General features: G+C 42.4%; 2 protein-coding genes across 2 annotated transcripts; one reads left to right on the forward strand and one right to left on the reverse strand.

Annotated features, from left to right (window-relative positions):
• Positions 1-15,733: 15,733 nt before the first annotated feature.
• On the reverse strand, positions 15,734-61,676 carry CCDC107 (coiled-coil domain containing 107). Its single transcript, XM_077474270.1, has 6 exons — positions 61,395-61,676; positions 45,301-45,488; positions 26,337-26,406; positions 21,396-21,486; positions 19,029-19,138; positions 15,734-16,286 (listed from the first exon to the last, which is right to left on the reverse strand). Exons 1-6 carry the CDS (start codon positions 61,540-61,542, stop codon positions 16,039-16,041), a joined length of 855 nt encoding a protein of 284 aa, XP_077330396.1. The 5' UTR covers positions 61,543-61,676; the 3' UTR covers positions 15,734-16,038.
• An 82-nt stretch (positions 61,677-61,758) lies between these two features.
• CAPS2 (calcyphosine 2) lies at positions 61,759-243,313 on the forward strand. The gene is made up of 19 exons (XM_077474269.1): positions 61,759-61,964; positions 69,928-70,013; positions 75,797-75,840; positions 88,953-88,998; positions 94,979-95,098; positions 110,613-110,645; positions 112,480-112,641; positions 128,875-128,997; positions 133,985-134,052; positions 150,096-150,209; positions 158,363-158,437; positions 190,565-190,660; positions 194,843-194,936; positions 220,072-220,190; positions 225,688-225,764; positions 225,961-226,115; positions 228,734-228,853; positions 232,619-232,715; positions 240,631-243,313. The coding sequence occupies exons 2-19, from the start codon at positions 69,936-69,938 to the stop codon at positions 240,804-240,806; spliced, it is 1,797 nt and encodes a 598-aa protein (XP_077330395.1). The 5' UTR covers positions 61,759-61,964; positions 69,928-69,935; the 3' UTR covers positions 240,807-243,313.
• Positions 243,314-243,793: the final 480 nt, after the last annotated feature.

Raw genomic sequence — 243,793 nt, forward strand, 5'->3', positions numbered from 1 at the left:
CTGTATACCTGCATGAGCCGGTCGGGAACCGTTTAAGTGGTTAAACTTCCCTCATCTACGGCCAGTTCCATTCCTTTGATCTAGGAACCAAGAGATATGTGGTATCTCTTCATTATCTCTCTGCACTGAAGAATGTGAGGGGGATAAAAAAAGCAGACAATTAGATTTAGAGGCTGAGAGTGACAGCGTAGGCAAGTGAGGGAGCCTATCTGTGCAGACTGCCCCCTCGCTGTATATACTGGTCTCCTGTGTTTCTCTGCCACAACAAGGGCTTTCAACTGTTCAAAAAAAACGATGTTGACGGAATCAGATGGAAATAGATGACCATCCGTTGTCATTTGTTTTTCCATTGGAATGCATTGATGTCCGTTTTTCATTCAAAAGTCTGTATGTTTGAAATGGGCCTAAAGAGGCAAGTAGCAGCCTAAATATATTTTAGAAAAAAATCTGGACACTAATGATGCATTAGAGTCCATTTTTTTTTCCAGATATGAGCCAGACCTAGGCCAGTGCCTAGAGGTTTTCCAAATGGGACCCTTTGAGTAGTTCAGAAGGATTAGATTACTAAGGCCTGATTCACATCTGTGCATTTTGCAGATTTGCACTACAGTCCATTCAACGTGGTTTCCTATAAAACATTCTGTAGTGCAAATCTGCAAAAAGCACTAAAAATGCATACGTGTGAAACAGGCCTATGGGTCTTTTTGAAACTTTGACCCTTTTAGACTTTTTTTTTTATTAACCACTTGCCTACTGGGCCCTTAAACCCCCTTCCTGACCAGGCCAATTTTCAGCTTTTAGCGCTGTCACACTTTGAACAACAATTGCGCAGTCTTGCAATGCTGTACCCAAATTAAATTCTCATTTCTCTTTTGTTCACGGGCTGACACAGCTCCATTAATCTTGACCACAGGGTTGTTATGCCACCTTCAGGAGAGGACTAGGCAGAACATGTTATACATTTAAAAAAACAGAACTTTACAGTTCCGCCCAGAGGGCGGTCCCTCCAGTAACATCCCCTCATCCTGCCTCCTGGAGCTCAGTTTTTTTCTGCCTAGTGAAGGAAATGGACCTAGGAATCCTGTGGGACCATTGGTCCTGGGATTTTTTTTTTTGAAGAAGTTTGCCTTTTGCGCAATATTTTTGGATCCTGTGATCTACTATCAACAGCCGGCTGGGTGACAGGCTAGATAATCTAGATCCTTGTAGTCTCCCCAGCCTGGCCATCAAGCGTTTCCAGACCATAGCTATGTGCTGGGTCGGCCACAACATGCCCCTCAGGCTCCAGGGGCGGCCAGTGAGCACAATGCTCCAGGGCACACATATGAAGGGGCTACTGCTGTCTGTGTCACAGTGGGCCGTGGCCAGCAGCCACCCTGTACTCTTCGGGAGTGGGTCTGTGATGGGATGTCCCCAGCCCGTCTTGATATTAAGTACAGCTCTCCCTGCCTCGGCGGGGTTGAGCAGCTGGGCATTTCCTGGGAGGTCGATTTGGGGGTCCCTCTCTTCTCTCCCTGTCCCTATTTTCCCTCCCCCCGTGGGGGATGCTGCATGATTGGCTACTGAGCGGTGTGTGTGCGTGCCTATAGCCAGGGGTTCCCCCGGGGGCCTCTCACCTGGATGGGGGGCTGTGCTGGGTGGCTGTGTCCCTGGAGGTCTGCATACGCTGATTGCCATAGCGCTGTTCTGCCACCATTTTCGCTGCCTTTTCCCTGTGTACAGTTGTTTGTCAGCCATGTTTGGTGTGCCTAAGTGGAAAGCATGGTCAGGAGCCATTTTGCTGTAGTTTGGCGGCCATTTTCCCTGTGATTATGTCCCTTATACTGGGCAGCCATTTTGTTGTAGCCCAGCTCAGTTTTTATGCTCAGCGCTGGTCCCTGCTGCTCAGAACAGCGCGGTTTCTCACTCAGGACACCTGGGAGCTGACACAGGATGCAGGCACTTGTAGCTGAGCAGCGCAGAACTCGGTATGGGTGGTGAGTCCTGCGGGGGGGGCCCCTCAGTCTGCAGCAGCTATGAGGGTGGGACTGTGCACCTGTCCTAAGTCCCCAAGGATGGCAGACAGAGTGGGTCAGCATGGCTTCAGAAACTGATGTTTCTTGCCCTGAACTCTCTGCAATTGCAGCCGGCTCGTCTGCAAACAGTGCAGTGCCTCTGGATGCTTTGTCAGCGGTCCGTAATACATTTGTTGCCAGCGTGGAGGCGGTGTGCGGGTACAAAGTTGGTAAAAAGTGGCCCCTGCCCCCCGTCTTCTGGGAGAGTGCTGACGCAGACTCGGGCCCCGCTGTGACTGGTGGCCCCTGCTCAGTTGCTTCAGATGACGCTGACCAGGACCGATCGGACAGTGAGGATGAGTCCCCCTCCGGGTCTGCACAAGAAAAGTGCTAGTTGGAGCACTTATCACAGCTGTGTGTGATACCCTGAAGATTCAGGATACAGCAGGTTCTGCTGAAGTAGAGGTCCCTTTTGGGTCCCGTAAGCCAGCCCATACACCTAAGGTGTTTCCGTATCTGACTTATTTAGATAAGTTCATTAGGGCTGCAACTAATGATTATTTTCATAATCGATTAATTGGCCGATTATTTTTTCGATTAATCAGATAAAAAAATAACTGAAAAAGGGGACGCACACGCACACGTGTCCCCCCCCCCCTATAGATGACACATTCCTCCCCTCTCATATTGGTGTCACTGCCCCACCTCCTCTCAGTGCTCCCCTCCTCCCCTCCGGTGTCTCGGGTTTTCTCACCCCTTCACGGTGATAGCGGCTCCTCTCGGTGTGCCGGGGTGGAGTCTCAGTCCGGACCCGCCACACGTGACTCGGCCGACTCCTCTAAATGGAGCGAAGGGCACCCTGAAGCCGGGAGATGGATGCACGCATGTGCAGAGCACAACCTGCAATCACGGCAGCGCTGGTAAGCGGCCCGGCGAGGGCTTGCCGCGCCTGCGCTCTGCGGCGGGTCTATCGGAAGGCTGCTGGGTAGAGGGGGGGAGGAGGAGCCGAAGGCAGCGCATGCGCATTGCTGGCGGGACGTCAGCTGGGGGAGAATGCAAGCAGGCGTAGCTGCGTGCTCATGGACGTGGTGCATGCGTAGGACACGGGAGGATACACGGGATTCTAACGGACCGGCAGGGGGGAAGGTGCGGACTAGGGGTGCAACGGATCAAAAAACTTACGGATCCGATCGTTCCTCGGATCAGAGTCACGGATCGGATCAATTTTTGGATCAGCAAAAAAATTAACACTATCCCTGCCCCCCACAGCCACATTTTTTATTTAAATAAAAGGTATAACACTATCTCCCCCCAAAAAAATGCAGCTTATTACCAGCATAAAAACATAGTCCGCATATCATTGATAATTTGCGCCAAGCTCACCACTGATCAAAGTTCCTCCAAACAGACCGCCGTGATGAGTCCCGGGATGCCTATTGGCGCAAATCGTCAGTGATATGCTGTTTTTATGCTTGTAATAAGCTGCATTTTATTGGGGGGGAGAGATAGTGTTGTACCTTTTATTTAAATCAACAATGTGGCTGTGCTGAGCAAGTGGAAAGGCTTAGATAGGATTAGATAATAACTAACTACTATCTAATAGATAGTAGTTAGTTATTAGGTTATATTAGGTAATAAATGTAGTGGTACCTGCATAAAAGAAGTTTTGAATGAGGGAAGGCAAGGCATCCAGTGTGACTCCTCCAGAATTCCTTCACTTGGGCTGACACAGGCTGAACAACGTGATGGGGGTGACGTCAGTTCGCCGCCTCCGGGTGTACCAAGATGGCCGGCAGCTCCGGAGCTAGGCCGAAGCCGCGGCCTTAGGATCGCATGGTGCGGACCAACTAAGCGATAAGGAAAATCGTTGACAACAATTTTCATTATCGATTATTATCGATAATATCGATTAATCATTTCAGCCCTAAAGTTCATATACAAGGAATGGGGGTGACCGCAACGGACCTTTTCGGTCCCAAAAAGCATGGCGGCGCGTTACCCGTTTGTGGAGAGCCTTCTTAAATAATGGTCAGCTCCTCCGGTCGTGGACCCCCCAGTATCCAGGTTAAATAAAGTAACCACGATCCCGGTAGAGGGGACTCCTGTGTTTAAGGACTCCACGGGCAGGCAGTGGCCCGTTCCTTGTTTACGGTGGTGGGGTCAGCAATACGACCAGTACTGGCCACAGCACTTGTGTTGCAGACACTTACTGAATGGGCAAAACTTTTGCACCACGAATTGGAGGAGCAGCAGGCTACTCCCGTCTGCGTGGAACTAGCAGACCAGTTAGTGCTCGGCCTTAAGTACGTTTGTGACGCGGCTCTGGATACGCTTCCTCTGCTATCCAGGGCTTTAGTGTCAGCAGTGGTGCTGAGGCGCCTGATTTGGCTGAAATGCTGGTCTGCGGCCCAGGCATCTAAGAAAGCCTTGACGGATCTACCCTTCCTTGGTGAACGACTCTTTGGAGCCTCGTTGGATGACATTTTTAAGAATGTCACAGGTGGGAAGAGTACCTTGCTCCCACAGGCCAGGAAGACTAAGGAGCCACGCCGTAGTCAAGGGCCCTCATTTCCATTCAAAAGAGTCTTTTTCGTCCATCTGGGACTTCGGCTAAATGCTCTGTCTGACAGGACTACCTCTGAGGGACAAAAGCGTCCCTGGAACTGCGAGCAAAAGTGCTACCGCATGAAGGTTTGTCCCCGCCCATCATACGGGTGGGGGGGGTCACCTTCGGGAGTTTGCAGCCTGGTGGGCCTCTCGGCTATCTGACCAATGGGTCTGCAAACTGATTTCCTCTGGCTACAAGATAGAGTTCCTCTCTTGGCCACCAAAGAGATTATTCCCCTCCAGCATACCCTTTCTCCTGGCTCGCTGGCAGGCTCTATTGGGGGCAGTATGGGACCTGCTAAGCCGCAGGGTGATAATGTCTGTTCCGAGCTCGGAAATGTTCCAGGGATTCTACTCCAATCTGTTTGAAGTCCCCAAAAAAGGAAGGGGTACGTCCAATCTTGGACCTAAAAGCCTCAATTGCTTTGTTAAAGTACAGAGGTTCCAAATGGAATCAGTTCACTCAGTAGTCGCTGCACTCCAGCAAGTGGACTCCCTGGCATCTTTGGACATCCAGGGTGCATACCTGCACATACCCATATGCCTCAGGCATCAGAGGGTTCTGCAATTTGCAGTTGGGGAAGCCCACCAGTTTGTGGCTCTCCCTTTTGGCTTGGTTCCAGCACCCCGAGTCTTTATCAAGGAATTGGCTCCTGTTTTGGCGTTGTTGTGACAACGAGGGATCACAATCGTAAGTTACCTGGACGATCTCGTTCTGAGAGCAGCTTCCACCTCAGAATGAAAGGAGGATGTGGTGATCAGCATGCAAACTCTGCAGGAGTTTTAGTGGCTGTTGAACCTATAAAAAGTTGGTGATCATACCGACTCTTGCTTGGAGTACCTAGGCTACTGCTGGACTCCATGGAAGCGAGAGATTTCTCCCTTCAGACAAACTGCAGACTCTCAGAGCCGCAGTAAAACTATTGATGAACCGCAGGGGTTGTCGCTGTGCTTCTCCATGCGAGTTCTGGGCCTCATGGTGGCCTCCATCGAGGCGGTACCATACGCCCAGTTTCACACCAGAGTCTTGCAGAAGCAAATATTGACAAAATGGGCAAGTCTCCGTTATGCCTGGATCTGCAAATTTGGGTGAGCCAGTCAGTCAGGGATTCCCTGCTCTGGTGGCTGAGGTCCCCGGCACTTCGGTCTGGGAAGTCGTTCCAAGTTGCTGATCAATGTGCTCGAACTCCGAGCGATCAGGCTATGCCTCTCTACATGGTCGATGAGATTACGAGGGCGTCCGATCAGGATCCAGTCAGATAATGCCAAGGCGGTGGCATATATCAACCATCATGGAGAAACAAGAAGCTCGGCTGAAGCACGGAAGGTTGCTCACATCCTTCAGTGGACAGAGCGACATGTACCGGCCTTGTCGGCCATTTACATCCCGGGAGTAGAAAACTGGCAGGTGGACTGCCTAAGTCGCCAGATGCTGGACCCAGGAGAATGGGTGTTGCATCCGGAGGTGTTCAGGCTACTGTGCCTGCAGTGGGGCAACCAAAAGTGGATCTTCTGGGCTCCCGTTTCAATCGGAAGGTGCCGAGATTCGTATCCAGGACAAGAGATCCTTGGGCAGACGCGTCAGTCCCGCTGGTGGCTCCATGGGATCAGTACAGACTGATCTATGCCTTTCCTCCACTAAAAGCTACTACCACGTCTGCTCCGCAGAGTGGAGGCCGAGGGGATTCCAGTAATACTGATTGTCCCAATTGGCCTCGAGCGTCCCTGGCACACTGACCTAGTATACCTGGTTGCGGACACTCCCTGGCAACTACCGTTGCGAGAGGACCTTCTGTGTCAATATCCGATTCTCCATCCTGCTTTACCATCGCTGGTTTTGACGACATGGCTGTTGAGAGCCAGGTGCTAAGGAACCGGGGCCTGTCTGACTCAACTATGTTGAGAGCACGGAAATCTTCTCAGAAGATATGCCATCGTACCTGGAAGGCCTACATCTCCATGTGTGAAGAGAAAGGATGGCGTCTGCGCACCTATTCCGTTTCCAGGATCATGTTGTTTCTACAGCAAGGAGTAGACCAGAAATTGGTCTTAAGCACCATTGAGGGACAAATATCAGCCTTGGCAGTTTTTTTTTCCAACGACCCAGGACGTCTCACTCTTTAGTGAGCACTTTTATTCAAGCGGTCCAGAGTGTAGTCCCTCCGGTGCGTTCCCCTTCAGAAACCGCCGTTGGAGAACATCCAGAAAATTCCTTTGTTGACTTTCTCAGAAAGTGGTCATCCTAGTGGCCATTTCTTCGGCCAGGAGGGTTTCGCAACTGGCGACCTTGTCTTGCAAGTCGCCCTATCTGGTTATCCATAAGGATAAGATGGTGTTGCGTTTGCAACCTTTTTTTTCTGCCGAAGGTGGTTTCAGCGTTTCACATCAATGAAGACGTGTTACCATCTCTGTGTCCTAAACCGACACATCCTAAAGAGGTCACCCTTTATTCCCTGGACATGGTCAGGGCCCTAAGGGTGTATTTGTCTGCCACGGCTCCCTTTCGGAAGTCAGACTCTATTCATTTCAGTAGCTGGTCTGAAGAAAGGTATGGTGGCCTTGTCAGCCACCGTTTCTAGGTGGATCAGAGAGATTGTGGTATATGCCTATGCCTTGAAGGGGCAGGTGCCCCCCTTTCCTGTCACGGCCCATTCCGCCAGGGCAATTGGAACCTCTTGGGCTTCCGACATTTGGTGTCAGTTGCTCATGTGCGTTAGGCGGCGACTTGGTCGTCCGTTCATACTTTTACCAAATTCTACAAAGTGGATGTAAGCGCATCGTCTGATGCCTGCTTTGACTGCAAAGTTTTGCAGGCGGCCGTGTAATGTTGCAATTCTTCACTCTTTTTTCTGTTTAACCCCCCTAGCGGTAATCCCGAGTCTGGTTCGGGTTAGGATTTTACTGATAGGAGCCAGACTCGGGATCGCTTCGCTGGATGCAGGGAGGACACAGGGAGAGTTACTTACCTTGTCCCCTGGATCCAGCGATGTCCTCCGCGCTGTGTGATTGAGCTGTCCTCCGCTCGATTCAGTGCCGAATGCCGCCGAGCTCCATTCCCTGGGGCATTACGACGCACGGGAGCGGAGAACGGTGGCAAATTCAAAAAAGTAAAAGTACACAAAACACACACAGCACTGTAATCTTACAGATTACAGTACTGTATTACAAAATTACACACCCCCTTTGTCCCTAGTGGTCTGTGCAGTGCCCTGCATGCACTTTTATATTATAAATACTGTTTTTTTCTGCCTGGAATTTGGAGATTGTCCATAGCAACCAAAAAGTGTCCCTTTTTCAGTGTTTTAGGATTTGATTACATTATTGAATATTTTTTATTATTCTTTATTATATTATAAACTTTATCATACCCGGGATGTCTGCTAGACTCTGGTTTGAACATATTTAAGTGAGTTATTCCTAAGAATTACAGGACTACAATATAAGACTCCAAATTTCCATGCAAAATAATTGTACCGCTTTCAGCACCTGAGTCCAGACTGAATCATACCGCCAGGGAGGTTAAAGAAAATACAGTTACTTTTGAGTTTAATGCACTGTTGCATTGTTGACCGCAAGTTCTGATGCGGCTAGATAAGGTGGTGACTCCCCTGTTAGGGAGCACTTCTGGTTGTGGATGTTTTTTTTTATGCTCTTCCCACCCCGCGTTATGACACGTCCCTATTGTCAAGATTAATGGAGCTGTGTCAAATCAGTGAACAAAAGAGAAAATAGGATTTTTGTACTCACCGTAAAATCCTTTTCTCTGAAGTCCACTGACTGACACAGCACCCTCCCCTCCTATTGGTTTATATTATACTGCTTGTTGACGTACTGAGCTGCAGGAGGCAGGGTGAGGGGATGTTACTGGAGGGACCGACCCTTGGGCAGAACTGTAAAGTTCTGTTTTTTCACATGTATAACATGTTCTGCCTAGTCCTCTCCTGAAGGTGGCGTAACAACCCTATGGTCAAGATTATTGGAGCGGTGTCAGTCAGTGAACTTCAGAGAAAAGGATTTTATGGTGAGTATAAATATCCTATTTTTTTTTACACACAGAGCATTCTTTTGGTGCTATGTAATCACTACTGGGCTTTATACATCAGGGAGCCTTGTAGACTTTTCAGGACAGAAATGTGTGAAGACTAATGCAGTTTTTTTTTTTCTTTTAGCAACATGGTCTTTATTATTGCTCCCAGACCATAGTGCTTCCTACCTTCTCCCCTGATCCAGCTTGCAGGCGGGAGGAACTTTTTACCACACCATGTTAGAAGGTGTTATCTGGTCTCTAATGAGTTCAGGAAAACAGATCCTCTTTTCATCTTGTTTAGCAGGGTCAAGAAATGTAATAAAATTTCCATAGTCAAATATGGCTATTAAAGGAGTCGTAAAGGTTCAGGTTTTTAAAAACAAACATGTCATACTTACCTCCGCTGTGCAGTTGGTTTTGCACAGAGTGGCCCCTGATTCCCCTCTTCTGGGATCCCTCAGCTGCGCTCATGGCTCCTCCTCTTCTTGAGTGTGCCATCGGAGAAGCGCTCTCCTACGAGACACCCATGCGGGCAAGCTCCCGTGTCCTGCTGCTGCTGCTGCGTCTGTTGATGCAGCAGGACTCTGCTCCCCCCTCCGGCACCTGCGTCATTGTATTTGATTGACAGCAGCAGAAGCCAATGGCAGCTGGTGTGCTTCTTCCCATTGCGGGAATTATGGGGCTCAAGTAAGTATAAGGGGGCCTCGGGGGCACTGCTGCACTAAAGAAGGTTTTTCACCTTAATGCATAGAATACATTAAGGTGAAAAACGCTGAGGGTTTACAACCCCTTTAACCACTTGCCGGCCGCCTATTACAAAATGACGGCTGCAAAGTGGTTTGAAAATCCTGACCTCACGTCATATGACGTCTTTCAGGATGCACCGCTATTGCACGCCCCCTGGGCCGCGCACCACGGCGATCGGGGATGATGCTTGTCCCTCGGACACAACGCATCGCCTAAAGAGAACCTGTCACAGCCCATCTGGATCTGTCACAGCCTGCCATCAGCACAGCCACCGGTACCATCTGTATCTGACAGCCCATCTGTCACAATGGCCGCCATTGGTACCGCCATCAGTACCATCTGGATCTGACAGCCCATCTGTCATACAGGCCACCATCAGTACCACTAACAGTACCGATATCAGTACCGACATCGGCATCATCTGGATCTGACAGCCCATCTGTCACACAGGTCCGACATCACTACCGTTGCACAGTCCCGCCATAAGTACCATCACACAGGCCGTCAGTGACCTGTCAGTACCATAACACAGCCCCGCCATCAGTGAGCTGTCAGCAGCACCACCAGTTCTGTCACACAGGCCTGCCAAAAGAACTACCATCATGTCCCAAAGAGTTTACACAGCTGAGGAGCATATAACATCCTTACCATGTCGGATGATGAGAGCAGCGGGGAGCCCGACATGAAGCTCTCAAGAAGGATGTTCACAAGATGACTACCATTCACAATGGCACCTTGGTGGAAGTTCAGAGAAGACGTGGCCCCTGTGATCAGATGCTGCAACCATATTTGTCAACCCGCAAGTCCAATTATTGGTTTAAAAAAGTGGCATTTCATCTGTTTCATATGGCTATGTTCAATTCATTTGTCTGCTATCAAAAATCACCCGAAAACCAACCCATCACCTACCTCAAATCAAAGGCGGATCCAGAGTCTAGTCTCGGGAGGGGCACTACCAGAAAATAATGTGTTGCTTACAGAACTGTATTTAACGTATCGTACAGACAGGCAATGTTCGTTTACTAAACATATGTAGCAGAATACAGATCGGCCTAAACTGATGAAGACTTTTTTTTAGAGCAAAAAGCTAAAAATATTGCTTTTTTTTTCAAAATCGTCGCTCTTTTTCTATTTATATTGCACAAAATAAAAAAACACAGATGTGATCAAATACCACCAAAAGAAAGCTCTATTTGTGGGAAAAAACAACGTCAATTTTACTTGGGTTACAAAATCGCACGACCGCGCAATTGTCAGTCAGGTAAAGCAATGCAACACAGTATCGTAAAAAAATGGCCTTGTCATAAGGGGGGTAAAAGGTTCCGGAGCTGAAGTGGTTAAGATTGAACAAGTTAATACTAAAAGCATTTTTTTCATACATAATGGCACACATGTATTTTGCGATATGACTTGACACAATACATTCTTTTTTTTTTTTAACTCACTTTTAGTCAAATAATTTGGTGCTCTGGTGGGGGAGGGGCTCCCATGCAGGAGCAATTGAGTCCAGTTGGTAGGATCCATTAATTTCACTGTCAGTGTCCACAGCCTTCTTCTTGTATCCATGTCGCTCTCCAGACTGCAAGGTGGACAAGATGGAAGGAGGAGGTGGGTGGAGCCAACACTCACCAGGGGCGGAGTCCTGCAGTCAGTGTGAGTGACTGTATGGACAAGATGGAGGCGGTGCTGCTGGTGGGAGGGGCCAGTGCACTCAGGGATGGCGCGGAGGAGGAAGATTGCTGGTCTCTGACACACAGTGTCAGACTGCAGCAACAACAGAATCAGCCCTTGAAAGACAGATACACTTAGGCAGGCTCCTCCACTCCAGGCAACATCTCTCACCGTCACGTCGGCTCTGAGTCTGAGACTCCAAGTCCGACGTGACTGACTCAATGACATCACTCGTTGCTAGACGCCAGGCGGCCCAGGCGCTAGCAACGAGTGCAGGGACAGGGTTGCCAAGCCAACGGCACAGCTCCACCCACCTTCAGGCTCCTCCTGGTCCGTGACGGCACCGCGTAATTACCCACTAGTCTCTCTCTCTGTGCCGCTGATGAGAGAGAGACTCGGGCAGAGGCTTCACTGCTGCAGCCTGAAAGTGACACCAGTGTGACAATCATGTCAGTGCCATATTCTCGGAGGGGGCAATTGCCCTGTTGCCCCCCCCCCCTGCCTCAAATATATTGAAAACATCACTGCCCTTATTTACCAGCAAGGACCCACCCCACGAAGCATTCGCTCTGATAGTGTGAGTCGACTTCATGAGCAACATTTTCCCTGTAGCATTCCCCCCGCAGAATACGGAAGAAGACGCCAAAAGAGATGTCGTGTATGCTCAAGTGGAGGTGCTATAAGAAATACAAGTTTTTTATTGTCCTCAATGTCCCTCCCAACCTGCCTGTGTATCGGTGATTGCTTCAAAAATTATCACACATCCATCAGATATTAGTTCCAGACTGCCATTTCCCCATTTCAATTACCCGTGTGCATCATTTGCCTGCCACCATGTTTCTACTTTCCATGTTAACTGGCCCTGGCCTGTTTACCGACAATGTCTTTGCCTGACGTTTTAGCCATGTTTCTCAGTTCCACATGCACCAACCTCAGCCTGTTTACCGACGATGCCTTTGCCTGCCATTTTAACCACGTTTCTGACTTCCACACGAACCAACCTCGCCCTGTTAAATCAACCATGTTTTTGCCTACCACTTGGACTGATCTTTTGCCCTTCTACTTCAGTACACAGGGGTCTCACATATGTGAGAGGCTACAGAATAGCGTTCTGAGTAGAGAAAATCAGTTTTTGGTTTTCTGTGTTCCCAGAACAGGGTCTGGTTGCCTGGAGGCTTCAAAGAGATTTGGGTGGGAGAAGCCTCTACCCCGCCCCAAGCTTGATGGCCCTTCCTGCTGCCTGGACCAATACTTTGGCTGTGCTGACCAGATCACTGCCTGTAATGACCCAGGACTTTATGGACTGTGTTTCTTTCTGCTGCCTGGACCAATACTTTGGCTGTGTTGACCATATCTCGGCCTGCTGCCTCTACTGACTATAGACAGTATTTCTGCCTACCTGGACCAGTGCTTTGGTTGTGCTGACAGTATCTCTGCTTGAACTAACTATGGACAGTATTCCTGCCTGCTGCCTGGACGATTGCTTTTGCTGTTGCTGACCACATCCCTGCCTGCTGCCTGGACCGATGCGCTCTTCTGTGGACCACTGCACTACTAAAACCACAGGTAATCTTTTATTTGGTAAGTACATGTTATGTGTTAGAAATATGAAGGCCCTTCAAAAATGTGATCGGTAGTCAGGAAATTATGTGTAATTTATGCTCCTAGAACGACTGGAGGTGCTATTTGGATGTTAGGCCTCTGTATGTGGCCAGGCTGTGTAAAAGTGTCACACATGTGGTATCGTTAAACAGAATGTATTTTAGGGTGTCATTTTTGCTATGTACATGCTATGTGTTGAAAATATCTTCTAAATGTACAACTTTCTGTAAAAAAAAAATGCAGTTTCACATTTTTCCCATGTTTTCCGAAGACTTCTGGAAAAAAAAATGAACCGTTCAAAAGACTCTATGCCTCATAGATTATACGTTGGGGTGTTTGCTTTCCAAAATGGGGTCATTTCCATTGTCCTGGTGCTCCAGGGCCTTCAAAAGGGAGATAGATCGTCATGAAATGATATGTGCAATTTTGCTCCTAGAATGCCTGGAGGTGCTACTTGGATGTTAGGCCTCTGTATGTAACCAGGCTGTGTAAAAGTTTCACACATGTGGTATCGCCATACTCAGGAGGAGTAGCAGAATGTATTTTTGGGTGTTGTTACAAGTATGCGCATGCTGTGTTCAAGAAATAACCTGTCAATATAATAAGTTTGTGTAAAAAAAAATTAAAAAGTCTTAATTTTCCCAAGAATTGTGGGAAAAAATTACAACTTCAAAAAACTCTCCATGCCTCTTACTAAATACCTTGGACTGTCTAATTTCCAAAAAGGGGTCATTTGGGGGGTATTTGTACTTTTCTTCATTGTTAGTGTCTCAAGAAATGAGATTTGCCTTCAGCACATCACGTGTAATCAGATGTGATAAATTTTCAGTGATTTGCACCCTAACTTGTAGACTCTATAACTTTCACACAGACTAAATAATATCCACTAATTTGAGTTATTTTTTACCAAAAATATGTAGCAGTATAAATTTTGGCCCAAATTTATGAATAAAAATTACTTATTTGCAAAATTTTACAATAGAAACTAAAAAAAGTGTTTTTTTTTTCAAAATTTTCGCTCTTTTGTCGCTTATATCGCAAAAAAGAAAAAACCCAGCGGTGATTAAATACTACCAAAAGAAAGCTCTAATTGTGAGAAAAAAAATTTGTTTGGAATGTTGACCCGCTTTTTTTATTCCAACACCTCTGCAACATCTTGACTGATGGCAGCCCGTTGCATAATCAATGCTTGGAGTTTGTCAGAATCTGTTTTGTTCACCCACCTCTTGAGGACAGACCACAAGTTCTCAATGGGATTAAGGTCTGGAAAGTTTCCTGGCCATGGCCCCAAAATGTCAGCGTTTTTGTTCCCCAAGCCACTTAGTTATCACTTTTGCCTTATGGCAAGATGCTCAACCATGCTGGAAAAGGCATTGTTCATCACCAAACTGTTCATGGATTGTTGGGAGAAGTTGCTGTCGGAGGATGTTTTTGTACGATTCTTTATGCATGGCTGTGTTCATAGTTAACATTGTGAGTGAGCCCACTCCCTTGGCTAAGAAGCAACCCCACACATGAATGGTCTCAGGATGCTTTACTATTGGCATGACACAGGACTGATGGTATTGTTCACCTTTTCTTCTCCAGACAAGGTTTTTTTTCTCGGATGCCCCAAACAACCGGAAAGGGAATTCATCAGAGAAAATGACTTTACCCCAGTCAACAGCAGTCCAATACCTGTATCTTTTGATGAATATCAGTCTGTCCCTGATGTTTTTCCGGGAAAGAAGTGGCTCTGCTGCCCTATTTGACACCAGGCCTTCTTTCAAAAGTCTCACTGTGCATGCAGATGCACTTACACCTGCTTGCTGCCATTCCTGAGCAAGATCTGCATTAGTGGTGTCCCAATCCCATAGCTGAATCAACTGTAGGAGATGGTCCTGGCGCTTGCTGGACTTTCCTGGGCTTCGTGATGCCTTCTTCACAAATGCATTGGAGATCTTTTTTTTTTTTATGGGATTAAGTTAATTTTCATAGTAAAGAGGGACTTTTTGCAATTCATCTGATCACTCTTCATAAACATTGTGGAGTATATGAAAATTGCCATCATAAAAACTGAAGCAGCAGACTTTGTCAAAATTAATATTTGTGTAATTCGCAAAACTTTTGGCCACGGCGATATTTTGTGCATTTACGACAGGAATACATTTCAGGTCTTTGTTTAAGAACAGTCTACAAAGCTGCCCAGAACTCGTTTATGAGAGTCAGTCTATTCCACATTTTCACAGGTCTCATGGCAAAAAAGCCTTTCTGTTTTTCCTCTAGATGTAAAGAATGCCCCTTTATTTTCAAATCATTACAGAGAACAACTTGTATCCCTCTTTTGGGATAGTTACAATTACCCTCCCAAAATAGAATATTGCACTAAAAGCAAAGAGTTTAGTTTTTCTGACTGCTTGCATTTTTGAATAAAAACCACAGGCATTAATTATGATGCATCATGGAATCAAATCGAAGACAGGATAATCGTAATTGAATTGTGAGACTAGTGAAGATGAGCACCCCTAGTGAGGACTACTAAGCCCATCCTTAGTACTGAAAGAACGCACTATAATAGAACCCGATCGGCTCTCCTGCCTGTCGGGTTGGCCAACATCTCTGCACAAGGTGCCCACAATGTCCAGATGCTGCTAGAGGAATGTACAGCAATTACTTTTGGTAGTAGCAGCCCAGCCATATAATGGGGTCTTAGTATTAACTTTAGGAACCAAAAGGCGATTGTGCACTGGAGCCTTCTACCATTGTTTGTTTCTAAGGAACCAGGTATAGCTGCGATGGCTAGCTAACAACGGTTTGAAACTAGTGTTGTGTGGGTGTTAACTTTTTATAGCTATGCACTGGGCCTGTGGGCAGAAGTAGGCACCAGGAAAACAAGACTAGTGAGGATACTTGTCATGATGGGCCAATAAGTAGATACATTGGACAGTCATCTATGATCCAAGCTGTCTGTTGGAAAGCGCTGCGCAAACTGTTGGCGCTATATAAATCCTGAATAATAATAATTATAATAATAATTAGAAGGCAGGGTGTTTCTTGGAACCCAAGGCACTTTTGCTACATTCACTTTAAATACCAACTTACCAAGTCAGGCTTGAAAGATTTATTACCCGTAGCTATTAAAACAATGTGCAGTACACAAAAGTACTAAACATTTGCTTACTGTACATTCTGTGAAAGCATTTCCTGACAGTAATAAGATGAAAGGCGGACAGTCTTGACTTTTTTTTTTTTTTTTTTTTAGCTAAGACATTGAAAACAAACCACTTGCCCTTTATTGCACCAATTCATAAAGCATGTGAATAACTTAGCAAGTGAGAAATAAAAGACATATAAAACAAACCTGAAAGAAAACAGGCAGAGAAATACAGTACATAGTCTTTCATGTCATACTTAGACATTGCGCTTTCTTAACCCTTCAGAAACAGGACTTGCTGTAGCATCAGCATCATCTTCCCCTTTATAGAGATCATTTAGAGACAACTCCTCTGTAACGGGATTGTGTGCAGTTATATCGGTGTCCATCGTGTTTAGTAGAGATTCCTCACTTTTACTTTCTACATCGTTTTCATGGACTTTTGGCTGTTGAGTGGCAAACGATTGAATAAGGTCTTCAAGTGTATTTTCACAGGTTTGGTTAACTTTGGAAGTTAGAGGGTTTACAGAAAAAAAATAAAAAAAATGCTATGATTATTACAAGCATTACAGCCATTTTAAAATACAGTAAGTATTGACAGACCACAATATCCTAGGCTGAACTACAAAGCTCCATGCTACCTCTGAAATATCCATGGAACCTCCTCCCCACAAAAATACAAGTATCATGATATAGACATAGATGTCTGCTTGTAGTGACATCTACTGGTGAAATTAAAATTACCGTATATACTCGAGTATAAGCCGAGATTTTCAGCCTCTTTTTTGAGGCTGAAAGTGCCCCCCTCGGCTTATACTCGAGTCATCGCCGTCTGACTGCTCGATCAGCGTATCGAGCAGACAGACGGCGGACATACTACAATTCGAAAGCCGCGCCTCCGCCTCCGCCTCCGCCTGTGATAGGCGGAACACTGAATTTCCCAGCAGCCTGTGTTCCGCCTATCACTGACATCGTCTCATCCTCGTCCGTAGTACGAGGATGAGACGATGTCCGTGATAGGCGGAACACAGGCTGCTGGGAAATTCAGTGTTCCGCCTATCACAGGCGGAGGCGCGGCTTTCGAATTGTAGTATGTCCGCCGAGGCGCCGACGAAGAGCGGCGATCCTGGCAAGGCACGGGACGGAGGCAAGGCACGGCACGGGACGGGACGGAGGCAAGGCACGACACGGGACGGAGGCAAGGAGGCAAGGCACGGCACGGGACGGAGGCAAGGCACGGCACGGGACGGAGGCAAGGAGGCAAGGCACGGCACGGGACGGAGGCAAGGAGGCAAGGCACGGGACGGAGGCTCAGGACACAGGTAGGCTGGACACACACACACACACACATGGACACACACACACAGGGATGGATGGATGGAGACACACACACACACACACAGGGATGGATGGATGGATGGAGACACACACACACAGGGATGGATGGATGGAGACACACACACACAGGGATGGATGGATGGATGGAGACACACACACACAGGGATGGATGGATGGACACACACACACACAGGGATGGATGGATGGATGGACACACACACACACACACACAGGGATGGACGGACACACAGGGACGGACACACACACACACACACAGGGATGGACAGGCATGTCTCACCCTCGGCTTATACACGAGTCAATAAGTTTGCCAGTTTTTTTGGGGGTAAATTGGGGGCCTCGGCTTATATTCGGGTCGGCCTATACTCGAGTATATACGGTACCGTGGTGGAAAGCTGCAGCTTGCAAGTACACAATAGATGCTTTTTCTTTCTAATTTCTAGGTTTTACTATACCCTTCTTCCAGGGAAAATGGAAAAAGTTTCTTCCTCCCATGAATTCCAGCAAAGCACAAAAAAAAAAAAAAAACTGTAAACTACTGGTGTAGATAATTTTGCTGTGGATAAAATTCACCTTTCGCGCAAAAAAAAAAAAAAGTTAAAATATTGTTAATGTCCTTTATTTTTTATTACACCGCTACATCAGTGTGCAATGAGCCACAATGTGACCAGTTCCACGTTTATTATTTAACCACTTGTCGACCACCATATAACGTCCTGGGCTTTCAGTGGTGATATCCTACAGGCATCATTCAGATATGATTCTTTTCAGCTGCGTGATTCCTTTCACCGTAAGAACAATCATGGCGGCTGTTTAGCCGCTTGATCGTTCTTACAGGCAGTGAGAGGGGACATCCCCCCCCCTCCCGCCTCTCCCCTGCGATCAGTGAGCCACAGAAGGAATCTGCCGGCGCTGGAAGGTAGCCATATAAAAAAAAAAAAAAACACACGAGGGACAGATGGTCCCTGGCAGTCTCTATGACACTCGGAGACCGACGTTAAGCTATCAAGTCCGGCCGGCTGAAGTAAGCAATACCGGGGACTCGGCAGAAAATCTGGGATCCGTCATTTTTTTTCCCTGATCTCAGATTTGGACCTGGAAAAGAGGACCCGTCACACACTATTCCTATTACAAGGGATGTTTACATTCCTTGTAATAGGAACAAACGTGATTTAATTTTTTTATTATTAAAAAAAATGATTAAAGCACCCCGGTCTTCGCAGACAGAAGTGAATGCATATGTAGGTTGCACCCACATATGTAAACGGTGTTCAAACCACACCTGTGAGGCATCACCGCGAACGTTAGAGCAAGAGCAATCATTCTACCCCAAGGCCTTCCCTGTAACTCTAAACCGGTAACCTGTAAAACATTTTAAAAGCATCGCCTATGGAGATTTTTTTTAATTACTGAAGTTTGGTGTCCTTTTCTAGTGTGCGCAATTTAAAGCGTGACATGTGAGGTATCTATTTACTCGGCGTATCAGTGTCTGTCACATTATACAAAAAAATTGGGCTAGCTTTACTGTTTTGTTTTTTTATTCATAAAAGTGTTTTTTTCTCCCCCAAAAAAATTGCATTTGAAAAATTTCTGCGCAAATACCATGTGACAAAAAAAAGTTGCAATGACCGCCATTTTATTCTCCAGGGTCTCCGCATACATACATACATACATACACACATACACACACACACACACACACACAGTATATATAGTTTGGGATTCCGAGTAATTTTCGAGCAAACAAAATAGATTTTTACATAGGAGAGGAGTGCTGGAATTCTCCCAGTGGGTAAGTGGTTAAGAGGTCCGACTGTGTCGGTTTTGGGGCTTCCCAACATTGTATTTTTCTGTTTTATATAAAAGTATGGGGGGGGGGGGGGAGGCTTACCTGGGTTATGAGGAGCTGCTTTATCCATTCCACTTTTCTTCATTAACTGTCTGATATATTGCAGCTGATTCATGATTTCACTTTTCTGGTCAACAGCCAATGTGCTCACGCTAAAAAGTAAACATGTATTCACCTTTCATTAAGCATTTATGACATTATATTTAGAACTAGCAGCAAAAGATATTTTATATAATGGCTGTTCTTTAACCCAATGTTTCTTTAAAGGGGTTGTAAACCCTCTTTTAAAGAAAAATAACAAACATGTTATACTTCCCTTCTCTGTGCAATGATTTTGCACAGAGCAGCCCTGATCCTCTTCTTCTGGGGTGCCTTGGTGGCGTTCTAGGCCCCTCCTCTTTCCCTTTCCCTGGGGCATCCATGCGGGCTCGCTCCCAAGTCCCGCTGCTGCGTCCATTGACACAGACAGGGGGACTTAGCCCTGCCCCCCCCCCTCCAGTGCCACTGGATTGATTGACAGCAGCAGGAGCCAATGTGCTCGTGCACATCGCTGGATCTGATCGGGCTCAGGTAAGAAACCAGATGCCATCAGGTGCCTCATCAGCAGGGCCTTCCTCACATCTGGTGTCCTCATCAGCAGAGTCCTCCTCACATGTCGTGGTGTGCCCACTAGTCCTCCTCACATGTCGTGGTGTGCCCACTAGTCCTCCTCACATGTCGTGGTGTGCCCACTAGTCCTCCTCACATGTCGTGGTGTGCCCACTAGTCCTCCTCACATGTCGTGGTGTGCCCACTAGTCCTCCTCACATGTCGTGGTGTGCCCACTAGTCCTCCTCACATGTCGTGGTGTGCCCACTAGTCCTCCTCACATGTCGTGGTGTGCCCACTAGTCCTCCTCACATGTCGTGGTGTGCCCACTAGTCCTCCTCACATGTCGTGGTGTGCCCATTAGTCCTCCTCACATGTCGTGGTGTGCCCATTAGTCCTCCTCACATGTCGTGGTGTGCCCATTAGTCCTCCTCACATGACTGCCCCCCCCCCCCGTGACATGCAAACTGACACCCAATGTTTGAAAAAAAAAAAAAAACACATGAACTCTGTGTGTGTGTGTCCACACCCCCCCCCCCTTCACCAAGAAAATGAATTACCTACCACCCTGCTGTGTGAAATTGTAGCAGCTAATACGACTGTATTGACAGCTGACCTTGCACTAGATAGATGGGGCCTAAGTCCTGGTGTAGTTCAGGCTTGTGCATATTCTACTGCATAATGCCCCACAGCAAAAAAATAAAAGCCATATTTAATTATAAAAGTGGTTGTAAACCCTTTACAACAACTTTATGCTACAGGTAAGCCTATAATTAGGCTTACCTGTAGCTACCCATGATATCTCCTAAACCTGCACGGTTTAGGCGATATCCCCTGTCTCCTGCATGTGCCAACGACATCGGCACATGTGCACTGGGGCAAACTGAAGCAACGGCATGTATGTGCTGTTGCTTCAGACTGTGTGCCGATACCGGCAGCTCCCGCACGTGCGCAGGAGTGATGTCATCGCATTTCGGGCCAATCACAGCGCCGGAGCGGCTATACACGGAAGTAACCCCTGGGAGAGATGTTGCTATGCATACCAGCTTATTATGCCTTTGTCTTGCGGGGTTTTTATTTTTATTTTATTTTACCAGGGTTTACAACCACTTTAATCTGACTTTCAAGGTAAAAGAGCAATTGCAGCCATTAAGTAGTCGGTAACCTATAAGGCCTGAGTCACACCTATGCAGGTTGCAGTTTGCATATACCAGGTGCATTTTGCGTTTTTCGATACATGTTTTTGATCCACTGAAGTCTATGGAACCAAAAAACAGAAATAAGTCCATGGTCCTTTCCATAAAAGGCACAGATGTGAACGTGACCCCATAGGAAACCATGTTAAAAAGGACTATAGTGCTTTCTTCAAAACTGAAAATGCACAAAAAAAATGCATAGCTGTGAACCTAGCCTAAATGTCTCTAGCCAATGCTCCTTCCTCGTACAATTAGAGGCTGGGTTTGAATTCTGGATCTGACTTGTCTAAATACAGTGAAGACGACAAAGAGGCACAGGACCTGGCTGATGTTTCTGATAGGGGTACCTGCTTCACAAGGCCTAAAGTGTATGTACAGCCCAATTTATTTTTCTTTGGGACAGAGTAAGGAAGGGTTAAAACTACTGCCAGGTTATTGTTTTCTGAATACTACTGGGGAATTTTCCCTTCATTTCCTCTCCCACCGTCGCAACACAAGGATAGATGAGATCTCCCAAGGTAAGAGAAATTCCTCTCTAAGACAGACATCACTGCATTTCTCTTATTATAAACAGGGATGATTAAGGATGGCTATAATGCTGTAGAATGGATTATGTCGTACTTACCAATTAGATAGTGGGTCCAGTTGTGTGAGTATAGAATTTAACATTTGCTCAGTTTGTGAAAGGTGCCGTTCTAGCTCCATAAGCTGACTCTCTGAAAACGATTTAGAAAGTTAAAAAAAACTTTCACACATTACATAATTAATGGTTTTAAACGAAAAAATTAACAATCCAAAGCAATATTAACAAAATGTAAACACAATACACGTCATCCCTATAGTGCTGATAACTGCATGGTGCAAAAATGGAGGGGTGCTGTTTAGACAGTTAAACTGACATGATAATTCTGCTGTAAGAAATGTTACTAAGGCTGGGTTCACACTGCTGCGGCAGCGAGAACCGGATGTGATTCGCACCGCACTGCAGTGCAAATCACATCCGATCTCTGTGCGATGAGAGTTCAGCCATACAGATAGTATGGCTGAATTCGCATCGCACCCACCGCAAACTCGCACGGGACCCTTTTTTTAGTCGGCAGCAGAATCGGATCGCATGGGTGTTCACACCATGCGATCCGATTCCTGTCCGAGTTTGCAGATCGCACTGCGATATGCGAACTGATCTGGGGGTGTCATTAAGGTTTCACTGACACTCCCAGCAGTCCGCATAGGGCAGTGTGAACTGCCGACGGGAGGCATGCACTGAGGGAAAACGCTGCGGATTCGCGGCGTTCCCGCATCGCTCCAGTGTGAACCCAGCCTAAACCAAGGACTCTGCATTCACTATATCCGGTCTCATACAAAACACGGAAATGCAATTGTTTTAGTAAATATAAACTGCTAAATATCTTTTCTTAGCAGTTAAAGCAGTCTTGTAACTTATATCCATGTCTGGTAAAGCTTGTAGGAGGAGCTTTCATTCTCCTCTGACTGTCCTTTAAGGCTGCAGGACCCCTGGCCCTCTCTGTGGACAGTGCTGATTGGCCCTGTGCTGATCACATGCATCCTCCCAAGAAAAAAAAAAAAAAAATAACTCTCTAGCAATACACACCAAACTGAGCATGTGCAGAGTACCTCCAAGGTTCTGTACCGTCAAGATTTGGACTGGGGATAGTGGAAGAAGGAGAGGATCAGAGAAGACTGGATTAAACAGCCTTTTTACATAATGCGGAGGATTAACAATTTGGGTTCCACAGTGAGTATAATAAGCAAGCTTTACTTGCATATACAGACTGATTTTACTCCTGTGGGTTTCGTACCACTTTAACTACTTCAACTCCGGAAGGTTTTACCCCCTTCATGACCAGGTCATCTTTTGCTATGCGGCACTGCACTACTTTAACTGACAATTGCGCAATGTCATGTCATGTCATGTCATGCAATGATGTACCCAAATTAAATTTATATAATTTTATTCACACAAATAAAGCTTTCTTTTGGTGACATTTGTTCACCGCTGGGTTTTTTATTATATAAATGAAAAAAAAGACAATTTAACCACTTCAGCCCCAGAAGGATTTACCTCCTTCCTGATCATTGCACTTTTTGCGATTCGGCACTGCGTCGCTTAAAATGACAATTGCACGGTTGTGCGACGTTGTGCCCAAAAAAATTTACGTCTTTTTCCCCACAAAGAGAGATTTCTTTTGGTGGTATTTGATCACCTCTGCAGTTTTTATTTTTTGCGCTATAAACAAAAAAAAAAAAGCAAAAATTTTGAAAAAAAAAAGCAATATTTTGTACTATAATAAATATCCCCCCAAAAATATATAAAATAAACTAATTTCTTTCGTAGTTTAGGCCGATATGTACTGTTCTACATATTTTTGGTAAAAAAAAAAAAAAAAACTGTGTTCGGTGAGGCTCAGAGTTCATCACCAAGTGTGGCGGTCAGAGAATAAAAAAAAAAAAAAGAAATTGCAATAAGTATATATTGATTGGTTTGTACAAAAGTTATAGCATCTACAAAATAGGGAATACATTTATGGCATTTTTTTTTTTGTAATTTTTATCATGACTGCGATATTATGGCGACACTTAACACCATTGTCATTTTTATAGTGATCAGTGCTATAAAAATGCACTGATTACTGTGTAAATGACACTAGCAGGGAAGGGATTAACCACTAGGGGGCAATCAATGGGTTAAGTGTGTCCTAGGGAGGTGTTCTAACTGTGGGGGGATGGGCTTCCACTGACATGACAGCGATCACAGGGAGCAGTAGATCCCCTTCATGTGACTAGGCAGAACGGGGAAATGCCTGGTTTACAAAGGCTTCTCCCAGTTCTTCCACTCTGACATGATCGCGGGCGCCCGGTGGACACAGAGTCCGTGGGACTCGCAGGTATGACACGGGGCATGTGCACCCACAATGCCACGATTTTAAAGGGGACGTGCCTGTACGCCCATTTGCCCAGCCGTGCCATTGTGCCAACGTACTGTACATCGCCGTGCGCTGGTCGGCTAGTGGTTAAAAAATAAAAATAGAACAATTATTTTTTACTTTCTGCTATAAAACATATCCAATAAAAAAATAAATGAAATCTCATTGGCCAAAATGTATTCTGCTACATGTCTTTGGTAAAAAATAAAAATCCCAATAAGTGTATATCGATTGGTTTGTGTGAAAGTTATAGTCTACAAACTATGGGATATATGCTGGAATTGTTTTTTTTCTTTTTTCTTTTAATACTGGTAATAGCGGTGATGGGCAACTTAAAAGGGGACTGCGATAGTGCGGCAGGCAATCTGACACTGACTGACATAACCAGTGACATTACAGTGATCAGTGCTAATATGAATGAAAAAACCATCGAGAGCCCCAGTCACTGAACACAGCTCTGTGTGGTTTACATTCACAGAGCTGTGTTCAGTGAGTCTCAGAGCCCATCACCAGGTGCCAGCGGTCAATCATTGGCCAGGACCCGGTGATCGGCATATGCTGTGACAAATCACAGCACAGCCAGGCCGGCGGGCATAAGTGCCCCCTGCCTGAGTTGCACAAATCACTTAGTAGCCAGTGCAGGGAGGCCGCTCTGCCACCGTATAATTCATTTTTAATATTCAAAGCAAACTCCATCTGCCTTTAGCTCAAGAATGCATGCAGGAGAGTGTGCTTAGTGTAGAAAACCCTCCTGAAGACTTCTGGGATGTAGGACATTATTTGCCTAGGCAAGAAACTAGAACGTAACTGAAGAAATGCAAAAAAAAAAAAAAAAACACACAAGTAAATAGAATATACATTCCTATCCATTTACTAATGCTAGCAACATGAGGATTAAAAATACCATATGTATCAGCGTATAACACGCACCCCAAGTTTAGGAAGGAATTTAAAAGAAAAAAAAAAAAACTTTTAGGAGGGAAGTTTAAGGAAAAAAAAAAAAAAAAAACTTACATTTAAATGCCCATGAATGCAGCTTTATCAGTGTCATTTGCAGCCTTGCATTGTAGCCTTGTCAGTCATTTGCAGCCTTGCATTGCAGCCTTGTCAGTCATTTGCAGCCTTGCCAGTCATTTGCAGCCTTGCCAGTCATTTGCAGTGTTTGCCATTTAAAAATAGCGGCGCCGAGATACAGAGCGGATGTCCTGTGTATCTCGGCAGCGCTCGGTAGTTCTCGGCCGGTCTCGGCTATTTTCGGCCACATCCCGGCTATTTTCGGCTTCCCGAAAGCCAAGAATGGCCGAAAATAGCTGAGAACGGCCAAAGATAGCCGAAAATACCCAGAAGCCGCGGAGAACGCCAGAGAGGATTAGAAACAGCGGGGGATCGGTGTTATACGCCGATAAATACGGTAATCAATGTTGATCAGGAGAGTGACATTTCACTTTAATACCAGTCACCTAAAACCATTTAACAGAGACTAACAAATGCCCATTACTGGTAATACATCAAGCAATACTTGATGTCCTCGATGCCCACCGGCATCAAGCAATGCACTCGATGTCCGTCGGCGATCTGCAATCACCAAGTACAAAGGCAGAATTTGTAAACAAGGCGGATCCCCATTCTGACAGATGATATGACAGATCTATGTTCCTAGTGATCGGGAACAGCGATCTCTGTCATGTCCCAGGCAGCCCATCCCCCTAGTTAGAACACGCAGGGAACACAGTTAACCCATTGATCGCCCCCTAGTGTTAACCCCTTCCATGCCAGGGTCATTTTTACATTGATCAGTGCATTTTTATAGCACTGTAATAATGTCACTGGTCCCCGAAAATTGTCATTTGGGGTCAGATTTGTCTGCTGCAATGTCACAGTCCCGCTAAAAATCGCAGATTGCTGCCATAACAAGTAGAAACAATACAAAAAAAAAAAGTCACTAAATCTATCCCGTTTCGGGCAAACCAATCAATATACAACTATTGCGATTTTTTTTTTTTTTACCAATAATATGTAGAAGAATATATATCAGCCTAAACTGATGAATACATTTGTTTTTTTGGATATGTATTATAGCAAAAAGTAAAAAAAAACAACAACATTTGTTTACTGGGGAGTTTACTTCCTCTTTAAAGCTATTTTTATATGACAAGCTTGCTCTGTCATAGTTTTCCTATTGCATTAAATAAGGTGATTTTTATTTTTTTACTTTTTTTTAGATTAATACACAACAGGAGTTGTTATCAGTGGTATAATGCAATTACTCTTCCTCTTGACAACCATTGAGATCAAATATCAGTTTAAATAGGAAATGCATTTTTTTCCCCCCAACTCATGCCTGAAATACTAGAATTGTAAGAAAGACCAGTAGGGCTGTATAGTACATGCATATTTAAGGAGTAGCTACAGTGGTAATCTCCCTAATCGCAACATACAAAAAGAAAAACCTGACAGGGGTTCTGGCACTTCTCCACTCTAAAAAAATAAATAAAAAAAAGTTTTGATGCTGTGGCCCCACTGGACAAATTTCCTCATCCTATCCTGTACCAAATCGGACACAACAATAAATACCATCCCCTACTCTAATCAAAAAGCTTGCCAAGATTTTAAGTACATACCTGTCTGTTTTGTCTTTTTATCTTCTTCTTCTTCCGCTGACTTAGCTCTGCTGTTTTCATTTGACTTAATCTTGATGGAAAGAAAAGAAAAATGAAAATAAATGTTAACTTACCCTACTGATCAATTATGATCCCAAAACACATCTTTTAAGAAAAGTAGCAGTTTAGAGTGTTCATTTATTGATTTATTTTAGGTACTTGTATATCACTGTCAATTTACGCAGCGCTTAATATATACATTGTACATTCATATCAGTTCCTGCCCTCAAGGAGCTTACAATCTAAGGTCCCTAACTCACGTACATACACATACTAGGGCCAATTTACACAGAAGCCAATTAACTTACCATCATGTCTTTGCAGTGTGGGAGGAAACATGCAAACTCCAGGTAGGTAGTGTTGTGGTTGGGATTGGGATTAAAACCAGCAACCTTTTTGCTGCTAGGCAAAAAATATATGCCATCTCTCACCCTAAGGCAGGCCATACACGTGTATGGGCAGGCTGAATGTACCAGGTTCAATTGATCGATCAACTTGGGTACAACCATCATGCCAGGTTTTACTTGCTATTATCGCTAGCGGCTGCTATAGCCGCTAGCAATGATCAGTCTTCTCCTGGCAGGGAAGGCTTAAACTTGGTACATTCAGCCTGCCCATTAACACTTTGAAGCTTGGCCTATTCCTGCTGAACTGGCTAAGATGCAAATTGTGTATGGCCGGCCTTAATTTGAGGAGCTCTGGACAGTAGCAGGGGCAGATACTGGCATCAAGATAACAATACACTTGGGTCTCCTATGTAAAGATGATCTTATAAGCTGACCACAAGACGCCATCCTCATTCGTGGGTGCCACCTGGATTGCAAGACTGTCATCTAATGTCTATGGGCACACATCTGTCTCACCTGCACATGTGCTTTGCAAGCTAAAAAGGGGGAGTAGGGTATAATATACATCTTTCATTATGAAGATTTACAGCATATGGTCAAGAAGCTAGACAGCTCATGTCCTGTTCTTTCGTAAGCAGTTATTGGTCATATAAAAGGCATGTCAAACTTTTTTTTTTTATTACCATAAGAACTGAAATTAGAAATATATGTCTTAATTTATTATATACTAGGTGACAGAATACATTTTCTGAGGTATTCATGTGTAAATGTAAGACATTTAGGCTTTATGACACTCCAGTACTGTCTGGCGTACCATTCAGTAAAGGCTCTTAAACTAGTAGGTGACCACAGGGCAGAAAAAGATAATTGAAGGGGACACAAAGGGGTTGATTCACAAACTGCAGAGGGAAAAATCTGGTGTAGCTGTGCATGGTAGTCAATCAGCTTCTAATTTCAGCTTGTTCAATTGAAGCCTTGACAAAAACAAAAACAGGAAGCAGGAGATCGCTGTACTAACATTGCATGGTTAGTACAGGGGCCCCTCCTGAGCTGTCAGTTTTTTTTTTTATTCAGCCCTGCCGCATTGAAAAAAATAAAAAAATAAAAATTGTAGTGTGTACTAGGCTTTATGTACAAAAAGGTATGTACTTTCTGCAACTAACAAGAAGCATGCCCTTTTCTCACATTTAGGCTGGCTTTACACGGATGCGATGCCAGACATCACATGATTCACACCGCATTGCTGTGCAGATCACGTGCGATGTCTGTGCGCTGCAAATTCAGCCATACAAACTGTATGGCTGAATTCGCATCACATTCAAACCAGACTCTTACAGGTCCCTTTTTTTGATTCTCATCAGAATGGAATCGCATGAGTTTTCACATGATTTCTGTCCGAATTCATAGTTTGCACTGCGATCCGATATGGGGGTGTCATTAACTTTGCATTGACACCCACAGTGGTTTTCAGAGGGCAGTGTGAACTGCCTGCGAGTAAGGTGCGACGTGGGAACCCGCACTGGATTCACAGGGTCTCCTGCATCTCACCAATGTGAATCGAGCCTTAGTTTGAACAATATTGTTACAAGCAGGCTACATTACTATAAATGCACTTCCACTTATTAGAAAACACAAATCAATGCTTCCCAAATCACCCAACTTACTGCAATCGACACCCATTATTCAAATCTCACTGGATAAAAAGGGACGTAACAGATGCAACTGCTTGTAACTAGTTTGCAGCTCCTCTGATCAATTTTCATTAGACTGTTTTGTCCAACGTATTCTCTTTAGTGTATTTATTTTATTTTTTAAACGCAGGTATCTGAGTGTGTGCTCAGAATAAACTAACATTTTACATTCTACTGACGCTTCCTCCAGTTATATGTATTGTCAGTTCCAGGTTTTTTCTGGAGTGGTGTCTCTACCAAAAGAACAGCATTAAAGTGGTTTGTAAACTCTCCCCCACAAATTTGTCCCAGGTAAATCAGCATAAAAACCCTAATGAACACTGCTTGTAGATATCTCCTTACTTGCTTAGTATTGTTGTAATCCTTTTTGATCTTTAGAATGATGTCACTGAGCATGCCCAGATCTCCCCCGATTTACAGCACACTCTGAGTACTTTGTCTATTATCAGGACTTCCTACGGCACACCACTGAAATCCCAGGAGACTGAGAGCTTCCTCCTATACCTCATGTGACCATGTGACATCACATGCAGTGTAAACCAGGGCATCGGACAGCATTACTGCAGTCTTATCAGCTGAAGCTGATAAGACTGAAACAGGCAAACACTATACTATGAAATAAAACAAGTCACCTATGAACAGGGAAGCAGGGTTGCCATAGAAATGTTGGATTGAGAAGGAGGCTTGGTTAACAGTACAGGAAGTGCTCAATGTAAGGGCAGAAATACACTCCTCTGTGGACTCCGGAAACAATACTTAAGATGGCGCTGCCTAACCCCTGGAAGCAAGTTTTTTTAAAGTTTCTTTAAAAAGTAATATATGTGATTTGGGCTGGATTACAGTGGCTATAGTTTGATAATTACCTATTATAATGGACTAAATGAAAAGAAGCATCAGAGTGAGAGAGTTTACTTCCTCTTTAAAAGAGCACTGAGGAAGGGGGCTTTTCCAATGAAATGTGTATGTTTCCAAACCATGTGGCATTGGAAGAGGAGACCCGGCCCGCTGGAGCTGTCCAATAAGCCGCAGGATAAATTCTCTATTGCTTTTCCTGTTGACTCCTAAAAGACGAGGTGAGAAAACCTTAGTTACCTTACACATACGCCAGTCCTACAAGACCACAGCTCAAATCCTAAAACTATATGGTGAACGTCCAACGGTGATCTCAAAGAATACTAGTTTGCTATAAACAGATGAACCAGCTAATGCTATCAGAAACTAAATGCACAAACAGTGTTGGTTACACAAGTTGGAGCACATCAGAAGTTCCCATTGGGAGTGGGTTGCCGCATCGACTCCAGTGGAATTCCCATTCTTACAAAGGCATTTATGCTGCTGTAATGGTAGCCATTTGCTCTGGTGAGTTTTGAATTCACTTGGTGTTGGTGGGTGGACATCTGAGCACTTTAAGAAGGATCTTCACCTGTATTGGCATTGCTGTGCCAAATGTATTCTTCACCAATCACAAAAACAGTGGGGACTTATTCTTTGTCACTTTTGGACTTTTTGTTTTCCATTATTGCACTGTATTTGTTTTTTTTATATTGGCGCAAAACACTATTGTCTTTTACTGGGTTAAAGTGATTGTAAACTCTCAAGGTTTTTCACCTTAATGCATTCTATGTGTTACAGTGAAAAACCTTTGCTGCAGCTGCCCCCCATCCCCCCACCTCGGAGGACCAGTTATTGAAATTTCTGTCCCATATTAATGTGAATGACCACAATCTAAAATTCACTATGACACACGACCACTACCAAATTACATTTCTGGATGTACAAATTGGGCGTTCTTCTGCCAACCAAATCTCTACTACACTCCATCGAAAAAATACTGCAGGCAATACTGTCCTCCATGCGGACAGTTTTCATCCAACAAACTTGAAACGGTCCATCCCCTCATCCCCTATGGACAATATCTGCGATTACGCAGAAATTGTTCAAATGATGCCCTCTTTCGCGAAGAGGCGGCCAAATTACAAAACAGACTCCTAGCGTGCGGATACAGTCGGTCTTGCTTGCAGAAAGCATACAACAAGACGGCAATACAATCTCGCCGTAATTTGTTGCTTCCAAAGGAGGCAAAGAAAGGTTCTGGTTCTCAAACAACCAGGATCATCCTTCGGTTTTCCAAACAACATGCCACTATTCGCAACATTATCCAGAAACATTGGTCAATCCTAAAGGATGACCAAAAAATTGGAGATCTCATTCCAGCACATCCTGCAATTACTTATAGACGTGCTACCTCTTTATATGACAAATTGGTCCAAAGTGAATACCAAGATGAGACAAAACGAGCTAGACATTGCTCAGTTTTTGGCTCCTTTCCCTGCGGTCACTGTTCCTCCTGTAGATACATCATCAGACGAGATAGGTCTTTTCGCTTACCCAACGGTAGAACATTTCGCCCCGTACACTTTGCTAATTGTCAAACGCGGGGGGTCGTATATTTCATGGAGTGTGAATGCGGCGCGTTCTACTTGGGGAAAACGAAACTGGAATTCCACACAAGAATAGCGAAACACATTTACAGTATGGAGACTTTGATTTGCTTTGTTCCACTTTGACCCTTTTCTAATTCTAAATTTAAACTTTTTTTGATCTACTTTGATTAAGCTTTGATTTATCAATCAATTCTTTATAACCATTTTGTCATCCTTTCAATATATTTGTAACTGATGTGGCTTTCATATATATGTATATAATATCTGTAATTAATATTAACAACAATTGGGTGAGTTTTTACAAATTTTTATGCAATTTGACACATGTGGCGATTATACATGTCTTCTCTCTCCCTGCCTCTAGATGGCACCTTTGACCTTCATTGTCGCTGTTCTCTATAGGGCGGATTATTTTGGTGTGGCTTCCCGGCCGGGCGAGGGGATGGGTTCCGAGCGCGCGCGGGCCCCTCCCCTAGGCTCCCATGGTTTAGGCGGGTAGGTACCACCCGCCTCTCTGGGATACGACGCCCGGCGGCATTCCGGAACAGCTCCGGACGCGGCATGTTAGTGCGCACATGCGAACTTCGCGGGTGCGCATAGCGTGCTGACGTCACGCAGTGCGACGGAACTACATTCATTCCGTCACTTCCGGAATGGCACTTGCGGTCAGCCATTTTGGCGACCATGCGGGATGATTCGGCGGGCGGAGGACTGGGTGGAGCCCATCTGTGATAGTTGAAAACGGATGCAGCTGGGTCATTACTGGCCATATACTATATATACTTTGTCCTGAGGGAGGGTAATTCACCCCTCCCTACTCAGGAGATTACTTTTGCTGACGTTTTACTGCACACTAGGGTAAGTTACCTCTTTGATCTCATCAGGCACTTTTGGTCTATCTTTTAGATTACTATGATCATCATTGCCCTTACATTTATTCACAGACTCAGGTCCCCTGTGCCCTATTGGGCCACATAAGAGCGCAGGGTGAGTGTAGTCTGGACTCCTGAGGCTAGGACCATATGGTCTCACCCCCTTATGCACTGTATTTATCCTGGTCCATTTTTCAAGGAATTTTTCATTCAAAATACACACATAGGTAAACCTTTTTAGAGCTTTGCTTCAGCACGCTGTTTTAGCACTCTCACACCCACATAAGGATGTTCTTCCTTTCACATCATCACTCTTTTTCACTATGTGTGGCATAGTATCAGGGTCTTTCACGTTTTCCTTCTTACATCACTCACTAGTATGGTATTGGACTCATGGGTATACTATTTTTCCCTTGTGCATTACCCGTCAGCCTTTAATCTCTTTATGTCTCATGTCTCTTTACTCATTACTAGTAAGGGGCCCTCTTCATTATTTTTGGAGCTGGTAACGCCTAATCAGCTTTTTTGCGTCCTGTTCTACTGCAGGTGTGTTACATCTGGCCTTCGGCTGTTGACGCCTGTATCCCCCTCCGTGTGTTACACTGGAGGTGGATTCATGCATGTGATCCCTCGTAAGTCATACTTCTGGACTCCGTTTCCCTTCCTCCCCTCTTTTGGGCTGGTTACAGCGACAAAGGCCAACTGTACTATCTTTGGTGCATCTATGCAGGGCGGGAGAAAAGTGCCTTGGACTACGTGCGTCCTCCAATGAGGATCTCCACTGTGGACCAGTGTCTTATTGTCTGTGATGCACATTAATTGGTAATTATACAACATTGTGATGTTAGATGTATATTTTGCCTACAGCAAATTGTTCCTAGCATACTATGATACTGTGCCCCTGGAAGACGTTACCTATAACGAAACGGCGTAGGGAGGAGCGACGTACTGACGTCACCGCGATCTACGCTGGACCCGGAAGCGATGGGCAGCGTTACTAAGCCGGCCGGCGAATTTGTTTGTTTTACAAAGCAAAGTTTTTTCTACTTGATGTAAGTGCAATCTTTTTTATTATATTAAATTTCGTGACTATATCACACTATGGCGATTCCTTTCGTTATTATATGTGCTGGGCAATGAGCGGTGTGGCCGTAGGATTTTTCTAACCATTGGAATAAGCGGTGTGGCCGTAGGATTCTTCTAACCATTTGAACCAAGCGCTTAAAGAGGATACACCCTCCATGCAGTCCTGACTCAGAGGAAGCGTTTTTGATTTGGCGATATCTGGTCTCTGAGATGGGATCAGTGTAGCTGGTAAGCGGCAGTAGTGTTGGTGGTGGAAGTCCTCTTTTTTCCTGCAAACTCTGATGACACTTTTCCTATATCGGTGTGGTGTGTTTAAAACACGCTGGAGATTACAAGCAAAATGTTTTTTGTTGATGGGATGATGGACTAATATTTGAACATTAGTATATGCATTTCCCTGTCTGCACTTTGTTAATATTTTTTGATTTCATGCTTTATTTATTCACTCATTTGCTTCACATAGCATTTATCGGATCAGTATAGCGCAGCTTATTTGGGAATAATTATTTGAATTGTGGGTATCTCACGGCTAAAGCTGCTGCTGCGTTTATAATTCACAATTTATTTATTTTTTTTATTTTTTTTTGTTTCATTACTTCACATTAAGTTTACATAGGAACAGCGCTGTATTTTTTAGGTTTTTATACTATGATAAACAACTCTTTTTTTATATATATCCATTTATAGTTGTTTTCTTCTTCCATAATAGACAAACCTTCTGAAGAAGACTCCTTGGAGGGTCGAAACGTGTCAGGGTCATTTCTTCATTGTATATACAGGTGTACAGTGTTTATGTGATACAATTATTTTTTTGTCTATACATGTGCATCCATATTATGTTTTTATTGCCAAGTGGAGTTCAATTTTTGACTACTATGTCAGTTATTTAATCCTCTTTTTTATTAATAAACATTATAAAATAACAAATTCGCCCAATATTTTGCTTCTTCAGTAGTTTAATCTCTACTGTGCACATATATGCCCTCTACTACACTATAGATATTATATTGCTGCCTAAAAACCCCCACCATAGGGGATATTCTTTTTATTTTTCCATTGTAATCAGGGGTGAACAGCACTCTCTAATTCCTTGGTGTTGTGTTACTTTTTTCTTGTTTTTTATCCCCCCCACCTTTTTCTTACCCGAGCCTGGTTCGATCTAGTGATCTGCACAAGCCCAGCAGCTCCAGCTGCTGTCTCTCTCCATATTATATAGATTGATAGCAGGAGTCATTGGCTCCCGCTGCTGCCATTCAAATCCAGTGACAGGGGAGCAGGGCCGAGTCCAGCTGTCTGTGTCAATGAACGCAGCAGTGGGACTTGGCAGTGAGCCTCCACGGCACACAAATTGCTATGATTAAGCACTAAAGCTAGTGCAAAACCTCAGCAATTTTTCCTTTTTTGCTGCGTTTGTTGAGCTGTGATGTGATTTTCCAACAAAAGAAAGTGGTTTTCTGAAGAGTGCGGCAGTCCAGAGCTTGTTTTTCATCTCAGCACCTGGAGGGAGCGCAGCTCCACCTATTTTCCCAGGAAACACTGAAGTCAGTTTCTTTATAGACTGGTCATGTCCACCATGGCCTCAGTTGTTTATAGAATACCTCCAGCCATGCTGAAATTAGATAAGCAGAATAGCAATAACATCACATTTTATAACACAATTAGGGCAGGTCATGGACGCTGTCCTGAAAGAGTAATAGAAATACTGTTACCGGTAAGGCTAAGGTTTTCTCACCTCGTCTTTTAGGAAAGCACCTGGAGATAAGAGAGTACTTACTCTAGGGTGGAACCACTGCCTGCAGGACTTTGCTGCTGAATGATTGCTCTGACCCTGAGAGCAAGTCCAACCTGTAGTGGTGGATAAAGGTGGAAAAACTTGTCCATGTAGCAGCCTTTCAGATCCATCCCAGTGAAGCCCCTGCTCGTTCCGCCCAGTATGTTGCTACTGCCCGGATTGAATGGGCGACATTGTAGGCTTCATTGATGGACATTCGCAGAAATCTTCCTATGGTGTTTTTAGAAGCACCGTACCCTTTACGTGGGCCTGAGAACAATATAAACAGAGAATTTGATCTTCTGAATTTTCTCTTGTGGACTATGAGTGCAGTATACATCTTTTTACATCCAGGCTATGGAAAGCTCTTTCCTTAATACTGGATTGTGTAGGGCAAAAGGTTGGGAGAACCATTTCCTGCGACCTATAAAATACTGTTGAAACTTTTGGTAGAAAACCCGGGTCAGTTCTTAGCACTACCCGGTCCAGAAACATAGAAAAAAAATGGTTCAATGATAGACAGGGCTTGCAGTTCACTCACCCTCCTAGTTGACGTAACCACCACTAAAAGTGCTAATTTGAGGGACTAAAATTTGATTGCTGCTTCCTCTGGAGGTTCAAACGTTTTTTTTATCGTCAAACCCTGTAATACCACCAATAAAGTTCCATTTCTGATTTTTTTTTTTTTTTTTTTTAAAAAGGTACTGGCCTAGCTCTGGCCAATGCCTTAAAAAAAAAATAAAAAAAAAAATCTTATAATAAGTGTATCCTGAGATAACGGTCTCTCCAGGAATACCAATAAAGCGGCCACCTGGACCTTTAAAGTACTAGCTGCCAACCCCTTCTCCATTCCCTCATGAAGGAATACTAGAACAGAAATAACTTCCTGTGGTGAAAAAAACTTTAGGTCGCACACGAGGAATGTTTCAAATTCCATGTTTTAAAGTAAATTACCTTAGTGACCTTTTTTCAGCTATTTAATAAGGTTGAAACTAATTTATTAGACAAGCCCTTTCTTTTTAGGATTTGTTCCTCAGTAACCAGGCTGTCAATCTGAGATGCTCGATATTGGGATGTTGAAGGGCCCCCTGAGTTAGAAGGTCTCTCCGTAATGGAAGAAACCAGTGGGGTTCCATTGCCATTTTCTGTATGGTTGAAAACCATGACCTCTTGGGCCAAAAAGGAGCCAGTAAGATCATGTAGTTTCTTGAGTACCAACGGGATCATCTGGAAAGGGGGAAAGGCGTAGCACAAGCCGAAGATCCACGGTTGCGCTAGCTCATCTAGTCTGTCTGCTTGATCTCTCCTGTTCAGGGAGAAATAAACCTCCACCTTTGCGTTGGCTTGGGATGCGAACAGGTCGATCTCGGGGGCTCCCCATTTTCCTATTAGCATCGGGAATATTTCTGAATTCAGACTCCACTCTGATTCCAGTATTCTTTCTCTGCTTAGAAAATGCTACTAGATTCAGATCTCCCTTTAGGTGTACCGATGTCAGGGATGCTAGGTTGCCTTCTGCCCAGGACAGAATCTGAAGAGCCGAGAACAGCAACACTCTGCTTCTCCCCGTCTTGTTATGTAGGCCACTGCTGTGGCGTGGTCTGACAACACCTGAATGTGGCGACCTTGGACTTGATCCTTGAAAGCCCATATAGTCGCAGAAGAATGGCCGTTTATTCTCTCCAATTGGAGGATCTCTTGGCCTCCATGTTTGTCCATGCTTCTTGAGCCATCTCTCCTTCCAGATGGTTACCCCAATCCCAAAAGCTCACATCTGTTGTCAACCTCCTTTCTACAGGAGAAGTCCAGGGTAGGCCCTTGTCCAAGTTTGACTGTCCCCTCCACCACCACAGCTTTCTCTGAACCGGAGGGGACCAAATCCTCAGAATTGCCTGCTGGAGATCTCTTGCATGAAGATGTGCCCATTGCACTGCTGGTACTGATGCTGTGAGGAGTCATGGCTGCCCTGATTGAGATTGGCAGATTTGTTCGGGCCTTTTTTACTGTATTTTGAACTCTTTTTTCCTCTGGGAGAAAAATTCTTTCCACTATAGAATTGATAGTATACCCAAGAAATATTATTGTGTGAGACCGGATCATGTTTGATTTCTCTTTGTTCATGATTCAGCCAAGACTCTCCAAGTGTATCTTTTAGATCCTTTAACAGATCCTCTGTTTTGGCAAATAGCAGGAGGTCGTCCAGGTATGGTACAATCGATATTCCCCTTAATCTGAGGGGTGCTAAGGCTTTCTATATAAAACTTTTGTGAATATCCTCGGCAAGGAAGACAGCCCGAAAAGGAAGGGCTCTGAACTGTAGATGTGAGATTAACCCTCCCATCTTGACTGCTAACCGTAGGCATTTCTGTGATGCTGGTGCTATAGGCACATGAAGGTACACATCCCTCAAATCTTCGGACGCCAAAAAACAGCCTGGTGTCAGATGACTCTACTGAGAAAATTGTGTCCATCCTGAACTTCTTGTATCAGATGGATTTGTTTAGTATTTTCAGGTTCAAAATTAATCTGAATTTCCCTGATGGTTTCCTCACTAGGAATACGTGTAAATAGAACCCTCGTCCTTCCTCTTCTAGAGGAACAATTATGATCACTTTGTTGAATGAGTCCTTGCAGGAGAGATGACATTGCTAGAGATTTTTCTAGGTCTCGGGGAGCCTGGGTTATGTTAAACCGACTTGGTGGGGACCAGGGCCGCTGATAAGCCAGTACAACTGGCCCTGTTATACCAGGCCCGGCCACCAGGGGGGCCCCGAGCAATCTGAACAGATTGCAGAAGAAATACTTTTTTTTTCTCCTTTCTCCAACTCCTCCCTCAGCAGCTGTTCAACTGCTCTCAATGAGCACTCACTCCGGCTACACATTTCAGAGGCAGAAAGTTGGAGCCTTACTGTGAGATCTTGTAGTTTGAGTGGGCGGGATGGGGTGTGGCCAGCTTCGAGGATGATCGTTCCTGGCTTATTCTGGTGTGCACACATGAGCTGCATTATGGTGGCAGTGGATCTGGATTCTCAGGGGACTGCAGGTTAGCCCAGTCACATTAACTGCAATGTAAAGTCTAAGGTCTGCTTTTCATGTAGCACAGCTGTTGTGACTGTAAGAAATTGGGTTTTATACTGCACTGCCATATTTCTCACAGAAGTGCTGCATGAAAAAGGAGATGCCATCAATGTCAGCAAACCCTACTTTTTTTCTATTTAAATCACTGGATCACACCATGCCTGGAGCTGAATCACACAGGAATGCACTGTGTGTTCCTGTGCAATTCACATGCAGGTCTGTGCAGTGCAATTTCAAGCTCATTCATTTTGAATGGGCTAAAATTGCAATGCACAGAAAGTAGTGCAAAAAGTAGTGTAGTGTAGTGTATGCACTACTTTTTAAAATGCAATGCAACCAGATCACATGATCCAGGGCTGGCAGGGCAAACACACTAGTTTGAAAACCTGTGTGTTGAGGTTTCATTGACTTTTTATTGACACCTGGTGCAGATCACAAAAGCAGTGCATTTTGAGTGCAGGTTGAATTTTACAGGAATCCACAGCACATTTCTTCGCAATTCAGATGCAGCCATGGTGTGAACCGCTCCCTTAAACATATTACTTCTCATTAAAAGTTTAGAAATTTACTTTTTTAACCACTTCAGCCCCGGAGGATTTTACCCCCTTCCTTACCAGAGCACATTTTGTGATTTGGCACTGCCTCGCTTTAACTGACAATTGTGCGGTCGTGCGACGTTGCACCCAAACAAAATTGACATCCTATTTTTCCCACAAATTTATTTTGGTGGTATTTGATCACCTCTGCGGTTTTTATTTTTTGCGCTATAAACAAAAAAAAAAAAAGGAGTGACAATTTTGAAAAAAAAAACAAAAAAAAAAAACAATATTTTTTACTTTTTGCTATAATAAATATCCAATTTAAAAAAAAAATGTTTTCCTCAGTTTAGGCCGATACGTATTCTTCTACATATTTTTGGTAAAAAAAAAAAAAAAAAAAATCACAATTAGTGATTGATTGGTTTGTGCAATAGTTATAGCATCTACAAAATAGGGGATAGATTTATGGCATTTGTTTACTAGTAATGGCGGCAATCTGTGGGGGGGAGGGGACTCACAAAGGGTGGAGACCGATCGGTGTTCCTCTGTACTGGGAACACACCATCGGTCGCCTCTCCTCTGACAGGACGTGGATCTGTGCGTTTACATACACAGATCCACGATCCTGCTGTGTTCCCGGGCAATCGCGGGTGCCCGGCGGACATCGCGGCCGCTGGGCACACGCAACAGGTCCCGAGCAATGCCGCGGGTGCGCACATGCGCCGCCGGCGGCGCTCGTGCGCCCCCTAGATGGCCGGGAATCAGAGGACATCATATGACGCCCACTCAGGATGAGAGATCCCATCTGTGGGCATCATATGTCTATAGGCCGGGGCTGAAGTGGTTAAAAATGGGCTTAGCTTACATGGCATCTTCTTCTTTTTCATGTAGAACTGTTTGACTGTGACAGATTGGACAGTGCAGTACAGTATCATCTGCATCCTACACACAGTCATCTTAGACTAACTGCACCTAATAATTGAGTGCAATTTAAACCATGTCCATTTTCCAGCTCCGCGTAGCGCATATTTTTAAAATTAGCCACGCCCACAATTTAGCCTTTATGTATACCCTAGCCTCTCTGTATAGGGGCTGGGCCAGAGGTGGGGCTGAAGGAGGGAGCAGGGATGGGGCTGAAGGGGGCCCCGTCAGGTAGGCTGTACGGGGCCCCATGATTTCTATCAGCAGCCCTGGTGGGGACTGAGAGAACTCCAGTCTGTAGCCCTCTGATATTGTTTTGAGGACAAACAAACTGGTGGTTGTTGTCTTCCACTGCGGGAAAAAAAGCTTGCAGCCTTCCTCCCACATTCGGAGAACTGTCACTGATTTTTATTTTTTTTGGTTTGGCCAGGAAGTTGGAATAGTACCCCTGACTTGCCCCTCCCTCTTTTTGACCTCCAGGGTCTTTTGTAACCTCTTTTGTGTCCTGGGCTTGCCGCAAAGTACGAAAAAATTTTCTTGCCCTGAGGGATCACTTTTTTTTAATGGGAAGGCCTTCTTTTTATCTGCCTTCCTATCAAGCAGGGCTTCAAGATCAGGGCCAAATATCAAATTCCCTTCGAAGGGAAGACCACATGACTTTGCCTTTGAGGCTGTATCCCCTGACCATGTTTTAACTCATAGTGCTGTACGAGCTGAGCTTACCAGGGCCGAGGATCTTGCACACAATTTTATAGGATTCAGCAGAGGCATCTACCATGTACCCTACCGTGTGTGTCTAGCATGTCCTTGCAAGAAGTTCCTGCTTTAATATGGGTTTTCAACTGTTCAAGCCAATCCTCTAGGTTCCTGGCCACCACAGTTGACGCCATAGCTGGTTTTAAATTGGCTAAGTTTGAATCCCAGGCTTTTTTCAATAGGGAATCTCCTCTTTTATCCATGGCATCTTCTAGGATGCCCATATCCTCAAAAGCCAGGTCTGTGTTCCTTGACACCTGTGAAAAAGCTGCATCAAGCTTTGGTTTCTTATTCCATACTTGAGCGCTATCCTCCTCGAAAGGAAATCTCTGTTTGAGATATTTAGAGAAGAAAGGGGCCTTTTCTGGGTCCTTCCACTCTCTTTTCACAGTTTCAGATAGAAATTTATGCACTGGGAATACCCAATGTTTCACTTGCCCCTTGCCTTGGAACATTTTATCCTGTAAAGACAACTGGGCTTTGTCCTCTTTAATGTTTAAAGTTGTATGGCTCGTCTTTAATAGATCATCCACTTCTTCTAAAGATAATCTATAGCGTGAAGAAGCCTTTCTCTTCATCCTCTTCTTCCTCAGAACCTAGGGAAACACTTCCCTCTTCGTACTCTGAATCACTGACCCCTCTGGGTGCAGAAATACTTGGACAAGAACAGGATGCCTCTACTGTAATGCCTATTACACACGATCAGACTTTCCGCCAACAAAACCATGGAATTTTGTCTGAAGGGCGTTGGCTCAAACTTGTCTTGCATACACATGGCCACACAAATGTTGGCCAACAATTACGAACGTAGTGTCGTACTACGTGTTTTTTCAGCTCTTTAGTGCCACCCTTTGGGCTCCTTCTGCTAATTTCATGTTAGTAGAAGTTTGGTGAGAGTTTATGCGTGCTTTTCTTTTTGTGTTTTTCATTTAGCGCTTTTCAGTTAGTTCCTATACGGCCGTTCAACCAGACACGTTGCGGGAATCGGAGGAGGTAATGTGTTATTTATTATTGGCCTTGGAGTTAATGCTTTGACATTATTTTTCTGGTTAAATATTGATTTGATATATTTTCTAGATTTTTGGATGCATAGAATGCACTTTTTAGTTAAGTTCTATTGGCAGATAAAATTAGACATGCGATTTGTTTTAATTTTTTTAATGCACAATAAAAAAAATTGTGTAGAATAATACTTGGCTATGCATTTTACTTCAAATGACAGTTTAGAAGTAGGCAGTTACATTTAAAAAAATACAATGTAAAATTGACAAGGGCCACCATAGTTGTATCTTTGATCTTAAAAATTATGGGACAATGGTGTTGTGGTAACTTGTCCAAATAAAAAAATAAATAAAACGGCACAATTATATTCTTGACATCACCAGGAAAAAAAAAAGCCTTTGAAAATTTGTTTGCAATAACTCCATCAGTATCACCAGCAAAGCAGCTTCATTCTTATCCCATTAAAGAAGAGGAGAATATGCGCTGCATTTAGAGATTTAATTTGCCACGCCACAAATGTTAATTCTCCATTACGAACACTAGTTTACAAGACCGTCTGCTTCTGGCTCGTCCTTGCTTCTGAGCATGCACGTTTGTACTTTGGACTTGTGTACACACGCTCAGAAAATCCGACAACACACATTTGTCCACGGAAAATTTGAAAACCTGCTAGCCAACATTTGTTGCGGAAAGTCCAACAATTGTCCGATGCATACACATGGTCGGATTTACCGACAACAGCATACTGGGCTTTAGCCTGTGCAGCCGGGTGTTTGTCCGGATAAGAACGGAACCGCTCAAAAACATGTCCGCAAGTTCTTTCTGGGAAAGAGCTTAGTAGTTCTCCTGGTTGAGTAGTGGATGTAGCTGAGGAAGTCTCCTCCTTAACTAGATGTGCTATACAGGTCCTGTATAACACTTTGGTCCAAGACTCCCTAAGCACACTTTTGCAAGATGGGCATTTCCTCTTAGGAGGAGGAGAGGAATGTTTGGCTTATTCCTTGGCTTTTGTCTGAAATACACCAAAAGCTCACTTCATTAAAAAACGTTATCTAAACAATAAAACCGGATAAACAGTTAAAGCCCTTTAACCTTTAGGGAAACAACAACCTGCTGACAAATAGAAGAGCTAGTTTAGCCATGTGTTTGTTACTGCAGCTTTTCAACCCTAGTGACTGAGTCACCATGTTAAAAACAAACAAACATGCTTCTTAGTGCCTGGTCCAAGGAGAGTGATGCAGGCTCCCTTCCTTCCCCCCAGGGGAGTAAGAAAGGGGAAACACAAGACCCTTTATGCCGCGTACATCGGAATTCTCGTCGGAAAAAGCTCTGATGGTTTTCCCGTCAGAGTTCTGCTCAAATTGTCTTGCCTACACCCGGTCACACCAAATTCCGACCGCCAAGAATGCAGTGATATACAACACGTACAACGGGACTAGAAAAAAGTCAGTTCAATACCTAGTAGCCAATAGCTTCCATCTCGTAGTTGGCGGGAATTCAGCCAGCTAAATTCTAATGAAGCATACACACGGTCACATTTTCTGATGAAAAGCTCTCATCGGTCTTTTGCTGGCCGAAATTCTGATCGTGTGTACGTGGCATAAAGGAAAATATACAGGGACATCTGTTCCTGTTTATCTGGGTCTGACTGGTGTTAGTGGCTCCTGCTCCTGCCACCGCCGCTTGTTCCTCTTCCACGCTGCCGAGGTCCTAGTGGTATCCTACTGCCGTTTTATGTGATTTTTCCGGTCCTTTCAAGCTGCGAGGATCGGAAATTCCAACGGCCAGAACCGGAAGCCACGCGCTCCGCCGGAAGTCCTGCACCCCCTGCTGGAAATGACGGACTTGCAACCCAGGACCATGAAACTGAAGACAGAGAAGATGCTACCCTCACCGCTGTGGAGCTCGCAGGCCCTCCTTCCAGCCCGCAGCCACCAGTCTGAAAAGAGTGGGGACTCCCAGCAGCCTGAACCCTTGCCGAGTATGGAGGAGAAGGAGACACTGGAGCACCCCCCTCCCGTAAAGAGGGGATGCTGGGCTGGCCTGTATCACAGACTAGACCACAGGTATGGGGAAAGAGTAGCACACCCTTGGTTCCCTGCAGCGCTTCCACCATGGCGGAGGAAACACTACAACTGAGGCCATGGTGGAAGTGACCGGTCTATAAAGAAAGAAACTGACTGCAGTGTTTCCTGGGAAAATGAGTGGAGCTGCGCTCTCTAGAGGGGCTGTCCTGAAAGAGGAGGTGAGAAATACTGGCTTTTTATGTTAACACAGCTCTGATTTTCTCAATTATATTGCCACTTTTACAGACATTTTACTTTTTTTTTCTGCCTCTAAATGCCTCTCTATATTAGCCTAGGTGTTTACGGGCAGGTTACCACGTTCAGGAGAGCAGTGTTTGGGTGGAATAAAATGCCAAGTGCACAAAAATTAGCTTTAAAGTGGTTGTATACTCAAATTTTTTACTTTTACCTACAGGAAAGCCTATAATAAGGCTTACCTGTAGGTAAAAAAAAAATCTCCTAAACCTGTACGGTTTAGGAGATATTCCCCTCGGTATGCGCCGCTGACTGCAGCGGCGCACGCGCACAAGGGGATTCTCGGCCTGAAAATCCAGCAGTGGCCGGCCGGCGGGAATGAAATCTCCCGTGCGCATGCGCGGGAGTGACGATATTGCGGCTCCGGCCACTCACAGCGCCGGAGCCACGATACCCGGAAGAAACGCAGAGGGAGCATGTCAGCTCCCTCGGCGTGGATCGGGCCAGATGTCGGGGCCTCGTTCTAAGGTAAGTATTTCATAATGAGCTAGTATGCGGTGCATACTAGCTCATTATGCCTTTTCCTTTGCAGGTTTAAAAAAAAAAAAAAAATTTGCGGGTTTACTACCGCTTTAATGCTAGGTGCGTTTGCACATTCATGCAATCTGATGGGTAGAATAAATTATTATTCCGGCCAATAAAATGCATCAACACCAAATGCGCATTAACACACATGCAAAATGTGGCTTTAAGAGTGTTTTTTTAAGCCATGTTTTCCTCCCCTGGAGTAAAGCATTATAGGGAGAAAAATAAATAAATTCAAGTCATGCTAAAGCTGTGACAAAATGCTCGATTTGCATCTGGGTGCCATTCATTCTTATAATGGCACCCCAAACGTGATGTTTTTGCCATATAAATACGCGCCTGGCTCAGGGCCAAAATTTTGGTCCCTGAGCTTCTTTGCACAGAACAGATGCTGTGTATGTGCTACCCTATGTGCGACATGTGTGCTGATCACAAGCAGGAACACACTTTCCCACTGTGCAAAATGTGAACACATACAGATACTGGTGTTTGGAGTTAGCATTCCCAAATAGTTTTGGCCCTGGAATTATGCAGGCATCCATAAATGCGAGATCCACCAACCACAGCTCAAGGGCTGTTTATCCCAGTCATGGGCTGCACCTGTTCAACTGCCAAGGAATGTTGAAGGAGCCACAGAAAAACATACAATAGCCAGTGTCACCAGTCACCTGTTGTGGCTCTGCAAAAAAGGAAGCAGCTCCTTCAAAGCAGAAAAAATATCCATAGTCCCATCATAACAGGGAATGACAGATCAACCCTATGATATTGTAAAAGTGTCTTTTATAAAGTGTCATTAAACCCATTGCATTAAAATATCAACACACGCAGTCACTATGGGATTTGTTCCCTGTAATCTGCTCTCCATCTTCCCCTTTCTGTCTAATTCTCCACTGCAGTTAGGGATTCTGCCCATATTCAGTTTTCAGTGTATTTTCTACCCTGAGCATTTCCTTCCCTATCACATCTGAGCAGCCCATGTGACTATAGAGTCACACATGTGGGTGTATACACAGTGGTAAATGCCTGCCCACTCCCTCCTCCTCCATGTCCACTAAGCAGCTAAACACAATTGGGGGGGGGGTATTATTGATTGATGGAGGCTTCACCTCCCTGTTATTCTAAAACACAAGCTGGAGTGGCACGACACAGCCTGTGACTGCCAGAAATCGGCCCACACCATGTTATTGCCAAGAAATAATAAAGATTTAATTTTAAACATATTTATGTATGACAATTTAAAAAACTGTTTATTGATATTATACATTTTTTACTCTGCATTCCAAGGGCTTTTTTTATTTTGAACATGTGACCAGCAGCAGAGGGCTAGAAGCTCCTCCTGCTTATGTTTCTCTGCAGACAGGCTGGCAAAGAGCTGGGCCATGTGACAACTGTATATCAGTTAAAAAAAAAAAAAATCTAAGTACCCTTTTCCTATAAAAATACTTAGTGTCATCATCTACATACAGAGATAGAAGGGACAACGTGATTAAACTGTGTGTCAAGTATCACTTTAAAATGTAATTTTTTCATTTACAGCATGCTACTTGTGCAAATCGTTATTCAGATACTTACTTTTGTGAACTTGTAAGCTGCAAAAAGTGCCACTCCCACGGCATATAAGGGCATAAGAGCGAATGCCATGCTTCGACTTTCCCCTGTCCTCGCAGACTTCATCTCTTGTTCCATTACACTTTTAATATGATTCATGTTAGAGGAACCCTTTTCTGATCCAGCCGCATGCATGTGCCCTTTAGGACTCTCTGAAAACATTTAAATCAATATTGTGAAAATTCAGGCTACAATGTTTGAAAAGTAAAAGGTACCCTTTAACATTAACCTTCAGCAATTACAATTCATGCAATGGAAAGAATGTTGTATAATCCACCTACCAAGATCTGTGAAATGTCTGCAGCAACTTGGTACTTTGCCACATTAGAGAGAAGTCCCAGGCTATGTAATGTTTGAAAATAAAGAACTACGGTGCTAACATACTATTATATCATCTTACAATACACATTCAGTCAAGAAAAAGTAGCCTGTTAATACCCATGTATTTCATTTTGACAAAAGCTGCATAAAACTAAAACTTAAAAAAATTGGGCTAACTTTACTGTTTTTACACACAAAAAGTGCACTTGTAAGACAGCTACGCAAATACGGTGTTACAGAAAGTATTGCAACAACCTCAATTTTATTCTCTAGGGTGTTAGAAAAAAAAAAAAATATATATATATATATATATATACTGCTTTTGGGAATGTTAAAAGAAAAAAAATTATAATAAATATTATATATATATATATATATATATATATATATATAAAAAACAAAAGCTATTATTTTTTTTATCTTTTTTTTTTTAAATATAGTTTAGCAGCTATTTAATGCTACTCTGTTTTGTTTATAGAGATTACGTTTTATGTAGCTTACATCAACGTTTGAAAGAGGTTTTTTCCTTTGGCGCTGAGCAGTGCTATTTAGTCTTTTCTTGCACCGTGGGTTTCTTTGATATAAAATAACATGCAAAGTGGTTGGAGAGAAGCTTCAGAATGGCAAAGATGTTAGATGTTTTTATCACAAATTATGTGAGTAGACTGCAGTTCCTCTTTAATGAAATAAAAAACAAAAAACAAAAATAAAAAACACACACCGCACACACACCAGTAGAGTTAGCCAATTTTTTTTGTATAATGTGAAAGATGAGGTTACGCTGTGAGAATCGTGATTTTTAGTCTAAGCAAAAAAAAAATAAAAAAATCATGATTCTCATTTTGGCCAGAATCGTGCAGCTCTAGCAGACATACTAGAGGAGATGCTAGAGACTGCAGACATGCTATAGGAGATCAATGCAGCCTCCCCAGGGCCCATCAGATGCCGCCTCCCCAGGGCCCATCAGATGCAGCCCTACCAGTGCCTGGTAACAAGATTTCACACTGTCACAGAGCATGGCAGCCGCTGTAACAGTGTCCCACCTTCTAGACCTATTCCTATGGCATACACAGCACAATGATTCCCAGCATTGGATCAGTGTGCCGTTCATCACAAGAGCCAAGTCTAGGAGGTGGAATATTGTTACAGCGGCTGCCCGGCGATTCAAATCCAGCTCTGTGACTGTGACAGTGGGAGATCACACTACCAGGCACTTGTGAGGCTGCATCTGATGACACTCACAAGGACAGAAAAAAAAAAAAAAAAAAAAAAAAAGGGAGGGGAGGACTCTGACAGGGGCACGCCAGGATGACACGTGTGGCACCTGGGGTGGACCGCCTCTTTTTCAGTTCCATTAATCTGCACTTTTTTCCCCCTGAAATTTCGGTGCACCACTAAATTCAAACCCTTTCTAAAATGTTCAGGAATACTAGGGCTTAAGTCCAACATGGTGCATGCCCTAAAATATTAGATCCTATAGGGGACTTTTTTTGTTACCGATGTGTTAAGTGTTAGAGATATGATATGAAAACCACTCATGCATGCGATAGTGACAGCAATAATTTTAGGCCCACTATTCATGGTCGGAACAGGTGCACCCAAGCTACTACTGTACCATCATCAGATTAATCATCAGATTCAGGAGCACCGCAAAACTCTGTACTCAGTCGATAAAAGGGAAAACGCTGGTGCCACAGGAATTCATGTTAAAATGTGTAAACTTTATCACTACTGGTTAAAAACAGCCATAAAAAACCAACGCGTTTCACCCGTCAGGCCTTAGTCATGGCTCGGATATTAGGGATTCTGGTGCTCCAGATGGTGTTATGTTCTTGGTATACAACAGTGGGTAATGGTACACTAAGGAAGGAGTTCACATGACCGCCCAGCAGATGTCAGAGGGAGACCTCGGTCCCTCACTCCCTCCCTAGTACATACATTGGAGGGAGAGCGCAATGGGAGGTCACGTAACCGCTAATCGGGGACAAGGAATAGGGTATTTAGAAGAAGGTGGTTATACTAGGTTAGGTTACAGGTTATACTAGCAGTGATTGTGTGCACTGCCTTAACAACCCCATTAAATGTATTTTTTTTTTTTTTTTTTTTACAGATTTTTAGCCACAAACTACTACACAAATATCTTGTGACATAAAAAATTGGAACTAGGACTATTTTATTCTCCAGTGTTGCTTTCAGAAAATGTATAGTGTTTGGGGGATTTTAACTAATCTTCAGGCTTAAAATTGTGTTTTAAATAAGTGAAAATAAAACGGCTCTGGCAGCAAATAGGTTAAGCCTAAAATGAGGTGCTACTGTCTCAGGTCCAGTATAAAATGTTAATTTAACTATTGTGCTAATATGTCCATTATCTTCCTTTCATGCATTTGTTAAATAATTACATTAAAGCAAGATAACAGTGTTCCATTTAGTAGATGAATATCCTCTTACACTAAATAAGCCATAAGATCTCTACAGGAAATAACTGTGCATGCTTTTAACTGGTAATGGCCTTTCAATGCATCAGAATCTAGGTGTGGCTTTGTTCAAATGTTGTAGTGAACTGTGCTAGGGTGCAAAACAGGTTTTACAAGGAAAAAGTACAAAAAAAAAAAAAGTTGCTAAAAGGAATGATTAAGTTAAAAACGCAAATGTGACCTTTACAACTTGAAATATCAGATTTACAATTTGGCTGGATCTTTGGAAAATTGCTCCGAGACAAACACTTGTTTGCAATGAAACAGATGGGCACAAATCAAGATGATTGATAAAAATGTTTGCTTTTTTATTCATTCTCAAATAATGTATTTTTACCACGTTCTGTTCAATTTGAAATGGAGTTTTTTTTTCATTTTCTAACAAACGTGCAGCATAAGGCCTTATTCATAAAATGTGCGCACCGTCCAGGTAAGCAGATTTATGTGATGGGTTTGGCCAGAGGTTTGTGATATGTTGCAGACAGGAAGCCTGTACAAATCAGTGATTGGGTGGCACTGTCCACATGTAAGGCCCCTTTCACACGGGCAGATAGAATACAGATTTTAGCTGCGGATGGATGAAGTTATCTACCGCAGCTAAACTCAGACAATGCTTTCCTATGGCCTCATTCAACGGTTTCGTTACATGGGGTTTTTAACCACTTAACAACCGCCCATTGCCGATTAACGGCATCAGGGCGGTTGTTTAACTCTAAGAGGCCGTTAATTAACGGCCTCCTAGAATTCTGCTCTCGCGCGCCCCCTGGGGCGCGCACACGAGAGCATCCGTGACCGCTGGGTCCAGTGGACCCGGCGCATCACGAATCACGGTAAACGGCCGCTCATCGCGGCCGTTTACCACGTGATCGCTCCGTCAAATGACGGAGTGATCACTTGTAAACAAGCCGGCGTCATGTTATGACGCCGGTTCCTCCCTCCCCCTCTCTGTACCGATCGGTACAGCGGAGGGGGAAGAGATCGGTGTCAGCAGCGATGTGGGCTGCATCTGCAGTACCCACATCGCTGCTCACCGAAAATTAACCCCTCAATTCCCTGCAAATACTCTGCATTACTCTGCAATTCCCTGCAAATACTCTGCATTACTCTGCAATTCCCTGCAAATACTCTGCATTACTCTGCAAATACTCTGCATTACTCTGCAAATACTCTGCATTACTCTGCAAATACTCTGCATTACTCTGCAAATACTCTGCAAATACTCTGCATTACTCTGCAAATACTCTGCAATTCCCTGCAAATACTCTGCAATTCCCTGCAAATACTCTGCAATTCCCTGCAAATACTCTGCAATTCCCTGCAAATACTCTGCAATTCCCTGCAAATACTCTGCAATTCCCTGCAAATACTCTGCAATTCCCTGCAAATACTCTGCAATTCCCTGCAAATACTCTGCAATTCCCTGCAAATACTCTGCAATTCCCTGCAAATACTCTGCAATTCCCTGCAAATACTCTGCAATTCCCTGCAAATACTCTGCAATTCCCTGCAAATACTCTGCAATTCCCTGCAAATACTCTGCAATTCCCTGCAAATACTCTGCAATTCCCTGCAAATACTCTGCAATTCCCTGCAAATACTCTGCAATTCCCTGCAAATACTCTGCAATTCCCTGCAAATACTCTGCAATTCCCTGCAAATACTCTGCAATTCCCTGCAAATACTCTGCAATTCCCTGCAAATACTCTGCAATTCCCTGCAAATACTCTGCAATTCCCTGCAAATACTCTGCAATTCCCTGCAAATACTCTGCAATTCCCTGCAAATACTCTGCAATTCCCTGCAAATACTCTGCAATTCCCTGCAAATACTCTGCAATTCCCTGCAAATACTCTGCAATTCCCTGCAAATACTCTGCAATTCCCTGCAAATACTCTGCAATTCCCTGCAAATACTCTGCAATTCCCTGCAAATACTCTGCAATTCCCTGCAAATACTCTGCAATTCCCTGCAAATACTCTGCAATTCCCTGCAAATACTCTGCAATTCCCTGCAAATACTCTGCAATTCCCTGCAAATACTCTGCAATTCCCTGCAAATACTCTGCAATTCCCTGCAAATACTCTGCAATTCCCTGCAAATACTCTGCAATTCCCTGCAAATACTCTGCAATTCCCTGCAAATACTCCGCAATTCCCTGCAAATACTCCGCAATTCCCTGCAAATACTCCGCAATTCCCTGCAAATACTCCGCATTGCCCTGCAAATACTCCGCATTGCCCTGCAAATACTCCGCAATGCCCTGCAACACTCCGCAATGCCCTGCAACACTCCGCAATGCCCTGCAACACTCCGCAATGCCCTGCAACACTCCGCAATGCCCTGCAACACTCCGCAATGCCCTGCAACACTCCGCAATGCCCTGCAACACTCCGCAATGCCCTGCAACACTCCGCAATGCCCTGCAACACTCCGCAATGCCCTGCAACACTCCGCAACGCTCTGCAATACCCTGCAACACTCTGCAACACCCGCCAATACCCTGCAACACTCTGCAATGCTCTGCAACCCCCGCCGATACCCTGCAACACTCTGCAATGCTCTGCAACCCCCGCCGATACCCTGCAACACTCTGCAATGCTCTGCAACCCCCGCCGATACCCTGCAACACTCTGCAATGCTCTGCAACCCCCGCCGATACCCTGCAACACTCTGCAATGCTCTGCAACCCCCGCCGATACCCTGCAACACTCTGCAATGCTCTGCAACCCCCGCCGATACCCTGCAACACTCTGCAATGCTCTGCAACACCCGCCGATACCCTGCAACACTCTGCAATGCTCTGCAACACCCGCCAATACCCTGCAACACTCTGCAATGCTCTGCAACACCCGCCAATACCCTGCAATGCTCTGCAACGCAGTACTCTGCAACACCATGCTCTGAGATACCCAGCCATAGTCGGTGATACCCTGCAATACCCAGCCATAGACATCTCCCGCCGCCCTCCGCCCTCCGGTGCTTCTACCGAATCGCTAATACGATCAAAGCCAGAATCTTTTTTTTTTTCAGGCTTCCCAGCTTAGAGGTGAGATGTGGGTCTTATTGACCCCACATCTCACTGTAAAGAGGACCTGTCATGCCATATTCCTATTACAAGGGATGTTTACATTCCTTGTAATAGGAATAAAAGTGATCAAAAAAATTATTTTTGGGGAAAAAAAAATGTCAAACTAAAATAAATAAAGTAAAATGAACAATAAAAAAAAAATGTTTTTTTTAAAGCGCCCCTGTCCCCATGTGCTCGCATGCAGAAGCGAACGCATGCGTAAGTCCCGCCCACATATGAAAACGGTGTTCAAACCACACATGTGAGGTATCGCTGCGAACGTTAGAGCGAGAGAAATAATTCTAGCCCTAGACCTCCTCTGTAACTCAAAACATATAACCAGTAAAAAAAATGTAAATCGTCGCCTATGGGGATTTTTAAGTAGCGACGTTTGCCGCCATTCCACGAGCGTGTGCAATTTTGAAGAGTGACATATTAGGTATCTATTTACTCAGCGTAACTTCATCTTTCACATTATGCAAAAATTGGGCTAACTTTACTGTGTTTTTTTTTTTTTTAAGCACAAAACAGTTTTTTTTCCAAAAAAAAGCATTCGAAAAATTACTGCGCAAATACCGTGCGAGATAAAAAGTTGCAAAGACCACCATTGTATTCTCCAGGGTGTTTGCTAAAAAAACATATATAATGTTTTGGAGTTCTATGTAATTTTCTAGCAAATAAATGATGATTTTTACATGTAGGAGAGAAATGTCAGAATTGTCCTGGGTGCTCCAGAACGCCTGATGGCGCTCCCTGCATGTTGGGCCTCTGTATGTGGCCACGCTGTGTAAAAGTCTCACACATGTGGTATCACCATACTCGGGAGTAATAGCAGAATGTGTTTTGGGGTGTAATTTGTGGTATGCATATGCTGTGTGTGAGAAATAACCTGATAATATGACAATTTTGTGAAAAAAAAAAAAAAAGTAAAAAGAATCTTGATTTTGCAAAGAATTGTGGGAAAAAATGACAACTTCAAAAAACTCATCATGCCTCTTACTAAATACCTTGGAATGTCTTCTTTCCAAAAAGGGGTCATTTGGGGGGTATTTGTACTTTTCTGGCATGTTAGGGTCTCAAGAATTGAAATAGGCCGTCAGTCCTTCAGGTGTGATCAATTTTCAGATATTGGCACCATAGCTTGTGGACTCTATAACTTTCACAAAGACCAAATAATATCCACCAATTTGTACTTATTTTTACCAAAGATATGTAGTAGTATAAATTTTGGCCAAAATTTATGAAGAAAAAATTTCTAATCTGCTAAATTTTCTAACAGAAACAAAGAAAAATTCGTTTTTTTACAGAATTTTCTGTATTTTTTCTTTTATAGCACAAAAAAAAAAAAAAACCAGCGGTGATTAAATACCACCAAAAGAAAGCTCTATTTGTGTGAAAAAAAGGACAAAAATTTCATATAGGTCCAGTGTTGCATGACTGAGTAATTGTCATTCAAAATGCGAGAGCACCGAAAGCTGAAAATTGGTCTGGTTATTAAGGGTGTTTAAGTGCCCAGTGGTCAAGTGGTTAAAAAATGTATTTGACTGCCTCCAGGACTGATTTATCACAGATAACTGTACATAGCTGCAGTGTACTATTTCAAGGAAAGAAAAACAGGAAGCACATCAGAAATGGCAAGAATGTTCAACCGCAGCTAAACGCAGCTGCATGTAATCGCTGCTAATCACATTATAAGAAGAAAAAAAAAAGGCTAACATTACTGGTTAGTTTTTTTATTTTTTAAATTGCATTTGAAAGATTGCTGCGCAAATACAGTGTGACATAAAATATTGCAACGACCACCATTTTATTCTCTAGGAGGGTCTACAAAAAAAATTATATATGTTTGGGGGTTCTAAGTAATTTTCTAGCAAAAAAAAATATATATATTATTTTAAACTTGAAACCAACAAATGTCAGAAAAAGGTTTAGTGTTTAAAAATTTTTCACCTACACACAAAGTCTATTCCATTGACAAATTGTTACAATGTTTATAGTTAAGTTCAGCTGATAAACAATGTTTTGATTCTTGGCAGACTGCCCAGTTTTTCTCTTCCTTTCTTTTGATGGCTGTAGCTTCAGAAGATCAGAGAGAACTCTTTGCATAGAAAGAATTGTGAAACACTTTGGTCAAGATTGCGATAAGATTCTTGACGATTAATTGTGCGGCTCTAGTGTGTATCTGTCTGCCCATACAAGGTACAAGCTGACAGATACACTGAGAAGTCTGCAGGAGTCCTACATGACACCCGCGATTGTAATGCTTTCCAGGCTCTAAAAAAAATAAAATAAATGCACATTTTTTTACCTGCAAAAATATGTGCATTTATTATTATTATTTTTTTTTTTTAAGATGAACTTATCTTTTAATTACACCCATCATAAGAAGTCAATTGGTATTATCGACTGTACCCTAATGAAAAGTTCCATGGCTGTCATGTTTATTGATGCTCTGACCATTGGGCTGATGCTGAACACATATACAGATAAGGAATTCCAACTTTTCTCTGACTCATGCTTCTTCTCAGTCTGTTACATTTTATTTTCCACTGTGTGAAGCCTTCATTGTTACAAAGTAATAGATTTGCATAAACCACATTTCATGGCTGTAGGATTTTAATGATATGGTACGGCAGGGGTAGGCAACCCTTTGAGCATGCCGTTTAAACCCCCCCCCCCCCCCCACGTGTCCAACATCTGCACCCTCTGCTCTTCTGCCAAACCACCCACTGCTGTACCCCTCCCGTCTTATGCTCCACTGCTGAACCCTTTTCTCATCTGCCCCAAAACTGAACCCCCCCTGCTCATCTGTTCCACCACTGTACCCCTCTGCTCAACCTTCCTCATCACTGTACCCCCGTTTTTCTGTCCCACCACTGTACATCTGCTCCACCACTGTATCCCCCTGCTTTTCTGTCTCACTACTGAATCATCTTTTCATCTGTCCTAACACTGAACCAATCTGCCCCACCACTGTAGCCCCCATTCTCATCTGCCCCACCGATGGACCTCCTGCACATCCGTTTCACCTCTGTACCCCCCTGCTCTTCTGCCCCACCTCTGTTTCCCATGCTCATCTGTCCCACCAATACACCTCCTTTCACATCTGCCCACTGCTCTACCCCCTTCTTTTCTGTCCCACCAATGAATTCCCTTTTCATATGCTCCAACACTGAATCCCCCTGCTCATCTGTCCCATCACTATAACCCCCTTTTCCTCTGGCCCAACACTGAACCGTGGCATGGACCATAGAGCGAGTACATGGATTGAAAACTGGCTACAAGGGCGAGTTTAGAGGGTGGTGATAAATGGGGAGTACTCAAAATGGTCAGGGGTGGGTAGTGGGGTCCCCGAGATTTCTGTGCTGGGACCAATTCTATTTAATTTGTTCATAAATGACCTGGAGGATGGGGAAAACAGTTCAATCTCTGTATTTGCAGACGATACTAAGCTAAACAGGGCAATTACTTCTCCGCAGGATGTGGAAACCTTGCAAAAAGATCTGAACAAATTAATGGGGTGGGCAACTACATGGCAAACGAGCTTTAATGTAGAAAAATGTAAAATAATGCATTTGGATGGCAAAAATTTGAATGCAATCTATACACTGGGGGGAGAACCTCTGGGGGAATCCAGGATGGAAAAAGGACCTGGGGGTCCTAGTAGATGATAGGCTCAGAAATGGCATGCAGAATATTAGCATGCATTAAAAAGGAGATCAACTCCAGAGATAAAAATGATAATTCTCCTGCTCTACAAGACTCTGGTCTGGCCGCACCTGGAGTATGCTGTCCAGTTCTGGGCACCAGTCCTCAGGAAGGATGTACTGGAAATGGTGCGAGTACAGAGAAGGGCAACAAAGCTAATAAAGGGTCTGGAGAATATTAGTTATGAAGAACGGTTGCGAGCACTGAACTTATTCTCTCTGGAGAAGAGACGCTTGAAGGGGGATATGATTTAAATTTTACAAATACCGTACTGGTGACCCTACAATGGGGGGGGGGGGGGTAAAACTTTTTTGGAGGGGAGTTTAACAAGACACATGGCCACTCATTAAAATGAGAAGAAAAGAGGTTTAACCTTAAACTACGTAGAGGGTTCTATAATATAAGAGCGGCAAGGATGTGGAATTCCCTTCCACAGGCGGTGGTCTCAGCGGGGCATCGATAGTTTCAAAAAAACGATTAGATAAGCACCTGAATGACCACAACATACAGGGATATACAATGTAATATTGACATATAAATTACACATAGGTTGGACTTTGTGTCTTTTTTCAACCTCACCTACTAGGCAACTATGAACCCCCCCTGCACATCTGCCCCATCACTGTACCTCCCTGCACATCTGCCTAACCGCTGTACCCCCTGCTCTTCTGTACCACCTCTGAACCCCTCCTGCTCATTTTCCCCACTGCTGTACCCTCTTCTAATCTATTGATATGCAGAGTGGTGAAAGGAAGCAGAGATAAGACACATCTATCTGTCCTGGCACACTCATCCTACTGATCCTCCTCTCGCATCCAGCCCACGTGCTTGTATGTGATGTCACATACAAGCATCTGGAATGGATGTGCAATGATGAGCTCAGGTCAGGGGCATTTTCTGAAAGCAGTAGGCCTGTGTGCAGGATCATAAGTTGGGCCCCCGCAGATGAGAAGATGTGTGGCGCTCTGCGTCTCGGCAAAAGTTGGGTGTGATTTTTATTGCACTGAATACTGGCTGTGGCTTAGAGAGACACAGAGTGCCGGGTTCGGTAGTGACAATAAGGTTCAGGAATAATTTCAACAAAGTTCCCAGAAGCTCAACAGTAATTCCACAAACTGTCACCTGATTGTGGTTTTCTCAATCACAGTGAAATCCCTTCTGACATTGGTAGCGGCAACCAAGCGAGCCATCTTCCTCCAGATGGTGGACGGGGCTAGCAGGACTGATTGGCTTTAGCAGTGGCCAATGGCAGTCCTTCTCCTCTTGGAAACAGGGACCCCCCTAGCAGAACTGCACCCAATCTCTTCCCCATCACAAAAGCCGACGATCACAGCTACAGCAAAGTTAGTGAACCAAACAATATTTCCCATCTTTTACAATGTGTGGGGGTACAGTGTCTCCCCCTCAGTGCAGGTGCGGCGTGGTGAATTCTGAAATTGGAATGCATGTGTCTCACTGTCACTTCTCTACGCTGATGGGGAGGGAATTGTGTGCTGGCAAAAGAGGCTTTGCGTGCCACTTGCGCCACCAGTGCCGGGGGTTGCCTACCCCTGTGGTACGGTATAGAGTAGTATGACTCACTACATGAGGCCAGCAGTGCCTCTAAACGAGAGGTCTTATAATGAGCGTTCTTTGCTCCGTTTACTTCATATCATGTACTATATACTTCCTGCTAGTTTCCAATGTGCCGTGCAACAACAATTTCCTAAGAAATCACACAAACATTTCTAGAATATAAAAATAGTATCACTAATGACTATCATGTCAAGAAAAAAAGAAAAAACTTCTGTGGTGGGTCTATCCTACTGACCTGCCAGATATGAAAGCAGAGCATCTTAACGAAAGATCCTATAATGAGCATTCTTTGCTCTGTTTACTTTATATTATGTACTGTACTGCCTGCTACTTTGTAAAGTGCTACGCCACAATAAATTCACCAAGAATTCACATGAACATTCTAGAATATGAAAATGGTATTACTAATGACTAGAATGGCAAAAACATACCCTCTATAGTGTACCTATCCCAGAAACATATTTCTATTAAAATATGTGGTTTCCTTACAATAAGACATGAGCAGCCAACTTGATCGCAAACTTAAAAAAAATAAAAATTCTAAACGATAAAGGCGTTTATACACATGGATGTTTCTAGGCGGTCTGTTATGCCCAGCATACATTTTCTGGTGCTTGGGCCCAGGGAGCTGCAGAAACCACATCCAGTCAGCCATACAAGCGAATGGCTGTATGCATAATGCCATTCAAGAAAATGCAGATGCAAGGAAGGCGTTTACAAACATTAACTTGTAAGGCCTGTGGCTCCATGGGCATGTGAATGTGCTGCCAATTTTACCCACTTGATATAAAAATACCTAGAAAGGTTAATTTGCATAAATCCTATTTATGTTCTGAGTACAACTCAAAAGCTTCAAATCTTCCCTTAGGTTACCCTTCGTTTACACTGGGGCAATTTGTCATGCCATATGACAGTTCCAAGTCGCACCCCATTGCTAGCAATGGAACAGTTCCAATTGTTGTGACTCATACCTCAGCAACTTTGAAAAAGGTTCCAGCACTACTTTTTTTCTGATTTCACTGCGACTTGCATAGACTTCTGTTAAATGAAGTAGAAAGCTGCAATGAAATGAGGTACAAATCCCACTGATCTGCGACTTCCAAATTGTGCACAAGTAGTGCGATTTCAAAGCCACACTGGTGTGAATCAGAGCTTAGGGGAAGACTTTTCTGCTATGCTACTGCATGCACATTAATGCACATCATTCCATTTAACGTGTGACGCGATAAAGCAGCTCATGCATTTTGCATGGGCTAACAATGCACCTGAAACCTGACCCTCTTTTCCCAATGGAGCCCACCACAATGCATAGTAGTCAGTTAACGTTGCCTTCTATTCAGTTCTGTTCCCTGTATCGGGGAGCCATGCAGATAGATTAATAGCACTAATGCGAGCAAGCTGTAGTACTGTGCAAAGCAGATCTTCACTCCCAAAAAATTACCTCCCTGCATTTCTGGTTCTCTACATAAAGTAAAAAATTCTCTTGGTTACCTTTTCGTTTTCTTCTCCTCCCCTCTTCCCCACAACCATTTTCCCTAAGTATCACATACCCCACAAGGCTGAGTGGTGGCACACGGTGGCCAGACCTTTCACACCTCATTGCTGGCCCATTTCAAGAACCAGGAAAAGACAGTTGGTTTCTGATGACATTACAGAAGATAGTGACAAGGGACCTGAAGTGTGGCAGCGGAACAGTGGATCGCAGAAGGGCGACACTGAATTTGCTAGGTAGGAGACTATGTAAATCAAGGACAACCCAGTGTATTACATATAGGGGTTAAAAAAAAAATAGCTGGGGGAGCAAGGTTCCTCTTTGGAATTGTATTAAAGTAAACATTTCTCCCCCCCCCCATCAGATAATGATCACATAACTCACATGCATTTTATGTTTATTTTAATTATTATTATTTTTTTTAGGAATTTCCTTCTTCTATTGTCCCCTGGCCACGTGGCTATAGTCCCGTCTTCTCTGCGCCCTCTGTATGACTGAAGATTTCTTGCCTTGATAGCCATAGGTTGTATTCTTTATGTAACGATAAGAAATCGTTACATAAAGTATAATGATGTCTTACAAACCAAGCCATGGAGGTGTGGAAACAAATTCTGGCAGATCAAGGTCGGCAAGGGGAGCCTGAGCCCAAACAGAACAAGGTTAAGGTGGACATGCACATTAAAGTGATACTAAAGTCTCATTTGTTTTTTTTTTTTTATAAACATAACAAACATGTTATACTACTCTGTGCAGTGGATTTGTACAGAGCAGCCCAGATCCTCCTCTTATCGGGTCCCTCTTTGGCGCTCCTGGCCCCTCCCTCCTGTTGAGTGCCCCCAAGTTTGCTGTGGAAGCACCCAAGCCGAGCTGCAACTCTGTGTATCCATTCAGACACTGAGCTGTGGTTTGGCCCCACCCCCTCTCTCTCCTCATTGGCTAACTGACTTTGATTGACAGCAGCTGGAGTCAATGGCACCGCTGCTGTGCTTCAACCAATCGGGAGGGAGAGGGCCGCCTTCTGTTTTGATCAGCAAGTCTGCTGATCCCTCACTGATCAGAGCAGGCTAATAACAGACCTGTGTCCACTCAGTTTATGCAGAGCAGACACAGACAGACCCTTTGCTCTATGGACAGCTGGGAGTAAATGGACATTTTCCCCTTACCATGCTGCTAAATTGCTGTTCTTTCTGCGATTCCTAGACCTATGGAGTCCTTTAAGTCTGCACTGTGCACACACATTCGCTTTGTACTACAACTCTATATTATGCTGCTCTTCAGAATGCCACACACATAGGCAATGTAAGAGGGGCACAGAACTGCTGTGGAGGAGAGGCCTGGTGTTTGCGGTGCTTTGACCGGCTGCATGTAGAGTTGTATCACAGAGCAGTTATGCGCACATCGCAGAAACAAGACTCCATAGGTCCCAGCGGCCAGGGAAAATTTGAGAAGCTCTGAAGAGGGAATAAAAAATAAAAAGATATTAATATTTGATTTAGCAAAATAAATGATACTTTAATACCACCTTAAAGCTGGCCATAGATTGATCCCTGTTGAACTGGGTGAATTGTGATCTATTTTGAACCCTCCATGGCTGCTCTTGTTTGGGAGCAGTTGATCTAAGGACTAACAGCTCTTGAACACCTTGTTGGAAAGTTTTGCTTCAATCAGTGCTGATCAGTGTATTTGGACAGTGGAGGAGTCCCACTGTCAGAATACAATAACACAGCAGGAAGGATTCCTCTATTCCCCTCCAATGTGTGGGAATCGGGTAAGTTTTTTTTTTCGCAGACTGCTGGCTGAAAAAAAAAAAAATCCAAAAAACTGATCAGCGCATGGGCAGCCTTATGCCCTAGTACACATGATCAGAAAACTGGACAAAAAAAATACAGATTTTCGAAGCGACTGTACAAAAATCTGATCATTAGTACAAAACTTTCTAAATCCAATCAAGAAAGGTCATGCAAAATTATCCGAAGGGAGAAACAAAAAAAATTTCTTGTACGATAACAGAACGAACGATTTTCAATTTATTTAATCGGCAAAGCAGGGATATCAAACACACATTCATCATGGGCCATATCAGCAGAGTGGTTGCCCTCAAAGGACCAGTTGTATATGGGGTATACTACATACAGAGTGCAGGGTTCAGGAGTGCGTTATGTGCAGAGTTTAGGAATACGCCAAGTGCAGAGTTCAGGGGTGCACTATGCACAGAACACAGGATTCAGGGGTGCGCTATGCACAGAGTGTAGAGTTTAGGGGTGCACTAAGTACAGAGTTCAGGGGTGTGTTACGAGCAGAGTTCAGGAATACGCCATGTACAGAGTTTAGGGGTGCGCCAAGTACAGGGTTTAGCGGTGAGCCAAGTACAGATTGTAGAGTTCAGGAATAGGCTGTGTAGAGTTTACAGTTTAGGGGTGCACTAAGTGCAGAGTTTAGGGGTGCGCTACTTACAGACTGCAAAGTTTAGGGGTGTGCTACTTACAGACTGCAAAGTTCAGGAATAGGCTGTGTGTCGGGTGCAGAGTTTAGGGGTGCGCCGGGTGCAGCGTTTAAGGGTGTGTTGGTAAAGAGTGCAGAGTTTAGGGGTGCGCCAGGTGCAGAGTTTAGGGGTGCGCCAGGTGCAGAGTTTAGGGGTGCAAACTAAACACCAAACCTTCCTGGCATCGCTCTCTCTCTCTCCTGCCTGGCACTAGTACCTCCCTGTGTAGGCAGTGTGCCTTGTAGGGAGACGCTTCTCTCACTCTGGAGATCTGTGCATGCAGGGATTGTTAGAGCGAACAGTGGAGAGCCAGAGGTAGTGGCAGGAGTTCCACCAGAAAAACTGGGTGCAAGGGCCACATAGCAGGGCCGGCTTCGGCCCATGGGTCTTGTGTTCGACATATGTGTAGTAAAGTATTTGTCTGCAAAAAATTTTTTAATCGGAAGACCAAGACCACGCATGCTCAGAAATGAAAGAATATATTACAATACAACACATTACATCACGTCTGAAGCGGTATTGTGTCCTAGGGGAAGTTGTGTAACTTTAGTAACCTATTGGTTTTCCATATGAGACTAGCAGGGAAATAAACATACGATCGTTCATGCGACATTCTTATGGAGTGTACGAGGCTTTATTCCCACATCCTAATGACCAGGACTTATAAAAGTGGCCAATCCCCCTAGTGCAGACACCTGAGAGAGGGTCTAACCCATCCACCCTACAAACATTCACTTTACCATTCCTAGACTATAACATAATACCACTGAGGACTATGCAGGTAAGCAATGTTCAGTCACACAGCCCTGATCTCATTAGAAATATTCGGCTTCCTAGGAATAGTCATGAAAGTACAGCCAACAAAGCAAGTCTGCAGCCCAAAGCCAGGAGAGTGACAACAGGTGCCTCAGTGCTAGCCCGTCCTCTCTCCTTACTTACCTGAGTGTCTTCGGTGGGGAGGTGCCATCCTCCTGGGATCCTTCTTGCCCGCCTCCCCTGGCCCTCCTATCATCCTGGGCACTAGGAAGCAAAGGCACAGTGCCAGGGACACTGCCAGGAGGATGTGCTGAGAGCTGGAGAGCACCATCCCGCCCGTCCTCTGTCCCGCACACACTGATCGCCGCGAGGCGTGTCCCACACTTCACTCTACAGCTGATTGGCTGGTCCCGGGAGTGACGTATCTATACAGGAGACATACATGTATGTACCCTGGAAGTCATCATACACAACGGGCCTAGGTGCCCCGAATAACATAACAGCAACACAGGGGTCCCCCCTCCCACACAGACATTCTAGTGCAGGATGGCAGGATCGGAAAGGATAGCATTGCAGTGTAACATACTAGCTAGGAGCCGACCAATCAGATCTGTCTGCCTTGCGTTTCACGCTGGAACGCAAACATCCTCTTCCCGTGTCGCAGAATCTGGTTTCCATGGTGACCGTCGCCGCTTCCTGCTGCTGCTTCGTGACCCCCGTGATCAGATCAGCGAGCAGGGCGGTATTGGCTAGGTAAGTGCACACCTGTGATCGAGCACCCAAAGGGGTCGTTTTAGCAAAGACCCTGACCATAAGGAGTCCAGTCTCTAGGATGGGTTATCTTTACCAATAAGCTTGCCTTAAATTGCAATGCAAAAGTCAAATTGTTACTAATTGTTAATTGATTTGTAAACAACTTTAGTCCTGATCGGAGTGCAAAAAAACGGAATATTCAGTGTTAAAAATTGCGCTAACATGCAAGATCTGATACCTCCACACTGACTTAGCGTTAAAGTGACTTTAATTATAGGTATGCCTAGAATAAGGCTTACCTATAGGTAATGGAAATATCTCCTAAAGGTGTACCGTTTAGGAGATATTTCCCTTGTAATGTGCCGATGATCTAATCGGTGCATGCGCTGTGAAGAAACGGATCTCCGTGCCGTTTCTTCCCTCAGCGTGTGCCATTAGTGACGGCTCCCGCGTGCATGTGTGGGAGTGACGGCACACAGCTGCGGTCAGTCACAGAACCAGAGTCCGCATCCCCGGAAGGAAGAGGGGCGAAGATGGATGCAGCCTTCACAGGGGACAGCGATGGATTTGTTTGCAATGCATACTAGCCCATTATGCTTTTAATTTGCAGGGAGCAAAAGAGAAAATAAAACCCATCAGAGTTTACTTCCTCTTTAAGGACCATATACACAATACGAAAATCAGAAGTAAAATTTCGCCCAGCGAACGATCTGCCAAATTTCGGATTGTTAGTACGGTGCTTTTCGATAGCCGATTCCGATTTTTCGTCTGAAAAAAGCTTGATGTGCAACCTATAACATTTTTGTCAGATGTGAACTCTGTGTCTGATTTTCATTAATCAGTATGGTTTTCGTCCAAAAAAAAAAAAATCATAAGAGCAAGACTGCGCATTCTCAGAAACATAAGAAGACATACAAAATTATTCAAAACATTACGTCACTTCTGAAGTTGTTTTCTGACGTATGAGAATTATTTTATTGTGAGTAACCTCTTCACTTTCGACATGAGATTAGCATGCAGCAAAAAACAGACGTCTGAAAATCTCATTGTGTGTACGATGCTTTACTCATTTAAATGCAGGTTCACATTTGTGCACGCAAAAATCAAGCAGTTTCCCACAACAGGAGCACATATTTTTTGCAAGTGTGCAAAAGTGCCAATAATTTTTATTGGCAGTGCAATGCATCCTGCTAACGTGCTTGTGAAAACGCATGCTGGCAAAGTTCCATGCGTTTTGGCGTGGCACGTTTAACCAAAAAAGAGCCATGCATGACTTTTGTGCAATTTTTGCACATAGGGCATCTCACCCGAAACTCAACCCACAAAAACTCATCCACTGTCACACCTGCATAGGTGCAAATCGAACCTTAGGCTTACGAAGTTGAACTCCAGTAAGGGTAAAAAAAATAAAATAAAAAAAAGATCTTTGCAGTGGGGCTTCCATTGCACTGCAAGTGTTAAAGTCTCATTTTGTCTGGGGGATAGAAAAAGCAACAATACTTCTATTTTTTTGCTTCTCCAGCAGTCTGTCTTTAGGCCGGATTCACACCCATGCGAATTGGATGCGGGCTTCTCCGCATCCAGTTTGCATAGCAGGAGAATGTGACTGGCTCCCTATGGAGCTGGTTTACATATCTCTGTTGCGGCTGCGGAGTGCACTGCACAGAAAAGCTGTGCGTCTTTGGCTCCGTTTCAGGGCCGAATTCAGGCATAGATTCGGCCCTGATTCATCCCTGAATCGGGGAACGGGGACGAGCGGTGTTCCTGTGCAATCCACAGACAGTTCCAGTGTGAACCAAGCTTCAGTGCTCCTGGCTGTGTGTGGGCCCTTGACTTGTGCACAATACACAATCAGTGGTCCTGCATTGTACAGGATGGAGTCAGAGTGTCTGTGCATTTAAACCCCACGGGTTCATTTATCTTTTGGAGTTTGGCTTTAAAAGAGAAGTATGGAGTTGTTTTTTTTTTTTAAAGAATCATACTTACCTAGGTGGATGCAGCATTGGTCCCCGTGCCAGCTCTAACAGTGAGGCTAGGTTTACACATATGCGATGCGGGAACCAGGGCAATTCCTGTGCGGGTTCCCGCATCGCATGTCTTTCGTAGGAAGTTCACACTGCCCTATGCGAACTGCTGCGGGTGTCAATACTATGTTAATGACACCCCCAGATCGGTTCACAGATCGCAGTGCAAACTGTGAAATGGTGCAGGAATCAGATCGCATAGGTGTGAACCCCAATGCAATCTGATTCCAGTGCAGACCAAAAAAGGGTCCTGCACCATACTGGTCTGAATGCGATGCAAATTCAGCCATACAATCTGTTTGGCTGATTTCGCATCGCACAGACATCACATAGAAATGCGGTGCGAATCACAAACCCTCCTGATCGCTCACTTCTCAGAGCTCCCTGAGCAGAGAGCTGGTGATTGTCAGCCACCGCTGTCTGTACTGCTTCCCCTCACTCACTGGAGCGCTGCTCAGGGGGGAGACGGCTCAACCTCCCAGCAGCTCGTTGAGATGCTGGGCCAGGTGCCGGTCCAGGCATGGGGGCGGATCCCGATTTCAGTATTGCAATCTTGCCTGAGTCTGAACCGGCTCTGTGACATCAGCCGACAGCAGGCTTCAGCAGTAGTGCAAAATGAACTGCAACAAGCTTTGGCTGTACTTTAGGACAACATGGACAGAGATTAGCACACTTGTCCGGTTTTTAGTGGTACTCCTGTCCCCTTTTGGGAGATTTACCCTCTTTACTTGTCCTGTTTACCATTATCATCAAAAGTGAAAGTAAAAGAAAATCCCAAATTTTGGGCTGTCCCCAGAACAGTAATTGAGGGGAACTCTTCCAATTGGGATACTAGTTCTGGTGACCTGGGGAGCTCCAATGGATTCTCTTAAATTGCAGGGCTTTCCTCTCACTTCCTGTTTTGGGTATGGGACAGGAAGTAATCTTAAATCAAAACACAGATGGAAAAAATAAATAAACAGGGGTTATAACCCTCCCTTATTCTATCCAAAATGAAAAAAAAAAAAAAGAGTTTTGCCTATAGTTCTACTTTAATTTATAAGGTTTAGGCGGAGCTAAACGCAGAGATGCTTACCCATCTTTTAGCAGTCTGACATCCATTGCCAGTGCTTGTATCTTCTGCTTGTTTTTTTTCTGAGTGCCAGACTGCGGTCATCTTCACTGGGTGGTGTGAGATGAGTCGATGAGGCTTTGATGAGGCTTCGGTGAGGCTTCAGTGGGGCTTCAAGTGAGCTTTGCCATAGACTTCTATGGAGGCTTTGAAGATGCTATGAAGCACAACTAAAGCTACATGGGGTATAATTTTTAAAGCAAAGCAGAAGAAATGCAAGTGTAAACAGGACTGTAAGCTAACCATTTTATTTAGTGACAGGGGCTTTGACTATCGTTTAGAGAGCTTTAACAAAGCCCTGTCCGAAGCCATGTTTTGAAGCAAGTGTAAACTAGCCGTTAATGTGTGTTGAAGCCGAAGCAAGTATAAATGAGCCCTTAGTGACAGGGACTTTGATTGGTGTTAAGAGAACTTTAACAAAGTGTGTCCAAAGCCTTATTTTTAAGCCAATGTAAACTAGCCCTTATGGTTAAATTAAGTTTTCATATATTGCAGAAGACATTGCATGCCTCTTCTGAAATAAAGAGAGTGCCTACACGTAGTTTTTGAAAATGGGACTTGAGTTCCAGCTTAACACAAGGATGAGGAAATATGTTTACTTTTGAACATTAAGGGCTCATTTATATTTGCTTCAGCTTCAACACACATTAACGGCTAGTTTAAACTTGCTTCAAAACCAGGCTTCGCACAGGCTTTGTTAAAGAGGAAGTAAACCCTGGTGGGTTTACTTTCTCTTTCATTCCCTGCAAAGGCAAAGCATAATGGACTACTATGCATCGCATAGTAGCCCATTATGTGTCACTTACCTGACGCAGGAGCCAGCGATGTCACCGCTGTCCCCTGTAGTCCGGCGCATCCATCTTTTCGGTGGGGTCTCGCAGCTCCGCCGCTGTCATTCGGCGGAGCCGCGATGACGTCACTCCCGCGCATGCGCAGGGGAGCCGACACGCGCGGCAGCTCCGTTGTTGGAAATGCCGCGCTCAATGCGCCTGTCTTCGGGCAATTTAGGTTTAGGAGATATTTCTTGGACCTACAGGTAAGCCTTAATCTAGGCTTACCTGTAGGTCAAAGTGGTTTGTAAGGGTTTAGTCAAAGCCCCTGTCACTAAATATAATGGTTAGCTTACAGTCCTGTTTACACCTTGCTTTTGCTTTTCTTTTCTTCGGGTTCGCTTCAAAAATTACACCCATGTCGCTTTCAAAAACAGTACAGTAAGAAAGTAAAAAAACAAGGTCATACATCAGACAAGTAATATCCAAGATGAAATGCATCTACACAGACAGAGTAATATGAACAATCTGAAGCATACTATAAGGGAATCACAAATAGGGCATATACCAAAAATTCAACTCATAAAAGGGAACCATTTCCCTCCGGTGCCTTTATTCCTTTGCTAGTAGGATATGCCTGTGGGTTTTCCAAGCCTCCCATCTGCGGTCAAATAGATGTAATCTATCCTGTAAAGTGTAGAAGATCCTTTCCATGATCATCACCATATCAATTCTATTAAGTATGGAGACAAGGGGAACGATGGGAGATTTCCAGTGGAGGGTGATGGCCCATAAGGTGGATATACAAATGGTATATATCAGGCATGCCACTTTGCCAGGGATCCCTGGAATTGTCGCCCCAAGTAGACACATTGGTAACGTGAGATGTAGGGGAGTACCAGCTATAGCTGTGGCTACCGCGGAAACCTTTTCCCATACTGGGGCTAAAAGCGCACAGTCCCAAAATATGTGCCTAAATGAGCCCAGCTGTTGACAGCCTCTGAAACACAGTCCAGATGCTCCTGGAAACATTGCAATAAGTAACTGAATTCCAGTCAATAATTCTCCAAGTGCAAACGTGCTCTCGCCACCACCACACATATAAGTTGGACGACGTAAGTTATTACGAAACGCGTAGGGCGGAGCGACGCGCTGATGTCACCTCGGTCTTCGTTTGCCAATCACCAGGAAGCACGGGTTTGTTTGTTTGTGTGCATCCGGCCGGCACACACGTCCTAGAAAGCCTGATGCCAAGCTTGTTTTGTAAGTGCATTATTGTATTTTTTATATGAATTAAAGTTGAAGATTTTACACTATTTGGAGCCTTTATCTTTTATGTGGTACCATGCTGAGCGGAGAGTGGTGCACGGGAGGGGAGGATCAGTAGAGATTAAACTGGTTCCATCCTGTGGAAGATATAGGACCGGACAAACAGCTTATTAACGTGAAAGCCCATTCAATTGTTTCACCTGTTGTGACCCTCTGTAACGGGGGGTCATATTGAGTCGGTAAGGAGCCAACTTATATGTGTGGTGGTGGTGAGAGCACGTTTGCACTTGGAGAATTATTGACTGTAATTCAGTTATTTATTGCAATTCCATCACGGGTGGTCGGTCAACTATATGGACACTATGAATCATTATTAATTTATTCACATGTATTTGCTATTGCACTTTATATTTTTTAATTATCTATTTATATCATTTTTATTATTGATTTGTGCATCAATTGATTTTGATTTTAGGTTTTCGCTTATTTATTTATTGATTTTTTATGAGATGATCATCAATTTTTGTCACCTTTTGATGTGTATTTATTTCAGCACATTTTGTGATTTATTTCTGATGTGACAACTGGAGATATTCAGTTGTATTGTATACCTGATTGTCATTTTACAGGTGATTTATTATTTTTTGATGTGACAACTGGAGATATTCAGTTGTCCCTTACATTTGACTGTTATTTTATTAGGTTTACACTTATATTCACATATAGTTTTTACAGGTTAGCACAATTCCTTTTTTTCTTATTTGATTTTGTATATTTTTGGTGTACATTAGAGTTTCAGCTTCCAAGAAACCCTGTGTCTTGGGTCGTTGGGTATTTTGTTTTATCCCGTAGCGCAGTTTGTCCCCCTTCTTTCTCCTGGAGACATTACCTGGATTCTAGAGGGGGTGTAATACCACCTGGTTAGTACTTTCTGCTAGGGATTTGGTGGCCTTATGGAGATTTGCCGGCATGGTATCCCAATCTTTTGGGGTAAACTGTTCTTCACAATCTGTCTCCCATTTGTTTCTATATTCTAGGTTCTATATGGAGGATCTTTTGGAAAATGCACAGCCAGTGGCGCTTTGTAAAGGGCTGAAATGAGGCCCTTACCTCTAGGGGCTTCATGGTAGATACACTCAAAGGGCGTGGGAGGAGTTGTGGGAGTGAGGTAATAATGGGTTATATAAAAGTGCCTAATCTGTAGGTAGTGAAAGTGTTCACGAAGTGGTATTTGTTTTTGTATACGAAGGTCATCGAATGTGGCAAATGTATCATTAATTTGCAGACTTGCTAATGTAAGCAGGGAATTGGAATTCCACCATGCAAAACTTTCAGGGTGCTTAAATGCCATAGTGAATAAGGGATCCCCCATGAAGGATGAGCCCAGGGGGGAGGGCGAAATTAGGCCGAGTTTATGTTTATAGCGATGCCAAAGCGTGAGAGAGTGGGAGACTATGCAAATAACCAATTTTTAACATTTATAAGCTTGTGTTCCTTCATCTATCTCTCTAACTTGGCAGCCTTTCTGTGTAGGCAGCACAGGCCTGGATACACATTCCCGACATGTCAGACTTTAAAGCTGCAAATGCACAAGCAAGATATTTAGGGGGCACACCCTAAAAAAATGCATAAAGATGGTGCTACCATAAGACCATACAACAGAACAAACATATTACAGCGCACACAAGCAAAACTAACATTTACCTCCAGCAAGGCTTTTTAAAAACACCTAGACATTTTCAAAAAATATGGGGATTTGGTCACACCATATTACTATATGGTGCTTAAGCCCGCTTACTGTGACAAAGTACCCCAAAATTAGTGGGGTCTCCAAAGCTTTAATCAAGGATCACATCGTTATGGCAGATGGCAATGCTTCAGAGCCGCGCAGCACCCCTTTATCAGGCATGTGATTGCTATCTACTGTAACAATGTGATCGCTGATTAAAGCTTTGGACCTGTTCTGGAGATCCATGGTGTGCTGGTGACATTTAAAGCTGTTCTCCAGGTTTCCTGTCACTTTAAGTAGTTTGTTTGGCCCAAGCTGGGCCAAACAAACAATTTAGGCTACTTTCAGACTGAGGCGCTTTACAGGCTCTATAGTGCTAAAAATAGTGCCTGCAAAGTGCCTATAAAGCACCTCTCCTGTCACTCCCATGGGAAAGCCCAAGGGAGTTGTGTGCTGGCAGGACGCTAAAAAAAGTCATGCAAGCAGCATCTTTGAGGCGCTTTAGAAGGGGTGTATACACCCCTTCTAAAGCGCCCCTGTTCATTGAAATCAATGGGCAGCGCCGGCAAAGCGTCGCTGCAGAGGCACTTTGCGGGTGCTTTTAACCCTTTTTCGGCTGCTAGCCGGGGCTAAAAGTGCCCCGATAGCGGCCGAAAAGTGGCACTAAAACGATGGTAAAGTGACACTAAAAATAAAAAAATAAAATCAAAATTTAAAAATAGCGTCGCTTTACCACCGACACCCCCCCGCCCCAGTGTGAAACTGCCCTTAAAGTGGCAGAAAACCTGGAGATTGGCTTTAAGCTGTTTTTGCAGCACATAAGAGCAAATACTGACTAAAGAATACTGTCTTTCATGAGAAACACTTCCCTGACACCAGTGAGTTTCACACCAGAACCTTTCCCTAACATGCACTACAAGAGATTTATTAAAAGTAATTAGGGAATGGATAGATATTAAATTTGTGAATTTTACATATCAGTTTAAAAATGTGACTTTTTGGATTTCTCAGCAGTGATTAAGGTGCGCTATTAATATTTCTTTTTACCAAAATGTTGTAGATTTCAGAATGACTCTTGAGATAAAAGGAGTAGCAGCCTCTCCGAGAGGTCATACCCAGCCTTCGTCAAAATCTCATCCTGCCAAGGTACATTGTTCTAGCCATCCTTCTGTAATGTTAAGACCTGTGGAATTAGATTTGCTGAATTTCTCAGAATGTGTTATGCAAAACTGATATGGTAATAATGTGGTAAAGAGAGACATGCATCAGTTTTCAGAGAAATGTAATGCAAATGTTATGTGAACACAGGTGGATATGTAAAGCACTGCATAAATTGGGTTGCCATATAAGTACCTTAAATAATAATAATAATAATAATATGAGGTAAAGTGTGGTGAAGAATTTAGTCAACCAATGTCTTCTTCAGACCCCCCCCCCCTCAAAAAAAAACCAAAAGAATTTTGTGGAAGATCTTATTGGAATAAAATTGATTGAGCGTAGGTGTGCCCCTAATCTGAACCAAGATGTGTCCCCAACATCCACCAACCTGTCTCTACTGGGTGTGGAGGAGTCGGAGCAGTCAATCAAACCAGCGCCTAGCTCGGCTCAGCTTTTTAATTTGTGTGCAGGGCTATCTATCTGCACTTGGAGGGAGGCACAGATTTTAAGATAGACATGTGGAAGCTTAGGCTGTATCAGCATTTTGGATGGGCTTTAATATCAACCACAATCAATATTTTCTTTCAATAAGTTTTTATTTAAGGATAAACAGCATTCAATCCCCGTTATCATATACCATTAACGTTATAATAATGCCATTATCCTTCTGTTGTACGAATATATGTGGACAATATTTACCACCTTGTATTGGGGCTTGCATTGTAGCGTTCACTTAAATATTATTATTTAAGGTGCTTATATAGAGCCGTCCACTTACCCAGTGCTTTACATATACATTGTACATTCACATTGGTCCCTAGCCTCAAGGAGCTTACAGTCTAAGGTCCCTAACTCACATTCATACACTGGGGTCAATTTAGACAGAAGCCAATTAACCTACCAGAATTACACCGTGTTAAATCACTATCCCCTTGTGGCGCTAAATGGGTAAGATTAATCCCCCAGTAAGACCTCCAAAAATATATAATGGGAGTATACAGAGTGGATTCTCCAACCCCTATTCCATACACCTCAAATAAATAATGTATATGAAAAATCAGCAAATCAGACATATAAATGAAATATCAAGTGTCCTTAATCATTCAATTATAAGTGCAAAAACTAAATAAATATTTTCATATCCATTTAAAATATGTGCATGTCCCTCAAAAGAAACAATATATTCAAACGAATATGCAAAAGTGTGTGCTCAACTTCACATGTGTTTATAACATACAGCAAAAGCAGGTTATTTTAAAGTGAAAAAAAAAAACACAATTTCTTAGCATATAAGTAAAAGAGTCCTCAATAGAAATATCCCAAAGTAGAACGACAGGTGGTGATAGATGAAAAATCAGCACGCCCTTCTCATATGTGCTTTCTTATCAGTGTCCCCAAACGATGAAAACTCCTTCACCACACCACTAGTGACCCCCTATGAATGGAGCACTCACCAAACGGATTGCCTAGTACTCTCGCACCAGGCTCAACAGGCGTTTCAAATAGCTTAATTAGGAATCACAGATGTCCAGCACACAATATCCAGAGAGTGTTACTTCCTTTTTGCAGATTCAAATAGGATTATCTCCCCAAGTTCCTCAAAAAGAAAAACAGAGGCTTCCCATGGTGTAATACTATAAAACCACTTTAATAGCACACTTAAAAGCCACTTGGTAATGCACTCACATGTAAACAGCTTATAAAAAGCACTTCAAAGTCACTGCAATAATTCACATCAGCAAAACTTCACTCAAAGGCATTGGTGGTTACAGTGGATACTGGTCACAGTTAGCAGTGTCAGTGATATCTCTCACCCCTCCTTTAGCTGTATGGTACCCTACAGCCAGACTCTCAATGACACTCTCTCTCCAATCCTGTTCCTCGTATAAGAGGCACACACACTTCAGCCTTGTTTGCAGAGTTTGATTCAATCAATGGTTGCCAGATAGCCACGCCCCCGACATGTTTCGTCACTAGGACTTATTCATGAATCCCATGAATAAGTCCTAGTGACGAAACATGTCGGGGGCGTGGCTATCTGGCAACCATTGATTGAATCAAACTCTGCAAACAAGGCTGAAGTGTGTGTGCCTCTTATACGAGGAACAGGATTGGAGAGAGAGTGTCATTGAGAGTCTGGCTGTAGGGTACCATACAGCTAAAGGAGGGGTGAGAGATATCACTGACACTGCTAACTGTGACCAGTATCCACTGTAACCACCAATGCCTTTGAGTGAAGTTTTGCTGATGTGAATTATTGCAGTGACTTTGAAGTGCTTTTTATAAGCTGTTTACATGTGAGTGCATTACCAAGTGGCTTTTAAGTGTGCTATTAAAGTGGTTTTATAGTATTACACCATGGGAAGCCTCTGTTTTTCTTTTTGAGGAACTTGGGGAGATAATCCTATTTGAATCTGCAAAAAGGAAGTAACACTCTCTGGATATTGTGTGCTGGACATCTGTGATTCCTAATTAAGCTATTTGAAACGCCTGTTGAGCCTGGTGCGAGAGTACTAGGCAATCCGTTTGGTGAGTGCTCCATTCATAGGGGGTCACTAGTGGTGTGGTGAAGGAGTTTTCATCGTTTGGGGACACTGATAAGAAAGCACATATGAGAAGGGCGTGCTGATTTTTCATCTATCACCACCTGTCGTTCTACTTTGGGATATTTCTATTGAGGACTCTTTTACTTATATGCTAAGAAATTGTGTTTTTTTTTTCACTTTAAAATAACCTGCTTTTGCTGTATGTTATAAACACATGTGAAGTTGAGCACACACTTTTGCATATTCGTTTGAATATATTGTTTCTTTTGAGGGACATGCACATATTTTAAATGGATATGAAAATATTTATTTAGTTTTTGCACTTATAATTGAATGATTAAGGACACTTGATATTTCATTTATATGTCTGATTTGCTGATTTTTCATATACATTATTTATTTGAGGTGTATGGAATAGGGGTTGGAGAATCCACTCTGTATACTCCCATTATATATTTTTGGAGGTCTTACTGGGGGATTAATCTTACCCATTTAGCGCCACAAGGGGATAGTGATTTAACACGGTGTAAGTGTGAGGATTTATTCACCTTCTAAATATTTGAATAATATATAAACAAGTGGCAGCTGGGGGGAGGTTGGGTGCTGGCGCAGTGTTTACACACTAGGTGGCGGTATTTGAAGTGTGTAGTATTTTTGTTAACCTACCAGAATGTCTTTGGAGTGTGGGAGGAAACCGGAGTACCCAGAGGAAACCCACACAGGCACAGGGAGAACATGAAAACTCCAGGCAGGTAGTGTCGTGGTTGGGATTTGAACCAGTGACCCTTTTTACTGCTAGGCAAGAGAGATACCCCCTACACCACTGTGCTACCCAAATAGTGCAATATTCTCAAGGAATTACCTTTTTCATTCTTCCTAGTCACCAACACAGACATTTTTATCAATCAAATTGTCTGCTGGACACTTTAATGGGCCACCACTAGGATATGTCCTTTCCTTAAAGTGATAGTAGTCAGCAGCACGGGCCATTATCTTCAAGTATGAACCATGTTGGGGGGGGGGGGGGAAGAAAAATGAAGCAAACGGTGTAGTGATATCAACAAAAATCATTAGGAAGAGTAAGCCCTTGTACTCACGGTCGGACATTCCGACAACAAAACCCGTCTGATTTTTTCAGATGGATTTTGTCCGAAACTGGTGTTGCATACACACGGTCGGACAAAGTTGTCGGAAAATCCAATCGTTTGTAACGTGATGACGTTATTTAGTTACGACGGGACTACGTTCAGGCTATTAGCCAATAGCTTTGGTCTAGGAATTTGATCTGAGCATGCGTGGCACTTTTTCCGATTGGAATTCTCTACAAGCAATGGGACAAAGTCCGATCAGATAATGTTGTCGGAAATTTTTTATATCCAGCTCTCAAAATTTGTTGGTCGGACATTCCGACGGAAAAAGTCAGATGAAGCCCACACACGGTCAGATTATCCGAAACACGGTCCAATCGGACATTTTCCGTCGGAATTTCCGACCGTGTGTACGAGGGCTAAGAGGTAAAAGAGGAGGAGAGAAAAAAAGGATATGGAAGAAAAGAAAGAAGCCATGTGAAGAGCCCTCCAGGGTGTCATAAGGGCATCAGTGAGCACAGTCAGAATTTAATAATGCAATTCCGAGATTGAGTTCTCTGACTGATTTACTGAAACTGGAGGGCGCAAAACCTGATGCAGCTGTGCAAGGTAGCCAATCAGCTTTTAACGTCATCTTGTTCAATTAACCTTTGACAAAAAACATTGAAAGCTGATTGGTTCAAGGCTGCACAAGATTTTTCACTCTCCAGTTTTAGTAAATCAACACCACAGTCTTTTACATCCCAATTGTACGTTAATAAGTAAGGACCAAATTTCATACTCCTGAATCCTCAAATGGGTAGAATGGTGCATAGTGTCTTCACTTTTTATACTTTTTTGGTGAATGGGTAGGGGTACTATGTACCCCATACTCATTCACATGGGGGGAGGGGGTGGGATCTGGGGGATCCCCGCCTGCAGACCCCCAGAACTACTGGCCAGGGTTGTGGGGAAGAGGCCCTTGCTTTTGTTGCCAGCGGTTTAGACATTAATGGTTGTGTGTTGAGTTATTTGGAGGGGACAGCAAATTTACACTGTTATACAAGCTGTACACTCACTACTTTACATTGTAGCAAAGTGTCATTTCTTCAGTGTTGTCACATGAAAAGATAGAATAAAATATTTACAAAAATGTGAGGGGTGTGCTCACTTTTGTGAGATACTGCACGAGTGCTTTGGATTACAAGCATTCTTCTGGAACTAATTATGCTCGTAATCCAAGGTATTACTTTATAGTAAATTAAAGTCCATTTCCAGCCTTCCTCTACCTGCCCCCAAGTCCCCCCCCCCCCCTCCCAGAAGCCACCCAGTGATGTCACAGGTCCTTCAATTTCTTCTTTGATGGTGGGCAGTGCTTACTGCAGCACAGAACACTTCCCATGTAACCACATATGATTAACATTGCGTGCTGCAGAATTTGTGCCCAGGCTAGTGTGATAATGAACCCCCCAGGGGGTGTTTCCATGACTGAGCTCACAGGAAGTGGTTTAGATAATTACACATACATGACTTAAAAAAATGAGATAATATGATTAGTATGATGTTGCTGGTTTATATTCTGTATGACAATAGTGTCCTTTAAAAAATACTTTTTTGGCTTTTTTTTCAAATAAAAAAATCCAGAAGTGCGTACACTGCAGTGTAGGTCCTATGTTGTCTGTTAGGGCAGGTATATACAGTATGGCCTCTGAGTGCATGTATGAACTGACAGCAGTTCCTTGCTTTGTTGATGGTGGGGTGAGAAGAAGTCATAACCAGCCAACGCGGCCTACTTTGTGGGTCCCCAAATGCTTTTTTTCAAAACACCAATATATAAATGCTTATTGTAATTCAGCCTGAATCTAGTCCTCAGTGGGTAATCATGTTTGGCCTTTACGTAGATACTTCTATCATATCCCAGGTTTGTTACATACAGTCCAAGCTGAGCAGCACGCTTAATCAATGAAGAACAAAATAAGCACACAGTTCATTTCTACAAAGTGATATTTCTTTTTTTACAAATTAGTACTGCTTTTGTTTTCCTAAGGGAAATGCCTGGATTCTGTAAAATGTAATAAAGTAATTTTAGTGGCTCTGGATCATCTGAAGTCACTTTGTCAGTTTGGCTAACCTATTGAATATCTCTCTACTGGTGCAGGGCTGGCGAACACAGTCACAGGCTGCTGAAAGTCGACCATCTGAGTAAGTACATAGCATCATTGTGCAAATCAGGGTGCATATAAATCAATGATTAAAACAAAAAAAATAATAATTTTTTATTTAAATCAGATTTTTTTGATTTAAATTGATTATTTTTTATTTTTTTTATCAAATTTATTTTAATAAAATGCTTTTGAAGTAAAAATCTATCTAAAGATTGTTTTCTATTTAAGATACATTAATAATTTAGTTTATTCAGCATGAAATGGAGCTTAGTTATGTAGCATGAGGCTGTATATTCTGCAATATTTACATTTTTGGTAAATGCATTCGATGAATCCAAGCTCTGCAAGCTGAGATAACATGCACTGCATTGATGCATTTACACAATTTCACAGTAACCATGAGATAAAACAGAGTTCCGAATATTTCTTTATCCCATTGTTTTGCAAATCTATGTACACTATAAACTGTATGATTGAATCAGTTCTGATATCGCTGTTTTACTAACCTGACAGCTTATTATATTAAATAGGAAACCTTCATTTTGTTTGCAATTATTAAAGATTCTAACTACCAGCAAGAATTTAAAGAGCACCTGTCACTTCAGATCCATCATGGCAGTGCCTGTTAGCGGGCATCCACTCACCTTCTGCCGCCACGTCCCTCACCTTATTGTGTCACTGCTGCATCACCAGCCGTCCCATTAAAGTGGATGGGACTGTCCGTGAGTCAACAGCGGGTCAGAGGAGGAGCCGCTGCTCTTTAAAAATTATGATTTAAATCAAGCCTTTTTACTAGTGTTTTAAATCATGATTTAAATTGTGATTTAAATCGACTTGATTTAAATCAAACCCACCCTGGTGCAAATTAAATAAAACCTTTACACCGCTCAGTATTAGCAACAAAGAGGGGTTTCTAAAGGCAATTAGGATGTCCACTTTGCAGGGAAGTTGTTCTGTGCAAGGGAATTTTCTCCAGAGCCTAGTGAATGTGGGGGAATTTCCCTTTGCAAAGAATACCCAATCACGTGCAAAGAAATAAAAAAAAAAACACAATTTGTGCTTGCAAATGATTGGATGATGAAAGTCAGCAGGCCTTCACCTGATTCAGTAAGCTCTGGGGAAAATTCCCTTGCAATGTCATCCCTTTACTTGCTTTTAGTAAACGAACCTCAGAGACTGAAGTTTCCTCTGTGTAAAGCAGACATTAATCATACACAGTGTACTAATGAGTGCAACAGTCAATTAAATATTTAAGTAATCAACCAATCAATCAATCATGAGCTCAGATATCAAAATTATGATGTATTATGAAAAAAAAAAAAAAAAAAGCAATCAATAAGGCCTCTTGTACATGGTTCTGATGTTTGAGCATCTGTTTTTTTGGATGTAATTTCAGGCCTTTGTTTTGTGCGTATACGCGCATATTATTGAGCGTATTTGTGTGTATATGCACATGCACGCGTAATATATTCCTAAGGAAAATGAATTGACATTTATTGTCATATGCGTGCAACGCAGATTTTTTGCATTTTTTTTTTCACTCAAGAATACACAGCTCTTGTTTACGTGCCTGTATGTACAGACGCATTGTAAACAAGGGGCTGCATTTTAGATCATTAAAAAAAAAACAAATAAAAACGCTGTACTGCCGTGTGCAAGAGGCCTTCAAAGAAAAAAAATAAACAGTATATCCAATTCTTCTTTATTTAGTTACTGCATCATTTTATGCAACACTGAATTTATGTATGGTAACCAGTGGCGGCTGGTGAAGTTTTTGGATGGGGGGGCGCCAGACCCCGCCCATCATCACCCCGCCCACCATTTTGGCCCCTCCCACTTCTCATAAAACACGCCCCTTGTGTAATCGGAAAAAAAAATTGACGTGGGTTCCCCCTCCGAGAGCATACCAGGCCCTTAGGTCTGGTATGGATTCCAAGGGGAACCCCCTACACCGAAAAAACGGCGTGGGGTTCCCCCCAGATCCACACCAGACCCTTATCCGAGCACGCTACCCGGCCGGCCAGGAAAGGGGGTGGGGACGAGCGGGCGGCCCCCCCCCTCCTGAGCCGTACCAGGCCGCGTGCCCTCAACATGGGGGGGTGCCTTGGGGGAGGGGGGCGTGCGGCCCCCCCACCCCAAAGCACCTTGTCCCCATGTTGATGAGGACAAGGGCCTCTTCCCGACAACCCTGGCCGTTGGTTGTCGGGGTCTGCGGGCGGGGGGCTTATCGGAATCCGGGAGCCCCCTTTAATAAGGGGGCCCCCGGATACCGGCCCCCCACCCTATGTGAATGAGTATGGGGTACAATGTACCCCTACCCATTCACCTGTGAAAAAAAGTACAAAAAAAAAACACAACACAGGGTTAAAATATTTTATTGCACAGCTCCGGGGGTCTTCCCTCTTCGGGGGTCTTCTCGCCGGACTCCTCCGCTATCTTCTTGTAGCTCTTTTACTAGCGGAGGAGCCCGGCATTCTTCCTCGCCGCCGGCCTCTTCTCCCGACTTCGGGGGTCTTGTCCCCCTCTTCGGTTCTTCTGCCGGGCCACCGCGCCTTCTTATAGCTCTTTTACAGGCGGTGGCCCGGTCTTCTGCTGCCGCCGCCGCCGCCGCCCGTTCTTCTTCTTCTTCTTCTTCTTCTTCTTCTTCTTCTTCTTCTCCTTCTTCTCCAGGAGATGTTGCCTCGACGATCTCCCTGGCCGGAATGCCAGGGACGCGCTGTGCTGCCACTTATATAGGGACAATGGGGCGGTGTCACATGGGTTGATGTCACATGGGTTGATGTCACATGGCGACTGTGACATCAACCCATGTGACCAACCCATGTGACATCAACCCACGTGACACCGCCCCATTGTCCCTATATAAGTGGCAGCACAGCGCGTCCCTGGCATTCCGGCCAGGGAGATCGTCGAGGCAACATCTCCTGGAGAAGAAGGAGAAGAAGAAGAAGAAGAAGAAGAACGGGCGGCGGCGGCGGCAGCAGAAGACCGGGCCACCGCCTGTAAAAGAGCTATAAGAAGGCGCGGTGGCCCGGCAGAAGAACCGAAGAGGGGGACAAGACCCCCGAAGTCGGGAGAAGAGGCTGGCGGCGAGGAAGAAAGCCGGACTCCTCCGCTAGTAAAAGAGCTACAAGAAGATAGCGGAGGAGTCCGGCGAGAAGACCCCCGAAGACGGAAGACCCCCGGAGCTGTGCAATAAAATATTTTAACCCTGTGTTGTGTTTTTGTTTTGTACTTTTTTTCACAGGTGAATGGGTAGGGGTACATTGTACCCCATACTCATTCACATAGGGTGGGGGGCCGGTATCCGGGGGCCCCCTTATTAAAGGGGGCTCCCGGATTCCGATAAGCCCCCCGCCCGCAGACCCCGACAACCAACGGCCAGGGTTGTCGGGAAGAGGCCCTTGTCCTCATCAACATGGGGACAAGGTGCTTTGGGGTGGGGGGGCCGCACGCCCCCCCTCCCCCAAGGCACCCCCCCATGTTGAGGGCACGCGGCCTGGTATGGCTCAGGAGGGGGGGGGCCGCCCGCTCGTCCCCACCCCCTTTCCTGGCCGGCCGGGTAGCGTGCTCGGATAAGGGTCTGGTGTGGATCTGGGGGGGACCCCCACGCCGTTTTTTCGGCGTAGGGGGTTTCCCTTGGAATCCATACCAGACCTAAGGGCCTGGTATGCTCTCGGAGGGGGAACCCACGTCAAATTTTTTTTCAGAAATTTGGCGTGGAGTTCCCCCTTCAGAGCTCATTCTCTGATTGGCCACGGAAAAAGTCGCCTGGCCTGGGGAAACCTTTCTGGCTGTGAAAGCTTTTTGCATTCATTCAGCTAAATGCACGAACATTCTCCACAAAGTAGAGGCTAGAAAGCCTTTATGCGGTGACTCACCTCTCACTGTCTGGCAGCTCCGCTCGGGCTAAGGAACGGAGCTGCCTACGTCACTTCCGGGTTTCGTGAAGCAGCCGAAAGCCGGAAGTGACTGCCTGTCTAAGAGTGACAATGCTCCCGCCCGTAGAATCACAGTGATTTTACGGGCGGAAGCTAGTCGGCGTTCTGCTGTGCGCCGCAAGGCGGGTTTTTAACCCGCAAATGAAGCGCCATGAATGCAATCTTGTGATTGCATGGACGTGGCGCTTCTCATAGTGCACTGTGACCGGCGCCACAGTACACTATGTTAAATTGTTAAATGACATTTTTTTTTTTTTTTAAATGTCTTAAAGGGCCCGTTTTTTTTTTTTACTTTTTTTTTTACTTTTTTTTTTTTTTTTTTTACTTTTTTTTTTTTTACACTTAGGGAGAGGGGGGGCGGCGCCCGGGCGCCCCCTATGGGCGGGCCGCCACTGATGGTAACTAGTACCTTAAGCCACAGTGCACTTACCCATAAAGCTACATTATTTTATATGGTTATTTGTGGATTGCATATTTGTCCTCATATAAAGCACTTTATTGGAAATTACTAGGTAGATTAGGCCAGCTTAATGTTCAGGTCTATTGAAAAAAGATATCATGCAGTATGTAAAGAACAAAGTTTGTCTCTGCCATCTTGAGACCGCTGTTTGTTGTAAGCTATCTGGCTGGGATGGAGACTGCCAAACTGTATGGGTATATAAGAATATTAAACCTGTCTGCATTTGAAATTTATATAAAACCTTGTGCGATTTTATATTTTATTAGTGGAAACATGTAGGAGATGTGGGACTTTAAAGGTGCAAAGCGACAAAATATAGATCAACAATGTATAAAAAATATATACAATTTTTATTAAATGAACAATATCATATAAAAATGACATACAATATAATCATAGCCGAAGAATCGAATATAATCATGTGCAAAACATCCTATAAATGACAATGATTTACTCTAGTCAAGTCCAAATTCTTGACATGTTTCGCCATATGGCTTCCTCGGGAAAGAACGTGATGGTTCGTTTATTTAAGTATGAAAACCTGTAATCCGACAGCTTTGGTGGTGCAACAAAAAACAAAGAAAAATACAGATTAAAGTCACATATATAAGTACATTGTATCTTATTAAGCATTTATGGCTGTACTTCATATGGAAGGAAAGAAACCCTGATAGAAAAAAAACTACTATTTATATTTTATTAATTTAGATTATATTCAGACACATCCAACTGGCTTTACATATTCTTCTCATTGTAAAAACAAAAAAAAAAAAAGATCGTTGCTTCTGATATCTTGTTGTAGTAACATCCCCATCCCCTATTCATTCTCACTCATTTTAGGTTGCACGTGTATGTTAGATATGCATAGAATTCACAAAGCTTTTACCTGATTGTATGATTCCAAAGAGAGCAATTATATTATAATTGATGAATTAAAAAAAAGGAAAGAAATGCATTATGTATTACGGAAAGTGTTACAGATACAGTAATGAGCCAGAAAATTATAATTTAAAATGACATTTTCAGTTTAACTTGAGTCTATTAATCACTGCCGGTGACTAGCAAGGTGCCGTACTCAGATTTACACTATTTTTTCTGCTACAATGGTTAACCATTTTACCATCAGATAGTAACAATATATACACCGTAGACCTAGTCTAGATTTGCCCTGAAATGAGTTTCTTGCTGTAAATTGCTTTTCTACAGCATTTTACAGTTCCGTCCATTCACTGTTGTCCCTGAAGTCACTAGCTATAACTTCTTATGATAGCACAATACATTAATTTATACTTGCCAATGAAACATGGAGAGACCAGTAACCAGAACCACCTTCATTTCCTATGAGTATAACATCTGTGCAGAGAAATTCGATTTTACTATGTGTTGAGACATAGCTACAAGGTAAGCATGATTACTGGCTTGAAATAAGATAAAGGAAAGGTCAAATACAATAAAGAGAAGCTTATCAAAATGAAAACTGTGGTAGCTCAAGTATATACAATAAATAGGTCTCCAAAAAAATATTTCCCCATTACTACACCCTTGTGTAATGTAGGATCACTCATATGTATCTTATAGAGTAGACCATAGCATGGCTTCTGATTTCAAGCTTGGTGTTATAGTCCTGGCCCTACATGTGAAGACAAACAATCATTCAATCATTTCAGACAGTTATTCTCTCGAAAACAATAGGTTGACACAACAAAGAAATACATTGGCGTGGTCAAATTTTATTGGATTTTCTATCAAGGCTGATTGGTTCTTTATGAAGACGAATAAGTTTCTTTATAAAAGCACCCATTTGGTGATAGGATTCTTTCATTAAAATTATTATTGTGTCGAACAATCATGTTGTACATGTATGACCAGCATTCTTCCCTTTCTGACCCAAAGGGGTTTGTTTACTAAAGGCAAATAGACTGTGTACTTTTGCAAGTGCAGTTGTTCCCAAACTTACTAGATGAGGTGAAGCTTCACTTCATAAAGAATACACAATCGCATGCAAAGAAAATGAAAAAAACATAATTTTTGCTTGCACATGATTGGATGATGGAAGCCAGTAGGACTGTCCCTCATTTACTAAGCTCTGGAGCAACTGCACCTGCACTTACAAAAGTGCGTAGTCTATTTTCCTTTAGAAAATCAACACCTAAGTGTCATTATACATAAATTTAATTCTCCTTCATTGAGGAACACAGAATTCAGAGACAATTGGGTAATACTACTACAGGAGGGGGCACTGTCAAACAAAACAGTACCCAGCCCGGTGTTACCCCTCCCATTCCCAACATGCCTCAATTTTTCTGGTGTTCTAAGAGGGTGGACTTCTTTTCTCTACTGAGAAAAGTGTAACCATTTTTACTAGCTTTCGCTTCTCTTTTTTTTCTCTCAAAAATCTTTTTCTTCTTTTCTATGCATTACTTGACCTGGTCTCTTTTGCAGCTATCTGTATCTGCATATCTTCAGTAACAGGTTTGGATGCCGTACCTCGACCCCACTGAACTAGCTGATTGTGGAGCCTACCTGGAATGTGACATTCAGGCACTGGACTCTGTTACTGCCTCCAGGGGGACCCAGTCTTCAAAGACTCAGTTATGAGTAGTCTGTGTGGGTCAATCTATTGCACCTATTCGCAAGAGACATGTTGTTCCACCTTGGTAGGTCCTTCAGCTGCCTAGAGTGACCTGATCCATTTGAACCTGTCGTGTACCTGTTCGGAGACTGAAATTATCGTGGTAGGCCTCTCTTGTATCTCCAGCCCAGGTCCCACTGAAGATGGAACAGAGGGTACTGAGGGACAGGAGGAACACGAGTGCCAGCAGGTGTTGATAGGAGTGCTTGCAGCAGGTAATGCAGGCTGGAAGAGCATCAGGTCAGGAATAGTGCACAGAAATCCAGCCAAAGTTAAACGGGCACTCCGCATGGGCTGCAGGTTCCAAATGCGAGGCTTTGTTAGAGCTCCCAGCAGACTAGAGACAGGAACTCATTGTGGTTAGCAGAGCTGATACAGGTGACAGCCAGGTCGGCACTCAAACCGGATGTGGGAACAGAGCCAGGAACACAAGCATGATCACAGGATAGCCGAGATCAGCAGCAGGCAGGCAGCAAGGTACAGAATCATGGGGAAAAGAGCCGGGAACGGAGCAGAGGTCAGGAACTGGCAACAAGGCAGAATCGGGGTCCAAAATCAGGTCAGATGTAAGCCAGGTCAGTAACAAGGGAGCAAGCAGCATAGTAGCAGGATGCAGAGAATAGCTGAAAGACCAGTCAGCACTTAAACATCAGCAGGAACATCCTTAAGTAGCCCGTCTGATGGCAACATACACTGTGTGCATTTCTGCACGCCTGTTCCCTTTTTTGCTAAGAAATTGGCATGCATGTTCATTTTTGGGAGCCCCATTTCTGATATGCATTCTCTGTCAGAACCTTTCCTGATCTCAGCAGCTGGTTCATGATACCCTCAGTTTTTATATAGTATTCTCAACTAAGTTACTATGGTCAAGTAGTGCATCGCGAGCTCAAGGGGAGAAGTCTCTCTGTATTAGGTCTCTACAGCTCTGACACTGGCAGCATGGATTCTTGTGTCCCCACAGTTCACAGAGTCTTTCTTATCTGCGTCAGGTGTGGTCTTCCTTCCCCTTGGCTTTATCTGGTTGGAGTTTTACACATTTATGCAGGAGTTTATGGGATTTCAGCTTTGATTACTGACTCTGAATGCGGAATATGTAAGTGTACTCTGATGCCCAACAGAATCATTGTCTGCTCTATCTACAGCTGTAGCAGCCTCTGAACATTCTGCTGGAGAGGCTCTGTCTAATGAAGATTTCTATAAATGCTGAGGGATTTTGTGCACGAGGAGTCAAAGGCAGCTGTTATAGTTCCTAGGCTTAAAGAAACCACCTCTGTTCAAATTGATGAGGTGCAAACCAGCCACCCTGAAAATGGTAGAGCAGCCTGTGGCTTTTACTAGTGCTATTACTTGTCTGGGATCCCTGAGGGGCCCTAAAGCTGGCAGTAGACAAATTGAAACTTGGCCGGTTCAGCAGGATTTTTAATTAGATGGGCAGGCTTGTCAGATTTTTTTCGTATGATGATACATTCAGACTGTGTTTACGGGGCTTTAGACTACCAAAATCTTTACAGACCAATATCCAAGTTCTTTATTAACCATTTAAGGACTGCCGTATTGCCATTGTACGTCATCGCAATGGCACAGGCAGGCACAAGCACGTACATGTACGTACCTGCCTTCCAGCGGGTGGGGGGTCCGATCGGACCCCCTCCCGCTGGATACGGCGGTCCGGTTCGCTTCAGGAGCGATCCGTGATGAGGGGATGGCCGTTGGTTTCTGGCCACCCCCTCTGGATCGCTCCTGGCCAATGAGAAGCTTCCTCCCACTATGTATTGTATACACAGGAAGGAGGAATTGATGTCATTCTCCTCGGGGCGGTCTTTTTGACCGGACTACGAGGAGAAGACAAAAAGTAAGTGCACCAAAACACTACTCTAACACATAGGTACACATAGGTACACAAACCCTCCCCGATCCCCCCCGATCGCCCCCCAATCCCCCCGCCCCCCCCCCAGTCACAGTGTCACTGATTGCATTGATCATTTATTTACTGATCACTGCATTCAGTGTCAGTTGTAACAGTAAAAACTGTCAGGGCAGTTAGTGTTAGGTCCAGGGTAGTCCCCTACCCCCCCCCCCAATAAAGGTTTAACCCCCTGATTGCCCCTAGAGTTAACCCTTTCACCCCCTTTTGCCAGTGTCACTAAGCGATCATTTTTCTGATCGCTGCATTAGTGTCGCTCCTGTCGCTAGGTAGCTAGTTATTTTTTTAGGTTCACCGCCAGTTTTTTATATCGCTAGGTACCCCGATATACTACCCAATAATGGCTTTAACCCCCTGATTGCCCCTAGTTAACCCTTTCACCCCCTTTTGCCAGTGTCAATAAGCAATCATTTTTCTGATCGCTGCATTAGTGTCGCTAGGTAGCTAGTTATTTTTTTAGGTTCACCGCCTGGTTTTTATAGCGCTAGGTACCCCGATATACTACCCAATAATGGTTTTAACCCCTGATTGCCCCTAGTTAACCCTTTCACCCCCTTTTGCCAGTGTCACTAAGAGATCATTTTTCTGATCGCTGCATTAGCGTCGCTAGTGTCGCTAGGTAGCTAGTTTTTTTTTTAGGTTCACCGCCAGGTTTTTATAGCGATAGGTACCCCAATATACTACCCAATAATGGTTTTAACCCCCTGATTGCCCCTAGTTAACCCTTTCACCCCCTTTTGCCAGTGTCACTAAGCGATCGTTTTTCTGATCGCTGCATTAGTGTCACTAGTGCCGCTAGGTAGCTAGTTATTTTTTTAGGTTCACCGCCAGGTTTTTATAGCGCTAGGTACCCCCATATACTACCCAATAATGGCTTTAACCCCCTGATTGCCCCTAGTTAACCCTTTCACCCCCTTTTGCCAGTGTCACTAAGCGACCGTTTTTCTGATCGCTGCATTAGTGTCACTAGTGTCGTTAGGTAGCTAGTTATTTTTTTAGGTTCACCGCCAGGTTTTTATAGCGCTAGGTACCCCCATATACTACCCAATAATGGTTTTAATTCCCTGATTGCCCCTAGTTAACCCTTTCACCAGCGATCACAGTATAAGTGTCACTGGTGACGCTGGTTAGCCAGTTAGTTATTTAGGTTCCCCGTCAGGTTTTTATATAGCGCCAGGGACCCCCATATACTACCTAATAAAAATTTGAACCCCCTGATTGCCCCTAGTTAACCCTTTCACCAGCGATCACCGTATAAGTGTTACGGGTGACTCTGGTTAGTTTGCTTTTTATAGCATCAGGGCACCCACCATTTATTACCCAATAAAGGTTTAACCCCCTGATCTTCCGGCGGGTGATATCAATTAGGTTTTAGGGTCAGGGTCTGCGTCGCCCCAGGTTAGTGCCAGTACCGCTAACACGCACACGCAAAGCATAAACCTCCCGTAGTGGTATAGAATCTGAACAGTTTAGGGTTCCAAAAAAACGCATTGTTAGCGGGATCAGCCCAGATACCTGCTAGCACCTGCGTTTTGCCCCTCTGCCCAGCCCACCCAAGTGCAGTATCGATCGATCACTGTCACTTACAAAACACTAAACACATAACTGCAGCGATCGCAGAGTCAGGCCTGATCCCTGCGATCGCTAACAGTTTTTTTGGTAGCATTTTATATTTAAATCCGGAAGGCAGTGCTTGGTTTTCGGGGTCCCGTACGTGGCTAGGCTCCCAAAAAGTCCCCCACATGTGGTAGCAGAATTTATTTTGGGGTGTAATTTGACTTATGCCCATAGCATGTGTGAGCAATATATCATTTAGTGACAACTTTGTGCAAAAAAAAAAAAAAGTTTGTAATATTCCCGCAACTTGTGGCAAAATATAAAATATTCCATGGACTCAACATGCCTCTCAGTAAATAGCTTGGGGTGTCTACTTTCCAAAATGGGGTCATTTTGGGGGGTTTTGTGCTATTTTGGCATTTTATGGCCTTCGAAACTGTGATAGGTAGTGAGGAGTGAAATCAAAAATTTGCACCCTTAGAAATCCTGAAGGTGGTGATTGGTTTTCGGGGTGCCGTGCGCGACTAGACTCCCAAAAAGTCCCACACATGTGGTATCCCCATACTCGGGAGAAGGACCTGTAAATCTTCCAAACCAGCAGAAAGGTCGTTTTCAGCAAGAAAGGATGTCCCTACTTCCCAAAGTAGACGGGCTTGCCGCTATACTTACGTTATTAGTGCCATTGGTATAATCACAGAAAAACTCTGGTCAACCACCAAGCCACTAGCAGTAGCAGAAAGTATCATTTCTGAGAAAGATCTCTACAATGAATGCCCCTTTGATTGTATTTGGCAGTTATAGAAAATCATAGCTATCTGCAGTTTTAACCGATTGACCTCTGGAAGATTTACCCCCCTTCATGACAAGGCAAATTTTTGCAATACGGCAATGTGTTACTTTAACTGACAATTGCCGGTCATGCAATATTGTACCCCAATAAAATGTATGTAATTTTTTTCCCCACAAATGGAGCTTTCTTTTGATGGTATTTGATCACCATTCCTTTTTGTGAGTTTGGGCGTTTTTTTTTTTCCTGCTCTTAAACTCCCCTCTATGTTATCCTATGTGTCCATGCACACATGGATGTTTTTAGCAGTTTATCAGTTGAGGCGTTTATAGGCTGTTTTCTGAGCGCCCTTAAATCACATTCAGGAGCTGGAATTCTGACCACAAAAAATGCTGAACGCTCATAAATGCACATAAACTCTAGGCACATTTAGCACTTATTTCAATGACCAGAATAAATTAAAATTCTGGCCAATGAAATAAACAAACTCCCAAACTCCAAACTCTGTTAAACTCTGATAAACTCTCCTAGACTGTTTTGAAAAAATGCAGCTTAGGTGAGTTTATAACGCTGATTTTCTCCTGTAGGATAAACAATGTTTACAAGAAAACAGTGTGCCTGAGGCCTAAACAGAAAAAATGACAAACAATTTAGAAAAAAAAAAACTATATTTTTTGCTTTCTGCTCTAAAACATATCTAATGAAAATTTTTAAAAAATAACAAATTTCTTCATAAATGTATGCCAATATGTATTCTGCTACATATTTTTGGTAAAAAAATCCCAATAAGAGAGTATATTGATTGCTTTACGCAAATGTTATAGCGTCTACAAACTATAGGATATATTTATGGAATTTTTTAAAAATGTTTTAAATTATACTAGTAATGGCTGCAATCAGCGACTTATAGGATGGCTGCGATATTGCAGTGGACAATCAGATACTAACTGACACTTTGCGGGAACCAGCGACACTAATACAGTGATCAGTGCTAAAAATATGCACTGCCACTATACTAATGACACTGTCTGGGAAGGGATTAACATCTAGGGCAATCAAAGGGTTAAATGTGTGCCTAATACGTGTTTTTGTGTGTTGGGTGCTTTTACTAAGAGAAGACATGGATTTTGTTCACTGCTTTGCATGAAAACAAAATCCATCTCTTCCCCCTGTCAGAATGGAGATCTGCCTTGTTTACATAGGCAGATCTCAGCCCTTTTTTTTTTCCGATGATCAATGGGTGCCAGCAGACATCAAGTGTCCAGCACCCGCAGATTAGCTTCTGCTGTGAGTAATCACAGCAGAATTGGCCCGTCGGTTGCGCGTGCACCCCCTGCAAGCGGAAGTGCAAAATCACATATATATACATTATATATATATATATATATATATATATATATATATATATATATATACACAGATACATACACACGCACGTGATTCTGCACAGGAGAGCTGCCTTGTAGCAGTAAAACCGCTATTGGGCGAGCTTTAATTGGTTAAAGAAAGAGAAACATCATTTTTATTATTATTCAAATTAAATTGCAAAATGTCTTTTTTCATTTATTTTCCAGAATTGGAGTTGCCCTTTAAACTACTGATTTGCTAACATTTCCAATTTCCTTGTATTTACTACATTATTAAAGAATGCAGTTGGTTTTTAACCACTTGCCAGTAGAAGAAAACTGCCCATTTCAGAAAGGTCATAGCATTTATATATTTCCCATGTATTCTAGCCGCCAGTATAAGTAGATCACATTTGCTGAATTTCTGGAATTGTTAATCGTTTCTTGTTTTCTTGCTTGGCATATCTTATATTTATGATAAAGCATGACATTTGTATTTCAGAGTCCCTTGCCTTGACCTTGGAAAACTTGGGGATTCAGATGATGAGGTAACGGCCCACTAATATGTAAAGTACATACACGCGCATGCGCTCTCATAGCTACCTAGAAGAAATAAATATTTTTCTGATAAACAGTTGTGGTACCACACATAAACGTTGTCAATTATCTCTGCAATAATAGCTTGCAATACCATTACTGGGTATTTGTAAGGTATCTTAATAGCCAACACAGATGTAAAAATCTGAATTGTCAGCAAACAATTGAAAGGAGCACTCTGAGCTTTCTTCTATTTCATACCTACAAGGGATCATTATGCTTTGTTTTGACACTAAGAGATTTGTGGGTCAGCACTGTTCAGACATCAGATATTTAATACTGGGATTTACAATCCAATGAGGGCCAACAATCTGACAGGCCCCAAACGTAGACAGCTATTGATATGAGAATCTTTTACAGCAGTACACAAGTCTGTCAACTGGACTCAATTTTAACTGTTGGAAATGTAACTGTTGGAATTTAAAGCGGAACTGCAGTGTGCTCACATAATTTGTAATAAAAACATTGTTGCCATTCTGAAGCTTCCCTCCAAGCACTTTGCATATTATTTTATATATATTGTGATTCTGTATTTGTCAAATATGCTGCAGAAATCCCCCTCCACTGAGTCTGGCTGCAGCCATTTTAACTGTGGGCAGCTGAAGCTGCTGCCTGTTCACTTCCTAAATTTACACATACACAGAGAAGCACACCACCAGTACTGCAGCTCTCATTGGCCCTCCTATGACTCATCTCCCCTCCCTTCCTGGCAAACTCTCAGGAGAGTGAGAGAGAGAGCTGAGCATGATGTCATTATTATTATTATACATGATTTATATAGCGCCAACAGTTTACGCAGCGCTTTACAATGTATAGGGGGACAACACAATTACAGTACAGTTCAATACAAAAGGTACAGGAGAGCCCTGCTCATAGAGCTTACATTCTAAAGGGAGGGGGTGGTGGTACAAAAGGTAATAGATGCAGGGAATGATTTGATGGGGGTGGCTCGGGGACTTTTGTTAGGTGGGTGTGGGATAGGTTTCCCTGAATAAATTAGTTTTCAGGGATCTCCTAAAAGTGGACAGGGTAGGGGCTGATCGGATATACCGGGGCAGGGACTTCCAGAGGATGGGAGAGGCGCTGGAGAAGTCCTGAAGGCGAGCATGGGAGGAGGTAACAAGCCTAGGTCATAATCCTAGGCCAGTGTTGCCAACCCCCCCAAACTAAAATTTACTGGCAGGACACAAAAATTTACAAACACCACCATTTTTTTTACTGGCAAAAAACTAATGAAATTTACTGGCAGAGACAATTTTTTTTACTGACACTGCACAAGTACCTAAAATGACTGTTTTCAGTGCTAAACAGTGCAAATATCAATGTTTAAACTATAAACATGTAGCTAGTGCTATTAGCAAAGTGTTTAAGTTAAACAAAAGTCAAGATTAGTTCTCCATTTGCATGGTCAGATTAATATAACCCAGCCAGCACAGAGTACCTCTATACATCAGTGTACAGGCTTCCCCCTTACAGTGCAAGGGAACTCTGCAGATCATGATCTAAGGGGGAACCGTGATGTAAAAGGGGGGGGGGGGGGCTCTGGTCACCAGAGAACACCTTTTCTCAGAGTCCACTACATTGTGCTTTACACCAGGGTTCCCACTTACAACAGGGTCTGCAGAATTCCCCCTTGCACTGTAGAAGGTGCGAACATCGTACAGAGGTGGTCAAAGAATGCAGACATGGTGCAGAAGTGGTCATGCGGGCACGGTATGGTACAGAGGTGGTCAGAGCATGCGGACATGGTATGGTACAGAGGTGGTCAGAGCATGCGGACATGGTATAATACAGAGGTGGTCAGAGCATGCGGACATGGTATGGTACAGAGGTGGTCAGAGCATGCGGACATGGTATGGTACAGAGGTGGTCAGAGCTTGCAGACATGATATGGTACAGAGGTGGTCAGATCATGCAGACATGGTATGGTAAAGAGGTGGTCAAAAAATGCAGACGTGGTACAGAGGTGGTCAGAGCATGCGGACATGGTATGGTACAGAGGTGGTCAGATCATGCAGACGTGGTATGATACAGAGGGGGTCAGATCATGCAGACGTGGTACAGAGGTGGTCATGCAGACATGGTATGGTAAAGAGGTGGTCAAAGAATGCAGACGTGGTACAGAGGTGGTCATGTAGACATGGTATATATATATCTATATATATATATAGATATATATATCAATAGCGATGCACTAAAATCAATATCTCACCAATAACTAAAGTGCAATGTGCAAAAATATCCCTACCACAAGGACAAACTGTGCCGTGTACTGTGTGGGCCAGTAGGCCAAAATGAGAAATTCAAAAGAAAAAAAATCGCAAAAACCCCACTTATACAATTCAAAAACCAGTGCTGAATATAAGCAACTAAATAATGTTACATCACAAACCATGTATCCAATACACCATAATTGGGTGGACAATATAGAAATATATATAAATGTGAGAAAAAGGTGCATGGAGCCGCTGTTTTAGGGCGTTTTGCAGGCACTATTTTTGAAGCTATAGCGCCTGCAAAACGCCCTCAGTGTGAAAATGGTCCTAGAGCAGATGGGTTTGGTCAATAAAGGGGAGAGTCTGTAGCGAGGAGATACTCCTTTGTGGAACCAGTGCTAGGGCAAGGATTTATGTGAACACCCTGTGGGCTCTTTCACACTGGCTGTCAGAGACAATACAAACGGGCAGCTGAGCCGTGGTTTTAGGCCTAGTTTACAAGTGGCACAGACTGTTGCTCCTCTAAAAAATGACCCAAGCTTGGATCGTATTTCAGAGGCATTTTACAGGCATTAATGAGCCGATATGTTGCATCCTCATCATTCGTTTTAACCCTCTAAATGCTACACTCCCACGTGCAAGTTGCAGGGTGGCTGTCGAGGCGACCCAAATAGAAGTGGGAGCAGTTACCTGTCAAAACTAGGTACCCGTAAACCCCCCCAAAAAAAATATATAAATAAATTCAGGGTTCTGTAGCTTACACATGTATATGCAAATATACATGCATGTAAATGCAAAACGAATCCCTTGTTTTTAAGGCATACTGTTAGACAGGGAAATTTGGTTGGTTGCAGGCTGGTCGGTAAGTTGAGCTGGGAATTTTTTTAGTTTTGTCTTGTCTTGTCTGTTTTAACTGCAAGTGTAAACTACCCCCTGGCCTCCCTCTGAAATTCTAACATTACAGACTGACAGGGTTGTACACACTGCAATGCTTTGCAGGCTATAAAGCTTGACATGCGGCACCACCACTCGCCCATTGAGATCAGTGGGGCCGGACCACAACTATGAGTCAAAGGTTTGGCTCGTAGTTGCAGCATTGACCAGCAACGTAAAACTGCTGTTTGGCAATTAAGAAAAAACAAAACAGGCATCAGCAAGCAACAGTAACGCCTACTTAATGCCTGCCAGCATTCTTGCGTAAACACAAATCCCTGGACGCGTACACAAGCCACATCGAGGGATTCACTCCTGTGCATGTGTTTACACAAGTACGGCATGTAACAGCTAGCATATAGCCATTTTATTCCTGTATACTGGAATTGTATCTCTTGAGCATGGAAATGCACCAGAAATTTGTGTTGTATGACCTCATGTGCCCATGTGCACGAGACCTAAAGGAGTCAGAGAGTAGGGTGGTAAGATTTCCAGGCTTGTTTTAACTAAGAAAATGTCCTATTTTAGATATTTATTGCAAATTTAGATGATAATAATGCTTTATACAGTACACATACAGCCTTTTACATCAGTTCTTGTCCCCCTGAAGATGCTTTTAATCCAATGTCCCTGTTTTATACCTGCACAAACTAGGGCCAGTTAACTTACCAATATGTTTTTGACTTATGCCGCGTACACACGATCGGAATTTTGGTCTGAAAACGCTCTGATGGTTTTCCGGATGGAATTCCAACGGGATTTCGCTTAAGCTGTCTTGCATGCACACAGTCACACCAAACTCATTTCTGCAGCGCTTTTTGCTGTGCTTTCTGCGTTTTTATAGTGATTTTACTGTGATTTGCATTTTGCGATTTGTGAAGGTTTTTTTTTTTTTCATTCACTGTATATAGCTGGTTGCTAAGGAGCGGGTCGGTGCAGCCCGGTAGGTCAGGAAAGGGAGGAAGGGAGGGGACGAGCGATCGACCCCCCCCCCCCCTCCTGACCCATACCAAGCCGCATGCCCTCACCATGGGGGGGTGGGTGCTTTGGGGCACCCCAGAGCACCTTTACAAGGGCCTCTTCTTGACAACTCTGGCTGGTGGTTGTTGGGGAGTCTGCGAGCAGGGGGCTTATCAGAATCTGGAAGCCCCCTTTGACAAGGGAGCTGTCACATACCTGGTGGAGATCGAACTGTAGAGAGGGCTTCTCTGTCCAACGCTCCTGATAGAGATGACAAGGAGTGAAGGACAGAGTGGCACGAGGGCCAATATAGCAGGCGGCACTAGCTGGGCCTTGGCAGGAATCCGATGGGCGTAGATCACCGGATAGGCACTGAGAACTGGAACTCCATGTTGCTGGATCAGCAGGCAAAAGCGTTGCCGTAACAAGCCAGGGGGTCATCAATAGCCGGGCAGAGCAGGTACAGGAATGTGAGACTGAAGCTAAGACAGGATACAGGCTGAGTTCGGTACACAATCTGGCAGTGAGCCACAGGAGCATGAGACAGGAGCAGAGTCAAACACAAGCCAAGGTCACAGGTAGGCAGGCAGAAGTCCAAAGGAAGGTACAGGTGAAGCCGGGACAAACACAGATTACTGGAACAGATCAAGGCACAGGTTAACAGGAACAAGCTGAAAGACCACTCAGCAAAGTGTATATGTCATTGCTCAGTTTAAATAGGTTGTCTGGAGCCAGTACATGCACGTGTGCGGCAATACATGTTTTTCTTTGTGTACATGCTGGTGTGCATGTGCTTGCGTGCCAATGCACATCTGTTAATCGGACGTCTCTTACAGGAACCACCAGATCCCGGCTTTCCCCCTATGTGAATGGGTATCAGGTATCGTACCCCTACCGATTCACCAAAAAAGCAGTGAAATGTAAAAAAAAAAAAGTCCTTTCCCACCGCCGCTGTCTTCTTCCTCGCCGCCGGTGACATGCTAAAAACAAAAAAGGCCGCTCTTGTCCCAAGGCTGTCTTCCTTTGTTGTGACGTGACCATCTGATGACATCACCTGGAGAGCCCGCCTCTTGTGACGTCAGGAAGAAGACAGTGACGACGAGGAAGAAGGCAGCTCTGGGAGCTCTGGGAGAAGATGGCTCCGGGAGCAGATGGCTTCGGGAGAAGACGGCACCAGGAGAGACGGTGGTGGGAGAAACACCCCCCCCCCCCCCCATGTGGAGGCCATATGGCCTGCATGCTTGGATAAGAGTCTGGATTTTTTATTTAATTTTGGTCTTTGGGGGAAAACTTCCCGGCCCGCTCCTTACCAACCAGCTATATACAGTGAATGTAAAAAAAAGAAAAATTGCAAAACACAAAATCGTGACACAATTGCGGTAAAAATGCAGTACTTTGTTTTTTGGATGTAGTTTGAATGGGTTTTGGATGCAGGTCCATTGAAGTCTATTACATGCAAAACGCTGCATTTTGCGGGCAAAAAAAAGTCCCCGACCCTTTCCAAAAACGCAGAGGCACAAACATGTATTGATGTGAATGTGTTCCATAGGAACCCATGTTAAAAATATTCCCTGCATTCCTGAAAAATACAAAAAGAGTGTGAATGGAGCCATATGGGTGGAACCGCCACACAGCTGTGGAAAGAATATGCAAACTGCTGGCTGATAATGTCCCAGCTAGAAATCAAGCTCAGTAACCAGAGCTGCAAGGAGTGAGTATTTGCCATTTAGCCACCATTCTGCATTTTCCAATTTTGCCAGTGTATAGTAAATGTGATGTGTATGCCGTAAAACTAATTTAAAATTATTGTTTATTACTTCAGGATACATACATTCCATTAAGTAAAGACTACCCAAGGTTTGGTCCTCCAGATTCATCATCCACTGTTAGTTGGGGTACACCACTTAATACTCCATATGCTCAACATTATCAAAAACAGCAGGTAAATGTATGCAAATTTAATTTGGAAAAATATTCAAACATACAATTGTTATATATTTTTGTTTTCCATGCAGTTTATTTTTAATATGTGACTTTTTTTTTAGTTCATTAAAAAGTCAATGGTAAGGTTCAGTTAACCATGTCAGATAAAGTAACAGGTTTGCAATAAAGCAGGCATAACAAGGAGCCGTACCTTTGGTCAGGCTTCCCCCAATTTATTTTTTTGTGTAATTCTGACCCTACAGTGAGTTGGTGAATTTTAAACTGGGTTAAGGACCCACACCTTTTAAAGTGGTTGTAAACCCTTTTTAAAAAATCCTGAAAAAAAAAATCCTGCAAGACAAAGACATAATGAGCTAGTATGCAATAACTTACCTGAGAACGAAGCCCCCGAAGAGCTCCTCCGTCTTCCTCTTCGCCGCTGCCATGGATCCCGGAGCGACTTCCGGGTCTCGCAGCTCCGGCGCTGTGATTCGCCGGAGCCGCAATGACGTCACTCCCGCGCATGCGCACGGGAGCCGACGCTCGCGGCATATCACCGCGATCTGCGGCCTGCCCCAGTGCGCCTGCGCTACGCTGTCTTCGGGCAAATATCTCCTAAACCTTATAGGTTTAGGAGATATTTCTTGGACCTACAGGTAAGCCTTAATCTAGGCTTACCTGTAGGTCAAAGTTGGTTGTAAGGGTTTACGACCACTTTAACCACTTGCCGACCGCCGCACGCCGATGTACGTCGGCAGAATGGCACGGGCAGGCATAAGCACATACATGTACGTGATTTGCCTCCCGCGGGTCGGGGGCCCGATCGGGCCCCCGCCCGGTGCCTGCGGCGGTCGGTTTTCGTTCGGGAGCGATCCCGGACGAGGGGACGGCCATTCATTCATGGCCACCCCCTCGCGATCGCTCCCGACGAATGGAAATCCCCGGTGACATCACTTCCTCTCCTGTAATGTAAACACAGGAGAGGAAGTGATGTATTCTCTCCTCCGTGTCGGTATTTTTCGTTCCGACACGGAGGAGAGCGGATCAGTGAGTTGCACCAACACATCCCACACACAGTAGAACATGCCAGGCACACTCACACCCCCCCTTTACCCCCCGATCACCCCCCCAATTACCCCTGCCCCCCAGTCACAGTGACACCAATGTCATTTTTTTTTTTTTTTTTTTGCATTGGTGTCATTTGTGACTGTAATAACTGTTAGGGCAGTTAGGGTTAGCCCCCTTTAGTTCTAATGTACCCCCCTAACCCCCCCAATAAAGGTTTAACCCCGTGATCACCCCCCGTCGCCAGTGTCACTAAGGCTGGGTTCACATTGCAGCGGTTTATGAGAACGAATGTGATTCGCACCGCACTGCAGTGCAAATCACATCCGATCTCTGTGCGATTCGAGTTCAGCCATTCGCCGCACCCGCCGCACCCGCCACACCCGCCGCACCCGCCGCAAATTCGCACGGGACCCTTTTTTTGGCCCGCAGCAGAATCGGATCGCATGGGTGTTCACACCATGCGATCCGAGTTTGCAGATCGCACTGCGATATGCGAACTGATCTGGGGGTGTCAGTAACATTTCACTGACACTCCCAGCAGTTCGCATAGGGCAGTGTGAACTGCCGCCGGGAGGCATGCGATGCGGGAACCCGCCGCGGATTCGCGGCGTTTCCGCATCGCTCCAGTGTGAACCCAGCCTAATAAGCGATCATTTTTCTGATCGCCGTATTAGTGTCACAGGTGACGCTAGTTAGGCAGGTAGGTATTTAGGTTCGCCGCAGCTTTTTATAGCGCTAGGGACCCCCATATACTACCGCATAAAGCCCCCTGATTGCCCCCTAGTTAACCCTTTCACCAGTGATCACCATATAACTGTTACAGGTGACGCTGGTTGGTTAGTTATTTTTTTATAGTTTCAGGGCACCCGCCATTTATTACCTAATAAAGGTTTAACCCCCTGATCACCCGGCAGGTGTCATTTGTGACTAATAACTGTTAGGGCAGTTAGGGTTAGCCCCCTTTAGTTCTAAGGTACCCCCCTAACCCCCCCAATAAAGGTTTAACCCCGTGATCACCCCCCGTCGCCAGTGTCACTAAGGCTGGGTTCACATTGCAGCGGTTTATGAGAACGGATGTGATTCGCACCGCACTGCAGTGCAAATCACATCCGATCTCTGTGCGATTCGAGTTCAGCTATACAGATAGTATGGCTGAATTCGTGTCGCACCCGCCGCACCCGCCGCAAACTCGCACGGGACCCTTTTTTTGGTCCGCAGCAGAATCGGATCGCATGGGTGTTCACACCATGCGATCCAAGTTTGCAGATCGCACTGCGATATGCGAACTGATCTGGGGGTGTCATTAACATTTCACTGACACTCCCAGCAGTTCGCATAGGGCAGTGTGAACTGCCGCCGGGAGGCATGCGATGCGGGAACCCGCCGCGCATTCGTGGCGTTCCCGCATCGCTCCAGTGTGAACCCAGCCTAATAAGCGATCGTTTTTCTGATCGCTGTATTAGTGTCACAGGTGACGCTAGTTAGGCAGGTAGGTATTTAGGTTCGCCGCAGCTTTTTATAGCGCCAGGGACCCCCATATACTACCGCATAAAGCCCCCTGATTGCCCCCTAGTTAACCCTTTCACCAGTGATCACCATATAACTGTTACAGGTGACGCTGGTTGGTTAGTTATTTTTTTATAGTTTCAGGGCACCCGCCATTTATTACCTAGTCTCACTAGTGTACCCCTAAATTTAGGGGTGTCTACTTTCTAAAATGGGGTCATTTGGGGGGGGGGGTTTGTGCCATCTTGGCATTTTATGGCCTTCAAAACTGTAACGCCCTTAGAAAGCCTGAAGGCGGTGCTTGGTTTTTGGGGCCCCGTACGCGGCTAGGCTCCCAAAAAGTCCCACATATGTGGTATCCCCGTACTCAGGAGAAGCAGCAGAATTTATTTTGGGGTGTCATTTCACATATGCCCATGGCATGCGTGAGCAATATATCATTTAGTGACAACTTTGTGAAAAAAAAAAAAAGTTTGTAATTTTCCCGCAACTTGTGGCAAAATATAAAATATTCCATGGACTCAACATGCCTCTCAGCAAATAGCTTGGGGTGTCTACTTTCTAAAATGGGGTCATTTGTGGGGGTTTTGTGCCATCTTGGCATTTTATGGCCTTCAAAACTGTAATAGGTAGTGAGAAGTGAACTCAAAAAATTACGCCCTTAGAAAGCCTGAAGGCGGTGCTTGGTTTTCGGGGCCCCGTACGCGGCTAGGCTCCCAAAAAGTCCCACATATGTGGTATCCCCGTACTCAGGAGAAGCAGCAGAATTTATTTTGGGGTGTCATTTCACATATGCCCATGGCATGCGTGAGCAATATATCATTTAGTGACAACTTTGTGAAAAAAAAAAAAAAAAAAAAAAAGTTTGTAATTTTCCCGCAACTTGTGGCAAAATATAAAATATTCCATGGACTCAACATGCCTCTCAGCAAATAGCTTGGGGTGTCTACTTTCTAAAATGGGGTCATTTGTGGGGGTTTTGTGCCATCTTGGCATTTTATGGCCTTCAAAACTGTAATAGGTAGTGAGGCGTGAAATCAAAAATTTACGCCCTTAGAAAGCCTGAAGGCGGTGCTTGGTTTTCGGGGCCCTGTACGCGGCTAGGCTCCCAAAAAGTCCCACATATGTGGTATCCCCGTACTCAGGAGAAGCAGCAGAATTTATTTTGGGGTGTCATTTCACATACGCCCATAGCATGTGTGAGCAATATATCATTTAGTGACAACTTTGTGTAAAAAAAAAAAAAAAATTTTTTTTTTGTCATTATTCAATCGCTTGAGGCAAAAAAATAAAATATTCAATGGGCTCAACATGCCTCTTATCAATTTCCTTAGGGGGTCTACTTTCCAAAATGGGGTCATTTGGGGGGGTTTTGTACTGCCCTGTCATTTTAGCACCTCAAGAAATGAGATAGGCAGTCGTAAACTAAAAGCTGCGTAAATTCCAGAAAACGTACCTTAGTTTGTAGATGTGACAACTTTTGCGCAAACCAATAAATATACAATTATTGACTTTTTTTTTACCAAAGACATGTGGCTGAATACATTTTGTCCTAAATGTATGACTAAAATTGAGTTTATTGGATTTTTCTAATAACAAAAAGTAGAAAATATCATTTTTTTTCAAAATTTGCGGTCTTTTTACGTTTATATCGCAAAAAATAAAAATCGCAGAGGCAATCAAATACCATCAAAAGAAAGCTCTATTTGTGGGAAGAAAAGGACGCAAATTTTGTTTGGGTACAACATTGCATGACCGCGCAATTACCAGTTAAAGCAGCGCAGTGCCAAAGTGTAAAAAGACCTCTGGTCATTTACCAGCAAAATGGTCCGGTCTGAAAGTGGTTAATGATAGCATTTGGTTTGGGGATTGGCTTTTGGAGTCCTGCTTTGTTGTGTTCCCAATACCTGGAAGTACAGAGTTTAACTTTAGCTCCAGTGGACAAGAAAAGCAGTGGGGAAGAACATAGAAGGTAAGTACAGGCTCCTTTTTATGTCTGCTATCCAAAGAACAAGTCACTCTACTCTGAGCCCCCGTTTACATTAAAAACAACTTGTCATGCGATTTGACAGGTCAAATTGCATGACAAGCCCCAACCCATTGCTGGCAATCGCTCTGTTCAGTGTGGCGCTAACTTTGCGGTGCTGCACCAATTTGAACAAGTAGTTCCTACACTACTTTTGGAGATTTCGGGTGTGACTTCCATAGACATCTGTGCCTGAAGCCGCACAGATGTCATCCAAGTCGCACCCAAAGTTGCACTGACACGCGGCTTTAAAATTAGGTGATTTCAGATGTTTCACAATTTCAAAGCCACAGTCAATGTGAACAGGGGCTGAATGAGGGAAGTGCAGACTGTATTTTTGTAGTCTAATTTGTGGAAGATGGGCAAATAATAAAGAAAGGTATGAGTCGTGTGATCCTCATGTAACATACATCTAACTAAATAAAATGTGTTCATTAATGCGGAGTTCCACCCAAAAGTGTAATTTACACTCATTTGCTTTCTTCCCCCTCTGTTGCCACATTTGGCAGCTTTCAGGGGGGAGGGGGGGAATGGGTACCTGTTTTTGACAGGTTCCTGTTCCCACTTCCAGGAGACAGCGCCATCCCTGGGAAGTTCAGCCCCCCTCCGCCGCCAGGCCAATTAGAAAGCACAGCGTGCTTCACGCATGCACAGAAGGGAACCATCTGTGAAGCTGAAAGGCTTCACAGCTGGTTTCCCTTAGTGGAGGCAGCACCTGACAGCCGATCCTAAGATCATTGCAGGTTCCCTGTGTACTTATATTAAAAGTTAGCAGCTACAGTTATAAGATATAAAATTAAAAACAAGAGCTAAGCGGGACTTTAAATGAAGTACGGGGTCTTTTATTGAAAAAAAGGAGAAATATTGTTATGCGATTATATGATGCGACAGAATTACATGTATATTAAAGAGGTGCACAGACAGACACATTATTAACATTGACATTTTGTTTTATATGATCTTACTGACCAATACAGAGTAGGTTATAAAAGCGCACCTCCATTATATACATAAGACAACCATATATGGAAATAAATTAAACAAATAATACAATGTAGGCAACAACTTTGAATCTATGACTTCTTGGTTGTTGCAGTGGATTAGTAAAGAAAAAAACAACATAGTTGATGCAATTTTTCAAGAATTGATGCTAGTTGAAATTGGGGTACCAAAATACACGGCGATTATTGGCTCTACGCGTTTCGCGGCTTACTACCGCTCGTCAGGAGCAAGCTCGTGATTGGTCTGAAAATACAGAGTAGTGGTAAATTAAGGTTTGCAATGATGGAGCATGGGGAGATTGAAATACCCCTACCTAGTGGTCACTTACACATAGCCATGCAGTCAAAAGTGCAGCGCCGAAAGCCTGTCCTTGAGTGTGTGACGCTGGGGGCCCCCAGACAGCGGTTTGGCTGTATCCATGGTTGGCGGCGGCAGGCGGGACCGGAACAACTGGGGCTATTCACCTACCATACACTGTCACCCCTTGTTTTCGCGTTTTTTCCACACACAAGGTATTTTTGCAAAATCAATCCATATGTCCCTCTTTCTTTACTTTTTTCTGTCACTACTCACTCTGTCACCTGGCATTCAGACTGGGTCATGTCATACACAGCCACTTTCCCCCTCCTTCCCCTTTTTCTTCCGCCCTCTTCCCCCTCCCCCCCTTTCCCATGCTAACCCTCTCCTACACTCATCACACATCCACCCCAACATTTTCTTTTTTCAACGCATTTTTCTTTCACAATTCTCAGATTATCTGTAGTTCTTACCATGCATTTTTTCACCCATTAGGCTCAGTTTTATATTTCCATATTCGTTTTCACTTACCAAACGCCCTTGTTGTCCCGGTGGTTGCCTGTGTGTGCATACTGTGGGCCTCCTCGCCCTTGGATGGGCCTCCTCAACTCCCGTATCATCGCTTTGGGTGCCTAGGCTTTCGGCGCTGCACTTTTGACTGCATGGCTATGTGTAAGTGACCACTAGGTAGGGGTATTTCAATCTCCCCATGCTCCATCATTGCAAACCTTAATTTACCACTACTCTGTATTTTCAGACCAATCACGAGCTTGCTCCTGACGAGCGGTAGTAAGCCGCGAAACGCGTAGAGCCAATAATCGCCGTGTATTTTGGTACCCCAATTTCAACTAGCATCAATTCTTGAAAAATTGCATCAACTATGTTGTTTTTTTCTTTACTAATCCACTGCAACAACCAAGAAGTCATAGATTCAAAGTTGTTGCCTACATTGTATTATTTGTTTAATTTATTTCCATATATGGTTGTCTTATGTATATAATGGAGGTGCGCTTTTATAACCTACTCTGTATTGGTCAGTAAGATCATATAAAACAAAATGTCAATGTTAATAATGTGTCTGTCTGTGCACCTCTTTAATATACATGTAATTTTGTCGCATCATATAATCGCATAACAATATTTCTCCTTTTTTTTCAATAAAAGACCCCGTACTTCATTTAAAGTCCCGCTTAGCTCTTGTTTTTAATTTTATATCTTATATCTGATAGGGATGGAGGCTATGACCTCATTTAAAGTCCCAAAATTTCCCCCTCCCCTTTTCCCATCATGTTACTATTGATATAAGGGATGGAAGACGGGTGTCTTGTATACTTAAGCCAATGTTTATTTGTTTTTTTTGGACCATATTGTTTAAAGTATCTTATTATTCATCATTGTTTTAGATTTAGCAGCTTCTATTGTTTTTTCCAAAATTTTTTTAAAAAAAATTTTTTTTTTTTTTGTTTTTTTTGCACTATTCGGTCCTTGACGCACCTATGCAGTCGGGTGGTGTTGGTGTCGTCTGCATCGCTGCATTCCTTTTTGTCATGATCGGGAGTTGCGATGCGCACTGGGGGACGCCCTCCGCCCTCCTCATCCAAGATTTTTTTTTTTTTTCTCTTGGCTGGGAGGCGGGGCGCGTTCACCCACTGCGTATCGGCGTCACACTTTCACCACCGTTTGTACGGCATCACTTTTATGGGTGCCGCCTTTCAGGCTAGGTTGATTTACATCCTCATTTCACCTGGAGTGTGGGTGTGGACGCTGACTCGGAGTGTGTATATATCCCGGGTCTGGCATTGCTCACTCTTCCATTTGGTGTCCTTGAGTGTGTGACGCTGGGGGCCCCCAGACAGCGGTTTGGCTGTATCCATGGTTGGCGGCGGCAGGCGGGACCGGAACAACTGGGGCTATTCACCTACCATACACTGTCACCCCTTGTTTTCGCGTTTTTTCCACACACAAGGTATTTTTGCAAAATCAATCCATATGTCCCTCTTTCTTTACTTTTTTCTGTCACTACTCACTCTGTCACCTGGCATTCAGACTGGGTCATGTCATACACAGCCACTTTCCCCCTCCTTCCCCTTTTTCTTCCGCCCTCTTCCCCCTCCCCCCCTTTCCCATGCTAACCCTCTCCTACACTCATCACACATCCACCCCAACATTTTCTTTTTTCAACGCATTTTTCTTTCACAATTCTCAGATTATCTGTAGTTCTTACCATGCATTTTTTCACCCATTAGGCTCAGTTTTATATTTCCATATTCGTTTTCACTTACCAAACGCCCTTGTTGTCCCGGTGGTTGCCTGCGTGTGCATACTGTGGGCCTCCTCGCCCTTGGATGGGCCTCCTCAACTCCCGTATCATCGCTTTGGGTGCCTAGGCTTTCGGCGCTGCACTTTTGACTGCATGGCTATGTGTAAGTGACCACTAGGTAGGGGTATTTCAATCTCCCCATGCTCCATCATTGCAAACCTTAATTTACCACTACTCTGTATTTTCAGACCAATCACGAGCTTGCTCCTGACGAGCGGTAGTAAGCCGCGAAACGCGTAGAGCCAATAATCGCCGTGTATTTTGGTACCCCAATTTCAACTAGCATCAATTCTTGAAAAATTGCATCAACTATGTTGTTTTTTTCTTTACTAATCCACTGCAACAACCAAGAAGTCATAGATTCAAAGTTGTTGCCTACATTGTATTATTTGTTTAATTTATTTCCATATATGGTTGTCTTATGTATATAATGGAGGTGCGCTTTTATAACCTACTCTGTATTGGTCAGTAAGATCATATAAAACAAAATGTCAATGTTAATAATGTGTCTGTCTGTGCACCTCTTTAATATACATGTAATTTTGTCGCATCATATAATCGCATAACAATATTTCTCCTTTTTTTTCAATAAAAGACCCCGTACTTCATTTAAAGTCCCGCTTAGCTCTTGTTTTTAATTTTATATCTTATATCTGATAGGGATGGAGGCTATGACCTCATTTAAAGTCCCAAAATTTCCCCCTCCCCTTTTCCCATCATGTTACAATTAGCAGCTACAGTATTTGTAGCTGTTGACTTTTAATGTTTTTTTTCCCCCCAGGCTGGAACACCTTTTTAAGTTTTGGGAATTCTAGGAATTCTTAGATTGGCAGTATAAGTCCTTATTGTAAGACTTAGAGCTGTGGATCTCTATAGTAAGGTTGTCTATGTAAATAATATTTAGAATTTCATATATCCTTTTAAAATCTAAATTGAACAGTGCATCCGGAAAGTATTCACAGCGCTTCACTTTTTACACATTTTGTTATGACTACAGACTTATTCCAAAATAAATTACATTCGTTATTTTCCTCAAAATTCTACAAATATTATCCCATAATAACAATGTGAAAAAAGTTTGAAAGCTTTGCAAATGTATTAATAATAAAAAAAGGAAAAAAATCCCATGTTCATACAGTGGATATAAAAAGTCTACACATCCCTGTTAAAATGTCAGGATTCTGTGGGCTTGCCCAAGGCTGGTGGGGTTCTGGTCGAGGATTTTTGGTTTGCTGCAGACACTTTTCCACCTAACCATCCGAAGGGACCCTAAGCTAGCCCTCCTACATTGCCCGGTACCTGGTTTGCGGGGCCCTCAACAGAAGTTGGCTACTTATCTATTTATAGCGGCCAAGCGGACCATTGCCCAAGCCTGGAAGTCCCGACGGGTAGATTTTCAAGGTGTTAAAACCCGCATGACTGCAATGTTACTGCAGGAACGTATGTCCAGTATTGTTCATGATTCTCATGCTAAATTTCTAAAAATCTGGGAGCCGTGGATCTCCTATGAGTTCCCCGTGCTCCAAGCTGCATGCCTGGGCTTGGTCTGACTCCTCTTGGCGAGGCATCCACACCCGAACGTTTCCCCCCCCCTTTTCTTCCCCTTCTTGTCTCTCTATCTTTTCTTCTTTTGTTCCCTATTTTTCTTCGCTTTTCTTTGTAATCTCTCCCATTGCTAACGAACTCTGCTGCCCCCTGTTGGAGGGGGTGGTGGAAGAAGGGCCTGCCCTCCGGACACGACGAGGGAACGAGTTGCCTGGTCTTGGAACCAGTCTCGATACCATCCCCTACGCATATTCCCTCCCTTTTTTTTTTTCTGTTTATTATGCGTATAATGTGCTGGCTGGCCCTTTGGTTATACATTCATGCTTTGTAGCCCCTGCGAGGGCGCACAAGGAGCAGATTGTAGTCTCTTGTTTATTTCTAAAAGTAAAAAGTAAAAAAGTAAAAAAGTAAAAATAGTGTAGCGCTTCTATAATGGTAAATGTGATCAACACATGTACAAAAAGATGGTCGCATAACAAAAGTCATATAAATAAAGCAAAGTCCAATTCGAGTGGGTATAGACTTCTGTAGTGTAACTGGTACAAAGATGGTTAGGCCGTTTCAAGGTAAGAGAGGGATCTTACTGAACGAATATGTCCGTGTAAAACAGCTTGTCTGTAAACATTTAGGAAAGTAGATAAATACTTCTTACCAACTCTGTTGGACTCACACGGTCATACGACGGTTGAGTCTATAAAGCTTGAGGTCCCAATCTAGGACCAAGGAGTGGGTCGATGAGGGTCCGCTGAACCGGTGAGGAAACTCCAAACGACTGTGTGCCAAGCGATGTATTTCACGGGTGGAACACCGGGATGGTCTCCAATCCAGCTCAGACGTGGCCCAGTACACACCAATACTCCAGTCACCCCAAAGTAAGGTGGAAGATGTTAGAGATTTAGACCAAAAAGGAAAAAGGAAAAAGAAAAAAAGAGCTCCACATGGTGCGGGTCAGACGGTATAAAACGGCAATTTATTAAAAGTCAAAAAATTATTTAAGTAATTAATGACTTAGTGATCACAAAAAGATTGAATAAAAATGAGGGTAAAAGCAATGTGGGGTGCCAACAGGGCTAGCTTGACTTCTTGACATCTTGACTTGGCAATATTTGCCCACTCTTCTTTGCAAAAGCACTCCAAATCTGTCAGATTGCGAGGGCATCTCCTGTGCACAGCCCTCTTCAGATCACCCCACAGATTTTCAATCGGAGTCAGGTCTGGGCTCTGGCTGGACCATTCCAAAACTTTGATCCTCTTCTGGTGAAGCCATTCCTTTGTTGATTTTTAATGTATGCTTTGGGTCATTCCCATGCTGAAAGATGAAGTTCCTCTTCATGTTCAGCTTTCTAGCAGAAGCCTGAAGGTTTTGTGCCAATATTGACTGGTATTTGGAACTGTTCATAATTCCCTCTACCCTCACTAAGGCCCCTGTCCCAGCAGAAAAAAAGAGTCCCAAAGCTGCCATCACCATGTTTCACGGTGGGTATGGTGTTAATTTGGTTATGTGCAGTGTTGTTTTTGCACCAAAATCAGACCACAGCACATTTTCCCACATGCTTTTGGGAGACTTCAGATGTGTTTTTGCTAAATTTACCCGGGCTTGGATGTTTTTCTTCGTAAGAAAAGTCTTGCCACTCTACCCCATAGCCCAGACATATCAAGAATATGGAAGATTGTTGCCACATGTACCACACAGCCAGTACTTGCCAGATATTCCTGTAGCTCCTTTGATGTTGCGTTAGGCCCGTTGACAGCCTCCCTGACCAGTATTTTTCTTGTATTTTCATCAATTTTGGAGAGACATCCAGTTCTTGGTAATGTCGCTGTTGTGCCATATTTTATCAACTTGATGCTCACTGTCTTCACTGTGATCCATGGTATATCTTATGCCTTGGAAATTATTTTGTACCCTTCTCCTGACTGATACCTTTTGACAATGAGAGCTCTCTGCGGACCATGGCTTTTGCTGTAGGATGCGACAGAAAATGTCAGACCTACTAGAACAGCTGAACTTTATTTGGGGTTAATCTGAGGCACTTTAAATGATGGCAGATGTGTACTGACTCCTATTTACCATGAGTTTGAATGTGATTGCTTAATTCTGAACAGCTCTACATCCCCAGTTATAAGAGGGTGTGCACACTTATGCAACCACATTATTTTAGTATAAAAGATTTCAGTTTGTTTTTCAATTGAGTTGTACCATTTATAGGTCATATTAAAGGTGGAAAAAGTTCTGAAATTATTTATCTTTGTCTCATTTTTTTACATCACAGGAATCTGACATTTTAACAGGGGTGTTTAGACTTTTTATATCCACTGTAAGCATTCACAGCCTTTGTTCAATACTTTGTTGAAGCACTTAGGCATCAATTACAGCCTCAAGTCTTTTTGAGTATGATGCTACAAACTAGGCACACCTATTTTTAGGCAGTTTCTCCCATTCTTCTCAAGCTCCATCAGGTTGGATGGGGAGCGTCGGTGCACAGCCATTTTAAGATCTCTACAGAGATGTTGTCACGTACCTTACAGCGGTGTCCGAAATACTGAGGGTGGCCTCTTACACGGTTCCGATCCCAACACCCCTGGTAGTGAGGACAGGGAGTGCTGGATCAACGAAAGGGTACAAGTGCCTGAAGGCTGGAGCTCGGAGATACAGGATCCTCTCGGAGGAAAGCGTGAAGACTTATCACCAGAACTGTGTAGCGGAAGCCAGGCAGGTAAGTATGGATTCAGGAACAACTGCAATGTCAGGAACAGGAAAAAGTTGGCAACTGACTGGCGACAAGGTACATAAACGGAAGGCGAGTTCGTAGTCAAGGACAGGCAGAAGTTGGCAAGGGGCTGGCAGCGAGGTACAGAATCAGGAAGCAGAGCCATAGTAGAGAATCCAAGCCGAGGTTTGTATAATCAGTAAAGGTAGATAACAGGCAGAGGTGATCCAGGAGAATATTCAAGGAAGCCGGGTTTGTCAGGAGCAAGGTAACAGGTCAAACAGCAGTCAGGAACTCTTGAACAAGCTGAAGACGATCCAGCACTGGTATCAGGCAGAGACTCTGTTTATATAGGGCGCCAGGATTTAAGGATAATCAGTGGAAACGGGATGCACCTGAGCTCAGTTTTGAGTGTCATGGCAAAGGCTGTAAATACTTATGTACATGTGATTTATTTATTTTTTTTCTTTAACAAATATGCCAAGATTTCAAACAAACTTCTTTCACATTATCATTATGGGGTATTGTTTGTAGAATTGAGGAAAATAATGAATTTAATCCATTTTAGAGTAAGGCTGTAACATAAAAAAAACGTGGAAAAAGTGCTGTGAATACTTTCCGGATGCACAGTATGTGAACACACTACCAATGAACTTCTCCTATTTGCTCCCATTTGTTCTATTAAAGTGATATTAAACCCTCCATTTTAAGCAATTTCAGGAGCTGATTGAATCACTTACGGAGTATGCAGTTTCTTTATCTTTTGATCGTTGCCTATGTTTCTGTTTAAACTGGTGCCATGGCCACTGGCCCAAATTTCCTGTTTCAGGGTGGCTTCTTTCTCTTCCAGTGTCCTATGAATTTACCTTTGCATGCAGGAACTAGAATTGTATCTCCCTACAGTGTATACAGCAATAGAAACACACAACCCCATAGCCTTGGATGGCAGAGTGCCCTCCTGCCCCTCCCTCCTTTCCCCCCCCACTTCTTTTTCCTAGCTGACAGATTGGCTGGAGACTGTCTTGTCCATGGTTCATGTCTTCCTATGGAGACTGGAAGTTCAGGGAACTAGCACTGAGAGAGCAGGAGCCAGCAGCATTGAAGGTTGTAAACGGCAAGATCTGGTTTAATAATTTTACCAATTAGTTTACTAGGGAGTGCTTATTTTATTGTTCTCATTGTGTAAAGCTAAAAAGCAACAAGGGCTTAATATTATTTTAAATTTAACATAATTGATAATGATTCGTTATATCTGCTTAAAGTGATTATAAAGTCTAGTTTAAAAAAAAAATTAAAAATAACAAACATGTTATACTTACCTGCTCTGTGCAGTGGATTTGCACAGAGCAGCCCAGATCCTCCTCTTCTCAGGTCCCTTTTCTGTGCTCCTGCCACCCCCCCCCCCCCCGAGTACCCCCACAGCAAACGGCATGCTATGGGACACCCAAGCCAAGTCACAGTTCCGTGTGTCCATTCAGACACAAAACTACAGTTCGACCCCGCCCCCCTCTCTCTCCCGATTGGCTAACTAATTTTAATCGACAGCCGCGGGAGCCAATGGAGCCGCTGCCTTGTCTCAGCAAATCAGGACGAAAAGTCAGGGACGGCAGAGGGACTCGTGTACATTGCTGGACAGAGATGGGGCTCAGGTAAGTATTAGAGGTGCTGAGGGGGGCTGATGCACACAGAAGGCTTTTTATCTGAATGCATAGAATGCATTCAGATAAAACACCTTCTGCCTTTACAACTCCTTTATTAAGTTTTAATATATCTTTTGAGCCAACCAGAAATCTTGTAAGCTTACTTCCTGTGCTGCATACTTAATCAATTCACACTGTTCCCAGCTCTTTCCATGCACTACAGAACATCTCCCCCTATTTTATGAAGAAAAGGAGAGGAGGAGTTGTCTTGTAGTCCTAATACACTTCCTATTCCAGGATAACAGTGCTGCTCCTCTATTCATACATACATAGCTGCACAAATGTTTGTCGCTATATACATCCTGTATAATATTAATAATAATACAGCGAGTAAGTGTTATCACCATTGGACAGGAAGTGTCTGGATCACCAGCTTAAAATAAAGCAAAAATTGTCTGAAATAAGAATACTAATGTAGCCACCACATCCACAGTCTGGTAAGCTGCAACACCTTAAATTTTTGTTCTTGGGCTTGGATACACTTTAAATAATAATAAAAAAAAAACCCCATAGTATTATGAGACTTTCCAGTATCAGATTGTCCTAACAGGTCTACGTTCATGAAATCTAATTGGTTGCAATGAGCTACTGTACTTTGCAATTCATTTTATGGTACCGTTTTTACATGAGGCCACTTCCCCCTTATTCAAACTATATAGTCAAAAGCCAGCCATACTTGGATACAAATTTGGCTGGTTTAGCAAGGACCGGCAGTATTTCGATCCATGTACGGGCAGGGCGGCTGTGCAAAAGTTGATCTACTTCTTTTGGAACTTGTAGGGGTCTATTCTATTGCTATGAAACCTCAACATGTTTTCTTTCCTTTTTTTTTAAATTAGTAATCTTAAAGCAGAGCTCCACCCAAAAGGAGAAACTCCGCTTGTCTGCCTCTGCCACATTTGTCACCTTTGGGGGGGGTGCTTGATTCTGACAGGTACCCGCTCTCACTTCTCATGGTAAACTGAGACTCAGTTGAGAAGTTTGCCCCCCCTCCTCCCACCGCAGCCTTCTGGGACACTTCACTGGTCCCAGACGATTGCAGCCCATTCACAAAGCACACTGTGCTTCGCTCATGTGCAGTAGGAAACCTTCTGTGAAGCCGCCAGGCTTTAATGCCAGTTTCCCTTAGTCAAGATGACGGTGCCCATCACCCGATAGCCAATTGAAGAATTAGCTAGGGTGGGAATACCACTGGATGCCTGGACAGGTAAGTGTCCTGATATTAAAAGTCAGCAGCTACAGTATTTGGGGTGGGGGGAGCCTGGAGCTCCTCTATAAGTCTAACATTTTGTGTTCTGCTTACATTTAATTTAGGTGTTAACGCTTCTAATTTTTATTATTTTTTTTTGTATATATAGACTGTTACAAGACAAGTTCCAGCCAACTATGAGGTAAGAGAATACAATATGTTGTCCTACAGGTAATGAAAGCAGACATTTGCTTTCCTTCCAGATAAATCACTCTCAGAAACACGGATTCGCCCCTCTGCACTTCATATAGGCTTATGCCCCATACACACGATCAGAAATTCCTGCAGCAAAAATCCGATGTGAGCCTTTGGTTGGAAATTCCGACCATGTGTACGCTCCATCGGACTTTTGCTGGTGGAATTTCCGCCAGCAAAATATTGAGAGCAAGTTCTCTATTTTTCCGATGGAAAAAGTTCCAAATGGAAATTCCGTTCGTCTGTAGCTATGCCGACGCGCAAAATTCCTATGCATGCTCGGAAGCAATTCGACGCATGCTCGGAAGCATTGAACTTAATTTTCTCGGCTCATCATATTGTTGTACGTCACCGCGTTCTTGGCGGTCGAAAGTTCCGAGAACTTTTGTGTGACCGTGTGTACGCAAGCCAAGCTTGAGCGGAATTCCGTCGGAAAACCATCCAAGATTTTTCCGACGGAAAATCCGCTTGTGTGTATGGGGCATTAGTGATTAGCTTGTAACTGTAAGTTCCTGGGTTCAGTCCAGGAATCATATTTGTTCATGTCACTGTGACCAATTAAAGCCATAGTTGGCTCTCTTTTGTACAACTTCTGCCTTGTAACTGCTTGATCCCCCAACATATAATGTTTGTATAATTCCTCTCTAGGTAACTGAAATATAAATATGAATTTGTATAGCATGATGTCAGAATTGTTGCTTACTCCTTGATGCATCCTCTTTGTTCTGGTCTTGTTTCGGTCAAGGTAACACAAATCTAAATTGTTTTAGAAGTCATCTCTTAAAGCCATGATGGCTTATTCTATAACAAAAAAAAAAAAAATTTAAAGCCCAAATTCATCCAATACTTTATATCTAAATATTTTTTGGGATAGAGCAAGGAGAGGTTAGAGTCGCTGTCTTGTTTTTATTTCTGTCTGTGAGATTTCCACTCATTTTCTGTTAGGATAGAATGAGATAGAAAATCTCTTGAATGGGGACACAGACACAAAAACACATATTTAGAAGAGTGGGGAAATATTGATTAGTGAGGAGAACACTTATGTCGCATACACACGATCAGAATTGTGGTCGGAAAAAGCTCTGATGGTTTTCCCGTTGGAATTCCAGCGGGATTTCGCTCAAACTGTCTTGCATACACACGGTCACACCACCGTTCTGACCATCAAGAATGCGGTGACGTACAACGCGGACGACGGGACTAGAAAAAGGAGGTTCACTAGCCAGTAGCCAATAGCCAATAGCTTGCGTCTCGTAGTTGAATCTGAGCATGGGTGAGTTTTTGCGCGTCGGAATTGCATACACACGATCGAAATTTCCCATAGAAACCTTTTCCTTTGGAAAAATTGAGAACCTGCTCTCAATCTTTTGCTAGCGGAAATTCGGCCAGAAAAATTCAGATGGAGCATACACACGGTCGCATTTTCCAACGAAAAGCTCTCATCGGTCTTTTGCTGGCCGAAATTCCGACCGTGTGTTCGTGGCATTAGAGCTGATTGGAGGAAAGAGACCCCTCACCTTCACACAGCTCACAGGAACAGAGCTGAGGCTCTCAATCAGCTGGCATTTCCTCCCCTGTCACCATTTTTCCTCCCCTGTCATAATCTTGTTCCACGCCAGTGACACTGAAGCTAATGAAGTAACTGGATCAATTTGAAAGCAAAACGATCAGTTTTAGAAGGAGAGCTCAGGATTGACAGCCTCCATGTTTTTTCTTTACCATTCAAAAATAGACATATGACTATAGACAACGGCATACATTCATTCCTGTGTTTTCTGCAGACTTCTCTTAAACAGCTGAGAACAGTTCCTGAGAACTTGCCATCACCATCGGACAAATTCCACTTGAAGTACCAGGAGTATGAAGAGGAGATGAAGAACAGCTATAAACAGTACACTATGAGAGGAAAGGCCAGGCATACACAGCATGCTGGAAGACAGGAGGTAATTACACGTGTCAATCCATTTTAATTTACTAAAAACAAATTAACTGCCACATTGTGCTCCTTTAATCCTTCATGATAACTAGAGGGTAGGCAATCTTATCTTGGCAGTATAATCTTCATATGGTGTGTTCATATGTTCTATTTCAAGGAATCCTTCTGTACTCATTTAACTTATCCAAATTATTTCAGTGAAATTCCTATGGGGTTCCCGTGGTTTCCAATGTCAGCCAAGGCAAATACAATGTTTTTGCATACTTACTAATATTATAATTGGAAAGTTGTACCCTGCCAGTGGACAAGAGGGGTTTAGAGTGTAAAAACAATCCAATATTAAAAGTTAGGCAGAATAATAGTCATTTTACATCTTCCTACAAAATAAAACACTTAAATTGGCATACACATACCACAAAATAAATCACTAGATAGAAGTTATAGGATCCAATTTCTGGTCTTTTTTTCTATATGGTCTTTACATGATTTGCACCATTTCATGCAAGTGTGAATGATAATGTATGTGGAATAGAATGGGCAGACATCCCCGGTACAAGCCTTATCCAAAAACAACTAGTTCAGTTGAAAAGTCAAGTCTGAATGTGTAATTTTGCCCCCTGGAACCTAGGAAGAATGATTAGCCAAACTGAATTTTTTTACTCTTGAGAAGAGGCAAATAGGGGGGATATATTCTCCTTAAGGCTGGATTCACACAGCTGGTTTCCCCGCATCCAATTCACACAGCAGGAGATTGTGACGGGCTGTCTATGGAGCCAGTTCACATATCTCTGCAGGGGCTCCTGTGTGGTTTGCACAGGGCCCTCTGTGTCTTTTGATCCCTTTCAGGTCCGAATTTAGCTCAACCTTCGGGCCGGAATCGGACCTGAAACGGTGAATGAGGACATACCGGACTCATGCTGTGGGGCGATGCGTGCTCATATGGGAACCCAGCCTAAAGAAATACACAAAGGGGAGATTTACTAAAACTGGTGCACACAACTGTCCGAATCCACAGTTCGCACTGCAATCTGTGAACCAATCTGAGGGTGCCGTTAACGTTGTATTGACACCCGCAACGGTTCGCAGAGGGCAGTGTGAACTGCCTGCAGGAAAGATACTGGAACCGGCGCTGGAATCATGCTGGCTCCCGCGTCGCTATAGTGTGAACCCAGACTCAGTGCGGGTTCATGCACAGATGTCTATTGAAATTGCCCCCGAAGTTCCGGAACTACTCTTGGGAATTGGTGGCGTTCCGCAAAGTTGGCGTCACACCGATTCGGACGGTGATGTTGCTGGCATTAGAATTTGTCTTGTCAAATCGCATGTCAAATTTGTTTGATGTGAATGGTGCCTAAAACATAGAAGCTGACTGGTTACTATGAACAGTTGCACTAGATTCTGTGTGCATCGGTGTTGGTGATTTTCCCTCAAATGATCCATATAGTAAACAAAAGTGTTAATTTGTTGAGATTAACTCTTCCCACTGACTGCAAACATACATGCAGCCTCACGGAAGTAGGCTTTTTTCCGTGGGGCCGCATATATGTGTATCTCCCTTTGTGCTGGGAGTGCGCTGTACAGTGCGTGGGTACAAACAACAAATAACATAACACATATGTATTATCCCTGCAATCGTCAGGAGCAGGAGAATTTATTTTGGGTTCTTCTTTGGTGGTAAATTATGATAATAATATATAGCTATATTTAAAAAAAAAATTATATATATATATTTTTATTATTATTATTGTGGGCCAGTTTTCCTATATATTACCATTTACCAACAAAAGATTCTTTTTATCCTGGAAAAAAAAAACAAGGTATAATCCACCTGGATTTACAAAGTAGTTGTGACGATATGTACAGTTTTGCTAACACATGTCAAAATTGCAAATTTGTGCTTAGGTCTTTAAATTTGTTTTACCCTTAAGCGTGAAAGAAGGTGATTTAAAAAGACAAGGGGCACTCTGCACCTAGAGGAAAAGGGTTTTAATGTCCTCATTCCAAAATAGTTTTTCACAGTCTAAAAATGTGCAATGGCTGTTGATCGTTTCAAAAAGGGTCTGGATATGTTTCTAAATATAAAAAATATGAATTTATTTATTTTTTTAGAAACTCCTGCATTTAGACTCAGGGAATATCCAGTTACCCATGGGAATTGGGAAGGTTTTTTGTTTCTGGTCAGGACTAAAGCACCCCTCAATGCAAGAAAAAAAGTATTTTTTTTGGTTATTTTTTTTGGTATTGCTGCATTCTTGAGGCATGCCACAATGCACATTGTACAACACACATCATTCATTTTTAACAGCACACAAAGACAGCGCACCTGGATTGCAGTGCACCACAACAGGTGGAGGGTAATACTCTACTATGCATTTTGGCAAACTGCTGTGGAAAAAATGGTGCAGGAGTGGTGTCTTAATGCAACTGAAATGAATGGGTTGCCATAACGCAATGCGTGTTAATGATGGATATAACACCAGAATGAAAAGGTGCGAAGGAGGCCTTAGATGAGGATGTCTTTTACTATCCACAGACAAAAGGATCAATTCCTAATCCAGTCAAAATCAGTCTAATTGGACAACGATCATCTTAGTAATTATTATGTTATGCAAATAATCTAACGAGTAATCACTAATATGTAAATATACATCTAGCAAGTTTGCTAGTTGATGTGATTTAAGTTAAATGTAATCTTTCTTTTGATTATAAAAATGTAATTGGTTACAATTTGATGTGTGATCCTCTTGCTTTCTCCAAATATAATCTATGGTGGCCTATCAGATCTTATGCAAAGTCAGAAATGTTAATAAACTCAGCCTATGCATCAGAAAGCATCAGAAGCTGTCTGTGTAAAATACTGTAATAATATGGGACGGCCAGCAGAGGTCACACCACAGCCTGCAGAACTGAATATACAAGTGTGGAGGGCTAGTTCTGTGTGTGTGTGTGTGTGTGTGTGTGTGTGTATATATGTGTGTGTGTGTATATATATATATATATATATATATGAGAGAGAAATCTATCTATCTATCTATCTATATATATATATATATATATATATATATATATATATATATATATATATATATATATATATATATATGTTTCATATATATATATATATATATATATATATATATATATATATATATATATATATATATATATATATAGTCATGGCCCAAATTGTTGGCATCCCAGAAATGTTTCCATAAAATCAAGTATTTCTCACAGAAAAGTATTGCAGTAACACATGCTTTGCTATACACATGTTTATTCCCTTTGTGTGTATTGGAACAAAACAAAAAAAGGGAGGAAAACAAGCAAATTGGACATAATATCACACAAAACTCCAAAAATTGGCTGGTCAAAATTCTTGGCACCCTTAACTTAATATTTGGTTGCACACCCTTTGGAAAAAATAACTGAAATCAGTCGCTTCCTATAACCATCAATTAGCTTCTTACACTTCTCACCCGGAATTTTGGGCCACTCTTCCTTTGCAAACTGCTCCGGGTCTCTCTTATTGGAAGGGCGCCTTTTCCCAACAGCAATTTTAAGATCTCTCCGCAGGTGTTCAATGGGATTTTGATCTGGACTCATTGCTGGCCACTTTAGAACTCCCCAGCGCTTTGTTGCCATGCATTTCTGGGTGCTTTTTGATGTATGCTTGGGGTCATTGTCCTGCTGGAAGACCCAAGATCTCGGACACAAACCCAGCTTTCTGACACTGCGCTCTACAGTATGACCCTTTGGTAATCCTCAGATTCAGATTCCATGATACTTTGCACACATTCAAGGCACCCAGGGCCAGAGGCAGCAAAATAACCCCAAAACATCATTGAACCTTTACCATATTTCACTGTAGGTACTGTGTTCTTTTCTTTGTAGGCCTCATTCCATTTTCAGTAAACAGTAGAATGATGTGCTTTTCCAAAAAGCTCTATCTTGGTCTCATCTGTCCACAAGACATTTTCCCAGAAGGGTTTTGGCTTACTCAAGTACATTTTGGCAAACTGTAGTCTTGCTTTTTTTATGTCTCTGTGTCAGCAGTGGGGTCCTCCTGGGTCTCCTGCCATAGCGTTTCATTTCATTTAAATGTTGACGGATAGTTTGCGCTGACACTGATGCTCCCTGAGCCTGCAGGACAGCTTGAATTTCTTTGGAACTTGTTTGGGGCTGCTTATCCACCATCCGGTTTATCCTGCGTTGCAACCTTTCATCAATTTTTCTCTTCTGTACACGCCCAGAGAGATTAGCTACAGTGCCATGGGTTGCAAACTTCTTAAAAATGTTGCGCACTGTGGACAAAGGCAAATCTAGATCTCTGGAGATGGACTTGTAACCTTGAGATTGTTGATATTTTTCCACAATTTTGGTTCTCAAGTCCTCAGACAGTTCTCTTCTCCTCTTTCTGTTGTCCATGTTTAGTGTGGCACACACAGACACACAATGCAAAGACTTATGCCGCGTACATATAATTGGATTATCCGGCAGACAGAGTCTGCCGGACAATGCGCCCATGTGTGGGCTCCGGCGGACTTTTTGTTCCCAAAAGTTCGGCGGACTTAGAAAGAAGTTTTGACTCAAAATTGTCCGCTGGACTCGGCAGTCCGGCGGACAATTCGCTCGTCTGTGTGCTAGTCTGCCGGACTTTTGAAATGAACGGACCCACACACGGAGAAAAGTCTGTTTATTTTGAATGTGGCTCCGGGTAGACGGAACTAGCGAAGGAAGTCAATGTCGCCGCCTCCATCGGCGAGATTGACACCTCACTAGCTCCGTCACTTGGTATGGATTTAAAGGGGAAGCCCTACGCTGAAAAAACAGTGTGGGGGTCCCCCAAAAGTCCATAGCAGACCCTTATCAGAGCACGCAGCCTGACCGGTCAAGAAAGGGGGTGGGGATGAGCGAGCGCCCACTCTCCTAAACCGTACCAGGCCGCGTGCCCTCAACATGGGGGGTGCACCTTGTCCCCATGTCGATGAGGACAAGGACCTCTTCCCGACAACCCTGGCCGTTGGTTGTCGGGGTCTGCGGGCGGGGGTGTTGTGTTTTTTTTATCTACGCTTTTTTTCCCGAGGTGAATGGGTAGGGAATACAACGTACCCCATGCTCATTCACATAGGGTAGGGGGCCGGAATCTGGGGGCCCCCTTATTAAAGGGGGCTCCTGGATTCTGATAAGCCCCCTGCCTGCAGACCCCGACAACCAAAAGCCAGGGTTGTCGGAAAGAGGCCCTTGTCCTCATCAACATGGGGACAAGGTGCTTTGGGGTGTGGGGGCCACAGGGCCCCCCTTCCCCAAAGCACCCCCCATGTTGAGGGCACGTGGCCTGGTACGGCTCAGGAGGAGGGGCTCATCCCCACCCCCTTTTCTGACCGGCTGGGCTGTGTGCTCGGATAAGGGTTTGCTATTTGTGTAGGGCTTCCTCTTTAAATCCATACCAGGTGACGGGCTAGTGAGGTGTCAATCTCGCTGATGGAAGCGGCAACATTCACTTCCTTAGCTAGTTCCATCAACCTGGAGCCACATTCAAAATGAACGGACTTTACTCCGTGTGTGGGCAAGTCCGTTCATTTCAAAAGTCCGGTGGACTCCCGCCATAGTCTGGCGGATTGTCCGCCGGACCTAGTCCGCCGGAAAAGTCTGGTCGTGTGTGGGCAGGTCCACTCGTTTGGAAAGCCCGGCGGACCTCCGCTGCAAAGTCCGGCGGGTTGTCCGCCGGACTAAGTCCACTGGGTAGTCCGATCGTGTGTACGTGGCATAAGTGAACTTCTCTCCTTTTTATCTACTTTCCGGTGTGATTTTTATATTGCTCACACCTGTTACTTGCCCCAGGTGAGTTTAACCACTTCCCACCCGGCCAATGCATATATACGGCCGGGTGGGAGCCGTCTACTCCTGATAGGCCGTTCAGGAACGTCCTTCAGGAGTAGCGGGATCGCGCGCACTCGCGCAGCGGCCGGATCCCGATGTGCTCGTGTCACCCGGACACGGCACATCTCAGATCGGCAGGAGGGCTCTGTGATTGGCCCTCCTGATCACATGACGGCCGTGTCCAATCACGGCCGTCATGTGATGTAAACAAACAGCCGGTTGCTAGGCAATCGGCTCTCCTCTCCTCACACGGAAGTCACCGCTGAGGAGAGGAGAGCAGAACGCTGCAGCCGGCTGATGATCAGTGAGTATGGGCTGCTTTTTACAGCTTTTTACTCACTGATCATTAGTGTAGTGTAAACACACAACACACTACACAGTACAAACACAGTCCCCACATATGTCCCCAAAACACACATGTCCCCAAAACATACATGTCCCCAAATAATAAAAACACATGTCCCTAATAATAAAAACATGTCCCCCACATATGTCCCACTAAAATCACATGTCCCAATGATTATCTGCACACATATGTACGTGATCACCTGCACACATATGTACATGATCATTTGCGTACATATGTCCGTGATCACACAAACCAATTATTATACACTTAACGGAATTTTTTTTACCAAAAACATGTAGCAGAATACATTTTGGCTTAAATTTATGACAAAATTTGATTTTATTGGATTTCTTTTCAAATAGAAAAAAGAAAATATTGTTTTTTTTCCAAATTTCCGCTATTTTTGCGATATAAAAAAAAACGGAGTCGTGAATAAATAACACCAAAATAAAGCTCTATTTGTGCGAACAAAATGATAACAATTTCATTTGGGTACAGTGTAGCATGACCGCGCAATTGTCACTGAAAGCGATAGAGCGCTGAAAGCTGAAAATTGGGCTGGGAAGGAAGGGGGTGAAAGTGCCCTGTATTGTAGTGGTTAAAGGAGCATCACATGCTTGAAACAATCTTATTTATCCACAATTTTGAAAGAGTGCCAAGAGTTTTGACCGGCCCATTTTTGCAATTTTGTGTGACATCATGTTCAGTTTGCTTTTTTTCCTCTTTTATTGTTTTATTTTAATACACACAAAGGGAATAAACTTGTGTATAGCAAAACATGTGTTACTGCAATACATTTCTGTGACAAATACTTGATTTTCTGGAAAAATGTCTGGGGTGCCAGCAATTTCGGCCATGGCTATATATATATATATATATATATATATATATATATATATATATATTATAGATATAGATAGATATATAGATATACTGTATATATAGATAGAAATATACAGTATATGCAGTTTTTAAAAGAGGACCTGTTATTTTTAAATAGCAGATGTTATTTAGGTGTAATTCCATCCCTTGTAATTCATTATTTAAAACTCTCGTTTGTTCAGTGGAATCCCAGTTTACTTTTAAAAGCTAATTCTTTAAGCACATTAATATCAGTTTTATTAAATCTTACTGCACACATAAACATTGGGTTCATTGCTATATCAGATTTTTCTTTGAAATACTTGTTGCAGAATTTGAATCTAGAGTTCAAATAGTAGGATTCGATTTTTTTAACAAATTACTAAATGTAGGTGTTACCCCTAGTTAGGTATCATGCTTCCTACAATATCACACTGCCCTCATTATTAGTTTAGCCATTAATATTTTTAGGTTACATAGATTTATTTATCTATATATCTGTCTCTCTGATTTCTTTCTGTTACTCTACTTCTTTATTTTTGCCTATGCACTATGCATTTGCCCCTAATACAGAAAGCACTTTAGTCTGTTGGACTTTGAATGTTAAGGCCAGTGGCAGTGTAACCATTGTAAGTTAGCTAGAATAGCACAGCTAATATTAGATCCAGGTTATAGGGAAACATTTGCTCATTGCCAACTAGGAATCTATGCAAGAAAAGGTTCTTTTCAGTGTTCAGGGAAAAAGAATTGTTTTTGCTGCAGAGAAAAGGAAAGAAAGAATGCTAACAACAACTAAAATACAACGTACACTATTTAAACCTACTTTTAAAAATAACCATTCAGTGCTTTAAGTGTTCTCTTTTTGCTTGTATAATTGAATGCTAGATTTCCTCTTATCTATAAGTCTTGTGTTATGTCCTCAACAAATAATACTAGCCTAATAGAGATTGGGTATGGTTATAATTTAGGAAAAAAGAGTGCTTCCAACTAATTAAATGTGATAATCAAAAGAATTAGTACCGCACTTTAACCACTTCCCATCCAAGCTAGTTCTGGCACTTCGCTCCTAAATGTAAAAATCATATTTTTTTTCTTGTAGAAAACTACTCAGAAGCCCCAAACATTATATATGCTTTTTTAGGGGAGACTGTAGGGAATAAAACGACTGTCGTTGCAACTTTTTATGTTACAAGGTATTTGTGCAGCGATTTTTCAAACACTTTTTTGGGGAAAAAAAAATATTTTAATGGATTAAAGAAAAAAAAACAGGTTAGCTGTTTAGAGTTACATAGGAGGTATTGCGCTAGAATTGTTGCTTTTGCTCTAACGCACGTGGCGATATGTTACATGTGTCATCTGAATGCCGTTTACATATGTAGGTGCGACTTAGGTATGCGTTCGCTGTGTGCGCTGGGATGGGGGCACTTTTACATTTTTTTTTTATTCTTTATTTTACTTTTCTTTTTCTTTTTTTTTACACTTTTTCTTAAAAAAATTTTGATCACTTTTATTCCAATTACAAGGAATGTAAACATCCCCTGTAATAGGAATAATGCGTGACAGGACCTCTTTATGGAGAGATGTGGGGTCTGTAAGACCCCACATCTCTCCTTCAGGCTGGAAAGGCTGAGATTAAAAAAAAATAAACTGTCTCTGCATTTCCAGCTGCATTCCCGGCATTGTTTATTTCCGCCGGCCCAAACGTGATGTCATAACTTCGCGCCCGGGCCTCCAAGGCTCATAGGGATGACTAGGGACCATCTGGTCACCAGGAATCTCTATGGTCAACTTCCGGTGGCAACCGATTCATTTTCCGGCTCAACGATCGCAGGGGCAAGACAGTAGAAGCACCGGAAAGGCGGCGTCATATGACGTACCTTGGGCAGGAATTAGTTAAATACTGCAAAGTGTAAATAAAGTGCTACAACACAAAAATTCCCCAAAGTGATATTTGTTAATGCAAAAGAAACCTTTTTCTGCGATTCTAGATTATAATCTGCTGTGTGATCGCTATCCCCCACCAAATGGTAGGCAAAACTCACCAGACCTTTTGTTACAGAAGGTCAAACTTGCCCAGAAGTAACTAATGGCAGCCTCCACAGTATAACGTCTTTGGTTACACCTTACAAGTGCAATATAGTACTATTTGTATTGCAAGTAATTTAGCAGTGGGACAAAATCTATTTTGGGTCAGCTGGCATTATTGACACAGTCCAATGCTTATCTGCTCGCAGGTTCTGAGCCTGCTCTATATATTACATACCATACAGATAGCAAAACCAAAGTGACATATCCTAGGCCTTAGCATTTCATCACTCAGATATTAAAGGATCTGCAGGGTCAGATTTGTGTCCTTGGATAAGGACGTAGCAAAGTCCAGTTAATTTACTTATTGTTATTTTAGCTTTTTTAAAGCGGAACTACACCACATCTAAGCACCACAAACCAAAAACACTATTTAATTCATTTTAAAATTCAGAGCAAACTCACCCTTCTGTCCATGTTTCCATGCTTTATTTTTCTAAGAAAGCACTTTGAAAAACACCCCCCTATCATTTATGGAAGTAACCATTTTGAGTAAGGGCAGATGATTCATGTAGTATTTACTTCCTAGAATCAATCTGCCCTTAGTTCAGGCATGCCAGCAGGGGGCTGTGCTTAGCTGAGAAAGCCCCTTTCCTCTTCTGAAGGGATCTATGACATAATTTTCCTAGTCCTGGAAACAAGGAAGTAACTGAAGATTTTTTTTTTTTTTAAACAGGTAAAAATGATATATGTACTTTCCTATCTATTTACTAATGCTAGCAGTATACGGATTAAAAGTAATCATTGTGTTTGAATAAAATGCACATATCACATTCCACTTAAAGAGGAAGTAAACCCTGGTCACGTGGGCCAATGACATTGGCACATATGCCGCAGTCATCAGTGCTCAGCTTTTTAGTAAATATTGCCTATACTGTTGAGGTTTAGGAGATATTTCACGCACCTAGCGGTAAGCCTTCATATAGGCTTACCTGTAGGTAAAAGTGGTACACTTGTACAGGGTGTACAACCACTTTAAGACCACAGTTCCTTTTTAAAAAAGCACTTGGATAGGACCTGGTCTCAGCGGCTCCTGCATGTCCCAGGGTGGGTGCAGGCTGTTTCCAGAACTAAGAACAAGGTCTAATCAGCTCTTAGGTTTCTGATGCTTTCACAGATTGCTTCATAGGAAAGCATTGCAAGGCTAGGTTCACACTGTCACGTTTTGTACAGATCATGTTTGCACAAGCACATCAGCCTATTCATTTGAATGGGATGCTTTACCTGCAGTATAATTGCTTTTGCTCCATGCGATTTCCCGCTCCTGAAAACTAAGAATGAATGGCACCCTGGCGCTTCTGCAAAAGTGTAGAACATTTTGGCTGTGGGTGCAGAAACAAATGCCATTTTACATGCTATCCTGCAGCCACAACCTAGCTTAAATGGGAAAATAAACAGAATACTTTCAAATGAGGTTAGGCCACTTTCATTTGGTATGGAGGCCAATGCAGAACTGTTGAAACTCCAGCCTTTCCCTTCAGTAGCAGAATACTGGTATAGCAATCCATTGTTGGATGATTGCAGCCAGCAATAGATAACTGTTAGAAGTAATCTGCTTCTGCACAACTGCCTGGGGGTCCAGCTATATGTGGATGCACAGTTACCTTACATAAATTACAAAGTTACATTTTCTATTTTTTCCCAGCATTTATTTCTTATAAAAAACAGAGAAATATGGCTACCAAATAAAAGCCCTATCTGTCCTGAAAAAACCCCCCAAAAATGCATTAAATTGGATGTAAACACAATTTTATTTTATTTTTTTAATTAAGGCTTACACCTTGTACAGTATAGGATTTCATGGCATCTGTGCCCAGTCTTTTCACAAAGTTAAGCTCTGAACAATTCTCTTATCTTTTTTCAGTAAAATAAGAACTGACACACACAGAAATAGGAGTCAGTTCTTCCCCCTTGCTGTGAGTGACGGGTGATTTACATATCTCATGCACAAGCCTAAGTAGAGACATTCTGTGTACTTCCCCCCTCCTTTCTTCTCCAGCACTCCCAGGATTGGCTGCTCTACACCTCAGCATGATTTGGTGACTTTTCTGGGTTTTGACTGGATGTTAGTGATCATAGCAGAAGTTCAGTGTAAGAAATACACATGAGAAAATGCATGTTGAAAAGGGGAGTGTATAGGTGGGCGGGGCATCTACTGACTTCACGATTCCACCCACCGAGCTCTGGACAACAGACCCACACACAAAATCTGCAGTTTTTCAGGTCTCAAAACAGACAGAGGGGAGACATTTGACAGGTAAGGATACATGCAGGAGGCATGTATATCCTTATAGATAACCCCTATAGCAGTAGTTTAGAAAGGATGAGAGTGGGTTAACATCCACTTTAAGGTCAACTACAAACACCGGCAAAAGTGAAAAAAAAAAAAGGTTTGAGACTCAAGGAAGTTTAGGGAGAAAAAAAGGCTTGGGGACTCAAGAGGTTAATATAAGAAACAAAAAATTGAAATTCCCTGCCTTTTCAAAAATCTGCAAGCTTGTTATGCCATTTCTGTAACGGCAGAGGACTAAAAGCCAAACCATTCTATATTTATATAGCAAAGAAAAATATTTTTCAAGGATCAATATTTTATATAAGTGTCAAATAAATGTCTTTCCTTGTTCTTTAACAATATGCTAATTAGAAACTTGCTGACAGCTTTACCTAATAACAATTTAAAAAGAGAAAAACTCTATTTAGCACATACACACCATGCCTGTACCTAACAAAACACAGAAAAATAATTCTTTGTAACATGATATCATTTTAAATTGGATATTGTTATGTGAATGTCATAAGTCAAATGTGGTTGATTTACTAAAAGCAAAAAAACTGTGCACTTTGCAAGTGCAATGGCTCCAGGGCTTAGTAAATGAGGGGAAGCTTTGCTGACTTCCAGCATCCAATCATGTTCAAACAAAAAATGCTGCTTTATTTATTAAACATTTCCTTGCATGTGATTGTATTTTATTTGCAAAGTGGAGCTTCACCTCATTTACTAAGTTCAGGAGCAACTGTGCAAAGTGCAAAGTCTAGTTGCCCAATTTGATTACACTATTTATAAAAAAAAAAAAGCATCTATTTTCCTGACTACCTATCATTCTTGAGTCCCTAAAGTACCAGAACAGGAGAAACACCCACAAAATATCCACAGTTTGGAAAACAAACACCCCAAGGTATTTTCTGAAAGGCATAATGAGTGTTTTTAAAAAGTCATTTTTTGCCATACGTTTTTAGAAAATGCAGGAAATAAAATAAAAATTGACACAAAGTTATCAATTAATAAGACATGCACATTATAGGCATACTTAGAATTAAATTCCCAAACACATTCTGCTACCACTCCAAGTATAGCGATACCATATGTGTAGGTCTTTTTTACAACCTGTCCACAAAACCCAAGGCATTTCCAGGGGCATAATATACACATCTAATTTCCTGACTACTTGTCAAATTTTTGGAGTCCCTGGAGTATCAGAACAGTAGAAACACCCACAAATTGATCACATTTTGAAACCCCAAGGTATTTTCTAGGAGGCATGGTGAATCGTTTGAAGACTTCATTATTTTGCCTCAGACTTTTGGAAAATGCGGAATGAAAATGTAAATGTATTTCTTTACACAAAGTTGTCAATTAATAAGATATTTTTGACACACAGCATAGCCACACATGCTTGTGTAAGACTTATTCACAGTCTAACCACATGAGGGAGGGGGCCCAAAATTCAAGGAGCACCTTCAGGCTTTCTAGGGGCATACGTAATATAATATCCTGTCTATATAATGCTTTTTGGAGGCCCTGTAACACCAGAACAGTTGAAACACCCACAAAATGACCACATTTTGCAGCGTAAACACACCATTGTATTTTATAGTAATAGGCATGGTAAGTCTTTTGAAAACTTAATTTTTTTTGCCACAAGTTTTTGGAAAATGCAGAAAGGAAATAAAGAGAATTTTTTTACACAAAGTTGTCAATTAATAAGATATTTTTCACACACAGCATGGACATACTTGCCATTAAATTCCAAAACACATTCTGCTACTCCTGCCAAGTGTGTTGATCCCACATGTGTGAGACTTTTCCACTGAGTATATAGAAGACATTATATCTTGTGTATCACAGAAATCGTATCAAAGTGAATGTACTGTAATCTTCACCTTTATATGAATGGTCAGGGACTATAGCTTAGTGAAGCGTCAACTATAAAAGTCTCTGATCCTATAAGCCAATCAAGCCTAGCCTACTGGTACATGGCTTCCCCCAGGAATGCCATGTTCACTGGCCAGGAAGTACAGAGTCGTGAAGAAAGGAAGAAGAAATTAGTTCCTGTGATTCCGGGGGGTGCAGTTGTCTGCAGGGGACTGCTTGGTCTGATGACTAGCAGGAATATAGTCATTTGGACATGCAGATGGGTAAGTTTAGGTGGCAAGCAGAGACATGGTCAGCAAACCATCTAAAAAATCTAAAAAGTTCATAGATTTGAGACATGCTGGATACCAAAATGTCTCTACAATTATAAGTTCCAAATACTCTCAACAAATAAATAAGAGATATAGCAATAAGTGATTTTTTTTTTTTTGTGAAAGAAAGCCAGACGTGCAGTTTAAACATCACCCAAAGTTCTCCACCATACCCCCTTAGTGAGAATGACTCACTGGTGAAATTTGCCTCACATAAATTCTTGGCAAACAGTGCTTTATCACAGCACTCCATCTGGTTCCTGGAAGTTCCACTTGTTTCAGGAATTTCCCTTTGATAGATTCTTCAAATATCAGTTAAAAACTCCCATAGTCCATTACTGTAATAACTGGTTAACATTTATGATCAGCAAACAGGCAATGGATTGGTCAAGGCAGCAGGCGGAAAAGTGGTCAATAAAAAGGCCAGGGTCAGTACAGGCAAGGGGCAGAGGCAACACTATGTGGTGGTGATTAGGAACACTGTTGGTGGCTGCACTTATCTGGTGACACTGGGACATGTGTAGCGGTGGTCAGGAACATTTTTGCTGGCTTACACTGGTCTGGTGACACTGGGACTAACGTGGCAGCAATTATGAACACTGTTGCTGACTTAGACTGGTCTGGTGACACTGGGTCTGGTGTATAATCAATCAGGTTTCTAGCATACACCAGCCTGGTGACACTGCCATCGGTGTGACAGGGATAAGGGACACTGTCACAGGTGTGGCAGTGATCAGGGACACTGGGACTGCTTTTGGGAAGATTAGGGGCACTGCGACTGGTGCAGGATTGATTGGGGACACTGTGACTGGTATGGTGCTAATTAGGGGCACTCACTGGTAGCACTGGTCTTGTAACATTGTACTGCTGTAGTAGTGATCATAGACAATGTCTGGCACCACTGACATACAGTGATATAAGAGCAGCCAGTCATTGCGTATTATGCATGATATTTTTTTACATTTTACATACTGTCACTAGAGCAGTACAATTTCACCTTAGTGACAATTTACTGCTTTGCGCAGGTGATTGGATTCTTTTTTTTTTTTTTACACTGTGTAAATAATCACTTCTTACACTATTCAAATCCATACATGCAGCCTTTATTTACTACTGTGATCACAGTGATCACATGGTACAGGGCCAATGACGTTGGCCCGCCCCTGTTCCCCCAACATGTAATCTTCTGTGTCCAAGGGATACAGCGATCACAGATCTGCCTTGGGGCTTGCATGATTGGCAAGAACAGGATGCCGTACCAGTAAGACCTCCCGAATCAATGAAGCTCCCACTTGGCCATTAATATATAGTGGATGGGTGGGAAGCAATTGAATTGCTTTAGGTACAAACCAGACAATGGCTGCTAGACAGCCATGTTGCTGCCGCTACAAAGCTATGCTTTGGGGTGTATATAAAAAATGAGGGCATGTCACATTCATCAGACCACACCGCCTGCCACCGAGCCCAGAGAGGATGAATGAGGCCACATCGCAAGTGTGCTGCAACCACATTGCAAGCGCATTCATGCTGAAGTATGAAGGAAGTGTATTTCCACCCAATTGCCTGCTAACCACAGGCCACCCACTGCTGACAATGCAATCCACTGCAGATCAAAAGTCTACAGCTAAGCCCACGTAAAAGAAGTCTAATGCCACGTACACACACGACTGGTCTTTTTGACTGACTAGGTCTGATGGACTTTCGGTGGAGTTCCGACTGACTTTCCGAATGAATGGACTTGGACACACACAATCAAGCCAGTCCGATGGATTTGAACGTGATGATGTATGAGCGGACTAGAATAAGGAAGTTCATAGCCAGTAGCCAATAGCTGCCCTAGCGCCGGTTTTTGTCCGTCGGACTAGCATACACACGAATGGATTTCTCAATAGGAACTGGGTCTGGCGGAGTTCCGGCCGAAAAAATTGAAACATGTTCTATTTCTAAAGTCCGTCAGATTTTTGGACAGCAAAGGTCCGATGGAGCCCACACACAATCGTCCAACAGATCCGTTCCGTCGGACCTTTGCTGTCAAAGTCCGGTCGTGTGTACGCGGCATGAGTGCACATGGAATCTTTTTTTGCAAAATTCTAAAATAAAAAATGCAGTGGGCAGTACTAACCCACTCTTGGAATATCAAAACTGTGGCACTGCAAAAGCAACCACCATGTAACTATGGATTTGGCATGCATTTACCTTTTTAAAAAAAAAACATGTTATGCTAATAGAATTTCAGCCTGTCATTCCAGAAGAGACTGATCTAAAATAGATTCATCCTGCATAACGCAATTGGTTATTTTCATCAGCAGTCTGTCATCTTACACCCACAAGTTAACTTTGTGTGACCAAGCTTCAGTAGTGTTTCTAAATGAACTACAGCTAAAATGAGATATATACATCTTGATAAGATTTGATTAAATTTTTTTTTTTTTAGCTGTACATTTGAAAGTCCTAGACTGCTGCTTGTATCAACGTCCATAGTGTCTGGACAGTGGAGATGTTGGCAGCTATGTATGTGTGCCCCCCCCCCCCCCCAAAAAAAAGTACAATTAATTTTCCAACTGATTTACTTGCTCTGATTCTTCTCTACTGTTGCGGCAGGCAGGACCACCTGAAGAACAAGGTTTTGGCATCATAACACCATTGGATAATAAGGTTCAACTTCAGCAGTGCTATACCAGCAAACCGTATTCGGCACAGCAGAGCCTCAGGAAACTGGAAGCTGTAAGTCATAGAACAAGAGTATGTATTATTATAATTCACTTTGGGAGCTGCATACCATGTAAACACATCTAGCTTTAAAGACAATAAGCCCTTTATATACAGTAGGTACATCAGAAAATGTAAAGTGGAGCAATGAAAACACTAAACAAAAATCATTGTTTTCAATTCCATTAAAGCTTATGAAATGTGAAATGTGATTGCTTTCATTTCAACCACTTAAGCCCCGGACCATTTGGCTGGCCAAGGACCAGAGCATTTTTTGCGATTCGGCACTGCGTCACTTTAACTGACAATTGTGCGGTTGTGTGACGTGGCTCCCAAACAAAATCGACATCCTTTTTTTTCCCCACAAATAGAGCTTTCTTTTGGTGGTATTTGATCACCTCTGCGGTTTTTATTTTTTGCGCTATAAAAAACAATCGCCAATTTTGAAAAAAACTAATTTTTTTTTTACTTTTTGCTATAATAAATATCCATAAAAAATATATAAAATTTTTTTTTTCCTCAGTTTAGGCCAATACACATTCTTCTACATATTTTTGGTAAAAAAAAATCGCATTAAGCGTTTATTAATTGGTTTGGGCAAAAGTTATAGCGTCTACAAAATAAGGCATAGTTTTATGGCATTTTTATTGATAATTTATTTTTTTACTAGTAATGGTGGTGATCAGTGATTTTTTATTATGACTGCAACATTATGGCGGACAGATCGGACACTTTTGGCGTGATTTTTGGACCATTCACATTTATACAGCGATCAGTGCAATCAAAATTTGCACTGATTACTGTGTAAATGTGACTGGCAGTGCAGAGGTTAACCACTAGGTGGCGCTGTATGGGGTTAAGTGTGTCCTAGGGAGTGATTATAACTGTGGGGGGGAGGGGCTGTGTGTAACACGTCACTGACCTCCGTTCCCGATTACAGGGAGCTGTGATCAGTGTCAGTAGGCAGAACGGGGCAAATGCTTGTTTACAATGCTTGTCCACGGGACCCACAAGCACACTCACGGAGCTCGTGGCGGGCACGCACGCGCCCGCAAGCCACTTCTTAAAGGGCAACGTACAGGTACGTGATTCAGCCTGTACGTGCCCTTCTGCCGCAGTATATGTGCGTGATGCGGTCGGGAAGCGGTTAAGATAATCTACCTCTTGCCTTCTGAAAGATTTACCTGCCCTTCATGACCAGGCCATTTTTTGTGATACGGCACTGCAAAAAAAAATCTAATTACATAGTAGATGAGGTTGAAAAAATGCACAAGTCCATCAAGTCCAACCTATGTGTGTGATTATATGTCAGTATTACATTGTATATCCCTGTATGTTGTGGTCGTTCAGATGGTTATCTAATAGTTTTTTTAAACTATCGATGCTCCCCGCTGATACCACTGCCTGTGTAAGGGAATTCCACATCCTTGCCGCTCTTATGCCCTGTACACACGGTCGGACATTCTGACCACAAAATCCGTAGTTTTTTTTTCCGATGGATTTTGTTCGAAACTGCTGTTGCATGCACACGGTCGGACAAAGTTGTCGGAAAATCCAATCGTTCAGAACATGGTGACATTTGTTGCGTACGACAGCACAACGTAGAGGCTAGTAGCCAATAGCTTTGGTCTTGTAATTTAATCTGAGCATGCGTGGCACTTTGTCCGTCGGAAGTCCGATCGTTTTTTTTTGTCGGAAAATTTTAGATCCTGCTCTCAAATTTTTGCAAAATCCAGATACACGTCTACAGGCCTTCCTTTATCTAGATGGCAGCTCACCTCCTCATAGAAGGTTAATAGATGTATTCCTAGCCAGTGCTTGTGTACTGTGGAGGAGGTGCTTTTACTAAGGTAAGGCATAGATCCTTATCTCGGCTTTTCAGGAACACAGGATCAATGACTTCCCTACTGACAGTTCTTTACATAGGCAGATCGCTGTTCTGCCTGTGTACTGCAAAATCGGCAGGTGCCCTGTGTGATCACAGCGGAATGAGCCACCGGCGGCGCACGTCCACGCCCGAGACCCTGAAGTGTCAGATCACTTACCAGGTATGTGATCTGGCACAGAGCGGCTGCCCTGCCGGATTATATCTACGGTGGGCGGTCCACAAGTGCTTAAAGCAGTTTAGCGTTCAAGGAATGATCTATTGTAAACTTACAATGGGCTAGCTTGGTTACATGTGATTAGTAGTATATTAGTAGTCTGTGCTACATACAATGAGTGCTCTTGTGTCCTGGCTGGCTGCTGCGGGAGCAACTTGCCGTCTGAACACTAACCTCCCTTGTTTAGCACTTTTCTTGCATTTTTTTTTCAAAGAATATAAGATGTGCTTTAATTGGATGAGGTGGTGGCTTCTTCTGTCCCTCCTCTCCACCTTGTCTTATTAGAGAACCCCTTGTATGCCTTAAAAAAGTTGTTTGATTAATGACAGAGATACGGAAGCAAGTGACCCCTTGTGTTCAGTGCAGGGGCGGACTGACAACTCATGGGGCCCCCAGGCAATAGGAGATTATCGGGCCCTCAGGCAATCAGAGATTATAGAACCACACAGTATACAATTACACAGTATACACATACATGTACACACAGTATACACAGACATGTTTCTATTGGCTGAGAAGGTCCTGAAGAGGTGGGGCAGCTATAATCTCAGGATTTTTAGACCAAAGAGATGTCAGTAAGGGACATTTCAGAGACAGATGTAAAAATAAAGAGATTTTTACATACTCTCCCTGGTTTTACTGAGGCTTGCAACCCTGATGGGGCCCCCTAGTGGGCCGGGGCCCTCGGGCAGTGCCTGAGTGGCCAAAGGGTCAGTCCGCCCCTGGTTCAGTGTAGAGACAGCAAATCACACTAGCAGTATCTAGAACAGGAAATCACTTCTGTATGTAGCACAAGATACTACAGTGAATTCCAGCATTTCCAGTGGCCGTCCGCATGTGACACATAAATAATTACATGTAAAAAAGCTAACCTAATAGATCATTCCTGGTTCAGCTTTACTGTGCCTTGATTCTGGATGAAATACTATGGAACAATACATTTCAGGTGAAGTATTCTTCTTATGCACTCTCAGAGTTAAAATGTATTTAAAAACAAGGCCAGGAGCACAAGTAGAGCAAACGAAGGGTAATTTCTCATATGAAGCAACACATGTTTTAGGTGCATTACTGCATGCATTTGTTTTTTTTAATGGCATATTTGGACATTTATTATGCAGAGTGAGTGAGAAGCATACAGAATAGTGATTTTCCATGAAGGCAAATTCACAAAAACTGCACAATAAATTTATTTCTATGGAGAAATCGTTAAAAAATGGGTCCAAGGTCTTGCATACTGGTGATCTGTCACAGATACATTCATGCCATAAATTTCTAAAGCCTTGTGTGCTGTACCCACACAAGTAGCAAATTAGTTCATGGTATCAAGCTCTTACAGCCATTCTCCCCGAAGGTTCTGTGGAACCCTGGGGTTCTTCCTTGAGCTGTAGCCGATTGACCTCCCATCTGATAGTGCTTGGATAGTTCCATGCTCAATGCCACTTGGCAGAGCCAGTGACATGACAACCGTGATCTTTGTAGCTGTAGGTAACTGGGCATTGTGACCGCCACTGTAAGCCCTTGTACACACGGTTGGACATTCCGACAACAAAATCCGTCAGATTTTGTCAGACGGATTTTGTCCGAAACTTGTGTTGCATACACACGGTCGCACAAAGTTGTCGGAAAATCCGATCATTTGTAACGCAACAACGTTATTTCGTTACGACGGGGCTACGTTCACGCTAGTAGCCAATAGCTTTGGTCTAGGAATTTGATCTGAGCATGCGTGGCACTTTGTCCCATCGGAATTCTCTACACACAATCGGACAAAGTCCGATCGGATCATGTTGTCGGAAAGTTTTATAGCCCAGCTCTAAAACTTTGTCCGTCGGATATTCCGACGGAAACAGTCAGATGGAGCCCACACACAGTCGGATTATCCGACAACACGGCCCGATCGGACATTTTCCTTCGGAATGTCCGACCGTGTGTACAAGGGCTTAGGGAGTCACTCTTCCATTCTTCCTTTGGCCACCAATGTAAAGGGGCCACTCCTCCGTTCTTCCTTTGACCACCAGTTTAAGAGGCACCTTTTCCCCTTTGAATTCATTTTAGCAGGGGTTCCCTGAGACCTAAAATTATTTCAAACATTCCTTTGGGATGAAAAAGTTGACTGAACTCTTACAATAATTGATATCATGCAATAATTCGACTATTTGTGTGGGTAGCTTTACCATTGATCATAGCCCCCACTTATAGTAGTACTTTGGAGATATCTGAAGGACATATTCAAGCTGATACCTCAGTTATAGATATACTGTAAATAGAAGACTGTACAGCCTTTTCTTCAGCAAGGTTACATTGATTAGTTGGTATACAATGTCCAGAGGTCACCTTTACTGGCTTGAGAAGCTCACTTAATACTAGTTATAAATCAGAAACTGACAATACTGTATTCAGCTTGTTCATTGCTGCTGAGTTTTTCTTGAGTGATATGTAACCCGCCACCACTTTCGAGTGGATCATTTTTTGTCTGTTTTAAGAACTTATCTGAAACATAAACTCATAAAGGGTTTACTCAGTGCTTCAAGGTGTAAAACCAAACTGCGTTGCTTAGCTCTGCTTAGGACATGTGCATTTTAATGCATTGCTAAGCAATGCGCTGTAGATGTTCAAGTGCTGAAGGGATTTACTGTGTTTTTTTTGTACTGGATGATTCTGAATTTAATTGGAGATGTTGCTGACATTTTAGCTGCTTTAGGATATGCCTGAATTCTTAGCTCGTGACGGGAGTCTGGCAGAGGCCTTGGAAGCATAAAGCTTCCCTAGAATAGAAAGATGAAATCCCCTTGTCACTTGTAAATCTCAACACTGTCTTGAAATGCACATTAAGTTGATTATCCTACTTTCAGCTAAAATAAAATGTTTTTTGTTTTGTTTTCACCTGGTTATGATTGCAGGAGGATATGGCTGCAGAGAGAAGAAAACAGGCTGTTGTAGAGCAAGTTATGATAGACCAGCTGTCTAGGTATAATATAATATGAAAACATTTTGAATATCATACTCTAATAATACTATACTCTTTTTCATTATTTTTCTGTAAGTAGATTCTTGATTCAAACCTTTTTCACCTTTATTATTCTGAAAGTAGATCCTTGATTCAAACCCAAGGCCAGCCATACACGGTTCGAATGCTGAACCGGCTGAGATTCAAACTGTAATGGGCAGACTGAATGTACCAGGTTTATCGATCGATCAACTTAGGTACAACCAGCCTGCTGGATTCTCTTGCGATTATCACTAGCGGCTGCAATACCCGCTAGCAATAATCGTCGTCTTCTCCCAGGGGGGATCGCCGCCCCCCCCCCCCCCCCCCCCCACCTGTTTCACTGTCTGTGTTGATGGGGGAACTGTGGCTGCAGAAAAAAAAATCCCAGAGTGTATGACCAGCCTAAAGCCCCGTACACACGTGTACTTTAGCCGGTCGGACAGAAGCTGTTTGGCCGGCTTCTGTTGGACGAGCATGCTCAAAAACCAGCAGCCAACTGGCTCCCGAAAAGCGCTCTCAGCCAATGGCTGAGAGCACTAACTGGAGTGTTCTGGCGGAGGGTCACCCCCCCTGTCAGAACACAACAGCTCAGTGGGGGAAATCACTGTACTAATATCAGATAGTTACTACAGCAGCTCTGATTGGAGCTGTCAGTTTTTTTTTTCGTTCAACCCAAAAAATATTAGTGTGTACCAGGCTTACCGTAAGTGTGGCAAAACAGTAAAGTCCTCCCTCAGTACCAGTGGGATTCTACTCTGTCTTTTATTTATACTGGGAAATAAAGCTGGCCATAAACAATAGACAGTGATTGGATATGCTTCTTCTTTTTTTTTTTTTTTTTAGCATATTACAACATAAACATGAACAGTGTTATATACATTTTTTTTCATCTAGTAAAGATTCATTGGGAGTGTTGACATTGTTCCCTATACACATATGCATTGTACTACAATCTAGCTAAATAGCAAAAAAAGAAATCATTATTAGTATGTGTTGGTACCTTTCACCAATGGAAGCTGTGTTTTGTTGTAATAACACCAGGGTGGATCTTTATTTTTCAACAGGGTACTGTATCGAGATTATTTCTAACCTGGTCTAACCATGTATATCTTAATATTATAGAGACCATTGTAGCCATTTGAAAGGTAAAAAAAAAAACAAGTTCACGTTTAAATAACACAGTTTTAACTTTGGTCATGGATTACCAGGGCCTACCTTAAGGCTGGGTTCACACTATAGCGATGCGGGAACGCCGCAAATCCGCGGCGTTTACCCGCATCGCACACCTCCCGCCGGCAGTTCACACTGCCCTATGCGGACGGCTGGGAGTGTCAATGTTATGTTAATGACACCCCCAGATCCGTCGGCATATCGCAGTGCGATCTGCCGACTCGCACAGGAATCGGATCGCATGGTGTGAACCCCCATGCGATCCGATTCTGTTGCGGACCCAAAAAAGGGTCCCGTGCGAGTTTGCTGCGGGAGCGCTGCGAATTCAGCCATACTATCTGTATGGCTGAACTCGCATCGCTACGGAGATCGAGTGATTTGCTGTGCGAATCACATCCGGATCTCCCCCCGCAGCGGTGTGAACCGGGCCTAAAGGTTGTTGTTCTGGAGGGCAGTATTTTCAATGTGGAGCTAAAATCAAGAATACGGGGGCATGACCTCAAACTAGCAGAAGGAAAGTTAAAAATTAATCTTAGAAAGTATTTTTACCAAAAGAGTAATTGATGCTTGGAATAAACTTCCAGCAGAGGTAATGAGTCAGTCAACAGTAAGAACAGGTTACTGACTAAGTGAATAAATTTGTGAAACGCGTCAACCACGCTCCCCTCTGTCAAGATGATGTGACCAACATCTGGATTTAATTATATTTGGAACAAACATAGATCTATTTAAAAAGGTTAATGGGAAAATGGACCACTTGGTCTTTTTTTTCTGCTGTCACTCTTCTATGTTGTAAAACATATAAATAATACTAGAAATATAGAGGTCCTATGACACCTTGAATAGGTAAGGCATTCTTTCTGGTCTGTTTTCTCTTGGCAGCTGGCATCTATTTCTTTAAATCACGACTCCAGTCTTCTCTATATTTGGCACTGAGTTGGTAAACCGTGCTTTGCTTATTATAAATTGTGATGCTCAATCACCTCTCTTCACTATAAACAACTCCTTTCATATACACTGATGTCTCACACCAGATAACAATCTTCCTTTACCAAAACACATCATGGCATTGCTTCTGTTAATGCATCTAAATGAAAAAAGTATTCTTAAACTAAGGCTTGAGTTGGACTCCCAAGACCCTGGGGTTGATTTGCTAAAGATAAATAGAAGGTTCACTTTGCATGGAAATTTGCAAGGGAATTTCCCCGGAGCTTAGTGAATGTGATGTTCATTTTGAAAAAAAAATGTTCAATCGCTTGCAAGAAAAAAAAAAAAACAGCATTTTTGCTTGCACATGATTGAGTGATTGATGCCAGCAAAGCTTCACCCCATTTCTTATTTGATGGGGAAAATTTCCTTGCAAAGTCTAATATACCTTGCAAAGTGAGCAGTAATTTTACCTTTGATAAATAGACCCCCATGGGTTGTGTCTATGCTGCTATACTATACCAGCATACCAGACAACAATCCCTTATTTTTGCATACTGTTCAGTTGATTGTATGTCAACAGGAGTCACTGTGCTGCAAGAAAAATATTTATCCTTGTACAATTTGAACATACCCCTTTAAGTTTTACATTATATTATGTGTAACAGACTGATCCTTGGCCTCATCTAGCTTTATTCAAATATCTTTTAACCTCCCTGGCGGTATGATTATGTCAGATTTTTGATGCTCAAAGCAGTACATTGTTTCGCATGGAAATTTGGCGTTTAATATTATGGGCCAGTAATTCTTAGGAATAATTCACTTAAATCTGTCCAAACAAGAGTCTAGTAGACATCCTGGGTATGATAAAGTTTTAAAGACAAAATCATAAATTATATTATAACAAATAATTATAAATAATTATAACAAATAATAATATAATAATAATAATAATAAAATGTATTCAATAATGTAACAAATCAAAAACGCTGAAATTGGCTCAGTTGCAGAATTTTCGATGTCGTTACTTTCAGTGTTTGATGATGGATCTTCCCACAAATCACTATCGCTCAATTCTGTGAGTGTTTCTAATTTATTATCACTGTTTTATAGCTGGTCTAAAACTGCTTTTGACGCAAAGGGATGCTATTTTGGTTGCTGAAGTAACTGATCAATTCAGTCTAGTACTATTATTATCAGTTATGTATTCCGTTGTTTAGTCCCTATAGTTTAGCTATCAATCAATACGCCAAGCACATGTTATTGTTAATATCACAATGCTACCACCCTTGGCTATGAAATCAATACACGGTCTAAGATCAATCAAATCTCATTTATTTCCCAAGGAAATAAGAAAACGTGCATCAAGTATCAGTAGAAGTTACAATAATACATAGCATACAATCAAAGTGCAATATAAGCCTTATACTTATCGATCCTCGTGACTGGGTCTCCTGATGGAATAAAGAGAGCCAACTCATGGTTGCAACCCTGGTTTTGTTAAACATACCTCAGCCATACCACACCCCATAGCCCATCCTACTCTTTCCCGTAGACCAATCAGCGTCTCTGGGGCGTCTCCTCCCCCAGGCTAACAGTCCTGCCATACTTGGCCTCTGGGGGGGCAGTGTTTGCCCATGAATTGCAACTGCTCCGACTGGATTGCAATCTTGTGGCTTGATCTCGGACGCCCCACCAGCTGTCCTTTGTTCTTGCAGACAAGCCGGCGCCATATTATCTCTGAAGTTCAGTACATTCCAGGTGGGCTGAATAGAACTCATTCTGCTATTCAAATTGTGTCACATTCCTTGCTTTTAAACATGTGAAACTGCCTGGCATCAATATGGCTGAGTTCGGCTGTACAAACAGCTGTGTAGATGTATAATAATAATTCCTGTCTGATTCCAACATATGCCGCTTTATACCACCCTTCTTCAGACACGGCTCCTTTTGAACAGTCCATAACTGTCTTAACGTGTGTGGTTCCCCAACATGTGCTTCCGAACCAGTACCTGGGGCACAATCCTTAGCTTGTGTAACGCGTGGTTGTTTCCAACGAGCGCTTCAGAGACATCTCTTATGGAACAGTACACAAGTGTCTTACCCCGCTATGTTTTCAACGTGTGCAGAAACAGGTCCTATGGAGCAGTCCATAATTGTTTTACCATGTGATGTTTCCCAACACGTGCCGCTTTGCCACTGAGTGACACATCTCCACCATTCTTCAGCGACAGCTTCCATGTCACCATTCTGCATCTTGGGTATCTTCAGGACGGCAGTACAGGCAAGGGGTGCCCATTCATTCACCATTCACCAGCACCCATTCAGAGCAACATATCACCCAGCTTTCAGACCCAGAGTCTTGAGGAGGGCCTTTCTTGCCCATATTACTAGCCTACAATACCCATAAGTCACACTCTACCACAAACATAAATCAACTTATTACCATAATATATATACCTATATGTATTATGCACCCCGCTCCCAACCTCCTATAACCTTTTACTGTAAATACGGGTCGGGATTAGGCAGGCTTGCTCGCAGCGGCGTTGCAGGGCTCTGACTTGGCAGCAACGTCTCCAATTTGTACACAGAGAGCTCACCGTCAAATCGTCCCTCAACTTGCATAGACAAATGGGAGACCCTTCTAGATAAATATCGCTTAACTATACATATAAGTTTACAACAATTACCAAACCCACACAATTCCACCCCTGTGCCTGGATTTCAGAGATCATGCCCATTGTATACCATGCACCTCTACCTACGGTTAGGTTCAAGGAACCCTCTAGTCCCTTGACTAACACTACACCGGTATTCTTTAGGACAAAGAAACAAAAACTCGCCTATGTCCTAAATAATACCTGGGTGCCTTCTTCCCAGCAATGACCTCTCCATCCAGAATACAGAGAGAAATAACTTCCCAACATTATTCGTTCATCCCCATGTATTGACCTGGCCTACAAAGGACACCATGGTCATGCTTCCGACAAAGGGAAATATCAACCTGCCTCCAGCGTTCATCTTCTCTGATCACATGTGTGATATAGCCTTAAATGCAACAAGATAGAGTCCCCAGTCAGTAAGCCCATTGATGCCACCAAATATACAGACCAAGTCTGCACTTCTGTATATGAGAACATACAGCATAACACCTTTCACAATCCAACTTAGTACAGCCCATACAGGCATTCGACCACTACTTTGGATTAGTGTAAGCAACGTGTTTTGGCAAAATCTTACTGAGCGGTGATGCTAACTCATCAGGCCACTGCCCCTTCATACAGAGACGGTACAATCAGCTTGATGTTGGCTGATATTTCCACCTGCCACAGAGTGCGCGCCAGAGCCAATGACAGGTTTCTGTCCTCCCTACCAACCTCTCAACATGGTTGACAAAATCCGGAGCCACTCTAACCTGAGTGTTTCTGTGACTTCATTGAATGTTATCAAGGATGCCACCAATCTCCCAGGGTAACAAAGTCACGCTCCTTCTCTGAAGCTATGGCTGTGAGTTTGTTCCTCAGGAGGTCGATGTGCCCTCCATTACTAACACCCATCCCAGCTATCGTCCCCCCCCAATATAATGCTGAATACATCCCTCCTCTTTCGGGTTACTCCTCAGAACTAAGCATCCTGCATGGACTTCATTCTCATCTCTGGGAGTAAGTCACTGGTACAATAACCGCACCTGATTCGGTGTATACTCAGCACATATAGGGTGATAGGTTTTTGTCTACCACCATGAGATGTTGCAGCACCATGTGGTGAAGTCCTACTGTACCCTGGTAGCCAGCGTTTGTTCCCTTTATTTTAACGGAGCATGCTCCTGTGTGTATTTACTGGCATTATCTGTGCAGGGTTTCAACCTCTCAGGTGAGACACCAACCGGGCGTATCTTCCTCATGTCTAGTTCTGGTGTCCCGCATGTCCTGTAACCGAAAGCTTCTCTCTAGGACCGCTAGGATTGAGACACCATCCCTACGAGGAAGTTTTCCCCCATTGATGTGTCACCTGGCACCCTTTAGTCTGATCCACAGCTACCTTATTATGCATAAGCGCCAGTATGCCTCCTGGGTACCTGCACCATATTAACTCCGTTACACCAATACATGTAATACATTAAAACCTTTCTTCTTTCAATTCCTCCTTCCAACAAAAAACCACATATTTTACATTTTCATGTTTTGACGGATTGGATGTGTCATAACTCTTCCCCAACCTCCAACCCATTGCACATGTATAAATAACATGTTTGCATTCATCAGGAGAGACTTCAGCAAAAATATTTCACAAGTTCTCTTGCTAGGCACAGTCTTTCAGATTCAGCATTAGCACCAAATTGTCCATACGAAAAAAACAGGTATTAATCTGAATCTTTCAGTTTTCCTTCTCTCCTGATGTTTATCGGAACTAATTTGTGGTATGGTGTGGCACAGACAAACTGCCAACCAGATGATCATCTGTCATCCATGTTCCAGAAGCCTCTCCAATTCTCGCTCCACTTGGATTCTGGAAATGAAAAACAAGAGCAGTATCAAATTCTTATCCACAATATCTGATCGCTTACCATGCTTACTTATAGTTCCCTCCTTGGAGCCCAGGACCTCAGTATTCCTGGCTTCTACAACTCTGACCAAACTATCCAAACAACCATGACCTCTTTAGGCTACACCCACTGTAAAATGGATCCCCATGGTATGATCAAAAAACGTTTAAAACTGAACGTCAGTGTTGCTTCTCAAAAACTTCAAATTTTACAAACTAAAAAAAACAATGCATCTATCTGTATCTTTACGATGTATGCACTACCCCTTTTCAGGTGACTGGTTCTAACTGAGGGCATTGTCAATTCCCCCCCTTTCAGGTGGATTATACCTACTACTTTTCCACCTGAATAAAAATATAACTAAAATAGAGGACTAAACCAATATCAAACAAAACATTTTTGAGAAAAAAAAAAAAAAAATTAACTAAAAAAAAAATGTAAAAAACTTAAAAATCTGGCCATGATCACACAAATAACATGACAAGACAACCATCATACGACAAGACAACCATCATATGACAAGACTACCATCATACAACAATGACAAACACTCAACTTTTAGTTGACAACATCCATGGACTTTTCTCCTGCAAAGAGTGCTTATTCCAATCTGAAATACAATTAGTTAATGGGGAAAACGAAAAACAAAACAAAGCATATGTATCATCACAACATTTTTGTAACTCTTTTTAGTACTATTTATTTTTCATTGTTTGCAAACAATTACTAACTAATGAGCTCATGGTACCATGTGATAATCGATTATGCATTTACAATAACCTAACCCATGTTCTGCTATATTTTACCACTGTTGTTACTTTGAGAGACCTGCAAACAAATGCAAATGTCCGTATACGAACCAGTTTAACTTCTTCCTGGTCTCTGGAAAAAGGAACACACAAGTGATTACACACAATTCTTATGTTAATCAGCAGTATTGGATATTACTCAGGAAAAGTTTACAAAGACTGACAATAAGAGAAGAGTAAAGAAACACAAGATTAAAAAAAACTCATAACAGAAACATCTTTTAACCACACAAAAGAAAACCCACAATACCAATTCAGGGGTTTATCCCTAAAAGTACAAAACAAAAAAAATGTATATCTATATCCAGGTCCTCTATCATATTCTGAACTTGAAACTTGCATCAAACCTTTTTCATAGCCGGGAAACATTGACCAGAATATTCTTACCATGCTTGCAGCTCACTAAGTTCTGCTAACATTGTTTCCCCCAGTGCTATATTTGAGTAACCATGCGTCTATCTCCATTTTGACTCTAAGCAACTGTCCTACATATTGCTTTTTAGTTTCTAGACCCCGCATTTGCGTTTTACACGGGAAATGGTTTTGATTACTATGGGTTCCGTGCTGTGGATGGCTACCCCACCTGGCTGAATAACACACATGAAGCCTTGGGGTCGTTTTCGGGTATAATTTCCTTTCGATATCATTATTCGCCGCCCGACAATATTTTGAAGTGTGACCCCCCCTTTTACACAAAAAACATTTTAGTTCTGGTTTCCCTGCATAGGCCATTTTTTTAGCATATGGCGCTGGAAACCCACATTGCTGGATAATATTACTGCGATTGGAATGCACAGACTTTACACTTTCGTTGTCTGAGGAGTCATCCGAAGTGTCAACTCCTGAGTCAATTTCAAGTGCAGTTATCCCACCTTTATTTGCTTCTTCCACATCGATTCCCATCACAGTACTATCATTTGCAGTGATAATAGCATACGGGTTTTCTTCATATTTCACTTCTAGCTTTTCTATACACTGAGCATGTGTGGAGGGTACCTCCACTATTGCACACTTGGAGGATAACTCCATTATGGCTGCTTGTGCCTTAAGCCTTGTGATAACCTGCAAATTCTCAGCCTCCCTTTGATTCAAAGAGGCAATGCAACTTTCTCTTAATTTACACGTTTGTTCTAATTCATCTAATCTCTGTTGCAATACACATTTCTCAGTCACTAATTGTTTAATCCGACTACAAGCATCCGCATCAGCCTTTTCAATCCTGATTGATATATCACTTACCTGTTCCATCACTTTTTCTCTATCAGCAAACCATTCTAATTCTTTTTGTTCCGCAATTTCTTTCATTCTCAGCAACATGCATACAGAATTGGCTATTCTCTTTTTCTTGCCCTTTTTTGAAGATTTTTTATACTTTATGGCATCATTATGAGTATTGCATTGTTTCAATAGATCATTGAATTGGTGTGTTAAAGCATCCTTTCTTATACTGTTGAATTGAATACAAGCATTTTTCCCAAGAAACTCTTCAAGGATATCCATTGACATGCTAATTAGACTATCCCCACTAGATTGCTCAACCAGTTGCTTAGACAATAGAAAACAGATAAACAAATGGACAACCCCCCCTAGTCTTACCAAAAAAAACAAAACAAAAAAAACAAAAAAAAAAAAACAGATACGAACGTTTAAATCTACAGTGACTTGTGGTTCTACAGCATACAAGACACAAGGCACACTCTTAATCAATGCCTTGGTCTTCTATTGGACCAGAGCTATTTCACTCTCACGTGGGTAGAAATAAAAAACCTATATTTACCCCACTTTTTTTCTTTTTCCTCAAAGATGTATGGTAATTCCTGTCACTCTCTAACCAACACTGTGCATTAGCAATACACTAAACAGATACCAAGCACACAAAGATACAGATGAAGCTGTTTAGAAGCTAGCTTTGACCTGTAGTCCCACTCCAAATACAAAAAAAAAAAAAAAAAAGACAAAAAAAAAAAAACAAATACAAATCCGTTTACCCACGAATTTCTTTAGGAGAACACACTCTTATTCAATGCCCTCCTATACGATAGCAGGTCATAGGGAATTTCTATTGGGACAGAAAGTTTTTTTCACAATCACGTGGATATTTCCACTTTTCCCTCAAAATTGTATGATTTATCCTGTCAATCTGCGGTTATATCACATAACCAGGGATGATCAGTCCCTTATCTCGTCAGTGTGCCAATTTGCCCTCTGGTTACAGTTTCTGCAGCAAACACAACAATACGTACATATATATATATATATATCAGTCACAATTCTCACCAGGTTTTACGCGTGCGTTTATACCAGTGAAATATCTCACAGAATTTTCCTGCTCATCCAAGCGTGGTTTCAGAATTCGCGAGCCAGCGCCAATCTTGTCCACACTAGAGATGACTTTCAGTTCTGGGTGTCTGAGCATCTGTGCTTACAGGGACTCAAACAAAAATACCTTAGATTTTCGTGGATTCTGTGTAAAAATACGTTTTACACGCCTTCTGGGGTGCCAAATGAAGTAACTGATCAATTCAGTCTAGTACTATTATTATCAGTTATGTATTCCGTTGTTTAGTCCCTATAGTTTAGCTATCAATCAATACGCCAAGCACATGTTATTGTTAATATCACAATGCTACCACCCTTGGCTATGAAATCAATACACGGTCTAAGATCAATCAAATCTCATTTATTTCCCAAGGAAATAAGAAAACGTGCATCAAGTATCAGTAGAAGTTACAATAATACATAGCATACAATCAAAGTGCAATATAAGCCTTATACTTATCGATCCTCGTGACTGGGTCTCCTGATGGAATAAAGAGAGCCAACTCATGGTTGCAACCCTGGTTTTGTTAAACATACCTCAGCCATACCACACCCCATAGCCCATCCTACTCTTTCCCGTAGACCAATCAGCGTCTCTGGGGCGTCTCCTCCCCCAGTCTAACAGTCCTGCCATACTTGGCCTCTGGGGGGCAGTGTTTGCCCATGAATTGCAACTGCTCCGACTGGATTGCAATCTTGTGGCTTGATCTCGGACGCCCCACCAGCTGTCCTTTGTTCTTGCAGACAAGCCGGCGCCATATTATCTCTGAAGTTCAGTACATTCCAGGTGGGCTGAATAGAACTCATTCTGCTATTCAAATTGTGTCACATTCCTTGCTTTTAAACATGTGAAACTGCCTGGCATCAATATGGCTGAGTTCGGCTGTACAAACAGCTGTGTAGATGTATAATAATAATTCCTGTCTGATTCCAACAGTTGCCATGGACAATCTCAAGTTTCTAGGCAGAAAGAACAGTATACAGTGCCTTGCGGAAGTATTCGGCCCCCTTGAACTTTTCAACTTTTTGCCACGATTCAGGCTTCAAACATAAAGATATAAAATTTTAATTTTTTGTGAAGAATCACCAACAAATGGGACACAATTCTGAAGTGGAACGAAATCTATTGGATAATTTAAACTTTTTTAGCAAATAAAAAACTGAAAAGTGGTGTGTGCAAAATTATTTGGCCCCTTTACTTTACTTTCAGTGCAGCAAACTCACTCCAGAAGTTCAGCGATGATCTCTGAATGATCCAATGTTGTCCTAAGTGACTGATGGTGATAAATAGAATCCACCTGTGTGTAATCAAGTCTCTGTATAAATGCACCTGCTCTGTGATAGTCTCAGGGTTCTGTTGAAAGCGCAGAGAGCATCATGAAGACCAAGGAACACACCAGGCAGGTCCGTAATACTGTTGTGGAGAAGTTTAAAGCCGGATTTGGATACAAAAAGATTTCCCAAGCTTTAAACATCCCAAGGAGCACTGTGCAAGCGATCATTTTGAAATGGAAGGAGTATCAGACCACTGCAAATCTACCAAGACCTGGCCGTCCCTCTAAACTTTCAGCTCAGACAAGGAGAAGACTGATCAGAGATGCAGCCAAGAGGCCCATGATCACTCTGGATGAACTGCGGAGAACTACAGCTGAGGTGGGAGAGTCTGTCCATAGGACAACAATCAGTCGTACACTGCACAAATCTGGCCTTTATGGAAGAGTGGCAAGAAGAAAGCCATTTCTCAAAGATATCCATAAAAAGTCTTGTCTAAAGTTTGCCACAAGCCACCTGGGAGACACACCAAACATGTGGAAGAAGGTGCTCTGGTCAGATGAAACCAAAATCGAACTTTTTGCCCACAATGCAAAACGATATGTTTGGCGTAAAAGCAACACAGCTCATCACCCTCAACACACCATCCCCACTGCCAAACATGGTGGTGGCAGCATCATGGTTTGGGCCTGCTTTTCTTCAGCAGGTACAGGGAAGATGATTAAAATTGAGGGGAAGATGGATGCTGCCAAATACAGGACCATTCTGGATGAAAAGCTGTTGGAGTCTGCAAAAGACCTGAAACTAGGATGGAGATTTAGCTTCCAACAAGACAATGATCCCAAACATACAGCAAAATCTACAAAGGAATGGTTCACAAATAAATGTATCCAGGTGTTAGAATGGCCAAGTCAAAGTCCAGACCTGAATCCAATCGAGAATCTGGGGAGAGAGCTGAAAACTGCTGTTCACAAACGCTCTCCATCCAACCTCACTGAGCTCGAGCTGTTTTGCAAGGAAGAATGGGCAAGAATTTCAGTCTCTCGATGTGCAAAACTGATAGAGACATACCCCAAGTGACTTGCAGCTGTAATCGCAGCAAAAGGTGGCTCTACAAAGTATTAACGCAAGGGGGCCGAATAATTCTACACGCCCCACTTTTCATTTTTTTATTAGTTAAAAAAGTTTCAAAAATCCAATAGATTTCGTTCCACTTCACAATTGTGTCCCACTTGTTGGTGATTCTTCACAAAAAATAAACATTTTATATCTTTATGTTTGAAGCCTGAAATGTGGCAAAAGGTTGAAAAGTTTTAGGGGGGCCGAATACTTTCGCAAGGCACTGTATATAATATAAAAATGCATGCAGGGCACTGGACAGCATTAGGGACACAAGGGAGGTGAAATGATTTGATCCAGTAATGTAATCTGTAAGATTACAGTGTACTGTATGTGTTATGTGTTTCCCACTTTTTTAATTTGGTGCCGGGCTCTGTCCCGGTGCGTCGTGACACTGGCAGGGAATGGAGCCCGACACTGTGAATACACAGCCTGCGGACACAGCGGAGGGACATGCAGGATCCTGGGGACAAGGTAAGTAACTTTGCCTGGATTCTGCGATGCAATCCTGAGTGTGGCTCGGGGTTACCGCATTTGGTATTGAAAATTCACCCCGAATTCCCCCCCAAGCCACACTCGGGATTACCGCCAGGGAGGTTAAGTATCAAATAACAAAACAATATTATATTGTTATACTCTTCCCTTCTGTCCTCATTCAAACAAGCCCTAGCCAGATGAGAACATCATCTGTAATAATTGAGTTAAGATTGGCCCATGTAAGGCTACTGTGACTGTTGGAAGTATCACACACCGCTTGTTTAAAAATCCTTGTGTGAGTGGGCCAGATCTTATTTGTCTCAGTTAAGTAAAAGAACAAGGGTTGTGCACAATTTGTTCATTAGTCTAGCCAATAAAAACTAATCAGGACCCAGTACCGTATTTATCGGGGTATAACACGCACCGGCGTATAACACGCACCCCAAGTTTAGGAGGGCATTTTAAGGAAAAAAGTTTTAGGAGGGAAGTTTAAGGAAAAAAAAACGTACATTTAAATGGCCGTCAATGCAGCCTTATCAGTGTGCATCTGCAGCCTTGTCCATAATTGCAGACTGATCAGTGTCATTTGCAGCTTGCCCACCGCTGTTTGCAGCCTTGCATAGTGTCATTTGCAGCTTGCCAGTGTCATTTCCAGCTCGCCCAGCGCCATTTGCAGCCTTGCCCATGTTTAAATATCCCGCCGCCGAGACAGACCGAGCGAGCGCCGCCAAAAAAGACCGAGCCGTCTGCTCGGCTCCGCTCGTAGTCCCGCCTCCCTGCTGTTTCTGGAGCGAGCGCTGCCGAAAAAGACAGAGCCGACTCTACTCTGTATTCGGCTTGGCCCCGCTCGCAGTCCCGCCCAGTATGGGCGGGACTGCAAGCCGAGCCGAGTACACAGTAGAGTCGGCTCGGTCTTTTTCGGCAGCGCTCGCTCCAGAAACAGCAGGGAGGCGGGACTACGAGCGGAGCCGAGCAGACGGCTCGGTCTTTTTCGGTGCCGCTCGGTCTTTTTCGGCGGCACTCAGTATTTTAGCCTCACAGACAGTGGGGGTCGGCTTATAACACTCACCCAAGACTTTCCCCCGATTTTAAGGGGGAAAAAGTGCGTGTTATACGCCGATAAATACGGTATGTCCAAGGACAGACCTGTCTTACCACCCACCATTCTCAGAGAAGTACTGGCCCATATTTGGAAAAATCGAGTGTTGACTTTTAACAAGCCAAACAGCCTATTTATAAGCATAAACTTGCCTTTCTCAGAAAGCATCTTGTAGGACCTCTTGTGAAACCATTCAGAACCTTGTATTTAGCATTTTTTTTCTCCTGACACCATGGGAATGCAGTATTCTCTCATCGATGGGTGGGAAGGGACCGCTACAGATTGAAGGTGAGTATTGCAGCTATAGTTGCTTTTTTTTTTTCCCACATCCGTTTTAAAGAAAAAAATGACCTGGGTTGGGCTTTAATGTAAACAATATTATTATGAGACAAGCTTTTCACTCTATCAAGTTTTAAAAATAAAGTTATATGAGGGCAGACATATTTGTTCCTCAATTATGCATGCTTGTCTTCTTTCTTTTGGCAGTACAGTGAGAGTCTGATGAGAATGTACTCAAAAATGTGTGCTCTATGAGACTTATCCTGTTAGGCCTCATGCACACTGGGCATTTAGCCCGGGTGCATGAGATCCAGCATTCTGGTACTGGTGGAAGGCACAAGCACACCCCCACCTCTGTTGCTGGCATCCTGTTAAACTCTATGAGAGGCTGAAAGATGCGGCAGCTGGATGATGCACTGATTGGTAATGTTTAAAATAGCGTGCGCCCAGGGACAAAAGCCCAAAACACAGGTTGCTTGTGCTCCATGCACCTGTCCCTGAGCATACTGCCCTAAACATCAGTACCACTCAGTACATTGTCTATCCTCAGCAACTTTCAGCCTCTCGTTGAATTTTAAAGTGGAATTCAAGGCTAAAACTAAGCTTAAAACTACTGTAGAAGGAAGATGCATATACTTACCTATTCTCAGAGAACTCCGGTCTGGTCACATGATCTCCCCAGTGGCTGGCTTTAGAAGACTGGAGAGAACGCCGACAACCAATCGTATTGCCTGGGCTGTGACATTACCCATAGGCTTACTATGAGGCATCCGTTGTCGCTGTCCCTCCTTTTCCCTGAAGCAGGCTGTTGGGAGCCGATCACATGACCGAACTAGAGCACCCTGAGAATAGGTAAGTATTAGCATCATACTTCTATAGGGTAATAAGGATTGGTCTTAGAAAGGGAGTGGAAGTAGTTTTAAGTTTAGTTAGTTCTAGCCTTCAATTCCACTTTAAAAGCTGCTGGCAGCTGGGATGGATGATGAGCCTGTGCCTTCCGCCCGTACTAAAATGCCGGGATCTCATGCATCGGAGGCTAAACTTCCAGCGTGCATGAGGCCTATATTGTTATCTCATAGTAATCTAGCAAGGAAGCTGATGGCACTGCCTTAAATACAGATAGAAAACAAGAAAACTTCTGTAGGTAACACTATAATGAAAATATAACACAGTGGGGGTTATTTACTAAAGGAGAATCCACGTTGCACTGCATGTGCACTTGGAAGTAAAGTCACTGTAGATCCGAGGGGGATATGTAAGGAAAATAAAAAACAGCATTTTAGCTTGCACATGATTGGATGATAAAATCAGCAGAGCTTCCACTCATTTCAGATCTACCCCTTAGATTTACACCGACTGCACTTCCAAGTGCAAAGTGGATTTGCCTTTTGTAAATAACCCCCATTGTGCAGATGAAATGTGAATACCCTGTTTCCCCCGAAAATAAGACCTAGCGTGATTGTCGGTGATGGCTGCAATATAAGCTCTACCCCCTAAATAAGCCCTACCTTGTTTCCCCAAAAATAAGCCCTACCCTGAAAATTAGACCTACGAGGACTTTAACTAGGGCTTATTTGGGGGGTAAGGCTCATATTGCAGCTATCACCGACAATCACACTAGGTCTTATTTTCAGGGAAACAGGGTAGCTTGTGAAAGGTAAAATAAAAATGTACAAAAGATTCCCATTCATACAAACTACTACTCATCTATGAACACAAGGGGCTTAATACCCCCAACCTAAGCAGCTAAACTCCATTTCCTCTGTCCCCAAAAGCTCTAAAGCAGAAACAGAACACAATCACTTCTGTTTTAAGATTTATTATCTGATGACATCAGCAAGCAATTATAGTTCTAACCAGCAGGCAGCCTCTTTTGTCAAGTTTATTTATTCAGTTAATAGTTTGATAACATTTAGCGTCATTTGTTTCTCATTATTGTTTTAATGTCAGCGTTTACATTTTGCTTTTGTAGCTGAAAGTGCATGCTGTGTTGTATTCATAGGGCTGTTATCAGTGACCCAGAGCAAAATGCAAGTTCATCCATTCTGAATAATCCTCAGCGAGATGTAACATCTGCCCCTCTCCGCTTCAAGAAGAGAACCTTACATGAGACCAAGTAATATATATACTGTATATATCTATTCGCTTTTTGTCTGAACAAATGAAAACACAGGTGTCTATTGCTTTAGCCCTACTTTGGCAATATGTGAGTATAGCCTCAGGTTCACATAAATTGAAAATAAAGTACAAGTGCCATCATCCAGAGTTCATAATGTTAAAAAATTGGCTGGTATAACGATGCCAGGGCAGCCGCTCACACTAACCCTCAGGCAATTATATCCAACAGGACCCTACTTTGATTCTCAGCAAACACTATATGGTCTATACAGTGCCCTTAAAAATAATCACCTTCTTGGAAGTTGATTTTATTAACCACTTCCATACCGGGCCTTTTCCAGCATTCCTCTCCTACACGTAAAAATCATAATTTCTCTTACGTTCACTGACTGACACAGCTCCTTTACTCTTGAGCGTTGGGTTGTTACGGCACCTTCAGGAGAGGACTAGGTAGAACATGTTTTGCTAGAAAATCACTCAGAACCCCCAAACATTCTATATATTTTTTAGCAGAGATCCCAGGGAACAAAATGGCAGTTGTTGCAATTTTTAATGTCACGATGTATTTGCGCTGAATTTTTGGGGGAAAAAACATCTTCGTGAATAAAAAAAAAAATTACAATAGCTACCCAATTTTTTTTATATTATGTGAAAGATGATGTTAAATAGATGCCTAATATGTCACTCTTTAAAATTGCACACACTCGTGGAATAGCGCCAAACTTCAGTACTTAAAAATCACCATAGGCTACGATTTAAATTTTTTTGTAGCATACCAGTTTAGAGTTACAGAGGAGGTGCTAGAATAATTGCTCTTGCTCTAACGTTCGTGGCGATACCTCACATGTTCTGACTTCACATATACGGGCGCGACCTACATATGCTTTTGCTTCTGCGTGCGAGCACAAGGGGATGCCCCCCCCCCCTTTTTTACACTTTTCCTTGAATTTTTTAATCACTTGTATTCCTATTACAAGGAATGTAAACAGCCCTTCTAATAGCAATAGGGCATGACAGATCCTCTTTACGGAGGGATCTGGGGTCTATAAGTCCCCACATCTCTCCTCTATGCTGGAAAGCCTGAGATATAAAAAAGAAAAATCGATCTTAGGTTTTCCAGCTAAAAAAACAGCAGTATTTATATCTTCCAGTTTTAGGAAGTGACGTCATAACATTGCTTCCAGCCTCTGAGGGTCATAGAGATGGCTGGGGACCCTCTGGTCCACGGCCAGCTCTATGGTAAACCGCTGGTAAAAGCTCTATGGTAAACTGCTGGTGGATTCATTCTATGGCTCCCAATCGAACGGCCGGGCCCGGAGAAGCACCAGAGAGCAGCGGGAAGGCAGGGGTGGGTCAGCAATCAAGCAACTAAACAGCCGCTATGATGATTTTTCAAAGTCACTGGTCAGCGTGATTTCATGTGCAGCTTGCCGACACCTGTGCGACTTCATGCACAGATGTCAATGCAAGTCGCACATAAAATCGGCAGAAATAGCACAGGAACCCTTTCAAAATCAGTACAAGTCAGAGTGGCACCGATATGAATGGTTCCATAGCCAAAAATAGGGTGTGACTTGTCATGCAATTTGATCTGTCAAATCGTATGACAAGTCGCACTGGTGTGAACAGGGGCTAACAAAGCCACACAGTTAGTTAAATAGACATGGTCTTTGACGTGTGTGCATAGTCAAGGGGTCTCAAGTTACTGTAGTATAAAACACATTTATTTGGAAGGTCCATCTCTTGGTGGGGGAGAATTGGTCGCCTACACCACGAAGATAAAAAAACAGATTGAGGCTCTTTTACTAATGAAGTTGAGACTCTTTAAATAAATTGTGTAAATGTTAAAGTGATACTAAAGGTTATTTAAAAAAAAAAAATATTTTTACTTGTCTGCACTGTGTAATGTTTTTGCACAGAAGGGGTCCTTTAACTCCTCATTGGTAGTCCCCCACCAGTGCTTTCCGCTTCTCCTTACTCTGGTGCCTCCTTAGCAAGCTGGTTGCTAGGGGGCACCCATGCATGCGCTCCAGATCCAGGCTGTGTGCATCCATAGTCATACAGCACTGGTAAGTCCTGCTCCCTTCTCACAAGATTTTGATTGACAGCAGCAGGAGTGTCCCACTGCTCAGTGTCTCCTGTGAGACCAGGAAGTCAGAGCAATTGTGCTGCTGCTGGCACAGTGCTGGAGCGGTAGCAGAAGTCAGGTAAGTATTTAGGGCTGAGAGGCGTAGGGCAGGTAGTGGGGAGGTTTTTTATCTTAATGCAGAGAATGCATTAAGGTAAAAAAACATTTTGACTTTAGAACCACTTTAACGTCAATTATTCAGTCATGGGCAGATTAACTAATTCAACAGTAATTTGCTTTTCACATGATAAGAAAAATTGAAGTGAATAGTTACACAATTTATTGTATGAAAATTCACAACTCTATTAATAAATTAAAGTGGTTGTAAAGTCAGAAGGTTTTTTAATCCTAATGCATTCTATGCATTAAGATAAAAAAAAAACTTCTGTGTGCAGCAGCCCCCTTCAGCCCACCTAATACTTATCTGAGCCCATCTTGATCCAGCGATATTGCAGGAAAGTCTCAGCTGCTCAGGACTCTCCCTTCTCATTGGCTGAGACAGCAGGGCGTCATTGGCTCTTGCTGCTGTCAATCAAAGTCAGTGAGCCAATGAGGAGTGAGAGGGGGCAGGGCCGAGCCGCAACTCCGTGTCTGAATAGACAGAGTGGAACCTCGACTGTTACCCCCATAGCAAGCTGCTTTCTGTGGGGCAGGAGGGAGGGGCCAGGAGCTCTGGTGAGGGACCCGAGAAGAGGAGGATCAGACGTTAGTATCACTTTAACCTTGACAAGTCAGAGGATGGATAGAATAGAAGTTTTGAATATCCCTTGGAGTATAGTTAAAGTAAATCAATTATTAAGACATGAAAATATGCTCTCTGAGTAGTTGTCCAAAATGGATCACTCTTCAGATGGAAATACCAGTGTAAATGAGGCCTAAAGGAGTTACAGGCCTCCTTTGGTGAGATTGGAGAGACTACATACAGCAACTGTTACCTAGGTGCTTCATCAATAGCAGCTTTATGATGGAACTTTCACTTTTTGGCTTGTTCACTTTTCTTTGTTGATTATAACATATATTTCTTACTATCTTTCGGCCAGTATTTTGTGTCATTCTTCAAAAACAGGACCAGGTAGAAATCTTTTATCATACAATGTTTCCTGATTATTTATTCTTTTACATCATTTTTTCATAAATTTCTCTCAGTGTATGACTCATGTTGTGACTGTATTAATAACATTTCAAAGTCATTTTAGAAGAACAAAGACTCGCTAAGTAGATTAAGTTGGAAATCTCATGATATGACATTCACTAAACCAAATACAAGTAAAGCCAGAAGTTATACTCGTCCATTGACAAAGAAGAGGGGAAACATTTGACTAGAAACTATTTAAATGTACATCATGTTCTAGTGTACTGAATATAAGTCACTTTTTTGGCTTTGTACTAAAGGATAAAGACACATCTCATTTTTAGACATGTAGTCAGTTCGGGTTTTAGTGATAAAGAAATTAATAGAATTAATTTAAACCGCACTCTCTAAAGTGTGTAAAAGCAAAACCGTAGTTACACAAAATTAACACTAAACCATGTTATGTCAACAATCCATTGATCAACCATTATTCATACAATAGAGTGCAAATGCATATTACGGTAAGTATTGAAATGCAAGTACCCAAGCAATTAAATAATGAGTGTCCAAACAATAAAGTGATCCCAGTAGAAACAATTAGAAGTGACTGCGTATCTGTCAGAAACCATGAACCAGACTGAGACAGAAGTACAGTTGCTTGTTTAATAATAATTAAAAAAAAGGTAAACAGAGTAAACGTAGTCAAAACATAGCCAGAGTTCAGGAATCAGAATGGATAGTCAGACAAGCCAAAACACCAGGGAGCCAGAGATGAGCGTAGTAGAATAGCAAGCAGGATCTGGAGCCAGAAGGAATGTCAGCCAAGCAAGTCTTTAACAGGAACACAGTAGAGCGTCTCTAAAGATGTGTCCAAGGTGAAGGCAGAGATCATCTGGACTGGACTGCTTAAAGCAGAAGTAAACCCATCGATCTAACAGTTTGAAAAAACAGTTACATTCCCGGCATGCCGGAAATGTTAACTGTCACATTGGTTGTGCTCTCAACCAAACTGTCAAACCATCCAATGGCTGGTGTCATAACTAATCACATGTGATCCCAGTAGAAACAATTAGAAGTGACTGCGTATCTGTCAGAAACCATGAACCAGACTGAGACAGAAGTACAGTTGCTTGTTTAATAATAATTAAAAAAAAGGTAAACAGAGTAAACGTAGTCAAAACATAGCCAGAGTTCAGGAATCAGAATGGATAGTCAGACAAGCCAAAACACCAGGGAGCCAGAGATGAGCGTAGTAGAATAGCAAGCAGGATCTGGAGCCAGAAGGAATGTCAGCCAAGCAAGTCTTTAACAGGAACACAGTAGAGCGTCTCTAAAGATGTGTCCAAGGTGAAGGCAGAGATCATCTGGACTGGACTGCTTAAAGCAGAAGTAAACCCATCGATCTAACAGTTTGAAAAAACAGTTACATTCCCGGCATGCCGGAAATGTTAACTGTCACATTGGTTGTGCTCTCAACCAAACTGTCAAACCATCCAATGGCTGGTGTCATAACTAATCACATGTGCAGCTTCATGGCAGTTAAAGATTAAATAGAGGCCAAGATGGCAGCTTCCTTGGCTGAAAACGATAGGAGGGTTTACTTCCACTTTAAGTAGGCAGGACCGACGAGCAGGATATCATCAACAGGTGAGTCACTGTGGAGAGATAGGAGCTGGCAATTAGCGAACAGCTGAGCAGCCAGCTCAGAGAAGGAAGGGCTGGGCCCGCCCTGACAGTATCTTCCTCCACCAACACCTGTCAAACATCATACTCACCAGATCGCCATGACACCCATTACAGGTAGTCAAATGCATGGAAGAATCAACCAAAGTGAGAAAAGGTCCTTCCAGACTCGGATCGTATTGTTAAATCGCCAGACATTCGTGGGGTAATGAAAAGAAGAAAAGACTCCCATAGTGAAGTTCGTCATAACTTTATTAAAAAGTTGAAGTTAAAAATTCCATCGCGATATGCGATACAAGCAAATTGGAAGCAGGGACACCGTGTGCGCTCCAGCTGTGTCTCAAAGGGGTGGAAGTGATGTATCACGCTCAAAGCATCCAACTTGTTTCGTCAGCACGTTCTGACGTCATCGGGTCATATGACCGGATACGTCACCTCCTCAATTTATACAAATTCGCCTGTGAAGGATATCCAATCTGATACCATCCTTCCCAAAAATCTACAGAAAACTCCAATCAAGATACACATTGTACTTTATAACCAATTACCTCTTAGAAAAGATCCAAATTGACCAAGAAAATTAATCAAAAAAAATTAAATTATTTTTTAAAATCATATATAAGATTAAATTGGACTCAAACTCTAGATCATGGGTCTTCAAACTATGGCCCTCCAGTTGTTCAGGAACTACAATTCCCATCATGCCTAGTCATGTCTGTGAATGTCAGAGTTTTACAATGCCTCATGGGATGTGTAGTTTCACAACAGCTGGAGGGCCGTAGTTTGAGGATCCCTGCTCTAGATAGACTCAGAAAGGTCTATATCTAAATAAAGTGGCGTATGTGAAAGTTTAAGCGCCATCTTGTGGCGATATAGTATATTCTGGATTTAGTTCAAATTGGAACACCTTTAACAATAAAGTTGATAATATCATGTTTTTATTTACCTAATAATTCGATAAATAACATTTTTGATTAAATTTTTGTTGATATTCTCTGTATCATATTGCCCCCTCTCCAGTGTGGTTCTATTTTATCTTACCGAAAAAACGTTGCTAAACTAGGATCTTTATTGTGATGTACTCTGAAATGATTTGAAAGGCTATATTTTGGAAACCCTTTTTTACTATTATTAAGATGCTCATTTATTTGAGTGCTTAAATTCCTGTTAGAGCGCTCTACTTATTGTAACCCGCAAGGGAAGATGATTAGATTACATGGGTAGATTTACATGTTATCCATTTATCAATCTTATACTCATGGGTTACATGGGTTAGATAGAGCTATGTTTCAGAATATGAAATAAAAATGTGAATAATATGACTTTAAATATTCCTTCAGTGAACACAAATATACATTGATATTAATAAAAAATACAAAACGTTATTTCTTCCAATAAAATCTATATGAAATCACATATTTCATATAGCTGCTTGCATATATACCAATACTCATCATCCACTATAAACACACCTAGCCTATGGTCAAGATAGAGAAATGAGGTTGACACGTTTCATGACATCCCCCACTTCTTCAGGACCCTCTATCTCTTGAGCAATGGCAAACAACCAGAAGAGTTACTTCTAGAAATAGAAAATACATATATCGTTTATAAAGCCGTTAACAAGGTAAGGTATTAATCACCAAACCTTATATAGATCACTCAGAGGTGACGGAGGAGAAAAGAAAAAAAAAAGAAGTGTTTTTTTTTTTTTTTATCATTATCAATGTATTTTCATGTTCACTGGAGGGGTATTTAACCAAGGATAATACATCCACTGACACACAGTTCTAGGTAAAACTTCCCCCACACACATCTAATATATGTTCCGTTTTTCAGAATATGAGTATCCCTGTAATGAAAATGGAATTATTACTTATAGATGTGGTTGGCAAGCCTATTTTTATTACTTTTCTTTCTTTCTGAAAATTAAACATATCCCTTTCACTAGTATATGCAGTCTTATTTTTAAAGGAGTTGTAAAGGCAGAAGGTTTTTTTATCCTAATGCATTCAACTGTCTGTGTGTAGCAGCCTCCTCAGCACCCCCTAATTACTTACCTGAGCCCCATCTCTCTCCAGTGATGTCCATGAGGGTCTTAGCCATCCGGGACTCTCCTCCTGATTGGCTGAGACACAGCAGCGGCACCATTAGCTCCCACTGCTGTCAATAAAAGTCAGTTAGCCAATCAGAGAAGAGAGGGACAGTGTCGAATTGGGGCCGACTGGACGCACAAAGCTGTGACTCGGCTTGGGTGCCCCCATAGCAGACTGCCTGCTGTGGGGGCACTGAACAGGAGGGAGGGGCGAGGAGAGGTGGAGAGGGACCTGAGAAGAGGAGGATCTGGGCTGCTCTGTGCAAATCCACTGCACAGAGGAGGTAAGTATTACATGTTTGTAATTTTAAATCAAACAAAAAACAAGACTTTACAATCACTTTAACCACTTCCTGCCTGGCCTATAGCAGAATGACGGCTGGGCGGTGGTTCAGTTATCCTGACTGGACGTCATATGATGCCCTGCGGGATAACAGCCGGTGCGCAGCTGTGGGGGTTCGCATCACGCTGATCGGTGGTGCGGGTTGTCAGTCTGACACACCACTACACCGATCTTGGTAAAGAGCCTCTTGCGGAGGCTCTTTACCACGTGATCAGCCATGTCAAATCATGGCTGATCACAATGTAAACAGAAAGAGCCAGTGATCGGCTTTTCCTCACTCGTGTCTGACAGACGTGAGTAGAGGAGAGCCGATCGGCGGCTCTCCTGACGGGGGGGTTCTGCGCTGATTGTTTATCAGTGCAGCCCCCCCTCGGATGCCCACACTAGTTCACCAGGAAAGCCGCTAGGACCACCAGGGAAGCTCCTAACATGTAGATGGCCATGCATGGAATGCATTAAGATAAAAAATGTTCTGTCTTTACAAATACTTTAACTAAAACAGCTTATTTATGTATTTCATCTGTGTATTTAGATGCATGCCTGGCGTTAAGGATTAAATAAATACTTCTGTCATATAATACACATTTGCATTTGTGCACATGATCAGTAGCATTATCGTGAATATTATCTTTTTCATGGGCAGAATCAGTGAGCCCAAGTCTGACCCCATCACGTATTGTGCTACAACAGCTTTACCTATATCATTTTAGTAAAATACAGATAATAGCATTATTGGTCTCTGCTAAGTACTACAGTGAAAAGAATGTATGTAACGCTATGTATTTTTAAAGTAATAAGAGATGTATAATGTTCTCTTAATTTATATACAGGATAAAAACAAGGTCAACATTAACAGAAAACATGTTGTCACACAAGCTATGCTTTGATGCAAGAATTATATGCAGGTATGAAACTTTAATAACATTGTTGAGAATCTATACTAATACATTACTTATTTAAAAAAAAGATGAGCAGAAATTCCCATATTGTGACTTAGGGGTTTAGGTTACTTGGGTTACCATCTATTCTCCAACATTTTGTGGAGTTCTTACCTCTTCAGCTCCCACACCTATACAACTCCTATAGACCAGAGTAATTTTACATCTCTACTACCAACCTACTGATTTGGCAATATCTTTGGCAATACTGAAAGTGTTACTAAACCCACAACAGTAAAATCAGTCTGTATATACAGTAAAGCATGCTTGTTATACTCACTATGGAACCTAAGGGGTTTATCCTCTGCATTGTGTATAAAGGCTGTTTGACCCTGTCTCTCTAACCCTCCTCTTCTTCCACTGTCTCTAAAAAAGAACCTGATATTTACAGAGCCAGGGGACAGGCTGCACATGCTCAGTTTGGTGTGTATTGCTAGAGAGTTTATTTTTCTGTCTTGGGAGTGTGCATGTGACCAGCACAGGGTCAATCAGCACTATCCAGACAGAGGATCAGGGGAGAACGAAAAGTCCTACAAGCTTTACTAGGAAATGATAGAAGTCACAAGGCTGCTACAGTATAGGCTGCTGATGAGAAAAGGTATTTATCAGTTTATATTTACTGAAGTTATTGCATTTCCATGCACTGTGAGATATAGTGAATGCAGGTTTTGGGTTTAGTAACACTTTAAAGTGATTGTAAACAGTCACCTTGTAAAACAATCCATTCAGTTTAAAATCAAAATGAAAAGCTAAATATTTTTGTATAGATATAAAAAGAAAACATTATAAATACCCTTTTTTCCATTTTGTATAAGTGATCACATTTCCTCTGTTCTCAGCTGCATGAGAGCTGGAGAGAGGAGAAGCAGCAGTACACTGAGCTTCCCAGTGAATGGCTGTGCGGGGGGGGGGTTCTCAGGACAAGTCTATGGAGGAGAGCAGGCTGAGTTCCCAGCACAGCTAGAGAACTGACCACGATGTGTTCTTCTGCTTATTGTGGTCAGTTTTTAATAGAAAACAGGAGGACTGTCAGGAACACCAGGGATTTCACACAAAGGAAGCAATACAAAGAGAACAGGAGACTTTCTCATATAAGTACATGGTACAGCAGACACATATTAGGTATAGGAAATGTCAGGGGTAACAAACTCTTTAAGCAATACATATAATTTTTAATGACATACCACATTTTCTTTTGATAATGTTGTCTTGTAAAAATGATTTTATTATTTATGCAACCCATAAATAAAAATTACAGCAAAAATAAAAAATGCACTTTTTTCAACTTTGATAGGTGATAGTTTAAAAAAAAAATAGCGTTCCTGTAGATGAAAAGTATTTATTTTTATTCTATAATTTGTCCTATTTAAAATGCAAATAAAATAATTATTCTGGTACAAAACTTTGCAAACTTATTTACAAATAAAATAATGTTTTTTTTTGTTTTTGTTTTTTTCAGTTTTTTCAATTTAGCATGTTTTTAATGTGACACTTTTAATGTGAAAATGAATCAACAAAACTAACAAATACAAACCAAAAAAAATTTAATAATGATTAGAATATTTGTTAGAAATGCAGTGATGCTCTACTGACTTCAATCATCCAAAAATGCAGTTTCTTTTTTCCCCTCGCATGTGATTGGGTATTCTTTGCAAAATGAGAGTTCACTACGTTCACTATATAATACACTAGGGAAAATTCCTTTGCAAAGTAAACAGGCTATATACCTTTAGTAACTCAGTAGCAACATTGAAGTAATATAGAGTGAGTGTCTTGTTTTATTGTTATGCATGTCATTTATTACTTTATGTTAATTTTTGCACAAAGGATTGTGTGAGTGCTGCAGGAATTGTTTATAGTGTTTGAGGTGTGCTACTTTTGGAGAATTTTGGTTGTTTCCTAACAGATCTTTTTAACAACTTGACGTCCGTCTGCGCTATAGCCGAAAGATAGCTATGGTGTGGACCTCAAATGCCGGGTAGGCCTCCATGTACGTCTTTGGACTTGGCTGGTCACAGAGCAGGGTAAAGGGCCAATCACAGCAGGCCTTTTGCCACATGATCATCTGTCAGCCAGTGACAGCTGATCACTAGAGTAAACAGAAGCTGGTTACTGGCTTTTTTTTTCTTCACCCTACCAACATGAAGAAAATAATAAAACCGGTAAACAGCTTCTGTTACAGAGACATCGGTCCTCTAGTGCTGCTAATTAGTGCCCTCCAGTTCTGCAAGTCCATGCCCACCAGTGCCATCTATCAGTGCCAATCAGTGCCCATTAGTGCTGCCTATCAATGCCACCTCTCCATGCCACCTATCAGTGTCCTTCAGTGTTACCTATCGGTGCCCATCAGTGCAGCCTCATCAGTGCCTCCTGATCAATGCCCACCAATGCCACCTATCAGTGCCCATTAGCACCGCCTAAGCGTGCCCATCAGTGCAGCCTATCAGTGGCACTTCATCAGTGAATGAGAAAAATTACCTGTTTGCAAAATTGTATCACAAAATATGAAAAACATTTTGTTTTTGTTTTTCCAAATTTTTGGTCTTTTTTTGTTTGTTTAGCAAAAAATAAAAACCACAGTGGCCAAAAGAAAGCTCTATTTGTGTGAAAAAATGATAACATTTTCATTTGGGTACAGTGTTGCATTACTGTGCTATTGTCAATCAAAACGTGACAGCGCTAAAAGCTGGAAATTGGCCTGGGCAGGTAGGGGGTAGAAGTGCCCCGTAAGCAAGTAATTATCCACTTGTTGCTCTCTTATTTTCACTTGAGTTATTTATTGTCAGTTCCCTTTAGTAAATCAATCTCAATGTCTTTAACCCCTATACAAGGGTTCTCTGCTAATGATCGGGCCCTGGGGAACTGGACCCCGATCACATGATCACTGTGATAGCTTCTGATTGGCTTCACTGATCATCCATAGTTGTTTTTCCTTTGTGAAGAGGATAAACAACACACTTTCCCTCTAGGAAGAAGGAGAATTCATTGAATCTTTTCCTTCTCCCTATAGGACATGTCTGAAAAAAAGACGATTTTCATCTTTTCGTCTTTCGGGTGCTGCTGCCACCATTCATGGTAAGGGAAACCGGCAGTGAAGCCATGCAGCTTCACAGCCGGTTCCCTACTGCGCATGCACAAAGCGTGCTGCGCTTTCTAACTGGCCCTCCTGAGGGAGGAGGAGGGGTGGCTCAGTATCCCAGAAGTGGGGAAGGGTACCTTTCAAAAACAGGTACCCCCCCCCCCCCCCCCGAAAGGTGCCAAATGTGACACCAGAGGGGAGGGAAGAAGCAAATAATCAGAGTTTCCACTTTAAGTTCTGTTTTGACCCTGGTCATGAAGGGGTTAAACTTGGATTAGACGCTCAGGGTGAATTCACACTACAACAAAGACCTGCCGGAGTGATTTACCACTCCGGCAGTTGCCGGCTGCGCTCGGGTGCACTGTGGTGAGCTATTCAGGGCATCACACGTTTTTTTTTTTGTACAATGTACGGCTGCACTGCCATACATTGTCATACGATTTGACATGGTGTACTGCGATAAAATTCAGCATTTCTACATTTTATTGCAGCCAGCTGCAGCACGACATTTTATGCAAAGAACAGACACTGCTAGAGCCTGCACCTTGGTAAGAGCATTCTGCCACCTGCTGGTGACATGATGGAGTAACTTCATTCCATGACATGCATGAACTGTAACATACGACCCAGTGTTTATTGAAAATGCTGTCAAAACATTGCATATTACTTCCACACAAGCGTAAATCATTTCTATGACAAGCTGACAGCTAGCTAGTCTTTGTGCTGCAATCACTTTACAGTAAAAGGTGTGACAGTTCTTCATCCCTCAACAGTGCATACTAAATAAGCTCTTTTGGAAAGATCGTGAGAGACTGTTTTTTGTGTTGAATGTTTGGATGACAGGCTTGGAGCCTATAAACCTGGCTTCATATATCCGGCTGATGTAAATCTATACTGTGGACATCTGAGTCACTGCATCAAAGCCTTCAAATTCAAGGACAGAAAGTGTTTCACTGTGACCTTTATATGACATTATCAAGTGATTGAAAAATAACCCAATAAAGGCTTATTTGATCTTAAGAATCTTTAGCAGATTTTTGTTAGGGGACATTTGTTTTTAAAAAAAGACACCTACGGTTTTTCCACCCGCTTCTTCTTAAAAGGATTTGAAATGGCTAATTCCTCTCCGTATCGCAGTGATTCAATGATTACCTCAGAGGCATTGCAGCTTTACTTTCATTTGCCTTTCCAAAAGGAACCGTCTAACACTGCTGGATTCTAAATGGATTATTTATATTGCTTTGTAATGGATACACAAGGATGTATAATTCATTTTTTCCATGTTTTCGTTTTATGTATGTAGGTTTTACCAGGCTAGAGGGATCACTGCAAGGTGTGTGTGTGTGTATGTATATATATATATATATGTATATATATATATATATATATATATATATATATACACACAAGTATGAATGGCAGAGTATTGGATGAGAAGGCCTGGCTCGCAGTCTTCACACTAATTCATATCAAAAGTGTTCTGTCAGGTTGAGGTCAGGACTCAGGCCTGTCAAGTTCCTCCACCCCAAAGTCGCTCATCCATGTCTTTATGGACCTTGCTTTGTGCACTGGTCCAAATCATTTGGTGTATGGGTGATTAGGGTGTGGGGTTGTTTTCCCGGGGTTGGGCTTGCCTTATTTCCAGTAAAGGGAACTCGTGAGGGGTCAACATACCAAGACATTTTGGACAATTTCTTTTTTTTTTTTAAATGTTTATTTATTTTCAAAGAAAAAAGTATAACACGCTGGACTTGATGTACTAAATAGGTAAAGTACAAATCGGTATCACAGACAGTTACAATGGGAATAATAATACAGGTGAACAGTCAAACAAAGCTTAGTTTCAAAGTTAGGATCGGAGGTGAATCCTTTCCAACATCTCTTGTTCAAACTTAACACAGTGCTATTTCCCCTACGTCTCTACACCTTTTCGTTTCCTCCCCAAGATTTCAATTACAGTAAGTGTTAAGGGGTGTCTGTTCAGGGGTAAGTCTCTCGTCTCGGGGATGTTCAGTCTCCCATGGTAATCGGTCTGCTCCCCCGAGGTTTAATGGAGGGAAGTGGTGAGTGGGCGTTAATACTTCAGCCAGAAGGGAGGCGTAGGGGGCCAGAGAGGGGTTCACCTAGTCAGTAGGAAGCCGTCAACCGTTCGCGGGGATGGGTGTCTGTGTCAAAGGTCTGACCCCCGTGCGGGGGGAAAGTAAGGGCGAAAGAAAGAAGGAAGGGGTATGAAAGAGAGAGAACAGCGAAAGAAGGGATGGGGGGTAGGTAGTGGATACATAGGTTCGGAAGGGGATCTTCTCTCCGGACTGCCCCATTTGTCCATGTGCAGAATTTTGGACAATTTCATGCGGCCAAGTTTGTGGGAACAGTTTGGGGATGGCCCCTTCCTATTCCAACATGACTGTGCACCAGTGCACAAACAAGGTCCAGAAAGAAATGGATGAGCAAGTTTGGAGTGGAGGAACTTGACTGGCCTGAACAGAGTCCTGACCTCAACCCTGTAGAATATCTTTGGGATGAATTAGAGTGAAGTCTCGTCCAACATTAGTGCCTAACCTCACAAATGCGCTTCTGATAGAATGGTTAAATATACCCATAGACACACTCCTAAACCTTGTGGAAACCCTTCCCAGAAGAGTTGAAGCTGTTATAGCTGCAAAGGGTGGGCCAACTCAATATCGAATCCTATGGACTAAGACTGGGATGCCATTAAAGTTCATGTATTTGTGTAAAGGCATGTGTCCCAATACTTTTGAATATATATATATATATATATATATATGTATATATATATATATATATATATATATATATATATATATATATATATATATGTATATATATATATATATATATATATGTATATATATATATATATATATATATATATATGTATATATATATATATATATATATATATATATATATATATATATATATATATATATATATATATATATCATAGGATTTTTATATACAGCTTACCTGTAAAATCCTTTTCTTGAGAGTACATCACGGGACACAGGAGCTTCATTACATAGTGGGTTATATAGGCACCTCTGGTGATTGGACACTGGTTAACCCCCAATTAAGGAGAATTCCTCCCCTATATAACCCCTCCCATATGGGAGGCACCTCAGTTTTGTAGCAAAGCAATAAGAAACCACGTAAAACCCAAGAGGGGCGGGAGCCCTGTGTCCCGTGATGTACTCTAAAGAAAAGGATTTTACAGGTAAGCTGTATATAAAAATCCTATTTTCTTGATCATACATCACGGGACACAGGAGCTTCATTACATAGTGGGATGTCCCAAAGCAATGCTCAGTTTGAGGGGAGGGAGACACAGATCAGAGTTATAGACCGCCATGGACCAGAGGATCTAAACTGCAGCCTGCAGTACACTGCGCCCAAAGGCGATATCCTCTTGCCCTCTGACATCCACCTGATAAAATCTGGTGAATGTGTGGACTGATGACCAAGTTGCAGCCTTACAGATCTGAGCAAGGGAGGCCTGGTGATGCACTGCCCAAGAAGCACTTATAGCCCTCGTTGAGTGCACTTTCACTTGAAAAGGAGGGATCTTCCCCTTTACACTATAGGCCTGAAAAATAACCTGTCTAATCCACCTCGAGAGAGTGGATTTTGTTGCCGCCTGGCCCTTCCTAGGGCCTTCCGGCAAAATAAATAAGCAATCAGTTTTCCTTATCTGAGCAGTTGCCTGAAGATATATACTGATTGCCCTTACCACATCTAAAGTGTGCAAAGAGTCTTCTTCTGCGGACTGTGGGTCCGGAAAAAAGGATGGTAGGATTACATGTTGATTCAAATGGAATCCTGAAACCACCTTAGGCAGAAAGGACCTGTTGGGACGCATCACTACCCGGTCCTTATGAATAATTAGATAAGGTTCCTTGCTGGAGAGCGCTGCTAGTTCTGACACTCTTCTAGCTGAGGATATGGCTATCAAGAAAACCAATTTTTTAGTCAAAAGAACTAATGAAGCCTGATGCAAAGGTTCAAATGGTTGCCCCTGCAATGCCGAGAGAACCAAATTCAGATCCCATGGGCATACCGGAGGTTTGACTGGCGGCCTTAACTGCATAGCCCCCTGGATAAAAGCCCGCAAAAGTGAATGTGATGCAAGTGGCTTCTGGAAAAACACTGACAAGGTCCAAAATCTGCACCTTGATAGTGCTTACGGCCAAATTCATTTCTAGGCCTGAATGAAGGAAAGCCAAGATCCTGCTAGTGATATACTTTCTAGGATGCCATCCCCTGGGTTCACACCAGGAAACATATGCCTTCATGATTTTGTAGTAAATAAGCCTGGAGGCTGGCTTTCTGGCATTGACCAGAGTAGAAAGGACTGGCCCCGAAAGGCCACGATCTCTCAGAATGTGGGTCTCAGCAGCCAAACCGTTAAACTCAGACTGTGTAAAGCAGGATGGCAAATTGGACCCTGCAAGAGTAGATCTGGCCGGAGAGGGAGGATCCACGGCCTGCCTACTGCCAACTTCATGATCTCTGCATACCAAGATCGCCTGGGCCAAGCCGGGGCTACCAAAAGATCCAACTTTTGTTTCCCTCTTGACTCTTCCCAGGAACCGTGACAGAAGTGGGTATGGTGGGAAGGCATTAATCAGATTGTACTGATCCCAGGGAACTGTCAGAGCATCTGACCCCTGAGCAAGTGCATCTCTTGTCCTTGACACAAATTTGTCCAGTTTTCTGTTGAATCTGGACGCAAACAGATCTACGTCTGGAGTGCCCCACCTGCGACATATGTTCCGAAATATGTCGGGGTGTAGAGCCCATTCTCCTGGACACAACTGCTGGAGGCTCAGAAAGTCCGCTTACCAATTTTCCACTCCTGCAATGAAGACTGCAGAAAGGCATGGAACATGCCTTTCTGCCCAAGCAAGTATGCGATTCACCTCTCTTTGTGCATCCAGGCTCCTGGTGCCACCCTGGTGATTGATATAGGCCACTGCTGTGGCATTTTTGGACTGAACTCGAACAGGGAGACCCCGTAGTCTGTAAGACCAGTTTATGAGAGCCATATAAACTGCCCGGATCTCCAAAACATTTATGGGCAATAGCTTCTCGATCGCAGACCATTTCCTCTGCGAGCACGTCTCCTCCAACACTGCTCCCCAGCCTGTCAGGCTGGCATCTGTAGTTATAATCTTCCATGGAAGAGGAAGAAAAGTTTTGCCTTTCAGCAGATTCTTGGTCTGTAACCACCAAACAAGACTCTTGCGTGTCCCTGGGGATAGACACATAGGAAGATCCAAGGCCTGGGGCTTCCTGTTCCAAGCCGCAAGGATGCATCTTTGCAGAGGCCTTGAGTGAAACTGGGCGAATGGAACGGCCTCGAAGGAGGCGACCATTTTCCCTAACAGTCTCATACACAACCGAATGGGGGAAGATCTTCTGCCTAGAATTAGGCGCACCAGACCCCCTATAGCCATGGCTTTTGGCCTTGGTAGAAACACCCCGCCCTGAGCGGTGTCGATGACCATGCCCAGATACTCCAACCTGGTAGCAGGTTGTAGGGACGACTTTTCTAGGTTTATAATCCAACCTAGGCGTTTCAGGTGTTCTAGCGTTCTGGTAACACTGTGGTTCAAGAGCGCTACTGTTTTCTCTATGAGCAGTAAATCGTCTAGATAAGCCATGACGGTTATACCCTGAGCTCTTAGGTTTGCCAAGAGAGGGTCTAGAATCTTTGTGAAGACTCGAGGAGCCGTAGCGAGACCGAACGGCAAGGCCACAAATTGAAAATGGCGCAGATCTACCACGAACCTTAGATACTTTTGGTGTGCGGAAAAAATTGGCACATGAAGATATGCATCCTTGATATCTATCGATGCCATAAACTCTCCCCCTTGCAGGGAGGAGACCACAGAACGTATTGACTGCATTCGGAAAGACCGGATGTGCAAAAACAGGTTCAGATCCTTCAGATCCAGGATAGGTCTGACACCTCCATTTGGCTTTGGAACGGTGAAGATTCGAGTAAAAGCCTGAACCCTGTTCTTTTGGATCCACTTCAACTATCACCCCCTGAGATAGTAAGTCATCTAAGGCCAGAAATAGTGTTTTTTGCTTTACTGGATCCTTGGGGATCCTTGACCTTAGGAAGCGAGAAGGTGGAATCCCCTGAAACTCTAGCTTGTAGCCCAGAGATACCGAGGAGGTTACCCACTTGTCCCAGATCTCTTCCTGCCAGGCTTCTGCAAACTGCAGGAGCCTTCCCCCCACTCGGCCAAGCGGGGGCGCCCCTTCACAAGGAAGCTTTTGGGCTCTGCTTGGCAGGCTTTTGCCCCCAAGTCTTTTTCTGCCCCTGGGCATGGCCTTGAGCCTTTCCTGTAGAGGGAGGTTGGGAAGGCCGTCGCCACTGCTTAGAGCTTGATGCTCCGGGAGAAAGAGAACACCTAAATGATGGACGTTTGGTCTTTTTGATTGGAAGGAGAGTAGATTTACTCCCTGAAATTTTTTGGACGAATTTGTCTAATTCCTCTCCAAATAAGTGTTCCCCCTTAAACGGGAACCCAATCAAATACTTCTTACATGATAGCTCAGCTGCCCAATTTTTTAGCCATAGGGCCCTTTGCATGTGTACCAACAGGAGAGACAAACGAGATGCTTGTTGGACAGAATCCAAAATCGCATCAATCATAAAACATAGAATTTGAGGTATTTTTGCATAATTCTCCACTTCCTCACTGGGAAGAAGGCCAAGTATCTGCTTAACTTGTTCCTTGAGGAACTGACACAACCCCACAGTTGCGACTGTAGGTTGCACTACAGCGCCAGCCATGGAAAAGGAGGCTTTCAATAACGTTTCCAGCTTCTTATCAGTTGGATCCTTAAATACCTGAGCATTATCCAAAGGACAGGTCAGGTTTCTATTCACACAAGAAACAGCCGCATCGACAGATGGTACCCCCCATTTCTTGGTGAAACTTTCCTCCAGAGGATAAAGCATAGAAAACCTTTTAGGAGGAGTAAACAGTTTATCGGGATGTCCCCAATCCTCATGCAACAATTTATCCATTAAGGGATGAATTGGAAAGGAAAAGGCAGCCTGTGGGATTTTCCTGACCCCCAGGGAAGAAACAGAGGATGTGGCAACCTCAGCAGCGGGCATTCTGAATGTGGTACGCACCAACTCAGTATAATATTGAACCTGTTTTCTGAGTGCCTGGGAGGAGGGGACTCTCTCCTCTTCCTCTGACTCATCCGACTGCTCTTGATCCCTGTCCCAAGATAGGGAACTCTCCTCATTGTCAGAGGTGTCATCTGAAAGAGGAATCTCAGCAGAGGAAGGGGATCTACCCCTTTTTCTGCTATCTTTTAGGGAAGCTGAAATAAAATTCACGATTCTCGCCTCAAAACCCTCCAACATATACTGGGGCTGAAACATTAGGAGAGGCTGCAACACCTAACAGGGGCACTGACTCATCCTGTGAGGCTGGCTCCAGTCTTGCAGGGGGGGATGGTAATCTACAGGCATTTTTAGAACCCCTAGACCTAGGCGGTGATTTACCAGTGCCCTTGTTACCTCCCCCTGAGATCCTCTTATGAGGAGACATAGTCCTAAGCTACAAAGCAGAGGTACTAGTACAAAGGTGCAATCACTGTTGTGCTCCAAGTCTCGCAATAAATATATATGCTTAAACTGCACAACCTGATGCTGAGTAGGTGTCTTAGGTTTGCCTGGATCCAATCCCTTAGGATGCTTACTGCCCACAGCTCCTGTGTCTCCCACTTACAGCCCCCTGCCGCTTGGCGCGGCGTGCACGGCTCGCAACCACACCCCCCATTAGCATGGCAGCGCCCGTGCACGTGTGCATGAGGACTGCCGGTCGTCCAAGGGGGGAAAGGATCCCTACGGAGCCGTGCGGGACCCCCAGACTACGTGGGACCCCTCTTTTTACCTCTATTGTGGCAGAGACTGCAGCGGAGACGTGAGTCATCTGGAAAAAAACAGGCTTCACTGAGCGCGTGTATCTGAAAGGCATGTAAGTATGCCTCAGGCTGCTCTTACTCCCTCTAGTAGTGGAAACCAGGTAAGACATACAACTACTCAAATGAAGAAATCCATAATATATGATTTATATAGGATTAACTTCTCTTACCTGTCCTCGCCGCAGGAATTGCTGAAAACAGACAGATTCCAGCCTTCACCCATCACGGCGGGCAGAGTTGTGCTAACCTTCAGGATTTTTTGGGTTCTTTCTCAGAGGAACCTCTTACCTGGACCTTGTAAAAGACTCTGCCAGAAACTTTCGTGCCACTATGTAAATAGTACACCAAGTCTGGTTTTCCCAGAGCCCAGTCTTCCAATAGGAGAGGACTTACATGCAAAACCTTGTTTCTTCGGATGATGAGGCCCGGGTAACATACTATCTTTGGAGTCAAAATATCGGCCTGAGATATGGATCCGGTTATCATAGCCCTTAGACCCCTGCAGGGACCTGCACAGAGCTTTCTTCATAGCACATGTTTTACGTGACCAACCACCGTAGACACTGGCGAAAAAACTGAGGTGCCTCCCATATGGGAGGGGTTATATAGGGGAGGAATTCTCCTTAATTGGGGGTTAACCAGTGTCCAATCACTAGAGGTGCATATATAACCCACTATGTAATGAAGCTCCTGTGTCCCGTGATGTATGATCAAGAAATATATATGAATGGCAGAGTTGCAGAAAGTTTGCCCTAGATTTCCCATACTATTACTTCCAAATTACCATCATTAGTCCAATCATTCACAGATTCCTAAATGATTCCCCACATATGTATTTGAATATTTGATAAAGGGAACTGCTGCCGTTTGTAATATTTGCTCAAGGAATAAAGCGGTCAACTTCAAATTCGCTTTTCTGAAATATGCAAGTCCAAGTATTTCCCAATGATTCCCGATGGAGACCCTTGCCGCTCATTCACATGCGTGGTGCGTTTGCCTGCACATTTCCTGCTAATTAAGATGATTCTTTCATTGTTATTCACCTTTTGTAAGCTTTATACAGTAAATGTGGCAAACATGGGTAAATCCAGGCTGGTGAATGTGCATGGATTCATTCATCTGTTATAAATATGTCCCTATTGTTATTTCAAAACATATGTAAACCCTAAAAATGAACTTCACTTACTTTCTCCTTTTTGGTCTGTTAAATATAAAGTTGAAAGCATTTGTTATATCTGTTTGAAAAAAAAAAACTGTTGATCATGCCAAAAATCATGCCAGAGAACTACAGAGCACCTCCTGCTGTGAAGAAAAAACCTAATGTAGTCACCACATTTAAAAATTGTATACAATATTATATACCCTAGTTTAACCACTTTGCCTCTAAAACCTGTTCACCGCTATGGAGCGGAGCAATTTGTACATATCTGCTATGGACCTGTTTATTCGACAATAACTTTGTCATTATTAAAGATAACAAGGTAATACATATATTGTTTTTTAAGGACAAACAAGGCTTTCTTTTCCTGATAATAGCTTCCATCGATGATATTTTTTTTGCAATCCTTAGACAATAAAATTGAACAAAACTCACTTTTTCTTTTTTTGAGCAGTGTTAGTTCAACCACTTTACAACAGGGCATTTTCACCCCCTTCCTGCCCAGGCCAATTTTCAGTTTTCAGTGCTGTTACATTTTGAATGACAACAGTGTACCCAAACCAAATTAAATTTTTATCTTTTTTTCCCCCCCACAAAGAGAGCTTTATTTTGGTGGTATTTGATCATCTCTGCGGTTTTTATTTATTGCACTATAAACAAAAAAATAGCGACAATTTGGAAAAAAAACACAATATTTTTTAATTTTTGCTAATAAATATCCCAATTTAAAAAAAAAAATCATTTTCCTCAGTTTAGGCCAATATGTATTCTTCTACATATTTTTGGTAACAAATTGCAATAAGTGTATATTGATTGGTTTGCACAAAAGTTATAGCATCTACAAAATAGGGGATAGATTTATGGCTTTTTTTTTTCACTAGTAATGGCAGCGATCTGTGATTTTTATCGTGACTGTGACATTGCGGCAGACACATTGTACACTTTTGACACTATTTTGGGACCATTCACATTTATTACAGCAATCAGTGCTATAAAATGCTCTGATTACTGTATAAATGTCACTGGCAGGGAAGGGGTTAACACTAGGGGGCGATCAAGGGGTTAAAAGTGTTACCTAGGGAGTGATTCTAACTGTAGGGGGAGGGGGCTCACAACAGTACAGGCTCTGTACAGGGAACACACAATTGGTCTCCTCTTCCCTGACAGCAGGTGGATCTGTGTGTTTACCCACGTCCGTGTTTCCGACAATCTCGGGTGCCCGGCGGACATTGCAGTTACCGGACACGTGCAACGGCTCCCAAACGGCACACACGCCCCCTTTATAACGGAAGCCAAGGACATCATATGACACCTGCCCAGGATGGGATATCCCTCCTGCAGACGTAATTTGACTATGAGCGGGGTAGGAAGTAGTTAAAAATAAATATTGTTACTGCACAAAATGTACACAGTTTATTAATGTGTCTTGTTTAAAGAGGAAGTAAACCCCGATGGGTTTACTTCCTCTTTGATTCCCTGCAAAGGTAAAGCATAATGGACTACTATGCATCGCATAGTAGTCCATTATGTGTCACTTACCTGACACAGGAGCCAGCAAAGTCACCGCTGTCCCCTTGTGTACGGAGCCTCCATCTTTTCGGTGGGTCTCGCTGCTCCGGCGCGATCATTCGGTGAAGCCGCGATGATGTCACTCCCGCGCATGCACGGGAGCCGCCACTCACGGCATATCGCCGTTGACAGCGGCGCACTCAGTGCTGACAGCGGTGCCTGTGTTTTGGCAAATATCTCCTAAAGGAGATATTTCTTGGACCTACAGGTAAGCCTAAATCTAGGCTTTCCTGTAGGTCAAAGTGGTTTGTAAGAGTTTACAACCACTTTAAATGACACTAAAAATATGATTCTGGTACAAAGCATTACAAAGTTATTTGCAATTTAAATAATGTGTGTTTTTTTTTTGTTTTACAATAATATTAAAAAAAAATTTAACAAAATCAAAAACAAAGAAGTTTAAATATTAATAGTTAATATTAAAAGTTAATAAAATAGAAACGACCAAAACAATTAGCAGGAAAATAATAGGAGTTAATTAGGGCTGATTAGAGTAAACTAAGGCCGCGTACACACGCGGGGACTGTTCGCCCAACTTTGTCCGCTGAACAGTGTTTCGGCGGACAGTCCGCCCGTGTGTGGGCTTTCAGCGGACAGTTTCAGCGAACAGTTTGCTGAACAAGGTTTTTCGGAATTTCCGAAAAACTGTCCGCTGAAACTTGGTTTCAGCGAACAGTCCCCTCGTGTGTAGGCTTGTTCGTCAAACTAAGTTCCGCGCATGCTCAGAAAGGATTTACACGCCGAAAGTTGTAATGCAGTGTATAGGACGTTGTATTTTCCGTCCCGTCGTACGTGCCGTTCACGTCATCGCGCACGGTTTCAGCAAACTGTTCGTTCGTCGTGTGTGGGCAAGTCCGTCCATGCTAATTTTGAGCGGACTGTTTGCTGAAACTGTTTGACGGACAAAGTTAAGCGAACAGTCCCCGCGTGTGTACGCGGCCTAAGCATCAATAAGGGGTTAAACAGAGGAACATTTTATTAAAAAATATTTTTTTTTTTTACTTGTCAGGTTGCTTTACCTGGCATTATCTGCAGATCTTAGTTTATCCCTTTGATCTGCAGATGAATGAACAGAAAGACACAAATGTAACAATATGTTACTTTGTATCTTTGTATAATTACAGTCTGAAGCAGTGCTGTTTATGAACACTGATCCAGACTGCTTTTTTGACAGCTAGAGATAGAGTATACTGTAGTGTCAGTTTTGATGAATCAGAGCCAACAATTATGGTATATTGGGAAGAGGGGTCCCAGAAGCAGGGCAGAGAGACTGGATGTGCTACACATGCTCTGTGTACAATGATTATGTTTTTTGGGGCATGTGTAGCACGTGCAAAGGCTGCAACTAGTTAAATAGTATTGACTACTTATGTTCTTCTATTCCTGGTCAGGCAGTCCTCTTTTGCTGGTTGTCCTAGAGCAGTCGACGAGGAGCTGTCTTCAGTTGTGAAAGGTATGTGACATGGACAGACCATTCATTTAGGCTCAAAGAGGAACGCCTCACCCCCCCAATCCCTTTTGTCTTTAGCCAAATGGTGGCAAACAAACATTCTTACACACCCAGTGATTCAGCAGTGTTTTGTAGGGATCCACCACTTGGCAGCAGCACACACGGTCCCATAGCGCCACCTCTTTCTGATGTCATCAGAATTCATCTCGTTTCTTGTGATTGGCTTGCCACATAATGACATGGATGCATCCGTGCTCATCATCAGGGGGCCAGCTGTGTAAATCATGAAGAAACATCTGCCCTCCCACCCTTAATGCGATGTTGCACATGCACCGTAGAGTACCCTGCAGCCTCCTGGATTGCTAGACATGGTTTTCCAGGATGCTGGGGGAATATACCATTCTTACCTTAGCAAGATATAAGGAAGCCCAGGGATATTTCGCCCCAAAAATAAAAAATACAAAAAGACTAAAATAAAAATTGATACAGTATATAATTGTCTGAGAGGAAGGGGCAGAGTTCATCTTTCATTGAGCTGAATCATTAAAAACTCGTGTAAACTTTAGTATGTTATGGTAATTTAAAATTTAGCATTTAGTCTTTTTTTTTTTAATTGTATGTTTATTGAAATTTTACAAAGAAATACATATACAGAAAAAAAGACATTGAAAAATATGATAATATATGTAAATATAAATCACATATGTGGCACTGGGAAACAAGATTTTGACAAACTACAAAATGAAGGAAATATATATAAAAAACAAAGACACAAGGCAGAGTCTTGAACGCTATAGAAATGGCAACCCATTAGAACAGGCTTTGAAGGCAGGGGAAACCAACACATAACATTAATTACGGTTCTATGGATTAACCTCTTAGAGAACTTCCCAGTATAGGTTAAGACAGAGAAGGGAATTACCCTGAAGAGTATGTAACCTGAGGGGGGGGGGGGAGTGGGAGAGATGCACCATGGGAGATGGGAACGGAGGGAGAAAAGTCAATTCAATGAAATACATGGGGGGGGGGGGGGCAGCTATTAATATTAGAAGCAATGAGTCAGAGTTAGACTCAGAGTTACCCCACAACTCCCAAATTTTGGAAAATTGGGGTAGGAATTCATGTACCACAGCAGTAAGGTGTTCCATTCTACATATGTGAGCTAGGGCCTGCAATAGTGGGTTAATGTGGGTGGAGAGGTAACCACTGTAAGGGAATTACCCATTTAGCTGCTAAGAGGATAAATGCAACCAGCTTTTGGGCATACTTGGAGACACCAGGGACAGGCAGGCCTAAGAGATAATGGATTGGATCTAGAGGAATGGTGATCTCAAGACGGTTTTGTAGGAGGGCTTGAATTGAGAACCAAAATGGTTGGATGATGGGACATTCCCAAAAGATGTGGGAATAGGAACCCACGTCTCCACTGCATCTCCAGCACACCCGAGAAACCTTAGGGCCTTATGTGTGAAGAACCTCTGGGGTTCTATACCAGAAAAGCAATATGTTTATAGGCTGTCTCTCTCTGCTCTAGGCATCTCGAAGCTTTAGAAACTAAGTCCCATATCTTCTGCCATTGTGGGAGAGAGATTGGTCATCGGATGGTTTGGGACCATTTTTGCATATATAAATGGCAGGAGTCATTAAGCAGAGAAGCATCATGGAGGAATTTGTAAATAGACAATATAAGATGAGGTTGGTAGGGACCTTGGGCACATAAGAGTACGAATAGAGTGTGTTTATCTAAGGTCAAGGCCTGTGATTTGGAAGAGAAGTAATGTTTAAACTGTAGGAAGGAGTAAAAAAGTTACTTAGGGATCTGGTATTTGTGTTGAATCTCCTCAAAGGAATAAAGTCTATGGGTAAGTGGGTGTACCATATTACGAAATTGGAAGATGCCAGCTTGCGACCAAGGGTACGTTCGGCTATAGGCTAGGCTGTCGGAGATGTCTGGGTTAAAAAGCACATTTAGCAAGTGTGGACATGGAAAAGAGAGAGGACCGTTGGGAATTTTTTTTTTCCATATACAGAGACTGAACAACATAGGGTGCAAACAAAAGTTTCTTAGTTAGGTAATAGACGTATCCAGGGTTGACCACAACATGGCACAAGGGTGTAGCAGACAAGTGACACTCATTTCAGTCTCTGACCATCTGCTGGATGCCAATCTGTTTGACCATGAATTAGTTGCCTTTGAGGTGAGTCACAAAGTAATATTTAATAAGATCTGGAGTGCCCAGACCTCTAGAACGGGGAGCAATTACCACTGAGCTAGCTATGCGGTGAGCTTTGTTATGCCAAATAAAATTGAGAAACAGGTCACTGCATAGCTTTGAGCTGTTTCATTGGGACTGGTAATGTTTCAAATAGATACAGAAACTTTGGCAAAATAGACATCTTAAGGACATTGATCCGTTCCAGAAGAGAGACAGGGTATGTATCCCATTGGCGTAGGAGGCAATCAATATCCGTAAAAAAAGGAAGATGATTAGCCTGATAAAGGGTGGGGTAAGAAGAAGTCAAACGAATCCCTAAGTACTTAAGAGATTGGGAGTACCAGTGGTATGAGAAATTCTGTTGCAACCTTGCAAGGGCAGGAGGAAGAATGTGTAATGGTAAAGCCTCTGTTTTACACATGTTCATCTTATAACCTGAGAATGAACCAAAGGTTGTTAGTAAGTCATGAAGGTTCAGGAGGGAAGTATGGGGACTAGTCAGTGTCAAGAGACTGCCGTTAGCGAAAAGAGACAGCTTATATCCCCTCTGTCGCAAATAAACCCCACGGATATCAGGATGGGAGCATATGGCTTCAGCCAAGGGTTCTAGCATAGGATAAAAAGTAGAGGAGACAAGGGACACCCCTGTCTCTCTGCATTTAGTCTTAAAGGGAAAGTCAACCCTAAGCTCTTGTACACACGGTCGGACATTCCGACAACCAAATCCGTCGGATTTTGTCCAAAACTGTTGCATACACATGGTCGGACAAAGTTGTCGGAAAATTTGATCGTTCAGAACGTGATGACGTTATTTCGTTACGACGGGACTACGTTCAGGCTAATAGCCAATAGCTTTGGTGTAGGAATTTGATCTCAGCATGCGTGGCACTTTGTCTGATCGGAATTCTCTACACATGATCGGACAAGGTCCGATCGGATCATGTTGTCGGAAAGTTTTATAGCCAAGCTGGAAAACTTGGCCCGTCAGATATTCCGACGGAAACAGTCCGATGGAGCCCACACACGGTCGGATTATCCGACAACGCGGTCCGATCGGACATTCTCCGTCGGAATGTCCGACCGTGTGTACAAGGGCTTACACTAAAATCGCTACATCTACAGACATTCACGATATAAGCCTAACCTATCTAGTCCTATAAAGAAGAAATCAGTATACATATTTTTTTTGAAGCCCATCCGGTCCGGTCTCCAGAGGCCAAAGTTCTGTAGAGGACACAGTCAACAACGGCTGTGAAATGAATGGGAAGAGACACCACCCATAGACTTACTAAGGGGATTCCGTTGTTGGCTGTGTCCTCTGCACCCGCCTCCACAGAGAGTCGGATCGGCTTAAAAAATGGTATGCATACTGATTTCTTCTTTACAGGGTTAGATAGGTTAGTGTTAGATCGCGGATGTCTGTAGATTAAAACTGTTGCTTTCAATAAAATAATACCTGGTAATTCTGAAAATTAAGGCCCTTGTTCAGATGCTTCTTATTATATGGTGTAACTGTCTCTTGCGTATTGTGTATTCAAAGTTCATTCAAACCATATACAGCTGTTTATTTCAGGAGTCTGCGCAGGAATTCCCTATGAAGGACAACTGACCCCAAACCTGTATAGTTTACCTTTAAAACAATTTCATGTTTAATTTCTTAAAAAAACATATTCATTTTACTAATCATTTGGTATTTTGTCAAAATATTTGCTCCATTATCTCTACTGTTCTCTACTGTACTCTTCTATTTTCTGCTGCAAATAATTGCTCGTTTAATTTTAATTTTTTTTTACCTCCCTTTCCTTTATTTGTATGCCAAATAAAAGAAAGAATCAGCATTATTTTCTGTAATATGTGCAGCTTTGAAGTAACTTTTAAACAATGATCATCTTAAGATCAGGTCAGCACTGTGGCAGAATTTTTTTTTTTTAAAGATACATGCCAACCAGGCATGAAACATTTGCATTCAGGCTCACTCAGCGGGCATGGCCCGCCTGCTGAATGGCTCTGCTTTTCTTTATGGTATTCATATTGTGCAGTTGACAGCCCTAAGTGCTTATGGCTGCTGATATTCTTATCTTGAGAAGGGCTTATGAACCAGAACCTGCAGAAGAGCAGTCCAATTAGTTCATTGGTTTTGAGCATGGTCTTGTTGTAGGTTATTAAAAGGAAGTTGCACGCTAAGGGCTCTTGTACACTGCAGCTCAAAAAAAGCCTGCTTTTAGAAGCATTTGAGCTTTTATCTCAGCTTGAAGAAGCTTGTGCCTTTTTGTTGGCTTTTGCAAGTTTTTTTGAGCTTAAGTTTTTTTTTTTACAACTAAAGCCTAGTACACACGATGGGATTATCAGATGAATGATCATGCATTTTTTTTGGATGCTAGTCTCCATATCAAAAGCTTTATTAAAAAAAAAAAAAAGAAAACAAACATGCTTATACTTACCTGTTCTGTGCAATAATTTTACACAGAGCAGCCCTGATCCTCTTCTTTTTGGGTCCCAGCACTCCAGGCCACTCCTCTTCATCAGGTGCCCCCAGGGAAAACCTCTATCCCTGGGGGCACCCATGCGTGCTCGTCCCCAAGTCCCGTTGCTGTATCCATTGACATTCGCTCTCATGTCACCGTACATTACTATCAATCTGTCCAACATGGAGAGAGACAGTAACAGGAGCCCTTGCACTCATGCACATCGCTGCATCGAATTGGACTCAGATAAGGAAAAATGGGGGGTCTGGGGGACAGCTGCAGCATGGACGTTTTTTCACCTTAATGCATTCTATGCATATAGTATTATAATAATAATTATAATAATAAATAGTGTATAATAATAAAGTAAAATAAGTTTTCAAGAGAAAAAAAGGCCAGGCTTTCATCCATACCATACCATTTCAAGAAATATAATAGGAAAACCAAAAGGCCATGCCCATAGTGTATTACATATTAAAACCAAATTAATGAATACAGTATATTCTTACAAAAGTCTAAAGTGAAACAGTTTTTTACAGCCAATAAGATATTTGTTGACCAATACAAGTGCAAATATTTCTTCCCATCATTAGGTTTCACCAACATGCAGCATACCCCATGTGAAATGGACTCTCACCAGATAATAGGATCCTTAGATATCAATGGGTCATATCAGGCATGATGCAATAAAAACATGGCCACCAGGTGTCTTTCTCTACTTCCCTTAGGTTTGCTCTTCAGGTCTCTTTCAGTTCAGTGGATCACTCCAAGAAATAATATAGGAAAAGCTAAAACGTCAGGCCCATAGTGTAGTAGTTTTTAAAACCAGTTTAATATTGTAAAAATATTCTTACATGAGTCTAAGTTAAACAGTTTTAACAACCAGTGAGATCGTTATAAACAAAAATAGTGGATACCCCACTTCTGGTTTCGGTGCAAAGTGACCTCAGACACTGGACTGGAACTTGGCGTGGGGTATTTGTTTATACAGATCTTACTGGATTTTAAAGCTGAGGCACCATAGACTCCGTATTATTTGATTAAACTGGTTTTAAAAATGACAACAAAATGATAGCGCTGGTATTGCTTAAAGAGGAAGTAAACTCTCCCGCTCTGATGCTTCTTTTCATTTAGTCCATTATAATAAGTAATTATCAAACTATAGCCACTGTAATCCAGCCCAAATCGCATATTACTTACTGCTTAAAGAAACTTGTTTCCAGGGGTTAGGCAACGCCATCTTAAGTATTGTTTTTGAGTCCACAGTGGAGTGTATTTCCTCCCTTACATTGAGCACTTCCTTTACTGTTAACCAAGCCTCCTTCTCAATCCAACATTTCTATGTCAACCCTGCTTCCCTGTTCATAACTGACTTGTTTTATTTCATAGTATTTACTTGTGCCGATTGTCTAATGTTTGCCTGTGTCAGTCTTATCAGCTTCAGCTGATAAGACTGCAGTAATGGCCAGGTTTACACTGCATGTGATGTCACATGGTCACATGGGGTGTAGGAGGAAGCTTTGAATGATTATGAAGTCTCCTGGGATTTCAGTGTTGTGCCGTAGGAAGTCCTGATAACAGATAGACAAGCACATAGAGAGTGTGCCGTAAATCGGGGGAGATCTGGGCATGCTCAGTGACTTTATTCTAAAGAACAAAAAGGATTACAACAATACTAAGCAAGTAAGGAGATATCTACAAGCAGTGTTCATTAGGGTTTTTTATGCTGATTTACATGGGACAAAGTTGTGGGGGAGAGTTTACAACCACTTTAACATATTGATTTCACTTCTTGCCTGGCTTTAGGAAGACCTTATCCTCTAAAGTGAAAAGCTAAACATATAGTGGAGAGCAGAGGATAGCCCAGCATGGGCACTTGCCATTCACTAATGGAGATGGTGAACCCACTGACCTAACAGGAGAAAGATGGTGGTTCTCAAGGTGTATTTTTCTTACAAACCAACAAACTGACGTGTCACCACAGCTGTTCTGCAGCAGGAATGTTCTTTTCTGGTTCTACTTGTACATGCACTTAATGTAAGCTGTGCTATGTTACAGTCTGGTCTCTATTGACAAACTGTTCAGTCTGTGGATGTCATTATGTTAACGTGTTTATTTGCAATCTGCAGCTATTTAATAGCAAAATAAAATTAAGGCTCACATATAGAACCACTTGCCTTGCTAGCCATAGCTGAAAATGTACAAGTAATGACATTAGTAATATATCAAGTGCGAAGGAAATCTCATAATGTATTTTGTGGTATCCTCGCTTGAGTGTAATTTCTTTTAAAAAGTCTATTAAATTGTTTCCTATATAAATCTTTGGCCTGTTGGTGGCTTTGGTGAACAGAATACGTTAAACATGAGTTTGTAGCTCCAAGGCATCTGAGGATGTTATTTTAGTATAATAAGAATAAAAGACTGCCATGGATCACATTAGTCACTGTAAGCATGCCTTGCTGTGCCAGAATACAACAAACTAGCACTGGGGCAATGTTTCCTTTCCTAACGGGCTATTATTTTTATTAAATGCCTGTATCGTAAAAAAAAGTTTGGTGATTGTTTTGACTGTGTGTTTATTGGAAAAATACATGATATAATTTGCCTACATGGCAGCAAAAGAAAATCTTTATGTACCTTAATCAAGATTGTGGTTTGTTTTTAACAGATTTATTCAATTCATTTCTCTAGGTTTTGTTCAGAGCAATTTGTAGTTCTGCAGATGCACTCAGTTTTGCACTAAATATAATTCTGCATTTGAAGTCTAGTCTAACAAGTAATACATTTGAGTTGCTTTTAAGGATATACATGGTAGCAGATGCCAAGCATTTTCTTTATATCAAACGGATAATAGGAATATGTTTGAAAATTATATACTGTATGTCGCATTCCCTGGGAGGTCAACTAGGGGGTCTCTCACTGTCCCTTTCTTCTCTGCCTATCCCTCATTCCCTCCCCCCTTGCTGGGGCTTCTGTGTGACTGGGCATGAGGTGCGGTGTATGCACCTGGCTGGGGGTCCTCCGGGGTGGCTCCAGGCTTTGGTAGGGGGCTGCGCTAGCTGTTAGGGTCCATTTTTTTTCTTTACTGCTCTTTTTTCTTCACTATGAGGTGCTTGGGCTGTTTTACATGAGGAGAGGCCGCCGTCATTTTGCTGGGACCGCGGCCATTTTCCTGTAGTCTTATGCAGTCCGTGTGCTGTCAGTTTTTTCTACAAAGTTCAGCGCCCATTTTCTTGGTGATTTTTTACTAGGACGGCTGGCCGGCGACCATTTTCTTGTAGCCTCAGCACGTTTTTACCTCTAATGCTGGGTCTGTGTACCTCAGAACAGCGTGTTTTTTACTCCAGGCACTTTGTGACTGACACAGGGCAGAGAGGTCAGTGGCAGCACAGAGCAGCACTCAGTCAGGGTGGTGAGTCCTGCGGAGGGGCCCCTCAGTCTGTGAGCAGCTAGTAGGGTGGGATTTGTGTACCTTGCCTTAAGTTCCTAAGTTTTGGCAGGAGAGTGAGGGTTAGCATGGCGTCAGAAGCTGGCGCTTCTTCCCCAGACATCCCTGCTATTGCAACCGGCTCACCTGCTAAAAATGCGGTGCCTATGGATGCTTTGTCAGCGGTCCTGGACACCTTTTTTGCCAGGATGGAAGCGGCGTGTGGGCGCAAGGGGGCAAAAATGCCCCCTGCCACCCCATCTTCTTAGGAGAGCTCTGATTCAGACTCGGGTCCCGCGGTGACTGGCGGCCCCTGTTCTGACGTGTCTGAGGATGCAGACCAGGACCGTTTGGACAGTGAGAATGACTCTGTGTCTGGGTTGGTGCAGGAAAAAGTGCTAGTTGGAGCACTTATCACTGCAGTGCGGGATGCCCTGAAGATACAGAATGCAGCAGGAAATTCTACTGAGGTGGTGGTCCCCTTTGGGTCCCGCAAACCGGCTTGCACGCCTAAGGTGTTTCCGTATTTGACTTATTTTGATAAGTTCATCTACAATGAATGGGGAAGTCCGCAACTGGCCTTTTCAGTCCTGAGAGGAATGCCGGTGCGTTACCCATTTGAGGAGAGCCTCCTGAAAAAAATGGGCGTCTCCCCTGGTCGTTGATCCCCCCTGGTATCCAGATTAAATAAAGTAACCACGATTCTGGTAGAAGCCTTCAAGGACCCAGCCGACAGGAGGGCCGAGACAGTGGCCCAGTCCATGTTTACGGTGGTGGGGTCAGCGTTACCACCTGTGCTGGGCACAGCCTTGGTGTCGCAGACGCTTACTGAATGGACAAAGTTGTTACACCGTGAAATGCAGAAGCAGCAGTCTCCCCCGGTCTGCGTAGAACTGGCAGATCAGCTGGTGCATGGCCTTAAGTGTCTGTGATGCGGCCCTGGATATGGTCCCCCTGCTTTCTAGAGCATCAGTATCAGCAGTGGTGCTACAGCGCCTGATTTGGCTGAAATGCTGGTCTGCAGACCAGGCATCTAAAAAAGCACTAGCAGATTTGTCCTTCCAAGGTGAGAGGCTATTTGGAGCTTCGCTGGATGACATTATTAAAAATGTTACCAGTGGGAAGAGCACGTTGCTCCCACAGTCCAGGAAGGGTAAGCAGCCACGCCATAGGCAAGGGTCCTCTTTCTCTTATATTCACCCACCGACACAGCTCCTCTCTTAGCCATTGGGTTGTATACCTTACCTCTAGGAGAAATACTAGGCAAAGTTGTAATACAACACTCAGAACTTTCAATTCCGCCCATGGGGGTGGTCCCTTATATCTCCTAAACCGTGTAGGTTTAGGAGATATTTCTTGGACCTACAGGTAAGCCTTAATCTAGGCTTACCTGTAGGTCAAAGTGGTTTGTAAGGGTTTACAACCACTTTGATGACTCATCTAAGTCTGAGAATGGGACTAAGAATTGTTTTAGCATTTTCCCTTAAAGTCTAGGGGATACTTTTGAAATTATATGTTATATTAAACTAAAATTATTTCATAGAAATGTTGTTTGGTAAACCTACTGTTCATCAACACTATATTTAATTAACTCTATTGTGGAGCCAAACAGGAAGTGAGAGAAACTCCTTGCAAATTAAAAGAAGTCCTGCCCCCTCCCCCAGGTCACCATTGGAGGATTTCTCCTCTATTACTTTTCCGAGGACAACCCAAGATTTGGGATTTCTTTTAATTTTAATGTAAAGAGAACGAATAAAGATGGTGAATCTCCTTAATGCAAGGTGACCAGCGCCGAAATGAAATCCAGGGACATACTTTTTGTTTTTACTAGTAATGGCAGCAATCAGCGACTCACAGCGGGACTGGGATATTGCGGTGGACAAGTCGGACACTAATGCCGCGTAAACACGACCGGTTTTCCCGTCAGAATAAACTCCAAAAGTTTTTCCGATGGAGTTCTGACGGAGTTCCACTGAAACTGTCTTGCCTACACATGATCAAGCCAAAGTCCGACCGTCTAGAACGCGGTGACGTACAACACATAGGACGGGACTAGAAAAAGGAAGTTCAATTGCCAGTAGCCAATAGCTTCCGTCTCGTACTTGCTTCAGCGCATGCGTCGTTTTGGTCCATTGGAACCAAAAAACAGACTTGCGGTTTTCCCGATAGGAAATGGTTCCATTGCAAATATTTAGAACGTGTTCTATTTCTAGGTCCTTCAGAATTTTAGAAAAAGAAAAGTCAGATGAGGCACACACACGATGAAAAGATTCCATCTGACTTTTTCTTTCGGACATTCTGCTCGAGTATGTACGTGGCATTAGTGACACTTTTGATACTTTGTAGGAACCAGTGACACTAATACAGTGATCAGTGCTAAAAAATATGCACTGTCACTGCTTTTACTAAGGGAAGACATAGATCCCTGTACCTGCTTTGCAGGAACACAGGATCAATGTCTTCCACACTGACAGGATGGCGAACTGCCTTGTTTACATAGGCAGACTACTAGGCAAATACATTAAAAAAGTAATACAAACAATTCATCAAGGTAAATCTAAGAATGTCCGCATTAAAACAGCACTTTGTAGAAAGTCCTTTATAGAAGTAACAATGTACGAGCTATCACTAGAATAGCGTTGCAGTTCCAAACAGTCCTCCCATTTTGTCATAAAAATAAAACAAAGTGTGCACATAGCATAATACTGTTTTATTTTTTAAAAGGTTCGCACAAAACAATAGAATCACCCATTTACATATCTGCGTACATTGTCTAAAACATCATCAGCATTTCAAAAATGTGTACTTCACCGATTATTCAGATCTCAGAGCCATCCACAAGTGTTCCACTGTGTACACTGTGCTTCACTTCCTGGTCTGTGGTCAGCGGTGGAGCGCACACCTCACTTCCGGTAGCGTCGTGTAGGCCACGCCCTGACGCGTTTCGTCACTTCCGACTTCAACAGAGGGACGCCCTCTGTTGAAGTCGGAAGTGACGAAACGCGTCAGTGCGTGGCCTACACTCTGTTGAAGTCGGAAGTGACGAAACGCGTCAGGGCGTGGCCTACACGACGCTACCGGAAGTGAGGTGTGCGCTCCACCGCTGACCACAGACCAGGAAGTGAAGCACAGTGTACACAGTGGAACACTTGTGGATGGCTCTGAGATCTGAATAATCGGTGAAGTACACATTTTTGAAATGCTGATGATGTTTTAGACAATGTACGCAGATATGTAAATGGGTGATTCTATTGTTTTGTGCGAACCTTTTAAAAAATAAAACAGTATTATGCTATGTGCACACTTTGTTTTATTTTTATGACAAACTGGGAGGACTGTTTGGAACTGCAACGCTAAGGTGATATATTACCATACTCAAGGAAGTGACTACTCCTTAAGGCTTGTGTTTTCAGCAGTGTCTGGTGAGTTTAACCCCCTTGGGGGTACGCATCGCATGTGGGGAAGCACTCCCGGTTTATGGTGGAAGAAAGGTTGACAGCACTTTGATCACCTTGCAACTCTGATTAGATCACTATAGACACCTTATCTGCACATTAAGAACTTTCTAGTGATAGCTCGTACATTGTTACTTCTATAAAGGACTTTCTACAAAGCGCTGTTTTAATGCGGACATTCTCAGATTTACCTTGATGAATTGTTTGTATTACTTTTTTAATGTATTTGTACGATAACTTTTTAACGGCTGCTATTTTTGTCCGTATTGCTAGGTTTTAATACACTTAGCAGTTATTATTTAGTTTGCTGTGGTTTTATAATTTTTGCAGGCATCTGCATATGAAAAAATCTTTTTCTTTATATATGTGGGTGCGCCATATAGGTTGGTACATATACATATATATATATATAAATTTAGGGAGTGTGTGAAGGTCCCAGTTTGGCGCAGAGAGGTATATGATAGGCCGGCTTTAAAATATACCTTTTTTTTAGACTACTAGGCAAGTCTGCCAGATCCGCTGATTGGCTCTGATACCCAGAAATGCAGGATCACGTATATACGTGATCCTGCGCAGCACGACCACCCTGTAGCAGTAAATCTGCTATCAGGAGATCGGCAACTGTTTAAGATCATCAGCATTATGATAACTCACAGGCAGCAGGCACTCTATCATGGCTCTGGCTGGCTCTGTCACAGTGTGTCACAGGACATGGCTGCTGGGTGCTGATTTTGTTAACTTATGACCAATAAGTGCCCGCTGCTTGTGAGTTCTGATACCTTCCATTATGCCAGAGAGACAGACACACTGACATGTAGTCTATTCACAGACACCCCCAAAGCACACCAGTGTTGAAACCTTGAAGGCACTGGCAGCCTCATGATCTGCTTCCCCTCTATTCCTTGAGCCAAGGCAGAATAACATGTGAGTGGAGCTGAATGGGCATGTGTCAGAAAACGGAAGAAATAGTCCATCCGCTCTGACCATCTTCATATCATCATCAGAAAGGGACACAGATAATGGAAAAAATACACCCACCTAAGCTAGTAGGAGCGGGGCGGGGGGTGTAATTCAGTTTTTTTTTTTATTCAGCACTGATTGTCTTTGAAAATTGCCAGCTCCTGTTGAAGTCAAATCCAGGGACAAAACCGGGGACAGGGTCCTCAATCCCGGGACTGTCCCCTGAAACCGGGGACATCTGGTCACCCTACTTTAATGGGGGAACAGACAGCAATAAAAACTGACAAGCATTCTAATTCCTCTGCAGTCTATCCAAAACTAGGATTTCCTTAACCACTTCAGCCCCAGAAGATTTGGCTGCTCAAAGACAAGGCAATTTTTTGCAATTCGGCACTGCGTCGCTTTAACTGACAATTGTGTGGTTGTGCGATACTATACCCAAACAAAATTGATGTCCTTTTTTTGCCTACAAATAGAGCTTTCTTTTGGTGGTATTTTATAACCTCTGTGGTTATTAGAAAAGCATCAATTTTGAAAAAAAAAAACACAATATCTTTTACTTTTTGCTATAATAAATATCCCACATTTAAAAAAAATATAAAATTTTTTTACTCAGTTTAGGCCGATATGTATTCTTCCACATATTTTTGGTAAAAAAAAAATCGCAATACGTGTATATTGATTGGTTTGCGCAAAAGTTATAACATCTACAAAATAGGAGATAGATTTATGGCATCTTTATTATTGTCATTTTTTTACTAGTAATGGTGGCGATCTGCTATTTTTATCGGGACTGCGATATTGCGGCGGACAAATTGGATACTTTTGACACATTTTTGGGACTATTGGCAATTATGCAGCAATCAGTGTTATAAAAATGTACTGATTATTGTATAAATGTCACTGGCGGGGAAGGGGTTAACAGGGGGCGATCAAGAGTTTATCTGTGTTCCCTCACTGTGTTCTAACTGTAGGGGGGGATGGGACTGTCTAGGAGGAGAGAGAGATCATTGTTCATACTTAGTATGATCACATTATCTCTCTCTACTCCCCTGACAGAACCGCAGTAAAACTGCGGCAGCTGGTCCAAAAGTGGTTAATTTGCAGGGATTTCCTCTCACTTACTGTTTTGGCTATGGGACAGGAAAGGAAGGCAACAATCTCCAATGGTTGGTACACAGATTATAACTATCCCTTACTCTATATCCAAAATGAAAAAAAAAAACAGTTTTGCATATAGTTGTTTTTTAAAGTGTGTCCAAACTTAAACACAAAAATGTAATAGACTACATCTTACCAGTTCTTGGATGTAATGGCTGCATTATATTTTATTTTATAGACAACCAATATATAATAGTGCTGTACGTTATACAAGGCAGAAAATATAAATACAATGTTGTGCTGTTGCTGTAGGTTGGGGGGAATTTTCATATCTCAACCTGTTCTGTTGAAGAGATTTCTTCAGGAGACTTCAAGGTGAAAAGTCTGTACACAGCAAAACAAGGTATCCCTGCATGATCACAAGTTAGTGGATGAGTACAAGACCCAAGGTCTATTCAGCTCAAGGAGGTCAGGTGGACATCAGGGCTAACACACCATGATAAAAAGGGAGAAAAAACTGCGCTAAGGTGAAACATAAAATAAATCATTAATCATATGTGATACCCTTAAGAAAGAAAGGTTTAGCTGCAGCTTAACGGTGTCACATAAATACAGAAAAACAAGATGAAAAATAATAAGCCGCGCTTAACTCACACAAACATCTAATTGTGCAAAAATACAAAACGAATCGTGAACTAATAGTAACTTCTATATATAAATTGATATACACTTATATCATGAATAGTGAAAAACATATATGCATTATAAGCTCAAGCCGTGCAAATCACTCACTCCTTGCAATATAAGATCACGTTATATATACCTATAACGATATAAAAAGGAACCACCCAGTGTATAAACAATAAGTCCGTATATGTGAACCACAAGAAACTACTTTCAAAACTGTGAATAAAGTCCTCCACAGATGAACCACAATAATCATAAAAGATCCACTGCTGGGTCCAATTAAATAGTGTTTGATCCACCACCAACACACGATTAAATTTGCCGCTTACCAGAAAAACCTGACCCCCCGCTACAGAGGGTCACAAAAGACCTGTAGGTATAGATTCGACTTCCAGCCAAAAGGGGTCCTCAGTATTCTCCTAGTTTCACCGCTCCAATAAGAGTTATATAGAAAACACTCCCAGACGTCTTCCTCATGGATCCAGAGGGACTCAGGGCAGGAACATCAGAGCCATAAAGGAAAAATAGAACTCCAAATAGTGTAAAACCCTTTATTACTGAAGATAAAAAAGTAAAATTGCACTTACAGTGTATAGAAGATCAAAAAGCCTTGAGTCCGTTGCGCCGGCCGGACGCATACGGACAGACCCGTTTCCTGGAACCGTTACAAACACGAGGTGACGTTTAGCGTATCGCTCAGCCCTACGCATTTCGCAACAAAATTGCGTCATCCAGGGGAGCGATACGCTAAACGTCACCTCGTGGCTCTGATGTTCCTGCCCTGAGTCCCTCTGGATCCATGAGGAAGACGTCTGGGAGTGTTTTCTATATAACTCTTATTGGAGCGGTGAAACTAGGAGAATACTGAGGACCCCTTTTGGCTGGAAGTCGAATCTATACCTACAGGTCTTTTGTGACCCTCTGTAGCGGGGGGTCATGTTTTTCTGGTAAGCGGCAAATTTAATAGTGTGTTGGTGGTGGATCAAACACTATTTAATTGGACCCAGCAGTGGATCTTTTACGATTATTGTGGTTCATCTGTGGAGGACTTTATTCACAGTTTTGAAAGTAGTTTCTTGTGGTTCACATATACGGACTTATTGTTTATACACTGGGTGGTTCCTTTTTATATCGTTATAGGTATATATAACGTGATCTTATATTGCAAGGAGTGAGTGATTTGCACGGCTTGAGCTTATAATGCATATATGTTTTTCACTATTCATGATATAAGTGTATATCAATTTATATATAGAAGTTACTATTAGTTCACGATTCGTTTTGTATTTTAACACACCATGATGCCCACTGGAGAGAGGATCCCAGGCACAAGCATGTTTCAAAAGCAGGGTACAGAGCTCTCAACAATTACAGAACTGTTGGCTCCACTCCATACAGTGAGATGTATGCTTATCGCTGTTAAAGAAGGAATATACTTGACTTCTGCACTTTAAGTCCCACTTTCTATTTCTGTGTTTTGTTTCATATTGAGGGAGATTAACTTATCAAACCTATAAAACAATGTACTTTCAAATAGAAAGAAGTAGCCTGGCCGCTGCACACCTCACTTGAGTAGTTAGTAGGTATAAGCAGACCCAGCTCGATTTAATCAGGCCAAACCCCAACATGTTTGCCTCACCCTTGGGGCTTAATCATAGACCTCCAGCCTGCACCCTCACTAGTCAGTGGCATCCAACTTACTGGACCTTGTGAGCCTGAGAGGGGGCCCCTAAGCATTTATCTTGGGTCACATTATACTTTCAAATTTATATTTAACAAACCAAAAGTATTGGCTAGTAGGGACATTAAAGTGGATTTTTTTTTATGTCATAATGTAGAGTATAAGATTTCCTATCATTTGAGCCTAGTCTCCACAAAGAGTTAATCCATCTGTGAGCAATCCTCTTTTATTGTTCAGTCAGAAAAATCTTGACAAACAGAGAAAAACTTTGTCAAATCCTCCCCCTTGCTGTGAGTGACAGGTGATTTACATATCTCGTGCACTAGCCTAAGACATGCATTATTTTTTAATTCCCTCCCACTCCTTTCTTCTGCTGCTCTGCAAGGATTGGTTATTCCACACCTCAGCATGATTTGGCATGCTGAAGTCATGTGGGGACTTTTCTGGGTTTTGATTGGATGTTAGTGATCATAGCAGAAGTTCAGTGTAAGAAATACACAGGAGAAAATGCATGTTGATATGGGGAGTGTAGAGGTGGGCAGGGAGTCTACTGACATCACGACTCCACCCACTGAGCCCTCGAAAACAGACCCACCCACAAAATCTGCAGTTTTCTGGGTTTCATAGCAGACAAAGGGGAGACATTTGACAGATAAGTATACATGCAGGAGGCATATATATCCTTCTAGATAACCAATATTGCAGTAGTTTAGAAAGAATGAAAGTGGGTTTACATCCACTTTAAGATCTCTGGAAAGCATTAGGGTGAATGTGGTACATGTTACTTAAAGGACAAGAATAAATATGTAAAGTAAAGAAACAAAATATTTGAAACTACATAAAAATGTAACCCTTGAATATTTTTCAGAAATGGGCGTGATGCCATTCGGGAACTTATTGGGTTCTTTTTCGCTTATGACAAATCTGTTACCATCTATGAATATCACCAGTTTGGGAAGAATAGGTAAGGTTCATTTTTTTGTGTTGCAGCAAATGAAAAAATGTTGTCCATCAGATTTTAATATGCTAAGATCCAAACATCAATTAGGCAGTATTCAGGCCTCTCCAAAAGGAAAGTGGGCTTCTGGGCAATGTCTCCTCTCTCCTTTTGGCGAGACCTATTTGCTTTTAAACAACAAAACCCTAATTATGGAAGGGGAGATTGTTTTTCCAGCTTTAGACTAAAACCTATCCTCTGCTCTGCCTCTTGTTTTGTAATGCTTATTACAGCAACATTAATTCAGCAGTAAAAAGCAGCATGTTTATTCTCACATAAACTGTAGGTTTGCCTCTCTTTTAGCTTACATAATTTTTATATCTTTGAATAGGTTCACTTTCTCCTTCCCTAATTAACCACATCAGGAGCAGCATGTTAAACCTTCTTCCTGTCCACGCAATTTTTCAGTTTTCAGTGCTGGGATAGTTTGCCTGACATTTACTTGGTCATACAACTCGGCATTTAAATTGATATATATTTTTTTAGAGACAGATAGAGCTTTCTTTTGGTGGTATTTAATAACCACTGTTTTTTGTGTTTTATTATATATAGTTCTCCTTTTTAGATTATAAGCTCTAATGAGAAGGGCCCTCTGATCCCTTTTGTCTTTAATTGCATTGTAACTGTACTGTCTCCCTTTATTTAGTAAAGGGCTGCACAAATTGTTGACTAGGAGCAGATAACAGGTAACGGTTCAGATGTGCTGATTATGCAAAGAGTTCAATGAACAAGAGCACATGCCATAAGTAGGCTTAAGCAGAGCAAGTCAGCTGGAACTTATAATTCACCGCTGCAGATGAGGGTAGTTGTTGGCTGGATCTTGTAGTTCACTGCTGCAGATTAAGGTAGAGGTTGGCTGATGCTTGTAGTTAACCACTGCAGCTGAAGGTAGAGGCTGGCTGGACCTTATAGTTCACTGCTGCAGATTATGGTAGAGGTTGGCTGGTGCTTGTAGTTCACCGCTGCAGATGAAGGTAGAGAGTGGCTCAACAGCCAAGTAGTAATGCTGAGTAAGGCACTACAGTAGAATCAGGCAAAGCATAGTCTAGGCAAGCTGGGTCATACACAGGTAGATCAGAGTCTAAACGGTACAGAATCAGAAGCGAGCAAAGCAGGGTCAAAACTAGCCGGGTCATACCCAAAATATACAGAGAAGATATCAGCTTGGTCAAGCAGTAGCACACAAGGTAACAACTCTATCACAAGCACTGGTGGTATGCTGATACATGTGATTTAAAGTTGAGTTGGCCAATCACCATTGCTTCCCAGGCAAAAGCTGTATCCGGTGAGTTTTACTGGGTCTTAAGTTGATCCTAGTACTAACAGTACTAAAGCCAAGTACAAATCTTCTGTTATAAGTGGAAGAAAGTTTCCTGGAGGATGGAATTGCATTTTAAACCCCCCCCCCCCCAAAAAAAATACACAACATTGGTGGTCAGTGACATTTTAAACCTCCCTCAACTCAAACAATCCTACAAGCCTTGGTGATCAGTGATATTTTAGCTCCCCCACCCTTTCCCCATCTTGATGGTCACTGGCACATTAAATCCCACCAAAACAATCCCATAACATTAGTGATTAGTGGCCCTTTAAACCCCCTTTCCCCATCTACTAGATTGTTTACATGGGTGATTGGTGTTCACAGCTATCACATGGCACAGAGCCACTCCAGTCAGCTCTGTGCCTCTATCTAATGCTCTCAGTTGTCTAAGGACAGCAGGAGCAGCAGCTTGTATAAATAAACAAGGATACAGGCAGTCCCCGGGTTACTAAGAAGATAGGGTTTATACATTTGTTCTAAAGTTGAATTTGTATGTAAGTCAGAACAGGTAAATTTTTTTACGTTTTTTGGATAGCATAGGGAAAGGTCAACACCCCTGTAATGTTTGTTTTGCTGTCTGTACCCCTGTTCAGAAGATTTCACCTCACTTTCTGTCCTTGTGACAATTGGATTTTGAAAATTTTGGTTTGTTGTGGAAACAAAGATTGGTGATAAAACTTCAGTGGAGACACCTTTTTCCCATGATAACTCCCATGATAACTCTTACCAGATTGAATGTCCCTTTCTGGGTGTAGATTGCCTCTCACTTCCTGTCATTTGTAAGTCAGATGTTTGTAACCCAGGGACCACCTGTATATGGGTATGTACACCCGCCCTAGTAAAGGTGCAGACTGTCTGTCTAATTACAACATGCTGTTCTTAAGAAGTAACGTACATTTTCATTTTGCCTATGCCAACGAAAATATCAGATGCATTTTATTGTTTGGAATGAAAGGAGAATGTACTTAATTTCTCTCCATGCTGCCCTTATTCGCTTGCAGGCCACCTGCGTGTAAGTTTTGAATTGTTGAGAAAGTTGAAGCTAACATGAGACTTTGCATGTTGTCCCTGCTCCCATGTGGTGGTTGTCAACAATGGATCATGCAATATGATGATTGGACAGGGGGCTGTTGGGAGAGGATTAGGTTTGACTAAGTCCTGGGGTAATGGAAAGTCAAAGCCTTCACAGAGTGAAGCCAGTATCAGAAGAGCTTCTGGCAAATTAAGGCAATAGCAGACATTAGGGGCAACCAGGGGAAGTGTCCAGTTTTCCCACTATTAGGTATTTCCTTAGGCTCCAACAGCACATTGGAACTGCATGGGGAAGGTGTATAAATATTCTTTAGTGTCTTTTCAGCCAAGTGAATCTGTTACTTTGCCACACCGAGCTTCAGGGTTAGGGCTGTACTTGCTCATCAATAGTGGTTCTTTGTGGGTCAGCAAACAAAGGTTAAGAAGAGTTCAGACATGGGACAGTTGTCATGCTTGAGACTACTAAAGCCTTATTATACTGTATATGGCAGACCCGGAGTTAAGAATAAAGCAGATATATAACATGGTTGGACTGATAACATCTCAAGTGAATGCACATAAGTACAAACATTTTTATAAGCAATAACCCTTAAAAAACTGCCTTTTTTTGGACTCCTGTCTCCAGCTCTTAATCCAGAACTTCTGCTTTACAGCACATACCGTATATACTCGAGTATAAGCAAACCCAAATATAAGCAGAGGCACCTGATTTTACCACAAAAAAATGGAAAAACGTATTGACTCAAGTATAAGCCTAGGGTGGGAAATGCAGCAGCTACTGGTAAACAATGCCCATCTGTAGCCTCACTGTGCCCATTTGCAGCCTCACTGTGCCCACCTCTATCATCAGTGTCCATCTGCAGCCTCGCTGTGCCCATCTGCAGCCTCACTGTGCCCCCCTGTATCATCAGTGTCCATCTGCAGCCTCACTGTGCCCATCTGCAGCCTCACTGTGCCCATTTGCATCCCCAGTGTGCCCATCTGCAGCCTCACTGTGCCCATCTGCAACCCCACCTTTGATTATACACAGCGGGTGTGTCCCGCTGTGTCACGCAACGGTAGTCTGTTCAGCGGTCGTCCACTGTAACAAAGCCCCGCCTCCTCGTCCAGGATAGACAGAACACTGATTCAGTATCCCAGCATTGTATGAGTGTTCCGTCTATCATGGACGAGGAGGAGGCGGGGCTTTGTTACAGTGGACAGCCGCCAAACAGTTAAGATTGCATGACACAGCAGGAGACCCTCACTCGAGTATAACCCCGGGGGAGTTGGCTTTTTCAGCATTAAAAATGTGCTGAAAATTTTGGCTTATACTGGAGTGTATATGGTATGTTGCCTAAATATAGAGGCATTTGTCCCTTTTTCATATAGATGTTTAAAGCTTCTTATATCTCATCAGCACAAGACCAATATATGTTTTTGCAATCACACAATGACATACAGTACACACTAATCATATCATGATGTAGGCTAAAAGGCATGAAAATCCCTTTATTAAAACTCTGTTAAGTACAACCTTGTCTTTTTAAAACAGAAATTGGTCATGCTCATGCCTTCTTTCTTTTCAAATCTTTTAAAAATGTTTTGTTGTTTTTCTTTATTTAAGTAAAGCAAGAAAAAAACATGCAGATCATTCTATGCCCCTGTGGCTAATTCTCTAGTTAGTTTATATCACTAGCGGAGTGTAACTATACCAACGTGTTTGTATAAAGAAAAACATACAGTATATTTTAAATATACAGTATATTTCTTTGCATGCTTTATCTAACATTTAAGTTGTTTATATTTTCTTAAAGGACAAATGCTTTACCCTTCATCCAGAAAGGAATTTATCGCCATAGTTGTGGTCGAAGAAAGGGGAAACCCTATGCGCTTGATGATTTTTACCCTGTAAGTTTGTATTTTTTATGTTTTTGTTTTTTTAGACAATTTTCTTTTTTTTTTTTTTAAACAGAGCTAATATTTTTACTTAATCAGACAGAAATTAGTTATAAGGTTCTTAAAAAAATGATTGTGCTCCATTCAATGGAGAGAAAGCCATTTCATTGATGAGGACACCTTAGATCATGGGATGTTTTATGAGGACAGTAATTACACTAATTTATCTTGAAGCTATGTACTCTTCTTCAGTATTGTCATTACTTTTTGCCCTCTGTTCATTAAATAAAACATAAATAACTGTGTATGTCAGTGAGAAGACAAGTCAATTGTAGATCATGATGTCTTTAGAGTATGAGAGAATTAGATAAAACTTGTTGTTTTTCAGCTGCTGTACGATTTTTTTTTTGTAGGCATATTAATATATAGTTTTTAAAACTAGATATTTGTTGATAAGCATCGCAGTCTTTCTGTCATGGGCCCCTCAAATGTACAACATAGTTGGTATATGTACCAACATATGTGCATAATTGGAATGCATGAAAATTCTGAGATACTATTCACAATAATAAACATTATAGTTATGTAACTTTATTAATTTTATGATAAAGAGTTATAGTAGTAATAGGAACACATTTGAATATTAGCTAAAAAAAAGTGCACCACTGCTGTGAACATATATCAGTGAAAATAAGTAATGAAAAAAACAAATATTATCCCCTGCTGGAAATTGAATATAACCTTAATGTAATCAATTCTAAATTTCTTATAAAACTTCCCAATATTCACCTCTTTATATCTAGATGAATAAATGGTACTTGACAACAGCATACAACAATAGGTTAATTCAGTGCCAAATTCTCAATGTATTGTATTGGTTTATCTCAGTTAATTCAACAAAGTCCAACTCCAGTGCTTGTAAAGGATAAAGTTCTCAATGCTGTAAACAAAAATGCCATCCACAGGCTTTACCCTTTATGCTCTTTTATGCTTTCACCTCTGTTGTTGATCCATAAATATTTTATAGGTCAAATATGCGCCTTCCCTTTAAGGGGTGTAGCAGGGTGACCCCTTGCTACTTGGTAAAATGGTGGTTTACGCCAGATCTTGGTAGAAGCAGGCACAATAATGGCTCAGGTGTGTGCTGGTTTCATATTGGAGCCAGAATTAACGCTCAGGGCGCCACCCCTTTGAGGAAGTCAATGTGTGAAGGGAGCCATGAGGTGCTGGTGCACAATGCTGTCCAGGCTGGGACAGACCAAGGCCGAAGCCTATGAGAGAGCCCAGGAGGGACAAGCGCAGCTAGGGATTTACAAGGAAAGATGCAGATCTAAGATACAGCATCTGTGCATAAACGCTGCAATGTGTTTGATGGTTGGGAAGACCAAAAGGTGTTTGATGGTCAGGAAGACCCTGCAGAGGAACTCGGAGCAGTAAAGCTGCCACAAGAGAGCCAGGAGGCTGAATGTTCTTTGCAGTGATGGTGAGAACCCCATGCATGGGAAGAGCTATCTGTATGAACTTTTTTTTAATAAAAGTGGACTGCCATGCCCTAAAATACAGTTTTTGGACTGGTGCAACTCATTGTAAACACACTTACCACTTAAGTTTAATCACCCCAATCTCACAGGGGTCAAAGCCCTCTCCCCCTCTTGGACACTTCTTCACCTCAACCTATTAACTTAGTTTCTTTTAAGTGGGTAATGGCTCCAACCTTCCTTTTGTACTGCTCCACCAGCTCTGCTCAAAAAAAAAAATACATATGAATCATAGTGCTTTCTGCATCATTTTTTATTTTTTTTTATTATCGCTTGCTAATGTGCACTAGATCCGGTGAACTGCATTGTGTCTTTACACACGTCACTTTTTCAGACTATTAAGAAGTCATGCATGTACTGTAGTGCCATAACATATAAGGTAGAAGCCAGTGATGTTATCACTCTAGTCCTGGAAGTGAGCAAGCACTAGGCTGAGTGGTGCTGCTCACGGTCCACAAAGATCTTAGGGGGATTTTCACATTATCAAGTGAGTATAACTTTATTGTTTTAATAAATTAAAACATGATGCAGAAAGCATTATGATTTCTATGTATTTTTTTTTTTTTTTGATCGAAGTCTGGTGGAGCAATATAAAAGGAAGGTTGGGTCCATTACCCACTTAAAGGGAAAGAGGTGTTGAAAGATTAAATATGGATATTGGAGGTAAAGAGGTGTCCCATAGGAGAAAAAAGAGTGGCTTTGACCCCTTAAAGTGGAATGCCTATACTTGACGTATAAAATATTTATTGGTCAACAGAAGAGGCGAGCGCAGAGAAAAGAGCACAAAGGGTAAAGCACGTGGATGGAATTTGTGTTTACCGCAATGAGTACTTTATCCTTTACGAGCACTGAAGTTGGAATATTTTAAATGAACTGAGATACACCTGATTGAGACTTTGGCACTGAATGAACTTATTGTTACATTTTGTTATCATGTACCATTTATTTATCTAGATATAAAGAAGTGAATATTGAGAGTTTTTTATATGAAAATTTTAAACCTGCAAGGCAATGTCATAATGTGCTAGTATGCATCACATTGTAGCACATTATGTGAACCTTACTTCAGAGCGAAGCCCTGCAGTGGCATGCTGTCACAGCTGAAGGCGTTTCCATCTTCACCCAGTCTTCCTTCTGAGTTTGCAGAGTCCGGCTGTGCGAGTGGCCGGAGCTGCGATGATGTCACTCACGCACATGCGTGTGGAAGCTATTGTTTACAGCACAGGACTCTGAAGGAACGGCACGGGTATGCCGTTCCTTCAGAGTGCATGCGCTGGTATCTACAGTAAAAATCTCCTAAACTGTGCACGTTTAGGAGATATTTACAGTACCTATAGGTAAGCCTTAATATAGGGTTACCTATAGGTGAAATTTATGCATGGGAGTTTATTCCGACTTTAAATGTATTTTCCAGCATACTGCACAATATTCACCTTTTTTAAATTTGCACTGATATATGTACACAGCAGTGCTGCACTTTTTAAAGATAATATTTCAAGTTTGATGCGGTAGCACATATCATTGCTGGGGAGCTGCTGACAATATATTATTGCACAATTGTGGTAAATTCTGTGTTTGAATTGTGATGCAAGAGTACATTGGGTTATATGAACACATTTGGATGTTCCTAATATAAGAGAAGTAGTAAACCACTAGAAATTGTGTTGACACCTAAAGAGACGTTGGGGTTGATTTACTAAAGACAAATACACTGTGCACTTTGCAAAGGGCAGTTGCTCTCTGCAAGAGCAGTTGCTCCAGAGCTTAATAAATGAGCAGAAACTCTGCTGACTTCCATCATCCAATCACGTGCAAGTAAAGATGCTGTTTTTTTTATTTTCCTTGCTCGTGATTGGATATTCTTTGGATATTCTTTGCAAAGTGAAGCCTTACATCATTTACTAAGCTCTAGAGCAACTGCACTTGCAGAGTGCAACTGTACTTTGCAAAGTTCACAATCAATTTGCCTTTAGTAAATCAACACCTTTGTCTCTTAAAAAAAAAATGAAGAAAGCTGCTAACAAATATAAAGTGTGGACACCAATAGGTTATTGTATATAGAGTACATAGACAAATTGATTATTAATAATTCACACTTTACAGAGGTAAATTGATGAAAAAAAGAATAATTTGTAAACCTTGCAGGGAGGTGGACTGTCCTTTGAGAGGTATTGAGACTTTTACATCCCTTACTAATGATCGGACATTTTCTATCAAACATTTCATTACATGTAATACTACACATGTAGTATATGCATTGACCTGCCCATGTGGGTTAATGTATATAGGGCGTACTAAACGGCCACTAAAAGTTAGAATAGCCGAGCATGTATACAACATACGTATCGGGTATAAAGACCATAATGTTTCCCTCCATTTCAAATTACATCATGCTCAGGATCCATCAGGTTTAAAATTCTGGGGGATTGACCATATTGGACCCAATTGGAGGGGTTCCAATATGGTCAGGGAATTGTCTAAGAAGGAAACTCAGTGGATTTATTTGACCGAAAGTCTTGCACCTCGTGGGTTAAATATTGATTTAGATGTGAATTGTTTCATTAGCGATGATTAGGTATGATTGATATTTTTTAAATTGTAAATTTTTTTTTTTTTTTTTTATCCATATTGTATTTTCTATTTGTAATATTTTATTTTTAATCTTGTTTTTATTATATAAACTTTTTTTACGGGTGACCACAGTAGAGAGAAGAATCACATTCTGCAGCGCAAATATAGGCTGTTTTTTTGGTTATTTTCAGCACTATTTCATTATGGTGCTCCCTGTGTTTTCATTTTGCCTTCTTCCTGTTGTGTGTCACCGTAGGTAAATGTGCATTAGTGTTTTGGAACATTTTAAAATATTCTAGTGAGGTTTAATTATATGATGGACGTTATACTAAGTTCTGATAAAAGTCTGTCTCTCAGTGATTTTCCATCATCAATGAAAAGAAATATGGCATATTGATATATTTGCTGAGTTTATTGCTCTTGTGCCTCTCTATATAGAAGATCCATAGCCTGATGGCAAATGCAGTCTCCGCCCACCCTTGTTTCTGATAGGTTAGAGGGTCTGGGTGGATTGATTCGCTGATAACCATGTAGAGGGCGGGATTATTGGATATTTAAATCCGGAACGCCGCGCCGTTAAGCCACGCCCCTTTGACAAAGTCGAATGACGAAACCGGTCAGGGATTGGCTGTACGGCGACCGGAAGTGACGCTTATGCAGGCTGTTACCAGGACAATACACAAACGAAGGAATAGAAGCCCTGTTACAAGTACACACAGTGATTCAGGTATTTGCCTGGCTAATGTAAACAGCTGAATAGGGCTGGTGGTGTCAAGTGTCTGCCATCTGTTTGTGTGATCTGCCACAAGTATCAGCTATGCTTGGAGATTTTTATTGTGGAGAATGCTGAATGTTTACTGCATCTGCCAAACGAGATACTGTTTTTAAATGTGAATAAATTGAAAATTTGAGAAGATCTACTCGATGTGGAACTTATCTTTTTCCATGTGCTGCTGCTGTTGCTGACGTATGGAGGTGTAAATATGAAGTGAATGTGTACGTCCAACACATAGAATTGCTGTCTTTTATACCATTGGAAGACGGGATCGTATAATCTGAAGTGATTGTGCTGATAAGGTTCTTTCTTGAGGAATTTCTGGTGAGTTTAACCCCCTGTGGGAGTGTGGAGCACCGTCTGGAGGAATTAGTGTGAAGTGCACCTAGTTTTCTACCATTTCTCACTGGAGTCACTCACTACGGCCCCCTTTGCTTTGGACTTATTCACTTCCTTAATCTTTTGTTGCATTCAGAGCACTGGAATTGTTGGACTGATTACTGGAGTCTGATTGATTAATCTTACCGATCAAATTATTCTGGTTATTCACATGTTATGTTATAATATAGAAAAAGTTATTGTGTTGATGACACAGAACTGATAGAAGCGCTGCTTGGATTATTATTTTTTTCATCAATTTACCTCTGTAAAGTGTGAATTATTAATAATCAATTTGTCTATGTTTATGTATATATATTTAAGTAGCTGCTGTCTCAGGTGTAAACCTGTTTATATGTCTATTATTATTTTTTTCTTTTTACATTGAGCTTTTAAACCATTTAGCGCCGAGGTGAGAGAAATAGTGGGAGCGAGCTTGTCCTTTTTTTTTTCTCTTATTGTTTAAATATAGAGTACATGCAGTAACTTTAAAGTGGAACTAAACCCCCATAAATACACACTGCCACCCCACAGTGATGCGGCGGTTCCATCCCCTGCTGGCCTCTGTCATCCTCTCCCCAGCTACTTCTGGGTGCAGGGTTTTTGGCCTTTTAAATGGATGGTAAGGGTCATCCTGCACATGTGCATGGGAGTGAGTCGTTCTGGCACAGCTGGAGTGTGCCAGGTATATATACTGAGCTGCGCGTTGTAACTTCGGGGGTTGTTTTAGCTTAAGGGTAGAGCTTACCAGTGAGCTGAGTCCACGCCAGATATGCCATTTTTAAGGGCTTGTAGGCCCACTTTTATTAAAGAAAGAAAATGTCCGATAACAGAAGAGTTGCCCACACAGGGGTTTCAGCTTTCCTGGCTCTCTTTAGCAGCACTGCTGCTCAGACTTATGCTTCAGCCCTCTCGGCTCTATAACAGAGTTCCTGTACACCCAGTACCTCAGCACTCTTTTCCAGCTTCCTTTTTCAGCCCACAAGCTTGGACCGTCTGTCTGCTCTGACAGACCGACCTGTGCAGACATGCACACTTCTCCCTTGCTTGCCTGGACTCAGCGGGAGGGTGGAGCCCAGAACCATGGTCAGGTGTCTACAAATAGCCCAGCATACACCTGACCAGTCAGTGTGCTGGTGAATCTCAAAACCTGGACCCAGGACTGGGGACTTCATCCCACCCGGTTGGCTACGAAATCCCCAGGCTCCAGATCTCAAAACGGACTTTAGTAAACAATGAAGAAACTGAAAAGCCAGTTTCCTCCCAAATAAGCAAATAAACTGGAGCCCCTCAACCTGCCTGGTTGAGAATCCTCTGTCCAAACACTGGTGGGGTACCTCACTACCACAGCGTGTACAGCCCAGTGTACATTCAATAGAAGACCGCAAGCAGGCAGTTATTTGGTATTGCAGAAGAGACATGGGGGTTATTTACGAAAGGCAAATCCACTTTGCACTGCAAGTGCACTTTAACCACTTGGGATCCGCGCTATTGCAAAATGACGGCAATAGCGCGGACCCACATTTTCGGGACTACGTCTATTGACGTAGTCCCGGTTACGAGCGGCCTGCGCGCCCCCTGAGGGGCGCGCGCGGCGCGCTCTGTGATCGGCGAGTCCGTGAGACTCGCCTGATCACCGATCCGTGTAAGGGGTCGATCCCGACCCCTTATCACGTGATCAGCTGTCAGCCAATGACAGCTGATCATGTGATAAAACGGAGCCGGTAATCGGCTAGTATTCCTCCTCGCGCTGACAGCGCGAGGAGAAAAAAAAAAAGCCGATCGCCGGCGGCCGTGTTCGGGACATCAGTCCCGATCACGGCCAGCAATTTAAACGGACACCTGCCCCCTGCCAGTGCCCACCTGCCACCCGCAGTGCCATCCTGAAATAAAGTAAGTGCCCCCCTGTCAGTGCCACCCAGCAGTGCCCATAGTGCCCACAGTGCCACCCAGCAGTGCCCACAGTGCCACCCAGCAGTGCCCACAGTGCCACCCAGCAGTGCCCACAGTGCCACCCACAGTGCCACCCAGCAGTGCCACCCACAGTGCCACCCAAAATCTGCCTCAAAGGTGCTGCACCCCAGTGCCGCCCATCAGTGCCCAGCAGTGCCGCCCATCAGTGCCCAGCAGTGCCGCCCATCAGTGCCCAGCAGTGCCACCTATCAGAGCCACCTATCAGTGCCACCTATCAGTGCCCATCAGTCCCATCTATCTGTGGTACCTATCAGTGCCCATCCATGCCACCCATCCGTGCCACTTATCCGTGCCACTTATCCGTGCCACCCATCCGTGCCATCTTATCTGTGCCCATCTTTGCCCATCAGTGCCGCCTTATCTGTGCCCATCGGTGCCGCCTTATCTGTGCCTATTAGTGCCGCCTTAACTATGCCTATCAGTGCCCACCAGTGCAGCCTATCAGTGCCCACCAATGCAGCCCATCAGTGCCCACCAATGCAGCCCATCAGTGCCCACCAATGCAGCCTATCAGTGCCGCCTAATCAGCGCACTTCAATGAAGGAGAAAAATGACCCGTTTGCAAAATTTTATAACAAACTATTAAAACATGATTTTTTTTTTTTTGCATCTTTTTTTGTTTGTTTAGCAAAAAATAAAACTCCGAGCTGTAACTACCGTAAATACCACCAAAAGAAAGCTCTATTTGTGGGAAAAAAATGATAAAAAATTCATTTGGGTACAGTGTTGTATGACCGCGTAATTGTCACTCAAAGTGCATCAGCGCTGAAAGCTGAAAATTGGTCTGGGACTGAGGGGGGTTTAAGTGCCCAGTAAGCAAGTGGTTAAAGTGCACTGAAAGTGTACTTGGAAGAGCAGTCACCCTAAATCTAAGGGGTAGATCTGAAATGAGTGGAAGCTCTGCTGATTTTATCATCCAATCATGTGCAAGCTAAAATGTTTTTTTTTTTTTAATTTTCCTTGCATGTCCCCCTCAGATCTACAGCGACTTTACTTCCAAGTGCACTTGCAGTGCAAAGTGGATTTTCCTTTAGTAAATAAACCCCATAATGTCTCTTCTGCAATAAGGAGCTTCCTGCTTACAGTTTTTACTAGCTGAGTTTAGTTCCAATTTTTTACCCTCAGCTATGCATGAATGCAAGACCATTTTGAATGGGTTGTGTCGGAGCTTGCTCATACATTACTTTCCAACTATTGGCCACCTTTACCATAGTGCTGCCACTTCCCATATGTTAAAGGAGATGCCCAAGTGCTCCCATTTATTTGTGACTGGATTGCTGATGGATTTGAAGGTCTAAATGGGGACTAATCCATTCAAATTAGCAAAACTGTACAACATGCTACAACATTATACTGTATCTACCCCTAAAAAGCGATAATGTTTCATTGGACTACTAAAATGAAATACTGTATATTGAACAGTTGTATGTATGCCTGCTACAAACAAAACCACCTTTTAAAAAGCATTGGTAAAATTGTCAGACCTCTCTCCATCACATTTTTTTAAAATATCTCCATTATTCACTACACTCTTTTCTACTGTTCTTCTTCTAAAAAGTTTTTCTAGTACTGCTTGTAGGAGCACAATAGTAAAAGACAGACATAGGATTCAAAAAATAGAGAAAATACTATTTAAAACATTATAAATTCAAATAAAAATAAAATAAAAATCCAAAATTAGTTTAACTTCCCTTGAAAATCCCCCCAGCCCCTGCAGAGCTTTTTAAAGATGAATGTGCTTAGTACCAAAAATTGTAGTAGTGGGGCCTAGGCAAGTCTAAGGCCCCTTTCACACAACCGCAACTTGAAAGTAATGCGATTTTGCGGACACAGTTATAACGTGATTTTGCCGTGATTTCAGGGAATGCCTGTGTAAACTTGAGGTCTGTGGCCCTCAACTTGCAGGACCAAAGTAGTACAGGGGCTACTTTGACATCGGTGCGACTTGAAGTCACACAGATATGAATGGTTATCTTTGAGAATCATGGGGTATGACTTGTCATGCGACTCTGATGTCCAATGTCGCAGGAAAAGTCACACAGGTGTGAAAGGGCCTTAGCCTGAGAGCACTCTTCATTAAAATCTAAATGTATATTTTATTATAGCAATTTCTTTGTTCCATAAGTTTATTAAATGTGAAACAGAGAAGTGTACAGAAAGAAAAAGAGGTGGTGACATCTAATATAGCACAACATTAGTCATATTTGACAAAGAAAATAATTACACAGGAAACACAACTTGATATCAACCAAAACATGGAAAGCCAATATTAAAAGAAAGGTAGAGATAATAAAGGGGGAAGGATGGAATCTCATGATGTTCAAGCATGCTAGATTCAGGTAGTTAAATGATGTAGTAAGTGCCAAAGTTACCAAAAATATTGTCTATCCAAATTAGAATAAACAAATGTGGCAAGCATGCAAATCTGCTGTATACAGTAGTAATAGGGTATATGGTGCAAAAAGTGCTGTGTGTACATAAATGTCTATGCAGAACAGCAAAAGGTTCATAGAGTCCAGTTGGAGTGTTCAGGGTAACTTTACACTGATCTCAATGCACCAGATGCAGCACCTCTGAAGAGACTGAAGTATCTTTAGGCAAACAGATAAGAACAGCAGTGCACACTCTGAGTGTAGTATATTAACAGATTTATTGTGGTGAAAAAACAGAGGCCAACTCACATTGTGACAGTTAAAATCAGGCTCATCACATAGTAAGGGCTTCCGATGCACAGTCTCACAACAACAGGGAACCTCAGACCAGGATAAATACTGGGAGGATGGATACACCTATAGGACTTAGAGAACACATTGCGGAAGGGGGGCACCAAACTAAGTGCAGCATTAATTGTACTGAGAAATACTAGTAAATTAGCAACTCGTATGGGAAGAAGAATTGTCTCTTTTTGTATGTAATCTGTGAGCGTTCTACCTACAACTTTCAGCCTGGAAAGTCCAGATATCAGGTTGGACGACAGCTTAGATGAGGAAGTGGAAATCAACAAACTGGTGGAGGACTTCTTGTGGGATGCAAAGCAAACCGGAAGTGATTTCATGATGATATCAGGTGGGCAGAACTATGCAAGCCTGAGAAAGAAGCTTGGAAGCTTGGGTGGCCTTGAAATGCATAGCTCAGCCCCCCTGACATCCAGATGACATCAGTTCCGGTCTGCTCTGCATCCCACAAGAAGCCCTCCACCATCTTGTTGGTTTCCACTTCCTCATCTAAGCTGTCATCCAGAATGACATCTGGACTTTTTTTCAAGGATGCGAGTTGTAGAAAGAGGCTCCCCAACCCAGATGTATTAGCTGACCATTTACAGATTCCATACAAAAAGTGCCATTTCTTCATCCCATGTAAGTTGCTAATTTATTAACATTTCTCTTTACAATCAATGCTCCACTAATTTTGGTGCTCCCCAGTGTGTTCTCATGGTCCTGCAGGTGTATCCATCCACCCCATATTTCTATCCTGGTCTGAGGTTCCCTGTTGTTGTTAGACTGTCCAACGGAAGCCCTTTATGATTAAACACATGATGTAAGCGTGAAACGTGTTTACAATTGTTGTGTCTTGCTTTCCTGACTGTGAAGACATTAAAAGATTTTCAGAAGCTCTGTGGTGGTGTCTGGCCAATTTCCTTTTAGTACTCACCTAAACGGTATACACACCCTATTTGGATACATCGGAAGCCCTATGTGATGAGCCTGTTTTTAACTGTCCCAATGTAAGTTGCCATTTGTCTTTTCACCACAATAAATCTGTGAATATACTACACTCAGTTTGCGTACTGCTGTTCTTATCTTATCTGTATGCAAATCTGCTGTGTCTAAAGCACAGAGGCAAGCCGCTACTCATTACTGCCCAATTTTAGTGCGACAACGATAGAGTCTCCAGGATCATAGGGCAAAAGTCTTCTATCCACTACATGAGACAAATAAACATAACTTTTTTTACATCACATGGAAAGCCAGAGAACAAAATTGCTAAAATAAAAGTAACAACAACAGTAACTGAAAATATTACCACAATTGCTTTTACAATGCAGCAGCAAATGGATCCAATATTGGATAATGCACAAGAGTCCTTAGAGAATTGTGTTCATGCTTGTATTTCAGGTGTCCCTCCTCTTTAAAGGAAAATGGCTTTTCCCTTTAAATGTTGTCTTTATCAATGCAATATTTTCTGCCAAATGATGCACTTCTGTCTATGTTCTACCTTTTATAGTATTTGTATTATTAAAGCAGCAGTAAAATAAATGAGCAAATATAACCACATTTAGCTTAATACATTGCGGGGTAGACACAAACAGAATGTTTTTGACTACTTGTCGAAGCAGTAAGCAAGGCTTCGCTCAGGGGTCTACTGAACTAGACTTTGAATTAGGAAACCTGCCACTACATGTCTTTACAGGGATTCATTGTAGAACCATTTTTTGTGTTTGTTTGCTTTACTTCACCTGAAATTGCTTGTGAAAGTTTCACTGATTTTCAGTTTGAATTGTATATACAAACTGCCTCCTTCTATTGTCTTGTTTATAATCCTGAGCAATTGCCCTATTATACTGTCACAAAACATTACTGGGAGCTGAAAGGACAAAGGATGGTTAAGCTAAAAACAATTTGGGAGCTTAAATTACATAGAAATGGACGAAGATTGATGGCTTTCCAAGTCAGTTGTATTAGCTATTGACTAACCATGAAGGTTATTTATTTAAATTTGCCTTTTTTTACAAGCTGTCTCCATAATGTGAAAATGAATACATCACTGGTCAACAGATCATCCCATTCAATCAAGTGCAAAATTGCAGCTTTATCTTCTTCAAAAAAGGAAAAAGGGATGTGTACTTAGAAGGCTTTGGATATAAGGAATACAAACGATAACATTTACAGACTTGCCTATTATAATTGGCTCGTTTCCATTCTGATTACACAGTCTGTAATTTCAGCCAAATGTAGTTCAACCATTAGTTCCTTCATTAGTTCATCAAAAGCACGAGTTGGAGTTGAGGAACAGTGTAAAGATACATATCAAACCATTATTTTCAACTGATGGCTTAATTGTTTTTCTACTTGTTATTCTTTTTACACAAAAGGATTCTCCTCCAGCTGTTTTCAGTACTATGTAGGGAAAGCTTGCAAAATAACTGACTCTGAATGTACTCGATGTTATAGTGTGAAAGAGCATAAACCACTTCTTTATAGAGGCCAGTCGTCTGTAAACCAGTTGGCATTCCTTTCATATTTTGGATCCATGTTTCCATTTAGCCATTCTTGTGCATCGCACAAGCCAGGTATATATACACTCTTATTTTTAGAAATAGTTTTGCATTTCCTGAATCACCCCTTGACCAGCAGCTTGCTCATTGAACAGTGAATCAGCATCATTATTACCCAAAGATCAGACAGATGGAAGCTCTGTAGAAGAACTCTGAATAACAGTGTCATGTTACTGGCTATACAGCAGGGGTCTCCAAACTTTCTAAAGGAAGGGTCTGTTTACTGTCCTTCAGACTTTAGGGGACCAGACTATGCCCAGTTGGAGTAAACCATGCCTGATCTTTGGTATTAGGAGTAGAAATAGTGTCAGTGGGAGGAACAATGCCCATTTTTGTTGTCCGCTGGAAGGAATTATGCCCCATCGTTGGTGTCAGTGGAAGGAATAGTGACTCATTGTTGATGTCAGTGGCAAGAATTATGCCCCATTGTTGGTGTCTGTGGCTGGAATAATGCCTTAAGGGCTGGATAAGCGCAAGCAAAGGGCCACATCAGGTCCCGGGGCTGCAGTTTGGAGACCATTTGTATACAGTGTGACGATGGTGTGTAAATCAAAACGATGGATGAACTGAAGTACAAATCCTTTGCCAGACAAAACAATTTGATTGTATGCTTTTTAACTGTTTATTTCCTTTTTGCCTGAAGCTCTTTAACTATAAGGCCTCATGCACACAAAGTTTTTACAGCTGCTTTGGCTTCAGGCATTTTTTCTGTAGCCAGTAAACTCCCCAGAATGTTATCCTATGTGTCCATTAGGAATGAGCCGAACACTCCCCGGTTCAGTTCGCACCAGAACCTTCAAACGGACAAAAAATTAGTACGAACTTTAGAACCCTATTAAAGTCTATGGGGCTCGAACGTTCGAAATCAAAAGTGCTAATTTTAAAGGCTAATATGCAAGATGCAACAGACAACACCAGCAGTAAGGGGTATCTTCAGGTGTATACTGTGCTGGAGGCACACAACACCCACTTTAACTCCTGCAGATGCCTGAGAAAAGAACACTGTCCCTGCCTATCTTGCTCTTTCCCTGCACGCCGGAACACACTACACAAGGCCGCCACGCTGGCGGCCTTATATAGTGTGGGGTGTGTACTAAACGCCCTGAGCTATAATTGGCCACAGGCATCCTGCCTGTGGCCAATTATGGCTCTCCTCTCTGTCGGCGCTGTGATTGGCCAAGCATATGGGGTCACAGTGCATGGTTGGCCAATCATGAGCCAGCAATGCACTGCGATGGCGTAGTGCACTGTGGGCCATTCGTGCCACACGGATTTGGTGCGAACGGTCCACAAAGTTCTGAATCAGATGAACGGCCAATGTTCGAGTCGAACATGCATTCGAGTTGAACACAGAGCTCATCCCTAGTGTCCATACTCACATAGGCTTTTTATCAGTGTTTTTTGGCAGGGGCGTTTTCTGGCTGGACGAGGAGTTTCTCTTTCGTTCATTGACGGACACAGCTCCATTAATCTTGACCATAGGGTTATTACGCCACCTTCAGGAGAGGACTAGGCAGAACATGTAATGCATGTGAAAAAAATAGAGCATAGAGCGATCAGGCTATGCCTCTCCACATGGTCGATGAGACTATGAGCGCATCCGATCAGAATCCAGTCAGACAACGCCATGGCAGTGGCATATGTCAACCATCAAGTAGGAACAAGAAGCTCAGCTGCAGCACAGAAGGTCACTCACATCCTTCGGTGGGCAGTGTGACACGTACCGGCCCTGTTGGCCATATACATCCCGGGAGTAGAAAATTGGCAGGTGGACTTTCTAAGTTGCCAGATGCTGGACCCAGGAGAATGGTCACTGCATCAGGAGGTGTTCAGGCTTCTTTGCCTGCGGTGGGGCACACCAGATGTGGATCTTCTGGCCTCTCGGCTCAATTGAAAGGTGCGGAGGTTCGTGTACAGGAAAAAAGATCCTTTGGCGGACGCATCATTTGCGTTGATGGTTCCATGGGAGCAGTACCGGATGATTTACCCCTTCCCTCCGCTCAAATTGTTACCACGTCTGCTCCGCAGAGTGGAGGCCGAGAGGATTCCAGTAATACTGATTGCCCCAGATTGGCCTTGGCGTCCTTGGTATGCCGACTTGGTACGCCTGGTGGCTGTTGCTCCTTGGCGGTTCCCGATGCGAGAAGACCTCCTATCCCAAGGTCCAATACTCCAGCCTACTTTACAAAAATTTGGGAAAAAAATACTGCGCTAAAGAAATCTCTCAACAATCAGTCTAAATATCTAAAGGCTACGATTGATACGATGTGATACACACCTATAAAGCATATAAGTCAGGAATTTCAACCGCGCTCACAATTACAAAAATCTAAAAAAATATATCTAAAACCTATAACAGAATAATATGTATACATTATAACTAGTCAAAAATTATAATACAAAAACCCAACTAAGTGAATAATAAAAATATACTCTATAACTCATACAATAATCAAGTGTACAAAAAAAAAAAATATATATATATATAAAGTGCTCAAACATTATATATAAGCAACAGTTCCTCATAAAGACATAGTCATGAGCATACAGTGGTAAAGTGCACAGAATTTTTGTGAACAATCAGAAATATTATGAATAGAGTGCTCAAAAATTATATATAAGAAAACAGTTCTTCATCAAGATGTAATCGTGGGCATAACAGTCCAATAATCATAAGTGTTTCTTCTCAAGAAATCCTATGCGGGTTCAAGAGAGAGAATTTCCTTCACCAACACCGTGCTGATAAATGGTAAAAATGCATGCTTACCAAATCCCAGTATCAGAAAGGCATTTGATATCAGAAATCTAAGGCCGCGTACACACGCGCGGACTGTTCGCCCAACTTTGTCCGCTGAACAGTGTTTGGGCGGACAGTCCGCTCGTGTGTGGGCTTTCAGCGGACAGTTTCAGCGGACAGTTTGACGAACAAGGTTTTTCGGAAATTCCGTAAAACTGTCCGCTGAAACCTTGTTTGAGCGAACAGTCCGCCCGTGTGTAGGCTTGTTCGTCAAACTAAGTTCCGCGCATGCTCAGAAAGGATTTACACGCCGAAAGTTATAATGCAGTGTATAGGACGTCGTATTTTTCGTCCCGTCGTACGTGCCGTTCACGTCATCGCGCACGGTTTCAGCAAACTGTTCGTTCGTCGTGTGTGGGCATGTCCGTCCATGCTAATTTTGAGCGGACTGTTTGCCGAAACTGTTTGACGGACAAAGTTGGGCGAACAGTCCCCGCGTGTGTACGCGGCCTTAGGGGTCATCACACAGGGACATCACCTCGTTTTCACGTGGTTGGACCATTCATAAAAGGCAAGCAAAGACTCCCATAGAGTAAAACCGTAAACCAAAATCTTTTATTCCATAATAAAAAACATACTCACAAACATAAAGGTCAAATCAGCGTTAAGAAAAGCCGGCCGGCAAAGCGAACGCCCAAATGTCACGTGATTTGCGTCAAGCACGTCAAGACTACCCTACGTACGTTTCGCCATATGTGGCATCGTCTGGGGCACGGCCCAAGAAATTTTTCAGCTGTAAAAATGCTCTAACGCTGAAAAACACAGCTATTCTGCATTTATGAGCATTTTTAAACCATAAGCTTTTGTGGGAGTATAGTTTTGCTAAACAATGCTAAAAAAGCAAACACTAAAAAAAGCTAATGCATAAATGCGGCAATTCTACAGCTAAAGCTACTTCCTTTTTTATAACGTTCAGTGTGCACGAAGCCTAATAGAAGAAAATTAGGTCACCCACTTCAGTGAGCAGTGTGGTAGGCTGTTGGGTGGATCAAAGTTGTGGTTCAGTGAAATCACATATGTTTTACTTATGCCACATACACATGACTAGACTTTCTGTCAGAATAAACTTTGACGGTCTTTCGGACGGAGTTCCGACCGAACGGACTTGCCTACACACTATCACATCAAAGACCGTTCATTTCAAATGCGATGACCTACGACGGGACTAGAAAAGGAAGTTCAATAGCCAGTAGCTAATAGCTGCCCTTGCATCGTATTTGGTCCGTCGGAATAGCATCCTGACCTAGTGGGTAATAAATAACAACATAGAATATAGGTAAACTTACAAAGGCAGGCTCAGCAGCTAGCTCGATATCAAGGGCCAAAAACTCCCAATCTTATAAGGTATCTGATAAATACAATAAGGCAACGCTAAAAGGTCTGCCACATTCTGCCAGAAGGCAAAAAAGTATATATATATATGCATGGAAAAAAGGAAAGGGATCTTTACAAGCATAGAGAAGTCATAGTCACCATTATAGCGCACATGGACAGGAGCATTGTTTAAAATGTATAAATAATTGCAATTACCTAAATAAAAGGAGCTGTGTATGTAGCTTTGTCGATTCCCGCAACGTCTCCCTGCTGCTCGCAGTGGCTTTAAATACCATCCATCCGGTATACAAACCAGATGCGGACATAGAAACTGTGCTGTGCATGTGCGATCATCGCCACGGTAACACGCTCACACACTCCTGCCGGGTCCTAAGGCTCGGTCAAATGTGCATAAATGGAACTCCCTCTGGTGGTAGGGAGGGAGAATCTCACCTGTCACAAGGACGTGTAGAGATTTGGGTAAGCACGGTGATGCATACACAGCCAGCACAGAAGAACGGGTGCCTTGCTCATTAGCAAGGCTTGAGGCGATTCAGTTCGCATTGCAGTGCTATACAAATCATTCATTCATTCGTAGCATAGACACCCTGGGTGTCTGTACGGCAGCCTCCTTTCCCAGTCAAAGCCTCTTACGGAGAAACGCGATGGGTGGAGCTGCAGGACCAGATGTCACTACGTAGCAGCTGGCTGGCTTGAGCCGCAGCTGCAGTTTTACAGTGCCTTGCGAAAGTATTCGGCCCCCTTGAACTTTTCAACCTTTTGCCACATTTCAGGCTTCAAACATAAAGATATAAAATTTTAATTTTTTGTGAAGAATCACCAACAAGTGGGACACAATTGTGAAGTGGAACGAAATCTATTGGATATTTTAAACTTTTTTTAGCAAATAAAAAACTGAAAAGTGGGGCGTGCAAAATTATTACGCCCCCTTGCGTTAATACTTTGTAGAGCCACCTTTTGCTGGGATTACAGCTGCAAGTCGCTTGGGGTATGTCTCTATCAATTTTGCACATCGAGAGACTGAAATTCTTGCCCATTCTTCCTTGCAAAACAGCTCGAGCTCAGTGAGGTTGGATGGAGAGCGTTTGTGAACAGCAGTTTTCAGCTCTTTCCACAGATTCTCGATTGGATTCAGGTCTGGACTTTGACTTGGCCATTCTAACACCTGGATATGTTTATTTGTGAACCATTCCTTTGTAGATTTTGCTGTATGTTTGGGATCATTGTCTTGTTGGAAGACAAATCTCCGTCCCAGTTTCAGGTCTTTTGCAGACTCCAACAGGTTTTCATCCAGAATGGTCCTGTATTTGGCTGCATCCATCTTCCCCTCAATTTTAACCATCTTCCCTGTCCCTGCTGAAGAAAAGCAGGCCCAAACCATGATGCTGCCACCACCATGTTTGACAGTGGGGATGGTGTGTTGAGGGTGATGACCTGTGTTGCTTTTACGCCAAACATATCGTTTTGCATTGTGGGCAAAAAGTTCGATTTTGGTTTCATCTGACCAGAGCACCTTCTTCCACATGTTTGGTGTGTCTCCCAGGTGGCTTGTGGCAAACTTTAGACGAGGCTTTTTATGGATATCTTTGAGAAATGGCTTGCTTCTTGCCACTCTTCCATAAAGGCCAGATTTATGCAGTGTACGACTGATTGTTGTCCTATGGACAGACTCTCCCACCTCAGCTGTAGTTCTCTGCAGTTCATCCAGAGTGATCATGGGCCTCTTGGCTGCATCTCTGATCAGTCTTCTCCTTGTCTGAGCTGAAAGTTTAGAGGGATGGCCAGGTCTTGGTAGATTTGCAGTGGTCTGATACTCCTTCCATTTCAAAATGATCGCTTGCACAGTGCTCCTTGGGATGTTTAAAGCTTGGGAAATCTTTTTGTATCCAAATCCGGCTTTAAACTTCTCCACAACAGTATTACGGACCTGCCTGGTGTGTTCCTTGGTCTTCATGATGCTCTCTGCGCTTTCAACACAACAGACTATCACAGAGCAGGTGCATTTATACAGAGACTTGATTACACACAGGTGGATTCTATTTATCACCATCAGTCATTTAGGACAACATTGGATTATTCAGAGATCCTCGCTGAACTTCTGGAGTGAGTTTGCTGCACTGAAAGTAAAGGGGCCGAATAATTTTGCACGCACCACTTTTCAGTTTTTTATTTGCTAAAAAAGTTTAAATTATCCAATAGATTTTGTTCCATTTCACAATTGTGTCCCACTTGTTGGTGATTCTTCACAAAAAATTAAAATTTTATATCTTTATGTTTGAAGCCTGAAATGTGGCAAAAGGTTGAAAAGTTCAAGGGGGCCGAATACTTTCGCAAGGCACTGTATATCGGTACACCGCTTGTTCTCAGAATTGGATGTCAGCTGTGTATGAAACCACTATTTTTTAAAACTGGAATAAAGAAGCCCTATTTTTACAAAAAGTACTGCACCATAAAGTTTTTTTCTTCTGCCTTATATGAATATTTATAAGTGATTCCAGCCTGTTGAAAGTTCCATGGAACGGGGATAGCACCGTAACCAGCTGAGTGCTGTGGGTAGGGGACACCCATTTTTCACATCAGGGGATTGGATGATCCACACCAAGGGATCGGATGAATATATTGTCCAGCGTTGAAGGTTTACCCTCATACATGCCCATATGATCTCTATTATTTAAGATACTACGGATCTGGTAAGTGGCCATCTGGTTATTATTACGTCTCTGGCTGATGTTTTCTTGATTTATCCAATGTGTGTTGCTTCCGTGTGAAGAAAGAAAATTTATCTTTGCGATCTTTTGCCACTTTGCTACTTTTGCTACATTGAAAAGGATTCTTGATTCTATTTTGCTACATTATTCATAATATCCTAATTTACATGATCTATGAACATTGGGATTTGCTACGGACTATAATTTGAACTGTGGTACAAGATCACATTGATAACTAACTAATTAATTTATTGATTGATTAATCACTTTATTTATTGATTAAAATTTTCACTAAGTAGGTCATTTTTGCAGTGTGTCACTCCAGTCATTTGAAATAATTTATTATATTAGTAGTGTGTCAATTCATTCAGTTTTGGGTGAACTGTGATTATTCAGTTATTTAACACATTTAGGCTGCGCAATTGAAGTTTCTTTACACATGCACAAGCCGAATATTTAGGTTTTTTATTGCAGCACCTTTTTCTTGTTTGTTTTATAATAACAACCATATCCTCATTTGAGTCACAGTTTGTATTTAGGTATAATTTTAGATACATATACAAATACGGGTATATGTACATTTACTTTTAGGGTAGCACAGATACCTCACTTTAAACAAAGAAGTTTGTTTGAAATCTTTGCAAATGTATTAAAAATGTCGGTAAAGTAACACTGCACATCGCCCTGAACACACCATCCCCACCATGAAACATGGTGGTGGCAGCATTATGTTGTGGGGATGCTTTTCTTCAGCAGGGACAGGAAAGCTAGTCAGAGTTGATGGGAAGTTGGATGGAGCCAAATACAGGGCAATCTTAGAAGAAAACCTGTTAGAGTCTGCAAAAGACTTGAGACTGGGGCAGAGGGTAACCCTCCAGAAGGACAAACATACAGCAAGAGCTACAATGGAATGGTTTAGATCAAAGCATATCCATGTGCAAGAATGGCCCAGTCAAAGTCCAGACCTAAATCCAATTGAGAATCTGTGGCAAGACTTGAAAGATGCTCTCCATCCAATCTGACAGAGCTTAAGCTTTTTTGCAAAGAAGTATGGGCAAACATTTTGCTCTCTAGATATGCAAAGCTGGTAGAGACACACCCAAAAAGACTTGCAGCTGTAATTGCAGTGAAATGTGGTTCTACAAAGTATTGACATGCTGTACATGTGATTTATTTATTTATTTATTTTTTAATAAATTTGCAAAGATTTCAAACAAACGTCTTTAGAGTTGTCATTATGGGGTATTGTTTTTAGAATTTTGAAGAAAATAATTAATTTAATCCATTTTGGAATAAGGCTTTAACATAACATTGAAGCGCTGTGAATACTTTCTGGATGCACTATACACCCTTATTTTTAGGAATAGTTTTCCATTTCCTGACCATTAACTTGCTCATTGAACAATGAATCAACATCATCATTACCCAATGATCAGATGGATGGAAGCTCTGTAGATGAACCCTGACATGTTATTTTACTGGCTATACAGCAGGGGTCTCCAAACTTTCTATAGAAATGGCCAGTTCAGACTTAGGGGGACTGGACTGTGCCCAGTCGGAGTATACCATGCCTGATCTTTGGTATTAGGAGTAGAAATAGTTGGTGTCAGTGGGAGGAATAATGCCCCATTTTTGTTGTCAGTGGAAGGAATAGTGACCCATTGTTAATGTCAGTGGCAAGAATTATGCCCCATTGTTGGTGTCAGTAGCATGAATAATGCCTCAAGGGCCGGATAAGGGCAAGCAAAGCACTGCATCCGGTCCCAGGCACGCAGTTTGGAGACCACTGCTATACAGTATGATGTTGGTGTGTAAATCACAACGATGGATGAAGTGAAGTACAAATCCTTTGCCAGACAAAACTGTTTGTATGCCTTGTATGCCTTTTATTTGTGTATTTCCTTTTTGCCTGAAGCTCTTTAACTATAAGGCCTCATGCACATTGGACATTTTTACAGCTGCTGCTTTTGGCTTCAGCCGTTTTTTTCTGCAGCCAGTAAACTACCCAGCATGTTATTCTATGTGACCATACTCACATAGGCTTTTATCAGCATTTCTTGACAGGGGCATTTTCTGGTTGGAAAAGAAAACCCAAAACTAGTGGATTTGAACAGGAGTTTTTCAACTGAAAAAATGCTCTAACGCTGAAAAACGCAGCTATTCAGCATTTATGAGTGTTTTTAAACCATAAGCTTTTGTGGGACTATAGTTTTGCTAAACAATGCTTAAAAATGCAAACGCTAATGCAAAAACACTGCAAAATTTGTGTTTTTAATGCAGCACTCTACAATTAAAGCTACTTCCTTTACTATAACATCTGGAGGTCCAGCATTTCTGGATCAGAATATTCAACCTGGTCTACTCAGTGCCAGGACAAAATATCCCTAAAAATTCTAAAATGGCGCTGTTTGCGGACTTGCCAGATGAGATCCCCAAAAATCTCTGAACCCTTATTTTTTTAAAAAATTTTTTAGCAGATGAAATTACTATAGCGTGTATATGGAAATCTCCAGTGGTTAATGTTGCATTAGTAAAAGATAAACTTTCCTGGATCATGGTCAATGAGAAACTGACCAGCATCTTCAGAGACAAAAACAAACCAGATTTGAAAAAGTTATATTTTTGACATTTGACTTTGATGGTCTATTTGATACTTATATAGTGTGATATTGCATTTGAATTTTTATTTGTCTCTTTCCAATTGAAGTAATTAGTTTGTTACCCTTTGAATATGTACTACAATCTTTGTAAAATTCACATTTGTTCTCTTTTATTTTATTCAAAACAATAAATAAATTTGACAAGGAAAAAGTGTGGACTCCCTGGATTAAATACCTTCAAGCCCCATAGCTCCTGGGAATTCTGTGGTCAGGGGCCTGGGCCAAGGGAACCGATTCCTGTTCCTTTTCTTTCTTCTTTTTACCCTTTTCTTCACTTTCTTCTTATGATTTTGCTGTATTAATTGTATGCATGCAAAAGGCAAGTTCTTGGAGCCTCTCATATTTCAATGATAATATGGGAGCAAGGTACCGTGCCTTGAGGTAAATTAATTCTGTCTATAAGGGCTCCCATACCTTTTCATTCTACTGCATTAACACTTGACCATCTGACCATCTTGACCATCTGGTTAAAGTAATTTCTTTGCTCTGTTTTTGCTATAAGAGTAATTATACTTATCTTACTTATGCCCTGGGTAAGCAGTAGCTTAATTTGGAAGGATCAACCTTTAAACTTGGTTCTTGTTATGGTTACAATGATCTAATCCTTGATTACCTTTGAGGGTGCATATATCTTTTTATATCTGTTTGATACTGCTTGTATTCTAAGAATTTTATAAATCCTTTAAATAAAAATGTATTGCAAAGACAAAATATGCATGTGAGCGCACACACAGAAAAAATAAATATTTAGGGTAACAAACACTTTTACAGTGGGGAAAATAATTATTTCCCCACCCTGCAGATTTTGTAAGTTTGCCTGCTTACGAGGAAACAAAGGGTCTATCATTTTTATAATAGGTGTATTTTGAAAGACAGATACAGAATATCAACCAAAAAGCCAGAAAAAACACATGATACTAATTTTATTAATTGATTTGCAGTTCAGTGAGTAAAATAATAATTTGATCCCCAAGCAAAACATGACTTAATACTTGGTGGAGAAACCCTTGTTGGCAAGCACAGAGGTAAGACTTTTCTTGTAGTTGGTTACCAGGTTTGCACACATCTCAGAAGGGATTTTGGTCCACTCTTCTTTACAGATTTTCTCTAAATTCTTCAGGTTTCTTGGCTGTCGCTTGGTAACTCGAAGTTTCAGCTCCCTCCATATAGGATTAAGGTCTGGAGACTGGCTAGGCTACTCCATGAACTTAATGTGCTTCCTCTTGAGCCACTCCATTGTTGCCTTGGCAGTATGTTTTGGGTCATTGTCATGTTGAAAGACCCATCTATGACCCATCTTCAGTGTTCTGACTGAGGGAAGAAGGTTCATATCCAAGATTTTACAATCAACCCATTGGCCCCACAATGCCGCAAAGTTGGCCTGTACCTTTAGCAGAGAAACAGTCCCAAAGCATAATGTTTCCACCTCCGTGCTTGACTGTAGGGATGGTGTTCTTGGGGTCATAGTCAGCATTTTTCTTCCTTCAAAGATGGCGAGTTCATCTTTGGAGGAAGAAAGTCGAGTTCATGCCAAAGAACTCAATTTTGGTCTCATCTGATCACATTACTTTCTCCCAATCCCTTCTCTGAATCATTTAAAAGTTCACTGGCAGTCTTCAGGTGGGCCTGTACATAAGCCTTATTGAGGAGTGGGACCTTGCGGACGCTGCAGGATTTCAATCCGTGACAGTGTATTGTGTTACCAGTGGTTTGTTTGGTGACTGTGGTCCCAACTGCCTTGAGCTCATTCACAAACACCTCCTGTGTAGTTTTGGGCTGATCCCTCACTTTTTTCATGATCATCTATAGCGTACCCCATGAAGCGAAATCTTTAATGGAGCTCCAGACCGAGGCCAATTGATGATTATTTTGTATTTTTTTCCATTTGCGAATCTCTCCAACAGTTGTCTCCCTCTCATCAAGCTTCTTGCTGATGGTCTTTTAGCCCATTCCAGCCCTGTGCAGGTCTACAATCTTGTCCCTTATGTCCTTTGACAGCTCTTTATTTTGCACATGATAGTGAGATTTGAATGGAAGAAAGAAATTCTGTGAACAGGTGTCTTTTATCCCCAATAACGAGTTAGGAGCACCTTTTTAAATTGACGGTAGTAATCTGTGTACCACACGAACACATACTGTAGCCAGTCTGTGGGCACCAGAATTATTGTTGATTGCTAGGCTATCAAATATTTATTTTACTCACTGAACTGCAACTCAATTTATAACATTTTTATCATGTGCTTTTTCTGGATTTTTGGTTTATATTTTTTCCCTGTCATTTAAAATACACCTATAAAAATGATAGACCATTTATTTCTTTGTAAGTGGGCAAACTTACAAAATCTGCACAGGATCAAATAATAATGTTCCCCACAGTATATGCCTTTCAAATATGCATCTGTATACAGTATGTTACACATTAACATGTGTAAGTCGATGCAGAAATGCAAATGAAAACACAAGTTATCGTACAAACACAAGTGTGAATCTGGTCTTAAACAAGTGGTTACCTAGTAATACCATCGTTATTTATTACACAGGAAAACATTTATTCAAACCTGCCAACTCTAAATCTGACAGAATGGAGCTCAGCAAATGAGGTTAAAATGGAACTACAACCAAAACTATATTTTTTTCATCTTGTTCCACATATTTTAGGAAAAGACTAGGACTTGTGTCAGTTAATAATTACTGTCTGTGTCCCTGCTGGGAGTAACTTCAACACATCTCGTCCTTAGTGAGAGTGGTTACCGAGACAGAATGGGAAGGGAAGCTATTCACTGGGGACTCAGAGAACAATATAAACATTGAGAAAGATTGACAAAGATTGTTAAGTTATTACTATCTACTTCCCTGCTGGTGAGATTCCCCCACTTCCTGCCCCTGTGATGACATCTGTCTCCAGGTGAGGTCAAATATTTTTAAGCTAGACACAAAAAGCAATAAAAAAACAGACAGAAGTTTGAGCTTTTCTTTACTGTAGACCATAAAATAAAACGTTTGTGCTAAATTAGTGAAATTTGAACGATAAATTCCAATAATGTATTTGATGTAATAATGCATGCTGAATTATTGGTGTATTAAAGTTAAACAGATAGGTATTGCTCATAATATTATGTAAATCTTCTCTTTGCAGGGAGCAAACCTCACTTTTCTCACAGTGGATCATCAAAGTCTTTCGGAAAGCTTAAAGAAAAATCCTATACTTACCATACGAATCACAGCCATGGATGAGGGAGCAATGAAGTCCTTGAGGTAAAAAAAATAATCAATTCAATTAATAACAAAACGATAGATAGTTAGATAGATAGATAGATAGATAGATAGATAGATAGATAGATAGATTGATTTTGACATTGATATTCATTCAGGGTTGCTGTTTTTTTTTTCCAAAGTTCTGCAGATTAAATGTCTAAAAAATTACTATGTAAAGCTTCCTTACATCAAAATGGAATACTATCTGGCTTATTTAGTGCAGAAATGTAGAATGAAGTGACCCATAGCAGCTAATCAGATTTTGGTTAAATATACTGAAGTCACTTAAGAGATTATTTCTAATTGGTTGCTATGGCTTTCTGTACTTGCATAAGCCACTGCACATTTTCATGTAATCAGTAAAAACAGACTTTTAGGGAGTAAATTACTAAAAGTGACCTGTTGGGAAGTAATGTGATTACTGCTAACACCTACTAAAAATGCAGTGAAGGTACTCTTGCAACTAGTTCAAGTCCAGACTTAGTTGTTGACTACTGCCCTTGCTAACAGGGACATGACATTTTAGCCCTTAAATCTTTAGAATAAAGACTATTGTTTTCCCCTTAGCTTAGTAAAAGTGATACAAACTCACTTTTGAAAAGAATAGCCATTCATGTGTAAGGACAATTTAAAAAACAAAACAAAACAAAAACAAACCAGTATTTTACCTGCATATGATTGGATGATTGAAGTCAACAGAATTTCACCTTATCATACAATACAAAAATGTATTTATTGTCCATAGCAAACAGTCATGTCCTCCTACTGCGTATGGCGATACCCCATGTGTAAGACTTTTAAAGAGCCTGGTCACATACAGAGGCCCAACATTGAAGTAGCAACTTCAGGCATTCTAGGAGCATCAATTACACATCTAATTTCTTGACTACCTGTTACACTTTTGAAGGCCCCGGAGCATCAGGACAATGGAAACGCTCACAAAATGACAGTCACTGTGACACTGATAGGCACTGTGACACTGATGGACACTGTTTGGGCACTGTATCAAACTGTAAAATGTATTAGATAACTCACTCTGTTCACAGATCGCTCTCTGTGTGAGGAAGGAGAGCCGTCAATGAGAGATGATCTCATATGTTTACATTTGAGATCATCTCTCATTGGACATGGCGATCAGGTGGTAAATGGCCGCTGTAATTGGCCATTTATCATGATCTGTATTTGGCTGTGTCCGAGGAACACAGCCATCACAGTTTTTCCCTGATGCGCCCAAGGGGGTACGTGGGGAGCGTGTTCCTGGGAGGGAGTCCATGTACGTCCTCCCAGGAACAAGTTCCCCGCGTGCCCCCTCTGGCAAGTTAAACCCCTCTCTAGCCGTCTTTTGGCTATAGCGTGGGCATCAAGGAGACTTGCACTCAGTTTAGCATTGTCCTTCTGAAATATGCAAGGCCTTCTCTGAAAAAGACATTGTCTGGAAGGGAGCATATGCTGCTCTAAAACCTGAATTTATCTTTCAACTTTGATGGCGTCTTTTCAGATGTAAAAGCTGCATATTTCATATGCACTAATGCACCCCCATACCATCAGAGATGCAGGCTTTTAAACTGAACGCTGATAAAAAGCCGGTAGGTCCCACTCCTCTTTAGCTTGGAGGACACGGTGGTTGCCAAAAAGAATGTCAAATTTAGATTTGTCTGACCACAGAACAGTTTTTCACTTTGCAACAGACCATTTTAATGAGCTTTGGTCCAGAGAAGAAAATGGAATTTCTGGATCATGTGCAGATATGGCTTCTTCTTTGCATGATAGAGCTTTACCTTGCATTTTTGGATGGCAGGGAGAACTGTATTCACAGACAGTGATATCCATCACAGAATCATGCCTGTTTTTAATGCAGTACCGTCTGAGGGCCCGAAAGATTGCATTTTGTCCTTGTCCCTTGCGTACAGCGATTTCTCCAGATTCTCTGAATCCTTTGATAATATTATGTACTGTAGATGATGGTATACAGTATTTAAAGTATTTGCAATTTTAAGTTCAGGATCATTATTCAGAAATATGTTTTTTTTTTTTTTTACTAATAAAGGGTTTACTTCCTCTAAGTTTTCTACAAATCGTGTTTATACAGTATAGATTGACCATTTCAGCTCCTGAAGGTTTACCCCCTCATGACCAGGCCATTTTTTGCTATAGGGCACTGTGTTACTTTAACTGACAATTGATAGGTTGTGCAATGCTGCTGTACCCAAATAAAATGTATGTCCTTTTTTCACACCAAAGAGAGCTTTCTTTTGGTGGTATTTGATCACCTCTTAGTTTTTTATTTTTTGCACTATCCACAAAAATAGACAATTTTGAAAAGATGTATATGTATTTTTACTTTGTGCTTCTTCAAACTATGGGATACATTTATGGAATTTTTATTCATTTATTATTTTATACTAGTAATGGTGGTGATCAGTGACTTAAAGCAGGACAAATCGGCGGACAAATCGTACACTAAGTGACACTTTTGACACTTTTGTGGGGACCAATGACACTAATAGTGATCAGTGCTAAAAATATGCACTGTTACTGTACTAATGACACTGGCAGGGGAGGGGTTAACATCTGGGCTGATCAAAGGGTTAAATGTGTGCCTAGGGAGTGCTTACTAATTGTGGGGGTAGGTGCTTGTACTATGGAAATGCAGAGATCTGTGTTCCTGCTTTGCAGAAACATAGGATCACTACCTTCACTCCTCACAGAACGGAGATCTGCCTTGTTTATATAGGCAGACTGCCGTTCTGCTTCTCTCCCAAATGATTTGTGGGTCCTGGCAGACATTGAGTCGGCTGGACCCACTGATTGGCTCCTGCTGTGTCCAATCACAGTGGGAGCGGGTAGCCGGTGTACTTCAGACCCAGAAGTGCAGGATCACATACAGGTACCTGATTCTGCACAGGAGAGCCACCTTGCCACCGTATATATGTACAGTATATGGCTGGCAAGCGGTTAATCCACTGAAACTGGCTTACTAAAGCTACCAATGATCTATTAAGTACAAGATCGAAAAGGCTTGATTCTCTCTTTGGCATTACAAGACTTTCTATTTCCTTTCTTAACTGTCTCATATTCACTTACTATCTCTTTTTTTTTTGATTGATAGAAAAGACAGTACTAGCAAAACGACAGTACTAGCAAAACTAAGAATAATAAATACGTTTTAAAAAAAGTTTTTTTAGAAATAAAAATAAAATAAAAATGACTTACTAAAGATATATACTTTGGTTTTATGAGAAAATGCCTTATTTTTAGCTCTGACACAAAACTATACTGACAAATGGTAAGTACACTTGGAAACCTCCATACACCCCGCCCTCATGTGATACTTGCATTACTTTAGTTTATTCTGTTAATGGAACATTGAGCAGAACATTCAAGCTGTGTAGATAATGTTGAATCATAGCATTACATGTGTCTTTAATGTTATTTTCTCCACTCACATTCATAAGTTCTGGTTCCATTTTTAGAATAAGGAAAATAATATTGGTTCCCTGTTTTCAAATCACCTGCATAATTAATTTAATTACATCTCTAATTACTAGAACTTGGAAGGCTCAATGGCTAAACCTAGATATAAACAGATTTTAGTACTAAATTATAATGTGCACCACTGACAGCCTAAGACCTAAGTGCTCAGGGGATCAATGTTAAAAGCAATGTTCTATAGACAGAACCATTTTTTTACCTTGATTTAAACAATGATTTACATACATACAAATAGACACCTAATTCACAAATAAGATTTAAGCTCTTTACCTTAAATGATTGTACACTCTTCCATAAAATACATGACGTATATAATAAAATAAAATTAATTGTATTGCGATGAATGAAGGCATTTGTCACAAATTATTTACTGGCTTAATAACACAAGCGAAAAGTTGTAAACGTGTTAGGCATTTTTGTCCTTAACTGTGTGCCATTCCACCCAAAGCTGTTGTCATCAAGCCTTTGATATAATACTCTGTCAAGGATCAGAGCATTCAGAGCCATTCTAAGGGATGATAGCAAGCAATTTAGAAAGTACTCATTATTGTTAATTGAGATTTTCAAGTTTGTACTGGTGGTATAGTACTTGGCCTGCCCTTGCTTTTTTTATTTTTACTTTTTATTATTTACTTTACATTTTTAAGTTTTAACAGTCTATGACTAGCAATAGATTCTATGGACATACTGTAATTTATTGCTTTGAGTCCCTGCTTAAAACTTCAGTTCCATAATTGGGGATCAGAGAGAATGTCAAAATCCAAAAAGGCAGACTTTTCCCCTGACTTGCAATCAAAAATTTCGAATGGATGCCACCAGGCTCTTTACGAAAGCTTCAATTACAAAGCTTAGGAGACAATCTTATTCTAGGTGAAATAAGTTTAGGCATAAGTGAAATGGGCTTAGCAGACCAGTTTAATTTTTTCATTTGCCTAACCTAACCAGCCCCCATCTTTCTCTGGCCAGGAACGAGCACACCTGCTCTAGCTGGTGTCTCGTGTCCTAATTGGATAGATTTATTGGCTCCCGCTGCTATCAGTCAAATCCAGTGATGCAGGCGCCGGGGCCGAGTCCTACATTCTGTGTGAATGGACACAAAAGCTGGACCCTGGAGCGCACCCGCACGAGTGTCCACCTTAGGAGAGCCTTCTCCAATGTGGCCACTTGATGTGGGGAGGACCCACCAGCGCCACCAGGGGACACCAGAAGAGTCAGATCAGAGCCACTCTGTGCAAAATGAATTGACATGTTTATTAATTTAAAAAAAAAATAGCGTTTACAACTCCTTTAAAGTGTTACTAAACCCAGGAACCTACATTTACTATATCTGGTCTCTCACAGTACACAGAACATGGAAATGCAAATCATTTAGTAAATATAAACTGCTAAATATATTTTCTCATCAGCAGTATATATAGCTGTCTTATGACTTCTATCAGTGTCCAGCTGAGCACTGGTTAAAGCTTGTAGGAGGAGTTTTCATTCTCCTCTGACTGTCCTATGAGGCTGCATGATACCTGATTTGGATACTACTGATCACATGGACCCTAAAAAAAACAAAAAAAAAACCTCTAGCAATACACCCCAAATTGAGCATGTGCAGAGTGCCTCCCAAGGCTCTGTCCTATCAGCAGATTGATTAGGAACAGTAAAAAGGGGGGGGGGGGGGCAGAGAAGACAGGGTCAAACAGCCTTTTTAAACAATGCAGAGGATTAACACCTTAGGTTCCACAGTGAGTATAACAAGCATGATATACTACATATACAGACTGATTTTACTGTTGTGAGTTTAGTAACACTTTAAACACTTTAGAGTCTTAATCTATTCCATCGTATTCACCAGGCTTAGAGAGAAGTATAATCCATCTAGTTTGCTTTGAATGTTTCCTGGGGCCTTCTGCCAGTTGGATGTGCCTGGACAATTTCTATTGGCAGCCTCCCAGGTGACATCTGTGTGAGATACCCAAAGCACCAGACATAATGATGTTCCCATTTGTGTTACCAGGGTCATGTTTGAAGAAAATAATTGTGAACCTGGCGTTCACTGGCAGGATGATGAAAACATTCTTTTAGCAGTACAAGGTATGTGATCAGTGTTCAGTCTTTGTTTATCACAATTGACCTTCATTTGTTAAAAAAGTTTTCCATTTTGCTGTACTGTTGCAATACCGTGTCATTGCCTGACTTCACATTCTCTTTATACAGTGTTGTGGTTTTCATTGATACCGAGTTAAAAAGAAAATTATTTATGACCTGAAAATTATTAAATTTTTTATAGATGCGATGAAAGAAAAGTTGAGGAAGAGAAGTGTTCGAACTCTAACAGGTTTGGGGAAGTACTTCCGACAGCTTGACAAGAATGGAAGTGGATGCTTAGCGAAAGCAGAGTACAAACAGGCTCTGAAAACCTACCACTTGGATATGTCCGAAAAAGTAAGTGTTGCTTTCATATAAAAATGTATTTGTTACTATTATGCAGATAATGAGGATTCTTTTACTTCATTACAATGTGTTCCCATTGGTTGCTAGTGTCACAGTAACCTGCAAATGTATAATTTCTGGAAAGTTGAGTTCAATTCTGCATTAGTACACAGTACATGCACAATATGACAGGAGACTCATCTAATATTTATGTACAGGATATTCATATAACACTACAAGATGAATAAATAAGGACACAATACATGGCATAATATCAGGAGGAAAGTGAGTTTACCAAGAAACAATCCATCTAAATGGAGCTGAAGCTGGGTCTTATAGAAGATAATAACAATTTGTGGAAAATACGTCTTTCAAATTAATGAAATATAGAGATGACACATTTGAATGACACTATGATTTTGAAATAAAGTTTTTCGAAGAAAATTAAAAGTGGTGTTATAACAACATTTGCATCTATTAACCACTTGCCCACTGGCCACTTAAATTACTAACAATGCCAATTTTCAGATTTCAGTGCTGTCATAGTTTGAATGAAAATTACTCAGTCATGCAACACTGTACCCATATGAATTTCTTGTCCTTTTTTTTCACAAAAATAGAGCTTTCTTTTGGTAGTATTTAATCACCACTGTTTTTTTCGTTCTTTGCTCTATAAATTAAAAAAATACTAAAAATTTTGTAAAAAAAAAAAAAGAATTTTTCTTTGTTTCTGTTATAAAATTTTGCAAACTAGTAATTTTTCTTCATAAATTTGGGCCAAAATGTATACTGCTACATATCTTTGGTAAAAATAACCCAAATCGGCGTATATTATTTGGTCTTTGTGAAAGTTATAGAGTCTACAAGCTATGGTGCCAATCACTGAAAATTGATCACACCTGATGTACTGATGGCTTATCTCATTTCTGGAGACACTAACAAGCCAGGGAAGTACAAATACTGTGACCCCTTTTTGGAAATTAGACATTCCAAGGTATTTAGTAAGAGGCATAGTGAGTTTTTTCACATTTGAATTTTTTTCTCACAATTCTTTACAAAATTGAGATTTTTTTTATTGCATTTTTTTCTCAAAATTATCATATTAACAGGTTATTTCTCTCACATGGCATATGCATACTTCCAACTACACCACAAAACGCATTCTGTTACTCCTCCTGAGTATGGCAATACCACATGTGTGAGACTTTTATACAGCCTGGCCACATACAGGGGCCCAACATGCAGGAAGCACCATCAGGCGTTCTAGGGACATAAATTACACATATAATTTCCTGACAACACACTTTTGAAGGCCCTAGACCACCAGGACAATGGATACGCCCATAAAATGAACCCATTTTGGAAGGAAAACACCCCAACATATACTTTATGAGGCATAATGTCATTTTTTTCCACAAGTTTTTGGAAAGTGTGGAAAGAAAATGAAACCGCATTTTTTTCTACGCATTTGTTACACATTTTTACGGCACTGAAAGGCTCCGATGAGGATCCACTGATAGGGTGGCACTGATGAGCACTTACTGATGGGCACTGTATTGGCACTAATGGGCACTTTAGTGGCACTGTAGAGCACAGATGTGGCACTGTAGGGCATGGATGTGGCACTGCAGAGCACAGATGTGGCACTGTAGAGCCCAGATGTGCACTGATGGGGCACTGTAGAGCACTGATGGGGCACATAAGAGGCACAGATGTGCACTGATTGGGCACTGTATAGCAGTGCTGCACACAGGTGTGCACTGATGTGGCACTGCTGGGTACTGATGTGGCACTGCTGGGGCACAGACGAGCACTGCTGGAGCACAGACTTGGCACTGCTGGGCCACAGATGTGCATTGCTGGAACACAGATGTGCACTGCTGGGCACTGACGGGGCACTGATGGGCACTTTGAATAGATAAAAATACCTCAAGCAGCCTCAGGCTGCAGCTTCTCCCTCCTCTACTCACATGATCAGAGTGAGGAGAGGAGAGAACTGGACAAGTGGTTAAATAGAGCCTAACGCATTATAGTCTCAAGTCTCAGGGGAAGTCCCAAAACACCTACAGGCTAAGCAGAAATATAGCTGAAATTATATATTTTTTTTGTTTTCCATTACTGATAAAAAGGAATAAAAAGTATAATATGTGTGCAAACTTTTATTATCTGGAGGTTCACCTTTTAATTTACAATATTTAGGTGCTTATCATTCACTGTACTAGGTCCTTAAAGCAGTGTTCCACCTGGGGAAAAAAAAAAGTCAGCATCTACAAATACTGTATGGTTATGGTATACTGTAGTTGATATCCAATATGTTGGAATTGGCTGCGCCATGAATGTCAGAAGATCCATTTTCTATGTGGGTGGCATTCTTTGTAATTAGACACATTGAGCAAATTCCATTAAAGCTAAGCTGTCAGTCATTTGTTTTAAAGTGAAAGTCTTGAATACGATCAGGCACCACATGGTGTTTGGCTATTACTTTTGTTAGTAATAAAACTAATGAATGCATAAATGTACTGTTCTGTCATTTATTGTTACTGTTTACAGCCACAGGTAAACCATTTTAATGACTCTAGAAACAGTTATCTATGGTGTATAATATTAAACTGCTAATTGCAATTTTTCAGATGTTTGAATCCATATGGGATATTCTGGATGAAAACAATGAGGGAAGAGTTGATTATTATATATTTCTCCATGCTTTTGTGGGGGAAATGAATGAGTACAGAAAATCATTGGTTCGAAAGGTAATGTTATAAATTAGTATTTTGTGTTTTCTAATATAGTATTTTACATTACTTCTCAGACATCAGTGAGCTGTTACATTCTAAGACATGGATCAGCAGTATTTTCCACATAAAGTGTCAAACCCAGTTCATGCATCTTCAGACCTCAGACCAATCCCGATCCCTCCACCTTTGTACCACAGATCAGCTACAATTTCTGCACTTTCACACCTTAACCACTTTCAGACCGGACCATTTTGCTGGCTTAAGATCAGACCACTTTTTGCGATTTGGCACAGCATCGCTTTAACTGACAATTGCGCGGTCGTGCGACGTGGCTCTCAAACAAAATTTATGTCAATTTTTTCCCACAAATATAGCTTTCTTTTGGTGGTATTTGATCACCACTGCAGTTTTTATTTTTTGCGCAATAAACAAAAATAGAGCGACAATTTTGAAAAAAAACACATTTTTTACTTTTTGATATAATAAATATTCCCCAAAAATATATCAAAAAACATTTTTTTTCTTCAGTATTCTTATACATATTTTTGGTAAAAAAAATCGCAATAAGCGATTATTGCTTGGTTTTCACAAAATTTATAGCGTTTACAAAATAGGGGATAGTTTTATGGCATATTTATTCATCTTTTTTTTTTTACTAGTAATGGCGGCGATCAGTGATTTTTATTGTGACTGCGACATTATGGTGGACACATCGGACATTTTTGTTATATATATATATATATATATATGCTATATAAATGCACTGATTCCTGTGTAAATGACACTGGCAGTGAAGGGATTAACCAGGGGGTGGCAGTGTATGGGTTAAGTGTGTCCTAGGGGCGTGTTACTAACTGTGGGGGGCTGGGCTATGTCTTAGTGAACACTGATCTCTGGAGCAGAGATTAGTGTCACTTGTTGCTAGGCAGAACGAGGAGATTCTGTTTACATCGGCATCTCCCCGTTCAGCCTCCCTGTTCACGGGCATCCCTGCAGTGATCAAGTCCACGGGACCTGCGGCTGGACTCACGGGGGTCCCAACCAATACGCAACAAATACAAATGGACGTACCTGTTTGCCAGTTTGCCTGCCGTGCCATTCTGCTGACATACATCGTCATGCGTCGGTCGGGACATGGTTAAATTAGTCCCTAAATCATTTGTATTCAGAACTCAGATCAACCCCCAAATCATGCACCCTTGAGCCTCAGATCAACCCTAATTCATGAACCATCAGACCTCAGATCAGCCCCAGTTCCATGTACATTCAGATTTTACATCAGTCCTGGTTCCTCCACTTTCAATGCTCAGATCAGCCACAACTCATGTACGTTCAGACCTCAAATCAACCTCAATTCCCACAACTTCAGACCTCAGATCAGCCCCAATTTATGTACCTTCTGACCTCAGATCAGCCTAAATTCCTTCACCTTTAGACCTTAGATCAGCTGTAATTCAAGCACCCTCAGGCATCAGATCAGCCTCAATTCATGAACCTTCAGACCTCACATGAGCCCTAGTTAATGTGCATTCAGAGTTTAGGTCAGCCCAAACTTATGCACCCTTAGATCCCAGATAAACCCTTATTCATGCACCTTCAGACCTTAGATCAAGTCACTTTCCTCAGGCTTCAGACATCAGGTCTTCCTTTCTGCAGCTTTAAACCTCAGATCAGCTTTAGTTCATTTAACTTCAGACCTCAATTCAGCCCCAATTCATGCACCTTCAGACCTCAGATGAGCAACAAATCATGCCTCTTTAATTCATGCACCTTCAGACGAGCCCTATCTTCAGACCTCAGATCAGCCCCAATTCATGTACCTTCAGTCTTCAGATCAGCCCCATTTCCTCCACTTTCAGACCTCAGATCAGCTCCAATTCATGCACCTTCAGACCTCAGATTAGGCCAGATTCAATCACCTTCATACCTCAGATCAGCCCTATTTGCGCTGCCTTCAGACCTCAGATCAGCCTGAAATTTCTGCACCCTCAAACCTCAGATCAGCCTCAATTCATGCATCTTTAGGCCTTATATCAGCCTAATTTAATGCATTTTCAAAGCTCAGATCAGCCCTAAATCCTACAGAAATGCAGGGGTGATATACACATATCTTTTGCAGGCTGTAGTTCCACTTAGAGCAATGTAGGTAGGTGGACTTCATCACATTGTACATCATCATCCACAACTGCATGTCAAAGAGATGAGTGGGCTGCTGAATGGCAGGAGAAGTTTTGTAATTGACTGCTTAGTGAGCTGTCATTTTCAGCCAATGGCAGCGGTGCTTTCATATGCCACTGAAAAATACATTGTGGGGTTGATTTACTAAAGGCAAATAGACTGTGCACTTTTCAAAATGCAGTTGCCCTCTGCAAGAGCAGTTGCTGCAGAACTTGTCCTGTCTCTAGCTATTAGGCCTCCTTGGCTTTTGGATATTCATCATAACCCCTTAAGGTCACAGGCTAATTGCTTAGAAATGGCATCTGTTTTAGTGTGTTTCCTGTGCTACTAGTTGTTCCGTTACTTTTACCTGTCTAGGTTCCCTTCACTGTTCCTGTCATAGTAGTAGCTTACAATTCAGAGTTATTCACTGCCAGAGTATACCTCTCCACCTTGGTTATGGATGATTCTCAGAATACTACCTCCCACTCCCTTGCCCTCTTTAGATTGCCTCCCTTTCTTTTGTCTCCCTTAGCATTCCCCTTGGTATCTGTGAGTCTCATGGTGTTGAGAACTCTTTCTGTGACTGGGGAAGTGATCTTGTCTTACACTAAAGGAAGTTGCAGATGTTACTCTGAACCTCAAGGTTCCCTTTTGAGGCACTGTTTTTGTCTTCTGGGCCTCCTCATCCTGTAGTCTCTAGTTTGCAGACAAAGATGTGTGCACATGGGTGTGCTTTACGTCCCACGTTGGAGAAAATATCCATTGCAGGACTTGGTATACCCTTAGATTCCCAGCAGACATCCAATTCTGCGACCGTGCAAGATAGTATGCATATTGGGGTTCGCGTAGCTTTTGATTATTTGGAGTCAGGTCCTACTACTGTAGCTGACTCTGCAGCTGTTCTTAATCAGGTGACAAGGCTTAGCGCTCTGACTAAGGTTCCAACCCCTCTGTTCCATGGCTGTGGATGTTTTACTGGATTTTGGCAAGTGTCAGGACTTGTAGTCTTATGTCCTAGATTAGGCACACAGTTTCTATGGGGGGGAAGGGTTCCAATCAGTTTCTGTTGACATTGTCTGTGGGAACAGGTCTGCTCACCCTACTGTTTTACTGGTGTAGCTGCACCAGTAAGACGTGTTCATCTTCCCACTTCAGTCTATTTCAGCAGAGGGTACTATTTGTACCCTATTCCCTCAGTTTTTTTTACTTAAGGTCATCGGTTTTGTTGCCAACTCCCATGTACTTTTATGGACTATCCGGCGGACTTAGCCAATGTTTAGCTGAACTTATGCTGGGATCGAACCATTCGCCCAACTCTACATGTACTTCCTGTTTGTTTTGGGGAACCCATTAGGGGTTTCCCTGTTAGTCTGGAGCTGACTTTAGTTTAGTTACTGGGGTCAACAAGCAGCTAATTTGTCTGTTTTATGCTATGGACTTGCTATACCAAGTTTTCCTGACTTGAAACTGTGTCTGTTTGCTGCCGAGCTGAATAAAACTGCAGGACAAATCTGCTTGGACTGTTCCAGAGTGTCCCTGTTTCATGCATGGTTTACCACTGCCACTGACAGTTGAGCCTGACTCCCTTACAATAATTATGTAACCATGTTCTGTTTTTAGGTCTTTATGAAATTGGACCCAAATAAAACTGGTGCAGTGTCTATGGTTGATGTGAGAAAGTTTTACTGTGCAAAGAAGCATCCCCAAGTGTTGGAAGGTAAGTTGGTTTTGACCTGATTTATGGGGTCTAAGTGGTCTGCTGCCCTATATAATAATGACTGTGATGTCAGACAGCCAAAATCAGCTAACTTAAAACAGGTTTGTCTGTCTCTGCTGGGAGAACACAGTGATTATTCCTTGAGACTATAACAGATGCAAGTGATAATTGCTTTTAAAATATGGCAGGCTAGTTGTTACCCAGTTTAATCGCTCAACTAACTTGGGTACATTCAGCCTGCCCACACATGGTTAAAATCTTGGCTGGTTCCTGCTGTTCCATCTATGGCCGGCCTTAAACGTCAACGCTTTGCAACCTGCAGTAGTTAGGTGTATGTATTGTATAGAGTGTAGGGGTCAGGTGTGTGTAATGTACACAGTGCAGAGGTCAGAAGAACATACAGCCATGTGCACAGCACATGCTAGTGGAAATTAGGCAGTCAAATGTTTTGTATAAGAAAGAGGTTGCCCCTTAACTTTGCCTTACTATATGAACAGGACTAATGCCCCTTAATGTGGTATAGACATTAGAGAGCTCTCATACATGCAGACATAAACTCTACACTCTACTCACTCAAACTGTTTGACACAGAGCATCATAAGCCTTTACACTTGGTTCAGCTAAGTGGACATGTCAGGGCAGGGCAGATGTGCCCAGTTCTGCCTATCTCAGAGAAAACAATAGGTTTTCTCCCTGAGAATTGTTGACCTGATGCACTATTGACAAGATATTGTGACAGAAAACAGCCAGATTGTGCAACTATAATCTTGTAATATAAATCTCAGGATCTAAACTTAAAACCCACTTACCCACCACTATGCCTAGGTATATGAATATAGTATAAGAAAAAACTCAATAAAGCTGCCACTTTATATTAGCACATCTACCATAGTAAAACAAATAAAACATGTGTGCACAGTAAATAGTGGCACTATACCCAATAAGCATGTGCCATAAACACATAAATTAATATGAACCAGTGACTGAAAGTGAAAAAAAAAGTCCAAGAAATATTAAAGTCCTCAAGTTAACAGAACATGAGATGTTCAATAACATAATCGTGAAAAAGTATTCTTGCTTAAGAGCTTCCCACCACACCACGTGAAGATCATGACACCGCTCCCCCATAGGTGTCAGGGTGCCAGGACAATGTTGTAATGAAAAAAACGCATTGGGCCATGGCTGTACAGCAACCAGAAGTGACGCAATATGTAGTACCAGAAGTGACATTCTGGCGGAGATGACATTGGTTGGGTGAGACTGCTTACCATATACTGGGTCCGCCGTGACCACAATATGCCAGTAGAGTGTCGCTGTATGATACAGTATGTTGCACTACATGCATAGTGCATAATGTGAGTGCAATATTTGGAGGTTTTTACGTTGACTTTACTAAATATTTGTCAAACATTATTGCACTATTGGAGGTTTTTTGTTTTTGCACTTATGGTTTGCCTGAGAGTTACCATTGAAGATTGGAGACTGTGCAAATTGTGCTGAGCATGAGAATGTGAGGCAATTATTTCTGGTGAGTTGACACCTATTGGGGAGCGGTGTCACGATCTTCACGTGGTGTTGTGGATAGCTCTCAAGCAAGAATACTTTTTCACAATTATTTTATTGAACACCTTATTTTCTGTTAACTTGAGGACTTTCTTGGACTTTTTTTTCACTTTCAGTCACTGGGTGGCATTTAATGTATGTGTTTATAATTGGGTATAGTGCCACTATTTACTGTGCACATATATGTTTTATTTGTTTTACTATAGTAGATGTGCTAAAAAACTATAATATTGTGTCTGTGGCCAGTACAATGCTCCATGTAGAGGATCTTATGGTGTAAATCTCAAGCCTATTTCTCTGTAGGAGGTGGAGAATTACTGAAAACCACAAAAAGTAGGATTGAACATGCATGCTCATAATTTTACACCTTAGCAAATCACAATTTACAGAGTATATGTGATTGTAAACAATCACCTTGTGTATAGACAGAAAAAACATTATAAATATCTTCTTTTTTTTTTTTTTTACTTTTTTCTTAGGGATCGCATTCCCTATGTTCTCAGCTGCATAAGAGCTGGGGGAGGAGAAACAGCAGCACACTGATCTTCCCAGTGATTGGCTGTGCTGGGAAGTGGGGGGGGGGGGGTGTCAGGACAATTCTGATCATTGGAGAAGAGCATGAAGGAAATTAGAAAATCTGGCACGGACTTGACTCATGATGAATGAATGAATGAAATACTTATATAGCGCACAATGCGAACTGAATCGCCTCTAGGCGCTGTGGCGAGCTTTGATCATCTGCTAAAAGAGGAAGGTCTTGAGTTTTTTCCTAAAAGCCAGGTGATTTTCTTCCAGGCGGATGTTGATTGGTAGAGCATTCCATAGCCGAGGCCCTTGGACAGCGAATCTCCGATCACCCTTGGATTTATACCGGGCTTTGGGCACGAGGAGGAGGTTTTTGTTGGCTGATCGAAGACTGCGGTTTGGTGTGTAATGATTTATTTTCTCCATTAGGTATTGCGGAGCTTCTCTATGCACGCATTTGTGGGTGAGGCAAAGGGTCTTGAACCTGATCCGATTTTTTACGGTTAGCCAATGTAAGCTCCTCAGTGAAGGAGAAATGGATTCCCAGGTTTTTTTTCCTGTTATCAGCCTTGCCGCCGTGTTTTGGATCAGTTGTAATCGCGCAAGTTGATATTGTGGTAATCCTATGTAAAGCGAGTTTGCGTAGTCCAGTCGTGAATTAATGATTGTTCCAACTACCACTGCTTTGTCATTCTTTGGGATAAAAGGGATGAGTCTGCGAAGCATGCGCAGCAGATGGTGAGATCGACTGACTACAGATCCTATTTGCGCATCCATTGACATTTGTGCGTCTAAAATAACCCCGAGACTCTTCGCTTTGGTCTTTGGGGAGATAGTCTGCCCAAAGACGGTTGGTGGAGACCAGGAGGTTTTGGTTGCGGGCTTATGATTTGGGTGTAAGATAAGAAGCTCTGTCTTTGATTGGTTCAGCTGGAGGGAGTTGGTGGTCATCCAGTCCTCTATTGATTTGAGGCAGTTTTCAAGTTGTTGTTGGTGATCTTTTTTTCCATTGATCCGGAAATAAAGTTGCGTGTCGTCAGCGTAAGAGTGGAAGCAGAGATCTGAGCATCTGATGATTTGAAGGAGTGGGCGAATGTAAATGTTGAAGAGAACGGGTGACAACGGAGAGCCTTGAGGGACTCCGCAGGTGACTGCCCGAGTTTCGGAGAGGAATTTTCCTAGTTTCACTGTCTGTGACCGATTTCCTAGGAAGGACGCGAACCATTGGAGATCTATGTCTTGGACTCCGGCTACTTCTGTGAGGCGGACGAGTAGAGTATTGTGATCTACTGTATCAAACGCTGCACTTAGGTCTAGCAGTACGAGGAGACACGGCTCTCCGTCATCTGCTGCTTCGAGGGCGTCATCCCAAATCTTGAGGAGAGCTGTTTCTGTTCCATGACCCGGGCGGAAGCCTGATTGCAGCGGGTCCAGGAGTTTGTGAGTATCCAGGTGACGTTGTAGCTGATGTACTACAGCTTTCTCCATGATCTTAGAAATGGTGTTGAGGCTTGTAATCGGCCTACGGTTGTTTGGATCCTGAGGGTCCAGGTTTGGTTTCTTGAGTAGAGGTTTGACGATGCCTTGTTTGAGGATGCTGGGAACAATCCCTTTGTGGAATGATCGGTTTATGAGGTGGGTTATGGTTGGAGCCACGATGTCGGAGCATTCTTTCAGTAGTTTTGTGGGGATGATGTCAATAGGTGAGGTACTGTCACGCAGTTTATTAATGATGTTTTTTGCGGTGTCTACGGTAATTGGGGATAGTGAAAATTTTGGCGGTTGCGGTATGTTGGTGCGGACATCCTCTTTATGTATTTGCTGGCTGAGGTTGGATGTTTTCTTCTGACAAATTGTTTCCCTGATGGTTTTGACTTTATCAATGAAAAAATCCGACAGTTTGTCACAGTAATCCTGGGATTCGTTTTCTGGGGGTTCTAGGCACACCGGATTCATTGATTGATTAACCAGTTTAAACAGTTCCCGTGGTTGGTTTGCGGCCGTTGAGATTGTATATGAGAAGTGGTCCTTTTTGGCTTTGAAGATTGCTTTCCGATAATTCTCTGTCAGACCTTTGTAGTTAAATAGGTTTTCCTCGGTGGGATTTCTTCTCCATGTTCTTTCCGCTCTTCTGCGTTCTTGCTTTAGTACGGAGAGGGAGCTATTAAACCATCCAGCATTTTTCTTCCTGATGAGATGATAAAATGGTTCAAGTTTTATTCAATATCCATCAACACATAAAAGTATCCATCGTGTAAAAGATTTTGCTGCATTTCTGCCCCAGAAGTTTAGTCATAATAAAAAAAGTCAATGTCTTGGCGGATATTGAATAAAGCTTAAACCATTTTGTCATCAGTCAAGTTGGTGCCGGGCTTCCTAGTTTCTTCATTTTTGTCTACGGTATTTACAGCTTATATCTTGCCATAAACTTCTGCACCTGTCCCAGTGGACACTAAACTTAGGGGTGCAGCATTGACTGGAGAAGAGCAGGCTGAGTTCCCAGCACAGCTAGAGAACCGACCACAGTGTGGTCTCCTGCTTAGTGTGGTCAGTTTCCAATAGGAAAGCAGAGGGACTGGCAGGAACATCAAGAATTTCACACAAAAGAAGCAATACAAAGAGAACAGGATACTTTGTCATACAAGTACATGGTACAGCAGCCACATATCAGGAACTTAGGTGTGAAAACAGGGTGTGCCATGTGTGCCCGGGGACACCCTAATCACCCTGTGCAATGCAGATTCCCCCTGCTGAACACCCCTACCCCTGTGGCAGCTGAAGCTACAGGGAAAGGGACTGGGGAATCTCTGTCCTCATTCACTTTCTTAGCTATTTCATCAAACTCCTTAATGGGGCTCCTAACAAATTGTAAAAAAATAATAAAAAATAAAATGGTAAAAAATAACAACAAAGTCCCTCTAGAGAAATGTCTAGCGGGTAGAAATTTGTCTTACATGCCTTGGTTGCCTCGGGAGCATAGGGGCCTTTCGGAGGCGACCCCTCCCTTGACGACCCATGTGCTATCGGTCTGAGACAGGATAAACCCGCTCCTGAAGATAGCCCCCCCTATGTCCCTGCTGGCTCCACTGGGAGGCTTCCTATGGTTTCCACCGGGCGAACAGATGGCTTTCTTCGAGACATGGGTAGATGATGGAAACAGCAGTTGTGGGAAACTCATGGAGGACGGCAGGCTTTTGAGGTATGAATCCTTGCCAGTAGGAAGTCAAGGTTCACGGATGAACTTTTGGAGATATAGACAACTACACCACTTCTTTCAGGTACATGGTCAAACTATTAGAGATCTCTCGACCCTCACTCCATTTGAATGTATTTTTATCGCGGACGAACCGACACCACACCTGGTCTCTGAACTATACCAGCTTCTGGGTTCGGCTGGTCCCCAGACTACCCAAGCCTATATTTGGCGTTGGGAGACTGACCTAGGGCTAACATTCACAGACACGCAGTTATCCCACCTATACCTCCTCCATGGACTCCAAAACTCAAGAGACCAACTTTAAACTAATGTCACGTTGGTACACGTTGGTAGGGTGCCAACAGACCTGTCGCGAATTTACCCCTCCACATCGGAGCTATGCTGGAGAGGATGTGGACACCGGGGAACATTGATTCCACATATGGTGGGAATGCCCCTTAAATAAGCCCTTCTGGGAAGATATACAGAGTCAAGTAAAAACGGTGACAGGGATAGAGGTCCCCCTCTCACCGATACACTTTCTTTTGCAGATCCCCCCCGATCCCCCTCACTGTATACAAAAAGAATGTGCTGGCCCATCTGCTGAACGCAGCAAGGTGCATGGTTCCAATTTATTGGAAAAGGCTTAGAATTCTCACTTGAAAAGAGTGGTGCAGGGGGGTGAATGCGGTATGAGAGGCTGAGAACTGGGTAGCAATCTGTAGGGGCCTTGAAGGCCGACTTCACAATACCTGGATACCCTGGACTGAGTACGCTTCAGACCCTAACCAGGTACCCTCTAGCTTGAATATTGCACTACTAGAATGGGCAGATCCTACGTTTAAAGCCCTCAGGCTGGCTAGGGCTCAAGGGGTGACTATATCGCCTCCTAGGAGACCATAGAGGGGTATTTCTGCTCGCGGAACCCTTTGCTCGGATGTGGTGTGCTCAGGGCGGATACAGAAGACACTTCAATCCAACGCTCAGGTAATTTGACCTACTCTACCTATCCCCTCCACTCTCCCCCCTTCTCCCTCCTTACCTTCCCCCTAAATACCCCCTCCACCCTTTAGTCCACTGCGTAAGCAGGAAACTTTCTCTCCATACCTCCTCTTACTGCCTCTACTCTCCCATCTCCCCCTCCTTCTTCTTCCTCCCCCTCCCCCCTTTTTTCTTTACCTTTTTCCTTCTATCTTAAACTTCTTTGCTTGAATGTTGTAGGTGATTAGTAAACCCAAGTTGGATTGGTGGTAGACTTTGACCTTTATAATCCCGAAACCTCTGGGTGGAATCCTACTGTTATTGGAGACTCTGGAAGTCCTGGCTGAACCCTTTCTGTTATTATGAGGTTCCCAGGTAGAGAGTGGTTAGCTGGAGGCCATTGCCCCCCCCCCCCCTGCCCCAGCTGCGGGTCTTGGACCACACACCCCATATATTTTTGGCGACAGCATACCCCACAATCGGTAGATTAGTCTCTATACCTCCCAGACTCTTCCCACCCCCGAAACCCTCTTGTCATCACATGGCTGCCCATTCCAAGTGTGCCCACAACAATCTCCCTATCTCAGAGATCTCCCTCTTTGTGTATATGTCCCTGTTAAAACGACTTCTATATGGCTCTGTGTAGCCGATGGGTTTTACACTTTTACAAATTGTTGGACTTGCCTTGTTTTAATGTTTTTTTTTGTTCTGCAAATAAATACTGATTATACAAAAAAATAAAAAATAATAACAAAATAAAAACTATTGACACCAATCTCATCCCTACTGACACCATCCACTGCTCTACTGCAAATATGTGTTTGAGCTTTGGGGTGCACACCCTAATGCAATAGGCTGTGCACACCTATAATCAGGAATATGAAATGCAATATAAAAAACTGCGCTATCCTAAAAAACTTAAAAACGAATAAAAAGGCTGCAGTTTAGGTGGGATAAACACAGAAAACAATATAAATAGAAACAAACTGCACCCGCAATGAGTCCAACCAGGTCCGGCAGACCGGAGGGTAAAAAAATATCCAAATTAGGTATCAAACAATGAATCGAACCATTACAGTCTGGATAAAGCATATGTCCAAATATATGGCTGAAGAAAAAACACCTCTGTGATCCACAATTAGAGTGTGAGGAACCACCACCAGGAATATGAAATGTTTGGTTTACATAGCCTTTAAGTTGAATCACAGGCGCTACAAAATTTTGTTCTACTTTTTCAGCTAGTTTTTGTATTGTTGGAAAGCAGCAGTACGTTAGCAGTGCTTCAGACATATGGTATTACTTCTTTATTGTGCCTTCAAGAAACCTCTGTGAATGTTCACTAACAAGCATGTCAATCCCTGTACCAATGTGTTTTTAGCTCCAAATCTCTGGGGTACCAAAAAGGCCAGGTTTTTAACATTTCCCTGCGTGTACCCAATTTGCATAAACTCATTGCTAATTACATTTAATTGGAAGTGATTTGCATATGTTTTGGATGCCTGTAAGCCTATTTATGGCTCTTGAGATCTGGAGATAAGGAATACTGCCATTTGCATTATGTAACATCATGTTGTATGTACAATTCTAAATTGTACAGGAAAGTCCCAGTTTTCATTTTTCTCATTTTTTTTTTTTTTTTTTTTTTTTTAGGTTCTGCATCAGAGGAAGAAATCAAATCTGCATTTTTGGAAACACTAGAGAGTGCATGTACTAATCCTCAGGAAGTATCCTACAGTGAATTTGAGGATTACTATGAAGGACTGAGTATTGGCATCTTGAGTGATGAAGATTTCATTAACATTTTAAGGAATTCCTGGGGCATTTAGGGAACTTTGCACTGTACCAGTGACCCGTATCAGGATTTACCCACATTAAAGCTAAAGCACAAGCTTTAACTTTAATTTTTAAGATTAGAATCATTGATGTGTTAATACACAGTTTGATAAAGCAGCGGCCTTTCTTTAAAGATTAGCCTGTGTTATTTGTATTCACAGGTATCGCAAACATGAAAAATATTCTTATTTTTATTTGATTTAGCCTTAAAAAAGGTAAATGCTGAAAGTAGCTTAGCGCATAATTTGTGCAGATAATATATTCACTAAATGCATAAAAAGTACAAGTGTAAGTTTAGATAAAATATAAAACGTTAGATGCGATGGGTAAAGCATGTAAGCATTGCCCTTATTCTTTTTTTTATTTTTTTTTATTTTTTTTATTTTTTACCATGAACGATTTAGGTTATTTTTAAAGGGGTGATGTTAAAGTACATCAAAAAACTCCTTGCAAAAGAATAAACAGTTTCCAAATCCATCACTATATTATGCATTAAGTCAAAAAAACCTTACTTTTCCTAAGTAAGCCAACTCCTCTATCATTGGTGTCGCACGCTCCCCATTCCAGACACTGCAGCCCATATTTGGGGGGGGGGGGGGTTTAGCAGCAGAGGCAGTGCTGTCAATTTAGAAAGTAGTGAGCAGGGTGAGGTGTGGCTAATTACTGATTAGCAAGCTACAGGCTCATGAATAATCAATGGAAACGCTGATAGTGAAGTCCGCTACAACATCTTTGTATCCCAATTTAGTACAAGCGGGTACAGCCTGCCTCATGGTGACAATGCTGCTGTGAACTCAGTTGCAGTGCAGCATCATTTCTTGCATTAAGCTCAGTCCCATTTGTATGCAGTATCTTTATGGAGATTAGGTTGTGGAAGAGTTTTGTATCAGCTTACAGTTCGGTCTGTAACATGACCATAAGACATAAAAAATGTTTTTTTTCTGACTGTTAAGGTGGTAAACACATATAATCACTATTGATGTCAGGTTAGGTCTACTTTGTTGATTTTTCCAAATGAGTGAAATTATTCATATTATTTTTTTTGCTTTTTGCTGCATCACTTTGTAGAACATCTTTTAAGCAGAAAAGTGTGGAATTAAGTATACATTTTACACATACATTAGTGGAGTGACTCGGGGTATCATCCCAATATGTATAGTAAAGGAAAGGTAAGGAAGCCTTTGGGATTTTAAATATACCCCTAATGTCACTTATGTATGATTCAACAGAACATATACGTTAATATACCACACAATTTTATTAAATAAAATTTAAAACCATATAGAAATGAGATACATCACACAGGCAAGCAATCTGTGTCCTTCAAATGAGGTCTACGTGTTTCGCGTATATACTGCTTCTTCAGGACCCGCAAAGGTTGTTTTTTTCATATGTTCAGAGGGCTTGTTCACAATCATAAAAACAAATCTACAGAAAAAGGGATAAAGAAAGCAATAAACAAACAAAAGAAATGATCGAATTGACATATTCAATAGCTACAGAACTGGTCACATTTTACACAATATGTGTATATGTTATGAGTTAGACCTTCTGTCACATTTTTATTGCTGTCTGTGTCCCCATTGAAGTGATTTCTCCTCACTTTCTGTAAAGACAGGAATTCATGGGAAATCACCCCAAAAGGGAAGGTTTTTATTCCTGTTTTTAGTGTGGCTGCAGACAAGCTGAATGTAAACAAAGCAAATTTGACACTTATCTGGGTCTGAAAGGACAGCTCTTAAATATGGAGCTAAGAGGTTATATTTGCTTTTTGTCACTGACTATATTAACCACATAGCTAACAAACCTGAATAAGGGTTTGTATTTAAAAACAAAAAGTGACAGATATTTTTAGCAGAGTCCAATGAGATTTGAAAATGAAAGTAATATGGGGGAAAATAACAGTCCTTATCCTATATGCGCTGAAACTTTGTGAATTGAGCATAATGTGTTGTTAAACAACAATTATCATTTAAACCAAACCTGGTATTAAAGGCCTTCCATTTTTTTTGTTTTTTGGTTTAAATAACAAACATGTCATACTCACCTTCTCTGTGCAGTGGTTTTGCTCTTCTAAATCTTCTCGGACCCCCCCCCCCCCCCCCCCGCTGGTGCTCCTGGCCCCTCTCTCCTGCCGAGTGCCCCCACAGTAAGCAGCTTGCTATGGGGGCACCCAAGCAGGCTCGCACCCGAGCCGCTGCTCTACGTGTCCATTGACACACAGAGACGCGGCTCCGCCCCACTCCTCTCTCTCCTCATTGGCTCACTGGTTGAAATTGACAGCAGCAGGAGCCAGTGAGAGTCCTCAGAGAGCAGAGGCTCTAGTGCACATTGCTGAATCGTGATGGGGCTCAAAATGTATTAGGTGGGCTGCTGCACAGAGAAGGTTTTTTTATGCATGAAAATGAAAAACTTTCAGCCTTTAGAACCACTTTAGGACAGATTACACATATTTTCAGTAACATAAAAAAGAGTACTTTAATGTGTCAGGTTGTATCTTGTGTCTTTTTTTTTTTTTTTTATACTTTAATCTTTATTAAATTTTCAGACTATACAAAACACCTTTTTCAAATAAAATTGCCAACAGTTCATTACATATTCCTTCCAACCAGGAGTCTGGGTTTTAAAGTGCCAGGAAGAAGGGGGCAATAAGTATACATCCATACAACGAGTATAATTTAATAAGAAGAACAGAAAAAAAGGAAAATGAAAACATTATCTAGACAGTACTATAACCCCCTTTACCCCTCCTTGACTCTTTTTACTCTTCCAACATTTTTCCTATTAATATACCCCCCTCCCTCCTTCCCTCCCTTTATATCTTTACAACCCCCCCTCCCCCTCTCAAGTGTATATATTTGTGCTTTTAACCTTCAATGTAACATACTTGTGTTGTAATGTGTTGTAGTAATTCTAATACCTTTATTAGCCTCTACCCTACCCGCACCCATTTCCCATCCCCCCCCCCTTCTCTACTCCC

This window comes from Lithobates pipiens, unplaced genomic scaffold (genome assembly GCF_037356315.1).
Source record: "Lithobates pipiens isolate NorthernLeopardFrog02 unplaced genomic scaffold, aLitPip1_a1.2 Scaffold_8, whole genome shotgun sequence".
In the NCBI taxonomy this organism is placed as follows: Eukaryota; Metazoa; Chordata; class Amphibia; order Anura; family Ranidae; genus Lithobates; species Lithobates pipiens.

Excerpts from the sequence above, each read along its gene's own strand:
- CCDC107 (XM_077474270.1), bottom strand. The coding sequence starts at position 61,542 with ATGGTGCTCTCCAGCTCTCAGCACATCCTCCTGGCAGTGTCCCTGGCA. Across the intron at positions 45,489-61,394 it reads TCCCCACCGAAGACACTCAG|AGAGTCCTAAAGGGCACATG; the intron begins GTAAGTAAGGAG and ends AAATGTTTTCAG. Across the intron at positions 19,139-21,395 it reads CTGGACCCACTATCTAATTG|CGTGAGCACATTGGCTGTTG; the intron begins GTAAGTACGACA and ends TTTACTTTTTAG.
- CAPS2 (XM_077474269.1), top strand. The coding sequence starts at position 69,936 with ATGACTCTTGAGATAAAAGGAGTAGCAGCCTCTCCGAGAGGTCATACC. Across the intron at positions 150,210-158,362 it reads AGAACCTTACATGAGACCAA|GATAAAAACAAGGTCAACAT; the intron begins GTAATATATATA and ends ATTTATATACAG. Across the intron at positions 226,116-228,733 it reads ACTTGGATATGTCCGAAAAA|ATGTTTGAATCCATATGGGA; the intron begins GTAAGTGTTGCT and ends GCAATTTTTCAG.